The sequence below is a fragment of the Apostichopus japonicus genome, chromosome 7 (assembly GCF_037975245.1).
Source record: "Apostichopus japonicus isolate 1M-3 chromosome 7, ASM3797524v1, whole genome shotgun sequence".
NCBI classification, from domain to species: domain Eukaryota; kingdom Metazoa; phylum Echinodermata; class Holothuroidea; order Aspidochirotida; family Stichopodidae; genus Apostichopus; species Apostichopus japonicus.
The window spans coordinates 17089729-17352643 of NC_092567.1; the positions used below are offsets into that span (position 1 = coordinate 17089729).

The following is a 262915-nucleotide window of genomic DNA, read 5'->3' on the forward strand; positions in this document are numbered from 1 at the left end:
AAAAGTCATCGATAATTCTCTTTAAAAATCTGAATAGACTATGCTCTTTCTGTCAGTATTCAAAGATGATCAGCATGATATCTGACTTGCCTGGGAGTGTAACCACCCCCCCCCCCCCAATCAACAAAAGATGTTATCATTCCCCATTCGGGCCCTTCTTTTGCACTGTCTAGGGCTCACTCAAACAGTCTAGCGAAGGTTAATTGGCCCATTCTGATGACTGTCTGCGAACTTATCGACGAATTCGTCCACACTTGATCCCCCAGACAGTTCCCTCTCGATAGTGTAAAACTCCGAGATCACTAAGGCGACTGTCTGACATTGTGTTCCGCAGATAGGTTTTGATGAGCTTCAATGTTGAGAAGCTGCGATCGCATCCAGCAATCGATACCGGAATCGCAATGGCAATTTTACAAAGGCGGAACAGCTCTGCAAAGACATCTTTATATGGCTCCAGGAACGATGTCAGCGACAGAACGTTGGGTGGTGGCGTCTCTCCCGTGTTAGCGAACTTGCGCTGGAGGAGTCTCTGTGCTTGCGGAACCTCGTGTTTGAGGTCTTCCATGCTCGCATCGAAAACTTGGCCAAACTGTTCGACGCTTTCCATTGAGAAGAACGTATAAAGACTAACGTAGGATGTTCAGTGTTGAATGTACCAAGAAACACAGCGCGATTGGTCGCGTAGGCGTAGCAAAACTTGTTGTAAGTTTCAGTCAAAATGAAAATTGTTTCTAAATACTGTGATATTCATTCTGCCATACACGTCACTCACGTGTGAATCATTTCGGAACACAATCCAGGGATCAGGGATAACCATGTGAACATAAACTGAACGTAGCCTCCGCTTGTGAGTGCCGCGGAGGCTAACTAGAAGACTTTTTGTTGAAATAAAATCTAATAGCCTATATCATATAGTTGAGTGATGTACAAAAGTCGTACCTATCGAGATACTCTTTCACGTTCCATACGCATATGTTGCCATAGTACTACCATACCGTGCATGTGATAAATAACTGAATTATGAAACAGACACAGACCGCATGACTTTGGTGAAGTTGGTGTACGCATGACAGTATGTCTTGAAGATAAAGAGCTGAGAAAGTAATTGAAAGGTTGGCCAAAGTAATTATTAAAGGAGCGGAATCCAGGGGGTGGGGGTTTTGGGGATTTAAGCCCCCCTTGAGTTTTCTGAATTAAAAAAATCCTTTTGTACGCGATCCACACAGAGCCCGTATAGATCTACTCTGGATCGAGTTGAAGATTGTAATTCGAGTGTTTTGGCCCAGGGACACACCCTCCTCTTATGAGGAGTTCGGTTTCCCAGTGTCCTTGCAATTATGACTGTTAGGGGCCTCTGCAGGGGCACTGATGCTGCCATTTTGGCTGCTATTGGGTTGCCAATTTTAAAAATTTCCTGCGCTCCTCGCCAACCGATGGTGGCGCTTCGCTTTATAGTTACTACCGTCATTTTAGTACAAGCAAAGGAAGTGTACAAGGAAACCCGACTTATCTACAGGGCTAGGAGGTGTTATTTCTGCTGGTAAGTGTTATAAGCTGGCCTGCCTTTTCTCAAAATAGTCCCGGCCAACAAATGGTGGGGTCCTGCTTTGATGTCAAACTGTCTGCAACGTTATAATATATTATGTTTTCTACTGCCCACTCCTGCACAGATGCTAGACAACGTTTAGCAATTGAACACCACTGTTTTATAATCCCCCCCCCACCAAGTCGTGAACCCCTCTAGGCCCCCTACAAACACACCTACACTCAGTTGGAAAAAAATCTATTCAGTTGGAATATTGGAAATTCTTCACCCCTAATCATCTGATCCTAGCTAGGTCCCTGATTGGTTGTCCCCAGATGATTGTGCAACATTATGGATAGGTTTTGAAATAAATTTAACGAGAAATGTGAATTTTAATATTCTGAACAAATAAATGGGCTTGAAACCTTAAAAAGTGGAACTGACGGGTAATTGTAGGCCGCGACGTAGAATCACCTACAAAAGCAATGATCCACAGGAGATGCGATGAGGTCAAACATGATGTGGGACGGGTGATTGACAATCTTCAAAAAGGTTATGGACGAAAATAACTATTGGGAAATACTTGGTTCTCAGGCCAAAGTGTACTTCGGGTGGTCATTCTCATGCTCTGGAAGTGCCATTTCTGGTGATCTGGGGGGGGGGGGGGGGGTATCAAAACCAAAAAAATTCTTGTACGCTCCGCGCGCAGACTGATGGTGGCGCTCCGCTTAAATAGTAATTAGCGCCACCAAGTTTGAAAATCCTGGATACTTACCTGATCAAACCCCTCCCTTGGCAAAAACCTGGATCCGCCCTGTATTATTATTTTGGAAATTCCAGATGACTTCCATTTTGCCTGACACAAAGCAAAGTTAGCATACATTCATGCTTGAAAATTATAGTATAGTAATGGCTTAGATCGTGTCTCGAAAAGTTAAGGGTTCGTGGATAACTCTGACATCAACAGGGGGTTTGTAGGGGGATAAAGTTAAGGAACCCCTGCCCTAGACTAATATTCAATGTTTCTTAGCATTGATTAATGTTTTATTTGCTCCGTCTCCCTATACCTTTGCAAAGGGAATCCCGGCGGGGAGCGTTCATTTCGACTTCTACCAATTGTGGCTATACAAACTATTGTGTTAAAGGAGTGGAAATGAAAACCGCTATAATATGACAACCTATGACCTTTACACAACTAGAAAAATATGCAGAGAACTCTCTCTCTCTCAAATATAACGACATAATGCAAATAACGACCACCAGCTGCTTCGATGAAAGATATTCTTTCCTTGTTTTTTATATTTTCTTTTAATTTTCTCCCTTTCTTGTCTTCCGGTAAATCCACTTGGTTATATTTGTTAATCATAGACTCGCATGAGCTCCCTTGATCATGGTTTTAGTTGGCGCGTAAGGTCTGTGACGACATTGCGAATAAGGCTTGAAATGGATGGACTAAAATAACTAAGAACATAACCGAAGGCACGTATAATACATTGACTGTAGCGGACATAGTCATAGTAGAACAAAGGTTTTACATTGTAAATGGCTCAATGTATTTCAGCATTTTTTATCAGACCATATACATCAACAGGTAACGAATTCGGTGACTTCCTCTTGGTTGAAGAAGGTTCTAATTTCCAACGGTAGTAAATACTTTTAAGAAAAAGTCGCCCAGGAAAGAACCATGGGCACGAAACCAAACTACCGAACGACTGATCCGCTCTCGTCCCCAGTCCCCTTGCATCGGGACTGTGACTGTGTGATGATCGTCGGGTGTGCATCACCATTCCCCTCGAAAGGGAACAGATACTACACATGATCTTAGCCAAAAGGCCGAGATGCGATAGAAAATAATGTCTAATCTTACTTTCCAATTTACTAGAGATAAAATGTTAATGCAATTATTACTTTAATAATCCTTTAAAGGCTGTGGAGATAAACCCTGGGTTGGGTTGGTAAGTTTATACTATACAATGAACAGAGAAAAAATAGACACAACAAAGTAGAGATAATTTGAAAGAAAGGAGAGATGAGAGGATTAAGGGATATATGGAGATAAACTCTTGAGTTAGGTTCGTCAGAAGTTTATACTTATACAGACATAGCCTTCTAAGGAGGCTCAGTGCAAAGCTCACGAACCAATCCGTCATCCAAAAACCCATGTTGAATCAAAGCACGACAAGTGCGGCTATCTTCTGTACACACTATATCGTCAATCTGGCAATATCAGCAACTACTAATAAGAAAACAAACCAATACAGCTTTACTTTACCTTAGAATGCCTCTGTTGTAGGTATAGATATTTGATGTATGTGAATCCTCAAAAGAGAAGAAAACATGTCTACCCAAGAAGCCTATAGACCACTAAGCAAGATGATGAGCGATGTATTCGCTTCTGTTGACTTGCTCACAACGTCCCAATTAAAACGGTAGGTAGGCGGGTATATAACAAGGTTATCCTAACATACAATAATACGGATAAGATCAGCCTATACATTTAAATGTCTAACGTGACACCGACAGTGCTATTGCTAACATTACCACTTGATTGGAGCAAGAATGACGTTCTTCCGTATTCACCTGGCCGACGTCAATGAGCACAGGGAAGCATTAAGCCATGTGGAAAAGTCTACAGTACTCTCTATGATGTAACATTAACACACAAAAAATGAAATATATAGGCCTAGGCTAGGGCATATAGCTACAAGTTCTGGGAGTCTGGGGAGCCTATGTTAGTGAAAGGCCGTCTAGAATATGAAACAACGTTTGTCATAGACCCATGCAATCCACAGCCTGAGTTGTTATGCTAAGTTATGTGTAGTTATTTAAGTTAACATATACTATCATGGAATGGGCCTTGGCCTAACTTTAGTCATGTAGTTCTACAGTAGTACTAGGCTATGGTTCTTGATGGACTATCGACTAAGTCACAAAAGTTATCCGCATGAGGGAAGTTACTCTGTAGACCTTGTCTAGGATATACCATAACTTAGATGTTTGAAGCATAGAAAATGCTAACAAAAGTACTTCTTTATGTTCACCACTTTTAATATACTGTTTAAAGTTAAATTGTTTAAGTTTGAAAGCTCACAGGAAATTCAACTGCTTTCTTTCATCATCTGGAAGATGAATAAGGAGCACTGGTTTGATAGCAATCTCTTGACATTTGTCTATATATAACTAGTGCAGTGCATTTTCTCAATGATTGTTTAGTTTAGCAAGGGTATCATCCTCTTGTAAGTTTACATAGTACAGATCTTGTTGTAATATTTTAAGACAATTAATTATAATGTCGTTGTGACAGAAACTTTGGCAAAGTGTCAGGGAGAGTTCTGAACTATCAAAATTTCAGTCTAAAGAACTCAGGTGAACCTCTCAAACAGTGTCAGTACTCCTCTAAAAAGTTTCCATCAATTCAAATGGAAAGGTTTAACTTGAACAATACAGTAGGCTGTGGATTTTACGCTTACTCTGTGTTGTTGTAAGGCCAATCATTCATCAGTGGGAGATTGAGAAAACAATAGAGTATTTGGAACGTCTGTGTGAATCCAGTATTCCGAGCATGAGTGTACGTCTTTCTGCAAATATCTTTCCTTTTTTGGTTCATGAAATGACTTTGTTATGTACAGTAAACCCCTGTGACTAGGCATTTTACTGTATGCAAAGGAACGCAATGTTTTACCAAACTCTGTAGATATTGAAATTAAGGATACTGAAGGAAATCTTAACTACAAGTCTACAACATGTTTCTCTTTCAGAACAGAACAACGCAAAATAGCCCAAAAATTGGAAGAAGATATCGAATAACACTCTACCTAGTGATTTCTAAAATGTTAAGTTCATCATCAGCCCTTTCTCCTCTGTACAGTAGCATTTCAAAGCTTGTCCAAACTGAAGTAAACATGTAGTGGTGCTGCAAATTCTTTCTAAAACCCCAATTTTAACTTTTAATTTGAAGTAGTCATAGGTCTTCTAGACTAGTTAAGTACTGCTTTTGTAGAAATTCATCGCCATATGACTGTCTTGGGCTTTAACTAGATTGCTGGGAGGGCTACAAGGCAGTTCAATAGGTCTCAATTATTCACTGTGTAATGCTTAAGCTTGGTCTTGCCATAGACAGCCCTGGAGTTCCCCCAGCCATTAAACATTGTTTTGTGGCTATTTCAGTCATAGAGCAGGCCTGCAGAGGATCACACAGTCTATCATACAACTTCATGAGCCTGGTCACTTTTGATGCATGGCGGTGGACTGCTAGTACGTTGTGAACATATATTTTCACAGTGGGAAAAAGGAAAATTGGGGGTCAAAGGTTATATAATTTAGCAAGGGCCAGGTGGAATACAGTGAAATCAATAACAAAAATTGTATGATCATGATTAAGGTGGTACACATACTGTAGCTTACAAAACTTAGCTGATGAACTTACAAACAGCTGAGATCTGAGAGAGAAAAAAAATCAATTTTCACATCCGCATGGAGATATATGCAAAGCTATTTTAAGCCATACAGGCACATCTTGTAGGGTAATATCCTTTAACAATTTCTGGACTGTCATTCAAGCTACAGGCCTTGTGGCCTACATCACAGTGGTACATGATTAAATCTGTAGGAAAAAAAACTACATACTGTACATGTCACTATTCATAAACAGATCACAGGAACTACAGCGTGCGTGGTAAGCTGTACTGTTATATAATTACTGTACAATATAAACCTTTTCAACTTTTGTGGCATCTTTTTACTCTCTCAATACTATTTTTTGGGTCAAACCATATTTAAATTCAAACAACTTCTTTATAGATTTAACCTCCAATATATGAAAATAAGCTGCTTTGGGGGAGAATGCTGACTAGGCAAGACAGTTTATCTGTTTGGCTTAAAAGAGCTTTGCATGTATCGCTCCATGAAGATGTGTATTCTGCTGTGGTGGAATAAAGTTTGAAACATTGTGAAAAAGCCTAAAAGGACATGTATGTTTGTGAGTTATTCTCTCTTAAATCTCTTGATCTGAAAGGGGAACATGACAAAGCTAACATGGGTTCTTTTTCTCTGGTGTATTGCTATGTGACACCTTTTTAGTTTACTGCAAATATGTAAACTTGTGTTTGTATACCATTGCAACTCACACAACCAACTGTCCTGTGAACCTCCGCCACCCATCACTGCAAAATTATCAGCAAGAAAAATATAACTCAATGACTAAATTGTAATATCTTATTACTGTAATTCATGTATGATACAATATATATATTATACAAACAATTTTGAATGGACTCCTTGACACTGTCTGTGGTAGAAAAACGGTGTGTACTGTACAGTATTATCAGCGTCTGCCGCACATTTGAAAGGCATTGAAGACTTGCCCCAAACCGGTGTGCGGCCATCTGAAAAAGTTAACTTTCTGTTGCTTGCAAGTGACTACAAAATGCAGACATTAATGAAATGATGTCTTTGTTATCTTTAGCTGGACTTGAGATGTCCATAGCTGTACCGTTTGTTCACTGTGCTGTGGATATTGACCGCAGCTGTACTGACTGTACACTACTGTAGCGTCTAATTACCGACGGTAGCAAGCTGCGTGTGTATTTTCTGGGTTCGATGGTGGTGTCTAACACTTCTGTTACACCTCATTCCAAACTAGGTCAGATTACCGGCATTAGACGTTTCTTTTTGCGCGAGTTTTCACACCCTTTTAATGAACTCTTTGCAAATCTTAAATCTTAAATTGACATGTGTTAGATCAAAGTCATATTCTTCTCTTTGTTGCAGGCTCGAAGAACATAAGTACAGTGCTTCGGGCAAATCCATTACAGAACCCTTCCTACAGATATTTTGGTCATGGCTCGTGGAGCAAATACCACGAAGTATTGCTCCAAACCTCATCACCATTGTAGGGTTAGCATTCAACTTCCTTGGAATGGTAATCTTGATCTCTTATTGCCCAAATGCAACCGAAGAGGTAAGTATCCAATTGATCTATCGACTGATACAGTAGATTCTGTTTTCACAGACAATCAGACACATCGATAGCAATCTAAACAAGTGGTTCTCAAAGTGGTCCCTGCTGCCCCCTGGGGGGCATTGGGAAGTCTCATGGGTTTTCACCACAGGGTACACTGGGAGTAGGGGCGCGTTGGCATTGATTTGGGGGTCCCTGGCGATTACGACACACCAGTGGAGCGATTTAGGGCACAATAAGGCATCCAGACATAAACTCGCAGCATTACACCAAGCTCACCCTTCACACTGACTGAACTACATTTGGTCTCTCTATACCAGTTTCACAGTATGCCTGCCTTCTGCAGGTTTTTGTTGTTCTGGCAAACACAAAAAGTTAACTGAGATAAAAATAAAATATTGTTGAGAGAAAATCTTTTGGGAATTTAGGCTATTTTTTATTTCCTGTATGCACATCTTCGGACAATCTGATTGCTCGCTTGAGCGGCCTACTAAGAACGGTAGGTCGAGGGGAGGGGGTAGGGGAGGGGGCATTGGGACAGTTCAAGATGGTCGAAGGGGGCAGTCGTCTAAAAAAGTTTGAGAACCACTTCAATAGACCAACAAATTAGGTTTTGTTTTTGTGGCTTCTTCTATACTTTTCCTACTGTACTGTACTTGTATGAAACATTTGGATTACCTCACCAGTTAGTGAGATCCTGTCATCATCATGCGACCTCTGCAGGTGTTAGTTATATCATCAAAATAGTTTACACATTACTGTGCTCAAACATTGTCCTACAGTTCTGATGTAATGTTAAGAACACCTGGGGCATTTCTTAACCCTGGATGAATCCCAGCACCACACAATGAATTTGTCCTTTGAGAAATTTGACTTTGTGTGTTTGAAGAGCTTATCTGATTTGACCAAAGTCCATTATTTTCTATCGACTGTTGTATCCATTTTTGAATGTCATGACTTTTAACAGTATAGGAGTACTGTACAGTAGGTCTGTTTGTAGCTTTCAACCAGTCTCACAACTTTGCCTGATGGGCTGTTTAGATGGTCGTGAAAATATATATCAAGAATGATTTTTTAGCAAATAGTTTGAAATTTATCTTGACTAAATCTAGAACCGTCGAAGATTTGAGACGTAGAAACTTTTTGTTGTTTTGTGTGGCATAATGCCATAATTTAACATCATTTAAGTTTCATAACTGTCTCTGAAGTGAGCAAAATACAAAACAAAATGTGTGATTATTTGATTTCAAAGTTGAACAGTTCTGAGGTTAATTACTGCACTACAGTATCAGTAAACTTTACAATATTGAGATAATGGAAAATCTCCAAATCCTGCAATGTAGAATACTGCTTTATGAAAACTATAAAGTGCTCGTAGCAAATGTTAAGAAAATTAGGTCTTTTGAGTATTCACATTAGTGTAACAAAGTATATACAGTACATGGTGCTATCTGTACAGTCAGGTATGTTCTTTGTAATTAAGAAACTTTAAAGAAAGCAATGTGCTTACAAAAATTCATTTGTATACCAAGCTGCTATATATATATATTCAAAATGGCAAAGTTAAACCTTTATTGTAATTTTAATATTCAGTAATTGTGTTTAAATATTTAATTTTGTATACTGATATTCATATTTTAATTTGATGTTTAAATGAACTTTTTACTAATTCATCTTCAATTTTCATAATGTACGTTTTGAATTTTTGATGTCCTTTTTATAAATATTTATATTTATATTGGAAATAAGTAAACTGAAACTGAAACTTGTTTATGAAGATGGAGTTCACTTTGCTGTTTAAGTAGTTTGTGTACTTTAGGAGAACCTCTTAATACAGACAGTTTATTTGTCAGTAAAGAAAGAAAAAATAAAATAAAATAAAGAAACATGAAACAATCTGTTACTTCAAGACAGTAAGGACTTTTAAAAAATGTTTCCATCCTTTTATTCAGGCACCAAGATGGGCTTATGTATTTGCAGCCTTTACACTGCTGGTTTACCAATCCCTCGATGCAATAGATGGTAAACAAGCTCGGAGGACAAACTCTGCAAGTCCGCTGGGGGAGTTGTTTGACCATGGGTGTGACTCGGTGTCTGTCAGTAAGTTTGTCAAGATTTGCAGTAATGCAGCCCACTGTCTATTATCAGGCATAAGCTTCTTCCGCGAATTCGCAGAATATCTGTGATTTCTTTTCTACCTCGGGGAGAAAAACTATTATCCTAACAAACTGTAGCATACAAAAACTGGAGCCTATACCGCAATTTTTGCAAAGTTCCGTGATTTTTTTTAACCCCAGGCTCATCTCTGTATTATGAACTGCAGTAAGCTAACATTACTTGCAGTTGCTTTATTGAGTTCAAGATGAATGTCGTGCTGCTCTACGAGATAATCCCATCATCCACGTTTGTAGTGATAATCTAATCAAGAGGAAAATTATATCTACCGTGCAAGTCTTTTTTTTTCTTTGTTTCATTATATTCTTTGTTTCATTATATTAAACTGCCATTTTAGTACAAACAAAAACAACAATCAACATGTATGATCTTGCCTTGTAAACACAAAAATAATTCAAATACATATAATCCCTTGCAATGGGAAAGTATATCTTTTAGTAATGTTCAATGTTAATCCCCAATAAGTTTACCCAATGGCTCCCAATATCGGTCCCTCAATCATTTTTCATAGTAGATCTAAATAGGCCAACATTACTTGCAGTTGCTTTATTGAGTTAGAGAGGAATGTCCTGCTGCTCTACGAGATAATCCCATCATACACGTTTTTAGTGAAAATTAATCGAGAGGAAGTGCAAGTCTTGGCCAAAAAGCAAGATTTTAGAGGAGTAGTTCACCAAGTAAATACAGCATACTTGACATGGTAATCCACACCAGTATGTTTAGGCACAGAACTATACTGTAGGGTTAAACGGTGTGAAGACTCACGCAAAAAGAAACGTTTAATGCCGGTAATCTGACCTAGTTTCTCATGAGGTGCAACAGAAGTGTTAGACACCACCATCGATCCCAGAAAATACACACACAGCTTGCTACCATCTGTAATTAGACACTAGTGCACAGTCAATTCATGCAGCTACGGTCAATACCCACAACACAGTGTACAAACGATACAGCGATGGACATCTCAGGTCCAGCTAAAGATAACAAGGTATCACGTTTCATTACTGTCTGCAGTTTGTAGCGACAAGCAGAAAACGTCACTTGCAAGCAACGGAAAGTTAACTCTTTGAGAGCGTGGCACGCGGTTAGTGGCGAGTCTTCAATGCCTTTAAGTCTATAATTGGGTGATTCTATAAATTAATGGTTCAGGGTTGTTACCTTCTTTGTGTCTCTAATACACACAAAATCAACTCCTTATCGATGATCATTTTATCTGAAAAATATGAACAAGTTTCTTATAAGAACTGACTTTAATGTATCAAACAAATATTGATTTGACTTGCAAATTTTGGATGACATGTGTAATTAGACATTATAATTAGACATGTATAATTAGATAATTAGTGTAATGAAAAAACAATCTGACAGTGTAACACACCTGTGTTCTAGTTTGAAAAAGTATCTTACCTGTCATAATATGGGACAGACCCATCAATTACAGAATTATTAACTCCTCTTCTATGCTTCAACTAAGTCCCACGAACAAAGTATTAATCATCTGGTTACATATAGAGCTATCTCTCAACATCACCATGCCACAACAGATCATTACTCTTAGAAAATTTATTTATTCCACATGTGTTACAGTATCCATGATATATACTACTGTACAATTAGAGACCTTTTTCTATTTTACATACAGTAACTTAACTCCCATAGGACTCCAATTAGTTAAAGTGTGTCTTTGATTTCAAAGCTTAGAGAATGATAGTTTTTTCTGGTATTTTTTAAAAAGGTCTGATGAATAATAATGTCACAACAACAGATCATTACTCTTAGAAAATTTATTTATTCCACTCATGTGTTACAGTATCCATGATATATACTACAATTAGAGACCTTTTTCCATTTTACATACAGTAACTTAACTCCCATAGGACTCCAATTAGTTAAAGTGTGTCTTTGATTTCAAAGCTTAGAGAATGATAGTTTTTTCTGGTATTTTTTGAAAAGGTCTGATGAATAATAATGTCACAACAACAGATCATTACTCTTAGAAAATTTATTTATTCCACTCATGTGTTACAGTATCCATGATATATACTACAATTAGAGACCTTTTTCTATTTTACATACAGTAACTTAACTCCCATAGGACTCCAATTAGTTAAAGTGTGTCTTTGATTTCAAAGCTTAGAGAATGATAGTTTTTTCTGGTATTTTTTGAAAAGGTCTGATGAATAATAATGTCACAACAACAGATCATTACTCTTAGAAAATTTATTTATTCCACTCATGTGTTACAGTATCCATGATATATACTACAATTAGAGACCTTTTTCTATTTTACATACAGTAACTTAACTCCCATAGGACTCCAATTAGTTAAAGTGTGTCTTTGATTTCAAAGCTTAGAGAATGATAGTTTTTTCTGGTATTTTTTAAAAAGGTCTGATGAATAATAATGTCACAACAACAGATCATTACTCTTAGAAAATTTATTTATTCCACTCATGTGTTACAGTATCCATGATATATACTACAATTAGAGACCTTTTTCCATTTTACATACAGTAACTTAACTCCCATAGGACTCCAATTAGTTAAAGTGTGTCTTTGATTTCAAAGCTTAGAGAATGATAGTTTTTTTGGGTATTTTCTGAAAGAGGTCTGATGAATAATAGTCTTTGATATAATAACATCTTTTCTTTCAGCTTGTTGTTGCATTATATTAACTTTCTGAATTATGGGTTTTGCCTGCCATATGTATTCTTTATAAATCTCTTCTTTTTTGGGGGGGGACGCTGGTGTGCTGGGGAGGGGTGTTTTGTTTCGCTGCGTGCTGGTCGTCCTTTTGTGGTTTGTTTGAATGTTCAAGTGGGTGGTTGGGGATTTGTCTCAGCAGGTCGGTGGACGTATTTACTTTTTTGGCTCGCTTGACTTGAGTTTTGTTTGTCAGACTGGGATGGCTGGGTAGTGCCGTTTGGCCGTGACGTTTTGGATCCCGCAGGGCGGGTCACGTAAAAAGCACACTCTTTAAAATCTTAGGTATTCATATATTTTTTTTTCATTTCAGGTCTTGTCTCGCTGTCAGTCGTGGTCAGTCTTCAACTCGGTGACATGCCCGGTTATCTCTTTGTCTTCTGTTTCTGTTCATTCTTCATGTTTTATGCAGCCCACTGGCAGACCTATGTGTCTGGAACACTTAAATTTGGTGTGTAAGTACATATATGTATACATGTATATCATAGAACAGTGTATGAATGCCAGCAGGAAGTTGCAATATATGTACCCAATAACTTGCAAAAAGGATAGTGGAGCGTGGTGGTGAAATGGACTGGCAATTGCTTGCGACCCGAGGATTTACAGCCGGATCGTAACTGTGTCCTTGGGAACTGCACTTAACCTTCCTTGTCTCCCTCTTTACCATTGCTTCTTTTTATACATGGTATATATGAGGTAACTTGTAATATACAGTTGCATGCGCCAATCCCCTCAGAAGACGCATAGATGTGGCGCAATACCCCCAGGGAGTGGCTGTGAATTGTACACACCTTGGATGTGAGTGGGTGTGACAAGTTACCAATTAGGAGGTCCGAACTTGTTTTGTCGAGTGAGAAGGCTTTTCCTTCAAGGCTGTAAACGTTCAACCTTCAAAGTTTTTCAATTTGTCTGGTATAGCATATTGGTATGCTATACAAAATGACAAAACTGATACGGCAAACGAACCAAATATGTAGCAGTATCTGCATGTAGAAACTTTAACAGTGTAAGTCTTGTAAAAATTATCTCTTTTTTTTTGTCAAAAGTACTATTTCAAAGTGTTAAGCAATTACATGAACAGATATGCTATGGAGTAGGATTGGGTGTGAAATGGCTACAGTGAACATTTATTGCCCAATCGACAGACCATTTCAGGATAAACTTATATTCCACGAACATGGAAACATTACGGCAAATGGGAAATATGCAATCAGTAAGATCATTCTGTGATGTCCATATGTGATATTGAAATAACATTTTCACAAGTATGCCATGTCAAAACTCATCAAATCATTAATATCGGACGTTAGGCCTCGCTACAACAGAGGGCATCATGCGGGTAAATGTCCCTTTGGTGGGCCTGCAGAAAATTGATTTGATACATTGGATGATACAAAGCCTGAAACCTGTCAAATTTGATTTCTTTGCCAAATCAAAGTCTCGAAGAATGCTCGTCACGATAGGGTTAGTAAATTGTTAGAAGTGCTGGTCATCCTTTTGTGGTTTTTTGAATGTTCGAGTGGGTGGTTGGGGGTTTGTCTCTGCAGGTCTTGGCATATTTAAGTTTTTGGCTCGCTTGACTTGAGTTTTGTTTGTTAGAATGGGATGGTTGGGTAGTGCCGTTTGGCCCTGACGTTTTGGATCCCACAGGTCATGTAAACAGGTCATGTTGGTCACGTAAAAAGCACAGTAAATTGTTAGACGATGCTGGGCCGACCCAGCCAACTCATATTAGCCGCTAATAAGAAAGATCCATATTTGATATTTTCCTTTTAGTATCGATGTCACTGAGGGACAGCTTCTTTATTGCTTTGTCATGCTGATATCAGGTGCAGTCGGTCCTCAAATTTGGTCTTCCATGGTAAGATCTTTTAAAGAATGAATTTACAGTTGAAGATGTACAAATTTATACTTTCTAAGAAAAGTCACCCAGGAAAGAACCGGGGCACGAAAACCAAACTACCGAACGACTGATCCGCTGTCAACCGCAGTCCCCTTGCATCGGGACTGTGACTGTGTGATCATCGTCGGGTGTGTACCACCATTCCCCTCGAAAGGGAACAGATACTACTCATGATCTTAGCCAAAAGGCCGAGAATCGAAGAGACGTAAAAAATTTGTTCTGCAAAAATGGCCATATGTATTATAAGTGTTGTTCTATATTTGCTGATAAATATTAGACAATGCGATGAATATTATTTTAGGACTTCCCTAAAGGCTTTGAAAGTCATGTTTTAATTTATTCTTGTCGACCTCAAGCTTATAATCGACAATGGTTATCGGTGACCGGGTATACAAAATCATATCTGCCAAAACTAACTGATTGTATGTTCTGAAACTAAAGGATGTGATCTGCCAGCAAGATTAATTAATCACCGTGATCATAACAGGCTTAATTCTGCTTCAGAGTCCCAAACTTGACTCAAAAAGTCCAAATTTACTAACTTGACGGCCGAAGGTTAACTCAATTTACCTTTCTGACCGAACTGAATTTAAGGCTTAGCCGCCCCCAAACCAAATCTCTTTGAAACATATTTTAATTTATATACCTGAATTGCCCGAAGGGCCAGTCTCAGCTTTTCAATCATTTCATAATTTTTAAGCCTGGATTGAGTCGAAGGTCCAAATTGACAAAATTGCCCAAATTGACACAAAATTGCCCGTAGGCCAATCGGACTGAAGCGTTTGTAATTTTTGGCAATAATTTGGGTGAACAAAACAACCAGAAATTGGTATAGACCACTAATTTCAGTGATTCATCTTGTAATATTCAGACAGTTTATCAAACATGCAAAGCTTGGCATGTTGGAGTCTAATGCAAGTTTAATAAGTATGTGGTATCGAAAACAAAATGTGGGGAGAAATGCCTCAGATTAACCTGGGAACATGTTTTAAGATTTTAGACTTTTATGGAAGTAAATAGCGTAGCTTTGGCAACATCAACAGATCAGTGTATGTAAGTGTCGTTAGCGTTGAAAGTAGTCACATATCGTGTCAGTATTAGCTCGTGTATCAACATTTTAAGTTTGCTTTCTCATCAATCCCAGTAATCAGTTAAACATAATATAATGTGCAGCTGTTTCAATCTCACATATATTTTATAACTGTCAGATTTAATTTGTAAACGTTTGTAATTTGTAATTTTTTCTTCCAGCTCTTAGGCCTTCAATTAAAACTTTGGTCCATCTACTTTGGTCTGGCCGTGGCTTTATTTACTTTATATCAACACTTGCAAGTAATTTTAAAAGGTGGAATCGGAAGAGCTGGTTCAACCGTCGCAGTGAGTAAAACTCATAATATAAATTTAAAAATGTTAGTGCCTATTGTTACTCAGAACGTCTATGTAGAAGTTTAGAAAAGTCATAAGATTGATCTTCGATTGATCAGTACGGCACATTCGTTTTAATGGTATCGCACATTCAACTTAACGAAACTGCACATTTATTAAAGTCTGTAAGTTCGTAACAAAGTACAGAGGTTGAATGTCGTCAATTCCTGTCCTATCCAGCTCATTTTTGATCTAGGTCGAGAATGTTAATTAATATAACTCTTTTTCATTTCTTTGGCTAAATATTCAGTATTGGAGAACCAAAAGTTATAGTTAAAAAATCCCACAATAATGTAATATTGCAAATTTGTACAAAAAACGGGGAAATTATTGCCAGAGCATCTTAAGGTATAAATGTGTTTCTTTCATTGTCGAAGGTTCACGTTTCATGTTTTTACTCCTCCTTCTTCTTCCTTTGCAGAATACCAGCGTCATTGCCCCCATCTTCCATATTGGATCAGTCATTCTTCTGGCGTTCCTTATTGCCTGGAGGTCAAAAATGGAGGTCTACCAGAGGAACCCTAATATTTATATCCTAGCCTTTGGGATGCTTTCTGCAAAAATCACCAATAAGCTCGTTGTAAGTTATAACCATTCAAGCATGCTAATATTGTCTTTGCAAAATGCTGTGATCCAATCTTTCCTTTTTTTTTTTTTTTTTGTGTGTGCATGTCATGTTTCGTTACTTGTTACATTCATCAATACTTTTCATAATAACTATACTAACTGAACACTGAAACAGCTGTACATAGTGACCCTTGGTGACCTCAGTTTATGACAGCTTTGCTGAAGTTCAACAGCTGAAACAGAACCGTGAAATTCTATTGTGGTCTTTCTGACCGAAAGTTGGAACCAACTTTGCTTCTTCTTGTTAAGTTTTGCCCCTGAGAGATCGAAATTCGGAGACAATGATGTTAAGCTTGATCGGTGAAAAGATCGTTTAACTTATCTTAGTTGATTACTTGCAATCCTAGACTCAGTCAGTAAGTTAGTTTAGTAAAACTGTTGTACAGTAAAGTTGACAAACACCTGCTTTTAAAGACATGATATTATAGCTCTGAATTTAATATGTTAACTTGACAGTACTGATGCTGTTCCAACAGATGCAAATATAAAATGTGTTGTTATAATTAAGTTAAGACCTTCTTCTTTGAACATGTATTATGTAGTAAACAAACTAATAAACATATTACTTATGTAGTCAAGTTGGCATAATTTACAATGTAATAGACACTCCTCCACATCTTTGAAAAAAAGTTTTCTTTTGGGTATCCAAGCTGATTTTTGTCAAGCTACTACGACAGACACCCCGAAATGTGTTTGAGAAATTTTGTTATGAAGTTGTTACAGGAACCCTAGACGTGAAATATATTTGACTTGACAAATTGTGATGGTACTAAAATTATTACCTTGTCACTGCTATAATTAAATGTCAATTTAGCATGGCCACGTGTTGCCTCGTTTCACAGGTTGCCCATATGACGAAAAGTTCCATGGATCTGTGGGACGTGGCATTTTTAGGACCAGGCTTCCTTCTTCTTGATCAGTATTTGGATTCCTTCTTTCCAGAAAAATACATCCTTTACCTGTTTCTTGTGAGTAAACTTAATCATTTTATCATCTTTCAAACTGTTTTAGGGACGAATTTAGATTGCTTCTTAGCTGATAAAACTGTAATAGAGGTATAAAATGTCCGAACCCCTATTGCAATCATTTGACCTATTTACTATCGAAATATTTCAAAATATATATATTGGCATTCACACGAGACACCCCACCCGAATCGGGTTGTTACCTCAGCTCCGCTTAGTATATGGCAATGTTACTCATGCTGCATTAACAAGGCCTGAGACAAGGCTTAGGATTGTGGAGACAAAATAAACTCAACCGTGAGGACGCAGATGGACGATATGTCCCCAAAAAGTCCCTTGTGTATATTAGCATTCACATGAGACACCCAGATCGGGTTGTTACCTCAGCTCCGCTTAGTATATGGCAATGTTACTCATGCTGCATTAACAAGGCCTGAGACAAGGCTTAGGATTGTGGAGACAAAATAAACTCAACCGTGAGGACGCAGATGGACGATATGTCCCCAAAAAGTCCCTTGTGTATATTAGCATTCACATGAGACACCCAGATCGGGTCGTTACCCCATTTCCGTTTAGTATGGCAATGTTACCCATGCTGCATGAACAAGGCCTGAGACAGGGCCTACGATTGTGGAGACAAAATAAACACAACCATGAGGACGATATGTTCCCAGAAGGTCGCTTGTGATAAAAGGTGGTAATAATGTCCCCACATCCTTTACACATTCCACTTTAGCAGTAATCTTCAAGCTACACATCAGGACTGAACAAGTTTTTTTCCACACTTGTCCTATAATGCTTAGCAAAGGCTGAAAACTCTAGAAACTATGAATAGTCCCCATAAATTCTACTTTGAATCCATGCAAGAAAAAACCTGAAAGTAACAAGGGTAAGATGCTTTATCCTACAACAAAAGGTATCCACTAAAGTATTGGCTGCATTGGATATAGTATATCTATGATTTTAAAGCTCCCTGGTGTGTACTGTGTACTCGCTGGTGTGTACAATTGTTTACTTCAAAAATGTGCAATTATTCCTATGATCAATATTCTGTCAGATACATTAAAGAGAGATTAATTACTTTCCAAAAGTACTCTGGAGTTAAGTTTCTTAAACCAGCTCTCTCAGAATTTTATGTATCTTCATATTTTTATACTGCATTGGAGTACAAAAAGGCGGTGGCATTTTTGAAGCAATGCGGCTTAGCAATCGGGAGGTTTTTCAGGGTTCATTACCCGGCCGGGTCATAGTAAGGTGGGATTTTCATCCAAGAGCAATCTACCGTTTTACCATCTGAAATGACTTCCTAAATTAAAAAAGATTCCAAATTTGAGTTTAATTAAAAGTTGAATTGGAAGCCACACGGCGTGTAAGTTGTAATCCATGAACTCTTGCCGGTTTCTCCCACAGTTAAGGTCGCTTTAAGCGCCGTAAAAAAAATGCTGATTATTAGTATTATTATATTGATCGATATGGCTTTCTTTATCCATTTCTTTTAACAGATATGGAACACGTTGGATTTGATCCGCTATTCCACGTCGATTTGCAACCAGATCTGTAAACACCTCAATATCTATTGCTTTGACATTGTCACGAAGAGGCCATCAAACCATTCCAACAGCCAAGTGACGACAAAGCTTTCCCAATGATTGTGAAAGATTTTTAGAAATCTTCTCGCACTTCTTCTTCTTCTTTATTGAGATCATGTTGAAGATGTTTCCTTTTCCTCTGTAAAAACCGCCGCCATATTGGCATATTTTAATCACCGTTGTACATGACATAGTAATGTGTGATGTAAAATAGGGTTAATCCTGTCCGTGAAGTTTGTTCGTTTCTGTCCCCTCTGTTAAACGATTGTTTGTCAGTCTATCCCGGTTCTTTCACTTTTATTCCGGGAACGAGGGGAGGAAGCTCTCAATTTGTGAGGACAAATGAAATTCCGTGCGATTTAGGTGCCAGCTTATGATTCCCCATTGCCTGACTATTGAAAAACCTTGATTGTTCGTGGAAAGACGATATTACTGTTCCTCGGTAGCTAGCTAGATCGACGTTGAAGAAACTAAATCTTTCGTCAAATACTACATCGACGTCCGTTTGACTACATCGTCTGCAAAACTGGTCACAAAGTTGACCACCTGAAAATCATTTCTAGAATATGGTACGAGGGTTTGCATCTGTTATTAAATATAATGGTGCAAAAAGATGGCTCGTTCTGTAGTCAAAACTTGGATGCAGTTTATGTGATTTGGAGCAATATTTCTTTTGATTCGACCGAATGGCAGTGATGATAATGGCATCGCAATTGTAGATGAATTCGGCAAGGATCTTAGCACACATCTTAAAAACATATATATCTTGTAGCAAAGCTGAAGACTTTCTGTGGACAGGCTGCTTTCACACTTTGTGAGAGTTTGAAGTTTGTATGACAGCAATGATTCCAATTTAAAACTGGCTGCCTGATGCTTACAGTGTTACCAACTTGATATACTATATATTTGCCAAAGGAAAAATATGCTACAAGGAAGAAATAGATATCCGGCCTAGAGGACAATTTATAAAGTCAAGAAAAAAATATCTCTATGAAATGTTTTAGTTTGTAACACATGCATGTGTGCATACAAAGTTCCTGTGATGAACTCCCGTATTTTGTACAAGGTAAATATTGTGTTGGGCATTTTTTAAATTTTTACCAATAATGCACTTGTAAGTTGGTCAGATCCAATGTTAGGAGTGTGTTTCGATAAGTCTTACAAAGTCATCCATTCATCTTATATTGTACAGTGTTAGTTTACCTTTTTTTTCCTTACCAACTTCAGACATAATCAAAAATTTAAAATGTCTCTATTGAGTAGAATAGTGTATTATTTGTATACATGATTTGTGTGGAACTTTCAAGGGTATTCGCCAGTTGCGAGCGTTTAGACGGAAATATATCTATGAAATCTGGGGTGGCTTATTCTTTGTATAGGAACAAAACACAGACTCTTTTACTTACTACGTAATCGTAGTTCTCACTACGTAATTGGACAAAGTGATGTATAAAGGCCACTATGTGCGTGCATTACTTAACGTGGTCAATACGACTAGGATCTCCCATATGTTGGATGTTCTTGTTCGTAGAGGGAGTTCAAAGACAAGTTTCATATCCAAATTCCGTTTTCATACCAACCATACTTTGTTTTCTCTACAAGTGACACACATATAGTAATATTTAAAGAAGTCTTGAAAAATGAGTTTAATTCATCGTGCAACAAATTCTTATATAACTTTCAAGGATCGAAGGAAATATTAAGTTTGAAATCTTGCATAACTATTAACAGGGAAAGCTGAAATACAATGCCATATTATCACAATACAATACCATATTATCAATATGATTTATGACAGAAAATATGTAATACCATATTATCAATACGATTTATGAAAGAAAATATGTACGATCAGATGTTTACAATATATGTCAGCATTTGTGCTTACGAACTAACAAGATGCAAGATCTAGATAGTGTCAACATGGTAAATAAAAGAAAAAATCCTCTTTTTGCTTTTGTATATACACTGAAACCTTAAGAGCCATCCAGTAAAATATTGGAATCCATATGGAAAGGTAAACTTACATATCACTGTGTGCATCTTGGTCTTATTACAAAAAAAGGTAATATTTTCAGAAAAAAAAAAATTAAGATTACTGACATAATAGAACAAATTGGAAGATGTTGACAGATTAATTTGTCTTTGTTTTTAAGTGTGGACTAAACTGTAATCTACGCATTTGTTTCTCATTGTAAAAAGAAAAGAGAGTAAATTGGAGCAATGATACTATGAACTCGACTACACATGTATGCGTGTATGTATGTATGTATTTTCGATCCTCCTGCAAGCAGGAATTCGCGAAGAAGCCATCATTGGCTTATCAAAGCCGCAAGCTGACCGAAGTCAAGTCTCTTAAACTCGGGTCACATCCGCGCGATTCAACACGCGATTCAACTCGCAATACAATTGAAGGTTGAATCGCGTAGTTAGACACGGGTATCAACTTGTTGCGCAATAAAAGGTGCGCCGTCGATTTGGGTTGATTTGCAATAGAGCAATGTCCTAATCAGCGCGACTTCTCAGAAGCAACTTTTCTGATTCGCGTGATTTTAGTTGCGAGTTGAATCGCGTGTTGAATCGCGCAGATGTGACCCGGGCTTAAGATTCATATTTTAACGTCCATGTTCATTGAATCAACACTCAACAATAGGACATCTATACCCTTTCACCTGAATGTACTCCACAATTTGATTAATTCTATGTTGTAACTGCAATTTTCTGACCGCTTCTATTGTCCAGAAGGCATTTTTGAATCAGATTTTTTAAGGATCCCATGCATATTAACTTCCATTTCTGAATTTCTCATTTTTTTTTCATAACTACCTCATTTGTTCTTCCTGGTATTGGAAATTGACTGATATATTGGGTGCTTCTAAAAACTTCATTGGTGTATTGAATTCGAAATATTTCATGGCTATGCTGCGGCTTCTTTCTCTTCTTAAACAATGTAATCCAGGGAAAACCGTTTTTTTTTTGTGACTCAATAAAGAGAAATTCTAATGATCTTAGTGACATTTTCCATTCATCCTACAGCATGTATCGTTTTAGAAAATAACAACATTTGAAGTTGAACCTTTTCGTAATAAGAACATTGAACATAAAGCAAACAGGAGTGATATCATGAAAACAGGAGTGATATCATGAAAACAGGATTGATATCATGAAATGATTTGCTTCAAAATTTACATAAATTGGGATACATATCATTATCATGTACTAATACACTACAGACAGTCAATGGTGTGTTGTTAACGTCACATTCCCTTATGTTGGACAGTTGGAGCCCTTTTCAATCCAAGGTAAAAAAAAAAAAGTGAAGGAAAACAAAACAGTTTTGTGTGACACCATGATATCAAACCCGTTTTGCTTCAAGTTCATTTATGGTACAAACTAAGAATTTCCACTCTCAGCATCTAGGATGTGTGGAAAAATTGGAGTAATTTGTATGAAAATTTATATAATAATGCATAGAAGCTGACCACTTTCATCAGTCAAAAAGAGGTATCCTTTTTTTATGCAGAATAAGAGATTCACATTATCACTGATGGCAGAAAACTTGCTTGCTTAGAACGAAATTGTCTAAACCTCGCATCTGACGAAACAGTTTCCACTAAGAGATAGTACTAATGAGTAGTGTTGTTGTATTTAGTGTGTCCGTTTTCTTTGCACGTAAAAAGCACACAGTGTGTCTTTAATATATGCACTGAATGCAGTAAGAATGAACAACTCAACACGAGCAGAAGGACAACATGGGATTCAACCAAGGAATTTCAGTAACGGATGATAATCCTCTGCGAATTCCCTACCAGTAGATAAGATTTCTTCAGCTTCCACTCGTTTTCATCATTACACATTATTGACATCGTAGAGACACTTGGCAGCAACAGTAATCAGTTGTGCCACTTTTGCTGGATGGTGTAACGATGGAACTCTAAAGATACGGTCTTCTTTTAATTTGCTCAAGAAATTTGAAATGTAATTAAGTAGATGATTATTTTTAATGCATATTTTTATCGTTAATTTTTATTGTTAATTGTTGGTTACGGTTATCAAAAGTGATTATTACTTTGTTCTTTTATTTATTTTATTGTTTTTCTCTTGTCTTTTAGCGGTGCAGTTGTAATCCATTTACTATGAACTGCTATAAGAATACCTTCAAGAATATCTACAGGATTTCAGATACACAAATCCTGTCATGTTTTCTATATGATTTCTCTTGTCTTATGCAGCGCGAATTGCTTCTGTTAGTCGTCTGTGAGGTCCATAAAAAACGCAGTTAAAAAGTATGCAAGTTTGCTAGTCAATACAAGAAACATGCACGTGCACGTGCACGTGGTAGTGTGGCTAAGATGTAGGCGTAAGTAAGCAGTATAGCGTAAACTTAATTGCTAAGCAGTTAGCTTTACTTAAATCAATTGGCAATTTAATTATGTAATTATTTGTAAAGGCAAACAGTAAATGAGGGAATCTATAGACTTCTTGGTTTGGGTTTCCCATGAACTTCTCTGCCAAACAAAGATGGCAGAAAAATACAGGTAATCTTACTGAAAATTAATCCCGATGAGATATAACCTGCACTTCAAACCAAACTGTTTGTTAAAAAGCGATTTAATTTCCGTAGATGACTTATCACATATCTGGTGAAAATGACAAGGTTTTAGTGTGCTAGTAATTGTACTGAGTGGGGATTTTTTTGTTTTTATACTTGACCAAGACGTTTTTCCTATTTCTCATAGTTCTTTGAACTATGATATTCTTGCTCACTTTTCTTCAGTATCCGTCATATTGTGTATTTGTTACATTCTGAATACGTTATCGCAACACGTTTCTTGGTCCCTATTGAAATGTAATAATTATGCCAACAAAATAAACTGAAAACTCAATCACCAGATTGAAGAAAACGATGCTGATTTTGTATTATTATCATTTTTTGGGGGATATAAATAAATGAACTTCTGGTTACTCATCAGATTCAGTATACGTGCTTTTTACGTGACCCGCCATGCAAGATCCAAGACGTCACGGCCAAACGGCATTACCCAACCATCCCATTCTGACAAACAAAACTTAAGTCAACCAACCAAAAATAGTCAATACGCCCACCGACCTGCAGAGACAAACCCCAAACCACCCACTCAAACATTGAAAAAAACCACAAAAGGACGACCAGCACGCAGCGAAACGAAACACCCCTCCCCAGCACACCAGCGACCAGAAAAGGCAGCCCAGATAAACGGCGAAATCGCCTTCAACCTGAAGGCGAATGTCACACGTCACAGCCTCCAGGACTGCCTGGCAACTGGCAAATTTTCCCCTAAAAACGATTTCGCATCTATTCCTCCAAATGAGTGTTTTTATCAAAATAGCACAAACAGTATACGTACTGCTTCTCTCAAGAATTTAAAAAGAAAATGAGAAGGAAATTACATTTTATAGTTCCATGTGATATTGATATTTATTGTTGTAAAGAAGTGTGACTGGTGGTCCCATATTTTAATATATGCGGAAACATCAATGTTCTTTACAAATGTTAACTTCTTGACAACGGTGAAACGAATGAGGATTTTTTTATGGATACATGTTTACATTAATTAGGAAAGAAATGATATATCCCCTAACATATAGGAGGAGAATAACGACAGCCTTGGTCAACGATAAAGCAGTACTTTTTACGAGACCCGCCCTGCGGGAATCTAAACGTCACGGTCAAACGGCACTACCAAGCCAACCTGCCCTAACAATAAACATCAAGTCAAGTGAGCCAACAAAAATGTAAGTACGCCCACCGACCAGCCGAAACAAAACACCCCTCCTCAGCACACCAGCGTCCAATAAAAGGCAGCCCCAGATAAACGGCGGAAATCTGTAGGAAAACAAAATCTTTACTGATTGCAGAAAATTACGGCCTCATTTCAGGTTCTTAGGTTCTTTATCATATAGACCACTAATAATAGTCGGATGTGCCTTTCCTGCATAGCAGATCGAGTCGTGCTACATATATATATATATATATATATATATATATATAATGTTTTAATATAATGTAATATAATATATAATGCCAAAGATGTGGTATATTAGATATTCATAGAGATTTTAATCAATTATAGTGATTTAACCAACCGTGTATAAATTTATGTTGGAATTAGGCGGAGTGTATAGCCTAGTGGTTAACGCCGGCGTCTCCCAGTCATGAGATCCCCGGTTCGATTCCCGCCGACAGCAATGTGTGTCGTCTGGCAAGTGTGTTGTTCAATAACAACTTCCCGACATGGACGTTAAATGGATGTGTGCCGAGAGATTGGCTTCGGTCAGCTTGCGAGTCTATAAGCCTCCATGGCTTCTTTCGCGAGTTCCTGCTTGCGGGAAGATCACATATACATACATACATTATCAGAGGTATATCTGTTTCGTAGTATAATTCACCTCTTCAGAACACTTAGAATGTAGGCCTATACGTACTGCTATATATGTACTTTTAACGTGACCCCGACGCCCTGCAGGAATCTAAACGTCACGGGAAAGGGCGTATTTTAATTTCTATCTACAACGTATAGCATGCAGCTATTGTTATTCCCAAATGCAGTGAGGCGTTCGACAAGGATGCCCATACAGGTACTCATAATGTATGTAGGCCTATGTATGTAGATGTATGTATGTAGGCTATATATTTTAGTTCCTCCTACAAGCAGGAACTCGCGAAGTAGCCATCATTGGCTTATCAACTTGCCGCAAGCTGACCGAAGTCAGTCTCTTTGATTCATATTTAAGGTCCATGATTATGAGTTGTCAACAACTCTGTAACCGGACGACATGCATTAATCTTGGAGTGACTCGAATTCGAAATCGGGACATTATGATTGAAAAGTACCAGCGTTAACCACTGATCTAACACTCCTTTATCGTTTCGTTATCTGTTCAGCAGCGTTGGCTGTCACGGTGTATGCCCTGCTGCTGTGGTAAATAACAGGGCATGGTGTTTTGAAGGAAAGAAATTAAGCTGTTCATAAGGATGGCGGCCACGAATTTCTCAATGTCATGCTGAAACTGAATGACATATAGTTTAGGACTTCTGACCTAACCACTCATGTTGGCAAATCTGTTTTTTTTTTTTTTTTGTATTGTTTTTTTTTTTTTTGTAAAATGGAACGTAACGTCAGCTAGTAATACACATAATGTGAGTTTGAGGAAAGAAATTAGGCTGTTAGGATGGCGGCCACGAATTTCTCAATATCAGACTGAAGAACTGAAAGACAGTTTAAGGACTTCCTGGCCTAACCACTCATGTTGGCAAATCTGTTGTATTTTCTTTTCTTTGTAAAGTGGAACGTTATGCCAACTGGTACTATAAGTCTTGTTAATGAGTTTGAATATAAATCATCACCACAGGTCCTGTAAAGATATATAACAAATCGTGTATATTTTCACACCAAATGGAGATGATTTCAGTTAGATTCGATTTGTAACTCCTCCCTGATTCTCGTCTTTGGGCAACTACCCTTCTCTTTAATCAGCCTTACATCATTATTATGAAATTTTACATCCAACCAGCATATTTTCAGAAGATATATTGATGTATATTGATGTATATTGATGTATATATATATATATATAGCCAACAAAAGAGCCAACAAAAAAGTAAGTACGCCCACCGGCCAGCAGAGACAAACCCCCAATCACCCACTGGAACATTCAACATACTACAAAAGGACGACCAGCACGCAGCTATATATGTTACTTTTGCGGGACTTAAACCAGCAAATAGCGTTAATATATTACAAACATTCTAAGTATTGTAAACGCCTACCTTATACAGTATCATTTCCTGCATTTATTCGGAAGTGTTTTCTACTATACGAATGAGTTTGGTGATTCAGATAAGACACTATTGAGTTTTGGATATCTGAAAAGTGTTGGATAACGTATCTTCAGCAGCAATGTGACTCAAGTCGTAGAGTCCTCTCAAACTTGCGAATATCTTAGTTAACATTTTCTTTTCTCAAAGATAAGTTTGCGTTTTAACTAGAAAGTTAATTATAATGATAATTATGAAGATAAATTAAGATATTTCATGATGGTTCGCGAACCATTCGAGGTACATCATTCAAAACTACCACTGGCAATATAATTGCTCATCGTGAAATCGGATAAAAAGATGCCGAAAACTAAATTGATAAAACTGAAGGCAAGATTGACATGTCGAGATTCGTTTAGTCGTTTCCAAGCAACAAAATGGGTGTTTAAAACCATATCCCTCGTTCTACAGAGCATTATATATATATATAGCCTATATATATATAGCCTATATATATATAGCCTATATATATATAGCCTATATATATATATAGCCTATATATATATATATATATATATATTTAACATTTAATTAAACGTATAGTTTACGATTCATTTTCGAATCGATGTAAACAATTTCTGACAAATCCGTTATTCGCTACATCATTGACAAGAAAATATCATTATATATATACAAATTAACTTAGACCTAACTTCGCCTATAATATGAGGTACAATAGAACACTAAAACCATACAATTGACATATTAATAATGTTACACGAATTACATTTAATAGTCATTCTCGAGGTAATGTTTCTGATACAGTGAAGAAACAAACATTATGCATGAATTTTAAAGACATTCTTTGCCAAAATACTTTTCAATTGAAGTTGTCAACAGTGACTTTTTAAGAAAAGTCACCCAGGAAAGAAATGGGACACGAAAACCAAACTACCAAACGACTGATCCGCTCTCAACCCAGTCACCTTGCATCGGGACTGTGACTGTGTGATCATCGTCGGGTGGTGCATCATCATTCCCCTAGAAAGGGAACAGATACTACGCATGATCTTAGCCTAAAGGCCGAGAAGCGATAAACAGTCGGACGATTGATTGTATAGTTCCAAACTAACTCAACATGTCCCTAGCAAAGAAACTGTACGCCTTGCTAGTATAAACTTGTTTCAAGCAGGCCTTTAGTCAAATAAGTTTTGGGACTTTTGAAAATTTCGTTTTATTCATTCTAATAACATTTGTGTATAGTACAATTTTCCATATCTTAGATACCCCTCCTCCACCCCACCATACCCCTCCTTAAATTAAAGGTTTACTATATTAGGGGGAGAAAAACTATACACGGTCATTTTAACTTGAACTTTGCCAAATGATGGAAGTCTGATTTCTTGTGCTTTAACTGTCAACTTGAAATATATTATGATTTCAAAAATAACATACAGATATCGCAATGGATTTGCGTATTGCGGTGCCAATTTGGCTTAGAAAATTGGTCATGGCTATACATATTATTTCCACAAGCAAAGGAAAGTCGAAATTAAAGTCAAGCCGGCACCTATAATAGAAATCAGATCGGGTATCTCTTGTAACACGAAAATCCCAACCAAAAACGAGACTGGAACACAGAACGTTATTAATACTGAAACCAATAATACATTTTCATACTTAAGTCCAAGGACGATGAACAAATTTGCCAAGAGCGATAAAGTCGATATCCCGACCAACATAGTGATATCTGTTAGTGATGTCACAGGATCCCAAGTTTGTGTAAATAGAAGGATTCCCCCCGATAGCACAACACCACATATTGCAGTCACGACAGTTACGAGGGAGGCATCTGAACTACCTCTGTAAGCTAACTTCCTAGAGAAGGTTGTTGACGCCACTATCCCAAGTAGAGCGAATATAGAAATAATTGCGCCGTAGAACTCGTCATAACTTTTGGAAGGTTCGGCGGTGTCGATCTCGGTGTCAGTAATATCTAATCCAAAAATGAAGGGTGGTTTTGTGACTAAAACGATTCCTGTCAGGTTAACGATGAATAAAACGACATCATAGCATGTGATGGACTCTTGAAGGAATAAATAACCGAGAATCGCCGCTGGGATCGGTAGGTTTAATGAGATGGCCGTCACATTACCAACATGTCCAAACTGCAACGCTACGTAAGTCAACATGAGTCCGCACGTATTACTTATGCCGTAGCCAAAGTAATATACCAGATCGTAAACATCGTACGTTGCACTTTTTTGCCAAGATGTACATAAAATTGATATGAAAAATGAGAATGATCGAAAAAACATGATTTGGTAAGGTGATATCGACGGTAATGCCTTCACAGTTGACAATTGGAGACCGATTGTTGTTCCAGCTAGTAGACTAAAACAGATACCTATCCGTCTTGTGCAGACATCCCATACTAGTTTGATAGCTTTCCTGGGACTGAGAGGTTCTGATCCGACTTCTGCAGGGCCACAATCGTCACCTCCTTGTCTGAAAAGTAAAACGAGAATATAGATGGTGCAATAGTCGTTGAAATTCAGCCAGTTTCAACGCTTTTTTTTAGGCGGATAGTGCCCCCCCCCCCCCCGCTCCACCAAAACCTTACACTTTGAAAAAATTTGTTTCTTTCCAACCCTTCTAGCTATAGACTTAGTCAGAGTGTTAGAATAAATGTAAAGTACAGATCTATAGTATTTTTTAGGGAGGTGATATTGATGTTTATTTCCAAAATGTTGGTTCAAACTTTTAATTCAAAAAGTGTGGTGACAATTCTACATTTTGACTTTTTTTGCCAAAAAATCTAGCCGTACTTAGATCAATCGAGAATTGTACATTTGAATTATCATCGAAACCCCCCCCCCCCCACCCCCAGAGAAACCCGTCCAAAAACAGAGAGAAAAAATTGAAAAACTAACTCTTCATTGTTTCAAAACATCATATCTCGGTCAACCTACATCCTTTTTCAAAATTTAATAAATATCATATTTCTTTACAGGCGTCTTTGCAAAAGTATAGCAATGAATATCGGCATAGCACCACTAATTCCAATATACTTAATTAAAGTTTTGACTTAATTGACTAATTAACTTTTAGATTGCTTATCATGATCTAGTGCGGTGGTATTTCCTGTATCTATATCTCTCATTTGACGTTTTTATTTGTTTGTTGTTGATTTTGATACTTTTATTATAAAATTGGTATTGACACGTGCAGAGTCGACACATTGTGGAGGGAAGCGTGAATTAGGGGAATCCGATATGCATCGTTTGCTGATATTGAAATAGATTACACTTCCTTGTTCCATAACGATGTCACAAAAAAATATATATATTGCATAATTCAAAGATAATGTATAGAGCTATAATGTGTAATGCTATAGGCTTGGTGAGGAATAGGAGTTACACTTTCCATATCCCCCCAGGACGACATAACGTCTTATCCTACCCCAGCCACACCCACCCGCCCGCCCTCCCCAACCCTCATCCATTGTAAAGTCGTGGTTGCGCCTCTATACTCTGTAACAAGACATGTCTCATTTTATCTGAAGAAAGGGTTTTGGTGCATACGGTTTCCTTCCGCTTAATTTAAAAAAAAAAGAAACATCACATCCTTAAATTAACCTACGCTTTTGTCTAAGAAGTTTCAACTAAATTTAGTAAAACTTCAGCAAATAGGAGTAATGTGAAATTCTGGACATCATTTTTCAGCCCAGAATAATAAAAAGAGCCCCATCAATTTCGGTTGCGTACCTTTCATCTGCCGAGGTAGCTTTATTGAGCAGTTCGGTATCCTCTCCTGTAGTAGTAAGGTCCATTTTGGCTCTTGAGAGATATGTTAGCCGTGAATTCAATGTTCAGTTTTATTTTTGTACATTCTTTTTCGGAGACGCAGTGGATTACCTGAGGGAGAAAGATAAAGTGTGATGGAAAAAATATTGGTTGTAGGCAAAAGCTAGCAGAAATTAATGTTCATGTCGTTTGTGTTGGTGAATCACGATATAAATTGCGTTGAAAAAATAACTTAAAACAACAAAAAAATGACAATTGTTTTTCTTAATTATTATTATTGTTGTTGTTGTTGTTTTTATTGTTATTGTTACTGTCGCTGTCGCTGCCGCTGCTTTTGTCTTTGTTTTTGTTGTTATTATTATTTTGTTATCCGTGTGTGTTGGTGTTCAATAGCTTATGGAAAGGGTTAGGAAGCGGTTTAGCTGGGCATTGAAGAAAAGTAGTTTATATTCGAACATGGAAACCATCGTTAACTTTTTAAGTGACAATTTTAAGTCGCATTTAAGTGCAAATAGTTGTGTTCCGCAATGCAAGATATAGTGTGGGCCGATGTTAATATAGCTCTAATTTGGAATTAAAGCCTGCAGTAAGATGAACAATATACTTTATTGGTGTATAATGTGATACTCTGAAGCATATGTATGCAGCGAGAACCATGTTGCAAGTATAACACGATGAATGTATGTATGTATGTATGTGTGGATGTATGTGTGTGTATTTGTGTGTGTATAAACTTGAGTATCTAGATATGTATGCAGGTATAAAGTATAATTGTATAAAGTCATGCTTGCCAGGGAACGACGTCCTCATCATACTATTTACGGTCTCGATGGACGGCAATATCTGGATGAAACCCGCATACAAGATAACATTGGTGACTAGAGAGATAGTGGAATACTGGATGCTTTGCTGTGAAAAACCGTGGTAGCGTTCAAGCGTGGTAGAGCAAGCAGGTCATGCCGTTGACAAAAAAACGAATCCAAACAGCTTTCGATTGACTTTGCCTTCTTTTTACTCGTTTGAATATTATTATACAAGCACAAGCGCGTCATTGACCAACCCGGCTAAGTTTTCGTTTTCTTGTTATCACATAATAAATTTAAAACGCTTGAAAAAGTCCAACGAGCAATCAACAAGCTCAATTCGCTTGTAAAGTTATCAGAATATGCCAACTGCAATACCGTAGAGTATTGGTCGTCAGAAAATATAAGGGCCTAATCATAGGTTTGTCAGACAAAAAAATGCTTCGGGCATAAGAGAACAATTAAATATAGCAGAGCATGCAATCATATATGTTTCTTTTCTTGTGTGCAATATGTGTTTTGTGTTATTTTCTTATTTTGTTCGTTGTTTTTGTTTGTTACAAAATAAACCCTCTTGTAATGCAAATTATTAATAACTTAACTTTTTATATAAATATTTGTGCTTTGTATTGAACTATATATGTAACCTCAATATGTACAAATATATATGACATAATGACATATGCGTGTGTATGTTTATGTATGTATGTGTATATATATATATATATATCCTCAATACATGTACTGATAATAATGGTCATCCATGGTTCAATTTCCTTAAAAAAAAACATGTTACAGCTGCAATCAAATTAGTTACTCAAATTGAGATTGTGTATTTTAACAATATTCAATGTTTGTGAATACGTTTAAAGACCACAACATTCCGGGGAAACCTATAGCAATTTTAGGGACAATACTGATGATATTTTAAGTTACTGCATATACTCTCATCAAACAGACCATAGTAATATTTTTGTCGTGAAGAAAAATATCAGACAAATTCCTGACACGGAAAAATTGCACTCTTTAATGGTTAGGCCACCTGAGTGAAAACGAGTACACGAATGTTTAATCGGTCAACGAAGAAGAAACACTAACTGTAACTAATGCATTTTGTAATTCATCTGCGCCTCAATTTTACTTTAAAAAAATATATATTTTAGTCGCGAGTTTGTAGCTTAATAATTCTATTCAATTCTGAACATATTGTCACCTGGACACCTTCACATGATACCAAAAGCAAATTATGAATTTTCAACGTTATGAACATTGAATAATGAATAAATGAATTGTTTAAATCGACTTACCTCATAGTAAAGGAGCGACTAGATCCTGTCGTAAAATTAAAATGTTATTTCTTTCAGAAGCGAAACAGGAATTGTTCATACTTCAAAGTGAGTATACTTATTACCTCATATCATTCGCGGTGATTTTCATTGCACACAAGTTTGCTGGTATCTGTTGTATGACAATATCTCGGTTGAATGACTAATTACAGTTATACAATTATATCGGAAACACACTAATTAATTTCCTTGGGTCAAAAGCAATTCCACTGCAAAAGTTTGAATGAATGCAACTAAAACAAATTTGGTGTTAAATGAACACTTAAAGTCTATATGTGTAGGATTTAATTGAAGAATTGTTTTTTTGAAGACTTTTGGTACCAAAAATTGGGCTTATATAATTGTCATCTTTCCCTTCCAGGAATGTAATTGATGGATTGTGATATGAAAATCATCTTTTATTAAAACATGACAATTATGTACAAATGGCATAAATTCCTGTAAGGTGAGAGTTTAATGTTATTAAAAACTGATTGCAAAACGTTTTTTATGTTATTGTTTGGATCAAACAATGCAAAATTTGTGATCAATCTTGAAAGAATGAATCTCATTGCATAAATACAGAGTGGGAAGTTTAGTTTGTGTGTTACTAAGTTTATTACTTGGTGTTTGTTTAGGAGTTTTATGAGTGTGGCTATTATGATATTGAACCTCTTTATTAACATGAACTATAGACCTCCAGCATTGAGAAGTGTGCTAATGCTGTAACTATATAAGCCTATTGATCATCCCAGCTTGAATCTCCAAGATCAATACGTCATTTACCATTTAACTTAGTAACATAGAAGTACAGCGCAGTATATAAACAACCAATTATATAGTTATATAAGCTACATAGTTAACTATGTACCGTAGTTATTATATAGTAACTATATATCCAATGTATATATCCAAGTTTATATAGTTCAGACAGCACACTACATCAGACACACTACATTAAATAACTACCAGAGCCGTATCTCTATATACGGCTCTGATATCTCTTAATAGATGGCGCCCTCTAACATGTTTCCAATTCGAATTGCCTGCGTCCCGGCTTCCAAACTCCATCGAGACTGTTACACCGTGGCTACTCTCGCTCGGAAAGCAAAATATTCGAGTACTGATGGATAATCGGTACCCGAGGTAATGTAACTAAAATAATAATGAAAATAATCGAAATGTCAAAGGTCAAATGAGGTCAAAAGGAAATGCAGGTCTTAACATGTATCAGTTTATTATTGAGGTTTAAAACCTGTCAAGATTATGAAGCTGTGACTAAAATGTGAGTTACGCGGATTGCCCATATTATCACTGCAGTTAATAGAAAGAGAAAATATATAACTTGTTCTTTTTTTTGAAAAAGTTCATGTGATTTATAGATGGTCGATAATATCGAGGTATGGAGAGGGTGGGTGGATGGGGGGGGGGGGTGTAGTCGATTTTGACAGAGAGGCTAACATCGAAAACTACCTTTACACTGATTTTTTTCTGATAATTGACGCATTATCGTGTTGTTCGTTTATGTTATGTTATGTTGTGTTATGTTATGTTTCGCTTCTTCTCTTCTCGTTTTATCACTTTTGTTGTTCCAGTTTTGTTTTTGATGAAGCACAAACAATATTAGTTCTAATGCGTTTTATCCAATATAAACTTGAAAGTTTTCTGGAAAGACTTTGAAATGATCTTTCCAATGCCAAAAGGAATAAAGTAAGCATGAAAAATATAATTAAAGAAAAAATCTCTTAAACTCGTTGCATATAATATTTTACCAACACATACAATCAATGATGAGTCGTTGAAGATAAATTATATATTAAACCAATTAAGTGGCTTTCGTGTATTTTCTGCTACACAGGGCCAATGTAAAACCATGGAGCTATCTGTTTATAGCTCCATGGTAAAACCATTAGGCGCCACTTTGCGGCTATCTAGATCAGTAATATTCGTGGCGGCTAACCAGGAAAATGTTACCGATAGAAGTAGCGCAGATATTGGATGAATCATCGAATCCTGACAGGCAGGCAGAGGCCTTCTCCATCTCCATCGTAATTAGTCAGTGGTAAAACTTTCAGCCGGGGTATGTTCAGTCGTTGACGAAATATTCCACGCCCCGGGGGCAGTACGGATCCAGTAAAGGATTTTCAGGTTCAAGTTTTCAGTTTTAGAGACCCAAGGATGAGGAAGCCTTACGGTAGCTTATAATTGTGTTCCTATCCGTGTTAGATCGTGGGTGAACACCGGCTTATTTCTAGCCTTCTCTGTTCGATAAGTATTCAGATGATAACGAGACACGGGTGTGAATTCGCTCCGATTCCTGCTCCCGGGACCCCCATTTAACGTCCCCATCCGACGGACTTTCTAAAATACTGAGGTAGGCAAAGGCACCCCATTCGACATCACTGCAGTGCAGCCATGACTAACAAAGTTGTTTCGAAACTAAATAAAGAACAGAAACAAAACCCTTTCCCAAGTTCACAAACCAGAAATACCAAATCCACGGAATTAAGACTCCGCACATCACCACTGCACTGCAGCGATTTTTAAATAAGTCAAGAGAATCTGGCTCCTGGCGGAATTTTGATCCTGGAACCTAAGGGTTGTAAGGCGGACACTCTAACCGCTGTACCAAGCCTTTGAGAGGCAAATGACCAAGCCTTTTGCCTTACGTTGAGGGTATGTACACAGAGCCCCCTTTTCAACCTCACAAAAATGGTTAAAGTGTATATGATTCATAGCACAATTGTGCGTTTACCTTTAATTTACAGTGAAAATGAATATCAGATCTTGCACCATTTAACGTCTAAACTATTAATATTATCATTATTATTTGTTTGGTCAAGGAGAGACCGCTCGTCATTGGAGTCAACTTCAAAGATGCCAGGGGCACCCTCACCCTTTATAAAATTCTCGAATCGCCGCTGGTCCTCCCATAATTAATGATGCATACCTCTACCAAAATGTTTCGGGGGCATTTATAGCATTTGATCCCCACCTCTGAAACCAGTGCACGTCACTGGCATGTTCTGTACGTAATAGTGCTAGTAGCACCAGACGTTTGACGACTACTTGTAAACTATAGGCGCCAATTGAGTGTTTGACCGAAAACACTGACGGAGCCAGCCCAGCTGCTTCTCAAAAGTCTCAAAAGATCTCTAAGTCGTCTGATACCACGCCATAAACAAAACGAGATAGCCGGAAACTGTCCACGTAGTCAACATGACCTTTGGCTTTTAACAAAACCGTCAATAAAATAATAAAATACAAATCGTTTCATAAACCTAACTTCCAGCAAGTTTATTGTTTACTTTGCTCAAATAGAAACATCACGTCATTCCTTGACGTCACGCTTATGTCAGTGGAAAAGATGCTCGAACAGCACCTTTCCGCAACGTCAAACGAATGGACCTAAGCTTAGCTCTTGAGTGTTTAACCTGCGCAACAGTAATGAAAAATTATCAATTACTTTACTCTAAATTATGGCGAAGCGGGTGAAAAAATTAACATTTGTAAATATGATTTAGCAATTTAGACACTTTATATCATTTCACACCTGATGAATAGTTAACCAAGGATGATTTTAACACAGGTCATACATGTAAATAATATATAATTGCAAGCGGTAGAAAAATCTATAAGAGAGGCATAGCAAAGCAAAGATCTAGAAAGATGGCGGCCACCAAAGTTTTATTACATTTTTATTCTATTGTATTGTCCAACACCGCTTCTACTATAAAGACCTATTTCCAATTTTCGAATTTGAATTATTCTCATGATAACTATTTACCACAGAGTATTCTCTAAGAAGGAAATTATCACGCAATCCATACCTTACACCAGCTGCCAATCCCATACTGATTCGACGTCTCATGATTAGGAATGGTATTTCTAGTGAATCAGTGTTTTATATATCATTGGTAAAGCACCATATTTACTGTATATGATGATATCGAACGTACGTATGTACTTCGATTGTGTGATTGCACAGTATCGTATGCAACAGTAATGGAAAATGGAAGATACATGGTATGACCTCTGACGAAAGCATATCAACTCTCATGTTTTAACAGGGATAGTCTTTAAAGTATTCATCAATGGTGTCTTTGGATTTCATATCTCTCTCAGATGGATGTCGCTTTCGAGAATGAAACGATAAATGATTTTTTTGGTGAGTACCTCACAGTCGTCCAGTAGTAAGATGCATACCGTCTTCTGTAGCCTATTACTGAGTTAAGTGTCAGTACTGTCTGTTTACCATTGGCATTGCCTGTGTGGTAATTCGAGGCTAGGCTAGCCCTGTACATCGTTAAGTGGTAACGTAATCTTGACTATGTGTTCATGTTGGTCCAAACTGTTTAGTAAAACAGACGTATTGAACAGACATGACTTATCAATGCTATAAACAGCAATATTAGAGAAGTTTTAGTTTTATAAAAGATAAGGCCTGTACAGGCTGTAGGCCAAAAGTACCACTGTGTACACTAATGACTAAACTTTATCATGTCAACAGGCCTAGGCTATAGGCCTAACCTAATTCACAGTGAAGCTAAAGCCAAAGGCATGAGTTTGTGGTTGGTTACGCAATGGCCGGGCTGTAGATAGACAATTGCCCGGTTGTCAAGGTAAGTGATAATTATGTCTTGTCTCAATTTGCACAATTGGGCAAGTGATGGATGTGTAAATTATACGAACAAAATATCTATGTACTATCAAACCATCAACATATATTGGTGAGATCATTCTTGATGCGTCCTTCGCAAGAATGTTCCTTTGTGAAGATGATCTTAACACTTTTTATTCAGTAAGTCAACAGGACTTAACTGTTTGTAATGGAAACTACTGTACACACTATCAGCCCATTGACTCTTGTCAATGCGAAATCACAATGGGAATTAACTGTAAAGTGGTTCCCTAAAAGTACAGTATTTGCAAGTGCATTATTTACAGGAATTTATCATGTACGGAAGTTCTTCACGAACATCATGGAGCATTCCCTCCATTTGTAAACACACAGTGAAAGCATCATTAAAATCAGGTTTGCTAATTATTACAGGAAATGGGTTGAGCTGATGAAGTATGCAGTTTGTTTATAAAAAGCATTCATTAATATGTTTTGTTCATATCTCAACCAGTTAAAAGAGTTTGCTGAACATGGAAATCATGACGGCTTGGTAATACGCAGACAACCGTTACACAGAAGAGTATCGTACTAGCGGCCCTAGAAGACTACTAACAATAAACATCTATATTGCTAGTTTCACGCTATTTAGGTTAATGACACAAGACCACTTTTGATCTGATATACAGTTCTAAGATCAAATCCAAAATACTCGATTATTTTTCTATTTTGCCATAGTGCCTTGTATCTGCTTAACCTCAGCTTATGTAAAGTCTTGATGTTGTAGTTTTTTCTACTATATATATACTACATGTATGGAGACTTAAAGCGATAAAAGTGACAAGTTCATTTAGCATTTTGTCAATCATACTGACAGAAAAAGGAAAAGGTAGATTACAATAATTGCAATGAATGAACATATCTCAGTTGAGAAATCCTGCTGCAAATGTTAATTTTTCATCAAATAATAATTAATGCAAATGAATATGAACATGATCACAATGTTAAGCATCACTGTCATAGTTCGTCATATTAAAGTTGTAAAACACATTTGACAGTGTATATAAACAACAGTGCACACAAATAACAAACAAACAAATTACCACGTTACTAGACTCCGTGTTCTGTCATTTCGGGGCAAGAAATAAATTATCAGGGCAAGAAAAAAAAATTAAAAGGGCAAGTGAATTCTGGGAGCAACTATTCCGATTTGGCAAGTGGTTTTAAAAGCTTATGTACAGCTCCGACTGGGAATGAAAGTTCATACTTTGCTTCCAAACAGTTTTCAAGTGACGTTGGTTCTTTTTATAATTTTTTTTACTTTTCATTACGCTATCCGTAGTCTACTGTAGGTCTAGCAAGCTTCTTCCCATGATTTCATTGTGCACAATGTACAGGTTTACAGGCCTAGTCTAGACCTACACATTACCTAAGTCTGCCGGTGCTATTCTTGTCAAGTTGTGGTAGATTAGAAACGGCTGTCGTGTAAAAGTCTTGTCACTGATGCAGGTCACTTTGGCAACAACAGTACTGTAGTAATGGTGCAAGTTGCTGCAAGTACTATTGTTGCTGGAAATAACCCCCAGAGAAAAATTGTTTGCGAGACCCTCTAGATAAATTGTGGGAATCCCACAATGATGCGTCCTAATTGTGAACACAGGTATTGGAGTGCCTTTTTTGTTTAGCTTGAAAAATGTAATATCTGTGTTGGCCAAGATAATGAAACATTTTGAGTGAAATTTTTTGGCACATGTGGATGGTGGATGGAAATCTTAACCTTAAAAAAAAAAAAAAAAAATTAACTTAAAATATATATACATATCAATTGGCAAACTGGGTTGCTTCAGTAAGAAGTATCCAGATATTAAATCCGACATTCATGTGACTACTGTAACTTGGAACGACCTGCCATACATGAATCGTCGAGTCGATTTAAGTTATGATAAAGACGGACGCAGATCTGTTAAAACCTGTGTTGAATTTGTTTGCTTTCTCTGCAGCCAAAGAGGATCTTCCGATTTGTTTAGAGCAGTTAGAGCGCTACCTCAATGAAGATGGCACAAGTCTGTAAGTAATGTTTATGTGGCAATCTACGTCACATACTATTATTTCACGTTATAATATATATATAATACAGTATTTACAAGAGATCCTCCAGTTTGTTCTGTTGCTGTGTTGAATCGTATTATTTGTGTTTGTGCTATTTTGAAAAAACTTATTTGGAGGAAAATCTGCCAGTTGACAGGCAGTCCTGGAGGCGGTGAAGTGTGACATTCGCCTTCAGGTTGGGGCGAATTGGGGCGATTTTCGCCATTTATCTGGGGCTGCCTTTTTTGGACGCTGGTGTGCTGGGGAGGGGTGTTTCGTTTCGCTGCCTGCTGGTAGTCCTTTTGTGGTTTTTTGAATGTTTGAGTGGGTTGTTGGGGGTTTGTCTATGCAGGTCGGGAGGCGTACTAACTTTTTTAGCTCGCTTGACTTGATTTTTGTTTGTTAGAATGGGATGGTTGAGTAGTGCCGTTTGGCCGTGACGTTTTGGTTCCCGCAGGGCGGGTCACGTAAAAAGCACAAGAGCTGCAGAGACTGCAACTGTTGAGTCCAAGTATCCAGATCCATGTCCCAGTCCAGTTTCTATCCATGGATACATGTCATAGAACTCTGTCTGTACATACATGTGTTCAAGTTTGTATATACAGTACTGTAAGCATGTACTGTGTTTCTACACATTGGTACCGACATTTATTATGTGTTGTTTAACCTCGCTATTAACTAAGTTGACCTGTAGAATTCTGTTTGAAATCCAACATACTGTACTGTTCAACTTTCTGTGTGCACAGTACAGTAACACTTAATTCCAATTGCCATGTACTGTGTTTCTACACATTGGTACCGACATTTATTATGTGTTATTTATTAAACCTCGCTATTCTCTAAGTTATAACCTGTAGAATACAATATACTGTTCAACTTTCTGTGTGCACATTAATTATTTTACTAAGTTCCAATTTGTAGGTGTTAAAGATGATATGGCCATGTACTGTGTTTCTACACTTTGGTACTGACATTTATTATGTTTTGTATTTAACCTCGCTATTCCCTAAGTCAACCTATGTAGTAGAATACAACATACTGTTCAACTTTCTGTGTGCACAGTAATACTTAGATCCAATTCGCTGGTGTTACCTGTTGATGATTTAGCCATGATAGTCGCAAGGAGAGTTTCGCTGTAATTAGAAAAACAATTCATAAATACATCTTACTGTACCATACATTGATTGGGTTACACTAAACAGTAGGTTTCATACTGTAACTTTAAGACTTCAACAATTTAGAACCCTTCCATCCAAGAGAATAGTGGCACTGTGATACATGGCATCTTTACATTTTGTCAAATCTTATTGTCTGGGTTTTTTGTAATGGTAAAGCCAGTGGGAGGATGGGGAAAGGGTGGGAGAACAGGTGAGGATGGTGGTAGGTGAGAAGAGGGGAAGTTGACGAGTTAACTAATTAATTAAAAATTAAAAATCTCAGTTGAGTTTATCTCGACAGTCAGGACTACAAATTGTGCTTTACTCATCGAGAAGAAATATGTATCTATACAAAAGCTTCATGCTACAGTGGTTCTAGAGGAATAGTTCTGAGTCACCCTGTACCTTGGACAGTGATGTACGTATAGTATTGTGTACTGTACACTGTATTTTATAATAAGTATACAGTACATCATGGGTGTTTGTAAATAATTGATTGTAACACTGAAGGTCATGTACTGTACAGTACAGTAGCTGTCTTATAGTGCATGGCCAAAATTTTTTTTACGGGACTTCTTTGCTGGTCATCCTTTGGACGACCACGTCTTCCATTCTGGTTGCCCCAATTTTAGCAATTTTGACAGCAAATTAACAAAGCATGAATAATATGTACAGTATTGTACTACACTGTACATAGGAGAGATGTCCAGGCTTAGTGAATTGAACACCAGCTTTGGGACAGTAAAACTTCCTTCCGGTGGGATCATATTTGCCTACAGTACAATACGACTATTTACAGTATGACAGAAGCCAATACCAATGTAATAAATCTTTTTCTTATCTAATGCATTTTGTGGGTATATAATTGCAATGCAATCTGAATTTTATGCAAACAACTAGTCAATCAGCCGGACAACCACCAAAAGCTGATTTTGCCTGGACGTAAAATTTGTTCATCTCGGAGGACTGGAGTTCCGTTACCAATTTGCCCTGTAGTGTGTACAGTAAGTAGGTTTTACTCTGACTGAACCATGGACGGTAATGTTCACAAGTGTACAGTATGTGTAATCAGTCGTACAGTCCCCCTAAATCTAAAGACCTGTTTGAGATACTGTACATCCATAGATAGAAATTAGTAAACAAATATACAAGTTCATTCGATAAGTATCCAGTTGTTTGGTGTTTAATTGTATTTGTGGAAAGTTTATGTCCCGGCTACAAGTTTTATTGTATTGATGCCGTATGTTTACATTCTTTTTTTTCGTCATCTATGGGGGCAAAACTTGGCAGTTTGTACCTCATGCCATCGTTTCGGCTCAAGTTTGGTGTTGGACTAACCCTATGACTGGACGTTCACGAGGAAATAATGTACAGTAGCAGCCATACACAATGTTGTTTCTGCATGAATCATTGTTCAAGTTCAAGTTCCAGAGTTTTATTTTTCATAAAAATAAGAAAAACAGTATGTACAGTATTTCTTTAGTGTACAACAACTTCACTTTGTACAGGTCTCTGTATAGTACATATTTTGCATAATTTGTGAAGTACAATTTGCCCATTTTCCATCTATAGCTGAATAATTTTGTGATACTGGATAAATCATTCCCTGAATTCTGTATGCTCTCCAGACCTACGGTATGGTACATACCTGTTTCTGTTTTACTTCAAACCAATGTCAGGATATCGCCAAGTCAATGCAAAGTGGAGTTTTATTACGGCTGTTTTGAATTTCAGTTTTGTGACCAGTTCCTCTTCTTACGCTGTTGTACTAATATTATAAACGTGGCATTTTATTGGCCACAAAGTATTCTGATGACACAAATGTTTTTTTCCATTGATTGCTCAAGAATTGTGATTTTTTAAAGCAAAAGAAAGAAAATAGGTAGTTTTTTCCTCAATTATGAACTTGGTCTGTACTGTACAGTATGTATTCAGTGTTCATAAATGTTTGTAATGTCCAAGAAAAATTAATATTAATCCATTTTTTTCAATGACTTATATTGCATCATTTGACAAACCTTTGAGGTTAGTCCCTAATCCATCATATTCTTACAATTGTGTGATACTGTACATACATTTTAGGTTTTCATATTTTAATGTTTGTATGTCATATCCTGTTTCAAAATGTCTATATGCTTTCATATTCTTACAATTGTTTATACTGTACATTTTAGGTTTTCATATTTTAATGTTTGTATCTCAAATCCTGTTTTATACGAGCATGCAGTTACCCTTGTGGTTTAATTAAGTTAATCTAATCTAATCTAAAAGACTAAACCAACAGATTATTGCATAAGGCAACACAAAATGAAAAATTCTAGCTCTTTGTCTTTCTACTTGTCCTTCATATACACAGAGTAGTGTGTCCGTCCTACTGTATAGTACAAAGTACTGCTTGCATACAGTTCACTGTTTGTTTTTATACAGTTATACAGTGTAAGCCTGTTATGCCAAGTGGGTTTTCAAAGAAACAAATGAAAAAATAAAATAAATAAAAGGTGTCAAATGGCCAATGAAGAAGGCATTAATATTTTAAGAAGACATAAACCCAACCATCATTATAGATCAACGGTACAGAGGTGACTTTTATGAACAACTTCCAAAATGGCTAAGAAATATCCTATTCCATTTGGGCGATTTAATATTTCTTCACATGTTAGACTGAAGACTAGATCAAGTCTAATAATTGACATAAAATATCACATATTTCCCTGTATTTTTGGTTCCTTGCTGGAAGCAAAGGAAACCTATGAAGTCAGGTTGGCATGTGTGCGTGTATGTGTGTGCGTGTACAGTATACATGTGTGCATCTGTGACACTTGCTCGTGTCCGCGATAACTCGACAAGGTAGTGATCGATATTTCTCATACTTGCAATGTAGATGTATTATAGTGCGAAGGTGTGCCCTATCGTTTTTGGTGAGGACCTTGTGAATATTAATGAGGGTTATGGGGTCAAACCTTGCCATAACTCCATAACCTATCGTTGGATTGTAACCAAATGTAGGCCATCTGGGCCCCAAAAAAGTCCTATGCCAATTTATTTCCAACTCAAAGGCATTTGGGACACATTCTTTGGGCCCAAATTTGTGAGGCCCAATATTTTTTGGGACCATTTGGACCCACCTTTTGGGGGTTTAATTTTTTTTAAGGGGGGAAATACATATTTGGAGCCACTTTGTCTGGTCGAAATATTTTGGGACCATTTACGCGCCAAGTTTTATCAGGCCCAGTTTCTTTAGGAGGGACCAAACTTGTAAAATTGATTTCACTCCGCAACCTTAAATCACATTATCCATACTTGAATTACAGTTGTTGGTTAATAGAGCTGGTACTGTACCTGTGGGCATGTACATGTTATGATATTGGGTGATGACATACAGTACAATATTTTAATGTTCCAACTAAGCAAGGAACCATAGTGCCCGTTGGGCTCTTGTTTGTAATGTTTGTATTCTGTAATGGAGATGGGTTTTGCAAATGCTGGATCAATTATATAACATGTTTAAAGCTGGTTAAACATGACCTAATGGTCGCATTGCCATCAGGGTCAAAATATTTTGCTTTTTTAACATTTCTCCTCAAAAATATGAAACGAAAAACAAGGAGTACATTTAAGTGAAAGCTTTCTGATCCTATTGGGCAATAATTGACATCACAGATTTTTTACAAAATGACAGATCGCAGACAAGACTGTTTAAAACCAGGCTACTGTATACAGGTACATCTCCCAAACTGAACAAGATTTTTTGTAGAGCTCTGTCTGTTCTTCAGAAAGATCTACGTCATATAAGCCATAGACGATGGTGGATTTGCGTCCCCTTTTTTCCTTTGATCCGGCTTTAATATTTAGCACTTAAATCACAAGCGATGATCTACGGTAAATACAGTCTAAAGCTGTGATTATCTTCTGAATCTGTCGTACACAGTATGTAAAATGTTTTCGCACCTAAAAGTAAAAATACAAGTAACACGATACGAACACAGCAGAGTAAAGCTCAAATATAGCTCCGGAACGCGCTTTGGGGACGTTTACGTACGTGGAGACTGTCAACAATTCAAATGTCAAATGGTACTGTGTGATGTAGTAACATACAGTACAAGTTGAGTTTAGTGTAAGAATACTCTTACAATTGTACATGGACCAGGATCAATGGAAAGCTGATATGAATTAAACAATTAAAAACTTTTTCAATCTTTTTGACTCTTTTGACCTCAAGAGGATAATCTGTTTCTGTAAGGCAGACTTGCAATCTGATGATCTAAGCAGGGCTATCATGTAACCGACTTGGTCCGTATCAGTGGTCAGGTTCTATCTGAACATCGTCAGTGTTCTGATGATCTAAGCAGGGCTATCATGTAACCGTCTCGGTCCGTATGATCAGTGGACAGGATCTGAACATTGTCAGTGTTCTGATGATCTAAGCAGGGCTATCATGTAACCGACTCGGTCCGTATCAGTGGACAGGTTCTTATTTATCTGAACATTGCCAGTGTTCTGATGATCTAAGCAAGGCTATCAAACCGACTCGGTCCGTATGATTGGACAGGTTCTTATATCTGAACATTGCCAGTGTTCTGATGATCTAAGCAGGGCTATCATGTAACCGTCTCGGTCCGTATGATCAGTGGACAGGATCTGAACATTGTCAGTGTTCTGATGATCTAAGCAGGGCTATCATGTAACCGACTCGGTCCGTATCAGTGGACAGGTTCTTATTTATCTGAACATTGCCAGTGTTCTGATGATCTAAGCAAGGCTATCAAACCGACTCGGTCCGTATCATTGGACAGGTTCTTATATCTGAACATTGCCAGTGTTCTGATGATCTAAGCAGGGCTATCATGTAACCCACTCGGTCAGTGGACAGGTTCTTATATCTGAACATTGCCAGTTCTATCTGTACAATAAAAGTCCAGAACGTCAACGAGTTTGAAGATTAAAACTGTATTATTATTTGTACGTACAGTATGTATAGCACTTCTGTAGTTCTGTATTGTATCCATGCCAATGTTCTTCCTAACCATCAGGCACTGTACTGTATGTTAAGTGTACAATTGTATTCAAATTGTATACAGATCTGTATTCAACAGTCAAAATAATATAAAGTGTAAAGTACAGTATATTGAACAGGCATAGAGTAAGTTCTACATGTTCATCTATAATGTTGAAGGCCCAGAAACACCCTCACAAAATGTAGTATATACTGTTATTTACACACATATCAAGCAATATTTGTGAAAATTCCTTAAATTGAGTCATTATACAGTATTTCTCAAAGTTTTCAATTTCAGCAGATTTTTTACTTTCTTTTTCCTTTGCCTAAATGTTTTTATTTGTTTTTATTTTGATTGGATTGTTACAGTGGATTAACAGATTCATCGAATTCTGCAAATTGTACACCGTACAGTCAGTCAGTAGCGTCGACACCCATCATACCAACCAGACAACCTCATCTGTCACCAAACCTCTCAACCTCAAATATCAACATATCATCCCCATCGCTGGTAACCTCAACTCAAAATGGCTTTGATAATCCAGCATTTGTGACTGAGCTCAAGAACTTTCCTGAAACCAGGTAAATCTTTATGACTGTAGTACACACCACTTTAGATTTGAGTGTCATAAACTACTATTCTACCCGGTACTGTAGGATGTGAAGTATTCAGCACTGATTTACAGGTGTGATGTGAATGTAGTCAGCACTGCTGTACAGGTGTGATGTGAGTGTAGTCAGCACTGCTGTACATGTGTGATGTGAATGTAGTCAGCACTGCTGTACATGTGTGATGTGGGTGTAGTCAGCAATGCTGTACAGGTGTGATGTGAGTGTAGTCAGCACTGCTGTACAGGTGTCGTGTGAGTGTAGTCAGCACTGCTGTACATGTGTGATGTGAAGTATTCAGCACTGATTTACAGGTGTGATGTGAATGTAGTCAGCACTGCTGTACAGGTGTGATGTGAGTGTAGTCAGCACTGCTGTACAGGTGTCGTGTGAGTGTAGTCAGCACTGCTGTACATGTGTGATGTGAGTGTAGTCAGCAATGCTGTACAGGTGTGATGTGAGTGTAGTCAGCAGTCTGCTGTACAGGTGTGATGTGAGTGTAGTCAGCACTGCTGTACAGGTGTGATGTGAGTGTAGTCAGCACTGCTGTACAGGTGTGATGTGAGTGTAGTCAGCAATGCTGTACAGGTGTGATGTGAGTGTAGTCAGCACTGCTGTACAGGTGTGATGTGAGTGTAGTCAGCAATGCTGTACAGGGGCGATGTGAATGTAGTCAGCACTGCTGTACAGGTGTGATGGGAGTGTAGTCAGCACTGCTGTACAGGTGTGATGTGAGTGTAGTCAGCACTGCTGTACAGGTGTGATGTGAGTGTAGTCAGCACTGATGTACATGTGTGATGTGAGTGTAGTCAGCACTGCTGTACAAGTGTGGTGTGAGTGTAGTCAGCACTGCTGTACATGTGTGATGGGAGTGTAGTCAGCACTGCTGTACAGGTGTGATGTGAGTGTAGTCAGCACTACTGTACATGTGTGATGTGAGTGTAGTCAGCACTGCTGTACAGGTGTGGTGTGAGTGTAGTCAGCACTGCTGTACAGGTGTCATGTGAGTGTAGTCAGCAATGCTGTACAGGTGTGATGTGAGTGTAGTCAGCACTGCTGTACAGGTGTGATGTGAGTGTAGTCAGCAATGCTGTACAGGGGCGATGTGAATGTAGTCAGCACTGCTGTACAGGTGTGATGGGAGTGTAGTCAGCACTGCTGTACAGGTGTGATGTGAGTGTAGTCAGCACTGCTGTACAGGTGTGATGTGAGTGTAGTCAGCACTGATGTACATGTGTGATGTGAGTGTAGTCAGCACTGCTGTACAAGTGTGGTGTGAGTGTAGTCAGCAATGCTGTACAGGTGTGATGTGAGTGTAGTCAGCACTGCTGTACAGGTGTGATGTGAGTGTAGTCAGCACTACTGTACATGTGTGATGTGAGTGTAGTCAGCACTGCTGTACAGGTGTGGTGTAAGTGTAGTCAGCAATGCTGTACAGGTGTGATGTGAGTGTAGTCAGCACTGCTGTATAGGTGTGATGTGAGTGTAGTCAGCACTACTGTACATGTGTGATGTGAGTGTAGTCAGCACTGCTGTACAGGTGTGGTGTGAGTGTAGTCAGCACTGCTGTACAGGTGTGGTGTGAGTGTAGTCAGCACTGCTGTACAGGTGTGATGTGAGTGTAGTCAGCACCGCTGTACAGGTGTGATGTGAGTGTAGTCAGCACTGCTGTACAAGTGTGATGTGAGTGTAGTCAGCACTGCTGTACAGGTGTGGTGTGAGTGTAGTCAGCACTGCTGTACAGGTGTGATGTGAGTGTAGTCAGCACTGCTGTACAGGTGTGATGTGAGTGTAGTCAGCACTCAGCACTCCTGTACAGGTGTGATGTGAATGTAGTCAGCACTCCTGTACAGGTTTGATGTGAGTGTAGTTAGCACTACTGTACAGTTTTTGCTGCCCAAAACATGCATGTTGTCCGTAATGCAGCATTGAAAGTTGTTGAAAATTTTACTTCTATGAACCACTGTATTTTCTTTCTGTTGTTTTACTTCTCTCCTCTCTTACATGTCTCCCACTCCACATCTGCATTTCCCCATCTACCTACAGGTGGAAACTTCCATCATCATGTCATACTTTGTGACTGTTCCATCATAAATGCATTTACTGAATGACATATTCTGGTCCAGGATACAGGTCAAACTTTATCAGAAGATTATCAGTTTTGTTTTTCTCTTTTTTGCAAAACATTTACTAGAATTTCAAATGTCAAATATTTTTGGAGCTCACATACTGTATCTGGAACAGTATATACCGTTTGGCCCTAAGGGGCTCGTTCAGTGTGCAAATAGGATTAAAGTTTAGTTTAGAGCAAATCTGCTGCCTGAAATACAAAATTTCTTTTTCTTAGAAAGGTCAGGACTTCATGAGAGCAACCTTGAAGTAAACTTGTGACTCTTTCCCACTTTTAAGTATATAGAACAGTATGGTGGACTGTATTGTACATACATGTCATCCAGGAACTGCAAGGAAGCGTTGTTTATTGCGGATTGGCAAAATAGCTACCATTTCCTACTGGCTGCAGATTAATTGCTTAAAAGTTGTTGGCAATTTTCTGAGCTGTATCTTTAGATGAAAACGTTACACGATCTAAGAGTGATGTTTGTCATCACAAGCAATCGGACAGGAAAAGGTTCTCAGTATTTACAGTAAGTCAGCAGAACTGCCTACAGTACTTGTACGATGTGTCTGTAATTCATATATGGTAAACCATGAGGAAAAGAGGGAGCTACCCAACCCCCCCCCCTCCCCCAAAGAATCATGGCAAAACATGATATTAACAACATATGCCCGGAAGTACGATGTGTCTGTATTTCATCATATGGGAAACCATGAGGAATAGAGGGCTTCCCCCCCCCCTCCCCCGTCCAAAGAATGATGGAAAAACATGATCTGCAGTACTGTAGTAATACTGACAACATCTATAGGCCTGGAAGTGAAATGCTGCGATAATTAGGACAAAAGTATAAACCGACCGATTGTGGCTCTTACAGTTACAGTACCCTCATAACCATGCTTGTCACACAGTATATACTGTAGGTATGTTGCAAGGTTTAATTTAAATTAGCAGTTTCGTGGTGCACTTGAAGTCAACTTTAAATTGCACTGTTAGTACGCCAATATCGTTTTATTCCAAAATTCCAAAAACTGATACCGAAAAACCGATATTTTTAGAATGCAGGTCAAATCGCACTTTAAGTCATGCAATTAATACATTTAAGATATCAAAATTATATTCAGGCTATCGTAAGTTTTTATTGTTTGCACAACTCACAAACGGTAACCAAGTATTTACTCTCATTTGCGGAAGCCCGTTAGTAAAGTCGGAAAAAATATGTACGTATTCTATAACACTAGTCCTAACCTCTTGTTTTAAAAATGAACGATCCTTTTCCCCACCAAGTTGACATGAAACTGTGTCCTAGCTTTTTTTTTTTTTTTTGGAAGAACACAAGCTTATTTCCTTCCTGTTACTTCTGTTGTAGATTCGTTACTGTTTGACCAACTACTTTCAACATTTAGGTTGCAAGACAAAATAAAAACTGCTGTCAAATTGAGCCACAAATTTCTTAGCGAAAGGTAAATTACTTTGTAGTTACAGAGCTTATCTGAAGTTGGTGAAAATGTTCTGACATTAGTGAAAATGTTCTGACATTGATTTCTTATTTATAAGTTTGACAGTTAAGTGTAAAATTTCTGCTCAGATCAGATTTTAAAGTGTTTAACTATCTATGGAGTGTGCTTTATTTATTGTACAAATTTGTTCGATGTGTATTATTAACCAATTAATCCGACCGACCGAGACCTGATTCCCTGACCGGATAAAGCGAAACAAAATGTAATGTTGGGACACGAATGTATCTTGGCGTACATGTCCCCAGCTTGAACTCAGCATACTGCCGCACAGTACATACATACAGCATGTAGAGTAGCTGCCTTTTTTTTTTGGGGGGGGGGGGACGCAGTATTAATCGGTGGACATAGCATCTTGACAAAACCAGCATGAATTTATACTTTTGTGCCGACAGAAGATCTTTCTAAAGTATTTAAATATATCTCATTCGGGTAAATCCCATCAAGGTATTGGTGAAATCACTTTGTCGAAGAATGCAAACATTTAAACCACAGGGCCAAATAAAACAGATCATTATTATATATACCTGTCTAGACCTTTAAAAAAGAACATTTTATCCCTTTTAAAGTGCATCGCAAAGTGTTTACCACACCGTGTACCCTATACTGTACCTTCATCCTACAGTACTTCAAGACATCAGTGTGGGAATTTACCGTAAGTTTGATTTTTGACAGCTCTCGGAAAACTGTGCATCAAAAAGTTTCATAACAAAATTTCAGAAGGCTGCACATTATGAAGGGAATCAAGTCCCATGGTAAACGTTATCACAGCCTTGACTTCAATACAATACCATTGTTACTGGGACTTGTGAAATGGTGCATTTCATAAAAATTCATTTTTCATTCAACAGAAGAAAAAAAAGAAGAATCATCATTTCTTTGGCTATTGTGTTATGTTGCAGCCACCCTCCATTGTGACATGTTGACACTATTACGTAGTCGATATACACTTAAAGTGTTGAACGATACGGGTGTAATTTGCATATTGTCTCAGGTGATACCTACTGTAATATATAGAGATCTAGTCATATACTGTTCTGTAACATGGTTGAGCGCTTTCAGGATTTTTGGTACAACTGAGTAGAGTACTGCTGCCCTAACAGTGTTGTTAAGGTTTATTATGGTTACACAATATTGTATGGTATACACCTGCTGTATTCATTGTGCATTATTTATACACTGTATTTGGCTTCAGTCCTATTCCCTATACAGTATAATAGAGACTGTATAGCCACAGTACAGCAGTGCTACTGAATACTACAGACAGTGGCTGTTATGGCAATGTTCCAATAAGTTAACCGTACTGTGGTGTCTGTACAGTAGTAAAGTACTGTACATATTCACTGTTTAATCATTCAAGACTTGTCAAGCATGTGTTATCATATACTAAAGTTTATGCGGGAAATGTAGCCCTCATGGTGTTTGTGTGGTTCAACTGTAGAGCCTGGTTTACATTGGGATGGGGCATGACTGCGTTAAAAGCTGTGGACATATTTTTCTAAAAAATCCTTCTACCAATCCACTCATCATGGTTGCTATGTGTAAATTGCACTAAAGTACTGTTAAAGTACCATAAAAATGGCCACCGTTGGTGTTTGTTTACCTACAGTGTATGGCTGTACTAACGCTGTTCAATACGTACCTTACTTGATTTGATTTGTGTGTGCATAGAGCTAGTTAAAGTAAGTTTAGGAATCATTAAATTATGTGTACTGTGCATACTTGCATGGTATACTGTAGGTACAGTATACTGTACATCATCAATGTATAACATTTAAGACAATCATGTACAGTATATGACTGCACATACTATACATGTATCAAGGGACGAAATAGTTTTAGAGAATTGATTAGCAATAATTGCTCGACAATTCTTGGAAATAGCAATTAGCATTAGCAGGTACTGCATCTTTTGCTAATCAAAAGTAATATTGATTAGGAACTGGCAATTCTTGGGTAGCAAATTGCTATGCGAACCCAGTTATTTCGTCTCTTGATGTATGTATACTGTTAATGCAATGTACAGACAGCGTGTTTACCACTGTACATAGTAAAAGGTGGCTAGTACTGTACTGTATCCTGTATCAAAAAGCCCAGTAATTAGATATTTAATGAGGAGTTTCAACTTTAGTAGGATATTTTGATGCACAGCACAGTACCTGCAGGATTAAAATAGGATAATTAAGGATTTCTGATCGATTAACCAAAAGAATAATATCAACCGATAAACTAGTCATCTTGTCAAAGTGTGGTGCAAAAGTAAAGTCTATGGTATGAAGCTTGTTGGGGTTCTTTGCTCTTTCAGCATCCCTCACCACAAACCTAACGATAGGGGTTAAGGTTGTTTTTGCAAGAGGTGCAATTGTAGTCTATATGAAGCGCTGTAACCTTAGGTTCTCATTAATTACTATGATTACAGTGTAGGTTTCATAATCCCACTATGAAATAATTTCTATTTGTCTTGAAAAGCGATCGTCTTGAAATTCTTTGAAAACTTCATTTGTTTTAAAAATAAGTGAGGGAACTACCCTATAGATGTATGTAAGTAAATTGCCTATTGACAGATTGAGAAAAACTTGAGAAACAGGTACCCACATACATTGTATGACTGGAAGTGCTATAGCTTTGTCAAATACCAGTGGAAAAAGTGGTCACAGTTTACATATCAATCCCAACTTTTTTGCCTGATCACCCAGTTACCCTTCTCGCTTTCTATACTGTACCTTTAAACCTCAGCTAATACAATATCCATCTCCCAGGTCGCAAGAATCCGGTAGTTTTGGAAATGTGGGCTTTGTCCCAACACATTTGCATTGGGTATTTATTAAATATAGGAGGATGCCATGTTTTAATCGCGCCTTTAACTATTGCTAGCAAGTTCCGGAGACTTACGTAAAAGCCAAATACTCCATGGGTATATAGATCCAAATGTGAATGAACTCAAAAAGATCTTAAAATTAAATATGTGCTGATCTTTACCCTGGATTTTTCCATACAGTATATACTTTCATACTGTAATCTTCTGTAGTTGAAAGGTACTTCTGAAAGGTACACAAATACAGTACTCATATTTGGTTGCTATGTATAGCTAGTATGTCAGTACCTGTACATAATTTGAGAACAATAGCAAGACAATGTTTGAATTGTTATTAATCTGGTGCTTCATAGATGTCAAAAGATCTGTTACTAAATATCCTTTTCATAATTGCGTTTGTTATCATACCAGTACATAGGTTTGATGTTGTAACCCAATTTATCATTAAATTGAATGAATCGTAGACATTGGATAGTTGTTAGACTTCACAAGAGAGGCATATATCTGTCCATGTTACTGATTATGATGAATAATCAGACATTTGTATTTAGTACAGATCTATGCCAGGGAGCTGCAGTAGTCACAAACTAGTACTGTACACTGGTATTATACTGCACTGCACTGCTTGGTTATTAAAGTGAGTGAAACAAGTCTTAAAGGGTTTGAAGACTGGTGCAAAAAGAAAAGAAACGTCTAATGCCGGTAATCTGACCTAGTTTCGAATGAGACGTAACAGAAGTGTTAGACACCACCATAGATCCCAGAAAATACACACGCAACCTGCTACCGTCGGTAATAAGACAATCAGTGGCGGAGCGTCCATACAATCAGTGGGGGGCGGATGCCCCCCCTGACAGACTCAAATGGACTGCTTGCGCCTTTTTCAGCTATTCACCACTTTTTACTTTTTCGCGATTATTTACTTTTTTATTGCGCTCTCATCTACCTATTGACATTTGTCACATTTTGTTGGCGATGACACCTATTTTTTCTTCGTTTATCTGCAAATTAGCAAGGCCCGGAAAGGGTAATTTCCGGCAATATAGGGAGTATCTTTACTCAAACAAATTTCTGTACGCTCTGCGCCAACCTGTGGTGGCGCTCCGCTTATATAAAGTCGAAAGTGCCCATACAGACCATTCTCGCCCCCTCTGACCAATCCCCCTAGCTCTACCACTGAAGACAATAGTGTACAATCAGTACGTACAGCTGCGGTCAATACCCATAGCACAGTGTACAAACGAAACAGAGATGGACATCTCAGGTCCAGCTAAAGATAACAAGGTATCACGTTTCATGACTGTCTGCATTTTGTAGTGACAAGAGAAAAACTTCACTTGCAAGCAACGGAAAGTTAACTTTTTAAAGATGGAGGCACACAGTTTGGGGCGAGTCTTCAATGCCTTTAATTTGCCACTACTGTACTCTTCTTGGTCACTCAGGTTGCTAATATACTGTACATGCCAAAATGGTTCTTAATTTTTCTTGTCCACTCAACACACTTTGTGGCACTTGCAGTATCTGAAAGATGCTGGGTTCAATCATAAAAATAATAATAAATGAGACTTATATATACCGTATAGCGCCAAACCAGTAGACAAAATTCACTGCTCAAGGAGCTTTATAAAGAAAGCAGATTAATTCAAGGCACTGTTTGAGAAGTATGGTACAGTAGTGCTGAGGGATTGCAGCTCATAAATGCCAGCCAGGCTGTGTGTAGGATGTACAATTATTTATGTTGCACATAATCTAGCCTGTGTTCATTGCTGGTCGGCTGAGATAATCTCCTTCAAATAGTTGGTTGCTACAGTATTGCTTTTAAACAGCCTAGAAGCTGCTACAGCTTTTTATGTTTTGACACAGTACAGTACACGCTGTACCTTAATGTTGATTATTTGAGAAGGGGAGGGTGTAACATTAAGGTGATCAACGCAATAACATGGTTTGAACTTTAATGTTTTGGGGTAAAGGCCAAAAAAGTAATGTATTGTGAGAATATATAGCACCTGCTTCTACAGACCTGTGTGTGAGATGCCTTGTCTTATAACTATCTAGATATATATAACTCAAGAAAGTACCTCAAGGTGGTTTATAACTAATTCATACAAATTGGTATGGGAATCCCCCTTTTTAAGCAGGCTCATGGAGTATAAGAATTACTTGTTTCTGTGGTATTGAAAGGTCGTGAGAGGTCAAAGAGAAAATCGTCTGAAAACCTTGTAAACATGATACACTGTAGATACACCTTAAATTCTGGGTATAGACACAGAATCATATTTTGTTGTTTTGATCAAAAGTCATTTGGGGTCACCAGTGTCTGAAATTTTTGTGAACACATTTCACCTCAACAGTAAAGTTGGAAACTTTGGGAGGAGAATTTCACGCATCTCATAGAGTATAGGTCCCACCTTTAAATGAGTATCAGAACTCTATGTATAGTATGTACAGTATTGGCCTCTGTGGAAGACAATTGTTCATTTGTTGTCAAAACTTCAAAATTTTGCTTTGTGTTGTTACATTTCATGTTCTCATAGACCCTATAAAATATGTGAAAAGGTCTGGACAAGGTCCATTTTGTTGTCTCTCAATGTTTTCTTCCTCTCCCTCCCCAATAACCTATCCCACCCCCATAGCCCCCCCCCCATGCCCCACCAGTAATTAAGCACTGTTTCAATGTACTGGCACCAGTTGCTCCTGACATATATACAGTACAAACTGGTTGTGCCAATTGCTCCTGACATACCATGGAGCTATAAACAGATAGCTCCATGGACATACTAACTGGTTGTATTGATGAGGTCATTTAATTGATATCATAATAGCCACTGTTTAAAATGTACAGTACACTACTGTACGATATATGTGTATCACTGTACAGTTAGATTTATAGAGATATTGATTTATCTCAGAAGTGTGCAAGGTGTATTAAACACTGTCAATTTGCTGAGCCATTATGTAGCTCAACAGCTCACTTGGAAAGGAGATCGCTTGCACACTGTATGTTTACATAGTGCTTGTATTGAGTGTACATACCATGTACTACTGTACATACCTACTGTACATATGTCTGTGTAAATTCAGTGCTGTATTGTACTGAAATTTGGTCGGGCTTTACCATTAGGGATTAAACTGAATGTTTGGTTGTTGCAGGTTGTGTAGTACAGTAGCTGTTAACCTAATTCAAGTTCTATGCCAGACCCTTCCCTCCCCCTCCCCCTCCCTTCCCCCTTCCTCATCCATCCTGGTTCTGTCTTCCTTTCAAATCATTGATTGCTGAGCAGATGCCATCTTGTAATATTCTAGACTTGTTTTTTTTTAGCATAATTTTATCATTTGACAGTACCTACAACTAGAGTATTTAATTTCAGTTTTGCTAAATAAATGGACATGGATGGAAGAACTCACTGCTTATCGACATTATTGAGTAGCCAGTAATTCAACTTGTAAATAAGTCAGATCTCTACAAAAAAAAGGAGCGTGGGAAAACCGTACGCGTTTTTACAGCATGTGTACAGTGCAGAGCCCTGGGCCAAAGCCAAAATTACCGTAATTGTGGTGGGACGGAATTTGATAGACCTTTTCAATAATACCACTTTATATGTAACATATATGAAGGTATCAGGATATCCACACAAACAGGTCAGTCACAGACTGCAACCAGACACAAAAAAAACAGACACAAATTTGAAGATGTTGCCATGGTAACACAAATATATTGACGTGGTGGGACGGAATGATAAATCTCATGAAATCATGAACATGTAACCTTTATGTAATTATTATCAAAAGTAGTACAATATCATAGTAATTATTAACACTGAAATGGATGTGAACTATTCTTCTACCATTAGGGAAACAATGGCAGAAATTATACTTCACGCATAAGAATTGTGTTAATTTTACCAAAAGAATGTCAATGTGGTGGGACGGAATGTGGTGGGACGGAATTTTTTTCCAATGTAAATTCTGTTGATTAGGTACGAAAACAATAAACAATTATGTTTTCTCTCACAAGAAGTTCATAAGCAACAATGAAATTTATGCTGTCCAGAGTGAAATATTAAATATGCTTGATGATATCTTGGACTTATTCAGTCGGAAAGTTATTTCGAACATTTGTAATGGATGCTTTGTACACTGCTCGATTATTTGCTTTCTGGTTGGCCCTTTGCCTTTTCTTCCTACTCCACTCTCATTCTCGAAATACCTCAGCAGTCAGCACCCCATTCTCTCCTTCTTTTTCTTCCTATAATGTATGTATCTGCTAGCAGACACATTTTGAGGCTCAGGATTTTCCATATTGATCTGTTTTGCAAAGAGAGATAAAAGGACATTCTTACCAGCCGGATGCATGAAAAGGGGACTGGGGGTGGGGGGTATAGCCACACACATTTCTAGCTTAATTATTAAGAAGTTGGGGGACCAGGAAGCAATAGTGGTCTTCCCCCATATGCCAACATGTGAATAGAAAGAAAGAATAAGTTGGCTTCACTATCCTGTGAATTGTGTATTACAAATGCAATATGACATGAGAGTTGGCCTCATAATGTGCAGTTATGAACAGGCTGAATAATTGCTAGGCATAGACAGTATACACTTCCTGCACAATATTTTCAACTAGCCTATATTGTGTTTTGGTTAACTTTTTTGGCATCGTAGGCTACAAGTATCAAAACCCAACCTAGTATGGTAGATAGCAACAGCTTAGGCAGCATACCACATTCTGTTAGGCAACAGCTTAGGCTAAAACATTAATTTGCTAGGCTAGACAACTCCAGCAAAATATGTAATATTTCATCTAACAGGTTTGCTTCCTAGCACTAGTACTGTAGGCTACACATTTCTACCTCTCATTATATTATAAGTTTTGTTGTAAACCTTTCCAATATAACATAGTCTGTTAGGCAACAGCTTAGGCTAAATCATAATTATCACTATCAAATTGTCTGAATTGCCTATAACCATGAACTGGAGGTAAATTAATATATTACTATTGAGGAGCAGACTGAATTCTTACCTTAATTCTTGCAATGTAGCTCTTCTATCTTGTATGCTTCAGTATGTGAGTACCATAGCAACTTGACTTTAAAGTCAATTTCTTGTGCACGTGGATCATTGTTCATCAGCAGATGATATCAATTCAAAAGCACATGTTCTACAATGGATAGTTAAGGAAAGCCAAAAGGGCCAAGAAAGAAACCTAGGGTGAACAACTAGGACTATTTCAATAGTGATGGGATTTATTTATGCATGATAAAAAACCCATTCTCAATTTAACCAAAAATGTGTTGTTTTGAAACATTAGGTTCAAAACTGATGTGATGTGTACAGTATGTATGGAATATCCAGATACATAAAATTTTGAAGTATCATCAATTAATCACATTGTTATAAGGTTGGGTGTTCAAGGAGTCTGAATAAGTTTGTTATCTTAAGTGACAGAGGTAAATTTTGGACCAGACATGCTGTTTGAAGATGCCTTCCACTTAAAATTCCGTCCCACCACACCTTGTTTCCGTCCCACCACGAAAATGTTGGACTATCCCCCTGTCTATCCAGGATAAAATATTTATTTTTTCTCCACTCAGAGGTGTCAGTTACATACATAGTTGATAGTTTGGAGTGTTTAAAAAAAATTATCATTTTTCCCCCCCTTGGAAATTAAAAAAATATTTTCAAAAATGTGGTGGGACGGAATTGAACACTTTCGTTTTATTTTTTTTTTCATTCAAGAACTACTATTGATACATTTTATAGTGCATAAAGTATCCTCATTAAAGGCAATTTATACTGTCAAAAACAGAAAAATTCAACTTTGTTCCCATATGTAATTACCTCATTTTTCTGAAATTCCGTCCCACCACATCAGGAGTGTGCTACCTGCATTTTGGAATGACCGCATTCCATTGTTATGCGAGTTATCGTAATTTTTTGTTATGATTACAGAACTTTGGTTAGTTGTTCTCAAAACCATGGGTGAAATGAGCCTAAGTGGCAATGTTCAAATTCCAGGTAAAGTGATGACCATTAATGGCTTTGGCCCCCCTGCAAGTTTGCTGTCGGGCAGAGACTTGCAATGCACATACAGTAACTCAACATTTTACGAACGGAGACACACGGACGGACGCTGGGCCCCTGTTAAACAAATGCATACAGTACGTGTGTAGGTCAAGTGTCAACATGGTCCAGGCTGTGAATCTAGTTAAATTCCACAGTTCCACTTAGAAGTAAGTACTAGGTAGTGTCATAGTAAGGTAAAGCTGTGTAAAGCCGACAGGAAGCTGTCATGTCTTGTACAGATATAGGGGTGCTGTAGTCCTGCGCTTTCAATTGCCGTAAGGGAGTCAGCGCCAATAAATTACAACTTGACTTCCGAAAGGGATTGTTAGCACTTCCTGTTGAAAAGGTTGACATTTTTGGTGTTTCTTACTGGAACCATTGACTGTGTACGAGTCTGAATGATGAACCCCTGATACGATGCACACATCTAGCCCAGATAAAGATGCACTGCTTAAATCTCCAAGCTTACGTAGTTTTTGAGTCGATGTTGGTAACGTTTTTATTTTTACTGCACAGAACAAAAAACATGGAATATGTACAGTATAGTCCGCATGTTAAATATTAGCTGTGACTACTGTATTATAAACGGAAAGTTTCAGATCAGTTGGGGCCCCCCCAAAAAATAGGTAATTTATTACTCGTTAGTTCGCTCCTCTCTTACAAAGATCTGTCACCATTACTTTGAAATCACCCCGATATACTCAGTTATGATATCTACTTTAAATTGCAGCCGGGATTAATTTATCCGTTACATGGCATTGTTTTAAATATTGGCGCAAAAAGACGTATATCACAATGTTGATACACAGAAACCATGGTATTTAAATTCAGAGACTTTAAAACTTGCTTCAAAGACAAAAGTTGGACACTTATTACATTATTTACTTCATTCTTAGCTTACCTGTCCCCTTTACCTAGATGCACACCCATCCACCCTATCCCAGTAACTGGTAAACATTCTTGCGCTGCGCCTCCAGTGACCCCTTACTAAGGTCACTGACCGCCTCCTTTCTGGATTCTACGATTCTGAAGCCGATCACAAGTGTTCATATCGGTACCAGGAAGTTTTGAAGGATTCCCTGAATTGGGAAAAGTCTTTTATATACAGCAGCTGTGCCACTGCTGACACCTGAGTTGAAGCTTTCAGCACTATTTCTAAAATTACAGGACGGCTACAAAGTTGTGTTACATGTTTCCCACACTTGTAGGGTATACAGTTCTGTGTTCAGTTATTAATTTCATAGCATTTAGCCTTTATCACACATGTATATATACAAGATAATGATTATGTTTTGAGTTTGTCTTTCATATATAGGATTTTGACTTGCGATTGTTTTGTCACGACTTTCCTTGAAATTTATTGTAGTGAGAAATGTACAATGGAGGAGTATATAGGCATGTACATACAGTACCTTATTATAAAACAGTATGGTGCTGCCTCATAGCCTACTGTAGATGTTCACAGCATCCGGGCTGACTTACCTATACCTGCGTCCTAAGCAATATGCACTCTGATCTTCATAGGCTACAGTATGTAAACCACTGGTAAAATTATATGCACTGTACCCCTAAAGACCCTCTTCTGCAGGGTCACTGCCCTTTTTACTTCCAAGGCTACGATTCATGAAGCTCTACAATGTGTTACTCTGGCTGGAATTGGACATTTTGGACAATTTTGAATTTGGGATTTGGACATGCACCGAATGCAATGCTGTTGGAATACCAAGTTACACACTTATAGTTAATGTGTGAATTGTACTATATATACTATAATTCACTCTGTTCTCTATGACCCATCTTCATCATCTCGTCATGGTCCTACACCCTCCCATTCTATTGTACCTGGCAGGGAGATAGGAGCAGAGGGGGGCACGTGCCCCCCCCCCCACACTTTTTTCTAAAATAGCAAATGTGCCCTACTGGCAAATAAAATGTGCCCCTTTGATTAAGAACTGTCTTTTGGATGTCTTAAGCCTTTGTTAATTTTAATATTTTATTTTAATTATTCACATGCAGCATAATAATATTGATAGTACTAACACATCATATTTTTAAGTGATATGGCCGGTGTGTATTGGTTTATAGCATAACAAGCGGTGGTTGTGGAATGAGAAAGTGCCCCACTGATGTTGTGCCCCCCCCCCCCACTTATTGGAAGCTTCCTACCCCCTGGCACCTTGCCCAGGTTGTTAACCTGTACATGTACAGTTCACATATGAAGTACTGTACATGAGTATATATGTATCATTAATTGCTCTACTTGACAAACAATAGCCAAGCAGTATGTCAGGATCATGATTTCCTGACTGCAGTAATTAGATATGTACAGGAAGTTAAGGATCCTAAGGCTTCCATACTTTCACATCCTTTTGGAAAGTAATACTTGTGAAAATTCATGTAATTTGAGAATGTTTGGATTCGTTCCCTTCAGTTTTCTAACAGTTTTCTTGTATCCGTTGATATTTAGAGTGTGACAACAAGTCTACAAAAAAAAATACTCATGATCTGTGTTTTGTTATTTCTTTGCATGTCATGTCAAAGATTTTTTTAGGAGGAGGAAATAAGGTAAGTTGTGCAGTGTTGCGTTAAAATTTGAAAAATAGTTTTAAAAGGTCCATTGAATCCCTGAATCTAACTGTGTGGTACAGTACACACATGTATGTGCACTAACTGTACACTGTACATCATCTGTACATGCTTACAGATACAGTACATGCTACATTGAGGCATGCAATACAGAAAAGGGTGCTTTTAATGGAGGGGGTTGTGTATGGTTTAGGGGGGGGGGAGGGAGAGCAACATGCCCCCAAAATGTTTATTGCTCCCTCCATTAAATGAAAATTTGCCCATGTCCAAAACGAAAATAGGCAGAAATTAAGATCCATACTGTATACTCTTTGATTTCTTACTGTACAGGTATATGGACTCTAATATTTAGTGATGTACAGTACAGGTACCTCTAAAACTGTAATTGCTTCCAGTTTCAGGAGGCTTTGCACCAGTTGAATCCGACCAGTCACATGACATGCATTAGTCACCGGCTTGTATGTCCCGCCACATTCTGTGCCATCCAAAAATGCTGCTCTCAGTTTGGTACGGTTTTCCCCTCCCTCCCCCCCCCTGTATTCAGGTAGGAATTAGCAGCATCCCTTGCTTACCTGTCTACTCACAACCTCAGCCCTCTCGCTCTACCCTCCAGCTCTACCCTCTCTCTCTCTCTCTAGAGGGAACTTGTTTACTCACATTTTGAGTGTGTTTACTTGGCTTTTTAAGCTCAGGCGTCCTTTTGATGGAAATAAGTACAGTAGGTACTGTATTTTAGGGACATGTTGTTGTAGATCTGAAAGCTTAAATATCAAGCTATTTACTTCACTCTTCTCTTACCCTGTCTCCAAGTAAATATAAATAGTACTAAGATTTTGCACAACTGGTAACTTGTACAAAACAAATAGGCAGGCATGACAGGAATCTAATGAAAAACTTCATGTCCAAAAATCTGCAAAATTTAACATGATACTTATAAATCAGTGCTTTGATGCAGGTGATGTTATCTTGAATTCAGGTCCTAGCTACCTTCAGAAACTTCACCATAACTTTAAAACCAACAAGATTTCCAATTGATGTAAATCACACTAGGAAAATAGTTGTACAGTAAGGCTTGAGGATGGTAGATTTGGAAGTGGGGGGGGGGGGGGGTTGAAGGTGTTCTGTGGGGGCACAGTGCTAAAATGTTACCAACTGTTGTAGGCTACTGTAGGTAGATTAAGTGCATAAGTAGCATGGAGACAGGTACAGTAAGTGCAGTTGTTCGTAAATCCCCAAACCAGTAAGTTTTGGGGATGATCAAGCAATGGCAAAGTTCACACACTACATAGTAAGACTACAGTACATACAGTAGTACTACTGTATGCTCAAAGTCATAAATATCCCTGTAGTCTAACCTGAGTTGATATAATAAAAACCTCATATATACTGCTATATATATGTACAGAAGGTGTGCGAATGCCTCTGTACACAGGATAAACAGAATATAAATGTGTGGTTCAGTTATCCCCAGATCATCACCTGACTAACTGTATAGTAAGTTCATGCAGGCATGATTAATGTCGAGCAGGCCTGTTTATTGAACACTATCAATAAAATTTAAAGTAAAGCTTAAAGTTCAGTTACCCATGAGGTCTTGTTGTTTTCTTTTCTATCTTTATTGACTAAGTAGATGTGTCACAAGGTGTACAATAATATTAGTACCAAGCAGTGCAGGACATATGTGCGATGTCATCTGACTACCTTGACGGTAGACAATTGTACTCTAATATTATGGTAAATATTGTGTCCAAATGTTAACAGATCATCTGGGCCTTGACTATACTGTAGCTCACTGTACTTGCACCCACAGTAAGGTATGAGTTTTTAGCATTTCATCTACATAGTATAATGTATTGTGTACAGTAATTTACAAAGTTTAGTACATATTGAATGTTTGATAATCTTAACATGGATTTAAAGAGTCAATTTTCACATGTTGTTCTACAGACTTTTGAGGGCTCCTCTGTAAAGCAGTGCTTCTGCACTGAGCAGGACTACCCTCATTAAAGATTACAATAATAAAAAAATATATATAAAAGAAAGTAAAAGGCTGTTTTTGACACTAAATACTGTACCAATGATGCAACAGCTGCCATAAGATTGTAGATCAAGTTTGATATGGATCAACGATAGTTACGTAAAAGTAACAAGAAAAGAAAAGGAAATTGCTTTGAAATGTTGTGTTTTGTACTGAGAGTACAGAACAAATAGTACCATATGAGAAATGTATGTACAGTGCATGGTGAAGAAGTGAAATGATGACGTCAGATTCGTTAATGACTTCCTTATTAATCACAAGATTTAGTTTGTGAATATATACATCTGGGCTTTTCCATGAAAAAGTGGATGTGGGCTCAAAACATATAGTCTGTAATAACAGCTTGCGATCAAGGTCCGTATTTTGTTATTTACAAAAATAGAGCGTTTTCGAAGAAATATTATATTCGATAACGATATCTTATTTAATATTTCGACCTTCTTGAGATATCGGCAGATAAAGTTACGATCCAAATTTTATGCAGAAATTATCGGCGTTAATCGCTCCTGATCACCTGGACACTTGTGATATTTTAATGATTTTGGTGATTAATTTGAAAACACTAATTAATACAGGATGCCAATGTTGCAAACAATTTCAAGATAATGTTGTAAAAATGCTTTATTCAATATTGTATACTAATTATGAGTGATGTTGCTTGAGGAAGTTGAAAAAACATTATGAACAGAAATAAACACAATGACGTTGATCACTGATATACTGTACACAATAAGACAGCTCCCAGACACAACTTTTAAACTAGGATTCTTCTGTACTGTACAGAACAGTATATATCTCCCGAAAGGGAACAAGATTTCTTCATCTGTTTTGGAGAGTTGACCTTCACAAAGATCTCAGATTTACTTCGCTCTTCACAACCTGTCCCTTCACAACCTTACTGTAGCAACCTCATTCTACCGTGTCTAGAATGAACCGGTAACCTCTTTAACACTGTGGGCCCTCTATGACCTGCTCCCTCTGTGACTGGCTCCCCCGGCGGTCAATGTCCTCCCTTCTCATTCTACCATCCAAAGTTGCCAACATCATAGTTTTACGATTGGACAAAGATCTCAGATACATGTCACATTATTTGAGCCCAGAAATGATCTGGTTGAGTTTGTTACCCCCCCCCCCCACCGAAAAATTTTCTTCTATACCATTATTACATGAGATGATAAAAGTTGAAAGTAGAATTTATCTCCAGTAACAATACCAACCATGTCAGCAAAACTGATTTTATTGATAAACTGAAATGGCATTCAGGGGATGTCATGAACTTGAAAGCACAAAAAGTGAAAGTAATCCAAGTATCCCTTCTTATTCACCCATGGATGGCCTCTCCCAGGAGATACCACAGGATTTTAAGTTATCCCTCAGTAGCCGGATGTTTCTACACACCCAGTAGTCCTCCCCCTTCCACTTGTTCCAGATATGGAATGTATACATACCTGTAGGAGGGCTCTGAACCTGGTTAGAGCCAATTCCATAGATTTGGTAGTACTGAAACTGGAGGGATGGTTTGACTTAATATTGATCTAATGATAAACTATATGCACTCCAGTTGACCTACAGTAGCCTATAAAATCTGGTAAATGACATTTATAGCTGACATACTGACTGTACTGTGCCATGAACTTTGCCTTCTCGCTGCAAATCTTCCATGTACTGATACAGTATGAAACATTCAATAAAAATGAAATATTGTTATGTATTTGACATGTTAACTTTGAGGGGAAAAAATGCACTATACTGTAGATAGCTTCAATGTTGAGGCAAAATTGTTTTGACTACAATTTTGTTTTGTTCTCCTGTGAATAAAGTTTAAAAATTTGTGGATTAATACATATATATTGTCCCATTCAAGTTGAGAGATTTTACAGTGGATATTTTCTTTCCAAATGCCTAGATTTACATGTACTTCACTTACCTGTCTCCCCACAACAACCGCTCTAGAGTGACCTGCAGTAACCTTTGACACTGACCTCGCACTGTTGACCAGTCTTCCTTGACCATTTACCAGGTATCCCTGCAATCTGCCCATTCTGTACTAGCAGTAACTTTAGCATTTTAGGACTTTGCCCCTGTGACCCAAGAAGGAAGTGGGTTTAGACTTGAGCTGGGCCAGCAGGTGAACGCTACTACAATATTAATACTGCAGAAATTTGTTCCTGAATTTACCATCGTACATTACTTTAATAGGTTCCAGTAAAAAGGCGAATGCATGCACATTTTGAGGAGAGAGTTTAGTACCTTACTGTCATAAATCCCAAAGCTGCTCGGTCTACAGTACAACCTACAGTACAACCTACAGTACAATAAAAATGGAATTGTGTGGACAAAATAAAATGTACATGTACAGTATGAAAACATTGATTTGCTCTGTTGTTGTACAGACTGCTTTAAATAATGTTATTGTATGTAGATTGCACATATTTGCCCTTTTATGCTGAAAATGTCACCTACTGTACTTGTATTAAATATATACTGGCATTCCAAGATAATGTAAACTTTCCAAATACACCAGGTGCAAAGATAAACAACCAAGATCCTCAGTTGGACTGAATTAAGCAAGCTGTTAACTCGAAGGAAGATACTGTACACATAGATTCTCCAACTAGTCAAATAATGTAATGTATATTCATATACTGGCAACTGTGTATGTATGTAGGTAATGCATATTCATGTACTGGCAACTGTGTACATGTATGTAGGTAATGCATGTTCATGTACTGGCAACACACTTGCTCAGTCACTTGCTCAGTCACTTGCCTGAGCAGTAATATTATAATTACTTCATTAATCACTCAGGAAAGGCTTTTTAAAAATTACGAAAAATCAGAGACCAAGAGACAACCTGTATAAAGCAAAACCCTGCTTTAACTACTTACTGTATGCCACAGGTATATATCATTGATAAATATTGATGAATATTGATGAAGCTGATAAATATTGATGAAACTGATAATTATTGATGAATACTGATGAATATAGATGATATTGATGAATATTGATGAATGGCGGACTTACTTCACTTGATAATCTCGACCTCTAAAAAATTGTGTATCTTTCATCAGGTACTGCATTACAGTATTTATACCTGTAGTTTTTAACCTTCTACCCACCGGACTCTTTGCATTCATGTACAGTAGTACTGCATCCACCCACCTTGTATTTGGATATTTTGACATTGCTGTTGCACCCAGAGCTGAGTTTTTTCATGCATGCTGGCTGTACCAGTAACTATTTAGTGTTATTTAATTAAGATGATGACCTGTCAGATTGTATGGTTGTATGATTGTATGATTGTATGGTTGTATGGTTGTATGATTGTATGGTTGTATGATTGTATGGTTGTATGATTGTATGGTTGTATGGTTGTATGATTGTATGGTTGTATGATTGTATGGTTGTATGATTGTATGGTTGTATGATTGTATGGTTGTATGGTTGTATGATTGTATGGTTGTATGGTTGTATGATTGTATGGTTGTATGATTGTATGGTTGTATGATTGTATGGTTGTATGGTTGTATGATTGTATGGTCGTATGATTGTATGGTTGTATGATTGTATGGTTGTATGATTGTATGATTGTATGGTTGTATGGTTGTATGATTGTATGGTTGTATGATTGTATGGTTGTATGGTTGTATGGTTGTATGGTTGTATGATTGTATGGTCGTATGATTGTATGGTTGTATGATCGTATGGTTGTATGGTTGTATGATTGTATGGTTGTATGATTGTATGGTTGTATGATTGTATGGTTGTATGATTGTATGGTCGTATGATCGTATGATTGTATGGTTGTATGATTGTATGGTTGTATGATTGTATGGTTGTATGGTTGTATGATTGTATGGTTGTATGATTGTATGATTGTATGGTTGTATGATTGTATGGTTGTATGATTGTATGATTGTATGGTTGTATGGTTGTATGGTTGTATGATTGTATGGTTGTATGATCGTATGGTTGTATGGTCGTATGATTGTATGGTCGTATGATTGTATGGTCGTATGATTGTATGGTTGTATGATTGTATGGTTGTATGGTTGTATGGTTGTATGGTTGTATGGTTGTATGATTGTATGGTTGTATGATTGTATGGTTGTATGATTGTATGGTTGTATGATTGTATGATTGTATGATTGTATGATTGTATGATTGTATGGTCGTATGATTGTATGGTCGTATGATTGTATGGTCGTATGATTGTATGGTCGTATGATTGTATGGTCGTATGATTGTATGGTCGTATGGTTGTATGGTTGTATGGTTGTATGATTGTATGGTTGTATGATTGTATGGTTGTATGATTGTATGATTGTATGGTTGTATGATTGTATGGTTGTATGATTGTATGGTTGCATGGTTGTATGGTTGTATGATTGTATGGTTGTATGATTGTATGGTTGTATGATTGTATGATTGTTGCAGAATTTTTTGTCATTAGGTGACAGAACCGACTATGGTTATGAAGCTAAACTTTCAATTTTGCTGCATGTCCGAGTGGCTTGGCTGATGAGCCTCAGTTATGGTACAATTACATGCACAGTCATTTCTGTCTCGTTTTGATAATCGATATAAGGGGGGGGGGGGTGGGAGGAAATGTTGTCATCAGATTTAACTGAGTATTTTCTTACAACGAGCAAACCTCTTTCAGGATTAAGCGGTTTTTATCCAGGATGGAGAACAACCAGCTTACAAGAGTTGTCTTTCTTTTTCAGTATGGTTTTACTTTTGTATTGGTTTCAGGTTGCAAGAAATTTCCTCAGCAGCTTTTCCTTTTTTAACTTGAATTTTATTTCATGTCAAGGTAATGTCTATAATACCCTGCACACAGTTATTTACACTTGTGTCATTATCCATGGAAGTCAACGTTTTTCCACAGGTCAGGTTAATCTTTATATGTAGTACACAGATAATGCACCGATGTTGAGGAAACAGCCTGTACATTTGTTGAACATTGAAAAATATCCAAACCATGTAAAACCAGAAAGCACTCATTTAATTGGCCAACAGCTATTGGTACGTAATACTAAGTGAAGTTACTTTTTCAGATATACCACTCTGAAATAATTCAATTAAACACTAATTTCCTGGATTTATGCAGATTAATTATAATACAGTACTTCATCCAAAATTTACATTGTAAGTGGGCGTTGTGATCAAGTGGTTAAGGCAGTGGACTTGTGATCTAAGGATTACAGGTTCGAGCCCTGGCCAGATCATTGCGTTGTGTCCTTGGGCAAGGCGCTTTATCTCCATTGCCTCTCTTCACCCAGGTGTATAAATGGGGACTTGCGAGGTTACTTGTAAATATACAGTAGTTGCGGCGCCGGTTTGTGGCTGCGCCCTATGGGGATTCCCCCAGGGGATACGTGGCTGTGGTGCACTGTGGTGCCCCAGGAGAGATTTTTGAATTGTGCACACTTTGGTGTGTAGTTTGTGTGACAAGTTACTGTACCAATGACCAGGGTTAAGTACAGCGCCACAAGACTTTATTGTAAGTTGCGCTATATAAGAAGTTACTGTTAATTATTATGATTATTATTGTATTGATTAAAACGTACGGTCCTCTCTGTTCCATCCACAGCCCACGGCTTCCAGATTCACCCCCAGATTCAGGATCTGAGGCCTTGTCCCCAGAGAGTAGAGATGGGAGTAACATGGCTCCACCAGGCTATCATCGATCTCTGACGGATGGTCTGCCACCATCCTCGGTAACCAACAACATCATTCCTCATGGCAACCTCTTAGGGGCAGTGCCTGCTTTCAACTCGGGAGGCATGCATTTAACAAATCAACAACCACCAGGCATCATGTCCGTCTCAGGAGGGGTTCCCCAAGGTATCGCCATGCAGCTGTCACCGCACACCGGGATGGAACCCGGCATCACGTTACCACAGTACGTACCGACATCATCGTCAACAGATCCTGCTGTTCTAGACAACTTTCAAAGGAACCCCAGGTATGTATGTATGTGTATGTGTGTATGTATGTATGTATATTAGATCCTCCTGCAAGCAGGAACTCGCGAAGAAGCCTCATTGGCTTATCAAAGCTGCAAGCTGACCGAAGTCAGTCTCTTATATTCATATTTAACGTCCATGATTATGAATTGCTAATTGTCAACAATTCTGTAACTGGACGACATACAGTACCGTTCACATTAAATCGGCCGTGGCATCGTGTATCGTGATGCCCTTATCTTTTTCTATCGTTTTCTATCGTGAAACCTGACTACTGTAAATTTTTTGTACACGCTACCACGATATAACGATATACCACGATCACACGCTATATCGTGATACCAAGCCTTCACGATAGCAAACATGACTGCTACATTCACGCTAACACGTTATATCGTGAGATCGTGATTTCAAGCTGAGCGCAACACAATTCGTAACTTCGTTTGGGCTTTGGGTTTTTATTATTCACGCTATTTTGTTAAGTCGTAATATCATGTATCATGAAGTTCCTACTCTTCTGTGCGAAAATCGATCTTTACAGGAGTTCCGCCTTGAAAACATTTTGATGTCAGCTCACAACTTTACATGTTTAACTTTTTATTTAACAACAGTAACGTTACGTATGGATAGCGACTTTTCTGTTACTAGTAGTGTTAGTTGTAGATTTTATGTTCCACGTTACTTTGAATAGTTGGCAACATTTTGAAGAATAATAAAGTACTACTAAGCCTTTCTTGTGTTCATTTTTTATATAATTTATCGTTGGTTCGAACAGAATGAAAAGGGAAAAAAATTCCACCCCAACAACTTTGAAGCAGGGCCGGTTAAAAACAAAACATCTTCATCGTCCGTGCAAGGGGCCTCCCTTTTCCTGATTCCCGAGTCTCTATTCGGATTCAAGAAATCTAACTAACCTTAAAAATTATTTTGTTAAGGTTGCCACATATTCCAAACTAATATTAGCGCATGAAAAGAAGAAAAATGTCAGCCTTTTTTTTTTCAGATCTCAGTACGAGAAACATGTATTTTATTTGGATAATAGAAAAACTTTCTTTAATGTGGTTAATTAATATTTTCCTACCCTACATGTAGCTATTATTTGATAAAACCTTCATGAAAACCGACTTTTTAGAAAATGGATTTTTAAGCTCAGTCAACAATTTAAAAAATGCTTACCGTTAAATACTGGCGTCAAAAATACATTTCGAATTTATTCCAATAAAGATCCACAAAGGATAAAAATGCGAAGAACAGCTTACTAAATAGAACTGAAACTGCATGTACAGTACATGGTCATTTTAAGTATCCAAATACTATACAAAGAGATCGAGTTCACCGAAATACCCCTTTTCCCTACCACCTGAGGAAAAGCGTCTTTTATCAATTATAGTACCATACAGTACTTAACATTTGATACAAAAGTAACATCTACAACAACTTCCCAAAATTTGTATGTGTCACAATAGGTTAAGTTTTAACCGCACAGTACCATTAATAATTTGCATATTACATCAAAAGTTACACTCGGCCGTCCAGATGGCGGGAAAATGTACAATTATGTACAATTTGTTGTGTCGTTCCCACGGTGCAATGAACTTGGGCAAGTTGCCAAGTTCGAATGTCGTTGACCTACTTATGTTCAGTAAACAATGTCAATGGGAATTATGTGTGTAAAAACTTGTGTTTTTTCCATGTGTTATATATATATATATATATATATATATATAGAAGTTTTACGTAAGCGGAGTGAATTTCGGGGCGGCTCGTTGATTGTGAGGAAGCACTTATCTAAGCATCAATATTTGTGAAATATATCGTACGGTTTTTCTTCAGAAAATATTTTTGACTAGTATTTTCTCAATGTATTAAGAAGGGTGACATACCCTATGTTCCGACGTCTCTATGTTCCGACGTCTCTTTAAGTTCCGACAATTTTTTTGGACTCTAATTTTTTGAACCCAATTTTTTTCTGGGGGGGGGGGCTCAATTTTGTTAGACCCAAATTCTGTCTGACTAATTTTTTGGGGGATTCAATTTTTTCGGACCCAATTTTTTTGGGGACTCATTTTTTTTTACCCAAATTTTGTCTGGCTTAAGTTATTTTTTTTGGGGGGACTCAATTTTTTTGGACCCAAATTTTCTTTGTGGAATCAATTTTGTTAGACCCAAATTTTGTCTCACTAACTATTTATTAGGGGGGACTCAATTTTTTCGGACCCGATTTTTTTGGGGGGACTCATTTTTTTTGGACCCAAATTTTTTCCGGCCTAATTTTTTTTTGGGGGGGGACTCAATTTTATATGGACCCAATTTTTTTTGTGGAATCAACTTTTTTGGACCCACAATTTTTCTGACCTGATTTGTTTGGGGGGACTAATTTTTTTCGGACGCGCCAATTTTTATTTACGAAACAAAAAATAAAAGGGCCCAGAGTTTTTTATGACCCAAATAGTGCTTGTCCGAAAAAAAATTGGTCATAAACAATTTTAGAGTAAAAACAATTTGTGTCATCAAAATATTTTGGTCCAAAAAATTATGGGTCTTAAAAAAATTTGGTCCGAACTCTGAAAACATATTGGTCAAAAATATTGGTCTAAAGAACTTCAGAGTAAAAAACAATTGTCGGAACGTAGACACGCCAAAACCCATAAAATATACTGGGTCTACCCCTAATCATTGCATTTTGAGCGAATGTGTATTTAACTACGTTACATGATGCTTAAACACATGTTTGAACAAAATGAAAAATTCAAGTATTACCACATAAATATTCAAAAAATATACTTTTGTTGCATGGTATGAAGGATTTGGTGAAACCAAACATTTCTGGACTGGTTTGAAAATTCTACGAGGTTTGTGATCAACTTGACCGTCTAGTATTTTCAGAAAGTAAGGTTGCTACCATACAAAACTGTCCGGCCAAAAGCAATTAAATGACTTTATGACATTTAAATAAAAAAAAGCTTCTAACAGAAGTTATGACCAATTTTGTATAATTTTTAATGTGCGCGTCAATACGGGTTGCCATCAGGATCATATCGATTACTGATGCTATGCAAAAGAAACTGCTTATTTGAGCATATCATATGGTGCGGAAAAACATTCTTCAAGCAAACAATTTTCTCGAAAATCTTGCAAAATTCGATCGTGAAAACAATGTTCAAACATACTAAAGTATGCCACCCTATGCATCCCGGACGGTGAAAAAGATACTGTAGGCCTATATTCAGCGTTACAAATGCATATTAACCCTATCGTAACATTTGGGACGATTTGCTAGTACAATTAAAGCCTAGGCTGATATTCTTGCATACAAGAAGTTCAGAACGAATGTTTTGTTCGAACTGAAAATATTTTGCGACCGCTATTTTTTTTAAAGAAGGAAGTTTGGATGAGTAGGCCTACAGTGTGTTCATTAGGTCTATCGTACTAGTTTTGCGATTATGAAACTTGTATGTCGATTGACACTTAATTTTGGTGACACACCAAACTTTTTGATCAGAATTTGCAATAAATCTATTGCACATTGCGTTTAATTGATGATTTCATCTACTGCGGGAAGAAGCCTACCCCAATTCTTTCAAATCACGATGAAACGATCGATCGTTCTGCAACGTGATTCACGCTATAACGATAACATCACGATAGTATACAGTGCCAGTGAAATGATGCACACATTATCACGATATTACGACCACGATGCGACGAACGATATCACGTTAGGTACTTGCTATAGGCGTAATGGAAACGATATCACGATAGACTCCTCGAGTCTCCTCATATTTTGTCACGATACACGATGCCACGGCCGATTTAATGTGAACGGTACTGTACATTAATCTGGGACTGACTCGAACCAGGGAACTTATGATTGAAAGGCACCGGCGTTAACCTCTGAGCTAACACTCCAGAGGTTTGGTAAACTGCTAAAATAAAAAAAAAACAAGAACGTGGTAGTCCAAAATTTTTCCCAAACAAAGTTCCTTTACCGTTTCATGACAATTTATCGTATATTTTCAAATTACTCTTCATTACAGTAAGTGTAAAATTCTAGTCATCGGAACGTATCATTTTGCTCAGAAGCTCGGTCACGGTACTCGAGCAGCAGTACAAAGCTAATAGACAGTTCAGCTCCAACATGACTTCTAACTTTGACCAGTGTGATTAGCAGTAGCATCCATTCCTCTGCATAATTTAGCACAGGTCTTCAAGTTGGAAGTGATCTTTCTAGGCAGTACTCGATATAAATTACAGAGCTCTATCGATCAAAAGTCTATCTGTCTATCTTTCTGTATGTTCTATCCCTTTCTTTTTCGGTCGACAGTTTCACTAGCCATCAGAGTAAAAAGCGAAAACATTCAATAACTCCCGAGAGTACAGTGAACCAGGTGATGCTGAACAACATGGGTATCAACATCAAACAGGAACGTATGGACCCTGAACCTTGCTCCAACAATGGGCCTTCATTCAACTCCATGGGCCATCAAGGTCAGTCAGTCACTGCTTTAAGAGTCCAGTTTAGTTGAAATAAATGATTTTTTTTTTTTTTTTTTTTTTAAGACTTTTCTAACTTCCTTTGATGTCTGAAATATCCAGTAATGACCTCTGAAAAAATATAATGTATATATTAACCCTTATTAATGATAAGTAAGAACAAAACAATATGACTTCCAGAGATGCCAAACCCGGTCCAAGTAACTTTTCAACCCGGAAGTGCCTCAAAAGTTACCTCAGTTAAACATCACCCACAAAAATGTGGACTTTTTATCAGAGCTCTCTTTGCGACAAGGCAGAGGTGAAGAATAATGTTTGTCACCTTGTTCTGCATTTGTTTGCAAAGTTGCTTAAATTTTATGTCTGTGGCGTTTGCCAATATGGCATGTTGTTAACATGTCGACTTGTCGAGATGACGAAAGTACAAGAAATTTGTCGTCCTGTGGCAGACTTAATTGTCACAATTTCTAAAGGTCTTTGAGTCGTTCCAAATGTTTTTATTATACACGAATCAAAAATGGTAAACGTCTAGTAGGCAACAGAGTTCATGACTGTTTTGAGCAAGCACGATATATAATAATCCTTTTCAATTTGGACAAACAAACATAACTAATATCAGTCTCCTGACAGTCATATGGCTTCAACACTGGCATAAAAATGACATTAATATAGCAGTACAGGATTGAGATTAAATTTCGACTGTCATTTGTCAAAATAGTTGCACAATGCTCCGGCGGAGAACCCTCATAAATATTCATGAGTTGACTTTTACGGATACAAAGATGTAACGGTTTTGTTTCACGTGTGTCCTCTTTTTGTTCATTCATTTCTCCAGTTCCTACCGAACAATTTGATCAACCTTCTGGTGATGGGATGGCGTATACAAACACTGTCTACCAATCTTTAAAATGGCAGCCATATGAGCAGTCAAAATGGCACAAACTCTACGACAGAGGTTACAAAGAATTGTAAGTAGTCTGGTGGCAGATGACGGCCACATCTGAATTTCTGTAGAGAAAAAACTGTCTACACCAACGTGCAGAATCATTTCTACCCACAGGATTTGTGTGGTGATATTGTCTTTGATGAAGGAGTTTTATCAAATACTAGTAATTTATGTCTGTCTGTCTGTCATCCCTCTGTATGTTTTCAAGTTTTGGTGAATGATAGGGAATGACTGCTAAGGTTTGAAAACTTTTCTTCCCCCATCGCTTACCTGTCTACCCACAACCTTAGCACTCTCGTTGACCGGAGAGGTCCGGACATAGAGGGCGCAAAGTTTTAAAAGGTTACCAGTTCGTTCTAAGCAGGAGTAGAACGAGAGTACTAGGTTGTGGGGAGACAGGTAATCTAGTCATAATTAAATATCCAAACCACTTAATAATCTAAGTGATAGCTTAGCAGATTTCATGTTTTAAGGAAGGCCAATTGGACAGTGTGTTCCATTAGAATGTTTTCTCCATTGAAGGGATATATGATGATCTGATCGATGTGAATTCTCTAGAGTTGTAATTTTCCATTCGTAAGAGGACTATGTTGCCATATTGTAGTTAGAAACTCAATCTTAATGTTAATAAATTCTGAATCGTCTGGAATCACAGACTACTCGATGAATAACATTTTCTTTTGATGAAACCTCGGGAGGTTTTACCATTCTCATCTTCCCAATTGATCATATATTGAGTGAGTAAACTTTCGGTCTGGTTATTATAGCCGATTATAACCAGCCATAAATATAGCTCTTCTTGTGAGCTCTTGTTTCCATGTAAGCAGTAGTATCAGTTGAAGATGTGTCACAAATCATATGGCATTCCTGAAGGAAAAAAAAATTGAGATGCAAAATGTGTTAATATTTAATTTTTATTTATGGACTATGGGTATCCTTCTCAGGTTTTTTACCAGTAATTCGATCCGGTTGACTCTCATGCATGTCAGTGACCATTTTTGCTATGAAGGAAAGACTTGATGAATTGTTTGTGAAATGTTGGAGACATTTATTTAGGTTATACCAGTCTGCTTTAAAGCTGTTATGGGCAAGTTCAGCCCGCAAGTGTGTCTTTGGCCCCCGTGCCAAATTTCTGCAGCCCAAAGGAAAGTTTTCAAAGCCCTATTAATTTGGCCGACAGGACCTTCTAATATCTGGGCAAGTTTGTTCTTCGACCCTAAATGCGACTGAAACAATGTCGTTCACTGACCTTTGACCTTTGGAACAACATAAAATGCTTGGGGGGGGGGGGAGGGTTGCATACAAGAACCTACTCCAGTCATAGACTACTCAACTTTTATTACATGGACACTGTCCATTTAGAAGTTTCATATCATGTAATATTTCCATTTCGTTTAATGCAATATTTCCATGTTTGCTATGAGAGCATGTATGTACATCCCTAAGTGGTGAGGGCCACAGACCGGTACAAAGTTTCAATGTCGCCCATGAGATTAGTTTTAACACCCACTCCCACTTTAATGCCAGTGTTACTATATCGACCCACTCTGTGCTGGATTTTTTTGTAATTAGTATGAGTCGTTACTTTTATAACCAATCAGCTTTTGACGACTTTAAATCAGCTGATCATAGTCTTTCGTATTAACCCAATTTCCACCAGAGTCATTGAAGTTACTAGTTAGTGTAATCAATAAAGTTTCTCTCTTTATATATCACTCTAATTGAATTATCCTCAACTGTTAATGATAATCACAGCTTCAGCCTTGAATTATATACATGCAAATGAATGTCAGACCATGAAAATATGCTGTAAAGAGTGTTTTGGTAGATTCAGTGCTGTTATTCCATTTTGAAGGGTAACATACAACGTCCTCAAGGCTTTTCTGCTGTGACATAATCACCACAAACCAATGATGAATGGTCTCTTTTCAAGTGTATTTGTTGAGGATGGAAAGTTTGCTTTTAAACCGATTAAGTAACGATTCAACTTCACTTTACAACAGAGTCAAGTATTTGCTCGTTAAACTGACTCTGACAGTCAAATCATAATTTCTTTTAAAACTTTGGGACTGGAGACGTGATTCGTTACAAAGACTGCTTTTACATACCGACCTACTCACTCAATTAAATCGTTGATTTCCTGTTTCTCCTTCTACCCTCAAAAAGACCTCTGCCAACATTCAGAGTGGAAGCGGACAAAGGTTTCAACTTTGCCGTTCCAGACGATGCCTTTGTGTGCCAAAAGAAAAACCACTTTCAGGTCAGTTTCTCGCATCTTCGTGCCGGTTTGAGATGTATGTATGTATGTATATTTGTATGTATTTTAGATCCTCCTGCAAGCAGGAACTCGCGAAGAAAAACCTCATTGGCTTATCAAAGCCGCAAGCTGACCGAAGTCAGTCTCTAAAGTTCATATTTAATGTCTATGATTATGAATTGTCAATTGTCAACAACTCTGTAACTGGACGACATACATTAATCTTGGAGTGACTCGAACCTGGGACCTTATGATTGGAAGGCACCGGCTTTAACCACTGAGCTAACACTCCACAGATCAAGCGCTAACACAGATCAAAATCAGATCAAGATCACAGATCAAGAACTAACACTCCAGAGATCAAGCGTAATTTCTAGCTGTAGGTCTTAGAGAGCAGATATTTGCTAAAACTTTGTCAATACATGCCTTCTTGCCTCAAAGGTGTAGTTCAGAAAGTGTTTGCTGACAGAACCACGTAGGCAGTCTTGAGTTGTCATGTACAAGTAAGAAGGACATTGTCACACAGTTGTATGCTGTAATGGTGCATTTGAGTCTATTTCAGTAATTCTCACTAGTTACTACCTACAACTCCATGTCAATTGTGGTGAGGTCTTCCCCCTTTTCGAAAGGGAAAGAATTCACCGGTCCTCTTGTATTCTCAAACCTAACTGTGTGTGTGAGTTGAACATTGCAACTATAGTTTAAACCGATTTATACCACAGAGAAAAAACTCACTTCTTATTTTTGCTGGTAGAAGAAACTGTGATAGATTTGCTGTTTTTTAATACTATTTTTAAAGTATTGCCCCAAAACTAGTGATTTTGAAATAGACCATATATATATGCTACAAATGCTGGCAGTTAAATTTTTTTCACTCAGTTTGTCATCATGCGTGGTTGCTATCTATTTATGTATAGCCCCATCTATTAGCTTACCTCTTAAACTGAGAAAAAATGTGGTCTGTAAAAAGCTAGCCAATAGACAGCCAGAATCTTGGATGTATCTGACATATTTGCGCATTAATGTTAGTTCCATCTTGGCTATAAAAAGTAAAGGTGTTTTGTTACCCTAACTGCACCTTTTGCAAAGTGAAATTTCAGTAAGAAACTGACAATAAAAGTAGCCTGCCTAAACCTTATTTGTGATGAGGTAGGTTGATTAAATTTCAGTTGAGACTGACAATAGAGTAGCCGGCCTATACCTTATTTGTGATGAGGTTGATTAAATTTCAGTTGAGACTGACAATAGAGTAGCCGGCCTATACCTTATTTGTGATGAGGTTGATTAAATTTCAGTTGAGACTGACAATAAAGTAGCCTGCCTAAACCTTATTTGTGATGAGGTTGATTAAATTTCAGTTGAGACTGACAATAGAGTAGCCGGCCTATACCTTATTTGTGATGAGGTTGATTAAATTTCAGTTGAGACTGACAATATAGTAGCCTGCATAAACCTTATTTGTGATGAGAGCCAATTAACTTCCTCTGCTCATGGTGATGTTGTTTAATTAAAAAAAGACAGTAGCTTTTCATTTTGGTTTATATTTTTCCCTTTTCATTTTTGTCCATCATCTTTAGGTTACTGTACACATAGGTGTCACTGCCACACCAGCCTTTGTGAAGACAGATAGCGGAGCTACTGCCCCTGTGAAATCCTTCCAACTCTTCCTGAGAGGAATCAAGGTGGAAGCCATCAACTCTAACATCCGTATCGAACAGTCACAGGCCGATAGGAGTAAGAAGGAATTCCAGCCCGTCAGGTGAGAGAAAACCCCCCCCCCCTCGTTAGAAAATCGTAGCAGAGGTGATTTTGAAGGGTGAGGTGGAAAGAGGTGGGAAGGGGGAGGGGGAGGGGGATTGGTATGGAGATAGCTTGACGGTGCAACTGGGAGAGGAATAATTGAATGTCCTGGTACTCCCTTTTAGTGCATTGGTAGTAGGAAAGCTGCAACAGCTGTAAAATCCCCTTCAGTAAGGCTGAATTCAATATCAAAGGATAGAGATTATTTCGCAGACCAGCGATGAATATCGTGTTAAATTGCAATTGCCTATCTGTGTGAAACCGCACAGCATAAAATGTTACGTCATATGTATCCCCACCTCACTTTACCCCGCTTTTGGAAAAGTGCCTTAACATTCAATCATAAGGTCCCAAGTTCGAGTCACTCCAAGATTAATGTATGTCGTCCAGTTACAGAGTTGTTGACCATTGAAAATTCATGATCATAAACATTAAATATGAATCTAAGAGACTGACTTCGGTCAGCTTGTGGCTTTGATAAGCCAATGATGGCTTCTTCGCAAGTTCCTGCTTGCAGGAGGATCTAAAAAGTTCATGTACACAGTACATACTCTGACATTTATCTTGTGGATGGTCACCTTGGTTCACACTTGCCCGACACAGTGACTTAGAAATTGCTTAACCAATGGAGATTTTGCTCATCCAATTTTACACATGAAATTTCATCATCATGTACAAGATTTAATGTTTTCATTGCGACCCATCCTTCCATTCGACGACGGGTTTAAATCCACAAACCTCAAAGTTTGCCGGATATAAATGGAAGTTTTGTTAATACAGCAAGCAATGCAAACCAAACGTGTCAGAACCTATTCCTGTTTTTCTAGGTCTGTTTACAGGTACCTTGATCTTAGTTTTGTTATCATGTGGAAGAGACCACGCCAGAGGTCAGGCCTGTAATTTGACACGGTGTGATAATATTGTAATAATATTGCCTTAGGACTGTCTCGAAATGTCACTTCTATGTAGGGTCAGGCAATTTTCTTGCTAGCACAGTCAATGACATTTGTCATTTTTTCTGTGAAACGTTCTGAGTATTGTTTTAATACTGGGTTACAGTTACAAAACTTGAAATTCAGATGTTTATTTTGCTTGTGGAATATGTTATCTCGCTGAAAAAATATTTGATAAAATTTGAATGGGGCTGTGTCAAATTATCAATGGGACTAACAGGAGGCTAATCAAGGATCAATTGATATTACTACCCAAAAATCAATGAAGGCTGCCTTACTCATCTGATTGTGTCATGAATTCTGGTGGACTCTATGACTGTCGTAAAATTATGAATTCTGTGGGAAAGAAATTCAAACTCCTGTCAAAACAAAGTTGGTTAAAATGTGCTGCTCTAACTTTTTGAAACTTTGTGGGCTTTTTAGGATAAATAGAAATTATTGTTTCACTGTATAGCAGACTTGTACTACAAGTATGCCAGCAGGAGTTATGAGTACCCTTTGTAAAAGTATGAGTATAATGCTGTAAGCATGAGTTACAAGTACAAGTTGTACTTCCCTCTGTATTGGTATGAGTACAATGCTCTTAGCAGGAGTTATGAGTACAAGTAATACTTCCCTTTGTAAATGTATGAGTACAATGTTCTAAGCATGAGTTACAAGTACAAGTAGTACTCCCCATTGTATTGGTATGAGTACAATGCTCTAACATGAGTTATGAGTACAAGTAGTACTTCCCTTTTTGTATTGGTATGAGTATTTTGTTTGGATTTTAATTCTTAAAATTGTCTTTTTTATTTGATTTTATTTGGTTAATTATTTTTCTCGACTTCCTTCTGTTTGGGCCATCTAGGGTGGACATGAGAGCCAACGAGATCACCAAAGCCACAGTCGGAAGACTTCACTTCAGCGAGACGACCTCGAACAACATGAGGAAGAAAGGGAAACCCAACCCGGACCAGAGGTACTTCATGCTGGTGGTGGGGGTACACGCCCAGACGGACAGCGGTAACTTCCCGATAGTGTCCAACGTCTCGGAAAGGATCATCGTACGGGTAAGAAAGTCGAACCGGTATCACTTTTTCTTTTAACCCAATTTTAATATAACTAGCAACGCTTCCTTCCGCCTTTGGTGTAGACTGGGGGAGTTGGATTTTAATTAAGCAGAGGATTTTCATTTTTGTTCAGACTGTGTTAGTATATTCTGTCTGTTTTATAATAATCAGCAGGGGTGGATTTTGGAATAAAAATTGTCACTGGAATTTTCATCACGTGGAACCCCCCTCCCCCCCCCTGATGTATCAAGAAGAGTCCCCTCAACCCCTACCAAAAAAAAGAAGGTAGGTGCTCAGTCTATGATAACAAATCTTTAAAGGGATTTGCATTAGGAATTGGATTAGCAATTCTATACTGTAAATTCCTTACCAGTGAATTAAATGGTTGATGCTTTGTCAACATGATAACTGATTTCTGGTACCTTCCTTTATATGTTGCCCCATTATTCAATAGATAATCCCTCCTTCTTTATATGCACAAGTCCATGAATATATTAACTTGTATGGCTTACCACACTATGAACATGTTTGGGCATTGTAACCACTAAACGTTTTTGTTGTTTGGGTTTTGTTTGGCCCTTGTTTAAAATTTTCTGTGAGCTTTTAAGAGCATTTAAAAGTCTCTCATCTATAACATTCCAGTGAAAATTGAAAAAAAATACAATTAATAATAAAATATGTCATAACCAAAATAAAAGTATGGTAACAGTGTGACAGTAGCAGTGTGACCAAAGGCTAATTGCATGGTACAGGTAGGATATTAAGGGACCTGGATAATAATAATAAGAGACCTGGGAATAATGCAGGCTCTTTTACTGTATTTTCTCCTCACATCAATTCTTCATACAGAGCAAGAAGCTATTTGAACAAATACCCAACCAGCGACAGCTCAGGCTATTGTACTCATGACGGTGAACTAATTAGATTGTTGTTATTTCACTCCATCATGTTTACTTTTTCTTTTCCTTTAACCTCACTACAGGCATCTAATCCAGGTCAATTTGAGAGTGAGATGGATATTATGTGGCAGAGAGGAGCTTTGCCTGATTCAGTCTTCCATTCTGTGAGTTTGTAATCATTAAAAAAAAAAATGTTACAGAATGAGCGTTTCGGACGAAAAGTTGGAAAAAGCGCACATTCTTGTCATAATTCTTCTCGCATCGGAGTATCATGTGACCAACTGTACACTTGAAATCATTCAAGCGAAAGTCAGACTTCTCGGACTTTGGCGTTTGTGCGAAAGATTTGTGGTATTCAACATGTCCCTACTAGTGAAAGCCAAAATTGTGACAGTTATATTGCGCTACTAGTGATGGGTTCAGTCAAAAGTGTCTGTCAAAGTGCAGATTGTACTTTCGAGATTTGTATACAATACATCCAAAGAAATGGTCAAAATATCCAAAAATTCTTTTCCATAAATTAGAAATATAAATAGTTGATTCCAGCTAATAAGGTAAATTCTGTCTTGAAATCAAGTTATCGAATAGTGCAGAAAAACATACCAAATTCTGTACAAAGGACTTCTCTAACGATTCACTAAAACTGAGGCTACATTTTGTTGTTTCCAGGGTAACGTGGGTATCAAGACGGAAAATGCAGAAGAGGCCCTGACGGTACACGGGAATATCCGAGTGACGGGACACATTATGCAGCCGTCTGACAAACGAGCGAAGGAAGCCTTCGAAGAGGTGAACGACATTATTTTTGGGAAGGGGGGATATATCAATTCCATTTACTATTGGATGCCAGACAGAACCTTAATTCAATACTTTGCATACAGGTTCAAAATCCCAATCATTGCAATAATTGCTTTCGATAATCAATTCAATTACTATTGGATGCCAGACAGAATCTTAATTCAATACTTTGCATACAGGTTCAAAATCCCAATCATCGCAATAATTGCTTTCGATAATCAATTCAATTACTATTGGATGCCAGACAGAATCTTAATTCAATACTTTGCATGCAGGTTCAAATCCCAATCATTGCAATTGCTTTCGATAATCAATTCAATTACCATTGGATGCCAGACAGAATCTTAATTCAATACTTTGCATGCAGGTTCAAATTACATTCATTGCTTTTATGCTTCTAAAGTTTGTTTCAAATTTGCTAGTCAGTATTCGGTGATGTGCTCAGGAATATTTTGTGAGTGCCAGGCAGATCTGTCTGGTAGTGTGATTCATGTCCTGAGCAGGGGGTCTAAGGGGGTGAGGTGTGTCCCCCTCCTCTTTTGAAATTTGTTTTGCAAATGCAAGTATGCATAGATGGCAATTATTCCTATTTCTGGGGCTAACATCTGTGCTAAGTATTCACCCATACTTTGTTAACGGTATTTTGGTAAATTTATCATCAAAAACAGTGCCGGGTGGAAATGTTTAAAATACAGATATGTGCTGAGTGTCCTTCAGAATTCCCGGGCGTGGCTGCCCGCCTGCCGCCTGGGGATGAGCAAACCCTGGGCATTGCTATATTTTTACATATATGATTTTATTTGTTTCTGTTCTGTTTTCTTGTTACCTCATTTTCGGTGTTTTAATTTGAAAAGGTCTTCCTTTCACAGCTACTATATGCATGCCTACTTTTATTAATTCGTCCAATTATATCCGCATATCTTTAAATTGTTGTGGAAAAAGACTAATGTCATTAAACGAAATCGACACAAATAATTTTTGTCCACACAGCTCGATCCGAAAGAGCAACTGAGGAACATCGAGAAGCTGAGAATTATGCAATACAAGTACAAGCAGGCATTTGCTGAATATTCAGGACTACCGGAGTGCGACCGGTTGAACGTGGAGACCGGCGTGGTCGCACAGGAGCTGCAAGAAATCCTCCCCGACGCGGTCTACTCCACGGGCGACGTACATCTCCCCACGGGTGAGAACATCGACAACTTCCTGGTCGTCAACAAAGACCGGATCTACATGGAGAGCATCGGAGCGGTCAAGGAGCTATGCCGGCTGAATAACAAACTGGAGACCAGGATCAATGAGATAGAGAAAGTGAACCGAAAATTGGCCAAACTGAAGCGGCTCGACAGCTTGAAGTCGACGTCGAGCGGTTCCTTGAGGTGGTTATTTGAGAGCATTCCAACTTTCTTATCTGATCTTTACCTTAATAATTTGCAAGGAAAGTATTATATTCAAAACGGGAGGCTGTTTTACCTTTCAGAGGAATCGAATGAAGTGTGTTCCGTTATAAAATCATAGGTATGTCTCATCTTTAATATCCCGCTGTGGATAAAAAAAATTGGCTACCTCTGCTGACGTTCGCCAATTTGTTCCCACGAATTAGAAAAATTATAGTCATAGCTTTGTAAGGAGAAGGGGAGAGGAGAGGAGGAGAAAAGGGATGGGTGGGTAAGCTGGTAAAGATAAGAATTATAATATAGCTTGAATCTCCTCGAACTCAGCCGCAAGTGGTTATTGTCAATGAGGCGTAAAAAGTACTGGCTATGTCATTAGTGCCATGGGTAGAGATTAAGTACATGATGAGAAATACCATTGTGAAAAGAGGGTCTTTTGTACAGATGTCAAATCATTCTTCAGTTTATATGACAGGAATTTTCAAATTCAGATGTGAGATGATTCAGACATTTTGCAAATTTTTTAGTTCATTATTTTTATGTCGTTCTCAATTTTATCTTTTGTTTCTATCAGTCGAAATGGAAGCAGTAGATCCCAAGCCAGCATGAAGGGTCACAGCCACAAGAAGCGTAGCCAGTCGTGGCCTCAGGACAGTGCCTGTCTCTCCCCTAGGGCCATGCAGTCTACCATGGTACTCCTTATATTCATCATGTTATTCTGGTGAGTAGTGGCGGCATGATGTATGTGGGATAGAACTATGGGATGGAACTATGGGATAGAACTATAGGATAGAAATATGGGATAGAACTTTGGGATAGAACTGTGGGATAGAACTGTAGGATAGAACTATGGGATAAAACTAAATGGTAGAACTATGGGGTAGAACTATGGGGTAAAACTATAGGGTAGAACTGTGAGATAGAACTATAGGGTAGAACTATTTGATGTAACTGTAGGTTAGAACTATGGGATAGAACTATAGCCAAGGTAACTACAGGAGAGACACTTTGCAGAGGAGTATAAGCAAAGAATGACCTAGAAATGGAGTTCAATCAGTGGAATTGTGGGTGGGGGGTGGGGATAAAGAGAAAGGTATAACCCATTTGCTGGAAAGCTGATTGCCAACATTAACAGAATACTCAGCATGTTCGTCCTTTTGATGCCACCTCTATCTACGTCTGCTGGCAGGTTGAATGGAGCACATGTACATAATGTAAAAAAGAAAGAAAAAAATAGTAATGATGAGTGAGATGTGAGCAATTTTGCCTTCTTTAGGCTATCTACATTAGCCTTTAGATCACACTCCTCTAAGACAGACAAAGAAAAAATAGGTGTTATGGTTGCTGTAGGAGGAGGTTGTTATTTGCCCAACTGGATGAAAAGAGAGAAAATGGTAACTCAAAAAAACATCAAGATAGTTAATGTTCATTTTAACGAGATTAAATTATGCTTTTAATAATTTTTGGGGTCCTTCAAAGTTATAACAATAGTCCCCCTATTTACATTTGGACTGATCTACCAAAGTTTTACTCTAGAAATGACTTTTCTTCTTTACATAAACACACTGTTCTTCTTTAAATAAACACTAACCCATTTCTGATCTCTCTATACAGTGTCATTACCATGGCTGTTCTCCTTGTGTTGCAACTCGTTCCTGGGACTCCCAAGTAAGTTGTAACATAGTTAGTCATACACGGTTACAAAATGCAACCATGGTGCTCCTTTGTAAATTCTCAAAAGTATCCATGATTTCTTTCTACCTCGGGGACAAAAAACTGTTATCCTAACACACTGTAGCACACGCAAACTGGAGCCTATACCGCAATTTTGGCAAAGTTCCGTCATTTTTGTTACCCCAGGTTCATCCCTGATATTTAGTCATACACAGTTACAAAATAGCCCGAAAAAATGCCCGAATTAAAACATCTGGAAGTTGATTTTGAAGGAAAGTGTATGTTTCCTTGTTGTCTATTGTAAACTGTATGTATGTATTGTGAATGTAAACCTCTTTGAAATTTCGAATTCAGGATACGTTAAGAGCAATGAAAACACTCAGAACATAGTCATATTTCTGGACGATATCAGCCACAAGGTTATGAAAGCAAAAAAATGTGAAGCTTTTGAAAAACCTGCACCACAGACAAACTTTTTCCTTGATTAGTAACCAAGATACTTAAAGAAATAAAATAAAATAAGATTTGAATAAATTTGGTTTCTCTTCTACCTCTTCCACTGTCTGCAATTGAAAAATCTCTTTATTGTCATCTCTCTTCTTTTGTTTTTTACCATTGTCTTTGTTTCAGTGATCAAGAAACTGCTATCCCCATTGACAACCCTAACACATTCCTCAATTCGACGCTACATCCGCTTGTCATAACCGCAGACACGACCCCACTCACCATGAGTACAAGTAGTGAGTATCACAATGAACCGATAAAATTGGAGGTCAATGCCATTTACCTTTGAATTGATGTAGTTTCCTGGTTGCTGTCAAATATCCTTGGACAGAAAAGCTTAGTATTAAGTTTCTTGCAATCAGTTTCCTGTTTGAAATAAATTATGTTTTTGCATGTGTGTGTCATCAAGTCCTCAGAAGAATTCTATCGTTGTCTCTACAATGAAGGTAAAAGGGGTACATGGGTTTGAGCAATGGACAGAAAGATGAGGTCCTCTGTCAGAAAAGCTTAGTATTAATTTTCCTGCAGACAGTTTCCTGTTCGAAATAAATTATGTTTTTGGATGTGTGTGTCATCAAGTCCTCGGAAGAATTCTATTGTGTCTATTATTGTTGTGTCTATGATGAAGGTAGGGTACGTGGGTTTTAGTAATGGACAGAAAGATGGGGTCCTCTGTCAGAAAAGCTTAGTATTAATTTTCTTGCAATCAGTTTCCTGTTTGAAATAAATTATGTTTTTGCATGTGTGTGTGTCATCAAGTCCTCGGAAGAATTCTATTGTTGTCTCTATAATGAAGGTAAAAGGGGTACGTGGGTTTGAGCAATGGACAGAACGATGGGGTCCTCTGTCAGAAAAGCTTAGTATTAATTTTCATCCAATAAGTTTCCTGTTGAAATAAATTATGTTTTATTATGTGTGTGTCATCAAGTCCTCAGAAGAATTCTATTGTTGTCTCTATAATGAAGGTAAAAGGGGTACGTGGGTTTGAGCAATGGACAGAACGATGGGGTCCTCTGTCAGAAAAGCTTAGTATTAATTTTCTTCCAATAAGTTTCCTGTTGAAATAAATTATGTTTTATTATGTGTGTGTCATCAAGTCCTCGGAAGAATTCTATAGTTGTGTCTATTATGAAGGTAAGAGGGTTTGAGCAATGGACAGAACCATGAGGTCCTCTGTCAGAAAAGCTTAGTATTAATTTTCTTCCAATAAGTTTCCTGTTGAAATAAATTATGTATGTGTGTGTCACCAAGTCCTCGGAAGAATTCTATAGTTGTGTCTATTATGAAGGTAAGAGGGTTTGAGCAATGGACAGAATGATGGGGTCCTCTGTCAGAAAAGCTTATTATTAATTTTCTTGCAATCTGTTTCCTGTTTGAAATAAATAATGATTTTGTGTGTCATCAGCAGCTCATAAGCATCTGCCCCTTCCCCCACCCCATCCCTTCCACCTAGATATGGTCTCCCTCAAAGTGTGATATTAAAAATAAAAAAAAGGGATATTTATTAGCGTCTGTTTTATTGTTTACTTTCTGGCAAGTTTGTATTTCTCTGAAAGGAATATTTTTTATGGTCTTTATATATTTTTCGTTTTTTTCCCCCCCCCCCCCCTCGTCAGAGATCATACCAGACTGCAATCCGTGCGAGACGTTCTGCTGTGACGTAGAGCCGCCAGAAGAAGTCATCATAAGCACCACCACACCATCAGGTGGGTATCCCTCTTTACGTCAAGGACACCAAAGGGCCCTTGGGCCCTTGTCTGTAACAGGCATGAGCTTTTTCTGCGAATTCGCGGAATATCCATGATTTTTTTTCTACCTCGGGGACAAAAATATTATCCTAACACACTGTAGCATACGCAAATTGGAGCCTATACCACAATTTTTTGCAAAGTTCTGTGATTTTTTTTTACCTCAGGCTCATCCCTGCTGTAATCAACTGTATCAACAAATAATGGCTGTAACATACATTTTGTGAATCAGTCAGGGGGAAAAAAACAACAACATCCAAATTGGATTAGTTCTTCTGAACGTAAAAGGTTTTCAAAAAAGCTATACTGAATGTTTTATCTTATGTATATTGCAACATTGAATTGATCAACATTAATAGGAATTGCCTCTGGACTGTATGGCAGTTTATTTTCTGAGGAAGGACCACTTTCCACCGCCCTCCCCCCCCTCCCAACACTGCCCTGCATGGGAGTCAGCTTTGAAAACCCAGGGCCACACTCTCTCCTTTATAAAATCATTGATTTGCCTCTAGCGTTTCCATCAAAAGTCCATGTACCTGCCTAAAACGGTCGGAGGAAACTTAGAAATTGCTACCTTGCCAGCCTAGCAACCTTTGAAATCCTATGCAAGCCACTGCTATCCTGTTATGGGAAAGGTAGAGTTGGATGTCTTATGATTATAAATTTAACAATGTACTCACGGACAAAAGCTGCTTTAAAATACCATAATTTTCCTTCATCCCTTGACTTTTTGAAACATTTTCCAAAATGTGATGGTAATCATTTTGTTTGTGTTCCTTGTTTTTTTTTTTTGTGGAATTATCATTATTTCTTGTCCTTCCCTTTCTGCCACTTTTAATTTTTTTTTTTTCCCATCACATTTTCCCCCCTGCTAGTCTCTCAAGGTAAGGTTGTGCATACAACAACAAGACAGTCTACCGTAGCAAGGAGCAACCACAGCCCTTCACCTTCGATGATGCCCAGTGAGGATTACATGGACGACAAAGGTAAAACTTCAGATGGCTATATTAAATAATAATAATCAGCAGTCATTTTTACAACGCTAAAAGGGTGTGAAGAATCACGCACAAAGAAACGTCTCATGCCGGTTATCTGACCTGGTTTCGAATGAGGTATAACAGAAGTGTTAGACACCACCATCGATCCCAGAAAATACACACACAGCTTGCTACCGTCGGTAATTAGACACTAGTGTACAGTCAATACATACAGCTACGGTCAATACACACAACACAGTGTACATAGCAGCGATGCACATCTCAGGTCTAGATAAAAGATAACAAGGTATCACATTTCATTACTGTCTGCATTTTGTAGCGACAAGAAAAAAAATTCACTTGCAAGCAATGGAAAGTTTTAACTTTTTCAGAGGGTGGCACACGGTTTGGGGTGAGTCTTCAGTGCCTTTAAGAGACCACAAATGTGGGGGAAGCCTGCAAGAGCTCATGGATGACAACTTACACTTCGGGTGGCTTCCAATTCAAGATTTTAACTAAAATTTGGAATCTTTTCAATTTTGAAAGTCATTTCAGATGGGAAAAAACCGTAGATTGCTCTTGTGACGAAAAAACTAGTGTTTGCACGGGTTATCTGGGTACCCGGGTACCCGCCCGACGCGATACTACCCGGTTCCTAATTTATTACCCGAATCCTACGCAAAGTGTGATTTAAAAAAAAAAAAATTGGCAAATCGACGGTTAGGCAGATTTCCCATTGACTTAGTGTGGTGTTAGGCTACAATGTGGTCGAAGATAACAGCAATAACGAAGGTAGGGCTATACCCGCGCGACGCGATACTACCCGGTTCTTAATTTATTTCCCGAATCCTACGCAAAGTGTGATTTTTTTTGCAAACCGATGATTAGGCAGATTTCCCATTGACTTAGTGTGGTGTTAGGCTACCATGTGGTCGAAGATAACAGCAATAACGAAAGTATACCATGGATATCTTATAACTGCGTCACAATTTCAGCGGTATAGGCTAGATTTCCCCCATTGACTTCATGTGGTGTTAGGCAACCATGTGGTCGAACGTAACAGCAATAATGACAATATCCATGGATATCTTATAAATGCGTCACAATTTCAGCGAATAAACAGATGGTTAGGCCTAGCTAGATTTCTCATTGACTTAGTGTGGTGTTAGGCTACCATGTGAAAGAAATTATTATTTATTCATTCGTTTATTTCATGGAAGGAAAGGCTGACATGGAATTTTACGAGATGTTTACGGATTATAGACGGGATAACTAAAAAATAATAATCGCAAGTGGCTGTTTAATAATCGTTTATTCCAAATGCGATCAAATTGCGCGAATCGCGCAATCTTGCGGCTAGTGCGAACCCTGGGCCTGCATAATAGATAGTAGTAGTAACAACTGTTTACGAGCTAAATTGGATATTTATTTGGTGTGATCAATAGACGTGGAGAACAAGCATAAGCAGCGATGGCAGTGCGATGTTAGTAGTAATGTTAATTATATGAAGTTATTAACAAGTTAATGAAAGAAACAATAGCAAATAGAAATTATTGAGGAAGGTTTTATACCTTATCTTACACCTATGTTTTTGAACATGAAAATATTGTCAGTAGAGAATATGATTCATTTATAATAGCATCCAATATGTCATTTCTTGAAAATTGTGATACACGAGGGTAAACAATTTTTTTCGGGTACCCGGTTCCCGATTTTTGGACTCGTGTAAACACTAGAAAAAACCCACCTCACTATGACCCGGCCGGGTATCGAACCCCAAACCTCCCGATTTGCTAAGCTTCTCATTGCTTCAAAATGCCACCGCCTTTATCCACTCGACCACAGCACCGGTATAATACAAGACAACCGACTCGCTCGATAAGCTAAATTTGTTTGTCTCTCTTTCAGAAGTGCATGTATCTAATGAGACTGGTGTTGGATATCTTTCAGAGATGGACCCCGAATCACAGGTGACTGGAACATCAAATAATAGATTAGATCCGGAAGGAAATGGTGACATCCCTAGCGAGGCGTTTGGACCCGAGACGATGCCGTCGAGGAAGAGGCGCAGAAGAGCAGGGAGTCAACCCAATAAGGGAGAAGAAGGTACGAGTGTGGCTCTACATGAAAATATATTTATAGATTCGATCATGAAATAATAGAAATAATAATAAATAAAAAAAATAATATATAGAAATGATGATACCAGCAGACCTCAAGTGCCTCCTTTTCATTGATTCCTTGGGCAACTAATTTACAAAACCCTGGCCCAGTATTAATCCAAATATGAAGACGATGAGTCAAACTTTCCAATTTTTTTTGGTCTCCCCCCTCCTTTACTTTTCCTCTTCAACCCCGCCCCTTTTTTTTGTTTTTTTTATGTTTTTAAACTAGTGTCAATTAACAACCGGAAAATGATTCTCTTCAAAGTCTAAAGAGACACCTCTTGTAAGAACATAGAGTAGTTCCTTTAACTCAGGGTTCCCTAACTGGGGTGCAAGAACCCCCCAGGGGGTGCGTGAGTCCATCCCAGGGGGTTCGTGAGGCGTTTCTGAAAGTCAAAACTAGAGTACTTTTTGTTGAACTAAAATCTGATATATCATATAATTTAGTAATTTACAAATGTCGTACCTATCGACCAACTCTTTTCGCGTTCCATAGGCATATGTTGCCATAGTAGTACCATAATGTGCATTTTTTATTACATCATTACACTATGTACTTGGATCTTTTACGAAGCACTGTTATGCGTATTATAGTATAATAATGACTCAGATTGAGTCTCGAAAAGTTGGGGGTTCGTGGACAACTCTGACATCCACAGGGGGTTCGTGGGGGGGATAAAGTTAGGGAAACCCTGCTTTAACTCCTGCAAAAATGGAAGAAACGATTAACAGGAATTTAAACCATCATACTGTGTATGGAACATTTCATAAACTGATCTTCTCTCTGGGTTCTTTTTTTTTCTTTTTTTAATTTCTTCTTGTATTCATTTTCTCATTTCTTCAAACTGGTGTCTTTTACATTATCAATAGTTGCAGACCTAGAGCAAGTCAATGTCACATCTATCTGGACCAGTCTAGTAAATGGAGATGGTCTGATCACAGATGAAGTTTACTGCAGGAAACCTTGTGGGTAAGTTCCCAGCCCCAAAACCAACATATCCAACCCCCTCATGATGTAACCTTGTAAATGGAGATGGTATAATCACAGATGAAGTTTACTGTAGGAAACCTTGTGGGTAAGTTCCCAGCCCCCAAACCAACATATCCCACCCCCTCAAAATGTAACCTTGTAAATGGAGATGGCCTGATCATAGATGAAGTTTACTGTAGGAAACCTTGTGAGTTAGTTCCCAGCCCCCAAACCAACATATCCAACCCCCTGATGTTTCTATCAGAGATTTAAGCTATCATGTAGTATTGTACAATGGGGTTGGGGGGGGGGGTATGGGATGGTATATAGCTTCTCTGGCACCAAGTCAAACTCCTCAGGTGTATGTGTATGCCCATATATGTATGAATAAGTCCTCAGATGTAAGCAGGATTCTAAACTTTCTCCAAGTTCATGTCAGTCTTTGAAATGTGCATTAAGCTCTTATCCCATCAATGTCTACTCGTTACTATGAGTCCTCAGATGTTACTAGGATTCCAGATAATTCCCTACTCCATATTAGTCTTAGAATTGTGTATTATGTTCTAAAATAATATCGATGCCCATTTGTTACTACATGAGTCCTTGGATACAGCTAGGACTCTAGACTTTCCCCAAGTCAATGTCAGTCTTTGAATGAAATATTAAGTGCTGAAACCCATTGGTCCCTCACATGGTACTACCAGTTCTGAGATGCAGCTAGGACTCTAGACTGCCCAAGTCAATGTCAGTCTTTGAATGAAATATTAAGTGCTGAAACCCATTGGTCCCTCACATGGTACTACCAGTTCTGAGATGCAGCTAGGACTCTAGACTGCCCAAGTCAATGTCAGTCTTTGAATCATATATTAAGTGCTGAAACCCAAAGGTCCCTCACATGGTACTACCAGTTCTGAGATGCAGCTAGGACTCCAGACTTTCCCCAAGTCAATATCAGTCTTTGAATCATATATTAAGGTCCTCATACGCTGCAACTACTGTACTAGTCTTCAGATGTAACTAATACTTCCCCAAGTTCACATTATTTGAATCATGTATGAAGTACATAAATCCATAGGTCCTTAGATATGTGTAACTAAAAGTCCTCAGATGAGGTTTGACTTCTAGACTGTCATGTGAAGTTTTGAGCGAAACTGACCAACGTCCTTTTTATTTCATTGGGTTCAGTGTAACCTTGGTTAGTGAAAAAACAAACCTTTCAAATGATAAATCCAGTCAGTGGAGCATTTTCAATACTGTGAAGGTTTGGCTTGACATTGCATTGTAACATGCTGGGAATTTCTCTTTGCAGAGAGAACAATAATTACACTTACGAGATTCCTATCAGCGTGTTCGATAACTCCCTGGGCGGACTTCTGGTCATCAAGTGAGTATCTCTTCCTTATTCTCATTTTCGTCTCTTTCAAGTCAAAAGAATTTTGTGTGTAGGCAGGCCGTCTATGACTCAAGTTTAAAGCTGATATATGTATATAGCGCCATCGTCTTTGGGAAGATGTTAAAATGTTGTGAACAACAAGTCAAATTGTTTCTCTTTGCATAATTTATGCTCTTAGAGGTAAGGAAAGTAGCTCTAGTTGCACTTCTTTAACCCAAAATACTAAAACTGAAGGCTTTTCAATTCACTGAATTAGTACTCTCTCTTAAAGGGTGTGAAGACTCGCGCACAAAGAAACGTCTCATGCCGGTAAATCTGACCTAGTTTCGAATGAGGTGTAACAGAAGTGTTAGACACCACCATCGATCCCAGAAAATACACACATAGCTTGCTACCGTCGGTAATTAGACACTAGTGTACAGTCAATACCCACAACACAGTGAACGATACAGCCATGGACATCTCAGGTCTAGATAAAAGATAACAAGGTATCATGTTTCATTACTGTCTGCATTTTGTAGCCACAAGAAGAAAATGTCATATGCAAGCAACGGAAAGTACACTTTTTCACAGCGCGGCACGCGGTTTGGGGCGAGTCTTCAATGCCTTTAAAAAAGAAAAAATACTACCACCAACTGGTATTGAGTTCAGCCGCCATTAACCAACCCCCCCCCCCCCCCCCCCCCGTTGTTTCCTTCGCACTGAGTATTTTGCTATTTGGAATTCGTCATCTTCTTAAAATCGTACTTTACTCTTTTTTTTTCATCAGTACATCGGTAGACACAAAGTCAAAGCAGTGTAAGGTACCAACTCTGGTGTCAAAATGCCTCTCTAAAGACAGTCAGCGAGACGACCAACTTAAGCTGAGCAAGCTAACAGAGGTGAGAAATTATTTTGGGTTTTTCTTGATAAAATGCCAGACATGTTGTAAATGTGTCTCTGGTAAAGGGCAGATGCCGGTGTCCTAGCCGAAGACTGGGACAGTGAGAAGAGTGTCCCTGTGTGTTCTCTTCCGTCTGCAGGACATCCCCCCAGTGTGCATCTCAATCAGACAGCCACAGTACGTAAAGCTAATTGAGTAGGACAGTGATCGGATCTCTCATACTTGGTAGGATAGTGCAATTGCGCGTTAAGGTCAAATAGTTCGGACAATACTTGGGTGGGGCAATAAATATGTCAAAATAGATGGAATGTCATCTTTTTCCTTTTTTTTTCTGTTATTACATCTGGCTTGTTGAATATATTCTTAAATATGTTTTCTTATCTTCTTGTTTCTTCTATCATGAACAGCCCCCAGTCAGACAGGTTAAAGTTCAGGTCAACAATTCCTAACCTACTATGCTACCTGGTGGGGGGTGTATGCACAGCACCTGTGCTCTCACCTCCTCCCCTCCCCCCCCCCCAAACATGATGCTTTTAAACCTTAGCTGAATCCCGATATATGTCAATCTTTGTTTCAAATTAACAATATATGACAGATTTAATAAAGAACATTTGTTTGGTTACATGTTCTAAGAAGTTATATGACCTACATATTTGAACTTTCCCAAAATTTTGTCTTATGATTCTGTGTAGGGATCGAGTCACCAGTTCAACTTGGATATCCGTGGATATGTCAACATTACGTACACTTTTAGGTTTATGCTGCTCTCGGAAAACAGCCAGGTAAGTCAAATAGGTTTTCACTACCTTCTCGTTTTTAAGTTTGGTGGTGAGGTGGGGGAGGGGGGAAGGGGAGCGGTCACTGTACTCTTCATGTGAAGGTCAGATTTTCAATTTGCAATCAATCAAAACATCTTAGGTAACGAGCACAAATGTGGGTGGGGGGGGGGAAGGGATGGGGGCTTGGAGGGGAGTTGTTATAGATTATTAATATCTTCTACCACAGTTAAACTTTGGTTGTGAAGACTGCAATGAAGTTGTATGAGATCGAAGGAGTCATGGTTGCATCTTTGTGTCCTCAAGTGGGCAAGACACTGTAATTAATGAAGTAATTAATCTCAACTCGTAGAAACACAAGTGTATCAATCAGGGGATCTTCGAGGTAACTCATAAATAAAGTTTGTGTACTGTTGCGTCTCTCGTGCAAACATTGATCCAAATCTCTCACTCTCTGTTTTCGGCTTGCACATAGACCGAAGAACAACAATGTCTCGGCTACATGATCTCTCATTTATTGTTACTGTTTGGTTGTAGTAAAGTTAACCACAAGTGTAGCTTTCAGATCATTCCCATTTTTTCTTTCTTTTTTTTTCTTTTCGCAGAATTCGGATTGTAAAAATGATGCAAACTTCAAAGATTACAACTTTCTGTTTTATCGAAAGTTGGCGGAATGTCCAGCCAAATAACCAGAGTTCTTCGACGACTGCAAAGGGGCTTTGAGAGGATAATGGTTTCAATTGCCTTTAAACGTAGGGAGTATGCGGGGGATCATATCGCTTCTGCCGTTCAATAGCGTGATATGCAGTCGAACATGTTCTGCTGCATTATAAATTCTTTGGTGAAAGTAATCTGTCATCAGATCATCAGATACGATCTATCGACAATGTTTTGTAACGTGAACTGGGCATGTCAAATAGTTTGGCCCCCCCCCCCCACCCCCTTTCTCTCTGCAACTTGAATGTAAATTAAACTCTGTCTCTGTACTTCCCTTTTAACATTTTTTGGAAGTCATACGGTTCTGTGCCATGGCTTTTAAAAACGTGGTAAAACAGAGAAGAAGAAAAATAAAAAGACGAAAGAATTTGATCTTTTCCGGGTTCGTAAGTGTTTCAGGGTTATTGTATACTACTACTACTAAGTGTCTGCCTTTACAACAAATGCCTTCAATCTTGTACACTGCCTTACCAGTACAATTAGAAAAAAAAAGAGAAAAAAAAAGAAGAAGAAGAATTAAAACAAGATTTTTCTTTCTTTGCACCGGAATGGTACCAAATACGTCTCCAATTTCTTAGTCGTCACAAGTAGATAGAATTGCACTCTTTTGTTTTCTAGAACAAACTTGGTGCTTTAGTAAAAAAAAAATTGCTGTATAAGTGGGAAAGAAAAACTTGTATGATTTGCTTAGATTGTAAGAAGCAGAATTTTGTATTATAGAAAACAGGATGCAAATGTTTGTTGGGGTTTTGAGGAAACTCGTCAAGCCAGCAGACTGTCTTGAGCAACGGTAGTCGAGTACTTTTGTTGGTAAAAAATGGGGGCACAGGATTAGGGTGAAATTTACAGGTATCATCATCAGTAGTAGCTAAAATGGAAAGGAGACAAAAAGGATAAGACTTGAAAAAGGCTTTTATTTGGTGGGCAATTTGTTAGATTTATTGGATATTTTATCATGTAAAAAATTTATTCTATTACACTTTATGTTCCTTACTGTCTTTGGGAGGGGCAAGAGGAAGTGGAGGGGTGCATCAGGAGGTGATAAGGGGTGGAGAATGGGTTGTAATTAAAGTTGTATCATTGTACTATTGTAATATCTACATAATTACAAATTGTGTCTTAAATACTTAAAATTTGTCCAAAAAGATTTTGAATATCCTGAATAAAAATATGGCAGGGGAGATATTTTTTTGTAAATACTGATGTAAATAATCTATATTCATATCCTCGTTTTTTTTTTTTTCTTTATTGTTTTATTTTTTTTTAATTAGAAATTGATCTATATTACACAATTTTATCTTTGAGATAGCTTTCAAATTTTATGCAAATTTTTTTTTAAACTAATTTTTATCTTTTGTATTGGTTTGAAATCAAGTTGCTCTAATCAGTACTGATGTGTACTTTGATAGGTCAGTACAATCAGCCTTACAGATAACAAATACCAAATCGTCTTGTCTTAAAATCATTCCCAAATCATGTTATACGAGGTTGACTATTTCGTAATTTGTAATTATTTTGTTTTATGCTTAAGTAAGGAAAGTGATTAGTTGTTGTTTCTTGAAACTGTTCAGAACAGTAATTGCTATGAGGAGTATTTACTTATTGATTAGTACTTAGCATCAGATAATTGCAGTGCCTGATTGAGGGGCTGGATCACCAAAGTCTGGACCCATCCCCCCCCCCCCCCAGGTTGACTATTTCGTAACTTGTAATTATTTTGTTTTATGCTAAAGTAAGGAAAGGGTTTAGTTGTTGTTTCTTGAAACTGTTCAGAACAGTTATTGCTATGAGTAGTATTTACTTATTGATTAGTACTTAGCATCAGTTAATTGTAGTGACTGATTGAGGGGCGGGATCACCTAGGTCTGTACCCATCCCCTGCCCATACTAAAATGATAAGATAGGTGAAGTTATGTAAACATTGAACCAGTACTGAGAAGAGCAGTACTTAGCAGTGCTCACAATTGCTATTCAGTTTCATCAATCATTGCTGCATTGCATTTTCAGCAAAACAATGACTTCATGTAGATAGAAGTGTGCACACTTTACTACTTAACTAAGCTGTCATCTATGATTATCCAATGCTAAGAGTAAAGTGCTCGTTCAAAGTTATGTAGCATCAGCATTATGGTAAAACACAGGTATCCACCTACACTACGTCAATAAAGTATTGATAAATAAACAGTTCTCACTCGTTGCTGAAAAGGATAGCAATAGTCGCCAACTACTACAAAATGCTAGGAGCAGTACTCGTTTATCGGTATCCATAGCATTCTGTAAAACTGTTTTTGAATACATACTAACATTCCTTATGAAATTTAAGATTAATGTACTAAAGTACTCTGACTCTTTGCTACTCAACTCAAATCCAAAAACTGTTGTTCAGGATTGCACAAGATCTTTCAGGAAATCAGTGCCAACAATTTTTATCAATCTTGTTATTAAAGTTTTAAATTTATCTTTATTTTATTGATGATAATTTTTAATGGTATGGTAATGTTAAAACTGAGCTTTTGGTTAATGAACAAGGCTATTTATTCATAGCCCTTCACATTCCTTCTTTACTTGGTTCAGGTTTCCTCTCATATTTAATTCTTGTGAATAGTAATTTTCTAATAAAATCACCCCAATCCCTTGAAATTATGGTAATCATAACGTAACATTGATTTACGAAGGTCTTGGAGAAATGAAGTCGCTCTCCATACCTTCATCTTTGTTTATTCCATTTAAGTATTTTATTTTATATCATATGGGAAGATTACTCCCTCATCAGTCCTCAGAAACATTACCATTATTTGTCAGTATTTTTAACCAGAAGTTCATTATCCAGGTACAGTACAGCATGACATCCCAGTCGATATTAACTTTTGGTGTCACATTGCATTTTGTTGTTTACCCTCATTTTTTGTTTGTCTTAAGATATTCTTTTATTTCCTAGACATTTCAAATCTTTAACCCATTTTCAGTTATTTTGAGATTGTGGGCAGGAGAAATGGCTTGGATTTAATGATGTAGCTAATACTGCTGTTATGTCCAACTGTAAATTTATTCTTAATACAGTTTTTGTATGTCCCTTACTATGAATTGTATATGAAATGATTTCATTGTGTAGACACTTTTAGCAGATAATCAGTGAAAGATAATGATGTTTTGTACGTTCAGGTTACTAAGTTCATAACACAGTTATTAACTTGTGACATCAATGCACTGACAAAACAGAAAGTAACACCTTTTCACCCTCAGTTTTATGGTCCACTACTTAGAACGATTCTGTATTTTTATGGTCCACTACATAGAACGATTCTGCATTTTTGTGGTCCACTACATAGAACTATTCTGCATTTTTGTGGTCCACTACATAGAACTATTCTGCACACTCTAGAGATAGTTATTGGGCAGGAATAATAACAGTGGTTTCTATGCGTTGTGTATTGCAATGAGTTGTGTTATCAGAGAATTTGATAAATGTTGTTTTATTTTTTATAATGTTCTGTATGCACGCACACATACATCCACTTTAGACAATCCATAAACTATGATAGTATTATAGACACATCCATACTCTTTCATAATTTTCTGATAGCGTATTAAGACTTACCAACCGAGCTGGCTGTTCTACATCATAAGGTTTCCTGCCAATTAGTTATACTAACTGAACCTGAGATTAAACGAACGTTTTATCGCTTTCATAGCATGTGCCTATCCTACCGTACTGTGCATATGGGTATCCAGGTATAGGCTGACATTTTCGTTAAACTTGGTAAAACTTGTAATAAACATAATCATATGTTTGAACATATGTGCCCCCGTCTTGGAATTCAGTGGAAGGCAACCAGTTGCTTATCGATGAGTGCATTCAGTAGGTTATAAACAATAAAACTGACTGGAATGTCAATATAAGTAAGTCTACCACAACGAGCAACACTTCCCCTACAGATTGTGAATAGCGACCATCCCGTGTACGTAATACCTAAAGACAATCCATCAACTTAAATGTCTCACCCAACTGTCCGTTTTATTAGAGCGTCCATACCATCCATTTTTATTCCTTCAACTTCATACTAGACTTTTAAGAGACGAAAATGTAGAAAATTGATGTTTTACATTTGTAGATTTTGGTTTTTAAATTTTTTCCTTTGCTCTGATGGTATTTGAAGAAAAGAAACCTTTAAAGGAATTATTTGTATATAATTTACTTCGTTTTTATTTAGGGGCGGTGTCAGCTTTGCGTTATAGTTTCACCACTTCCCGTTTTGTTCGATTTTACTTGACCTTCTCTTTTATGTTTTAAGCTGCCAATTTTTGTGATTGAAATTAATGAAAGATGATCAATAGTAGGTCAGCTGTTATCAATCTCTCCAATTTGTTAGAAGTCGTTAATATGTTTACAAATTGAAGAAATTTGTCCTGATATAACAACCCATTGTTGTAACCGCTTCAAATACTCTCCTTTGTGAGTAATTCAGTGGCTCTCCTTTCTATCCTCGGTTGTATTTTTGTTTTTACCCGTTTCAATATTTAGTTGTGCATCATCAGATTCAGTTCCATGTGAAGTAATCCTTTGTGTATATATACAACCATCTTTAAAATACAGTATTCGAGCCTGCTGGCATATAAGCTTGTCGGTGGTTTATTAAACAGGCGTTGTTTGTTGTAGACGAAAGAGAGACAAGGCTTGAAAACAGCCTTTTGGTTTTCATCACTGTTTGTTTCAATTTTTACGATCCCACACGTACCCCACAACAATGTAGTTCAAAAAGGTTGACGTCACTTCAGTTACTAGAGGAATATATTTTTTTACTTAATGATAATTGTGTGAAAGTATCTCAGCGAAGAAACTTTCTAGATTGAATTGGAATTTCTCATTTAGTTAGAGGAGAGGGGAGGGGGATCAAGTTTTGAAGGATGTCTTAGTTTAATTAATATCAATCTGATTTTTGAGTAATACTTTGGTAATGCTCAGTAAAGTTCACCGGAAGTGGAAATCTTAACGAGAAAAGTTGCTTTTAAATTATGACTTTAGTCGAAAAAAGGATGAAATATAAAACTGGTTTGTGGCAGATGAGGGAAGTGCTGTGTTTTGGGAATCAAATACAGGATGTCATTGTGTGTTTTTTTTTTTTTTTTTAGTATTGTAGGTGAATCAACAGTACAACATTGGATATTTCTCAATAAAAATGAAAATATGCTCAGTCGAGAGAAACCTTTTGAATCTTCTTTGAGGTGTCGCAAAGTACAGAACAATATCTGAGTGAATGAACTGTTTGCTGCTCACAAGAATATGTACCTGACTCGTATACTACCCCTCCCCCCCCCCCCCCGGCCTTCCCAGCCAGCCTCTCCGACAAACATTCATGATCTTTTCTTTATTCGAAGATGAGCTAGTGCTGGAAGCCCCAAAGTACCAAGAAGTTCCTTGTTTTGTTTCTTTCTTCTTCTTTTTTTTTGGGGGGGGGGGTGGTGGGGACATATATAGGTGTTCATAAACTGGAAAATTTGTGTTACATAGATCATCTTAACATCCACAGTTGGCATTTTTTCGAGAGACTGAAATTAAATATTCCGGTTGCTGAAGTTTATCAATTATCAAAATTACTGGAGAATTTCTGCATCATTAAGTGAAAACCAGATCCTAAGAACATTTCGTATGGCGAAGATACAACTTCGTTTTTTGGAAATTCGGTGATAATTCATGAAAGTCAATACGTTCTAGCCACAGCAGAGTCGTGACTGGTTTCGTGGCCGTGTAAGTTGAAAATATCTTTTTTTATGTTTAAATATTATCTACAAAGAAGAGTAATATTTCTACCAAAACTATGTTCCTTTTTGACGAAATTCAAAATAAAGAGAACATTGAAAGGTAAGCAAACATTCCATAATTATATGTCACATTTCAAAGATATTAGAGCGAGAAAATGGTAGGACAGGAACATCTGCCAGGATGGTTTCATTGACTACCAATATGGTGCATCTCCTACAGTTAAGGTCGGGGTTACCTAGTCAAGATAGTAACATCAATCAACCATATGATATCATTGACCACCAACATGATGCATCTCCTGGAGTAAGGTAGGGTTTACCTAGTCAAGATAGTAACATCAATCAACCATATGATATCAATGACCACCAATATGGTGCATCTCCTGGAGTAAGGTGGGGTTTACCTAGTCAAGGTAGTAACATAGGTCAACCATATTTAGTTAAAAGTTTATTTAATTGAGGGTGACTCGGTTAGCCAGAGCTTATCTTCCCCGAGGGAAAGACAAATAAAAGGAATTGTCGTAAATACCAAAGAAAAGAAAATTTAAGACAGGCAGATTAACAAATAAAAGAAGCAAATGAAAGGCTGTAAAAGAGCAGCTAGCAGAAATACAGACAACAAGAGAAGCGGAAGAATAAAACAACAGTAGATATAACACTTAAAATGAAAACAAAACAAACAAAAACCTGTGGGATAGTAAAATATAAAAGGAGCATAGGAACGAAATGAAATAAAACAAATATATAGAGTCTTATAATGTTAATGTAGATAAATATACATCAAATGCAATGCTGTATAGTTAACGTGTAAAAACATCTTTATCTTCTAAATTCTGGTATTATTGTAAGTTCTTTATCTCTAAATTCGACGATTGTTCTCGATATCCCAACAACTTATCCCATAATAAAAGAAGGAGAATGAAGGAATCGATTATTCACAACTCAGTAGTTAACTACATATTTCCATTAAAGTCCTTGTTAGATCAATTCGCACTACGTTAGTATCTATAGTACATTTTCTAGTTGGAGGTATTTCTCTTCTGTAATTTGCAGCCTCTATTGTATATTGCAGAAAATGAGTGAACTATGTTCCAAATGCTTATTGTTTCGAATAATATCAGTCATATGATACCCCTTTCCTTCATAAGTTTATTGTTGTCGGTTGCATTTACAAATATAAAAAATTACTCAGATTTTGTTACGATGTGATCGATCAATTGTGATATATGCACCAGCAGTGAACTTACATACAAATGTGCTTAAATTCATAATGTTACAACATCGCTGAAACTTCAAGCAAAACACGATAGAAAATCACTCTTATAAATAGACAAATGTATAAGCAGGCTGCTGTTGATGAGGCTGGAAATAGATAAGAAAAGAGAGAGCTTCGATAAAATAAATGATTTGTGTTTTTTACTATCAATATCCAGGTGTTTTATGAATCGATACGAAAAGATGCTATTTAAAACGAAATACTTCTGTTTGCTTAATAGACTGCTGTAGTTGTGTAACGATTGGAAGGGATGAGGCAATACTTTGTTTGTGAGCTCAAACAAATTCACTATTCCTCCCCTTGATGTCAATGTTATACATAATAACATGTCGGATTAAGTTGAAATTTCCCTTGTACTGTACTCTGTTAACAAATGTTCATGTTCATTATAGTTCTGATTTTTAAATACGTATGCTGGTTGGAAATATCGTAATCATTTAATTGCAACTACCAGGAAACGATTGGATCAATAGTATCAAATAAGATCAGAAAAAAAATAGATACCATATGAGCATCTGAGTGAATCGATGTACTTTCACAATAACCAGCAGAATTTATGTTATTTTGCCACTCCCTGGCAGACACTTGTCAAATGGTCCATTCTTTTAGAAGACATACTGACACTAGCATCTGCAAGTGCCTTCCGTATGCAACTTAATTAAGTTTGCCAAGTCAATAGACACACTTGATTGAAAGCTCGGATTTAATTATTTTGCTATTTGGTTATATCTACAGTAGTTATCATACGATCTCATCAGAGTCGGCCATTATCATCAAAATCATCATAATACAACCATCATTATCGAGCTATTGGTATATGAAAATGCGAATACTGAACGTTGATTCTCTTCTATATACTTTCGCCGTTGATAATCAGTCTCAAATATATATAAACTTCAATATATTGTCGTTACCGAACAGATAGTTTGTAGCGATTCATTTTACCCCATTCGCGTTCCAAAGCACTAAGATATTTCCTTCTAACGGACTGCTCATTTGCATGAAAAGTTTTCGCATTCCATGAGGCTGCACGCCTCGGGAACGTTGGTTGTATATAGTATGTAGGAGGTGGTGTTGTTTGCTAGCGCTATCATTGCAGCTAGCTATAGTTTTGGTAGTGCATATGCAGCAAGTGTGTTTTTTTTTCATATACATGTGTAGGAATCACTTCTTGGAATAACACTGCATGTACTCCTAAGTAAGCCTATAAGAGTTATTTAGTATTCTTTGTACAGTAAATCTTATCCTATTGGAATCCTTAAGATATTCTAACTCTATGTTAAAGATAATGATAAGTGTAATCTGTATAAGCCTATACTAAGTAGGCCTAATGGGCTTACTTTCAGGGATGTGTAGTCACACATTCCTGTTCTACTGTCGGCTTGTGAAGATTCAAGAGGCGAAAATAGATCAGTAGAGCACACACATCCATGGTGTTTTGTCATCTCCGTCTTGAAGTCTCTATACACATGTACGCTTTGCCGAAAAAACTCACAATTCTCAGAGGACTTTCTACGCGATACACTTTTGCCGGAGTTAACGCTTATGTTCATATTATATCACCTGTTTATTCAGAGGAACACTATTTTCTAGTCATCGCCACCGTTTACCCTGGGAAAGTTTTGGTTTCCAAGGTTTGAATCTTGCAGTTGAGTTAGGCGCGCGCTGCCAGTTGTTATGACTTATTGATACTTGCACGCGAGGTAGCCAGCTTAGTAGTACGTTTGATTATCTAGTTTAATTATTATATCGTTCTATCGTGCTCGCAAAGATTTAGCTCGCGTATTATTGTAAGGACCACCTTTTACTGGATCCGCGGACAGTGGAAACGTTTCGCCGGTGAACTGTGCGTTGCCCGTTAGGGCTGTCTGTATTCTCAGAGCTAGGCCTACCCAGTGTCGCGCCTCAACCCTCACTGTCTATAGTATACCGTTCCGTGGAGTATATATAGCGGCAAGATCGATGTGACCTCCTGTCCGGAGCAAGCGAAGAATACTGAGGTAAGTGAACCTAACCATTATCCTAAATGTTGGTGGGTTTAGTTGAGGTAGCGTGCAAAGGGAAAAGGTGTAGGCCTACTGTTGTTTGACGGCGGATGACACTGAAACGAAAGTGGATAGCGTACGATCTTTCACCCGGTTATCATATAGCAGTTATGAGGTGTTGGGGTAGTATTGGCATCATGATTGGAACAAACAGGATCCAACAATATATGCATGAAGTAATTGCACAAAATTTGATATGATTAGAAACAAGGCCACATGAACTCATACACTGCCGCTCACTGTACAGTTTCAACAAAAAACTTAAAACCTTTCTCTTTCAAGGCGCTTTTGAAGTGTTCCACGATATCAGCGCTATATAAGTACTGATTGATTGATTGACAAAGTGTTTGAAAGTTGCATGTGAAAGGTTATTTTTAGCTGTTTGCTATATCACTATGAAAATGTCCGGTTGCTAATAATTGAATCAAGTTCTTTGATAAACTCGTGAACCTTTATTTTGCGAGTGTCAAAGTGTAACAAGATGTATTCTCTTTTTATTTATTACTTTGAAGTTTGGAAAATTAACAACCAAAAATCTGCATCCACTGAAAAAGCTAAAGTAAATGATATATTTCATCAGTATTGCTGAAATTAATCACACTGGAGATTACTAGAGGTTCTTTGGGGTTCAACCACTGTTATGCATATCCACACATTGAAGAGTGCTATGCTAAGGTACAAAACAAGGAGTGGGAACATCTTTGTTGAATTTTAATATTAATTTCCAGCAATGTTTACCTTTCCAGTATAGTTTGGGGAAAACTGATTTGATCTGTAGAGGTGTGACCTTCTGTCCATTATTTTTGTAAAATGTTCTTTGTCAGTTCTTTCCCTCTTTGACTGATGAGTTTTTTTTAAATATTTAATAAACATAATGAAATAATACAAAGAATATATAAATAAAACATTACACCCATTCTTTCATTTGACTCATGCACGTGAAAGAAATATATGCATAATAGCATAACATTGGTACGAAAAGTGCGACGATGATTGCACCTTTTGTGATATTTTTCATCAGTTGTAATTATACTTAATACTAATTTATAATTTGCTTTAAATAGGCCATACTTTAAATGGAATGCATTTGACTTAGCTGAGAACGAGCCAGACGTGAAATGGACTCTTAACGATGTTCAAGTCTACTGTGACACTTGTATGTATATTTACCTTTTTTGATGATAAAAACTATCGATTCTATATTATGATACATACCTCGATGATGCTTTTAATTCTTATAACAATAAGCTAGCTCTCTTCAGTCTACTTACTCAGTCTTTGGCAGTTGAAACGATGCTACTTGATTTACTGCAGCTCCAACTTTTTATCAAGTTTTACTGTATGTTAGAGAGATTAGTAAGTTTTCCACGTAAAACTTTTGCAAACATGTTTCTTAAGTAAGGAAACAATTGAATGACTTTAGGCCAAGCTTGAAAGGTAAAATATTGCCAGGCTTACCGAGAGCAGAGTTATTGAATACTAAGGTAAAATTGATTAACAGTAATGATAATATATGCCTTGCAGGTATGATGTATACATTACTAAGATAAAGCTAACCTTCAAATCAACATAGATAAGCCGGATTGAAAGAAACCCTAAGGAAACAGGCATGCCCATAATTTGGAATAACCCCATCTATCCAAATAAGATTCATAACAATTGCAGTGGCCATATACTGTTAGTACAAACTGGCTGACAAAGGACGTTTGTTTCAGATTAAATCATACATGCTCAAGTCAATAACAACTCTCAGTGTAAACCTTATAGGATATGTAAGAAGGTATTACAGTTAAAACAAAAACCAATCGCTTCCATAAAGCCAGGTAAAATCTTTCTTGTTTCCGTCTTAGTAAACGCAGATCTCCCAAACTGAACGGCCAACATGGAAACATGTATTTTCAAGGCAAGAATTTGCACGTTATGTAATGAAGTTAAACTAATTGGACCACGAATCAGGCTGTTTGCTTGAATGTTTCGACAGTGAAAGTATAAACATTTATAAACTTATGAAAATGGGCATCAATACTCTCGCCACTTTTAGTGCTAAATATTATGTCAGTTTTAAGGTTTTTTTTCTGGTGTTGGCTTTCATACGTTGTACCGAGAGGTTATTGCCGTTTGTTGTCGTGGCGTATAATAACGTTCTCTTCTCCTCTTTTCTACTTTTGGCATAAACACTTTTCTGAACAGTAACCTATTCGATATATTACTCGATGTTTGTATGGAAGCTATATTTCATTGTATTCAATTCTCTTTCATCTCTTAGGAAGATATAAAGAGAATAAATCAGCTGAAATGAACTGTAAAACCAAATCGAAGGACACATGTTTCTTTGCAATTAGGTTTATTGATATGCAAAGCGCTTCGGAATGAAATTTTAAAAAGGAGATAGTTTTGCCGACTTCACGACAAGACGAATACATTTAAAGATAAAGCAAACCCCAAGACGTGAGAAGACTGCTCGTTTTAAGGAAACCTGAAATAAGGACCATGTACAGTCTCAATGCAGTTGAAATTGTACAATCAAGCTAAATCAAAGAGTATGACAATCTCTGAAGTTTTTACTTCAATGTCTTTGAACTTAAGATAAAATGATTATATAAAGTTGAGATTAATCATATACTAAACATAAGGCATTACGAGACCGATATTGCTGGTTAAAATACATCCTACCAAACACTTAACTTACTTTCCGCAACGGAAATGTCATTTCTAGGAAACACATAACGTTTTTATAACATTTTGAGAAGGGCGTAGAAATGTTTTAAAAAATGTTATTATAAAAGTTATTTATAACATTTTATTTAACATTTTTTTATAAAATAGTTTCCACAAATGTAAAAATGTTTTGAGAACGATTAGAGGAAGGCATCGAAAAAGCGTAAAAAATGGAAAATATGTAGCAAAACTCCGTTCATTTCAATTCAACACAGCTACCTGCAGGGGAAAACCTTTCATTTGATCAAAATATCGCTGATTTTTGTCAGTATGTCATAACATTATTACAGCATCATCAAAATGTTTTCATGATGACTTAAAACCATATTAATAACATACTTCTTATTCCCATTAAAATTTTTATTGTTTCACTTACATAACCTCCCAAAGATGGCATGAAAAAGAAAAATCTGGTTCTGTCTGGACGATAATTGAGTATAAACAGAATGCAACAATGTTTGGCGTTTGTTGGCTTCAAATGAACTTTGACCTCCACCAAAATATATATGCTTCTTGTACTCAACATGGTTCATATACATATTAAATATGAGATCTGCCCATGCTGACCTTCTTGAGAAATCGTGTTTACAAGTTTTTCACAATTTGACTCCTTGTGACCCCAAATGACCATTGAAATCCACAAAAAACACTACGCTTCTTGTTACTCAATGCTATGCACCTTCATAACAAGTATGAGATCTGCCCAAGCTTCTAATATTGAGATATCATGTTAACAAGGTTTTCAAAATGTGACCTCTGATGAACCCAAATGAACGTTGAACTACACCAGGCTTCTTGTACTCAGTGTGGTACTTCTACACACCAAATATAGATATCGTGTTTACGACTGGTCGTCACAAACGCACACACACTCATACGTCATCATGAATGCATAGGTTACGATTATCATCGAAACCAAAAGTAGTTTCTGGAAGCTGCCATTTTGTAAATAGGTGGTGCCAAGTGCCACTAGGACCTGAAACCTTTTACTTTCTCTTTGCCTTTTCATTGCATTTTTCAAGCTAGAATTTCATTAGTGTTGACACTGAAACCGATAAGTTCATATTAAACGTTCAACATTTTACAAATCAACATTATTCAAAACCGATCTTGTAATAATTACAGCAAACACGAAAGCAGGATGACTATTGATCAAGTCTTCTGCATTGGGTGAGAAGAAACATTTAGTCACAGGTAACTCCCAAATGGAATAGAGAGGTTTTTTAGCTGTGTTAGGGCGTTATTCATGACAGTTATCGCTGAAACATATAGACTAATAATGATGGTAGGGCTTGTGTCTCCTTTCAAATCTAGGCTTGATGTAAATGTGACACACGATATTTATTGACAAATCGAGGAGTTGTCGTGCTGTTTGCTAAAAGGTATACCATACGATCATAGAACGTGTACCAGTTTAAAGTAGGGGGTGAATTATGTTTCATGGTAGGCAGGAATTGAGAGTGTGAAATATTACTTAAAATCTACAACCTAAAAAACTTCATCAACTTCCAAACAACGAACAAAAAGGCTATCAAAAATGTCATCTCCCAACTTAATGGTTTTTTGTATATTGGAGGTAGAACCGTCCGATGATATTCTGCGAGACTATCAGTGACCAATTTAATCTGATTTTCACTGCGGTAAGTCCCTAAATGATAAATCTTGAATTTAAGTAGTATTTCGTTCTGTATCTTGATGCATATCTTTCCCATGTCCTCATCCAAGTTGTCCAATGACTTACATACATCAGGAAAATCCTCTACAACTGACCAGTCGTTTTTAGACTTAATGATTTCTGATGCTGATCTTTCAAGTTCGTTGTATCTCTTGATTACTTCGTAAGCTCTTGCGCGTAGATCATTCAAAATTTCATGCTCCTGGTTCTGTTCCACACGTTTCTCACATTCCTTGTATGTATCTTGTAAAGCCCTAAGCTTTTTAACGAGTTCATCCTTATTCTTGAGGCCTAGTTGCATATTCACTTCTAGGTAAACGAACAAAACATTCATCATCACATATGATATGTCAGTTCTTGGATAAGCATAGTGACGAAATTCAGCGATAACCGTTTCAAGTTCCTCTAGAGCTACGTCAAATTTGACAATTTCATCTTGTATCTTTAGTCGTAAGCATGCATATTGGTAGCACAATATTTTCTTGTATGCATCATTTCCCTTTATTAATTCATCCACAAATGACATATTGTTAAATGATTTCCTTTTTTCGATCGATACTCTCAGTTTCTTTTTTAGTATCATCCTTTCCTTTTCAGCAAGAATTCGAATGTCGTTTATAACGCAGTCAGATGCAACATGCTGGACATGGGTTATACCATTTACCTTGAGACTAATCTCTCTCAGTGGTGGTTCTTTGGTTACACTCTTGTTTTGATGCCACATATAGCAAGCTTGGCAGAGGTGTCCGTTCCTTTCAAAACTATGGTTTACGCAACCAATGTAATCACGTTTAACAACGTCAGTAATCTCACTTCTCTTTCTATGTACGTCCTCGACAAAATTTTTAACTGCATAATCTGTTTTAAATCCTTCTGGTGGGATTGTGAAAAAATCCCGACATACAGCGCATTCTAGTTCTCCTTGTCGTTGTTTAATATACGATTCTAAACAGTCACTACAATATCTATGAAGACATGGTAACACCTTGGGTTCTTTCAAAGGTTGAATGCAAATTGGACAAGACAGCAACTTTTCTTCGATTTCATCAAGAACTGTGGTTAGAGATTCCATCTTTAGAGAGGGTATGGTTACTGAAGCTTAGATTTCTCTCTGTTAAGAAGAAAATAAAGTGTTGTAAATGGTATCAATCTTCTTTGAAATATCCTATTGTCATGTTTACTTACTGTATGGACAACCATAGGTCAAACCAGGAATTCGGGAACTCAGAGAAAAATTAATTGGAGGAGACATTTGTTGCTACTGTTCCGTGACGTCTCGAATCTCCGAAAGAAATATATGTGGAATACCGAAATGCAGCGCGGGCAGACTCAGACAATAACGGAGCGAGAAATGAGTAGATTAAGGATAGAACCAGGATTTATTCACCTACAGATATAGAAAGGTCAAAGACAACACAATGCAACAAGCCAAGTATCCCTTACTCTAAGACAATCTTTCTTATCTCCCATAACTGATCCTATCGGGATTTACCTACCCTTCTTTTGACATTAATGATTGACTTTTCTCACTATATTTCCGGAAGATTTCCAAGTAAACTATCCGGAAATAACTCACAGTCTTGGAATGTCACTACTTGTTTAACTTCCGTAACGAAAGTCGCTTTCTTATAAGGTCGTTTGCTGGCCTTCGGAAGATTCGCCAACACGTGTAGCGTACTTAGAGCCCTTCCTGGATACGACAACCGGAAACGAATGTGATACCTCTGTTTTGTTCATTACACTACACAATGCGACAATGTTTAGCATCAAAGCCATATTACCAAGGTATGTTGCAGGAGTCAGTAAGGAAGTAAGAGTCTAGACTTATTCGAAAGCAATGCCTTGATGTATGTCTTACCGAGAATCATTTGAATCGATACTACTTTTATAATCATATCCACGGTTCTCCAAACAGACGCAAGTGGTATGCATGTTCAGGCATGGGTTTACGAATATTAAACAACATGCGTGTGTGAATAGTATGGAAGGAAAACCTACCCTGGTAATGTTCATGTGAACATACGATTACCGTAAAATACAATAAAACAAGAAATTTGAAATCACTCAATTCTTAACGTTCTGTCAAATATTAAAGGTGTAATAAAAAAATTAAAAAGGCTGCTATCTTTTACATCTCTGTTTAGGAAGAAACCACCAACGTCTGGCCAAAGAAGTTTGTAGGCTAAGATATGATATTTTGATGGTCATTGATTATTCATATTTATGCATCATTAGCTTCACAAAAACTTCACAGAAAGTACTTTTAACGAACACAATAAATGAAAATCATGAAACAAATCCACAAAACACAACATATCACTGCTCGATTTCTTTCTCGTTCATACCTGTCGCACATATTACTAATCAATTCGTGTTTGTTTACACTGTTGTAAGTTGGAATCTCTAGACCTTTGATGTTACATAAAACACCGAATTCCAATTTTACAAATGTGTCCTTTATATCCTCTTCCAAGTGATCGATCGACGCACATACATCAGGAATATGCTTTACGGCCATCCAATTGTTCCAAGATTCGAGAATGTTGGATGAACGTTTGGTCAATTCGTCATACCTCGCTCTAAGCTTTGTGGAAATTTTGGCAAGTTTCGTGACCTCCTTTTTTGTGCTCGACTGTTGTTTACGCAAATAGGTAATGAACACTTCGTATTTTATCTGCAATTCTCTAATCAGTTCCATAAGAAATTTTTTATTCCGTCCACCTACCCTCCTGACTTCTTGTAATTCGTTTAGGACATCCACCTGATTCCAGTTCATCATATTCCAAACTGTCCACAATATTACGCTTTTTAAGTTTTCTTCAAGTTTTTTAATGATTCTTCCAGTGCGACAGAGTTTATGGTTATATATTTCAACATCGTCTTCTATCAATCTTACTTGACATTTCAACTTCTCCAGTGTTGTTTCCATGTAATTCTTAACCAGTACATCAACTCTTTCAAAGACTGTTCTCTTTCCAGGCATCTTTACAATATACTTCTTGCAAAATGTTAATGCTCTAGATTTGTTAGCAAGGCGTTTTCTTTCTTCTACTGCTAAAATATCAACTTTGTTTATGGCGGACGCATATGAAAATGTAAAACATTCACTCTTCATCTGCACCTCTTGAATAATTTCTTTCAAACCAGCAAAGCTTGAGCAACTGCCTGGGCTGTTCCTCACCTTGACATGAGAATAGTAGCAGGTTTTCACAAAGGTATCCCTTCCGATCAAAACAATAGGCTACTGCTGTTCGATGTTTTTGACATCTGACACAGTTATGTAAATCGATATCAATCTCAGGTTTTTCAAATGTAACATGCTCAACTAAGCTTTTAATGAAGTAATCTGTTTTAAATCCTTCGGAAGGTACCGTGAAGAACTCTCGACATACAGCACATTGTAGTTGTCCTTTCTGTTGTTTAATGTAGGATTCTAAACAGCTACTACAATATCGATGAAGACATGGTAAAAATTTGGGTTCTTTCAAAAGTTGAATGCAAATTGGACAAGAGAGAGAATTTTCTCCGATTTCATAAAGAATTGTGTTTATAGATTCCATCTTTATGTAAGTTAGTTGGCAGAGCGGTTAAAAACTCCCTGAATTGTGAAAGCATCGCAGTTAATACGGTCCTTACACAGTGAAATCACCAAACATTTATTTTTTTGTGAGCCAGGAACACCAGATACAAAATGGCAAACAGAAACAGAAATCTAGTAAAGGAAAATGTTGGTATCTTCAAAGATGATATAATTGCCAAGAACTCGATCATGCCGCGTTGAACGTCGACTGTAGATTCCAGTTATTAATATGTTAATATTTGACTATTTTTTGGTGCATTTGCTATGAAACAACAGCTTCATGTATATGTCTGCAGTGCAAAACATGTTAATCTTCCAATTAACATGTTATCATTTTAACTAGTTGTTTACTACTTCCAAGTAGCATTCTGTGTCCTTCAGGGTTGTCACTGTATGATACAATTTGTCAATTTTAGTGTCACAGTCAGGGCCAGGTCAAATTCATATTAATATAAGCATGTATCACAACTGTGCAACTGTCGAAGTACCTATGGGTAAAATAATAGAGAGGATTTATTTCAAATGGCATGAGGTGATTTCTTAGGATGAAGATCTGATTTAATCTCTTCAAGGAAAATAGTGGCTTTAAAATAGTTTTACGGTCATTTGTTAGCAAATGTCAAGTCTAAGCGACTCACACCATGCTCATCTTGCAATACAGCAGTCACTATCTCTGTATACAAGTCAAGAGCACACGTGGTCAAGTTCCCTGTTGCACGCAATGGCAAACTGCCTTTCAAAGTGTAAACTTGTAAACAAGTGTCCAATTTTGCTGGAATCTAATTTTAAGGAAAATCAATCCAAACTAACCTTGTTATTTGGAGATGTGACTTGTTCTCTCATAGCAACTTTAATGCACAAGCACACGTTACCATAAGGAAGTAGATTTTTCTGGAAGTATTCTTATTCCTGGTGGGAGTCCTGTAGACTTAAACTGCAGTTTTCTCAGAAATGTTTTGTACTGCTTCAGCGAATTTAAAGCTACAATACATTTCTGAAAGGAAGTCGATATCAGCGGAATGTAATTACAATGCCACGGTGGGGTTTGGGGCTTCGTTTTGTCTGTGCACCACAGTATTGCTATTAAAGTTATTGTCAGGAAATGTAACAAGCATAAAATTAGAAATAACTACTTTTTATGAAGATCGTTAGCAAAGAATGTACTAACACGTACAACAACAACAAAAAATCAAATGACAAGAAAGAGAAATCGCGCACCGGTGCCTCTATAGTGTTAAGAAACCACAATACTGCCATGTCGCACAAATAATACTTTTCTATTTGCGGGAATTGTTCACCACAAGTATCTCTTTCAAGTTCACATACGTTAATGCATGGGTTTGGTTCTCCTTTATTACAACAGAAAATGCCAATGTGTGATATACACAAATTCTTTAATGTACGTCCACAAATGTTGAAGTGAACGTTACAATTTCCTGATTGAGACATATTTGATTCGAGCGACGTGACATCGTTCATACAAATTATTAGCAATGAAATGAGGGTAGTGAGTAGAGACATGCGCATTTCGATATCATGAAATGTATTATTTATCATCTGTCTCTCGATTTCTTCATCGTGTTTGGTATCGATCTCGGTAACCCAATAATATAAATAGGCCTTTGTTTAATCTGAACGAGAATGTTTACACAGAAGGCCTTTCTCACCCATTATGTGACATGTGACATAAAAATATATCATTCAAATAATGTGGATGTGGAACTACCTTGCACCTGCCTACTAAATTTGTGGGAAAATCAATGGTTTGGTAAGTAAAGTACGTGTTGTTAAACTATACTATATACGTACAATAAATATATAATATATCTATAAATATATATATATATATATATATATATATATATATATATATATATATATATATATATATATATATATATTCAAATATCGACCACGCGGCAAAAGAAACTGTTTTGAGAAACTGAATGCAAGGGTTGTATGAAGGAAATGGTGTAACGTTCAGGAAAAACAGTGCACGGTTATATGGAGAACGCTCCCTTTTCCCTTCTGCAGGCGGTCATCACAGTACATGGTGGTTCACGAATAAGACTGTACTGTTTTAACAGTGAATGCAACCAATCATATATCCACACACAAACCTTAGACACAATATACAGCCTAGATATCATGCAGCTGTTGAAAAAAAAGACATATACATTTGGTTCTGAACGGCACTGTGGTTGTATAGGTCCAGGGTAATATAAGATATACAAAAAAAAGATACTGCCGTAAGCCACAGTGGTTGTAGATTCGACAAAGTAGTTGAAACTTGGTATTCGACTTACACAGCTAGTTAAAAAAATAATATGACACATATGCCTAATTCTTAGTAAATATAGAAAATAGAACTTACTTTCTCGAGGGTGTGTAGAAGTTAGCACGTTATTACACCAGCTATAAACTATAGAAATAAGGAAGGCTATGATGATACTCGTTGAATGTTTTAATCTTGTGAGAACCAAACCAGCAATGTTTGTTCACACCAATGCGTGTACAATAAAACCCATTAGAAACCACACCTACTTTCATAGAGTCTGTTTATTTGCATACAATTTTCACCCGCATATGTGTGGCAACCGTACACACATACGATGTGAGAGTCGATCTGTGTTAGTGTTGTCCGTGTATGATATCCATCATCACAAAGTACACGGCAGTTCATGGAATAATCATGCGCGGGATAATGCATAGTAACGGCAAACGCTCTCACATGAAGATATTGCAATCATTCGTCATTGCCCACCCACTCGTCAAAACTTTGAAGAAGTTCGACCGTTTTACAATATCGTTTCTGTATAAACGGCTTCAGTGGCACAAGGAATTTTATTTTGGCACTTACAGATATATGTATTTCTGTCTAATTGCTTGTTGTACTTGTTCATTATTCTTGACTACATTGTACAAGTTAACTGAAAGCTACGGGATTTATGTCCTTTGCAAACTTTGAATGTTCTGTATATTCACGTTGCTAAGTCCATAACATAACACAGTTATTTTATTGAGACATCAATGCACTGACAACACAGAACGTAACACAATTTCACCCTCAGTTTTATGGTACCCTTCATAGAACTTTTCTGCATTTTTGTGGTCCACTACATAGAACTATTCTGCATTTTTGTGGTCCACTACATAGAACTATTCTACACACTCTATAGTAGTTATTGGTCAGGAATAATGACAGTGGTTTCTATGCGCTTTTTATTGCAATGACTTGTGTTATCAGAGAATTTGATAAATGTTGTTACTTTTTTATAATGTTCTCTATGCACGCACACATACATCCACTTTAGACAATCCATCGACATTGCTAGTATTATTGACACATCCATACTCTTTCATAATTTTCTGAATTTAAGACTGTATTAACACTTACCAACCGCGCTGGCTGTTCTACATCATAAGGTTTCCTGCCACTTAGGTACTAACTGAACCTGAGATTACACGAGCGTTTTATCGCTTTCATAGCATATGTGCCTATCCTACCGTACTGTACATTTGGGTATCCATGTATAGGCTGTCATTTTCGTTAAACTTGTAAAACTCGTCGTAATCATCTGTTTGAACCTAGGTCGCCGTGTTGGAATTCAGTGGAATGCAACCAGTTGCTTATTGATGATTTCATTCAGTAAGTAATAAAACTAACTGGAAAGTCAATATAAGTAAGGTACCACAACGAGCAACACTTTCCCTTACAGACTGTGAATAGCAAACATCCCGTGTACTTAATACCTAGAGAGTGGCATGCGGCGCAGGATGCCGCTTGTACTGGTTCACCGGTAGCTACGCCCGCTATCGGTGATACTAGTTGGGCCCCGAGTCAACCGGCCCAAGAGACATGAAGTGGCCCAGATTCTGACTCGCCCAATGGAGGGCTGCACTACAGCCTTATTAGTTGTGGCTAAGGAGTCCTCCGATTGGTTTGATGAGACGAAACAGGCTACTGATCTCATTGACTCGAGTGGCCCTTCCACCCTACCCGCAGCCGCTTCCGCTATACCGGACACGATGGTCGCTAGTGGACCTCCTGTTCCTGACAGGGAAGTCCACTCGAACAATGACGAGGAGCTAAGAACTCTGATCCCTCGTAAAAAAAGGGGAACACTGCTAGGGGCCTGAAAAGACCCATATTGGGAAAACTTCGCAGGTAATGCGCAGGCCTGTTGTCTACCATCGGGACGGCGTACCCCGGATGAAGTTTTGGAGTGGGTTAGTTGTCAGGTGTGGGGGGGGGGGGTTGTGTGGTCGTTACATAATATGGGTTGGGGGGTTCTGTTTGTGGTTTGGAGTTGGCTTTTGGAGGCTGGTTTGTAGAACTTTATTGTTTTGGTTCTGTTGGCCTTTGGGTCCGTGTCCTTTTCATGTCACGTTGAACGCTACATTGTATACATTTGTGGGTGAGTGAGAGATTTCTGTTTGTGGGTTTTCAGTTGGGTTTACGGTGGTTGTTAAACAGACTGGAATTGTTTTTGGTTTTGTTGACCTTTGATCCGTGTCCGTTTTTCTTTGCACGTAAAAAGCACAATACCTAGAGACAATCCATCAACTTAAAATGTCTCAACCAACTGTTCGTTTTATTAGAGCGTCCATACCATCCATTTTTATTACTTCAACTTCATACTAGACTTTTAAGAGACGAAATTGTAGAAATTTGATGTTTTACATTTGTAGATTCTGGTTTTTAATTTTTTTCCTTTGCTCTGATGGTATTTGAAGAAAAGAAACCTTTAAAGGAATTATTTGTATATAATTTACTTCGTTTTTATTTAAAGGTGGTGTCAGCTTTGCGTTATAGTTTCACCACTTAGTTCCCGTTTTGTTCGATTTTACTTGACCTTCTCTTTTATGTTTTAAGCTGCCAATTTTTGTGATTGAAATTAATGAAAGATGATCAATAGTAGGTCAGCTGTTATCAATCTCTCCAAGTTGTTAGAAGTCGTTAATATGTTTACAAATTGAAGAAATTTGTCCTGATATAACAACCCATTGTTGTGACCGCTTCAAATACTCTCCTTTGGGAGTAAGTCAGTGGCTCTCCTTTCTGTCCTCGGTTGAATTATTTTTTTTTACCCGTTTCAATATTTAGTTGTGCATCATCAGATTCAGTTCCATGTGAAGTAATGCTTTGTGTATATATACAACCATCTTTAAAATACAGTATTCGAGCCTGCTGGCATATAAGCTTGTCGGTGGTTTATTAAACAGGCGTTGTTTGTTGTAGACGAAAGAGAGACGAGGCTTGAAAACAGCCTTTTGGTTTTTCATCACTGTTTGTTTCAATTTTTACGATCCCACACGTACCCCCACATCAATGTAGTTCAAAAAGGTTGACGTCACTTCAGTTACTAGAGAAATATATTTTTGTACTTAATGATGATAATGTGTGAAAGTATCTCAGCAAAGAAACTTTCTAGATTGAATTGAAATTTCTCATATAGTTATGTGAGAGGGGCGGGAGGGGTGGTGGGGGATCAAGTTTGAAAGGATGTCTTAGTTTAATAAATTGCAATCTTACTTTTTGAGTATTACTTTGGTAATGCTCAGTAAAGATCACCGGAAGGGAAAATCTTAACGAGAAAAGTTGCTTTTAAATATGACTTTAGGCGAACAAAGGATGAAATATAAAACTGGTTTGTGGCAGATGATAGAAGTGCTGTGTTTTGGGAATCAAATACAGAATGTCATTGTGTGTTTTTTTTCAGTAATGTAGTTGAATCAACAGTACAACATTGGATATTTCTCAATAAAAATGAAAATATGCTCAAGTCGAGAGAAACCTTCTGAATCTTCTTTGTGGTGTCGCAAAGTACAGAACAATATCTAAGTGAGTGAATTGTATACTGCTCTCAAGAATATGTACCTGATTCGTATACCCACCCCGTCACCCTCTCCCACAATCATGCACACTTTTTTTCTTTATTCGAAGATGAGGTAGTGCTGGAAACCCAAGTAGCACCAAGAAGTTCCTTATTGGGGGGAAACATATGTAGGTGTTCGTAAACTGGAAAACATCGTTGTTCGATAGATCATCTTAACAGCCACAGTTGCATTCTTTCGAGAGACTGAAATTAAATGTTCTGGTAGCTGAAGTTACTGGAGAATTTCTGCATCATTAAGTGAAAACCAGATCCTCAGAACATTTCGTATGGAGAAGATAACCTTTTTTTTAAATTCGGTGATACTTTTTGAAATTCAATACGTTCCGGCCACACCAGAGTCAATCATGGTGTCGTGGCATAAATTTATTTCTTATGGTTAAATAATGTGTAAAAGTAAGTTGGCCTGACGTTTCGATCCTAGCAGAATCTTCTTTGAAAAGGCTAAATGACAAGTAACAGTAACAGAAGGGACAAAACACGCACAGAATACAGACAGGTTTATGAGCATGGTGAACACAAGAGATAGATGTAAGGGGATTAGTAGACAAGGGATGGAGAGAAGAAAGAAACCAACAGGGGAAGAGGATAGGTAAGAGATAAGCAGTGGAGGGACAAAGAGAGGATTAAGGGAAGGGGGTAGGGAATAAACTGGAGAAGGACAAAGGCAGTAAGGTGTGGAGAAAAGATGGTGGAAGAGAGCTATGAGAAGAGGAGCGATGTTCGGGGGAGGAAGGGGAGAAGGGAGGGGGGGACAGAAGAAAAGTTAGTCATGTCCTTCCTGAATGTTGAGCCCATGAGGTTGAATAGTGCTAAGGCGTTGCATCCACAGCCTCTCTCCGCTGATTCGTACTAGGTTCAGGACGGCTACCTAAGGATTCAATCCCCTGTAGGGACATGTCGTTAATGGTATGGTTGGGAAGGTTAAAGTGTTCTCCAACTGGGGTCTCAGTCTTCACGGTGTTGACTGTGGATCTGTGACCATAGAAACGCTTCTTGAGGGTGGTTTTGGTTTCGCCAGCGTACTGGATGCCGCAAACTCTACAAGAGATCAGATAGATGACATTAGTGGTTGTGCAAGTAATGTGACCCTTAGTCTTGTGTGTGAGTTGCATGCTGGTGATGGAATTGGATTGAACAATGTGGTGGCTGCAGATGATTCATCTCGAAGTACGATCACATTTGAAAGTACCATGCTGAATGGGTGTTGGGTTAGAAGTTAGAGGTGGAACAGCAGCACGCACAAGAAGGTCTCGTAGGTTGCGTGGTCGTCTGTAGGCGATGATGGGATTTTCAGGGACGGCTCGTTGGAGTTTGCTGAAGAAGAGGAAGATTTGGGTGGAAAGTAACAACCAGGGGAAGCTTGTTATGTTTAAATATTATCTACAAAGAAAAGCAATATTTCAACCAAACTATCTTGCTCTTGACGAAATTCAAAATAGAGAGAACATTGACAGCTAAGCAAGCATTTCATAATTATATGTCACATTTCAAAGATATTTAAGCGAGAAGATGATAGGGCAGGAACATCTACCATGATGATACCATTGTACACCAATATGCATCTCCAAGAGTAAGGTAGGGTTTACCTAGTCAAGATAGTAACATCAATCAACCATATTTATTTAAATTTTGTTAATTGAGGGTGACTCTGTTAGCCTGAGTTTATCTTCCCCCGAGGGAAAGACAAATAAAAACAATTTTCTGAAATCTCAACGAAAATTTAAGACTGGCAGATAAACAAATAAAAGAAGCAAATGAAAGAGTGTAAAAGAGCAGCTAGCAGAAATACAGAAAAGATAAGCGGAAGAATAAAACAACAGTAAATAGAAAACGTAAAATGAAAAGAAAAACAAACAAAACCCTGTGGGATAGTAACATATAAAAGGAACATAGGAATGTAATGAAATAATAAAACAAATATATAGAGTCTTAAAATGTTAAAGTAGATAAAATATACATTAAATGCAATGATGTATAGTTAACGTGTAAAAACATCTTTATCTTCTAAATTCTGGTATTATTGTAAGTTCTTTATCTCTAAATTCGACGATTGTTCTCGATATCCCAACAACTTATCCCATAATAAAAGAAGGAGAATGAAGGAATCGATTATTCACAACTCAGTAGTTAACTACATATTTCCATTAAAGTCCTTGTTAGATCAATTTGCACTACGTTAGTATCTATAGTACATTTTCTAGTTGGAGGTATTTCTCTTCTGTAATTTGCAGCCTCTATTGTATATTGCAGAAAATGAGTGAACTATGTTCCAAATGCTTATTGTTTCGAATAATATCAGTCATATGATACCCCTTTCCTTCATAAGTTTATTGTTGTCGGTTGCATTTACAAATATAAAAAATTACTCAGATTTTGTTACGATGTGATCGATCAATTGTGATATATGCACCAGCAGTGAACTTACATACAAATGTGCTTAAATTCATAATGTTACAACATCGCTGAAACTTCAAGCAAAACACGATAGAAAATCACTCTTATAAATAGACAAATGTATAAGCAGGCTGCTGTTGATGAGGCTGGAAATAGATAAGAAAAGAGAGAGCTTCGATAAAATAAATGATTTGTGTTTTTTACTATCAATATCCAGGTGTTTTTTTAATCGATACGAAAAGATGCTATTTAAAACGAAATACTTCTGTTTGCTTAATAGACTGCTGTAGTTGTGTAACGATTGGAAGGGATGAGGCAATACTTTGTTTGTGAGCTCAAACAAATTCACTATTCCTCCCCTTGATGTCAATGTTATACATAATAACATGTCGGGTTAAGTTGAAATTGCCCTGGCAGCCATTGTACTGTACTCTGTTAACAAATGTTCATGTTCATTATAGTTCTGACTTTTAATTTCGTATGATGGTTGGAACATCGTAATCATTTAATGGCAACTACCAGGAAATGATTGCATCAATAATATCAAATAAGATCAGAAGAAAGGTAACATATGAGCGGCTGAGTGAATCGATGTACTTTCACAATAACCAGCAGAATTTATGCTATTTTGCCACTCCCTGGCAGACACTATAATTGTCACATAGTCCTTCTTTTAGAAGACATACTGACACTAGCATCTGCATTTGCCTTCCGTATGCAATTTAATTTAGTTTGCAAAGTCAATGGACACACTTGATTGAAAGCTCTGATTTAACTTTTTTCTATTTGGTTATATCTACAGCAGTCATCATTCGATCTCATCAGAGTCGGCATTCATCATCAAAATCATTATAATACCACCATTATTATCGAGCTATTGGTATTTGTAAATGCGAATACTGAACGTTGATTCTCTTCTATATACTTTCGTCGTTGATAATCAGTCTCATATACATTCAATATATTGCCGTTACCGAACAGATAGTTTGTAGCGACTCATTTTATCCCATTCGCGTTCCAAAGCACTAAGATGTTTTCTTCTTATAACGGACTGCTCATTTGCATAAAAAAGTTTTCGCATTCCAGGAGGCTGCACGCTTCGGGAACGTTGTGTTGTAGTATGTGTGGAGGTGGCGTTATCATTGCAGCTGTAGGTAAAGTGCATGCTGCACGTGTGTTTTTTTTTTCATGTACATGTGTATGAATCACTTCTTGGAATAACACTGTATGTACACTTCAGTAACAGATATTAAGTATTCTTTGTACAGTAAATCCTATCCTAATGGAATCCTTAAGATATTCTACTCTATGTTAAAGATAATGATAAGTGTAATCTGTATAAGCCTATACTAAGTAGACCTTATGGGCTTACTTCCAGGGATGTGTAGTCACACATTCCTGGTCTGCTGTCGGTTTGTGAAGCTTCAAGAGGAGAAAATAGATCAGTAGAGCACACACATCCATGGAGTTTTGTCATCTCCGTCTTGAAGTCTCTATACATATGTATGCTTTGCCGAAATAAACCCTCAATTCAATTCTCAGAGGACTTTCTACGCGATACTCTTTTGCTGGAGTTAACGCTTACGTTCATATTATATCACCTGTTTATTCAGAGGAACACTATTTTCTTGTCATGTATGCATCGCCACCGTTTTCCTTGGGAAAGTTTTGATTACCAAGGTTTGAACCTTGCAGTTGAGTTAGGTGCGCTGCCAGTTGACTTATTGATACTTGCACGTGAGGTAGCCAGTTTAGTATAAAGTACGTTTTATTATTTAGTTGAATAATTATATCGTTCTATCGTGGTCGCAAAGATTTAGCTCGTGTATTATTGTAAGGACCATCTTCTACTGGATTATACGGCGGACAGTTGAAACGTTTTGCAGGTGAACTTTGCGTTGACCGTTAGGGCTGGCTGTACTCTCACAGCTAGGCCTACACAGGGTCGCGCCTCAACCCTCACCGTCCGTAGTATACCGTACCGTGGAGTATATATAGCAGCAAGATCGATGCGACCTCCTGTCCGGAGCAAGCGAAGAATACTAGGGTAAGTTAACCTAAACATTACCCTTAATGTTGGTGGGTTTAGTTGAGGTACAGCGCGCAAAGGGAAAAGGTGTAGGCCTACTGTTGTTTGACGGCGGAATACACTGAAACGAAAGTGGATAGCGTACGATCTTACACCCGGTTATCATATAGGCCAGTTATGAGGTGTTGGGGTAGTATTGGCATCAGGATTGGAACAAACAGGATCCAAGAAATATATGCATGAATTAATTGCACAAAACTTGATATTTTTAGACACAACGCTGAACCTGTAACCTAACTTAATGTTCACAGGGTATTATTGTGAAAAGCAGTTTAATCAAAATCCGTGCCATATGGTCATGCTTAGAGCAAACTCTCGTCTCCGTGAGCTCAAATGTTTTATCCAAAAATGGCTGCGAACACTGCCAGTTTCTGCAAAACTGGTGTTTCACAAAGTAAACAAGTTACACAATTCAAACTGTGGGCATAGGACCTTGGATGTTTAGATTTCTTACTTTTTATTTGCCTATGTGTATGCTGGTGATCCTTTTTGTTGTAGATCATATAAAATTAAGGGACTGACCACGAAGAAGCAAAGTTGTGGTATAATTGGCGAATAGGAATTTACATTGTCTTAATAATTGAATATCTACATCTTGTCATTGCTTTGTGTCTACTTTGCTGTCATGATTGTAATGATTGAGCCTCGTGTTTATCATATTGTTTTTTTCAATACTATTTTGTAGAGCAGATGTATTGTGTATATTATTTTTTTTTTGGGGGGGGCATTTTTGGGGGGGGGCATTGGTATGTTAGTTAAACAACGCAGATACAGTTACAGATAGCTACATATCAGTGGTGTAATGTTGACCAGCTCCACGCTGCACAGGAAGAAATAACAATCCTAAATAAAGACTTAACTGACATGTGAGAAGTTTTGCACCAACTGAAAAGACTTCAAAAATAATAACGCGCGCAGGACGGGCTTTATTGGCGACGCATTTTTGAGGTGCAGTAAGTCTCCTAATCCTTGTCATGTTTTACACGGTTATTTTGCTTACAGATTAAAAGCTGCGACTTATTCATCCAATTTATAACGGGAAGGTGTTACCAGATAAGGTTGAAAGTGAAAGAGGGAGTCATTTAGTTTACTGAGCTCTCTTGGTAAAATTTTTACTTAGATTCTACACAACCGAATTAAATATTATCTAGAATAGAATGTTCATGACTGTTAGAGGACAAACATGTGGGGTTTAGTAAAGATCACTTGAGTTGACAAAAGAACATTCTGCTCCTTCTATTAATGACTACAGTACTATACACAAGTCAATGAAAACGTATATATTGTATTTTTATTGACTACAAATAAAAAGCTTTCAATGTATTTGACATAACTTTACTCTGGAAATTGGTTATCAGTTGCATTAAAGGTAATGTAATCAATGTTACATCGTTTAAACATTCTCTAAGTCAAGCCAAGCTATTAACATGGAAACGTAAATATTGTATTTTTATTGACTACAAATAATGCTTTCAATGTATTTGACATGACTTTACTCTGGAAATTCATATGCCCATCTTACATATATTTTTTAATTTATCAATATATACAGGTGTTGTTCCAACTCGTACTAAAGAAGCTAAAGTTACTCCAATTTTCAAAAGTGGTGATAAGCTATCTATTAACAATTACAGGCCCATCTTAGTTCTTTCATCTTTATCTAAACTCTTAGAACGTATAATATATAACCGTACTGTACATTTTTTAGACAAGAACAACATTATTACTGATAGACAATTTGGATTTCGTAAGGGGCGTTCTACAGATATGGCAGCTGTATCAAAATATGTATCACAGATTTATCACAATATATTATTAACGGCTTTAACAATAAGGAATATTCTTTGGGTGTAGTTTTAGATTTATCTAAGGCCTTTGATACTGTCGGTCATGGAATTCTCTTCAACAAATTGTATCATTATGGTATAAGAGGGGTTGCATTTCACTGGTTTGTTAATTATCTATCTGGCAGACGCCAATGTGTACATATTGATAATCATCATTCTAATGTCAGTAAAATTACATGTGGAGTACCACAAGGGTCAATCTTAGGTCCACTGCTTTTCTCCTTGTATATAAATGATATTATAAATTGTTCAAACACCTTGTATGTTACACTTTTCGCAGATGACCCCAGTATACTATATAAACAGAAAGATATAAATCATGCTGCATCTACTACAAATTTTGAATTTGCTAAAGTCTCTACTTGGTGTCAAGTAAATAAATTATCTTTGAATATAAACAAAACCCACTTTATGATTTTTCACCCAAACCACAAAAAAATCAAGAACATAGATATATTTATTGGCAACTCACACTTAAAGCGTGTTGAGCGTGTTGAGGTTATAAAATTTCTAGGTTTATTTATTGATCCTGCTCTAAAGTGGTCTTCCCACATCTCCAAGATTAAAACTACCATCTCAAAAACTGTTGGAGTCCTTTATAAAATCAAAGACTTTGTTCCAATGTATATTCTCAAGAACTTGTATAATACTCTCATACTACCTCATCTTAATTATTGTAATATTGTTTGGGGTAATGCATATTCTACCTTCCTAAAGCAATTGCTTTTATTACAAAAGAAGGCTGTCCGTGTTATTACACAGTCTGATTTCTTAGCACATACCCCACCACTATTCAGCTCACTGAACTTACTAGATATTTTTGATTTACATAGATACCATTGTGCAGTTTTTATTTTTAAGTCTATTAATAATAAATTACCAGTCAATTTTAATGATTACTTTAATTTCAATTATAATATACATTACTACTACACCAGATCCTCTGGACATTTATTTTCATTGCCCATAAATACCGATGTCTTTAAACGTTCCATCGTCTGTTATTGTGTTAATTTCTGGAATAGCCTAAGTCATACATTAAGAAATATTATAAGTACCTTAATTCATGTTCATTCAAGTTGAAAAATCATCTTTTATCCAAGTATCAACCTCTATAGATCTACATTTGTCTCTGACTTTAAGTATTTCCCACATTATCAAAATGCCTTTTTTGTTTAATTTTGGGGTGGGGGGGCATAGGTCTTCTTTGTAAGGAGCTCATATACTTTATACTTGTTATTTTTATTTTTGGTGGGCTTCTTGTACAAGCTACGGCTTCCAAGCCCTTCCACCATTTTCTCTCCGTAATTTCCATTATTTTTCTTTTATATGATTTATTACTTATTATTTTCTTTGCATGGTATTGTCTTCACAGTCCTATTATTATATAAACATTGTGAGGAAATGGAAAAATAAATGAAATGAAATGAACATGGGTGGATGATCCGCATTTTATTAATGTTGGTGCCAATTCTATTTTGTTATTGACTGAAACGACTTTGTCAGTTTTATAAAGTAATAGTATTATGGTTAGGCATGGTTAGGCAGCTTATCAGGCGCAATCCGTGAACATCTTAGCAATGGTGACGTCGAAGTCTATTCTTGGACTTTTCACTCTGTTTGTACGCTGAAGATACATTTGACTTAGCTGAGAAAGAGCCAGACTTGAAATGGACTCTTAACGATGTTCAAGTCTACTGTGACACTTGTATGTATATTTACCTCTTTTGGTGATAAAAACTATCGATTCTATATATTATGATAAATACCTCGGTGATGCTTTTAATTCTCATAACAATAAGCTAGCTCTCTTCAGTCTGCTTACTCAGTCTTATCACTTAAAACGAGGCTATTTGATCAACTGCTGCTCCAACTATTTTATCAAGTGTAGTCTTCCAGTGTTACTGTACGTTAGAGAGGTGAGTAAGTTTTCCACTTTGCAAACATGTTTCTTAAGTAAGGAACAACAATTGTGTGACTTATGTCGAGCTTGGAAGGTACAAGATTGCCAGGCTTATTTAGAGCTGAGTTATTGAATACTAAGATCAAATTTATAAATAGTAATTATAACATAAACCTTGCAGGAATGATGTATACACTTGTAAGATAAAGCTAACCAACAAATCAACATTGATAAGCGGGATTGAAAGAAACCCTGATAAAACAGGCATGCCCATAAGTTGGAAAACCCCATCTATCCAAATCAAATTCATAACAAATGCAGTGGCCATATACTGTTAGTACAAACTGGCTGACAAAGGACGTTTGTTTCAGATTAAATCATACATGCTCAAGTCAAACTCTCAGTGTAAACCTTATAGGATATGTAAGAAGGTATTACAGTTAAAACAAAAACCAATCGCTTCCATAAAGCCAGGTAAAATCTTTCTTGTTTCCGCCTGAGTAAACGCAGATCTCCCAAAGTGAACGGCCGACATGGAAACATGTATTTTCAAGGCAAGAATTTGCAAGTTATGTAATGATGTAAAACTAATTGGACCACGAATCAGGCTGTTTGCTTGAATGTTTCGACAGTGAAAGGATAAACATTTATAAACTTATGAAAATGGGCATCAATACTCTCGCCACTTTTAGTGCTAAATATTATGTCAGTTTAAGGGGTTTTTTCTGGTGTTGGCTTTCATACGTTGTACCGAGAGGTTATTGCCGTTTGTTGTCGTGGCGTATAATAACGTTCTCTTCTCCTCTTTTCTGCTTTTGGCATAAACACTTTTCTGGACAGTAACCAATTCGATATGTTATTCGATGTTTGTATGTAGGCTATATTTCATTGTATTCAATTCTCTTTCATCTCTTAGAAAGATATAAAGAGAATAAATCAGCAGAAAATGAATTGTAAAACCAAATCGAAGGACACGTGTTTCTTTGCAATTAGGTTAATTGCTATGAACAGCGCTTCGGAATGAAGTTATAAAAAGGAAATAGTTTTACCGACTTCACTCGATAATCAAATGGTGTTTGCTGAATTTGTTAAAATACGAATAAATTTAATGATATAGCAAACCCCAATACTAAGAAGACTGCTCGTTTAAAAAAAACATGAAATAAGGACCATGTACAGTCTCAATGCAGTTGAAATTGTACAATCAAGCTAAATCAAAGAGTATGGCAATCTCTGAAGATTTACTTTCAATGTATTTGAACTTAAGATAAGATGGTTATATAAAGTTGAGATTAATCATATAATCTACATAAGGCAATGCGAGACCGATACTTCTGGTTAAAATACAACCTACCAAACACTAACTTACTTTCCGCAACGAAATGTCATTTCTAGGAGTATCCTAGCAAACGCATAACGTTTTCATAACATTTTGAGAAGGGCGTAGAAATGTTTTAAAAAATGTTATTGTAAAAGTTATTTATAATATTTTGTAGATATCATATTAAACATAAAAACGTTTAAAAAAATATCGTAACATTTTTTTATAAAATATTTTCCACAAATGTAAAAATGTTTTGAGAACGTTTAGAGGAAGGCATCGAAAAAGCGTAAAATGGAAAATATGTAGCAAAACTCCGTTCATATCAATTCAACACAGCTACCTGCAGGGGAAAACCTTTCATTTGATCAAAATATCGCTGATTTTTGTCAGTATGTTATAGCACTATTGTAGCATCATCAAAATGTTTTCATGATGACTTAAAACCATATTAATAACATAACACTTATTCCCATTATACTTTTTATCGTTTCACTTACATAACCTCCCAAAGATGGCATGAAAAAGAAAAATCTGGTTCTGTCTAGACGATAATTGAGTATAAACATAATGCAAAAATGTTTGGCGTTTGTTGACTGCAAATGACCTTTGACCTGCACCAAAATCTATATGCTTCTTGTACTCAATGTGGTTCATATACATATTAAATATGAGATCTGCCCAAGATCACCTTCTTGACATATCATGTATACAAGTTTTTCACAATTTGACTCCTTGTGACCCCAAATGACCATTGAAATCCACAAAAAAAACCACTACGCTTCTTGTTACTCAGTGTTACGCACCTTCATAACAAGTATGAGATATGCCCAAGCTTCTAATATCGAGATATCATATTAAAAAGGTCTTCAAAATTTGACCTCTGATGACCCGGAATGAACGTTGAACTACACCGGGCTTCTTGTACTCAGTGTGGTACTTCTACACACCAAGATATGATATTGGTCCGACCTTCCCTTCTTAAGAGATATCGTGTTTACGACTGGGCGTCACAAACGCACACACACATATACGCCATCATGAATGCATAGGTTACGTATATCATCAAAACCAAACATAGTTTCTGGAAGCAGATTTTTTGTAAATAAGTGGTGCCAAGTGCCACTAGGACTTGAAACTTTTTGCTTTCTCTTTGCTTTTTCATTGTATACTTTCAAGTTAGAATGTCAATAGTTTTGACACTGAAACCGATAAGTTCATGTTAAAACGTTCAATATTTTACAAATCAACATTATTCAAAACCGATCTTAAGTATGAAAAATACACATTGTAATAATTACAGCAAACACGAAAGCAGGATGACTATTGATCAAGTCTTCGGCCTTGGGTGAGAAGAAACATTTAATCAGTGGTATCTCCCAAATGGAATAAAGAGGGTTTTTAGCTGTGTTGGGGCGTTATTCATGACGGTTATCGCTGAAAGATATATAGACTAATAATGATGGTAGGGTTCTTGTCTCACTTATTCCCATGGGCGTGCAAATGAGCCACACTGTGTTAATGCCAGACTACGTGGTTGATTTGCGCTTTTGATCCATGCAACCGCCCGACGACATTCTGCGAGACTATCAGTGACCAATTTAATCTTATTTTCACTGTGGTATGTCCCTAAAGGATAAATCTTGAGTTTAAGTAGTATTTCGTTCTGTAAATTGTTACATATCTTTCCCATTTCCTCATCCAAGTTGTCCAATGACTTACATACTTCAGGAAAATCCTCTACAACTGTCCAGTCGTCTTTAGACTTAATGATTTCTGATGCTGATCTTTCAAGTTCGTCGTATCTCTTGATTATTTCGTAAGCTCTTACGCGTAGTTCATTTAAAATTACATGCTCCTGGTTCTGTTCTACACATTTCTTACAATCCTCATAATCTTCTTGTACAACCAAAAGCCTCTCAATGAGTTGATGTTTATTCTTGTGGCCTAATTGCATACTCTTGGTCAAATTTGTGGGCATCTTTGCGTGCGACTGATTACCTTTATGAACAATGGTACGAAGTTCAGCGATAACCGTTTCAAGTTCCTCTAGAGCTACGTCAAATTTAACAATTTCATCTTGTATCTTTTGTCGTAAACAGTCATATTGGTAGGACAAGATTTTCTTGTTTGCATCATTTCCTTTGATTAATTTTTCTGCAGATGGAATATTGTAAAATGATTTCCTTTTTCCGATCGCTACTTCCAGTTTCTTTCTTAGTATCATCCTTTCCTTTTCAGCAAGAATTCGAATGTCGTTTATAACGCAGTCAGATGAAAAACGTTGGACATGAAGACTATTATCATTTACCGTGAGACTTATTTCCCCCAGTGTTGCTACCGTCCGACGAACTTCCTTGGGCACATTGTTGTTTTGATGCCACAAATAGCAAGCTTGGCAGAGGTGTCCGTTCCATTCAAGACCATGGTTTACGCAACCAATGTAATCATGTTTAATAACGTCAGTAGTCACACTTCTCTTTCTATGCACGTACTCGACAATACTTTTAACTGCATAATCTGTTTTAAATCCTTCGGGTGGGATTGTGAATAAATCCCGACATACAGCGCATTCTAGTTCTCCTTGTCGTTGTTTAATATAGGATTCTAAACAGTCACTGCAATATCTATGAAGACATGGTAACACCTTGGGTTCTTTCAAATGTTGAATGCAAATTGGACAAGACAGGAAATTTTCTCCGATTTCATCAAGGACTTTGGTTATTGGTTCCATCTTTGGAGAGGGTATGGGTACTGAAGATTATATTCCTCTCTGTTAAAAAGAAAATAAAGTGTAGTAAATGGTATCAATCTTCTTGGAAATATCCTATTCTCATGTTTAATTCTCAATAAAGGTAACGTTGATGACAAAGTGCCGAATATGATACTGAACACATAAAGAGACTGATGAATTACACATTCACCCTTTATACTCGAAGTGGATAATCTATTGTGTAAACAAAAATAAATGCATCGTCAACCATACGTCAAATCAGGAATTCGGGAACTCAGTTTTCCCATGGCGAAGAAAACAACTAATTGGAGGAGAGGTTTGTTGCTACTGTTCCGTTTCGTCTCGAATCTCCGAAAGGAATATATGTGGAATATGGGGATGCAGCGCCAGGCAGAATCAGACAATAACGGAGCGAGAAATGAGTAGATTTAGGACAGAACCAGGATTTATTCACCTATAGATACAGACAGCTTTACAACTTCTCTGAGGCTGAAGACCAAAGACAACATAATGTAACAGGCCAAGTCTCTCTTACAACCATCTCTAACTAACTCCCATAACTGATCTTATTGAGATTTACCTACCCTTTTATAGACACTGATGATTGACTTTTCCCACTATAGTTTCCGGAAGATTTCCAAGTAGGCTATCTGTAAACAACAGCCTTAGAATGTCACATGTTTAATTTCCGTAACGAAGTCGTTTTCTAATATGGTCGTTTGTTGGCTGTTGGAAGAATCGCCAACACCTGTAGCGTACTTCGAGCCCTTCCTGGAAACGACAACCGGAAATGAACGTGATACCTCTGTTTTTTCCATTACACTACCCAATGCGACAATGTTTAGCATCAAAGCCATATAACCAAGGTATTTTGCAGGAGTCAGTAAGAAAGTAAGAGTCTGGAATTATTCAAAAGCCAGTTGATGTATGTCTTACTGAGAATCATTTGAATTTAATGATAACTTTTATAATCAATCCACGGTTCTCCAAACAGACACAAGTGGTATGCATGTTCAGGCATGGGTTTACGAATATTCAACAACATGCGTACTGGGTGAATATATGAAAGGAACACCTACCCTGGTCATATTCACGTTGCAAATGACTATTGTACAAAATGTCTTATTTAATGAATCGCTTTCAAATTTAACCAGCTTCATTGAAAAATCCGATTTGGTTACTCAGACGACAAACAATATTCTAATAGATTCTGCAAGCACACGCAATTTATTTCATTTTTACTTCACCAAAACCACAATTTATTCGAAACAATATCCTATTGCTTTATTTTTCTTGTTGTACAAGACGTGAAACAATCTTTTATAAACAAGAGTAACAGTCAACGCTGTACTCTCTGTTTCAAAGGTGTTTTCAGGAATCGCGCTTTCCATCTATAGTTTATTTTAAGCTTCATTTTCTCTAGCTGCGTAAGTACATATGTATGATGTACAGTATTTCATTTTAAGTACAAAAGCATTGTGTATGCTTTTAGCAAGCAGGATTGCTTTTTAACGACGATTACATGTAAGTGAGACAAAACATTAGGTCAAGAAAATGCTACATCTTCTTACCTCTCTCGTTTAAGCAGTTCCTTGGAAACGATCGATGTGCCTTTTGTCCTTTTTATCAAAATATGAAACTTTCACTCAACTTAGGGAAGCACTTGTCTAAGATTCAATAAGACTAGAATTTAATAACAGTAAAAATGGAAAGCAACATAACATCGCATTTGTGTATGCATTTCATAGATTCATTCCATAACAAGCATTCACATTTGTTAAAAACCCATAGACCTATGGGGAGGTTGTCCAAGTTTATGTTTTGGAACAAAATACCAAATTAACGAAGCTAAAGTTATCACAACATGCTGTCGTATCATAGTTCGAAGTGACCACATTACCTATGTGTCACTAAGCTAACAATCCCACCGTATGCATAACTTTACCGCGAATTATTTATCCATAATGTTGCTCCATGTTGGTAAGAATCGAAACAGAAGTGAACTTTCTAAATATTAAGAATTTGCGTGTGGTAGAGCTTGCATACCTCCGCACAATTTTTTTCAAGCCTGATAATAAGGACAATTAATTAAGACCTGATCTCTGTAAAATGAACAAGACATCACATAGTCTCTTCTGACCCCATAGACGGAATTACAAAGTTCAGCCAGGTCAAACATTTTTTAACAAACATTTTAGTTTACAACAACGTACATTAAGCAATGGAATTATATAACAGATAACAAACAATAGGTCATCGTGCGTTAATGCGACAATAATAAACAACCGCCTTGCTTGAATATGTGGGGAATATAAACTAAGATCTTGATCCCGAACTCAGCGTAACTCCCCGCGATCGCCCCGCGAAATCATTCTAGGCACGGTAGAAAGAGGCTGCTAAAGTTGTGGGGAGAGATGTAATCTCGTCACTCATAAATATCCAAACCAGTCATGTTTAGGATTTATCATTTGCCTTTAGCAGTAATCTGGGTCCCACATAAGCAGGTTCTGGCATTGAAAGTTGCATAATTGAACATATGATTACCTTAATATACAATAGAGCCAGAAATTTGAAATCACTCAATTCTTAGCTTTCTGTCAAATATTAAAGGTGTAATACTAATAGAAAATTTAAAAAGGCCACTATCTTCCACATCAATGTTTAGGAACAAACCACCAACGTCTGGCCAAAGAAGTTTTTTAGGCTAAGATATGATATTTGATGGTCATTGATTATTCATATTTATGCAGCATTAGCTTAACACAAACTCCACAGACAAGTACTTCGAATAAACGCAATAAACGAAAATCATAAAACAACTCCAAACAAAAACACCACATATATCTGCTCGATTTCTTTCTCGTTCATACCTGTCGCACATATTACTAATCAATTTGTGATTGTTTAAACTGCTGTAAGTTGGAATCTCTTGACCTTTGATGTTACATAAAACACCGAATTTCAATTTGATAAATGTGTCCTTTATGTCCTTTTCCAAGTGATCAATAGACACACATACATCAGGAATATGCTTTACGGCCATCCAATTGTTCCGAGACTCGAGAATGTTGGATGAAAGTTTGGTCAATTTGTCATACCTTGAGGACATTTTGGCAAGTTTCGTGACCGCATTTTTTGTGCTCGACTGTTGTTCACCCAAACGGGTCATGAACTTTTCGCGTTTCATCTGCAAGTCTCTGATAAGTTTCATAAGAAGTTCTTTATTCTGTCCACCTACTCTCCGGACCTCTTGTAATTCGTTTAGGACATCCGCCTGATTCCATTTTACCATATTCCAAACTGTCCACAATATTTCGTCTTCTACAACTTTTTGAATGATTCTTCCGATGCGTCTAAGTTTATGATTATATATTTCAACATCGTCTTCTATCAATCTTACTTGACAGTTCAACTTCTCCAGTGTTGTTTCCATGTGAGTCTCTACCAATGCATCAACTCTTTCTAAGACTGTTTTCTTTCCAGGCATCTTTACAATATACTTCTCGCACAATTTTAATGCTCTAGATTTGTCAGCAAGGCGTTTTCTTTCTTCTACTGCTAAAATATCAACTTTGTTTATGGCGGACGCATATGAAAATGTAAAACATTCACTCTTCATCTGCACCTCTTGCATAATTTCTTTCAAACCAGCAAAGCTTGAGCAACTGCCTGCGCTGTTCCACGTCTTCAAATGAAAATAGTAATCGTAGCAGTTTTCACAAAGGTATCCCTTCCGATCAAAACAATAGGCTACTGCTGTTTTATGTTTGTCACACCTGACACAGTTATGTAAATCGATACTAATCTCAGGTTTTTCTAATGTAACATACTCAATTAAGTTTTTCATGAAGTAATCGGTTTTAAATCCTTCGGAAGGTATCGTGAAGAACTCTCGACAGACAGAGCATTGTAGTTCTCCTTGTTGTTGTGTAATGTAGGATTCTAAACAGTCACTACAATATCGATGAAGACACGGTAAAACCTTTGGTTCTTTCAAATGTTGAATGCAAATTGGACAAGACAGGAAATTTTCTCCGATTTCATTAAGAACTGTGTTTATAGATTCCATCTTTATGTAAGTTAGTTGGTAAAGCGGTTAAAAACTCCCTGAATTGTGAAAGCATCGCAGTTAATACGGTCCTTACACAGTGAAATCACCAAACATTTATTTTTTGTGAGCCAGGAACACCAGATACAAAATGGCAAACAGAAACAGAAATCTAGTAAAGGAAAATGTTGGTATCTTCAAAGATGATATAATTGCCAAGAACTCGATCATGCCGCGTTAAACGTCGACTGTAGATTCCAGTTATTAATATGTTAATATTTGACTATTTTTTGGTGCATTTGCTATAAAACAACAGCTTCATGTATATGTTGTGTACTATTTCCAAGAAGCATTCTATGTCCTGCAGGGTTGTCACTGTTTGAGAGTTTATTTGCATAAACCCCTATCGTGATTAATTTTGTCAATTTTAGTGTCGTTGTCAGGGCCAGGTCTAATTTATATTAATATAAGCATGTATCTCAACTGTGCAACTGTCGAAGTACCTATGGGGAAATAATAGAGAGGATTTATTTCAAATAGCATGAGGTGATTTCTTAGGGTGAAGGTCTGATTTAATCTCTTCAAGGATAATAGTGGCTTTAAAATAGTTTAACGGTCATTCGTTAACAAATTTTAAGTCTAAACAACATGCTCATCTTGCAATACAACAGTCAACATCTCTGTATACAAGTCAAGAGCCCACGTGGTCAAGTTCCCTGTTGCACGCAATGGTTAAATGCCTTTCAAAGTATTAACTTTATTATACTTTATTATATTAACTTACGTAAACAAGTGTCCAATTTTGCTGGAATATAGTTTGAAGGAAAATCAATCCAAACCATCCTTTTTATTTGGAGATATTTCTTGATCTCTCATAGCAACTTTAATGCACAAACACACACGTTACCAAAAGGAAGTAGAATTTTCTGGAAGTATTCTAATTCCTGGTGGGAATCCTGTAGACTTCAACTGCAGTTTTCTCAGAAATATTTTGTACTGCTTCAGCAAAATTAAAGCTGCAGTACATTTCTGAAAGGAAGTCGGAGGGGGAAGGGGGGGTCGGGGCTTCGTTTTGATCTGGTCTGTACACCACAGTATTGGTATTAAAGTTATTGTCAGGAAATGTAACAAGCATCAAATTAGAAATAACTACTTTTTATGAAGATCGTTAGCAAAGAATGTACTAACACACAACACCAAAAAAATCAAATTACAAGAAAAGGAAATCGCTCACCGGTGCCTCTATAGTTAAGAAACCACAATACTGCCATGTCGCACAAATAATACTTTTCTATTTGCGGGAATTGTTCACCACAACAGCCGATACTTGGCACAGTAATTACTGCAAGTGTTTTCTTACTGCAAATTTAAAAATTTAAAATTTAATTTTTAAAGTTTACAATTTTAAATTTTATAATATTTAAATATTTAAAAAAATTATGATTTTTTTTTTTTTAAATTACTGCAAATTTTCACCTGTCGGACTCGTAGTTCAACGTGTAACAGCTTTCCAGTAATTACTGTGCCAACTGTAACACATGTTACCGTGTTGCGAACACAGCGCAGTAGTTACTGATGCACGGTTGTGGAACATGAACAGTAGTTACTGTACTAGCTATGAGTATCGGGTGACCACAGGTATCTCTTTCAAGTTCATATACGTTAATGCATGGGTTTGGTTCTCCTTTATTGCGACAGAAATGCCAATGTGTGTAAACACAAATTCTTTAATGAACGTCCACAAATTTTGAAGTGAACGTTAGAATATCCCAATTGAGACATATTTGATTCGAGCACACGTGACATCGTTCATACAAATTATTACAAATGAAATGAGGGTAGTGGAGTAGCGACATGCGCATTTCGATCTCATAAAATGTATTATTTATCATCTGTCTCTCGCTTTCTTCAACGTGTTTGGTATCGACCTCGATAACGCAATAATATAAATAGGCCTTTGTTAAATCTGAACGAGAATGTTTAGACACTGAATGCCTTTCTCACACAATATGTGAAACATATTCCAGATGCTAATAATACATCATTTACATAATGTGGGTGTGAAACTACCGTGCACCTGCCTACTAAATTTGTGGGAAAATCAATGGTTTGGTAAATATAGTACGTTTTGAGTTTACTATTTGCTATACATGACACTATCATTTTTTCCCTTTTTATTTCTTGTGGATATATACACACGCCAACAGACATATATATATATATATCTATATATATATATATATATATATATATATATATATATATATATATATGTGTATATATATTTGACTAAATTATGTCATTAGGGGACAAACACTCGGAAAAAAATGTAATTTAGGAGACAATTTTCATTTCAGGAGACATTGTTTTGTCTCCGAAGTTCTTTCAGATGATATCTCGGCGTTACCGCTGAAATCAAACCTCCCGCCAATACCAGAAGTGGCTATTGCATCCCGCCAGAGTGTGGAATACTCCATTTAGTAATAGGAGCGTCCAGTCTTCATTACAAGGCAATTTAAAATTGCAAGAAATATACTGAGTTGTTTTCACATTCCACTTTGGAGACAATCACTTTTTTGGGAACTACGGGCATATCCTGCTGTATATCTCTTCTAGATTTCTACAGAATATGTTTTTATTACTTCTATACCGGTCCATAGTCGCAACGTTATGAATATAACAAAATCGTGAGATATATAGACGATTTTCCGAAAATCGTTCCTATTTTCGTTATGGTAAGTTCTGATGACGTAATTCATCCGTTCAATTCACTAACCGCACTCGTACGTGTACTAGCTTACAACTTACAAGTGCAAGCCAGGGACATCGGATCAAGTTATTGTGTTTGACCAATGGTAAGTTAATCGAGAAAGAGTTAGTTTAGCATGTCATATACGGAATAAACAGTGATTTTACTTTGACAGAGTAAATTTAGGAGGCAAGCCCAGTGATTGCATCCACCGAACAATGTTCCCAAGCTGATGGCGTAGGCCGAAGTTATCCTTGACTAACGTTATGCTACAGTTACAATAGGCATATCTACCCTACACTACAGTAGGCCTACATACGGAACTGAAGTGCAGACTAAATGTTTTATTTTTAAATCTAATTATTTATGATTATGATCATTTTTTATTAGTTTTAGTCTAATTCTTTAAGTATATTCATATTTTATTTTTTCGTTATTTTCTGTTGTGGTTTTTATAATGCCTTATCTTAATAAATCAATCATATAAACTAAGACAGGGTTCATTGGCATGCATGGATGATGGAGATAGAGCGAATAATTGGTCACATTTTGGTTCCATGTAGCGAAATGCTTGAAACAATTTTGAATCTTTTTCATACTTGTGAAATTAATTACATCTACTTCGATTACTGTTTTTTCCTTGAACGGTGGTGCATATTTTTTGACAGTGAAGTTGACTTTGATTTTGCTAGACATTTTGTGTCCTATTGGAATTACCCATGTGAAATAGCTCACATTTGATGCTGGCTAAAGAAATTAGGTAGGCTATTGCCTAGTCAATTAGTAGTACTAAGGCCTAGGCCTGTAGTAACTACATAAGTAATGACTGGTGTTAAGGCCTACTGTAAGCCTATATAGCGAAATGTTAGGCCTAGGCAGGCCTAAGCAAAGGCATGTAGCACATATACACATAAGTAAGTCTACGTTAGGCCCTAGACTAAGTTCTAAGTTTATGTGTTTGGCTATTTGCACTTCTACTTCCCTTGTACTCTAACTTCAAAGTTAATTTCAGGGACCAAAGTTGTGAATAATAAGTGGGCTACCTCATACTCATACTCATGGTCTTACATTCAAAGCCTTGATTATTTCACATCTAGGGCTAATACTCCGAGTCCTACAAACTCCCTTTACCCTAAGTGAAGGGTTTCTTGTACCTGCATAATTGTTTAGGTCTAGGCTTAGGCTGTGGTGGCTGTAGGGAATCAGAATCTGATTTCAAGGGGAGGGGGACTTAAAAACTGCACTTTGCCTTGGCTAGAGAAGAAAAATGGAAACATCAAACATACAAAGCTTTGAATCCAGCACTTGAAGCAATATCTCCCCACTGCCCTTGTCCCCGGATTAAGGATTTAAATAGGCATTGTGACTTCTACCTCCACTGTTCTTCACTCATGAGAATTAGTAAAAGGGTCAAATGCAGTCATCCCAATTTTTCCTGTATTTCAAGCTTGTCTGGCTCTTTCCAACAAGACCATTCATTTGTTTCTGAATTGTTAAATTTATGGAAGATAAGTCCTTGGATCTATATGTCATTCATAATTCTTTTATATCATTCTTGAAACATGAAAGTACTTTTGAGGGAGATGAGATTTGACAGGTACAATGTTCTGATGGTTTAAAAGTTAGGCTCAGGGGTCGACTGATTATGCCCTTTAAATAAGGTTAGCAGTTATGGTAAGATAAAGCCACTTTCACTATGACTTTGGCTCTGCTCTAAGGGACTTGTATAGGAAGCACTTTGGAGATTGCCTGTTGTATCTACTTAGACCCTGTGTTGGATACCAAAGTAATAACAAACAAAATTGTTGTCACTTGTCAAAGTGTGTTGTGTACAGAAATGTCTTTTCATCCATTTTCAAGCAAGGTATCCCCCCCCCCCCACCACCCGCTCCCTGAAGAAGTCTATGTAAGGCGAACTGCATCGTAGCATACAAATCATGTGTGTTAATATGACACTGTTTTTCATATACTGAACCAATACTGTTATATACACATGCGTAGGCCTACTATATGTAGTGGCAAATACAAAACTGTTTATCCTCAATCTCAAAGAAGTGACAAATAAAGGAGCTTTGATGCTCATTATTATATATAAATAGAGGTTATGTAACAGTGAAACAGATTTAGGATAGGTATATTTTCCTGCATTTATATAAGTGCTTTATCATTTTTATACTACAGCCCATAATGACTTGTGAATGTGATGTGGACTGGACAGTCGTTTCAATTATATTAGCACTAACTGGCATCGCAGCTGTACTGATTTACATATCATTTATACTACTTATGCATCCATGGTAAGGAACTTTCAGAATTATTCTTTGTTTTTTACCATACAAATTATGCATATTTGTTCAACCTATATCTACTATAAGAAAACAGTTTTCAATTGAAAGGGTTGTGTCATACTGTACACAGTATTGTAATGTGAAATTTGTACAGTTATGTGATATCCTACTTCAGAGTGCCGCTGTGACAGCACTAAAGAACATATAGGCCGACTCAAAATGTGTAAAACCTACCTTACTGCCCAGTCCCTAATTTTGAAGATTATTATTGAGATTTAACTGCATTTAGATTTTACAACAAGTATATATGTAAAACAGCAAATAGCACAATCACTTTAGGAATAATTTATATTTTCTCAAATTAATGGCCTTATGTAGAATCATCTCTATACATAAAAACAAAGGACTACAGTTGTTAGTTTTAAATGTATATATAAATTAATCCTTACATTGCTCCAGATGAATAAATCAACCAAATGAGATTGTGCACTCAGTGTTCCAGGTGGATATATCCGCCTTAGAGGAATGGTGTGTTCAATGTATTAGTTTGTAACACCCCGTCCCATGCTGTTTTCATTTCTGAAATGTTTATATTAGAGTAAAGGATGCAATTCCGCAGAAATCTATGCTATACATGCAGTTGCACTGATATTTTTGGAGAATTTTACAATTGGACATGGCTTGTTGCTGCAAGTAGTGTATAGAGGAGGCACTTGCTGAAATAATAGCTGATCTCAGCAGTGATGATGAGGGTTTTGCTACTTGAATTCAGCATTACAGTGATAATAGTTCACATTATAAGTTAAATTTATCAAACTAAACACTTTCAAAGTTTTTCAAAGTATATACCATAAGAATGTAAATTTAGTTTCCAACAATATTTATGTATGTGTTATGTTAGGCCTTGGCAAATGATTAATTCAACTAAAGTAGTCTACAAAGTGCAATATTATGCCTGGCCTGGTCCAGTTATATGTGTAAGCTTTTGCTGATGTGACAGGCTTTTAAATATGCAAAAATGACTACGTGCCACACGGTCAGAGCAGGGGTAACTTGTGATGCAATAATAGCGCGTTCAAAATGAGAATGTGAAAGAGACAGTTCAATTTCTCTTCTGTTTCTATGCTATAACCTGTAAATGTGTGTGTGAGTACTCACAAGAGGACAAAGTCTGTCTAGTCTATGTATAATAACCTTCACCTGACAAGAAAATTTCACTGATTGACAATGACAGGGTAATCTTTCTATTGTTAGGAGTTAGTATAAAAAGGACAAAAACAAAGAGGAAAATATCACAAGAATTTACAGTTAAAAAGCATGTTTCTGGAGACAGGCCTCTCCGCCTAGTTTTGTTCAGTACAGGGTTAGGGTTAGGGTTTGATTTAGTTCCAATTCTGATGATTTTTTTTTACTTCAGAAAATTGCAAACATGGGTGCTCCAACAGATGCTCCTCCACCATATCCCGATGGCGAAAAAGCAGGTATTACATAAAGCTACCACTCATTCATTTAACAGTAACCTATGGAATCATTTCTGTTGCTCAGAGGTGCCAGTTGGAATGCAGAATCATATATAATTTTTGCCAGTTTTTTCTTTGTTACTGATTTATTACGTTCAGTGATATGCTCACGCCAGGCTGCGGCGGGAAGGCATGTGTTGGCCGTGCATGGCAGTTCTAAATCCCTCCAAGTACAAAGAGAATTGTAAACATTTCTGCCTATTCTTGATGATTAATATCACAGCTTTTACCAAATTTACCAACAAATGGGAGAACAGTTGGGACAGAAGTTAGCTCCAGAATCGGAAAAAGATAGCACCATTTGCCATCTGAGTATACTTGCAAAGATTTTCCAAATGGGAGGGGGACACCCCACCACTTAGACCCTTCCTCCAGGACGTGGATCACACAACCTTGCAAACCCGTCCGGCACTCAAATATTCCTGAGCACATCCCTGTACATATACACAGGTAGTCAAGGCGTTCTGTGAAAATTCCTAACATGGCTTTGTGATTAAAGTTTTAAATGAAATTGAGGTGTCATCCATGGTTACACGGTAGTGTTGCTTCTGACTGCCCCCCCCCCTCACCCCACAACCTCATCCCTAGCCTAGCAGGTAAATGGATCACCACCAACTATGGTCTGGATAGTACAGTTGGTAGAGCATATGACTCGTTATCATGAGGTCACTCTGGTTCGGAAACGTGTTTTCGCTCAACTCTTTCTCCATGGTGTGTATAAATTTTATCAAGTCAGATTTTCTGTTAGAATCTGTAGGTGGTCAATTTTGGTATCGTTTCTTCGTCGTCGATATTTGTGGTGTTTTGATTTTTGATACAGATATCGTTTGATAGTTTGGTCATAGGTGGTCTTACTGCGATCGAGCTTTCCGACTTAGACAGGAGTTCTAACCAAGTAAATTCAACTCAACGATGTCTACATTGCATTGTCATCGTCAACATTGTCCGCATAATTTCTACCCAGCAACATGTTTTTTTTCTGCATTCATTTTTTACACCCGTTACAACCCTTTTCTCCTCTTGTGATTACAGATTCACCTTCTTATACCGAGGGCACGGCTTACCCTCCTCTCTTGCAACAGGGATATCCACAAATGGGGCAATTACCTCAAGCACAACAGCCAGCCCCAGGGTATTCGGCACAACAACCAGCCCCAGGGCATCAGGTAAGCATATGTCCACATCCCCGCCTCTCCCCCTCTCCCCACTCCCATCTAGTTTTTTGGTTGCTGTTTGGTGATATTCCTTTGCACGATATTGATATATTACATCATATACAACCTACGTGGGTTATGATTTTTCATCATACTACTTTCTTTATCAGTTTTTGCACTGTTGCACACAGGATACTGCACCGCACTGCACGTATATTGCAGTGTATTTCTTGTATTGCAGTATGAAAGTCGATTGAAACCTTTAATATTAAAAAATGTCGAAACTAGCCAGAGTTTTCTTTTGGTCTTTCTCTTGTTTGTGGATTTGAAAAATGATAAATTTGGGAGACAGTGAATACATACTGCAGTAAAAAAATTCAGAAAGTCTGTACCAGTGGCGTTTCCTCTAATAAATTAAATGTTACAGCCAAAATATCTTTGACAAAAGTATACATAGTGTCATAGGACATGGGTGTAGAGTCTAAACGTGCATATATATATGTGACCACCCAGACCATACAGAACTAAAACAGGTACTCACGATTTCAGTTTTTCCCATCCACTACATAATAATGCTATAGTAACAGGCTATTGTATATTAAATCAGGCTTTGTAATTATTGCAAAGTTTGTTTACAGGCCTGTGCAATTGCATAGACAGTAAATGATCCAAAGCTGCAATCCTCAATTGAATATGACATTCATATACATGCTTTCTTTTGCTTTATGCTAAGGATTCTGATGAAAGCGATGATGAGGATGATGATGATGTAAATGATCCACCGTATTGCCTAGATGATGATCAGCCTGTAAGTTTGTGAGGTCGACTATATCATTAGCAAAGCAATAGTTACCAAAACACTTCCTAACATTTTCACTTGAACACTTCATTGGTAAATTTTGCCACTTCCTTGTAGACACCACCCTTCCCTAATTATCTAAATTGGTAGGTAGGGTCCCTTTGAGGCTTTCAGTTTATTTCAAAGTGTGTGTATCGGAAACATGCAGAATCTTTGTATATGAAGATATGTTTGAAGTTTAACAAACTTTGGTTGTGTAAAACATTTGGTTTGTCTGAAAATGAAGAGCTGGCATGAGCCGAATGGCACGATGTGATATCAGATTACTACGAAGGTAGTCACTTTGATGACTATTTAGTTGGTATTCAATCTGGAATGCTTATTGTCAAATTGGTCCATGATTTTTGGAAGCTTCAAGTTTGTATAAACATTGATAAATTTGAACCTTGTGTCAATAAATTTGTCTACATTTGTAATATTTTTATTAGTATAATGCCCTGTTATAGATTTTATCTATCTACACTTTGAAGTATCCTGTATTCTATTTTATACAGCCACAACAGAATATGCGATGCGGTAGACGAAAATTGCGTGACTATGTTTCAGATAGTGAGGACTCTGATGAGGATTGTTCTGATAGCAATGGGGTGTTGCAACGACTTGCAAATCTACGTTGCCTAAGAGAAGGAAACTACAAAAAACCAAGAAGAACATGCCCATTTTGCTCTAAATCCTACAGTGAGAAACTGGCAAGACACATTGGAAATATCCATAGACACATTCCACAAGTTGCTGCAGCATTGAAGCTTCCAAAGAAGGAAATGGATGAAGCCTTTTCAAAGATGAGGAAGGAGGGGATCCTGATGGTGAACAAAGAAAAGATGAAAAGCAGAACACCAGTGTTTGAGAGAGAGAGAAACACTGCATCCAATCAACCCCTTGTCATGTGTGGACTATGCAAAGGTTTCTATGTCAAAAAGTGTTTCTCCAGACATAAGATAAAGTGTCAAGGTGATAGCTGTGAAGAAGCATGTACAATACCTGTGTCATTACTAATGTCTGAAACAACAAACCAAAACAAACTTTTGTCCGAGTTTAGTGTAAACATTTTATACAAATTCCGAGGCGATGAAGTTGGTTCTATTTGCAGAGAGGACCCTGTGATCCTGAATGTTGGCAAAAGACTATGGGATAAGGGACGAGCCAAGGAAAACAAGAAAACGGAGGTTCGTAAGTCTGTAATGAGTGACATGAGGAGACTTGCCTCACTTTATCTGCACTTCAAGGAGCAAAAGACTATCCATGCTTCACATTTTACTCTGGAAACTGGTACATCAAGGGATATGTTTGATCGAAAGAACTTCAGCATCCTGAGTGAAGCAATTAATGCTTACACACTAAACAAAGAGAAAGCCAGTATCAAGTCAGGATTAAAACTTGGTATCTATTATCTTCTAAAGAAGGCCTCAAAGGTGATCAAAGCAACACATCTTGTAGAAGAGAATGACATTGCAGCAGCTGACATAGACAGGTTTGTCTCTGTTCTAGAGCTGAATCAGAACTTTCTGTTTGGAGATGCTTCATATCAAATAAATATGAACCGCCAAAAGAACTTGAGAAAACCTGCTGCACTTCCATTGGAAGAAGACATCAACAAACTTCGAAGTTATACTGTGGCAACATTGAACTCAATGATGAATGATGACTTTATCATCTGGGATTCACACAACTTTAAGAAATTACGGGATCTAACTGTCACAAGATTAACACTCTTCAATGCAAGAAGAGGTGGTGAGCCCAGTCGTTTGTCATTGGATGAGTGGAGACAGGCCAGTTGTAATGCTTGGATTGATAAGCAAAAGGCAGAGGCTATTCAGGATCCTGTAGCGAAACATCTCCTTAATGAGCTCAAAGTCACATACCAATCTGGCAAAGGTAACAACCACTTGGTTCCAGTATTGTTCCCTGGTGATTGTATTAAGCCCATGGAAACACTCACTAGCAAGGAAACCAGAAGCACAGCATGCATAAGACAATGCAACCCATACGTCTTTGCATGCACACAAGGATCCAACAATCATGTTAGTGGATGGCACGCCCTTAATGGTGTTTGTGATGACGCAGGCATTGACAGCACATCAAATCTTACAGCCACCAAAAATAGGCACAGAATTAGCACCATCTATGCATCACTTGAAATTCCTGAAAAGGAGAGAGCACTCTTTTTTAAGCATATGGGACACAGTGCAGACATAAATGAAAACATTTATCAAGCACCTGCTGCAATAATGGAGGTTGTGAGAGTAGGGAAGCAACTGCAACAAATTGATAAAGGTGAGAAAACTGGGCACCATGCATATACCTTGGGCAGACAGCTCTGGGTAAAACTCATCAACATGACCATTCCTTGACAAATTAGAACTAGGCATCAGGGATGGCTGTAAAACCTGTGAGGGCACTTAAGCTATTAGATACAACCCACCAGTAATTTGAGCATACTGGTCCAGTCATCACTGGATTGTAAGTGATGTACCTCACTCATCATTTTGGTATGCTTGGGTGTGGAAATATGAAATTTTAGCAGGAGTGTCACAGCACATAGATATGAACTTATTTTCCTACTAGGGTATTAATTGAGTTTTTAGAAAAATATCTAACTTACTTGTTTTAGTACTTTTACAATGTATTTTTCTTATTTACACAGCAAATCCATCCACGCAAAATGATGAGTACTCTTCCGATGGTGCAGAGAACAGCTCAGGTATTTTCCTACTAGGGTATTTAATTGAGTCTTTAGAAAAATATCTAACTTGCTTTTTTAATAGTTTTACAATGTATTTTTCTTATCTACACAGCAAATCCATCCACTCAAAATGATGAGTACTCTTCCGATGGTGCAGAGAGCAGCAGTTCAGGTATTGTACAAAATCATGTTGAATCTTTTTTGTAATGAATATTTTTTAAATTGATAGCACTTTTTTATTGCAATTTATTTATTAGTTTAAGCCTATATGTGTGTGGTTTGGATTTGTTATCAGATTTCAAGAATGCCTTGCAGCATTTTATTGTAGAAAAATAAACAGTTTTGTTATAAGTTACATGAGGTAAGGTTAAGGTGGTAACACTTGGTAAAGCGCACATTACTGTAAAACACTCAATAGCGCTCAATGGTAGAGTGTCCATTTAAGTCATGTCTACTTCAGTTGAGACTCATGTCAGTAAATTAAACTTAGTCCAGAAATTCAAACTTTTAGTCTGAGTCACGGGCATGTTGTTGTTGTTACAACACAAGAATAAATTTTGTTCTAATGATTTAATGTTGATATGTTTGTAATATTCTTGCACTACAGACAGTCAGGCAGGCACCATTTTAAGCTCTGAAGCAGAGTACCACGTTCAACGAGGTAATCAAATTTTCTTTAACCTAAAGTGTCCGTGCATTAAAACCAGAGCATTTTTCAAATTTGTAATGTTACTCCATGAAGAAAAATATACTTTCAACGTGCATTTACTGTGTAGATTATGATGCTTACTGAATAGAAATTTAATTTTATTATCTAATTGAAATCAGTGCGAGATAAAAAACTTTACATATTGCTGTTCATTTAATTGTAACTTTTAATATGAATTATGTTAACAAAGGTGTTGGTGAGAGTTGCCTGACAAAAGTGTGAATTATATGAACAGAAACGTGCCTTCTGATATGGTGATTAGCATGTTTCTAAACTAATTTGAAAATGAGACAGTTCTCTAATCGGTGAATCAACTAATGGAAATGAAACATAGGATTCTAGTAAAAAGGATACTCAAAAATTGAGCATATATAATGTTTTTTTCAATGTTATTGTGGACCATGCTTCACATTACATCTCTATATCATGTAAAACACACAAACATGCATATACAAAGGCAGTATCTATTGGTCTGTTTTGAATATGGTATGTTATTTAGTGGAGGATACTTAATCACAGTGTGTTTTCATTAGATGTTCCACATTATTTTGTTTGCTTGATGTAATCGATTCATTCAACAATGCTATCAATGTCATTTCTTTTATGCAGGATGCAAACGAAAGCATGATGCTGGTAAAGTAAAATCAGGTTGGTCATTGATGATATCACTTGTCTATGATAACACAGCTAGCTGTAGTTTAGTCATGTATATAAGTTAGTATGGCAGCTACATAGTCCTGTTTCCCTCATATAGCTGGTGTGTGCAGTCAAGTTTCAGAAAAAGAACAAGCATTGAGGATAGCTTTCTTACCCCTGTCATGGCCAATAACTATGTACCTATGTGGGATAGATGATAGAAACAGTTTATGAGGCAGTTACACCTAAGCAGTCTGCCTAGGCACCATCTTCCAGTGTTAAATTTTTGTCTCAGATTTGTCAAATTTACGCTCCATTCGACAGGACGAAAATATACAAGATGGAATCAAAAGGATACTGCGCAGGTGCTTAAATACTTCAAAGGAATGATTACTGGCACCCAAGAGAAAACCATACCAGGTATGTATTTGTGCTGTCATTTGTAATTCAAAGTTTATATAATGGATATGATCATGAAGGTGTATCCAAGCACCCATATTGATAAAAACATACTTGTAAATCAATGATATTTGCAGCCTGATTCTGTGAAAGTTTGTTAACTGAACACAGTTGACTTTTGGTGTGTATCGGTTACATAGGATGTCATTGTTGTAAGAATATAATTTTTCTCTAAGCAATTGATATGATCTACCAGTACCAAGCAAATGACAACTGCAGATTAATGTAACACACTGCACTGCTTGCTATGCTGAAGATAAAGGTGTATATTTCAACTTCTTAGCAATTGCTCTTCTTTTTGGCTTGCAGGTTGCTTTGCACTTTTTTAGGTTTCTGGAGTCAAAGCAAACTGAAAATTATGGAATTTCAAAATAAAAATAAAACGAAAAATGAGAAAATGTAAAACATTAGAAAGTTATCATGAAATAGGTCTCTCTCACTGAAACTAGTTGTTCCTTTGTAACATTAGAGGCTCATTCGCTCATAATTAACATAATATTCATACATAATTGTGCCATGCCAAATCCACGAAGTCTTGTATACTAAATATTGTCATAGAAAAGTCGAAGAATTTACTTTTCAAGATCGTGCCAGACTTTCTCATCAGTCATTTAGTAGTAAACCTCTAGTTCTATATCAAATATAGTTTTAGAAATGTAGTTGGGATTTTTTCTGCTTGTTTGGTTCCTTGCTAAAAGCAAATGACCTATGTTTTCAGGGTGGCGTGTATGCGTGACATGTGTTTGTGTGACGCTTTGCTTATATGCACGATAACTCAACAAGGGCATGACAAATCATTACCATATTTGGTGAGTAGATGAACCCTATAGATTTTGGCGCTCATAACATGTATATTAATGAGGTCCAAGGTCAAACGTGAAAAACTCCAAATTGCAATAACTTGGCTACTATTAGTTGGAATTTCGTCAAACTTGGTATGATGATATTGGTAGACAGTCTTCACACACTGATATGTGTTGTAATAATTATCATGCATATTAATGAGGGGGCGGGCTTAGCAATATTTCGGTATGAACAGTTTGTATGCACAATAACCTAAGGAATTGACCCATGATTACCATACTTGGTGGGTAGGTGGCCCATTGTGAGTAGATGAACCCTTTTGATTTTGGTGCTCATATCATGAATATTAATGAGGTCACAGGGTCAAACGTGGAAAACTCTAAATTGCAAAAACTTGGCTACTATTAGTTGGAATTTCGTCAAACTTGGTATGATGATATTGGTAGATAGTCTTCACACACTGATGTGTTTAACAATTATTATCATGCATATTAATGAGGGGGCGGGCTTAGCAATATTTCGGTATGAACAGTTTGTATGCACAATAACCTAAGGAATTGACCCATGATTACCATACTTGGTGGGTAGGTGGCCCATTGTGAGTAGATGAACCCTTTTGATTTTGGTGCTCATATCATGAATATTAATGAGGTCACAGGGTCAAACGTGGAAAACTCTAAATTGCAAAAACTTGGCTACTATTAGTTGGAATTTCGTCAAACTTGGTATGATGATATTGGTAGATAGTCTTCACACACTGATGTGTTTTGCAATTATTATCATGCATATTAATGAGGGGGCGGGCTTAGCAATATTTCGGTATGAACAGTTTGTATGCACAATAACCTAAGGAATTGACCCATGATTACCATACTTGGTGGGTAGGTGGCCCATTGTGAGTAGATGAACCCTTTTGATTTTGGTGCTCATATCATGAATATTAATGAGGTCACAGGGTCAAACGTGGAAAACTCCAAATTGCAATAACTTGGCTACCATTAGTCGGAATTTTGTCAAACTTGGTATGATGATATTGGTAGATTGTCTTCACACACTGATGTGTGTTGCAATTGATATCAGGGCTTAGCATTACTTTGGCAACAAAATTTTGTGTGCATGAATTGTTATTTTAGTAGGGCTTTCTTAGAAATTTCCCTATGAATGGAACTAATGAACAGCAGCAAGAAACCATGAAATGTTTTTATTCTGGATTTTCTTTGATTTGTAGGTAGACATGACGTGGAAGTATTTCTCAAGAAATGCAGACTATCAACATCTTATGACTGCTTGACCATAAGAAGTAAGGTCATGAATGAAAGAAACAAGTGGCATCGGTTAAATGGCCTACAAGAATAATGTGTGACTGTGCCTTATAAGTATACACATGATGTGAAAGGTTTTTTTTTTAAAGAAATGCAGACTATCACCATGTTATGATTGTTTTGCTACCTGAAGTAATGTCACAATTAAAAGAAACAAGTGGCATCAGTTACATGGTCTACATTAACAATGTGTGACTGTGCCTTATAAGTATACACATGATGTGAAAGGTTTTTTTTTAAAGAAATGCAGACTATCACCATGTTATGATTGTTTTGCTACCTGAAGTAATGTCACAATTGAAAGAAACAAGTGGCATCAGTTACATGGTCTACAAGAATAATGTGTGACTGTGCCTTATAAGTATACACATGATGTGAAAGGTTTTTTTTTAAAGAAATGCAGACTATCACCATGTTATGATTGTTTTGCTACAAGAAGTAATGTCACAATTGAAAGAAACAAGTGGCATCAGTTACATGGTCTACATTAATAATGTGTGACTGTGCCTTATAAGTATACACATGATGTGAAAGTTTTTTTTTTTTTTAAAGAAATGCAGACTATCACCATGTTATGATTGTTTTGCTACCTGAAGTAATGTCACAATTAAAAGAAACAAGTGGCATCAGTTACATGGTCTACATTAATAATGTGTGACTGTGCCTTATAAGTATACACATGATGTGAAAGGTTTTTTTTTTAAAGAAATGCAGACTATCACCATGTTATGATTGTTTTGCTACCTGAAGTAATGTCACAATTGAAAGAAACAAGTGGCATCAGTTACATGGTCTACAAGAATAATGTGTGACTGTGCCTTATAAGTATACACATGATGTGAAAGGTTTTTTTTTAAAGAAATGCAGACTATCACCATGTTATGATTGTTTTGCTACAAGAAGTAATGTCACAATTGAAAGAAACAAGTGGCATCAGTTACATGGTCTACATTAATAATGTGTGACTGTGCCTTATAAGTATACACATGATGTGAAAGGTTTTTTTTTTAAAGAAATGCAGACTATCACCATGTTATGATTGTTTTGCTACCTGAAGTAATGTCACAATTGAAAGAAACAAGTGGCATCAGTTACATGGTCTACAAGAATAATGTGTGACTGTGCCTTATAAGTATACACATGATGTGAACGGTTTTTTTTTAAAAAGAAATGCAGACTATCACCATGTTATGATTGTTTTGCTACAAGAAGTAATGTCACAATTGAAAGAAACAAGTGGCATCAGTTACATGGTCTACATTAATAATGTGTGACTGCCTTATAAGTATACACATGATGTGAAAGGTTTTTTTTTAAAAGAAATGCAGACTATCACCATGTTATGATTGTTTTGCTACAAGAAGTAATGTCACAATTGAAAGAAACAAGTGGCATCAGTTACATGGTCTACAAGAATAATGTGTGACTGTGCCTTATAAGTATACACATGATGTGAAAGGTTTTTTTTAAAAAGAAATGCAGACTATCACCATGTTATGATTGTTTTGCTACAAGAAGTAATGTCACAATTGAAAGAAACAAGTGGCATCAGTTACATGATATGACTGTGCCTTATAAGTAGACACATTAAAGAAATGCAAACTATCAACATTTTATGATTGTTTTGCTACAAGGCTTAATTAGTTTTGGTTATAGGAGATATTTTTTGATGGGTGTGCCTAACAAATGCTTTTTAATGAGATGGCAATTACCATATTTACATGCTCTTTAATGTTGGCAGGTAAATATATGTAAATTTCTTGATGGTGAGGTAACTCACAAAAGAGACATTTTAGCATCTTTTCTGGCAACAGTTTGCACTCTATTAAACCATTTTGATTTATACCAGCTTGTTTCATCAGAATTGTTACTTTTTGTCAATTTCACCCATGCTTGTCTGAATTATTTAAGCAAGTTCTTTTAAGAAGCTAAAACTTAGAACCAGTGGAGGTTAGGAAGCTGCATCAGCTGTCTGCTATGGGACATTTTACAAGACAAGACTTCAAGTTTATGTCTCAACTGTTTATTTGCCATTGTAAGAAACTTTATAACAGTCCTAATTGTAGCTGTGTATGTTAACTATGCCTCAGTATTGTACTAACAAAACTTACGTAATAAAGTTAAAATATCTCATTGGTGTTATTCAGTCCAGTCCAGGCTAAATATAAATACTAATTGATTGCCAGATAGAAATTTTGCTACAGAGTAATTGTTGTATGCCTATTCAATTGTCGTATATGCTAAATTCTAATTATTTCAAACTTAATTGGTAAATCGAAAAGTATTGTGTGCATTAACACAAGCTTCAACACTGATTCCATATGAACTTATACAAAGGTTTCATCTGATAATATAATATTTCAGCACAGGCCTCATTGGACACTATATGCATAATGGTTCGTTTTGGCTGTTCTTTTTCTTGCCTAAAATGTTTGCAGAAATTTAGTTATTGACCATAGTAACATTCGGTTGTTGTTTTGAGTTAAGATTTAAACCCATTTTATATGTTTTGTTATATGGTATGTTAAATGCCTGTGTGTTATATGTTGAGCTGAAAAAAAACTTAACCGTATTAGTGTCATCTAATTAGTACACTCAGTTTCCTTCTTGATTGATGTGTATTTTAAATTTGAACACTTTATGCATAATGGTTCGTTTTGGCTGTTCTTTTTCTTACCTAAACTGTATGCAGAAATTTAGGTATTGACCATAGTAACATTCGGTTGTTGTTTTGAGTTAAGATTTAAACCCATTTTATATGGTTTGTTATATGGTATGTTAAATGCCCGTGTGTTATATGTTGAGCTGAAAATAAACGTTACTAAACTTTACCTTATTAGTGTCATCTATTTTGTACACTCAATTTCATTCTTGATTGATGTGTATTTTAATATTTAGCGACAATTAGTACCTCCCATATAGTGTTGCACGTCTTAGCAACCCTCCCCTTTATGTGCACTTTAACAGACAACTAACCTTATAGAAAAAAAAACATTCCAAAATGGTACAGTGCATGCAATTCCAATATATTAAGAGCCTCTTTTTGTTGGTCGCTATTTCTTCACTTTTGTACAGATGTGTACCCACAAACAAATATTCCTCTCCATTGAGGTACTCAGCTGTTGTCTGGTCATTTCATAAAATAATAAATCACGCGACGAAAAATCTTTACTCTTAACAGTGTAACAAATTATGAATAAATGAAGGGACTTCAATCCCTAGTTGCGTATGTTGAGTTGGAACTCCGGAGTATCGGTGAATTCGTATTTAGTGGTGAAGAGTATAAAAAGCATACCAGCTAAGTCCGAGGTAAAAGAAACGATCAATTCCGCGTACAAATAAACTGCTATTTATAATGTTGGGTAGGCTTAGTTTGTTACGTCTATTACGGTCCATTTAATCACGGAGGGCGTGGGCCTGGCGGACACTCAAAATGAAAACAAATTCTTTGTATTCGTTACGCTTCCATAACGATCGTTTACGTCTATTATAAAAACGTAATAGTGAACAGTTTGGAATAGATATACGGAAATCACAATATATATTTTAATATTAAGTTTGCTTCTTAGGAGACGTCTCCTTAATATGCCTTTCTTCATAAAATGTCTCCCAAAAGAAGGAATTGCAATAAAAAAAAAATTGGGAGACAAAATAACACTACAGAGAGTTATATATTTGGTCCATTCCTTTATGATCGTATTTTTTTTTGTAGCTATTGAGACATAACCTTGCAAGCTAAAATGCATAAAATTTTAACTCGCTGGGCATTTCGTTCAAGATTTATGCAACATATACAATATTGTCTCCCATATATCATATTATAATCATTGTCTCCTAATGGTACAATAAAGTGGTATATATATATATATTTATATATAGATATATATAGATATATATATATAGATATATATTTATATATATATATATAGATATATATATATATTTATATATATATAGATATATATATATATATATAAAGATATATATAGATAGATATATATATATATATATATATATATATATATTTATATATATATATTTATATATATATATATATATATATATATATATATATATATATACATATATATATATATATATATATATATATATATATATATATATATATATATATACATATATATATATAATGTCTGTTGGCGTGTGTTGGAAAGTAAGATATATCCACAAAAAAAAAGGAAAAAATGATACTTTCATTTCCAAATTTATTACTTAGAACTTTTATGAGTATGCATGCTAAGCTAAAAACCAATAAGGTCTAGTTTCTTCCATTTCATTACGGCAACTGAAAAAGAGCCGTTTTAACGCTCGAAATATTTTTTAACCGATTTAACGTTCGGAGTAATAAAGTTGGAAATGAAAGTATCATTTTCCCCCCTTTTTTTCTTGTGGATATATATATATATATATATATATATATATATATATATATATATATATATATATATATATATATATATAGATATAGATATAGATATATATATAGATATATATAGATATATATATATATATAGATATAGATATATATATAGATATAGATATAGATATAGATATAGATATAGATATATATAGATATATATATATATATATATATATATATATATATATATACATATATATATAATGTCTGTTGGCGTGTGTTAGAAAGTAAGATATATCCACAAGAAAAAAAAGGGAAAAAATGATACTTTCATTTCCAACTTTATTACTTAGAACTTTTATGAGTATGCATGCTAAGCTAAAAACCAATGAGGTCTAGTTTCTTCCATTTCATTACGGCAACTGAAAAAGAGCCGTTTTAACGCTCGAAATATTTTGTAACCGATTTAACGTTCGGAGTAATAAAGTTGGAAATGAAAGTATCATTTCCCCCCCTTTTTTTCTTGTGGATATATATATATATATATATATGTCACCCACAAAAAGAATGCAAGTGGCAATGCGACACATTCGCCTAGCGGCTATCCAAAATCAATATGCAATGTAAAAAAGAAATACTCCAACCAACTAATGATGCAGAACAAGTTTTATAAATTCAACTTCTTAAGTGAATAGGTATTTATTGAGGAGGAACTTTCTCCTTAAAATAATAAAAAAAAGGAACATGCAAAATAAAGGTTACAGCGTTCTGTAATACTGCTTAGGAACACGTAGGACTCCTGAATACTTAGAGATAACAGATTGCTTTGGCGCAATCTTTACCAGAGGATAACATATACTAGATTTAGCTTAACTACTGAAAAGTTTGAGACTTTCCAAAGTTTTGATACCCCTGGATCTTTTTCAATTGCGAGAGAGCAAACTGGCACGTATAAATTTAGTCTTAATATATATTAATTGGATATTCTTTTCTCTATAAAAGAATGAGATTACCTCTTCTAGTCTGAAGAGCTTTCCCCCCTTTACATCATGAAATTCTGATTTAACATTTATCTTAAAAAAAAAATGAGTTCTGAGTTGTCACTATGACGAATATTGCCTAAAGGTGTTGACAATACTTGTTGACACGTGGTTGCTGATATCAGGTTGTGGTAGGTGTTATAGTCGGTGATAAAACTATCCTCAAAAGCTTCCGGTCTTCGACCCAATGTGAGAGGAAAGTGGCAAATGGTTCCAGTTCTTAAACTGTCAGACGAGCTCTGCAATACAGCTTTACTTTATCCGGTCAGGTGATGTACTTCCATCCCAACTCTGCCGACAAGCTGCCCTATCCAGAACACTAAATATTGTGTGATACTGGAATCTCCAGGGAAAAATTGTGTTTCAAGCTTTCACAGTTAAATGCCAGACATTAATTAAAGTATGCTAGCCCAGGCTTCAATACAGGTATCCTATATATAGGATCCTGTGCCCCATGATATGAAAATCACAATATTGTAGCTCCGTCTTTTTCAGCTAAGAGATATAGCAGGACTCAATCCGATGATGGTATTTTGGAGAGTGAATAAAAATCTTATCCAACACTCACTTTACTGGCTGGATGTGATGTCACACGTAATTACTAGTGCATCAATTTGCATAACTTGGCAATACAATACATTGTCATCTTGACTATGTCCTGCCCTGGTAGGTTTCTTTTGTGTGCACTAGCTATGCTATGCTACCCTGTACCTTTGTATTATTATACTATGCCCTGACCTGGTGATGTTTCTTTTGTATACATACTCAATTATGCTACCTTGTATTTTTGTAGTGAAAAGAGGGATTAGGGTTTATGTAAATTGTCCTACATCCTTGGATACTACTTTCCAACATCAACAACAACCAGCATTGACTAAAGTAAAAGTTACTAAAAAAAAACTTTCTAAAATAAACAGCTGACAGATTGACTTCTTCTGTCATACAAATACAAATTAACTAAATTATACTATTCTAATGTGACAATTAACTCCCTCCTTTAATAAAATGTGTCTAACACATTTATACACATCTCACATTAGGATATTTGTTTCAGCCTATCCTGCACTGAAATCTCCTTCAATTTCCTCTGCTTCTCCCTAAGCTTCCTGAAATCACACATTTCCATACACTATTGGAAATGAATTTCTTACAGCTCTTTGCTGATGAAGGATAAGAAATTGGCTTGCATTATTTCTGTACTTCTACTCAAGTAGTCAGCCCCTACATTATCGGCTCCCTTTATCACTTGGATGCGGTAACGATATGGCTGTAATGCCAGTGCCCACCTCATTATCCTTCCATTTGCCACTTTCGACTTCCGAATGCATGTCAATGGTTGATGGTCTGTCTCTATTACAAATTCCTTGCCATAGAGATATGGCTCAAACTTGAGTACAGCCCAGACTACGGCCAAGCATTCTCTCTCCATCACTGAGTATCTCATTTGACTCTTGTTCAGCTTTTTGCTAGCATAGGCTACTGGAAATTTTTCACCTGCAAACTCCTGAAGAAGGATCGCACCAACTCCTGTATCCGAAGCGTCTGTCCGAAGTGTGAATTCTCTGTGGAGGTCGGGGAGCTGAAGTATCGGTGAGCTTGCAAGCTTACTCTTCAGTGTTTGGAACGCCTGTTCCTGGCTCTCGCCCCATCTAATCACGTTTGGTTCCCCTTTCTTCGTACAGTTAGTCAGTGGTACTGCCACGGCTGCGAAGTTTGGTACAAACTTCCTGTAGTAACCTACCAACCCTAAGAATGATCTCACTTGAGTCTTTGTAGTTGGTCTCTCTGCTTGCTGAATGGCTTTAATTTTGTCAGGTTTGGGTTTTACTCTACCTTCTCCTATAATATGTCCTAAAAATTCCACCTCATTGTACCCAATGAAACATTTTGTAGGTCTAGCCGTCAAGTTGGCTTTCTTGATTCTTGTGAAGACTTCTTTTACTCTCTGGAGATGTTCCTCCCATGTCTGAGTGTGTATCAGGATATCATCTACATAACTATGGACATTCTCAATTCCTTTAAGAAGCTTCCTCATCACTCTGTTGAATGTAGCACCAGAATTCACAAGACCAAATGGCATCATATTGAACTCGTATAACCCATCATGAGTCACAAATGCTGTTAATGGCTTCGACTCTTTTGCCATTGGGATTTGCCAGTAACCTTTGCTCAGATCGATTTTACTGAAGTAGCAATCCTTGGATAACTTTGCAAAAATCTCTTCCTGGTCTGGAACAGGCTCAGCATCAAACTCCGTGATCATGTTAATTTTGCGTGTGTCGCAACAGGCCCTCAAAGATCCATCCGGCTTCTTTAATGCTACCAACGGACAAGCGTATGGACTTTTGCTGTGCGATATTACGCCCATCCTCAGCATACTTTGGATCTCCTTGCGGATATCATCTCGAAGAGCATGTGGTATTGGATAAGGTTTACTCCTTATAGGTGTTGTATCGCTGACTTTGATGACATGTTCACCGAGCTTTGTCTTCCCCGGTAGGTCAGTCAAACTGTCTTCAAACTCTGTCAATATTTGTTGTACCTGTTGAGTTTTTGTTTTTCCTAATTGTCCGCTGATATTCACATCAGTACTTCGCTCCTTCTGAAACATAGGTGGAAGATGTATAAGATCATCTGTGGAAAATGATTTGAGTTCAGATATACCAGATTCCTCTTGTGGTTCATCTTCTAGAACCGATGTGCAGACAACTTCATACATACTTTGTATTGGCATCTCGAACATAGTAGCTGCCACTTCACGTCTGTTATATTTCTTTAGCAGGTTGGCGTGAAATGTTTTGACCCTATGGCCAAAGTCTATTTTGTAGTTCATCGTACCAACTTTCTCCACTATTGGAAATGGTCCCTTCCACTGCATAAGTAGCTTGTTCCTAACAGTGGGGAGAAGGAGGAGGACTTCTTCTCCTACTTTCATGTTTCTTACTCTTGCTTTCTTGTTGTAGTACGTTTTGTACCTTTGTCTAGACTTCTTGAGCTCCTCACGTGCTAGTTGACATGTTTGCTCTAAACGTTCCTGTAAGTCCAACACGTACTGGTACACAGTCTTCGTCTCACTTACTTCTGATTCGCCGGTCCATAATTCCTTAAGAATCCGCATAGGACCACGCACGGTCCGCCCATATAGCAGTTCAAATGGTGAGAAGCCTGTGCTTTCCTGTGGCGTTTCCCTGTACGCAAACAGTAGGGGATCTATATATCTGTCCCAATCTTTAGGCCTTTCATCGCACATCTTCTTTAACATTGCTTTCAATGTGCCATTAAATTTCTCTACCAACCCATTGCACATGGCATGGTACGGAGTCGTGGTTAATCGGCGAATTGACAATAATCGGCTAACTTCTTTCATGACGCCAGAGACAAACTGAGATCCTTGGTCAGTTAATACTTCTTTTGGGAAGCCTAATCTTGAATAAATTCCAAGGAGTTCCTCAGCTACTGACTCAGCTTCAATGGTTTTCATTGGTACTGCTTCTGGGTATCTAGTTGCGTAGTCAACTAAAACCAATATGTATCGATGTCCACGCTCTGTGGCTGGCTTGATCGGTCCTACTAAGTCTACTGCTACCCTTTGAAATGGTTCTTCAATCAGCGGCATACTTCCTAATGGTACTTTAGTAACACGACCTTTAGGGAGGGTTCTTTGGCATACATCACACGACTGACAATACCTGGTAACGTCTGCTTGCATTCCAGGCCATGTAAAGTCACTCATTACTTTATCACGCGTCTTTTTGGATCCTTGATGACCCCCTAGAATCGATTCGTGTGCTACCTTTAATACATGATCTCTGTAGTCAACTGGAACTACTACCTGCCTAAATCTGTTTCCAAATTCCACTCGAGGAGAACTAAATTCTCTGTAGAGAATGCCACTGGACTTCACATATTTATGAGTACTCCCATTTTTACTCACTTTATCATCTCCTGTTTCGGCTAACTGTCTGATTTTTTCCAAGGTGGGGTCCTGTTGTTGCTTTTCACGTAGCATGTCTGCAGTAACCTCTTCACCAATCGGGGACGATACCTTTAACTTTTTAAAGGGCTTCTCTTTTGCTTTGCTCTGACTCCTAGTCTGTGCTGCGGCAACTGTATTTGGGTCATCATCATTCCTTATTGCCATAGGCTTGGTTACATTTGGTGGTGGTTGTACTGGTTGATCCTGTGTCTGTGACTCTTCCCAATTCGGGTCTGGATTGGTAGGTTCTCGTACACCTGGGACATTCCCTAGAATTAAATCATAGACTGGATCATTCATACACAAGGCCGAAACTGAACCTGAGAAGTATGGAGTATCCACGAGTATGTTGGCAACGGGATATTGTCGTACCGTACCGTCAATCAGGATGCAAGTTTTAACGTCACCTGTCATTTGGCTGGGCTTGACGTACTGAGATCTTACAACTACACCACTGCATCCACTGTCCCGTAATACTTTAACACTTTGATTCCCTATCTTACCCATTTGAACAGGCATCGACGATAAATTCTGATCTTTACATGCGGCTGTAACTTGAGTCAATACAGTTAACTTGTGACCACAATCTAATGTGAAGAATCCCTTCTTACTTGCTTGGAATAGATGAGGATCTGGCTTTACCATCATGAATGCACCAATGTCTGTACATGCACCGCCAGTTTCCTTTTTGTCTGGAAGGTTCTGTTCGGTCGAAGTTGAGGCGCGTTTCTCCATCATGTCACTAAATACATCTGTCATAAGAGCCATGGTTTGCATTCGCTTTGTCCTACAGTCTCTTGCAAAGTGGCCTGGTTTATCACAAATATAGCATTTCCTGGGTTCACTTCTCTGCCCAGAATACGTTTTCCCTTTCTGATTTTGTTGCTGGAACTTCTGATTGTGATTGTGGAATCTTCCGTTGTTACGATTCTGGTTCCTCGTGGAATTACTGTTTTGAGTACTTCTACTATTCTTGGAGTGACCAGGATACCAACCTCCATGTGCTTCTACATATTGATCGGTAAATTCACCCATTGTTGTGATGTTCTTCGGCTTTCTTTCTTTCAGAAATGTTTCCAAATCTTTGCTACATGAGTTCAAGAACTGCTCTCTCAATATTATGTCTTGGAGTTGTTCATAAGTAGTTACTTCCTCTAATTCCATCCATCTATGGAGATAATTCTTTAATTTTGCGACATACTTCGTTCCTGTATCTTCATGTGCAGGTCTAATATCACGAAATTTCTTCCTAAAACCATCGGCTGTAAGGTGGTATGCACGTAATAAGGCTTGCTTTACCTTGTCGTAATCTTTGGAATCCTCAAGTGAAAGTGATGAATATTCAAACAATCCACAACCTTGAATAAGTGCTGAAAGACTTGTGGCCCATACAGTATCCCTATCCCAACCTTGCAATGTGGCATAACGTTCAAATCTATTGATATATGCATCAATGTCGTCTTTCTCTTGGTTGAATGGTGGCAGTTTAGGTGGTCTACTTCTTGCTGCACTACCATTACCATGATAACCTCCATTGCCTATCTGTGCTTGTGCCTCAGCTTGGGCTTGCTTTGCTTCTTCTATCTTGAGTTGTATTTCTAACTGCTTTGCCTTTTCTCTTTCTATCTTTTCTTGTCTCTGCCTATCTTCTTCTTGTTCGTGTGCATCAATCGCCCTTTGCTTAGCTCTTCGATCTCTTTCTTCATCTCGTTCTTGCTTAAGCTTGTCCCTTTCATCATCTAAGAATTGTTTTAGTTCTACACCTTTGAGACCTAACTTTTCTCCGATTGACACAAGTTTTTCTAACTCTAGTTGACTAGTCATGACTAATGTATAACAATGACAATGTATTGAAACCAATTACTGATGCCTGCAGTTTAGTTTAGAGTGCGCGCAATTTATAGTTACATCCGACAACAATGTAATTTCATATCATAGGTAACACAGTTGTACGATTAAACAACAATGATACACTAATTGTGTAAGTGGATTTCACGTCTGGCATAAAACATGTAAAATACAAAACACAATTAACTACTTGCCAACCAACATTACATTAGATGTTGCTTCAGTTCTTGTCGGGACCGCCAGTAAGACGCTAGAATGGAAGTACACGGGTAGACCGACCAAATAAGAGCTGCTCTTGCGGAATTCGTCTGCGAATACAAGTAAATACAAACAATTAATATACATATAATTCACAGGTTGAATTTTATGACACCAACCAGTTATGTATTTTTCACTTCTGTCAAAGAAAATGCTTATGCTTAAATCTTGGATAGAATTCCCGGACAGGCCCCCATTTAATTGTCACCCACAAAAAGAATGCAAGTGGCAATGCGACACATTCGCCTAGCGGCTATCCAAAATCAATATGCAATGTAAAAAAGAAATACTCCAACCAACTAATGATGCAGAACAAGTTTTATAAATTCAACTTCTTAAGTGAATAGGTATTTATTGAGGAGGAACTTTCTCCTTAAAATAATAAAAAAAAGGAACATGCAAAATAAAGGTTACAGCGTTCTGTAATACTGCTTAGGAACACGTAGGACTCCTGAATACTTAGAGATAACAGATTGCTTTGGCGCAATCTTTACCAGAGGATAACATATACTAGATTTAGCTTAACTACTGAAAAGTTTGAGACTTTCCAAAGTTTTGATACCCCTGGATCTTTTTCAATTGCGAGAGAGCAAACTGGCACGTATAAATTTAGTCTTAATATATATTAATTGGATATTCTTTTCTCTATAAAAGAATGAGATTACCTCTTCTAGTCTGAAGAGCTTTCCCCCCTTTACATCATGAAATTCTGATTTAACATTTATCTTAAAAAAAAAATGAGTTCTGAGTTGTCACTATGACGAATATTGCCTAAAGGTGTTGACAATACTTGTTGACACGTGGTTGCTGATATCAGGTTGTGGTAGGTGTTATAGTCGGTGATAAAACTATCCTCAAAAGCTTCCGGTCTTCGACCCAATGTGAGAGGAAAGTGGCAAATGGTTCCAGTTCTTAAACTGTCAGACGAGCTCTGCAATACAGCTTTACTTTATCCGGTCAGGTGATGTACTTCCATCCCAACTCTGCCGACAAGCTGCCCTATCCAGAACACTAAATATTGTGTGATACTGGAATCTCCAGGGAAAAATTGTGTTTCAAGCTTTCACAGTTAAATGCCAGACATTAATTAAAGTATGCTAGCCCAGGCTTCAATACAGGTATCCTATATATAGGATCCTGTGCCCCATGATATGAAAATCACAATATTGTAGCTCCGTCTTTTTCAGCTAAGAGATATAGCAGGACTCAATCCGATGATGGTATTTTGGAGAGTGAATAAAAATCTTATCCAACACTCACTTTACTGGCTGGATGTGATGTCACACGTAATTACTAGTGCATCAATTTGCATAACTTGGCAATACAATACATTGTCATCTTGACTATGTCCTGCCCTGGTAGGTTTCTTTTGTGTGCACTAGCTATGCTATGCTACCCTGTACCTTTGTATTATTATACTATGCCCTGACCTGGTGATGTTTCTTTTGTATACATACTCAATTATGCTACCTTGTATTTTTGTAGTGAAAAGAGGGATTAGGGTTTATGTAAATTGTCCTACATCCTTGGATACTACTTTCCAACATCAACAACAACCAGCATTGACTAAAGTAAAAGTTACTAAAAAAAAACTTTCTAAAATAAACAGCTGACAGATTGACTTCTTCTGTCATACAAATACAAATTAACTAAATTATACTATTCTAATGTGACAATATATATATATATATATATATATATATATATACATATGTAGATTTATATAATATATATATATATATATATCGACCACGCGGCAATATTAACTGTTTTGAGAAACTGAATGCAATGGTTGTATAAATTGTGTAACGTTCAGGAAAAACGGTGCGCGGTTATATGGAAAATGCACCCTTTTGCCTTCTGCAGGCAGTCAGCACAGTACATGGTGGTTCACGAATAAGACTGTGCTGTTTTAACACTTAAAGCAACCAATCGTATACCCACACACAACTGTAAACCTTAGACACAATAAATAGCCTACAAATCATGCAGCTGTTGAAAAAAGACACACGTTACATATATACATTTGTTTCTGAACGACACTGTGGTTGTTTATAGCTCCAGGGTAATATACGGTATACAAAAAAACTGATACTGCCATAAGCCACAGTGGTTGTAGATTCGACCAAGGAGTTGAAAACTTCCTTATTCGACTTACATAGTTAGTTCAAAAATAATATGAAACATATGTCTAATTGTTAGGGGAAAATAGAAAATAGAACTTACTTTGTCGGGAGTGTTTAGAAGTTGGCACGTTCTTACACCAGCTATAAACTACAGAAATAAGGAAGGCATGGATGATACTCGTCGAATGTTTTAATCTTGTGAGAACCAAACTAGCAATGTTTGTTCAAACCAAGGCGTGTACAATAAAACCCATCACAGACCACACCTACTTTCATAGAGTCTGTTAATTTGCATACAATTTATACCCAAATATGTATGGCAACCCTATACACATACGAGATATGAGCAGATTTGTGTTAGTGTTGTCCGTGTATGATATCCAGCATCAGAAAGAACACGGAAGTTCACGGAATAATCATGCACGGGATAATGCATATTCACGTCAAACGCCCTCACATGAAGATATTGCAAATCATTCGTCATTGCCCACTCACTCGTCATTACTTTGAAGAAGTTCACCCGCTTTACAATATCGTGTCTGTATAAACGGCTTCAGTGGCACAATGAATTTTATTTTGGCACTTGCAGATATATGTATTTCTGTCTAAATGCCAGTTGTACCTATTCATTATTCTTGACTACATGGTACAAGTTAACTGAAAGCTGCGAGATTTGTGTCCTTTGAAAACTTTAAAATCTAAACATGGTGCCCTCAAATTTAACGTCTTTCAGTGGCACATTTAATTTTATTTTGGAACATTAGCCCCCGCCCATTTTAAAAGATAAATATAAGATAAAATTTAAAGATTTAAAGATAAGAGATGTGCAGTTATGTAGACATTGAACCAGTACTGAAAACAGAAGTTCTTAGCAGTGCTCACAACTGCTATTCAGTTTCATCAATCATTGCTGCATTTCATTATCGGTAAAACGATGACTTCAGGTAGGTAGAAGTGTGTGCACACTTTACTACTTAACTAAGCTGTCATCTGTGATTATCCAATGCTAAGAGTGAAGTGCTCGTTCAAAGTTGTGTAGCATCAGCATTATGGTAAAACACAGGTAACCACCTACACTACGTCAATAAAGTATAGATAAATAAACAGTTCTCACTCGTTGCTGAAAAGGATGGCAATAGTCGCCAAACTACTACAAAATGCTAGGAGCAGTTTTCAACAATTTTTATCAATCTTGTTATGAAAGTTTCAAATTTACCTTTATTTTATTGATGATAATAATTTATAATGGTATGGTAATGTTAAAACTGAGCATCTTATACTTTTGGTTAATGAACAAGGCTATTTATTCATAGCCCTTCACATTCCTTCTTTACTTGGTTCAGGTTTCCTCTCATATTTAATTCTTGTGAATAGTAATTTTCTAATAAAATCACAATCCCTTGAAATTATGGTAATCATAACGTAACATTGATTTACGAAGGACTTGGAGAAATGAAGTCGCTCTCCATACCTTCATCTTTGTTTATTCCATTTAAGTATTTTATTTTATATCATTTGGGAAGATTACTCCCTCATCAGTCCTCAGAAACAGTACCATTATTTGTCAGTATTTTTAACCAGAAGTTTATTATCCAGGTACAGTACAGCATGACATCCCAGTCGATATTAACTTTTGGTGTCACATTGCATTTTGTTGTTTACCCTCAATTTTTTTTTGTCTTATGATATTCTTTCATTTCCTAGACATTTCAAATCTTTAACCCATTTTCCACTTTTTTGATATTGTTGGCAGGAGAAATGGCTTGGATTTAATGTTGTAGCTAATACTGCTGTTATGTCCAACTGTAAATTTATTCTTAATACAGTTTTTGTATGTCCCTAACTATGAATTGTATATGAAATGATTTCATTGTGTAGACACTTTTAGCAGATAATCAGTGAAAGATAATGATGTTTTGTATGTTCAGGTTGCTAAGTTCATAACACAGTTATTAACTTGTGACATCAATGCACTGACAAAACAGAACGTAACACCTTTTCACCCTCAGTTTTATGGTCCACTACTAAGAACGATTCTGTATTTTTATGGTCCACTACATAGAACTATTCTGCATTTTTGTGGTCCACTACATAGAACTATTCTGCATTTTTGTGGTCCACTACATAGAACTATTCTGCACACTCTAGAGTTAGTTATTGGGCAGGAATAATAACAGTGGTTTCTATGCGTTGTGTATTGCAATGTCTTGTGTTATCAGAGAATTTGATAAATGTTGTTTTATTTTTTATAATGTTCTGTATGCACGCACACATACATCCACTTTAGACAATCCATAAACTATGATAGTATTATAGACACATCCATACTCTTTCATAATTTTCTGATAGCGTATTAAGACTTACCAACCGAGCTGGCTGTTCTACATCATAAGGTTTCCTGCCAATTAGTTATACTAACTGAACCTGAGATTACACGAACGTTTTATCGCTTTCATAGCATGTGCCTATCCTACCGTACTGTGCATATGGGTATCCAGGTATAGGCTGACATTTTCGTTAAACTTGTAAAACTTGTAAAAAACATAATCATATGTTTGAACATATGTGCCGCCGTCTTGGAATTTAGTGGAAGGCAACCAGTTGCTTATCGATGAGTGCATTCAGTAGGTTATAAACAATAAAACTGACTGGAAATATAAGTAAATTTACCACAACGAGCAACACTTTCCCCTACAGATTGTGAATAGCAAACATCCCGTGTACTTAATACCTAAAGACAATCCATCAACTTAAATGTCTCAACCAACTGTCCGTTTTATTAGAGCGTCCATACCATCCATTTTTACTCCTTCAACTTCATACTGGACTTTCAAGAGACGAAATTTGATGTTTTACATTTGTAGATTTTGGTTTTAAGCTTTCCTTTGCTCTGATGGTATTTGAAGAAAAGAAATCTTTAAAGGAATTATTTGTATATAATTTACTTCGTTTTTATTTTTAGGGATGGTGTCAGCTTTGCGTTATAGTTTCACCACTTCCCGTTTTGTTCGATTTTACTTGACCTTCTCTTTTATGTTTGAAGCTGCCAATTTTTGTGATTGAAATTAATGAAAGATGATCAATAGTAGGTCAGCTGTTATCAATCTCTCCAAGTTGTTAGAAGTCGTTAATATGTTTACAAATTGAAGAAATTTGTCCTGATATAACAACCCATTGTTGTAACCGCTTCAAATACTCTCCTTTGTGAGTAATTCAGTGGCTCTCCTTTCTATCCTCGGTTGTATTTTTTTTTTTTTTTTACCCGTTTCAATATTTAGTTGTGCATCATCAGATTCAGTTCCATGTGAAGTAATGCTTTGTGTATATATACAACCATCTTTAAAATACAGTATTCGAGCCTGCTGGCATATAAGCTTGTCGGTGGTTTATTAAACAGGCGTTGTTTGTTGTAGACGAAAGAGAGACGAGGCTTGAAAACAGCCTTTTGGTTTTCATCACTGTTTGTTTCAATTTTTACGATCCCACACGTACCCCACAACAATGTAGTTCAAAAAGGTTGACGTCACTTCAGTTACTAGAGGAATATATTTTTTTACTTAATGATAATTGTGTGAAAGTATCTCAGCGAAGAAACTTTCTAGATTGAAATGGAATTTCTCATTTAGTTAGAGGAGAGGGAAGGGGGATCAAGTTTTGAAGGATGTCTTAGTTTAATTAATATCAATCTGATTTTTGAGTAATACTTTGGTAATGCTCAGTAAAGTTCACCGGAAGTGGAAATCTTAACGAGAAAAGTTGCTTTTAAATTATGACTTTATTCGAAAAAAGGATGAAATATAAAACTGGTTTGTGGCAGATGAGGGAAGTGCTGTGTTTTGGGAATCAAATACAGGATGTCATTGTGTGTGTTTTTTTAGTATTGTAGGTGAATCAACAGTACAACATTGGATATTTCTCAATAAAAATGAAAATATGCTCAAGTCGAGAGAAACCTTCTGAATCTTCTTTGAGGTGTCGCAAAGTACAGAACAATATCTGAGTGAATGAACTGTTTGCTGCTCACAAGAATATGTACCTGACTCGTATACTACCCCTCCACCCCCCCCCCCCCACCCTCCCAGCCAGTCTCTCCGACAAACATTCATGATCTTTTCTTTATTCGAAGATGAGCTAGTGCTGGAAGCCCCAAAGCACCAAGAAGTTCCTTGTTTTTTTTTGGGGGGGGGGGTGGTGGGGACATATATAGGTGTTCATAAACTGGAAAATTTGTGTTACATAGATCATCTTAACATCCACAGTTGGCATTTTTTCGAGAGACTGAAATTAAATATTCCGGTAGCTAAAGTTGATCAATTATCAAAATTACTGGAGAATTTCTGCATCATTAAGTGAAAACCAGATCCTAAGAACATTTCGTATGGCGAAGATACAACTTTGTTTTTTGGAAATTCGGTGATAATTCATGAAAGTCAATACGTTCTAGCCACAGCAGAGTCGTGGCTGGTGTCGTGGCCGTGTAAGTTGAAAATTTCTTTTTTTATGTTTAAATATTATCTACAAAGAAGAGTAATATTTCTACCAAAACTTTTGACGAAATTCAAAATAAAGAGAACATTGAAAGGTAAGCAAACATTCCATAATTATATGTCACATTTCAAAGATATTAGAGCGAGAAGATGATAGGACAGGAACATCTGCCAGGATGGTTTCATTGACTACCAATATGGTGCTTCTCCTACAGTTAAGGTCGGGGTTACCTAGTCAAGATAGTAACATCAATCAACCATATGATACCATTGACCACCAATATGGTGCCCTTCCTGGAGTAAGGTAGGGTTTACCTAGTCAAGATAGTAACATCAATCAACCATATGATATCATTGACCACCAGCATGATGCATCTCCTGGAGTAAGGTATGGTTTACCTAGTCAACATAGTAACATCAATCAACCATATGATACCATAACCACCAATATGGTGCACTTCCTGGAGTAAGGTAGGGTTTACCTAGTCAAGATAGAAACATCAATCAACCATATGATATCATTGACCACCAATATGATTATCTCCTGGAGTAAGGTATGGTTTACCTAGTCAACATAGTAACATCAATCAACCATATGATACCATAACCACCAATATGGTGCACTTCCTGGAGTAAGGTAGGGTTTACCTAGTCAAGATAGAAACATCAATCAACCATATGATATCATTGACCACCAATATGATTATCTCCTGGAGTAAGGTAGGGTTTACCTAGTCAAGATAGTAACATCAATCAACCATATTTATTTAAATTTTGTTTAATTGAGGGTGACTCTAGCCAGAGCTTATCTTCCCCCGACGAAAAGACAAAAAGAATTGTCGTAAATATCAAAGAAGTGAAAATTTAAGACGGGCAGATAAACAAATAAAAGAAGCACATGAAAGAGTGTAAAAGAGCAGGCAGAAATACATACAACAAGAGAAGTGGAAGAATAAAGCAACAGTAGATATAAAACGTAAAATGAAAAGAAAACAAACAAAACTCTGTTGGATAGTAACATATAAAAGGAGTATAGGAATGAAAAAATAAAACAAATATATAGTTTTGTAATGTTAAAGTAGATAAATATATATTAAATGTAAGGCTGTAGTTAACGTTTAAAACGTCTTTATCTCTTAAATTCTGGTATTATTGTAAGTTCTTTATCTCTAAATTCGACGATGTTTCTCGATATCCCAATAATTTATCCCATAATAAAAGAAGGAGAATGAAGGAATTGATTATTCACAACTCAGTAATTAACTTTATATTTCCCTTAAAATCCTTGTTAGATCGCACTACGTTAGTAGATATAGTATATATATTCTAGTTGGAGGTATTTCTCTTCTGTAATTTGCAGCCTATATTGTATTTTGCAGAAAATGAGTGAACTATGTTCCAAATGCTTATTGTTTCGAATAGTATCAGTTAAATAATACCAAAAGTAGACATATTTGTAAGGCTAACTTTCAAGCCTTTGGTGTTATTCAACTTATAAATTACAGCAAATACCATAACTATTGAGTCACATGATAAATGAAAGTCGATGAAAAATGTTATGTGCATGAACTGTCGTTTAACTGTTTCCTTCTTTCCATGCCACAAAATATGTTTGGTAACTATTTAAGAAATGCAATTAGATTGGATTGTCAAATATTGTTAGAAAGCTCAATCCTCGATATTCAGGCTTTCGGCGACAAGCGACCTCGCAACTTTTAATTTACTAGTAAAAATAAATACGTATACCTCCATGTCTATACCAGGAGTAATCATGGGACGCGGTGGTGGGTTTATGTACCAGTAACACGCCAGACAATTGGTGTAACTGAACGACAACTTCGTCATCTTCATCTATCATAGGTATTAATACGGAAGTTGCTTTGGTGGAGACGATTGCAAAATATACGGAGTGAGTGTTAAAACAAAAATATCATTTAATCAATTCAAACATACGATAAATTAAACTTACGATTGATTTGAATTCAATATACAGTTTTGATCGATCGAATTGCTTGTTGATCATTTGGCTAAGATTTTTCTATTTGGCAGATCACATGACAATGCACGTTTATGAACTAAATTTGTTGAAGAACTTTCAAGAGATACGAAATATGAAAGATAAAAATAAAATTATTATATATCTAGTACATAGCCTATATGAAGTAAGTATAGAGTCATATGATCCCCTTTCCCTCCATAATTTTATTGTTGTCGGTTACATTTACAAATATAAGAAATTACTCAGATTTTGTTACGATGTGATCGATCAATTGTGATATATGCACCAGCAGTGAAACTTACATACAAATGTGCTTAAATTCATAATGTTACAACATCGCTGAAACTTCAAGCAAAACACGATAGAAAATCACTCTTATAAATAGACAAATGTATAAGCAGGCTGCTGTTGATGAGGCTGGAAATAGATAAGAAAAGAGAGAGCTTCGATAAAATAAATGATTTGTGTTTTTTACTATCAATATCCAGGTGTTTTTTGAATCGATAAGAAAAGATGCTATTTAAAACGAAATACTTCTGTTTGCTTAATAGACTGCTGTAGTTGTGTAACGATTGGAAGGGATGAGGCAATACTTTGTTTGTGAGCTCAAACAAATTCACTATTCCTCCCCTTGATGTCAATGTTATACATAATAACATGTCGGGTTAAGTTGAAATTTCCCTTGTACTGTACTCTGTTGACAAATGTTCATGTTCATTATAGTTCTGATTTTTAAATACGTATGATGGTTGGAAATATCGTAATCATTTAATGGCAACTACCAGGAAACAATTGGATCAATAGTATCAAACAATATCAGATAAAATAGATAACATATGAGCGACTGAGTGAATCGATGTACTTTCACAATAACCAGCAGAATTTATGTTATTTTGCCACTCCCTGGCAGACGCTAATTGTCACATTTCCATTCTTTTAGAAGACATACTGACACTAGCATCTACATTTGCCTTCCGTATGCAACTTAATTAAGTTTGCAAAAAGTCAATGGACACACTTGATTGAAAGCTCTGATTTAACTATTTTTCTATTTGGTTATATTAACAGTAGTTATCATACGTTCTCATCAAAGTCGGCCATTATCATCATAATATCACCATTATCGAGCTATTGGTATATCTAAATGCGAATACTGAACGTTGATAATCAGTCTCATGTACATTCAATATATTGTCGTTACCGAACAGATAGTTTGTAGCGACTCATTTAACCCTATTCGCGTTCCAAAGCACTAAGATGTTTTCTTCTTATAACGGACTGCTCATTTGCATAAAAGAGTTTTTGCATTCCACGAGGCTACGCGCTTCGTGAACGTTGGTTGTATTATGTAGGGAGGTGGTGTTGTTTGCTAGCGTTATCATTGCAGCTATAGTTTTGGTAGTGCATATGCAGCAAGTGTGTGTTTTTCTTCATATACGTGTGTAGGAATCACTTCTTGAATAACACTGCATGTACTCTTAAGTACACCTATAACAGTTATTGTATTCTTTTTACAGTCAATCCTATCCTAATGGAATCCTTAAGATATTGTAACTCTATGTTAAGTGTAATCTGTATAAGCCTATACTAAGTAGGCCTAATGGGCTTACTTCCAGGGATGTGTAGTCACACATTCCTGGTCTGCTGTCGGCTTGTGAAGATTCAAGATGAGAAAATAGATCAGTAAAGCACACACATCCATGGAGTTTTGTCATCTCCGTCTTGAAGTCTCTATACACATGTACGCTTTGCCGAAATAAACCCTCAATTCAATTCTCGGAGGACTTTCTACGCGATACATTTTTGCTGGAGTTAACGCTTACGTTCATATTATATCACCTGTTTATTCAGAGGAACACTTTTTTCTAGTCATTTATGCATCGCCACCGTTTACCTTGGGAAAGTTTTGATTACCAAGGTTTGAACCTTGCAGTTGAGTTAGGTGCGCTGCCAGTTGACTTATTGATACTTGCACTCGAGGTAGCCAGTTTAGTATATAGTACGTTTTATTATTTAGTTTAATAATTATATCGTTCTATCGTGCTCGCAAAGATTTAGCTCGTGTATTTTTGTAAAGACCATCTTCTACTGGATTATACGGCGGACAGTGGAAACGTTTTGCCGGTGAACTTTGCGTTGCCCTTTTATTATGGCCGGCTGTAGTCTCACATCTAGGCCTACCCCGGGTCGCGCCTCAACCCTCACCGCCCATAGTATACCACCGTTCCATGGAGTGTATATAGCAGCAAGATCGATGCGACCTCCTGTCCGGAACAAGCGAAGAATACTAGGGTAAGTGAGCCTAAACATTACCCTAAATGTTGGTGGGTTTAGTTGAGGTACAGCGGCGCGCAAAGGGAAAAGGTGTAGGCCTACTGTTGTTTGACGGCGGATTACACTGAAACGAAAGTGGATAGCGTACGATCTTACACCCGGTTATCATATAGGCCAGTTATGAGGTGTTGGGGTAGTATTGGCATCCTGATTGGAACAAACAGGAACCAAGAATATATGCATGAATTAATTGCAAAAAACTTGATATTGTTAGACACAAGGCTGAACCTGGAACCTAACAAAATGTTCACAGAGTATTATTGTGAAAGCAGTTTAATGGAAATCCTTGCCATATAGTCATGCTTAGAACAAACTCTCGTCTCCGTGAGCTCAAATGTTTTATCCGAAAATGGCTGCGAACACTGCCAGATTCTGCAAAACTGGTGTTTCAAAAATTAAACAAATTACACAATTCAAACTGTGGGTATAGGACCTTGGATGTTCAGATTTCTTACTTTTTATTTGCCTATGAGTATGCTGGTGATCATTTTTGTTGTGGATCATATAAAATTAAGGGACTGACCACGAAGAAGCAAAGTTCTGGTATAATTGGCGAATAGGAATTTACATTGTCTTAATAATTGAATATCTATATCACAGTGTCATTGCTTTGTGTCTCCTTTGCTGTCATGATTGTAATGATTGAGCCTCGTGTTTATCATATTGTTTTTTTCAATACTATTTTGTAGAGCAGATGTATTGTGTATATATATATTTTTATAGTTACATTTTTATAGTTACATATCAGTGGTGTAATATTGACCAGCTCCACGCTGCAGAGGAATTAATAACCATCCTAAATGAAGACTTAGCTGACATGTGAGAAGTTTTGCACCAACTGAAAAGACTTCAAAAATAATAAAGCCCACAGGACGGGCTTTATTGGCGACGCATTTTTGAGGTGCAGTAAGTCTCGCCTAATCCTTGTCATGTTTTACACGGTTATGTTCTCGGTTATTTTGCCTGCAGATTGAAAGCTGCGACTTATTCATCCAATTTATAAAAAGAAGGTGTAACCTGATAAGGTTGACAGGCATAGAGGGAGGCATTTACTTTACTGAGCTCTCTTGGTAAATTGTTAACTTAGATTCTACACAACCGAATTAAATATTATCTATGTTCATGACTGTTAGAGGACGAACATGTGGGGTTTAGTAAAGATCACTTGAGTTGACAGAGAACATTCTGCTCATTCTATTAATGACTACTATACACAAGTCAATGAAAACGTATATTGTATTTTTATTGACTACAAAAAAAAGCTGTCAATGTATTTGACACGACTTTACTCTGGAAATTGGTTATCAGTTACATTAAAGGTAATGTAATCAATGTTACATAGTTTAAACATTCTCCAAGTCAAGCCAAGCTCTTAACATGGGTTGATGATCCGAATTTTATTAATGTTGGTGCCAATTCTATTTTGCTATTGACTTAAACGACTTTGTCAGGTTTATAAAGTAATAGTATTATGGTTAGGCATGGTTAGGCAGCTTATCAGGCGCAATCCGTGAACATCTTAGCAATGGTGACGTCGAAGTCTATTCTTAGACATTTCACTCTGTTTGTACGCTGAAGATGCATTTGACTTAGCTGAGAACGAGCCAGACTTAAAATGGACTCTTAACGATGTTCAATTCTACTGTGACACATTGTTCGTATATTGACCTTTTTGTGTGATAAAAACAATCGACTCTATATATTATGATACATACCTCGGTGATGCTTTCAATTCTTATAACAATATAAGATAGCTCTCTTCAGTCTACTTACTCAGTCTTATCACTTGAAACGAGGCTATTTGGTTAACTGCTGCTCCAACTATTTTATCAGTTGTAGTCTTCCCAGTGTTACTGTATGTTAGAGAGGTGAATAAGCTTTCCACTTTTGCAAACATGTTTCTTAAGTAAGGAAAACAATTGAATGACTTACGCCGAGCTTGGAAGGTACAAGATTGCTAGGCTTATTGAGAGCCGAGTTATTGAATACTAAGGTCAAATTTATTAACAGTAATGATAATATATGCCTTGCAGGTATGATGTAAACATTACTAAGATAAAGCAAACCTTCAAATCAACATGGATAAACCGGATTGAAAGAAATCCTGAGGAAACAGGCATGCCCTTAATTTAGAATAACCCCATCTATCCAAATCAAATTCATGACAATTGCCGTGGCTATATATATACTGTTAGTACAAAGTGGCTGACAATGGACGTTTGTTTCAGATTAAATCATACATGCTCAACTCAATAACAACTCTCATTGTAAACCTTATATGATATGTAAGAGGGTATTACAATTAGAAAAATACCACCCGCCTCCATTAAGCCAGGTAAAATCTTTCTTGTTTCCGTCTTAGTAAACGCAGTATCTCCCAAAGTAAACGGCCGACATGGAAACATGTATTTTCAGGGCAAGAATGTGCACGTTAAGTAATAATGGAAAACTAATTGGGCCGCGAATCAGGCTGTTTGCTTGAATGTTTCGACAGTGAAAGGATGAACATTTATAAACCTTATGATACTGGGCAACAAAACTCTCTCCTCTCTTTTAGTGCTAAATATTATGTCAGTTTTAAGGGGGGTTTTTTTCTGGTGTTTACTTTCATGCGTTGTACCGAGAGGTTATTGCCGTTTGTTGTCGTGGCGTATACTGTACTAACGTTCTCTTCTCCTCTTTTCTACTTTTGGCATAAACACTTTTCTGGACAGTAACCAATTCGATATGTTATTTGATGTATTGTATGTAGGCTATATTTCATTGTATTCAATTCTCATTCATCGCTAAGGAGGATATAAAGAGAATAAATCAGCTGAAAATGAACTGTAAAACCAAATCGAAGGACACGTGTTTCTTTGCAATTAGGTTTATTGCTATGCACAGCGCTTCGGAATGGAAGTTATAAAAAGGAAATAGATTTGCCGACTTCACTCGATAATCAAATGGTGTTTGCTGAATTTGTTTAAAGACGAATAAATTTAATGACAAAGCAAACCCCAACACGTGAGAACAAAACATGAAATAAGGACCATGAACAGTCTCCATGCAGTTGAAATTATACAATCAAGCTAAATCAAAGAGTATGGCAATCTCTGAAGATTTACTTTCAATGTATTTGAACTTAAGATAAGATGGTTATATAAAGTTGAGATTAATCATATAATCTACATAAAGCAATGCGAGACCGATACTGCTGGTTAAAATACAACCTACCAAACACTAACTTACTTTCCGCAACGAAAATGTCATTTCTAGGAGTATCCTAGCAAACACATAACGTTTTTATAACATTTTGAGAAGGGCGTAGAAATGTTTAAAAAAATATCATTGTAAAAGTTATTTATAATATTTTGTAGATATCATATTAAACATAAAAACGTTTAAAAAAATATCGTAACATTTTTTTATAAAATAGTTTCCACAAATGTAAAAATGTTTTGAGAACGTTTAGAGGAAGGCATCGAAAAAGCGTAAAATGGAAAATATGTAGCAAAACTCCGTTCATTTCAATTCAACACAGCTACCTGCAGGGGAAAACCTTTCATTTGATCAAAATATCGCTGATTTTTGTCAGTATGTTATAACACTATTGTAGCATCATCAAAATGTTTTCATGATGACTTAAAACCATATTAATAACATAACTCTTATTCCCATTAAACTTTTTATCGTTTCACTTACATAACCTCCCAAAGATGGCATGAAAAAGAAAAATCTGGTTCTGTCTGGATGATAATTGAGTATAAACATAATGCAAAAATGTTTGGCGTTTGTTGACTGCAAATGACCTTTGACCTGCACCAAAATCGATATGCTTCTTGTACTCAATGTGGTTCATATACATATTAAATAAGAGATCTGCCCAAGATTACCTTCTTGACATATCATGTATACAAGTTTTTCACAATTTGACTCCTTGTGACCCCAAATGACCATTGAAATCCACAACAACAAAAAACACTACGCTTCTTGTTACTCAGTGTTACGCACCTTCATAACAAGTATGAGATACGCCCAAGCTTCTAATATCGAGATATCATATTAAAAAGGTCTTCAAAATTTGACCTCTGATGACCCCGAATGAACGTTGAACTACACCGGGCTTCTTGTACTCAGTGTGCTACTTGTACACACCAAGAAATGATATTGGTCCGACCTTCCCTTCTTAAGAGATATCGTGTTTACGACTGGGACACATATACGCCATCATAAATGCATAGGTTACGTATATCATCAAAACCAAACATAGTTTCTGGAAGCTGCCATTTTGTAAATAAGTGTTGCCAAGTGCCACTAGGACTTGAAACCTTTTGCTTTCTCTTTGCTTTTTCATCGTATACTTTCAAGTTAGAATGTCAATAGTTTTGACACTGAAACCGATAAGTTCATGTTAAAACGTTCAATATTTTACAAATCAACATTATTCAAAACCGATCTAAAGTATGGAAAATACTCATTGTAATAATTACAGCAAACACGAAAGCAGGGTGACTATTAATCAAGTCTTCGGCCTTGGGTGAGAAGAAACATTTAATCAATGGTATCTCCCAAATGGAATAAAGAGTGTTTCTTAGTTGTGTTGGAGCGTTATTCAGACAGTTATCGCTATTATATATAGGCTAATAATGATGGTGGGGTTTGTGTCTCCTGTCAAGTCTAAGCTTGATGTAAATGTGACACACGATACATATTGACAATGTCGAGGAGTTGTTGTGCTGTTTTCTAGAAGGTATACCACATGATCATAGAACGTGTACCAGTGTAAAGTAGGGAGTGAATTATGTTTCATGGAAGGCAGGAATTGGAAGTGTGAAATATTGCTTAATCAAGCTACAAATCTTTATAAACTTCGCTACAACCAAAAAAATCAAAAATATTAAATTCCAATCAAATGTTTTTTTGTTAATTGGAGGTAGAACCGTCCGATGATATTCTGCGAGACTATCAGTGACCAATTTAATCTTATTTTCACTGTGGTAAGTCCCTAAATGACAAATCTTGAGTTTTAATAGTATTTTGTTCTGTAACTTGTTGCATATCTTTCCCATTTCCCCATCCAAGTTGTCCAATGACTTACATACTTCAGGAAAATCCTCTACAACTGTCCAGTCGTCTTTAGACTTAATGATTTCTGATGCTGATTTTTCAAGTTCGTCGTATCTCTTGATTACTTCGTAAGCTCTTGCGCGTAGATCATTTAAAATTTCATGCTCCTGGTTCTGTTCTACACATTTCTTACAATCTTCATAATTTTCGTTTACAACCAAAAGCCTCTCAATGAGTTGACGTTTATTCTCGTGGCCTAATTGCATACTCTTGGTCAAATTTGTGAGCATCTTTGCGTGCCACTGGTTACCTTTATGAAATGAGATAATCGTTTCAAGTTCCTCTAGAGCTACGTCAAATTTGACAATTTCATCTTGTATCATTTGTCGTAAACAGTTATATTGGTAGGACAAGATTCTCTTGTATGCATCATTTCCTTTGATTAATTTATCTGCAGATTTTATATGATAAAATGATTTCCTTTTTCCGATCGCTACTTCCAGTTTCTTTCGTAGTATCATCCTTTCCTTTTCCGCAAGAGTTCGAATGTCGTTAATAACGCAGTCAGATGCAACACGCTGGACATGAATTATACCATTTACCTTGAGACTAATCTCTCTCAGTGGTGGTTCTTTGGTTACACTCTTGTTTTGATGCCACATATAGCAAGCTTGGCAGAGGTGTCCGTTCCTTTCAAAACTATGGTTTACGCAACCAATGTAATCATGTTTAACAACGTCAGTAATCTCACTTCTCTTTCTATGTACGTCCTCGACAATATTTTTAACTGCATAATCTGTTTTAAATCCTTCTGGTGGGATTGTGAATAATTCCCGACATACAGCGCATTCTAGTTCTACTTGTGCCCGTTTAATATACGATTCTAAACAGTCACTGCAATATCTATGAAGACATGGTAACACCTTGGGTTCTTTCAAAGGTTGAATGCAAATTGGACAAGACAGCAGCTTGTCTTCGATTTCATCAAGAACTGTGGTTAAAGATTCCATCCTTGGATAGGGTGTGGTTACTGAAGGTAAGATTCTCTCTGTTAAGAAGAAAATAAAGTGTAGTAAATGGTTTCCATCTTCTTTTAAATATCCTATTCTTATGTTTAACTCTCAATAAAGGTGATGTAGATGACAAACCGCCGAAGGTGATACTAAACACAAAAAAGACTGATGAGTTACAAATTCACCCTCTATATTCGGAGTGGTTAATATATTGTATAAGAAAAATAAAATGTATGGACAACTCTAGGTCAAAGCAGGAATTCGGGAACTCAGAGAAAAATCAATTGGAGGAGACATTTGTTGCTACTGTTCCGTGACGTCTTGAATCTCCGAAAGGAATATACGTGGAATACCGGAATGCAGCGCGGGCAGACTCAGACAATAACGGAGCGAGAAATGAGAAGACTAAGGATAGAACCAGGATTTATTCACCTATAGATACAGAAAGGTCAAAGACAATACAATGCAACAAGCTAAGTATCTCTTACTCCACGACAAACTATCTTTATCTCCCATAACAGATCCTGTCGGGATTTACCCACCCTTTTATTGACATTAATGGTTGACTTTTCGGAAGATTCGCCAACAGGTGTAGCGTATTTAGAGCCCTTCCTGGAAACGACAACCGGAAATAAATGTGATACCTCTGTTCTCTCCATTACACTACCCAATGAGACACTGTTTAGCATCAAAGCCATATAACAAAGGTATGTTGCAGGAGTCAGTAAGGAAGTAAGAGTCTGGAATTATTCAAAAGCAATGCCTTGATGTATGTATTACGGACAACTTTTATAATCAAATCCACGGTTCTCCAAACAGACACATGTGGTATACATGTTCAGGCATGGCTTTACGAATATTCAACAACATGCGTGGGTGAATAGTGTGAAAGGAACAGCTACGCTGGTCATGTTCACGATGCAGATGACTCTTGTACAAAAATGTCTTTTTTAATGAATCGTTTTTAATTTAAAACGAGCTTTAAAATATCCATTTTCTTTACTCAGACGACAGACAATATTCTATCAGATTCTGCGAGCACATGCAATTCATTCATTTTCAATTCATCAAAATCGCAAGTTATTGGATACAATAGCCTTTGGCTTTTTTTGTTTTCTTGTTGTACAAGAGGGGAGACATGTAATCTCGTCACTCATAAATATCCAAACCAGTCATGTTTAGGATTTATCATTTGCCTTTAGCAGTAATGTGGGTCCCACATAAGCAGGTTCTGGTATTGAAAGTTGCATAATTGAACATATGATTACCTTAAAGTACAATAAAACCAGAAATTTGAAATAACTAAATTCTTACCTTTCTGTCAAATATTAAAGATGTAATATAAAATTAAAAAGGTCACTATCTTCTACATCTTTATTTAGAAACAAATCACCTATACGTCTGGCCAAAGAAGATTTGTAGGCTAAGATGTGATAATTTCATGGCATTGAGTATTTATATGTATGCATCAGGAGCTTTACACAAACTTCAGAGACAAGTACTTCCAATGAACACAAACGAAAATCATAAAACAAATCCACAAAACACAACGTATCACTGTTCGATTTCTTTCTCGTTCATACTTGTCACACATATTACTAATCAATTTGTGATTGTTTAAACTGATGTAAACTGGAATCTCCTGACTTTTGATGCTACATAAAACACCGAATTCCAATTTTAAAAATGTGTCCTTTATGTCTTCTTCCAAGTGATCTATCGACGCACATAAATCAGGAATATGCTTTACGGCCATCCAATTGTTCCAAGACTCGAGAATGTTGGATGAAAGTTTGTTCAATTTGTCATACCTCGCTCTAAGCCTTGTGGAAATTTTGGCAAGTTTCGTGACCTCCTTTTTTGTGCTCGACTTTTGTTTACCCAAACGGGTCATGGCCTCTTCGCGTTTCATCTGCAAGTCTCTGATCAGTTTCATAAGACGCTCTTTATTCTGTCCACCTACTCTCCGGACCTCTTGTAATTCGTTTAGGACATCCACATGATTCCAGATCCCCAAGATTTCTTCAACTCTTTGAATGATTCTTCCGATGCGAAAGAGTTGTTGATTATATATTTCAACATCGTCTTCTATCAATCTTACTTGACATTTCAACTTCTCCAGTGTTGTTTCCAAGCAATTCTTAACCAATGCATCAACTCTTTCTAAGACTGCTTTCTTTCCAGGCATCTTTACAATATATTTCTCGCACAATTTTAATGCTCTAGAATTTTTAGCAAGGCGTTTTCTTTCTTCTACTGCTAAAATATCAACTTTGTTTATGGCGGACGCATATGAAAATGTAAAACATTCACTCTTCATCTGCACCTCTTGAATAATTTCTTTCAAACCAGCAAAGCTTGAGCAACTGCCTGAGCTGTTCGTCACCTTGAGATGACGATAGTAGCAGTTTTCACAAAGGTATCCCTTCCGATCAAAACAATAGGCTACTGCTGTTCGATGTTTGTCACACCTGACACAGTTATGTAAATCGATATTAATCTCAGGTTTTTCTAATGTAACATGCTCAACTAAGCTTTTAATGAAGTAATCGGTTTTAAATCCTTCGGAAGGTATCGTGAAAAACTCTCGGCATACAGCGCATTGTAGTTCTCCTTGTTGTTGTTGTTGTTGTTGTTGTTTAATGAAGGATTCTAAACAGTCACTACAATATCGATGAAGACACGGTAAAACCTTTGGTTCTTTCAAATGTTGAATGCAAATTGGACAAGACAGGAAATTTTCTCCGATTTCATTAAGAACTGTGTTTATAGATTCCATCTTTGTGTAAGTTAGTTGGCAAAGCGGTTAAATACTCCTTGGATTATTAAAGCATTGCAGTTAATTCGGTCCTTACACAGTGAAATCGCCAAACATTTCTTATTGTTAGCCAGGAACACCAGATACAAAATGGCCAACAACAGAAATTTAGAAAAGGGAAATTTTGATATCTTCAAAGATGATCAAATTGCCAAGAACTCGATCATGCCGCGTAAATAGTCGACTGTAGATTCCACTTATAAATTTGTTAATATTTGACTATTCGTTGGTGCATTTGCTAAAAACAACAGTTACATGGATACGTCTGCAGTGCAATACATGCTAATCTTCCAATTTACATGTTATCTTTTTAAAAGTTGTGTACTACTTCCAAGTAGCATTCTATGTCCTTCAGGGTTGTCACTGTATGATAGTTTATTTGCATAAACCCCTATCGTGATTCAATTTGTCAATTTTAGTGTCGTAGTCAGGGCCAGGTCAAATTCATATTAATATAAGCATGTATCACAACTGTGCAACTGTCGAAGTGCCTATGGATAAAATAATAGAGAGGTATTTATTTCAAATGGCATGAGGTGATTTCTTAGGTTGAAGATCTGATTTAATCTCTTCAAGGATGAGAGTGGCTTAAAAATAGCTTTACGGTCATTTGTTAGCAAATTTTAAGTCTAAGCAGCACACATCATGCTCATCTTGCAATACAACAGTCACCATCTCTGTATACAAGTCAAGAGCACACGTGGTCAAGTTCCCTGTTGCACACAATGGCAAACTGACTTTAAAAGTATAAACTTGTAAACAAGTGTCCAATTTTGCTGGAATCTAATTTTAAGGAAAATCAATCCAAACTAACCTTGTTATTTGGAGATGATTCTTGTTCTCTCATAGCAACTTTAATGCACAAGCACACGTTACCATAAGGAAGTAGATTTTTCTGGAAGTATTCTAATTCCTGGTGGAAGTCCTGTAGACTTAAACTGCAGTTTTCTCAGAAATGTTTTGTACTGCTTCAGCGAATTTAAAGCTGCAATACATTTCTGAAAGGAAGTCGATATCAGCGGAATGTAATTACAATGCCACGGTGGGGTTTGGGGCTTCGTTTTGTCTGTGCACCACAGTATTGCTATTAAAGTTATTGTCAGGAAATGTAACAAGCATAAAATTAGAAATAACTACTTTTTATGAAGATCGTTAGCAAAGAATGTACTAACACGTACAACAACAACAAAAAATCAAATGACAAGAAAGAGAAATCTCGCACCGGTGCCTCTATAGTGTTAAGAAACCACAATACTGCCATGTCGCACAAATAATACTTTTTTTATTTGCGGGAATTGTTCACCACAAGTATCTCTTTCAAGTTGAAATACGTTAATGCATAGGTTTGGTTCTCCTTTATTACAACAGAAAATTCCAAATGTGTGATATTCACAAGTTCTTTAATGTAAGTCCACAAATGTTGAAGTGAACGTTAAAATTTCCTAATTGAGACATATTTGATTCGAGTGACGTGACATCGTTCATACAAATTATTAGCAATGAAATGAGGGTAGTGAGTAGAGACATGCGCATTTCGATATCATGAAATGTATTATTTATCATCTGTCTCTCGATTTCTTCATCGTGTTTGGTATCGATCTCGGTAACCCAATAATATAAATAGGCCTTTGTTTAATCTGAACGAGAATGTTTACACAGAAGGCCTTTCTCACCCATTATGTGACACAGATTGCAGATGCAAAAAATATATCATTCAAATAATGTGGATGTGGAACTACCTTGCACCTGCCTACTAAATTTGTGGGAATATATATATATATATATATATATATATATATATATATATATAGAAATATCGACCACGCGGCAAAAGAAACTGTTTTGAGAAACTGATTGCAAGGGTTGTATGAAGGAAATGGTGTAACGTTCAGGAAAAACAGTGCACGGTTATATGGAGAACGCACCCTTTTCCCTTCTGCGGGCAGTCATCACAGTACATGGTGGTTCACGAATAAGACTGTACTGTTTTAACACTGAATGCAACCAATCATATACCCACACACAAACCTTAGACTGTTAGACACAATATACAGCCTAGATATCATGCAGCTGTTGAAAAAAAAGACATACGTTACACATATACATTTGGTTCTGAACGGCACTGTGGTTGTATAGCTCCAGGGTAATATAAGATATACACAAAAAAAAAAGATACTGCCGTAAGCCACAGTGGTTGTAGATTCGACCAAGTAGTTGAAAACTTCGTTAATCGACTTACACAGCTAGTTAAAAAAAATAATATGACACATAAGTCTAATTCTTAGTAAAAATAGAAAATAGAACTTACTTTCTCGAGGTTGTGTAGAAGTTAGCACGTTATTACACCAGCTATAAACTATAGAAATAAGGAAGGCTATGATGATACTCGTTGAATGTTTTAATCTTGTGAGAACCAAACTAGCAATGTTTGTTCACACCAATGCGTGTACAATAAAACCCATCACAAACCACACCTACATTCATAGAGTCTGTTTATTTGCATACAATTTTCACCCGCATATGTGTGGCAACCGTACACACATACGAGGTGAGAGTAGATCTGTGTTAGTGTTGTCCGTGTATGATATCCATCATCACAAGTACACGGAAGTTCGTGGAATAATCATGCGCGGGATAATGCAGAGTAACGGCAAACGCCCTCACATGATATTGCAATCATTCGTCATTGCCCACCCACTCGTCAAAACTTTGAAGAAGTCCGACCGTTTTACAATATCGTTTCTGTATAAACGGCTTCAGTGACACAAGGAATTTTATTTTGACACTTACAGATATATGTTTTTCTGTCTAATTGCTTGCTGCACTGGTACATTATTCTTGACTACATTGTACAAGTTAACTGAAAGCTACGGGATTTATGTCCTTTGCAAACTTTAAATGTTCTGTATATTGACGTTGCTAAGTCCATAACATAACACAGTTATTTTATTGAGACATCAATGCACTGACAACAGAACGTAACACATTTTAACCCTCAGTTGTATGGTACCCTTCATAGAACTATTCTGCATTTTTGTGATCCACTACATAGAACTATTCTGCATTTTTGTGGTCCACTACATACACCTATTCTGCACACTCTAGAGTAGTTATTGGGAAAGAATAATGAAAGTGGTTTCTATGCGTTGTGTATTGCAAAGACTTGTGTTATCAGAGAATTTGATAAATGTTGTTACTTTTTTATAATGTTCTGTATGCACGCACACATACATCCACTTTAGACAATCCATAGACAATGCCAGTAGTATTATAGACACATCCATACTCTTTCATAATTTTCTGACAGCGTATTAAGACTTACCAACCGAGCTGGCTGTTCTACATCATAAGGTTCCTGCCAATTAGTTACACAAACTGAACCTGAGATTACACGAACGTTTTATCGCTTTCATAGCATATGTGACTATCCTACCGTACTGTGCATATGGGTATCCAGGTATAGGCTGACATTTTCGTTAAACTTTTAAAACTTGTAAACAACGTAATCATCTGTTTGAACCTATGTGCCCCCGTCTTGGAATTCAGTGGAAGGCAACCAGTTGCTTATCGATGAGTGCATTCAGTAGGTTATAAACAACAAAACTGACTGGAAAGTCAATATAAGTAAGTTTACCACAACGAGCAACACTTCCCCTACAGATTGTGAATAGCGACCATCCCGTGTACTTAATACCTAAAGACAACCCATCAACTTAAATGTCTCAACCAATTGTCCGTTTTATTAGAGCGTCCATACCATCCATTTTTATTACTTCAACTTCATACTAGACTTTTAAGAAACGAAAATGTAGAAATTTGATGTTTTACATTTGTAGATTTTGGTTTTAAGCTTTCCTTTGCTCTGATGGTATTTGAAGAAAAGAAACCTTAAAAGGAATTATTTGTATATAATTTGCTTCGTTTTTATTTCTAGGGATGGTGTCAGCTTTGCGTTATAGTTTCACCACTTAGTTCCCGTTTTGTTCGATTTTACTTGACCTTCTCTTTTTTGTTTTAAGCTGCCAATTTTTATGATTGAAATTCATGAAAGAAGAGAAATTGTAAGTCAGCTATTATCAATCTCTCCAAGTTGTTAGAAGTCGTTAATATGTTTACAAATTGAAGAAATTTGTCCTGATATAACAACCCATGGTTGCAAGCGCTTCAAATACTCTCCTTTGGGATTAAGTCAGTGGCTCTACTTTCTATCCTCGGTTGTAGTTTTTTTTTTTACCCTATTCAATATTTAGTTGTGCATCATCAGATTCAGTTCCATGTGAAGTAATACTTTGTAAATACAACCATCTTTAAAATACAGTAATCGAGCCTACTAGCATATAAGCTTTTCGATGGTTTATTAAACAGATTTGTTTGTTGTAGGCTTGTAAACAGCCGTTTGGTTTTCATCACTGTTAGTTTCAATTTTTACGATCCCACACGTACCCCACAACAATGTAGTTCAAAAAGGTTGACGTCACTTCAGTTACCAGAGGAATATATTTTTTTACTTAATGATAATTGTGTGAAAGTATCTCAGCGAAAAAACTTTCTAGATTGAATTGGAATTTCTCATTTAGTTAAAGGAGAGCGGGGCGGGGAGGGTGGATCAAGTTTGGAAGGATGTCTTATTAATGGCAATCTTATATTTGAGTAATACTTTGGTAATGCTCAGTAAAGATCACCGGAAGGGGATTTCTTAACAAGAAAAGTTTGCTTTTAAATTATGACTTTAGTCGAAAAAAGGATGAAATATAAAACTGGTTTGTGGCAGATGAGGGAAGTGCTGTGTTTTGGGAATCAAATACAGGATGTCATTGTGTGTTTTTTTATTATTAATGTAGCTGAATCAACAGTACAACATTGGATATTTCTCAATAAAAATGAAAATATGCTCAAGTCGAGAGAAATCTTCTGAATCTTCTTTGAGGTGTCGCAAAGTACAGAACAAAATCTGAGTGAGTGAATTGTATGCTTCTCTCAATAATATGTACCTGATTCGTATACTACCCGCCCTCCCACCCCCCCCCCCCACCTTGCCTTTGTCTCCGACAAACATTCACCATTTTTTTCTTTATTCGAAGATGGGCTAGTGCTGGAAGCCAAAAAGGACCAAGAGGTTCCTTATTGGGGGGGGGGGGACTTACGTAGGTGTTCATAAACTGGAAAACAATTGTCCGATAGATCATCTTAACAGCCACAGTTTGCATTCTTTCGAGAGACTGAAATTAATGTTCCGGTGGATGAAGTTTATCAATTATCAATATTACTGGAGAATTTCTGCATCATTAAGTGAAAACCAGATCATCCGAACTTTTCGTATGGCGAAGATAAACCTTTTTTTTTATTCGGTGATACTTTATGAAATTCAATACGTTCCGGCCACAGCAGAGTCAATCATGGCATTAATTTATTTCTTATGTTGAAATATTATCTACAAAGAAAAGCAATATTTCTACCAAACTATCTTGCTTTTTGACGAAATTTAAAATAGAGAGAACATTGACAGGTAAAGCAAACATTCCATAATTATATGTCACATTTCAAAGATATTTAAGCGAAAAGATGATAGAGCAGGTACATCTGCCACTATGATACCATTGACCACCAATATGGTGCATCTCCTGGGGTAAGGTAGGGTTTACCTAGTTAAAATACTTACATCAATCAACCATATGATATCATTGACCACCAATATGATGCATCTCCTGGAGTAAGGTAGGGTTTATCTAGTCAAGATAGTAACATCAATCAATCATATGATACCATTGACCATCAATATGGTGCATTTTTATGGAGTAAGGTAGAGTTTACCTAGGCAAGATAGTAACATAGGTCAACCATACTTAGTTAAAACCTAATTTAATTGAGGGTGACTCGGTTAGCCAGAGCTTATCTTCCCCCGAGGGAAAGACAAATAAAAAGAATTGTTGTAAATACCAAAAAAAGGAAAGTTAAGACAGGCAGATTAACAAATAAAAGAAGCAAATGAAAGGCTGTAAAAGAGCAGCTAGCAGAAATACAGACAACAAGAGAAGCGGAAGAATAAAACAACAGTAGATATAAAACTTAAAAGGAAAACAAAACAAACAAAACCCTGTGGGATAGTAAAATATAAAAGGAGCATAGGAACAAAATGAAATAAAACAAATATATAGAGTGTTATCATGTTAAAGTAGATAAATATACATCAAATGTAAGGCTATAGTTAACGATTAAAACATCTTTATCTCTTAAATTCTGGTATTATTGTAAGTTCTTTATCTCTTAATTCTTCTTAATTCACAACTCAGTAGGTAACTCTATATTTCCATTAAAGTCCCTGTTAGATCAATTCGCAGTACGTTAGTATATAAAGTAAATATTCTAGTTGGAGGTATTTCTCTTCTGTAATTTGCAGCCTCTATTGTATATTGCAGAAAATGAGTGAACTATGTTCCAAATGCTTATTGTTTCGAATAATATCAGTCATATGATCCCCTTTTCCTCCATAAGTTTATAGCTGTCGGTTGCATTTACAAATATAACACATTACTCAGATTTTGTTACGATTTGATCGATCAATTGTGATATATGAACTAGCAGTGAACTTACATACAAATGTGCTTAAATTCATAATGTTACAACGGCCCTGGAACTTCAAGCAAAACACGATGAAGCACTCTTAAAACTAGACAAATGTATAAGCAGGCTTCTGTCGATGAGGCTGGAAATAGATAAAATAAATGATTTGTGTTTTTTTACTATCAATATCCAGGTGTTTTTTTAATCGATACGAAAAGATGCTATTTAAAACGAAATACTTCTGTTTGCTTAATAGACTGCTGTAGTTGTGTAACGATTGGAAGGGATGAGGCAATACTTTGTTTGTGAGCTCAAAAAATTTCACTATTCCTCCCCTTGATGTCAATGTTATACATAAAAACATGTCGGGTTAAGTTGAAATTGCCCTGACAGCCCTTGTACTGTACTCTGTTGACAAATATTCATGTGCATTGTAGTTCTGATTTTTAAATACGTAAGATGGTTGGAACATCGTAATCATTTAATGGCAACTACCAGGAAACGATTGGATCAATAGTATCAAACAATATCAGATAAAATAGATAACATATGAGCGACTGAGTGAATCGATGTACTTTCACAATAACGAGCAGAATTTATGTTATTCTGCCACTCCCTGGCAGACGCTTGTCACATAGTCCACTCTTTTAGAAGACATACTGACACTAGCATCTACATTTGCCTTCCGTATGCAACTTAATTAAGTTTGCAAAGTCAATGGACACACTTGATTGAAAGCTCTGATTTAACTATTTTTCTATTTGGTTATATCTACAGTAGTTATCATACGTTCTCATCAGAGTCGGCCATTATCATAAAAATCATCATAATACCACCATTATTATTGAGCTATTTGTAAATGCGAATACTGAACGTTGATTCTCTTCTATATACTTTCGCCGTTGATAATCAGTCTCATATATATACATTCAATATATTGTGGTTACCGAACAGATAGTTTATAGCGACTCATTTTACCCGATTCGCGCTACAAAGCACTAAGATGTTTTCTTCTTCTAACGGACTGCTAATTTGCATAAAAGAGTTTTCGCATTCCACGAGGTTGCACGCTTCGGGAACGATTGTTGTAGTATGTGAGGAGGTGGTCTTGTTTGTTAGCCTTATCATTGCAGCTATAGTTTTGGTAGTGGATATGCAGCAAGTGTGTGTGTTTTTGTTGTTGCATATACGTGTGTAGGAATCACTTCTTGGAATAACACTGTATGTACTCTTAAGTAAGCCTATAACAGATATTAAGTATGCTTTGTACAGTAAATATTATCCTATTGGAATCCTTAAGATATTCTAACTCTATGTTAAAGATAATGATAAGTGTAATCTGTATAAGCAGGCGCGTATCCAGGATTTTCAAACCCGGGGGGCGCGAATTACTATCTAAGCGGAGCGCCACCATCGGTTGGCGCGCAGCGTACAAGAAAATTTCTGGTTTTGATACCCCCCAGATCACCGGAAACGGCACTTCTCGGGCTTGAAGTGACCAACCAGATGTACACTTTTTGCCTGAGAACCAAGTATTTCCTAATATTTTTTGTTTCCATCCATAACCTTTTTGAAGATTGTCAACCCGGCACACATCATGTTCGACCTGATCGCATCTCCTGTGGGTCTTTGCTTTTGTAGGTGATTCTACGTCGCGGCCCACAATACCCGTCAGCCCCACTTTTCAAGGTTTTAAGCCCCATATTTGTTCAGAATCCAAAATTCACATTTCTCGTGAATAAACTCACTTCAAAACATACCCATAATGTTGTACAAAATTTCATCTATGGACAACCAATATAGAAAAACTTCCTTCAACCCCTAACAGACCGGTCAAAATTGCACGAGTAGAGGGAAGTGTGATGCAGAATGTTGGTCAGAAATTTTCGAAACTTCAGACACAGTTAATTTATTGGTGCACAAATATTAAAACCTCTTATAACGGCTATTATAAAACTTGGTTGAAGGAAATGAAAAAATAGCAGATATTTCCGAAACCGAACACTACACACATAGGCGTAGGAGGCGCGGCGGCAGTGGCGGAGCTAGGGGTATTGGTCAGGAGGGGCGAAAATGGTCTGTAGGGGCGCTTTCGACACTATCTAAGCGTAGCGCCACCACTGGTTGGCGCGTAGCGTACAGAAAATTTTTGAGTAAAGATACTCCTTGGATCGCCGGAAATGACCCTTTCCGGGCCTAGTTAATTTGCAGATAAACGAAGAATAAGGTGTCATCGCCAAATTACACCAACAAAATGTGACAAATGTCAATAAGTAGATGAGAGCGCAATTAAAAAGTCAATAATGTAGAATAAGTAAAAAGGGGTAAAGAGCTGAAAAGGGCGCCAGTAGTCCATTTGAGTCCGTCAGGGGGGCATCCGCCCCCATGACCGTATGGACGCTCCGCAACTGCGCGGCGGGGGTGCAGCCCCTAATTCGCCATTACTAATGTAAAAGAGAGTTTTGACATAATTGGACCTCCATGCTTTTTATACATTTACATGAGACATGTCGTTGTTTACATGAGCATCCCGCGGTATACTGCGCAATTTTAACGGAACGTACGGTACATGATGGCATGCGATGTAATAACCGATGCTTGCTTATATGATATTGACATTAACACGTTGAGCGCGCGCGAAAATTTTTGGTTATTTTTTTCAGGCAAGTCGGACAGTTTTGAGGCTTTTCATCCTGGAACGCCATTTTCATGCTCACTGATATGATGTGATATCTGCTGTTTGCGTTACAAATTCAAACAATTTGTTAGCGCGAAGCGTACAAGCAAATTTTGGCCAAAAATTGTCTCCCAGATCGCTGGAAATGACACTTCCCAGGCCTTGTAAGTTGCATCTAAGCACTTTCTATTTTGAAATTACTTAGCGATGTCATTTAAAAAAATGCTGAATGGGGGGGGGGGGCGGGCGGTCGCCCCATCCCAAAAATCGTCATGTTCCCCGACGACGCTGTCGAGTTCGAGACCAGCCACAGTTGGTTTCATAGCACAATTCTACACACGCATTATGATAGACCATATATAGTATATATATAGATCATTAGTGAGAGAGGAAATTGGAAACGTCAAAAAAATGGAGTTGTCGGTGTAAGGGGTAGGGTGAGTCACACATTTACGAAATCATTGATCCGTCACTGGCTACCCTTCAGCGCTGTAATGATGTCACTGTTCCTCTTTCTCTTCCCGATGTCTTCGCGTTTTTCTTTTACTCCCTCCTTTTCTCCTTTTTTCTCTCTTTCTTCATTTTCTTTTCCCTTCCTTCCTCTCCTCCTCCTTTTTTTCCCCCTTTTTTCCTTTTTTCTTCTCTTTTTTTCTCCCCTCTTTTTCTTACCCGGGGGGCGCGCGCCCCCAACGCCCCCCCCCCTGGATACGCACCTGATAAGCCTATACTAAGTAGGCCTAATGGGCTTACTTCCAGGGATGTGTAGTCACACATTCCTGGTTACTGCATGTGAAAATGCAAGGGAGAAAATAGATCAGTAGAGCACACACATCCATGGTGTTTTGTCATCTCCGACTTGAAGTCTCTATACATATGTATGCTTTGCCGAAAAACTCTCATTTCTATGAGGAATTTCTACGCGATACATTTTTGCCGGAGTTAACGCTCATGTTCATATTACATTGCCTGTTTATTCAGAGGAACAGTATTTTCTAGTCATTTATGCATCGCCACCTTTAACCATGGGAAAGTTTTGATTTCCAAGGTTTGAACCTTGCAGTTGAGTTTGGCGCGCTACCAGTTGTTATGACTTATTGATACTTGCACGTGAGCTAGTAGCCAGCTTAGTATATAGTACGTTTTAATATTTAATTTAATTATTATATCGTTCTATCGTGCTCGCAAAGATTTAGCTCGTGTTTTTAATGTAAGGACCATCTTCTAATGGATTATACGGCGGACAGTGGAAAAGTTTTGCCGGTGAACTTTGCGTTGCCCGTTAGGCTGGCTGTATTCTCATAGCTAGGCCTACCCATGGTCGCGCCTCAACACCCACCGTCCATAGTATACCGTTCCGTGGAGTATATATAACAGCAAGATCGATGCGACCTCCTGTCCGGAGCAAGCGAAGAATACTGGGGTAAGTGAACCTAAACATTACCCTAAATGTTGGTGGGTATAGTTGAGGTACAGCGGCGAGCAAAGGGAAAAGGTGTAGGCCTACTGTTGTTTGACGGCGGATAACACTGAAACGAAAGTGGATAGCGTACGAACTTACAACCGGTTATCATATAGGCCAGTTATGAGGTGTTGGGGTAGTATTGGCACCATGATTGGAACAAACAGGATCCAACAATATATGCATGAAGTAATTGCACAAAACTTGATATTTTTAGACACACGGCTGAACCTGGAACCTAACAAAATGTTCAAAGATTATTATTGTGTAAAGCAGTTTAATGAAAATCCATGCCAAATGGTCATGCTTAGAGCAAACTCTCGTCTCCGTGAGCTCAAATGTTTTATCCAAAAACGGCTGCGAACACTGCCAGATTCTGCCAAACCGGTGTTTCACAATGTACACATGTTACACAATTCAAACTGAGGGTATAGGACCTTGGATGTTTATATTTCTTACTTTTTTTTGCCCATGTGTATGTTGGCGATCATTTTTGTTGTGGATCATATCAAATTAAGGGACTGACCACGAAGAAGCAAAGTTTTAGTATGATTGGCGAATAGGAATTTACATTGTCTTAATAATTGAATATATTGCCATTGCTTTGTGTCTACTTTGCTGTCATGATTGTAATGATTGAGCCTCGTGTTTATCGTATTGTTTTTTTCAATACTATTTTGTAGAGCAGATGTTTTGTGTATATATATATATTTTTTTTTTGGGGGGGGGCATTTTTTTAGGGGGCATTGGTATGTTAGTTAAACAACGCAGATACAGTCACAGATAGTTACATATCAGTGGTGTAATGTTGGCCAGCTCCACGCTGCACAGGAATTAATAACAATCCTAAATAAAGACTTAACTGACATGTGAGAAGTTTTGCACCAAGTGAAAAGACTTCAAAAATAATCAAGCCCACAGGACGGGCTTTATTGGCGACGCATTTTTGAGGTGCAGTAAGTCTCCTAATCCTTGTCATGTTTTACACGGTTATTTTGCTTACAGATTAAAAGCTGTGACTTCCAATTTATAAAGGGAAGGTGTTACCAGATAAGGTTGAAAGTGATAGAGGGAGGCATTTACTTTACTGAGCTCTCTTGGTAAATTTTTTACTTAGATTCTACACAACCGAATTAAAGATTATCTAGAATGTTCATGACTGTTAGGGGACGAACATGTGGGGTTTAGTAAAGAACACTTGAGTTGACAAAGAACATTCTGCTCATTCTATTAATGACTACTATACACAAGTCAATGAAAACGTAAATATTGTATTTTTATTGACTACAAAAAAAGCTTTCAATGTATTTGACATGACTTTACTCTGGAAATTGGTTATCAGTTACATTAAAGGTAATGTAATCAATGTAACATTGTTTAAACATTCTCCGAGCAAAGCTCTTAACATGGGTGGATGATCCGCATTTTATTAATGTTGGTGCCAATTCTATTTTGCTATTGACTTAAACGACTTTTTCAGGTTTATAAAGTAATAGTATTATGGTTAGGCATGGTTAGGCAGCTTATCGGGCGCAATCCGTGAACATCATAGCAATGGTGACGTCGAAGTCTATTCTTAGACTTTTCACTCTGTTTGTACGCTGAAGATGCATTTGACTTAGCTGAGAACGAGCCAGACTTAAAATGGACTCTTAACGATGCTCAAGTCTACTGTGACACTTGTATGTATATTTACCTTTTTTGGTGATAAATACTATCGATTCTATATATTATGATACATACCTGCTTTTAATTCGCATAACAATAAGCTAGCTCTCTTCAGTCTGCTAACTAAGTCTTATCACTTGAAACGAGGCTATTTGATTAACTGCTGCTCCAACTATTTTATCAAGTATAGTCTTCCAGTGTTACTGTACGTTAGAGAGGTGAGTAAGTTTTCCACTTTTGCAAACATGTTTCTTAAGTAAGGAACAACAATTGTGTGACTTACGTCGAGCTTGGAAGGTACAAGATTGCCAGGCTTATTGAGAGCTGAGTTATTGAATACTAAGATCAATTTATTAACAGTAATGATAATATATGCCTTGCAGGAATGATGTAAACATTCGTAAGATAAAGCTAACCTACAAATCAACATGGATAAGCCGGATTGAAAGAAACCCTGATAAAACAGGCATGCCCATAAGTTGGAAAAACCCCATCTATCCCAATCAAATTCATAACAATTGCAGTGGCGATATACTGTTAGTACAAACTGGCTGACAATGGACGTTTGTTTCAGATCAAATCATACATGCTCAAGTCAATAACAGCTCTCAGTGTAAACCTTATAGGATATGTGAAGGGTATTACAATTAGAAAAATACCACCCGCCTCCATGAAGCCAGGTAAATTCTTTCTTGTTTCCGTCTTAGTAAATGTAGATCTCCCAAAGTGAACGGCCGTCATAGAAACATGTGTTTTCAGGGCAAGAATTTGCACGTTTTGTAATAATGGAAAACTAATTGGACCGCGAATCAGGCTGTTTGCTTGAATGTTTCGACAGTGAAAGGATAAACATTTATAAACCTTATGACAATGGGCATCAAAACTCTCGCCCCTTTTAGTGCTAAATATTATGTCAGCTGTAAGGGTTTTTTTCTTCTGGTGTTTGCTTTCATACGTTGTGCCGAGAGGTTATTGCCGTTTGTTGTCGTGGCTTATAATAACGTTCTCTTCTCCTCTTTTCTACTTTTGGCATAAACACTTTTCTGGACAGTAACCAAATCGATATGTTATTCGATGTTTGTATGTAGGCTATATTTCATTGTATTCAATTCTCTTTCATCTCTTAGGAAGATATAAAGAGAATAAATCAGCTGAAAATGAACTGTAAAACCAAATCGAAGGACACGTGTTTCTTTGCAATTAGGTTAATTGCTATGAACAGCGCTTCGGAATGAAATCATAAAAAGGAAATAGTTTTGCCGACCTCACTGGATAATCTAATGGTGTTTGCTGAATTTGTTAAAATACGAATAAATTTAATGATAAAGCAAACCCCAATACTAAGAAGACTGCTCGTTTTAAGGAAAACCTGAAATAAGGACCACATACAGACTCAATGATGAAGGTAAAATTATACAATCAAGCTAAATCAAAAAGTCTGGCAATCTCTGAAGATTTACTTTCAATGTATTTGAACCTAAGATAAGATGGTTATATACAGTTGAGGTTAAATCATATAATCTACATAAGGCATTGCGAGACCGATACTGCTGGTTAAAATACAACCTACCAAACATTAACTTACTTTCCGCAACGGACATGTCATTTCAGGAGTATCCCAGCAAAGACATAACGTTTTTATAACATTTTGAGAAGGGCGTAGAAATGTTTTAAAAATGTCATTGTGAAAGTTATTTATAAAATTTTGTAGATATCATATTAAACATAAAATACGTTTAAATAAATTACTAAAATTGTTATGGAATAGTTTCCACAAATGTAAAAATGTTTAGAAAACGTTTAAAGGAAGGCATCGAAGAAACTTAAAAATGGAAAATATGTAGCAAAGCCCCGTTCATCTCAAGTCAACACAACAATCTGCAGGGAAATGCCGTTTATTTGATAAAAATATCGCTGACTTTTGTCAGAATGTCATAACACTATTATAGCATCTTCAAAATATTTTCATGATGACTTAAAACCATATTAATAACATACCTCTTATTCCTATTAAACTGTTTATTGTCTCACTTGCACAACCTCCCAAAGATGGCATGAATAAGAAAAATCTGGCACTGTCTAAACGATAATTGAGTATAAACAGAATGCAAAAATTGTTTGGTGTTTGTTAACTTCAAATGACCTTTGATCTCCACCAAAATCTTTATGCTTCTTTTAATTAATGTGGTTCATATACATGATATCTGCCCAAGCATACCTTTTTGAGATATCGTGTATACAAGTTTTTCACAATTTGACCCATGGTGACCCCAAATGACCTTTGAAATCCACAAAAAAATACACTACGCTTCTTGTTACTCAATGTTTTGCACCTTCATAACAAGTATGAGATCTACCCAAGCTTCTAATATTGAGTTGATGTTAACAAGGTTTTCAAAATTTGACCTTTGATGACCCCAAATGAACGTTGAACTACACCTGGGTTCTTGTACTCAGTGTGGTACTTCTACACACCAAATATGAAATTGGTCCGACCCTCCCTTCTTGAGAGATATCGTGTTTACGACTGGGCGTTACAAACGCACATACACACACTCCATCATGAATGCATAGTTTACGATTTTCATCGAACCCAAAAATAGTTTCTGGAAGCTGCCATTTTGTAAATAAGTGGTGCCATAGTGCCACTAGGACCTGAACCTTTTGCTTTCATTTTGCCTTTTCATTGCATTTTTGAAGCTAGAATGTCAATAGTGTTGACACTAAAAACGATAAGTTCATGTTAAAACGTTCAACATTTTACAAATCAACATTATTCAAAACCGATCTTGTAATAATTACAGCAAACACGAAAGCAGGATGACTATTGATCAAGTCTTCTGCATTGGGTGAGAAGAAACATTTAGTCACAGGTAACTCCCAAATGGAATAGAGAGGTTTTTCAGCTGTGTTAGGGCGTTATTCATGACAGTTATCGCTGAAACATATAGACTAATAATGATGGTAGGGCTTGTGTCTCCTTTCAAATCTAGGCTTGATGTAAATGTGACACAAGATATTTATTGACAAATCGAGGAGTTGTTGTGCTGTTTTCTAGAAGGTATACCACATGATCATAGAACGTGTACCAGTGTAAAGTAGGGAGTGAATTATGTTTCATGGTAGGCAGGAATTGGAAGTGTGAAATATTGCTTCGTCAAGCTACAAATCTTTATAAACTTCGCTACAACCAAAAAAATCAAAAATATGAAATTCCAATCTAATGTTTTTTTGTTAATTGGAGGTAGAACCGTCCGATAATATTCTGCGAGACTATCAGTGACCAATTTAATCTGATTTTCACTGTGGTAAGTCCCTAAATGATAAATCTTGAATTTAAGTAGTATTTCGTTCTGTATCTTGATGCATATCTTTCCCATGTCCTCATCCAAGTTGTCCAATGACTTACATACATCAGGAAAATCCTCTACAACTGACCAGTCGTTTTTAGACTTAATGATTTCTGATGCTGATCTTTCAAGTTCGTTGTATCTCTTGATTACTTCGTAAGCTCTTGCGCGTACATCATTCAAAATTTCATGCTCCTGGTTCTGTTCCACACGTTTCTCACATTCCTTGTATGTATCTTGTAAAGCCCTAAGCTTTTTAACGAGTTTATCCTTATTCTTGAGGCCTAGTTGCATACTCTCTTCTAGGTTAACGAACAAAACACCCATCATCACTAATGATATGTCAGTTTTTGGATAAGCATAGTGACGAAATTCAGCGATAACCGTTTCAAGTTCCTCTAGAGCTACGTCAAATTTGACAATTTCATCTTGTATCTTTAGTCGTAAGCATGCATATTGGTAGCACAATATTTTCTTGTATGCATCATTTCCCTTTATTAATTCATCCACAAATGACATATTGTTAAATGATTTCCTTTTTTCGATCGATACTCTCAGTTTCTTTTTTAGTATCATCCTTTCCTTTTCAGCAAGAATTCGAATGTCGTTTATAACGCAGTCAGATGCAACATGCTGGACATGAGTTATACCATTTACCTTGAGACTAATCTCTCTCAGTGGTGGTTCTTTGGATACACTCTTGTTTTGATGCCACATATAGCAAGCTTGGCAGAGGTGTCCGTTCCTTTCAAAACTATGGTTTACGCAACCAATGTAATCACGTTTAACAACGTCAGTAATCTCACTTCTCTTTCTATGTACGTCCTCGACAAAATTTTTAACTGCATAATCTGTTTTAAATCCTTCTGGTGGGATTGAGAATAAATCCCGACATACAGCGCATTCTAGTTCTCCTTGTCGTTGTTTAATATACGATTCTAAACAGTCACTACAATATCTATGAAGACACGGTAACACCTTGGGTTCTTTCAAAGGTTGAATGCAAATTGGACAAGACAGCAACTTTTCTTCGATTTCATCAAGAACTGTGGTTAGAGATTCCATCTTTAGAGAGGGTATGGTTACTGAAGCTTAGATTTCTCTCTGTTAAGAAGAAAATAAAGTGTTGTAAATGGTATCAATCTTCTTGGAAATATCCTATTGTCATGTTTACTTACCGAAGATGATACTAAACACATAAACAGACTGATGAATTACAAATTCACCCTCTATATTCGGAGTGGTTAGAATATTGTGTGACAAAAATAAATGTATGGACAACCATAGGTCAAACCAGGAATTCGGGAACTCAGAGAAAAATTAATTGGAGGAGACATTTGTTGCTACTGTTCCGTGACGTCTCGAATCTCCGAAAGAAATATATGTGGAATACCGAAATGCAGCGCGGGCAGACTCAGACAATAACGGAGCGAGAAATGAGTAGATTAAGGATAGAACCAGGATTTATTCACCTACAGATATAGAAAGGTCAAAGACAACACAATGCAACAAGCCAAGTATCCCTTACTCTAAGACAAACTTTCTTATCTCCCATAACTGATCCTATCGGGATTTACCTACCCTTCTTTTGACATTAATGATTGACTTTTCTCACTATATTTCCGGAAGATTTCCAAGTAAACTATCCCGGAAATAACTCACAGTCTTGGAATGTCACTACTTGTTTAACTTCCGTAACGAAAGTCGCTTTCTTATAAGGTCGTTTGCTGGCCTTCGGAAGATTCGCCACCACGTGTAGCGTACTTAGAGCCCTTCCTGGATACGACAACCGGAAACGAATGTGATACCCCTGTTTTGTCCATTACACTACACAATGCGACAATGTTTAGCATCAAAGCCATATTACAAAGGTATGTTGCAGGAGTCAGTAAGGAAGTAAGAGTCTAGACTTATTCGAAAGCAATGCCTTGATATATGTCTTACCGAGAATCATTTGAGTTTAATGATACTACTTTTATAATCATATCCACGGTTCTCCAAACAGACACAAGTGGTATGCATGTTCAGGCATGGGTTTACGAATATTAAACAACATGCGTGTGTGAATAGTATGGAAGGAAAACCTACCCTGGTAATATTCATGTGAACATATGATTACCGTAAAATACAATAAAACAAGAAATTTGAAATCACTCAATTCTTAACGTTCTGTCAAATATTAAAGGTGTAATAAAAAATTTAAAAAGGCTGCTATCTTTTACATCTCTGTTTAGGAAGAAACCACCAACGTCTGGCCAAAGAAGTTTGTAGGCTAAGATATGATATTTTGATGGTCATTGATTATTCATATTTATGCATCATTAGCTTCACAAAAACTTCACAGAAAGTACTTTTAACGAACACAATAAATGAAAATCATGAAACAAATCCACAAAACACAACATATCACTGCTCGATTTCTTTCTCGTTCATACTTGTCACACATATTACTAATCAATATGTGTTTGTTTACACTGTTGTAAGTTGGAATCTCTAGACCTTTAATGTTACATAAAACACCGAATTCCAATTTTAAAAATGTGTCCTTTATATCCTCTTCCAAGTGATCGATCGAGGCACATACATCAGGAATATGCTTTACGGCCATCCAATTGTTCCAAGATTCGAGAATGTTGGATGAACGTTTGGTCAATTTGTCATACCTCGCTCTAAGCTTTGTGGAAATTTTTGCAAGTTTCGTGACCTCCTTTTTTGTGCTCGACTGTTGTTTACGCAAATAGGTAATGAACACTTCGTATTTTATCTGCAATTCTCTAATCAGTTCCATAAGAAATTGTTTATTCCGTCCACCTACCCTCCTGACTTCTTTTAATTCGTTTAGGACATCCACCTGATTCCAGTTCACCATATTCCAAACTGTCCACAATATTACGCTTTTTAAGTTTTCTTCAATTTTTTGAATGATTCTTCCAATGCGACAGAGTTTATGGTTATATATTTCAACATCGTCTTCTATCAATCTTACTTGACATTTCAACTTCTCCAGTGTTGTTTCCATGTAATTCTTAACCAGTACATCAACTCTTTCAAAGACTGCTCTCTTTCCAGGCATCTTTACAATATACTTCTTGCAAAATGTTAATGCTCTAGATTTGTTAGCAAGGCGTTTTCTTTCTTCTACTGCTAAAATATCAACTTTGTTTATGGCGGACGCATATGAAAATGTAAAACTTTCACTCTTCATCTGCACTTCTTGAATAATTTCTTTCAAACCAGCAAAGCTTGAGCAACTGCCTGGGCTGTTCCTCACCTTGACATGAGAATAGTAGCAGTTTTCACAAAGGTATCCCTTCCGATCAAAACAATAGGCTACTGCTGTTCGATGTTTTTGACATCTGACACAGTTATGTAAATCGATATCAATCTCAGGTTTTTCAAATGTAACATGCTCAACTAAGCTTTTAATGAAGTAATCTGTTTTAAATCCGTCGGAAGGTACCGTGAAGAACTCTCGACATACAGCACATTGTAGTTGTCCTTTCTGTTGTTTGATGTAGGATTCTAAACAGCTACTACAATATCGATGAAGACATGGTAAAAATTTGGGTTCTTTCAAAAGTTGAATGCAAATTGGACAAGAGAGAGAATTTTCTCCGATTTCATAAAGAATTGTGTTTATAGATTCCATCTTTATGTAAGTTAGTTGGCAGAGCGGTTAAAAACTCCATGAATTGTGAAAGCATCGCAGTTAATACGGTCCTTACACAGTGAAATCACCAAACATTTATTTTTTGTGAGCCAGGAACACCAGATACAAAATGGCCATCAGAAACAGAAATCTAGTATAGGAAAATGTTGGTATCTTCAAAGATGATATAATTGCCAAGAACTCGATCATGCCGCGTTAAACGTCGACTGTAGATTCCAGTTATTAATATGTTAATATTTGACTATTTTTTGGTGCATTTGCTATGAAACAACAGCTTCATGTATATGTCTGCAGTGCAAAATATGTTAATCTTCCAATTAACATGTTATCATTTTAACTAGTTGTTTACTACTTCCAAGTAGCATTCTATATCCTTCAGGGTTGTCACTGTATGATAGTTTATTTGCCCCCCCTAAACCCCCACGGTGATTCAATTTGTCAATTTTAGTGTCACAGTCAGGGCCAGGTCAAATTCATATTAATATAAGCATGTATCACAACGGTGCAACTGTCGAAGTACCTATGGGTAAAATAATAGAGAGGATTTATTTCAAATGGCATGAGGTGATTTCTTAGGATGAAGATCTGATTTAATCTCACGGGGAAAAAACACGCGTTTAAATCGCCGTTTTCGGTCTGTAATTGCGACGTAAATTCCGAGTTCCAGCCTGTTTCCGTTACGTTTCCACTCCTGAAACTAGTGATTAAGGTAAGCTTACGACCCAACTTAAACGCGTGAGTTTTCCGCGTTCGCGATGACTTATTTACCGAGTACGCGGTGACCGTAAACGCCAAGTGTCATCCAAATACGGTGAAGCTCACTTAATCGTGCGGTTTCAGGGAAGGGTAATCTTTACGTTTCCTGTCACAATTACAACAGATTCGCTACCTTAAACATGACCGTTAATCTGGAGTTTACGTTTGAATCCAGCAGTAAACTTCTCGCATTGATCATCGTAAACGCCATGATTACACCAATATATACGGAGAAACGTGGTCATCGTAAACACATTACTTACGACCAATACAGGGGCTGGGCTTATTCGCCACGTTTAGGGAGTCTTAATCGGGTTGATTAGGCTGAGAAATACACGGACCACCTCTATCAAATATTACATTTGATTTAAAGAAAATTAAAAATAATAAACATAAAATCACACTCGTTTGATTTTCCACTTTTTCATTTATATATTTGCACCTCATATCGCATCGTAAACGTTTATTTGTTATTTTTACACTTATACAAAAATTATGTAAATGAACGAAATACCACTTCTAATGTGTAAATACATCTAAATGCAACTCAATATTGCTTTACATCATAGTGCTGAATATTCAGCTTTTTGAATACAAAGTTTAAACCTCGAGAAGCCATTTTCCTTTTCAAATTTCAAAACATGCATTATTGTCCGGAGAATGTTTTTTGATGCCCAAATATTACTCTACTTACATTGTGGCAATTATATACACATGCAACGATTTTAATGCCAGGTGAAAGAAAGAAAAAAACAAGTAAATATGGAATGTTTCTATTTTTAGTTACTAGTTTGCAAATCAAAACCTCTGAAAACCAGCTACCCACTTGAAGTAACTTAAAGCAGCATTTTGCGTCCTTTTCTATGATTTTTCTAAACCTCACTGATTCCACTTTGCCATAACGATATACATAACTAGCTAATCTATTTATATTTTACTTCAAATGGTGGCATAAAAGTCGAAAAAATTGCAACTTTCAACTTTGTTGTTCTCCAAGATATTTTCCGTTGGGAACCCAATAAACCTCGCCCATAATATGAATATTTAAACACTACGAACGTCATTGACAGATACGTAATATAACACCACGCTTGATTTGTGTACAGTCTATATGGCAGTTGTACCAGGGAGTTGCATAACAACTCCCTGGTACAACCAACGCGAAGTCTTGAATCTATTTTTAGCAACGGCTCATAACTTAACCTGCATCTCTGATTGGTTGAATTCAAACTAGTGGGTTTGGCGGAATTGTATGCGATTAATTTTAACTTTGAAATTTGTCGAGGACACTCTTCTCATTTATCGACATAAATCGTTAATTACTCGCTAATTAACGCTCTTGGCAGGGTGAAACTTGGATGGTATCTTAGATTGCTGTTTTATGATTGATACATGTAAAAAAATCGATGCACATGTTAAAAAAGTGGAAAAAAGCGACCCAACGCAAAATGCTGCTTTAACATATATCAGCAGTTAAATTGAACCAAACAAATTTATGTTTAAAATTCGGTGTGTTTATCCTCATATGATATAAACGCCTAGGCACTTCTTCCATGATGGTTATCGGCCCCTCGACCCCCCCCCCCACCCAGGCCCGGAAACGGTACCAGCCTCTTTTATGTGGAACGAACTTGACACAGAACACCACTTCCTGCCTCATTTCGTAGCACGCTTAATATTTTGTTGCTGCTTTAAATTTTATTCTAATTAACATATATTTTGATATAAAATGCAATGATAGCCCAAACAAGATCTCTAATTTTTTTACCCTGAATGTCTGGAATTAACCATGCATGAATAATGAAAGACAAACGTACAAGTACAACAACATTTCGACGACAAGTTATTAGACCTATGCTCTATAGCTATGTCTTATTTTAAAATATGATTTACTAAATGATTCATTAAAAATTAATAGAATCATGCTTTTTTCTTGGCTTTTGATTCCTGAAAATATTTTAAGGATAACTTAATCCTTAACATTTTATCCCTTGATGGAATATATTAGCTGTGAAGGGAAATTTAAAAAAAAGGCTTCCATTAAAGCAAAAGTCTAACAAGGAAATAATAATTAATCTGACATCTATTATTATGGGCATATTCTTTCTTCCTTGTTGCATTTATCTCAGGCAGGATTTCGTTTAAAAGGTATCATGTTATTACACCAAATGTTTAATTAGAGAAAACTCTTCTTTATTATACAAAATCGTCCACTGCAACTTGTTTGTATCCGAAACAACGGCGTTTGCTGTTTGTTCCTGGTGCCTCATTAATCAACAAATGCTCAGGACAGGATTATCCACGTGCAACAGGGGCACGAGTTTAAACGTTGGGTAAAAAATTCAAAGAAATATTGTTATAACGTTACATTATTCTACGTTGTATATGGTACAAAAAGTTCAAAGAAGTCAAACGAAATGGACTTCGATATGCAGTCTTTACGCTGTTGATCAATGACTGTTTTTATGTGATGTTTTAATGTACGTATCATAACCACCGTGGGCAAATAGATGTCTTTTGTGAGCTATACATCCGGCGTTATCCGGTACCAATGTATCTCTATGGGAGCTCCAATAAACTGTTTGCCATGGGCCTCCCACAAGCTTAATCCGGCACATCAAACAATGACCATTTTCACCATTTGGAGGGGGGTCATACCTTCATTGTTATTGTTCAGCCTAATTAACAGCCCAAGTTGGGGCGTCAGTCGGTACGCATTTTAAAGATACGTCTCCTTTCCTAACGGTGGGTATCCTTTTTTCTGGACTTTTCGCTAAGGAGAACGTCCTTATAAGAATGAGTCCAGCCTCATTTTGTTCAGCCTTTCCGACTCCCAAGTGAACTCCTGCACTACGGTACCCTAGCTCGTTCGCTCTCCATGTCAGATTCCTCGGATGACATATACTCAGTTGACATCACTGTACAGTCTGTCTTTTCTCTCCTCTGACCAGTCTATGTTCTTCATTGCGCTCAATCTACACTGAAGTTTCTGTAAACAAAGACACAAGAATAAGTATGAATTAGACATATATAAAGATCAGTTGGCATATAGTTTACTTTGTCGAAAAATATACTAGCTCAAACTGTCAATATCTCCAGCCCCCCCCCCCAGTGAAAAATGTGGAGGCGCGGAAGTATCATTCCGCCCCCCCCCCCCCGCTTCGCACGTCAGAAAAACCCCTTTTTCATTTCCAAATGAGAAAAAAATCTCATTTGGAGCACCAAATTGCATCTAAGGCCTGCAGGTGAAAATACAAAATTAAGTTTACAAAATGGGGTGGGTGTTGAAGTGTGCTTTATTGCACCAAATTGCATCTGAGGCCACCTGGAAATGCAAAAACTTCCCTTAGACCCCTCCCCCGGGCCGGCCATCAGTCTTCAACCCCCTACTCAAATGTACCTTCCTACGCCACTGTATGTTTCAACGGTTTACAAAGCAGATTTGTTTATGGGTTGGGGGAGGTAGGGGGTACGTGGTCGGGTGACGTTCACCATCACAAGGTTAGAACGTGAATGTATCAATAACAGTATACCCTTGCAAATTGTGCATGAAACATTTTACAGATATCTAAAAGGAGATTATTATATTATTTCTCTCACTGTCATATTTTAACTCTTTTAATTTATCGTTGTTAAAGGAGCGAATGCCTGTACAGGTCTAGGGTTTATATAACGGTGACTTTTAGTGATTGAAAAATTACATTAATAAGTCTTGGCCTAGTGTTACGTACCGAACAATCCAGTAGCACAGAGAACTTCGTTTTCGTTTTTTTTTTCTCGAAAGAAGTTGTTCCTTCTCAGCCAGTAGTGCTCGGAGTGCCTTTAATTCTTCCTTCAAATGTTTGCATCGAGCTTTCTGTCACAACATGTGCATACTGCCGCGGTAGTTCCAACTGTCGCTGCTTCTAAATGTTTTTTTCTTTTTCCAATACACGTATGACATTTTCCTGCGGAACATCATTAAAAACCAGCGACGGATCGAATTGAAAGTGTACTTTTATAAACTGGCAACCTTGCTTCCACGGAGCTTTCTGTTACTTCTGCAATAAACCACGAAAGCCGGAATCGTCCATTTTGAATGCTCTTTGCAATGTAGAACTCGATTGAGGATCAAGTGCGGTGTGAATCAAACCAACGTGTTGCTACTTGTGATACCGCCTTTTACTGATTTCAAATAGCCCGCTTTCTAGTAAGCCCAGGCTGTGACGTAATTAAGTATACTGACTACGTTATTGTTACTAACCAACTGGAGTAGCCAACCAGTGACCTGCAAAGTGACAGACAGTAAACTTTATCATTGTGATGTGACCGGAAATTTCACTTGCTTATCTGGAAATGGTATTTATAGTAAGTGAGCAGTATACTTTTCTGTTTCGTACATATATTGCGGTGGGTATTTGTGCGTTTCATCGCTTTACGTGCATGATATAGGCCTTGAATATACTTCTTCGAATATCACTTGACGGCATATTGAGAGAAATCGGCAGAGCAAAAAACGGACTGTTGAAATCTATCACGACTAATCTATGAAAAAGGATATGGACAATGGGAATCGTAAGAGGAGCATTTAAAACGGGGGGAGGGGAGGGGCAGGGGCAGGGGGCATGTGGTAGGAGGTTGGAGGTTGGAGGTTGGAAAAAGTTTCGCACAAAATTTAAGCAAAAATTACCTAAATCTCAAATATGGATTTGCTCCGCTATGACCGACAAAGTTTAGCCGAGGTTTTTGAAGCCTGACACTGAGTACCGATTGTTCGATATCCCAGTTCCGAGGCTTGTGCCCCCCCCCCCCACCCACCCACCCTGTCCCCGTTTTTAAATAAATGCCCTAAATAGCTATTCTGGACCCGACCATTTCTAAAGCCGCAAAAACGGCATCACCAAAGAACCGGCTAATTATATTTTAATTTCTATCTCAGGACTAAACTCGGAGGGGGTACATATAGTTGGATAGAAGGAGACATCCACAAATATCCAAAATATGACTCATTTGTAATATTAGATGAATTCTACGACCATTCTGGATCAGTTTAGGGGAAAATGTTGTATCCATGAGATGTCAATGTGTTCCTCGATCACCTAACTTTCCAATTAAAATTAACAGATTACATTCTATAACAAAGGCATATGCAATTAAATAACTTCATAATAAAATTAAGAACTATTCTTTGCATTAACAGTTAAGTTTACCACACATTGGGGAACCTGACGAGGGGGGGGGGGCGAGTGGGTTGGGTGAACCACATGGTTGCATTGGGTCCCCAATATAGCGTTAAAGGAGGTCTAATTAAAGTACCCTAATTATTGTAAATGCTCATTTAAACGTCGCGTGTTCTCGGAAGCTAACTTGGCGAAAACAGCAAAGGGAAAACTCGATTGGATTTCAAGTGACAAAAATTGTGCGATGCTATGTACTCAGTGTGAAACCTCCAAGCCATAGTTTTTTTGTTTTTTTTTGTCTTGTCTTCGAAAAGTCTTCAACGCAAAGCGATTCTTTTCACATATCAGTTCATGGAAGCTGCAATTATTATATTATCATTATGTTCTACTAGTCCATAAATTTGTTAGTACAATCATGGAGGTAAAAACCTCCATCATACAATGGTACAATGTCCTTTCTACGCTTCTGTAGCTCCGTAGTTAGCATCCAACATTGATATTTCCGAATTCTACGGTCCGGCAACAATAGGCAGCTAAATTAAAATCTGTATGGAAGCCGTGAACTGCCGCTTCTAAAACTTGTTTACGATCTTGTGAACTTATGTTAAAGTCGGAGGAAACTGAATATAGCAGTTTGTCGATCATTTAACCATGCTTTGACTCAGTGATCATATAGAAGCTGGAATCTTACAATAAACAATTAAACAATGTGAAGCGTGTCACAGTGACAATAGTATTTGATATTTACATGTTATTCAGTATATCACGCCTTTTTGACAGTAATCACAAACACATTCTTGCTATATTTTTCAGAGACCCACGAGTTATCATTTTAAAAGGTTTGAAACTCTGACACTCTTCAAAATGCGGCAGTACTTAATTTTTAATTTTATTCAGTTCCATATCAACAGCGTAATGATATAGCTACATTCCATTTTTGACATTCAACATATTAAACATCACTTGTGTATTTAACGTTACTTGATCGAGACGTAGTTTGCAAAAATTTTCAGGAAAATTCGTTTCTTATATATAACTATTGGAGAATAAAACCACCTTGATCCGGCACATGCATATGGATTTCGCTGTGTGTACTACGTATTGTAATGTAGGCGCTCTATTTTTGCCTTTATACGGCACTTATGTATGTTTATTTACTATATATATATATATATATATATATATATATATATATATATATATATATATATATATATATATATATATATATATGAAAATCGTAATGAGTTTGTAAATCAAGAACAGTGAAACAAACTTCCAGCCTCCACCGGGATTCGAACCACGGGCCTCCCGCTCTGTACGCGGACACCCTAACCACTAGGCTATATGGACGCTGATTGTATGTCCAGAGGTTCGAAACCGGTAGGGAAGGTCTATATGTTTGGGACTTGCTATTCTGTTTTTAAGACTTGCATGTGTCTCAAGCATGAATGTATTACGGTACCCTCACAGGATAATACTTCCGTGTCTCAGGTATGCATTTCTTTAATGGAATTATATAACGGACACAGGACAATCTTAGCTATTATATATTTGCATATAGGTGCGTGATTTTTACAAACACCACACGTGAATATGCCAATTTTTGGCATAATGCTTATTTTCTCAAGCGATATAAATTATTTTCGACATTTCCGTAAAAACTAAACAGTAATGAACGTCGTTTACGTATTATACACAGGGACGTAGCTAAGGCCTGATGATTGAGAGTGGGTATGGGGGGGGGGGAGAGATGTAGTGGCTGAAATTCCAACTGGATGGGATTTGGAGCCAGAAAATTCCGACTGCTGCCTTGTAACCCACAGCCCCTCCCCCCCCCCCCACACACCCTACTCGTCAACGATACAGTCAGTGTCAGTCAGTCAGTCAGACATTCCATCTTTCGCGACTGCACTTTTGTTTTTTCGGTACATTTGTACCACTGGCCCTCACTTCACAAATTTATTAATCACTCTGGTTAGCGAGTAAGCAATGAGTATAAGTTATCTGCTTGATAGGCTACATAGACTACCAACTAAAAAAGCTATGTTAATGTAACAAAGGGGAAAACTTTTCTTTTTCAACAAATTATATTCGACGACATAGTGAACTACCCCAAAATACAGTGCTTTTTCCTAGCGCGCTTAATATTATTTTCTTGGGGGGGGGGGGGCTATTTATCACTCACATGAAAAACATTAAATTGTTCACTTCATTCCAACTGAGCATTGGGAATGAAGTGAACAGTTAAACATTTTGCAGAAAAATGTTGAGTTGACGAGATACGATAAGTTGCCAATTAAACATTTTGCAGAAAATTTTACAATTGCTAAATTGGGATGAAGTGAACAATTGAACATTTTGCCAAAAACATGTCCAATTAACGAGATAAGATAAGTTGTCAATTGAACATTTTGCAGAAAATTGTTCAATTGCTCAGATGGAATGAAGTCAACAAGTGAACAATTTGCAGCAAAATGTCCAATACACGAGATATGATAAGTTGTCAATTAAACATTTTTCAAAAATTGTTCAATTGCTCAGTTTAAGCAACTAAGCAATCCAACATTTTTCTGTTTTTTTTTTTTTTGGATAAGATTTTATCTTGTTATTTTAACAATTTACTGAAAAATTTCACTTTATGGGCAAAGTTTTTCTTATGTTGATGGCCATTTTAAGCTTCCGTAGAATAGCATTGAGGGTTTTAATTGTATACGTTGTACAGTAGTTTATTAGGCAATTTTTTTTTAGAGTATTAAAAATCACACGAAGTTTTGTATGGTGGAGTATAAGAACCGCGAGATACAATTTCTTAATATGACAAGGAAAACGTGGTAAATATGACTGATTAAAGGTCAAGTTTGACCGAAAATTGTAGGTCACTCACAAATAGCAAGAATTTATGAAAAATAGAGTTCGACAGTCGGAAAAATTAGAGTGCCACAGTCGGAAATTCCGTACTCATAAGCGTAGGTATACAATTTTAATCTAAGGCTGATGGGTACAGTTTCTTCCTCGTTATGATCCCCCACTATAATTTTCAGTTGATATATGTAATCAACATATTATGTTAAATTAAAAGTAAGTATAGGTATCATCAACCTATATATGAAATTGATCGCAGAGTCAATCAGGCGTAATAGATTTAGGGAGGGGAAATAGATTGTGGGGTGAGGGGCTTCGAGTTCAAATACGTATACTCATCAAAAGTAGTCTGTTATGGCCCCAAATTACGGCATGCTGTAATTGCTGGATGTTTTCAAAAAAGTCCTTTCCTGAAGGTGTTCACTCTCCATATTGTTCGCTGACATTATAAACACACACAACAAGATGATTTCCCAGTTAGGTAAATTTCCTCCAAGGTGGTTAATAAAACAGTTTAAGAATTTTAACATAAGGTGACCATATTTTAATATGTAGCATATATGGGACCAATAAATCATACTTAGTATGATAGTAATATTTAGTAGTGTAGGGTCTACTCGTTTGTATTGGGCTAGTGAAGTTGCATATAACAAGGTTTGAACCTAACTGGAGACCAAAACTTCCCGGTATGTAACACTTTCGAAAAATAAATGAAGAGGCGCGGGAGGGGGGGGGTCGGTGGTCGGACAGAGGATTCAAGAAAGTATGTAATATATTGGCTTCTTAAATAGTGCAGTTCCTAAAGGGTCTACTCGTTTGTATGGATTTTAATGCCTTCTAAATCGCTTTTCAAACATTTTCTGTGAAGACTACTATATTGCAGTCATACTTTCCCAAGCGTGGGCACAATTCCCCTATAAGCGTGGGCACAATAAGGTTACTGTCACACATGCATGTTAACCAATAGGCTATGTATATGTGTATCTATGTATATGTGTCGGGGGGGGGGGGGTCGGGTGTCGGAAAGAGGATTCAAGAAAGTATGTAATATATAGGTTTCTTTAATAGTGCAGTTCCTAAAGGGTCTACTCGTTTGTATTGGGTTTTAATTCCTTCTTGCTTAATTTTCGAACGGTTTCTGTGAAGACTACTATATTTCAGTCATACTTTCCCAAGCGTGGGCACAATTCTCCTAAGCGTGGGCACAATAAAGTTACTGTCACAAATGCATGTTAACCAAAATGTGTATATATGTATATGTGTCGGGGGGGGGGGGTGGGTCGGGGGTCGGACAGAGGATTCAAGAAAGTATGTAATATATAGGCTTCTTAAATAGTGCAGTTCCTAAAGGGTCTACTCGTTTGTATTGGGTTTTAATGCCATCTAAATCGCTTAATTTTCGAACGGTTTCTGTGAAGACTACTATATTTCAGTCATACTTTCCCAAGCGTGGGCACAATTCTCCTAAGCGTGGGCACAATAAAGTTACTGTCACACATGCACGTTAACCAATGTGTATATGTGTATATATGTATATGTGTCGGGGGGTGGGGGGTCGGGTGTCGGAAAGAGGATTCAAGAAAGTATGTAATACATAGGCTTCTTTAATAGTGCAGTTCCTAAAGGGTCTACTCGTCTGTATTGGGTTTTAATTCCTTCTAAATCGCTTAATTTTCAAACGGTTTCTGTGAAGACTACTATATTTCAGTGATACTTTCCCAAGCGTGGGCACAATTCCCCTAAGGGTGGGCACAATAAAGTTACTGTCACAAATGCATGTTAACCAAAATGTGTATATATGTATATGTGTCGGGGGGGGGGGGGGGGGTGGGTCGGGGGTCGGACAGAGGATTCAAGAAAGTATGTAATATATAGGCTTCTTAAATAGTGCAGTTCCTAAAGGGTCTACTCGTTTGTATTGGGTTTTAATGCCATCTAAATCGCTTAATTTTCGAACGGTTTCTGTGAAGACTACTATATTTCAGTCATACTTTCCCAAGCGTGGGCACAATTCTCCTAAGCGTGGGCACAATAAAGTTACTGTCACACATGCACGTTAACCAATGTGTATATGTGTATATATGTATATGTGTCGGGGGGTGGGGGGTCGGGTGTCGGAAAGAGGATTCAAGAAAGTATGTAATACATAGGCTTCTTTAATAGTGCAGTTCCTAAAGGGTCTACTCGTCTGTATTGGGTTTTAATTCCTTCTAAATTGCTTAATTTTCAAACGGTTTCTGTGAAGACTACTATATTTCAGTGATACTTTCCCAAGCGTGGGCACAATTCCCCTAAGAGTGGGCACAATAAAGTTACTGTCACAAATGCATGTTAAACAAAATGTGTATATATGTATATGTGTCGGGGGGATGGGGTGGGTCGGGGGTCGGACAGAGGATTCAAGAAAGTATGTAATATATAGGCTTCTTAAATAGTGCAGTTCCTAAAGGGTCTACTTGTTTGTATTGGGTTTTAATGCCATCTAAATCGCTTAATTTTCGAACGGTTTCTGTGAAGACTATTTTCAGTCATACTTTCCCAAGCGTGGGCACAATTCTCCTAAGCGTGGGCACAATAAAGTTACTGTCACACATGCATGTTAACCAATATGGTTATGGGTATATATATATATGTGTCGGGGGGGGGGGGGGGGTGGGTCGGGTGTCGGAAAGAGGATTCTAATATAAAGGCATCTTTAATAGTGCAAAGCATGGGCTCAATAAAGTTACTGTCACACATGCATGTTAACCAATATGTATATGTGTAGTGTATGCGGCTGCGTACATTATATATATGTTGTCTATGTATATATGTTAATCGTACATATGTCTGTATCTGAGACTGTATCTGTGGACTGTAATGGCCGCAAATTAAGCAACTTGCAATAATTGCTAGGAATGTTCAAAAAAATACTTTCCTTGGAGGTCTTCGCTCTCCAAATTGTTCTCAGACATTCTTAATGAACACAAAAGATGACTGAACGTCTAGTGAGGTAATTTTTCTTCCAACGAGGTAATATAACCGTTTAAGAATATTGACCAGGGGTGAGGTGACCATTTTTTAATATATGGCATATATGGGCCAATACAGCATACTTTAATCCTTCTACATAACCTATATTAGTTGCATATAACAAGTTTGAACCTAACTGGACACCCAAACTTCTCCCGTAGCAACGTAAACACCTTCGAAAATTAAACGGGTGAGAGGGGGGGGGGGGTCGGAGTGTTTGAAAGAGAATATAAGAAAGTATATGATGTATAGGCTTTAGTCTCACTTGCATTTTTTCATGGGGCCTTCTCGTTTGTACATGATGTAATGCCTTCCAAATTGTTAAATTTAAGAACAGGTTTTATGACAACTAGCCTAATATATTCCAATCATACTTTCCCAAGCGTGGGCACAATTCCCTAAGCGTGGCACAATACGGATCATATGTATATATGTGTGTGTATAGTGTACGCGGCTGCGTGCAGTACACGTTGTATATGTTCATTTTAATCGTTACGTCTGTATCTAGCCGGTAAGCAATAGGCCCTACCTACAAGTTGTTTTTCATTCTATATATTAATCTTCGTGGCATTGTTCCACTAATTTTGAGGTGAATGTTTGTAAAACGTTTCCATGTTTGAATTCAGAGTTCAATAGCATTATCTACAATAGAAAATTTTCAATAGAAATGAACGTGGAACACATTTCTGGCGTCAACATGTGTCATTTATTTACACTTGCTTTCTATCGCTGCAACAGAAACATTTGCAGCAATGAATGAGAGAGGAAAGGGAGAGCAAAATCGTCATTAAGTTGTCGCATTCCTGCAGTAAAGAGTGCACCGTCTTAACTACAAATTTATAAATATATACTTTGTACCTCGTAAAACGTGTTTGGTAAAGTATGTTCTTTACTTTGAATCTTTTACTTGCAATTGTTTAGATTTTACACCCCAATACAAAACCAGTATATCCCGCTCCAAAGGTTTGCTGTTTTGGCCCCTAATATGCCAGGTATTCAAATATGGTCACCTTTGACACCAAAAAAAAAATATATTGTATTTGTATTAACACCCTTGAGGAAATTAACATTCAGTCATTTTATGTCTTTAATTTAGAAAGTATGAGAACAATTTGGAAAGTAAAGACCTCCTGGAAGATAATTTTTGTAAACTTCTTGCAGTTATATATGGGTGCTATAATTTGTGGCATATGCAGACTACCTTTCATCCATTTAGCCACCGACAAATTGCTCAACGGGCAAGTATTAGCTTTGAAGTTATGTTTTCAGGATCACCGCCCTATAAGTGTGTTATATACATGTGCACATAATGGTAGCAGTGTTATACATATGAGCTGTTAATGTTACCCTAAAACTGTGGCTTTCTAGGCATTAACCCATCATTTCATGCTCACGACCCGACCTATAGCCAGATTGTTTAACAGGTGAGTTACAACTCCCTGATTTAACTAGTAATTGGCTAGGAAGCACATTAACGCAGGAGGATCGCCATCCTTTTGGAAATTTTCCAGTTCATATACTCCCTTAATGGGGTATAAGAGAATGTATAGCAAACGCTGATACGTGTGCGAAAATTATCAAAGGAGAAAACAACCTCCCCGTGTGAAAAGAAAACAAAGAACAATAAGAAAGCAGACGTTAATTCAGTAAGAGTATACTATTACTTTCAAACGTAAATAGTATCAGCGGGGAGTTGTTATGCAACTCCCTGGTATTAGTCAGCCATACATTTCGTCAGTAAGCTATTCGCGGTCACATTATTAACCCTCCTGTTGTCATGTAAGCAGCTTTGACCGCGTTTGAAAACAAGCGCGTTTTTTTCATGCTAGTTTTGCTGTCGTTTGATTGGAGGATGAACAGCGACTGATCAGGGAGGTCCAAAATATCACCTCCCTGATCAACAGATGAGGGTTGTTCATTGCGGTTTCACAAATTCTCTACAACAAACCAATTGCATGCACTGTTCTGTTTGATACAGTATAAGGCAGGCCGTATCGTGTATTTTCATTGTTGTATCTGCATATGCATCAAGAAGCAGATAAACCAAACACGTACCATACTAATCGGACATAAATAATAATAATAATAAATAATAAAAAACGTCAGGCCAACTTACTTTAACACATAAATAATTATACATAAAAATGTTAGACAGACAGATGAGGAGACCCGTGTATGTGTCTTCTCATCTGTTTTCTCATGATTCCAGCGGTAGTGATAAGAATATCGATCAGCCATGCCATAGCGCCAAACTTAATTCTTTGTGATGGTGAGCTGTTTGTTGAGGTATTATGATCGAGGACCCGCAACGTGAATTACGTAACTTACCAAAATGAGCAACCATGAGGAAATTTGCTGACACTCTCATAGAATTAGCTTGAGGAGTTTTGTTGGTTTGACGGCTGCATATATATATATATATATATATATATATATATATATATATATATATATATATATATATATATATATTATAACTGAACAAAGTATGAGAAATACATTGTGAGGTACATATGGTTGTATGTATGTGCAAGCCATGCACATTTACATTGAAAGATATATGCTGTATTAGAACAATATCAGATATTCAAATATGGTCATCTTTCTGTTCATCACGTTCATCATCACGTTCTGTTTATTTTTTTGAAATTTCCGACGCTTAAGTTAATATTAATCATCTCTTAAATTCCGAATCTTTATTGAGTCAACGTAAGCGATGTTGATGTAATCATGCTGTACTGACACTCGTGGTATGTGTATGCTCTGGAATTTCCGACGCATAAGTGAATCGTAATCTTCCCGTAAATTCCGAATTCAGTGGAGATTACATTCAACGTAAACGCAATGCGTAAGTTGGTGTAATCATGCTGTAATCCCGTGGTGTGCATGCTTCGGAATTTCCGACGTGTATATCCTAAACATGCCGTACTGTGCCTGTTTCAGGTGAACGAAAATAACTTAAACTTGACGTTTAAGGATTTCGTAATCAATACGTAAACGCTGAAATGAACGTATTTGGGTATTTGTAAGGTAATTGTAAATATACAGTAAATTTTTAACTGCACTCGTTTCAGCCAACGTAAATGTTGAAATTTTGTTCATGAGATGCAGTCACAGGGTAATATCATGATCGGAAAGATTGACATGAGAATTGTGTCCAGTGTTTTATTTCATGGAACAGTCAACGTTAACGTCATGCTTAAGTTTGGCGTAAGTTTGTTGTAAACGCGTTGAATCTATGCTCCGAGTTTCCGATGTGTAAGATAATCGTAATCCTGTCGTAAATTTCTTCGTGGCGAGATTAAGGTCAACGTAAACGTGGAGAAGAAATAAGTTTTAATAAATACGAAAGTAATTATTAACTTCCGATATGTAAGTTGTCATAAACGTAACGGAAATCTGTTGTTCCGTGTTTACAATGTTTACGGATGCGTAAACACATCGTAAACGCGTTGTTCCAAAATGTACGGGTTTCCGATGTTTAAGGTGACCGTAAGCAAGACGTAAACATCCAAGGACTGTGCTTACGATAACTTAAATGCGTGTCTTTTTCCCGTGTCTCTTCAAGGATAATAGTGGCTTTAAAATAGTTTTACGGTCATTTGTTACCAAATGTCAAGTCTAAGCGACTCACACCATGCTCATCTTGCAATACAGCAGTCACTATCTCTGTATACAAGTCAAGAGCACACGTGGTCAAGTTCCCTGTTGCACACAATGGCAAACTGCCTTTCAAAGTATAAACTTGTAAACAAGTGTCCAATTTTGCTGGAATCTAATTTTAAGGAAAATCAATCCAAACTAACCTTGTTATTTGGAGATGTTTCTTGTTCTCTCATAGCAACTTTAATGCACAAGCACACGTTACCATAAGGAAGTAGAAGTATTCTAATTCCTGGTGGGAGTCCTGTAGACTTAAACTGCAGTTTTCTCAGAAATGTTTTGTACTGCTTCAGCGAATTTAAAGCTGCAATACATTTCTGAAAGGAAGTCGATATCAGCGGAATGTAATGACAATGCCACGGTGGGGTTTGGGGCTTCGTTTTGTCTGTGCACCACAGTATTGCTATTAAAGTTATTGTCAGGAAATGTAACAAGCATAAAATTAGAAATAACTACTTTTTATGAAGATCGTTAGCAAAGAATGTACTAACACGTACAACAACAAAAAATCAAATGACAAGAAAGAGAAATCGCGCACCGGTGCCTCTATAGTGTTAAGAAACCACAATACTGCCATGTCGCACAAATAATACTTTTCTATTTGCGGGAATTGTTCACCACAAGTATCTCTTTCAAGTTCACATACGTTAATGCATGGGTTTGGTTCTCCTTTATTACAACAGAAAATGCCAATGTGTGATATACACAAATTCTTTAATGTACGTCCACAAATGTTGAAGTGAACGTTACAATTTCCTGATTGAGACATATTTGATTCGAGCGACGTGACATCGTTCATACAAATTATTAGCAATGAAATGAGGGTAGTGAGTAGAGACATGCGCATTTCGATATCATGAAATGTATTATTTATCATCTGTCTCTCGATTTCTTCATCGTGTTTGGTATCGATCTCGGTAACCCAATAATATAAATAGGCCTTTGTTTAATCTGAACGAGAATGTTTACACAGAAGGCCTTTCTCACCCATTATGTGACATGTGACATAAAAATATATCATTCAAATAATGTGGATGTGGAACTACCTTGCACCTGCCTACTAAATTTGTGGGAAAATCAATGGTTTGGTAAGTAAAGTACGTGTTGTTAAACTATACTATATACGTACAATAAATATATAATATATCTATAAATATATATATATATATATATATATATATATATATATATATATATATATTCAAATCCCAGCAAAAAAAAACCCCTAATTTTACCGCGGTAAACTATGGTAAATGTGTGGTAAATAGGGTAAATGTGTGGTAAAATTGTGGTAAAATCAACCGTGGTACATTTACCGCAGTTTTACCATGGTATTACCGCGGTAAAAGTATGGTAAAAGTGCGGTACATTTACTGCGGTAAATTTACCGCAGTTTTACCATGGTATTACCGCGGTATAAGTAGGGTAAAAGTGCGGTACATTTACCGCGGTAAATTTACCGCAGTTTTACCATGATATTACTGCGGTATAAGTAGGGTAAAAGTGTGGTACATTTACTACGGTAAATTAACCACAGTTTTACCATGGTATTACCGCGGTAAAAGTAGGGTAAAAGCGTGGTACATTTACTACGGTAAATTTACCATAGTTTTACCATGATAGTGAAAGTAGGGTAAGTTTATATGGTACATAAACTACATATGTGAAATTCCTACAATTGTGCCATGATTAACCACAGTAAAAATAGGGTAAAACTATACGGTGCAATTATACTATGGTAAATTTACCATAATTGTACCATGATTTTACCACAGTAGAACATATATGGGTCACACTATGAAACATGATGGTACATTTACAGCAATTTTCCATGATTTTGTCCCATATTTTTGCAATACTGATATGACAAACCTTTTGTTCTATTCATATCTTAATGTTGGCAATATAAATTACCTGTGGATATGAGTTGAATAAAGAAGAGAGACAAACTGCTATTCTTATATGTTATAGTATGCATCTCTTTTCCTTAAAAAAAAACAAGCAGAGGATAGATACATAGAGAATTCCTTCATGGAATCCCTGATATATTTGAGAGGTACTCTTTCCATTTAAAACAAGTCTTTGAGGACAATAAGAGATCAAAATCCAATCTGGACTACCAATTAAGTCAAAAGAAGAGAGTCAGGAATCATACCATCTAGGGTAATTGAAATTCAACAAAGCTTTCTCATGTGTGAAACCTCCATGGATTTGATGAATTAAAAACTGTTGCATTCTACAACTGAGGACTTACATGTCAGGCATACAACCATTACAATAAGGGTAAAGGCATATAGCCAAATTATGATACAGTACACTGATGGGTGAAATTCAAAGAAATATATGGTATTATACATGCTGATTGAAGTTAGGACAAAATCATGCTGAATGTTAGGTAAAACTGTCCTACAATTAGTGTAAAATCATGGTAAATTGAGGTAAAACTAAGGTAAAAGCGTAGTAAATCTACGGTAAAATTGGGGTAAAAGTGTGGTAAAAGTATGGTAAACTGAGGTAAAACTAAGGTAAAAGCGTGGTATATCTACGGTAAAATTGGGGTAAAAGAACGGTAAAACTGTGGTAAATTTAGGGTAAAAGTGTAGTAAATGCGTGGTCAATCTAGGGTAAAATTGAGGTAAAAGAATGGTAAACTGTGGTAAAAGCGTGGTAAAATATGGTAAATTGAGGTAAAACTAAGGAAAAAGCGTGGTAAATGTACGGTAAAATTGGGGTAAAAGAACGGTAAAACTGGTAGATTTGGGGTAAAAGCGTAGTAAAAGTGTAGTAAAAGCGCGGTAAAAGTATGGTAACACCGTGGTAAATTGCGGTAAAATTGGGGTAAAAGTGAGGTAAAACCATGGTAAATTTGTGGTAATTTACTGCGGTAAACCGCGGTTTACCGCGTCCATAGGGCCAAAACACCGCGGTAATGTACAACAAATTTACCGCGTTTTTACCCCGGTTTTACCGGGGTAATAGTGTGGTATGTTACCGCGGTAAATTTGAGGTAAATTTTTTCCTGGGATATCGACCACGCGGCAAAAGAAACTGTTTTGAGAAACTGAATGCAAGGGTTGTATGAAGGAAATGGTGTAACGTTCAGGAAAAACAGTGCACGGTTATATGGAGAACGCTCCCTTTTCCCTTCTGCAGGCGGTCATCACAGTACATGGTGGTTCACGAATAAGACTGTACTGTTTTAACAGTGAATGCAACCAATCATATATCCACACACAAACCTTAGACACAATATACAGCCTAGATATCATGCAGCTGTTGAAAAAAAAGACATATACATTTGGTTCTGAACGGCACTGTGGTTGTATAGGTCCAGGGTAATATAAGATATACAAAAAAAAAGATACTGCCGTAAGCCACAGTGGTTGTAGATTCGACAAAGTAGTTGAAACTTGGTTATTCGACTTACACAGCTAGTTAAAAAAATAATATGACACATATGCCTAATTCTTAGTAAAAATAGAAAATAGAACTTACTTTCTCGAGGGTGTGTAGAAGTTAGCACGTTATTACACCAGCTATAAACTATAGAAATAAGGAAGGCTATGATGATACTCGTTGAATGTTTTAATCTTGTGAGAACCAAACCAGCAATGTTTGTTCACACCAATGCGTGTACAATAAAACCCATTAGAAACCACACCTACTTTCATAGAGTCTGTTTATTTGCATACAATTTTCACCCGCATATGTGTGGCAACCGTACACACATACGAGGTGAGAGTCGATCTGTGTTAGTGTTGTCCGTGTATGATATCCATCATCACAAAGTACACGGCAGTTCATGGAATAATCATGCGCGGGATAATGCATAGTAACGGCAAACGCTCTCACATGAAGATATTGCAATCATTCGTCATTGCCCACCCACTCGTCAAAACTTTGAAGAAGTTCGACCGTTTTACAATATCGTTTCTGTATAAACGGCTTCAGTGGCACAAGGAATTTTATTTTGGCACTTACAGATATATGTATTTCTGTCTAATTGCTTGTTGTACTTGTTCATTATTCTTGACTACATTGTACAAGTTAACTGAAAGCTACGGGATTTATGTCTTTTGCAAACTTTAAATGTTCTGTATATTCACGTTGCTAAGTCCATAACATAACACAGTTATTTTATTGAGACATCAATGCACTGACAACACAGAACGTAACACAATTTCACCCTCAGTTTTATGGTACCCTTCATAGAACTTTTCTGCATTTTTGTGGTCCACTACATAGAACTATTCTGCATTTTTGTGGTCCACTACATAGAACTATTCTACACACTCTATAGTAGTTATTGGTCAGGAATAATGACAGTGGTTTCTATGCGCTTTTTATTGCAATGACTTGTGTTATCAGAGAATTTGATAAATGTTGTTACTTTTTTATAATGTTCTCTATGCACGCACACATACATCCACTTTAGACAATCCATCGACATTGCTAGTATTATTGACACATCCATACTCTTTCATAATTTTCTGAATTTAAGACTGTATTAACACTTACCAACCGCGCTGGCTGTTCTACATCATAAGGTTTCCTGCCACTTAGGTACTAACTGAACCTGAGATTACACGAGCGTTTTATCGCTTTCATAGCATATGTGCCTATCCTACCGTACTGTACATTTGGGTATCCATGTATAGGCTGTCATTTTCGTTAAACTTGTAAAACTCGTCGTAATCATCTGTTTGAACCTAGGTCGCCGTGTTGGAATTCAGTGGAATGCAACCAGTTGCTTATTGATGATTTCATTCAGTAAGTAATAAAACTAACTGGAAAGTCAATATAAGTAAGGTACCACAACGAGCAACACTTTCCCTTACAGACTGTGAATAGCAAACATCCCGTGTACTTAATACCTAGAGAGTGGCATGCGGCGCAGGATGCCGCTTGTACTGGTTCACCGGTAGCTACGCCCGCTATCGGTGATACTAGTTGGGCCCCGAGTCAACCGGCCCAAGAGACATGAAGTGGCCCAGATTCTGACTCGCCCAATGGAGGGCTGCACTACAGCCTTATTAGTTGTGGCTAAGGAGTCCTCCGATTGGTTTGATGAGACGAAACAGGCTACTGATCTCATTGACTCGAGTGGCCCTTCCACCCTACCCGCAGCCGCTTCCGCTATACCGGACACGATGGTCGCTAGTGGACCTCCTGTTCCTGACAGGGAGGTCCACTCGAACAATGACGAGGAGCTAAGAACTCTGATCCCTCGTAAAAAAAGGGGAACACTGCTAGGGGCCTGAAAAGACCCATATTGGGAAAACTTCGCAGGTAATGCGCAGGCCTGTTGTCTACCATCGGGACGGCGTACCCCGGATGAAGTTTTGGAGTGGGTTAGTTGTCAGGTGTGGGGGGGGGGGGTTGTGTGGTCGTTACATAATATGGGTTGGGGGGTTCTGTTTGTGGTTTGGAGTTGGCTTTTGGAGGCTGGTTTGTAGAACTTTATTGTTTTGGTTCTGTTGGCCTTTGGGTCCGTGTCCTTTTCATGTCACGTTGAACGCTACATTGTATACATTTGTGGGTGAGTGAGAGATTTCTGTTTGTGGGTTTTCAGTTGGGTTTACGGTGGTTGTTAAACAGACTGGAATTGTTTTTGGTTTTGTTGACCTTTAGTCCGTGTCCGTTTTTCTTTGCACGTAAAAAGCACAATACCTAGAGACAATCCATCAACTTAAAATGTCTCAACCAACTGTTCGTTTTATTAGAGCGTCCATACCATCCATTTTTATTACTTCAACTTCATACTAGACTTTTAAGAGACGAAATTGTAGAAATTTGATGTTTTACATTTGTAGATTCTGGTTTTTAATTTTTTTCCTTTGCTCTGATGGTATTTGAAGAAAAGAAACCTTTAAAGGAATTATTTGTATATAATTTACTTCGTTTTTATTTAGGGGTGGTGTCAGCTTTGCGTTATAGTTTCACCACTTAGTTCCCGTTTTGTTCGATTTTACTTGACCTTCTCTTTTATGTTTTAAGCTGCCAATTTTTGTGATTGAAATTAATGAAAGATGATCAATAGTAGGTCAGCTGTTATCAATCTCTCCAAGTTGTTAGAAGTCGTTAATATGTTTACAAATTGAAGAAATTTGTCCTGATATAACAACCCATTGTTGTAACCGCTTCAAATACTCTCCTTTGGGAGTAAGTCAGTGGCTCTCCTTTCTGTCCTCGGTTGAATTATTTTTTTTTACCCGTTTCAATATTTAGTTGTGCATCATCAGATTCAGTTCCATGTGAAGTAATGCTTTGTGTATATATGTAACCATCTTTAAAATACAGTATTCGAGCCTGCTGGCATATAACCTTGTCGGTGGTTTATTAAACAGGCGTTGTTTGTTGTAGACGAAAGAGAGACGAGGCTTGAAAACAGCCTTTTGGTTTTTCATCACTGTTTGTTTCAATTTTTACGATCCCACACGTACCCCCACATCAATGTAGTTCAAAAAGGTTGACGTCACTTCAGTTACTAGAGGAATATATTTTTGTACTTAATGATGATAATGTGTGAAAGTATCTCAGCAAAGAAACTTTCTAGATTGAATTGAAATTTCTCATATAGTTATGTGAGAGGGGGCGGGAGGGGTGGTGGGGGATCAAGTTTGAAAGGATGTCTTAGTTTAATAAATTGCAATCTTACTTTTTGAGTATTACTTTGGTAATGCTCAGTAAAGATCACCGGAAGGGAAAATCTTAACGAGAAAAGTTGCTTTTAAATATGACTTTAGGCGAACAAAGGATGAAATATAAAACTGGTTTGTGGCAGATGATAGAAGTGCTGTGTTTTGGGAATCAAATACAGAATGTCATTGTGTGTTTTTTTTCAGTAATGTAGTTGAATCAACAGTACAACATTGGATATTTCTCAATAAAAATGAAAATATGCTCAAGTCGAGAGAAACCTTCTGAATCTTCTTTGTGGTGTCGCAAAGTACAGAACAATATCTAAGTGAGTGAATTGTATACTGCTCTCAAGAATATGTACCTGATTCGTATACCCACCCCGTCACCCTCTCCCACAATCATGCACACTTTTTTTCTTTATTCGAAGATGAGGTAGTGCTGGAAACCCAAGTAGCACCAAGAAGTTCCTTATTGGGGGGAAATATATGTAGGTGTTCGTAAACTGGAAAACATCGTTGTTCGATAGATCATCTTAACAGCCACAGTTTGCATTCTTTCGAGAGACTGAAATTAAATGTTCTGGTAGCTGAAGTTACTGGAGAATTTCTGCATCATTAAGTGAAAACCAGATCCTCAGAACATTTCGTATGGAGAAGATAACCTTCTTTTTTAAATTCGGTGATACTTTTTGAAATTCAATACGTTCCGGCCACACCAGAGTCAATCATGGTGTCGTGGCATAAATTTATTTCTTATGGTTAAATAATGTGTAAAAGTAAGTTGGCCTGACGTTTTGATCCTAGCAGAATCTTCTTTGAAAAGGCTAAATGACAAGTAACAGTAACAGAAGGGACAAAACACGCACAGAATACAGACAGGTTTATGAGCATGGTGAACACAAGAGATAGATGTAAGGGGATTAGTAGACAAGGGATGGAGAGAAGAAAGAAACCAACAGGGGAAGAGGATAGGTAAGAGATAAGCAGTGGAGGGACAAAGAGAGGATTAAGGGAAGGGGGTAGGGAATAAACTGGAGAAGGACAAAGGCAGTAAGGTGTGGAGAAAAGATGGTGGAAGAGAGCTATGAGAAGAGGAGCGATGTTCGGGGGAGGAAGGGGAGAAGGGAGGGGGGGACAGAAGAAAAGTTAGTCATGTCCTTCCTGAATGTTGAGCCCATGAGGTTGAATAGTGCTAAGGCGTTGCATCCACAGCCTCTCTCCGCTGATTCGTACTAGGTTCAGGACGGCTACCTAAGGATTCAATCCCCTGTAGGGACATGTCGTTAATGGTATGGTTGGGAAGGTTAAAGTGTTCTCCAACTGGGGTCTCAGTCTTCACGGTGTTGACTGTGGATCTGTGACCATAGAAACGCTTCTTGAGGGTGGTTTTGGTTTCGCCAGCGTACTGGATGCCGCAAACTCTACAAGAGATCAGATAGATGACATTAGTGGTTGTGCAAGTAATGTGACCCTTAGTCTTGTGTGTGAGTTGCATGCTGGTGATGGAATTGGATTGAACAATGTGGTGGCTGCAGATGATTCATCTCGAAGTACGATCACATTTGAAAGTACCATGCTGAATGGGTGTTGGGTTAGAAGTTAGAGGTGGAACAGCAGCACGCACAAGAAGGTCTCGTAGGTTGCGTGGTCGTCTGTAGGCGATGATGGGATTTTCAGGGACGGCTCGTTGGAGTCTGTCTGAAGTGAGGAGAATGTTGTGGTTGTTAGAGGTGATTTGCTGAAGAAGAGGAAGATTTGGGTGGAAAGTAACAACCAGGGGAAGCTTGTTATGTTTAAATATTATCTACAAAGAAAAGCAATATTTCAACCAAACTATCTTGCTCTTGACGAAATTCAAAATAGAGAGAACATTGACAGCTAAGCAAGCATTTCATAATTATATTCATTTCAAAGATATTTAAGCGAGAAGATGATAGGGCAGGAACATCTACCATGATGATACCATTGTACACCAATATGCATCTCCAAGAGTAAGGTAGGGTTTACCTAGTCAAGATAGTAACATCAATCAACCATATTTATTTAAATTTTGTTAATTGAGGGTGACTCTGTTAGCCTGAGTTTATCTTCCCCCGAGGGAAAGACAAATAAAAACAATTTTCTGAAATCTCAACGAAAATTTAAGACTGGCAGATAAACAAATAAAAGAAGCAAATGAAAGAGTGTAAAAGAGCAGCTAGCAGAAATACAGAAAAGATAAGCGGAAGAATAAAACAACAGTAAATAGAAAACGTAAAATGAAAAGAAAAACAAACAAAACCCTGTGGGATAGTAACATATAAAAGGAACATAGGAATGTAATGAAATAGTAAAACAAATATATAGAGTCTTATAATGTTAAAGTAGATAAAATATACATTAAATGCAATGATGTATAGTTAACGTGTAAAAACATCTTTATCTTCTAAATTCTGGTATTATTGTAAGTTCTTTATCTCTAAATTCGACGATTGTTCTCGATATCCCAACAACTTATCCCATAATAAAAGAAGGAGAATGAAGGAATCGATTATTCACAACTCAGTAGTTAACTACATATTTCCATTAAAGTCCTTGTTAGATCAATTTGCACTACGTTAGTATCTATAGTACATTTTCTAGTTGGAGGTATTTCTCTTCTGTAATTTGCAGCCTCTATTGTATATTGCAGAAAATGAGTGAACTATGTTCCAAATGCTTATTGTTTCGAATAATATCAGTCATATGATACCCCTTTCCTTCATAAGTTTATTGTTGTCGGTTGCATTTACAAATATAAAAAATTACTCAGATTTTGTTACGATGTGATCGATCAATTGTGATATATGCACCAGCAGTGAACTTACATACAAATGTGCTTAAATTCATAATGTTACAACATCGCTGAAACTTCAAGCAAAACACGATAGAAAATCACTCTTATAAATAGACAAATGTATAAGCAGGCTGCTGTTGATGAGGCTGGAAATAGATAAGAAAAGAGAGAGCTTCGATAAAATAAATGATTTGTGTTTTTTACTATCAATATCCAGGTGTTTTTTTAATCGATACGAAAAGATGCTATTTAAAACGAAATACTTCTGTTTGCTTAATAGACTGCTGTAGTTGTGTAACGATTGGAAGGGATGAGGCAATACTTTGTTTGTGAGCTCAAACAAATTCACTATTCCTCCCCTTGATGTCAATGTTATACATAATAACATGTCGGGTTAAGTTGAAATTGCCCTGGCAGCCATTGTACTGTACTCTGTTAACAAATGTTCATGTTCATTATAGTTCTGACTTTTAATTTCGTATGATGGTTGGAACATCGTAATCATTTAATGGCAACTACCAGGAAATGATTGCATCAATAATATCAAATAAGATCAGAAGAAAGGTAACATATGAGCGGCTGAGTGAATCGATGTACTTTCACAATAACCAGCAGAATTTATGCTATTTTGCCACTCCCTGGCAGACACTATAATTGTCACATAGTCCTTCTTTTAGAAGACATACTGACACTAGCATCTGCATTTGCCTTCCGTATGCAATTTAATTTAGTTTGCAAAGTCAATGGACACACTTGATTGAAAGCTCTGATTTAACTTTTTTCTATTTGGTTATATCTACAGCAGTCATCATTCGATCTCATCAGAGTCGGCATTCATCATCAAAATCATTATAATACCACCATTATTATCGAGCTATTGGTATTTGTAAATGCGAATACTGAACGTTGATTCTCTTCTATATACTTTCGTCGTTGATAATCAGTCTCATATACATTCAATATATTGCCGTTACCGAACAGATAGTTTGTAGCGACTCATTTTATCTCATTCGCGTTCCAAAGCACTAAGATGTTTTCTTCTTATAACGGACTGCTCATTTGCATAAAAAAGTTTTCGCATTCCAGGAGGCTGCACGCTTCGGGAACGTTGTGTTGTAGTATGTGTGGAGGTGGCGTTATTATTGCAGCTGTAGGTAAAGTGCATGCTGCACGTGTGTTTTTTTTTCATGTACATGTGTATGAATCACTTCTTGGAATAACACTGTATGTACACTTCAGTAACAGATATTAAGTATTCTTTGTACAGTAAATCCTATCCTAATGGAATCCTTAAGATATTGTACTCTATGTTAAAGATAATGATAAGTGTAATCTGTATAAGCCTATACTAAGTAGACCTTATGGGCTTACTTCCAGGGATGTGTAGTCACACATTCCTGGTCTGCTGTCGGTTTGTGAAGCTTCAAGAGGAGAAAATAGATCAGTAGAGCACACACATCCATGGAGTTTTGTCATCTCCGTCTTGAAGTCTCTATACATATGTATGCTTTGCCGAAATAAACCCTCAATTCAATTCTCAGAGGACTTTCTACGCGATACTCTTTTGCTGGAGTTAACGCTTACGTTCATATTATATCACCTGTTTATTCAGAGGAACACTATTTTCTTGTCATGTATGCATCGCCACCGTTTTCCTTGGGAAAGTTTTGATTACCAAGGTTTGAACCTTGCAGTTGAGTTAGGTGCGCTGCCAGTTGACTTATTGATACTTGCACGTGAGGTAGCCAGTTTAGTATAAAGTACGTTTTATTATTTAGTTTAATAATTATATCGTTCTATCGTGCTCGCAAAGATTTAGCTCGTGTATTATTGTAAGGACCATCTTCTACTGGATTATACGGCGGACAGTTGAAACGTTTTGCAGGTGAACTTTGCGTTGACCGTTAGGGCTGGCTGTACTCTCACAGCTAGGCCTACACAGGGTCGCGCCTCAACCCTCACTGTCCGTAGTATACCGTACCGTGGAGTATATATAGCAGCAAGATCGATGCGACCTCCTGTCCGGAACAAGCGAAGAATACTAGGGTAAGTTAACCTAAACATTACCCTTAATGTTGGTGGGTTTAGTTGAGGTACAGCGCGCAAAGGGAAAAGGTGTAGGCCTACTGTTGTTTGACGGCGGAATACACTGAAACGAAAGTGGATAGCGTACGATCTTACACCCGGTTATCATATAGGCCAGTTATGAGGTGTTGGGGTAGTATTGGCATCAGGATTGGAACAAACAGGATCCAAGAAATATATGCATGAATTAATTGCACAAAACTTGATATTTTTAGACACAACGCTGAACCTGTAACCTAACTTAATGTTCACAGGGTATTATTGTGAAAAGCAGTTTAATCAAAATCCGTGCCATATGGTCATGCTTAGAGCAAACTCTCGTCTCCGTGAGCTCAAATGTTTTATCCAAAAATGGCTGCGAACACTGCCAGTTTCTGCAAAACTGGTGTTTCACAAAGTAAACAAGTTACACAATTCAAACTGTGGGCATAGGACCTTGGATGTTTAGATTTCTTACTTTTTATTTGCCTATGTGTATGCTGGTGATCCTTTTTGTTGTGGATCATATAAAATTAAGGGACTGACCACGAAGAAGCAAAGTTGTGGTATAATTGGCGAATAGGAATTTACATTGTCTTAATAATTGAATGTCTATATCTTGTCATTGCTTTGTGTCTACTTTGCTGTCATGATTGTAATGATCGAGCCTCGTGTTTATCATATTGTTTTTTCAATACTATTTTGTAGAGCAGATGTATTGTGTATATATATATATGGAGGGGCATTTTTTTGGGGGGGTGGGGGGCATTGGTATGTTAGTTAAACAACGCAGATACAGTAACATATAGTGACATATCAGTGGTGTAATGTTGACCAGCTCCACGCTGCACAGGAATTAATAACAATCTTAAATGAAGACTTAACTGACATGTGAGAAGTTTTGCACCAACAGAAAAGACTTCAAAAATAATAACGCGCGCAGGACGAGCTTTATTGGCGACGCATTTTTGAGGTGCATTAATTCTCCTAATCCTTGTCATGTTTTACACGGTTATGTCCTCGGTTATTTTGCCTACAGATTAAAAGCTGCGACTTATACATCCAATTTATAAAGGGATGATGTTACCAGATAAGGTTGAAAGTGATAGAGGGTTTACTTAGATTCTACATAACCGAATTAAATATTATCTAGAATGTTCATGACTGTTAGAGGACGAACATGTGGGGTTTAGTAAAGAACACTTGAGTTGACAAAGAACATTCTGCTCATTCTATTAATGACTACTATACACAAGTCAATGAAAACGTAAATATTGTATTTTTATTGACTACAAAAAAATGCTTTCAATGTATTTGACATGACTTTACTCTGGAAATTGGTTATCAGTTACATTAAATGTAATATAATCAATGTTACATCGTTTAAACATTCTCTTAGTCAAGCCAAGCTCTTAACATGGGTGGATGATCCGCATTTTATTAATTTTGGTGCCAATTCTGTTTGCTATTGACTTAAACGACTTTGTCAGGTTTATAAAGTAATAGTATTATCATGGTTAGGCAGCTTGTCAGGCGCAATCCGTGAACATCTTAGCAATGGTGACGTCGAAGTCTATTTTTAGACTTTTCACTCTGTTTGAACGCTGAAGATGCATTTGACTTAGCTGAGAACGAGCCAGACTTAAAATGGACTCTTAACGATGCTCAAGTCTACTGTGACACTTGTACGTTTATTGACCGTCTTTGGTGATAATAATTATCGATTATATATATAATGATACATACCTCGGTGATGCTTTTAATTCTTATAGCAATAAGATAGCTCTCTTCAGTCTGCTTACTCAGTCTTATCACTTGAAACGATGCTATTTGATTAACTGTAGCTCCAACTATTTTATTAAGTAGTCTTCCCAGTGTTACTGTACGTTAGAGAGGTGAGTAAGTTTTCCACTTTTGCAAACACGTTTCTTAAGTAAGGAACAACAATTGTGTGACTTACGTCGAGCTTGGAAGGTACAAGATTGCCAGGCTTATTGAGAGCTGAGTTATTGAATACTAAGATCAATTTATTAACAGTAATGATAATATATGCCTTGCAGGAATGATGTAAACATTCGTAAGATAAAGCTAACCTACAAATCAACATGGATTAGCCGGATTGAAAGAAACCCTGATAAAACAGGCATGCCCATAAGTTGAAAAAAGCCCATCTAACCCAATCAAATTCATAACAATTGCAGTGGCCATATACTGTTAGTACAAACTGGCTGACAATGGACGTTTGTTTCAGATCAAATCATACATGCTCAAGTCAATAACAACTCTCAGTGTAAACTTTATAGGATATGTAAAGGGTATTACAATTAGAAAAATACCACCCACCTCAAAAAAGCCAGCTAAAATCTTTTCTTGTTTCCGTCTTAGTAAACGCAGTTCTCCCAAAGTGAACGGCCGACATGGAAACATGTATTTTCAGGGCAAGAATTTGCACGTTATGTAATAATGGAAAACTAACTGGACCGCGAATCAGGCCATTTACTTGAATGTTTCGACAGTAAAAGGATAAACATTTATAAACCTTATGACAATGGACATCAAAATTCTCGCCTCTTTTAGTGCTAAAATATTATGTCAGTTTTAAGTTGTTGTTTTTTCTGGCCTTTGCTTTCATACGTTGTACCGAGAGGTAATGGTCGTTTGTTGTCATGGCGTATACTAACTTTCTCTTCTCCTCGTTTCTACTTTTGGCATAAACACTTTTCTGGACAGTAACCTATTCGATATATTATTCGATGTTTGTATGTAGGGTATATTTCATTGTATTCAAATCTCATTCATCTCTTAGGAGGATATAAAGAGAATAAATCAGCTGAAAATGAACCGTGTAAAACCGAATAGAAGGACACATGTTTCTTTGCAATTAGGTTTATTGCTATGAACAGCGCTTCGGAATGAAATTATAAAAAGGAAATAGTTTTGCCGACTTCACTCGATAATTAAATGATGTTTTCTGATCGTTTTGTTTAAGACGAATACATTTAATGATAAAGCAAACCCCAATACGTGAGAAGACTGCTCGTTTTAAGGAAAACCTGAAATAAGGACCATGTACAGTCTCAATGCAGTTGAAATTATACAATCAAGCTAAATCAAAGAGTATGACAATCTCTGAAGTTTTTACTTCAATGTCTTTGAACTTAAGATAAAATGATTATATAAAGTTGAGATTAATCATATACTCTACATAAGGCATTACGAGACCGATATTGCTGGTTAAAATACAACCTACCAAACATTAACTTACTTTCCGCAATGGAAATGTCAATTCTAGGAGTATCCCAGCAAAAACAACGTTTTTATAACATTTTGAGAAGGGCGTAGAAAGGTTTTAAGAAATATTATTGTAAAAGTTATTTATAATATTTTGTAGATATCATATTAAACATAAAAACGTTTTAAATAAAAATCCTAATTTTTTTTATAAAGTAGTTCCACAAATGTAAAAATGTTTTGAAAACGTTTAGAGGAAAGCTTCCAAAAAGCGAAAACAATGGAAAATATGTAGCAAGGCTACGTTCATTTCAATTGAACACAGCTACCTGCAGGGGAAAATCTTTCATTTGATCAACATATCGGTGATTTTTGTCAGAAAGTCATAACACGATTATAGCATCATCAAAATGTTTTCATTATGACTTAAAACCATATAAACAGCATACCTCTTATTCCCATTAAATTGTTAATTGTGTCTCTAACATAAACTCCCAAAGATGGCATGAAAAAGAAAAATCTGGTTCTGTCTTGACGATAATTGAGTATTAACAGAATGCAAAAATGTTTGGCGTTTGTTGACTTCAAATGACCTTTGACCTCCACCAAAATATATACGTTTGGTTCATATACGTATTAAATATGAGATCTGCCCAAAATGACCTTCTTGAGATATCGTGTTTACAAGTGTTTCACAATTTGACCCCTGGTGACCCCAAATGACCATTGAAATCCACAAAAACACTACGCTCCTTGTTACTAAATGTTATACACCTTCATAACAAGTATGAGATCTGCCCAAGCTTCTAATATTGAGATATCATGTTAAAAAGGTTTTCAAAATGTGACCTCTGATGACCCCAAATGAACGTTGAACTACACCAGGCTTCTTGTACTCAGTGTGGTACTTCTACACACCAAATATTACGATCACACCAATTACGATTATCATCGAAACCAAAAATAGTTTCTGGAAGCTGCCATTTTGTAAATAGGTGGTGCCATAGTGCCACTAGGACCTGAAACCTTTTACTTTTTCTTTGCCTTTTCATTGCAGTTTTTTCAAGCTAGAATGTCTTTAATGTTGACACTAAAACCGATAAGTTCGTGTTAAAACGTTCAACATTTTACAAATCAACATTATTCAAAACCGATCTAAAGTATGCAAAATACACATTGAAATAATTACAGCAAACACGAAAGCAGGATGACTATTGATCAAGTCTTCTGCATTGGGTGAGAAGAAACATTTAGTCACCGGTGTCTCCCAAATGGAATAAAGAGGTTTTTTAACTGTGTTAGGGCGTTATTCATGACAGTTATCGCTGAAACATATAGACTAATAATGATGTTAGGGCTTGTGTCTCCTTTCAAATCTAGGCTTGATGTAAATGTGACACACGATATTTATTGACATATCGAAGAGTTGTCGTGCTGTTTGCTAGAAGGTATACCATATGATCATAGAACGTGTACCAGTTTAAAGTAGGAAGTGAATTATGTTTAAGGGTAGGCATGAATTGAAAGTGTGAACTATTGCTTTAAACCTACAACCTAAAAAACTTCATCAACTTCCAAACAACCAACAAAAAGGCTATCAAAAATGTCATCTCCCAACTTAATGGTTTTTTGTAAACTGGAGGTAGAACCGTCCGATGATATTCTGCGAGACTATCAGTGACCAATTTAATCTTATTTTCACTGTGGTAAGTCCCTAAATGATAAATCTTGAGTTTAAGTAGTATTTCGTTCTGTAACTTGTTATATATCTTTCCCATTTCATCATCCAAGTTGTCCAATGACTTACATACTTCAGGAAAATCCTCTACAACTGTCCAGTCGTCTTTAGACTTAATGATTTCTGATGCTGATCTTTCAAGTTCGTTGGATCTCTTCATTACTTCGTTAGCTCTTGCGCGCAGATCATTTAAGAATTCATGCTCCTGGTTCTGTTCTACACATTTCTTACAATCCTCATAATTTTTGTGTACAACCAAAAGCCTCTCAATGAGTTGATGTTTATTCTTGTGTCCTAATTGCATACTCTTGGTCAAATTCGTAAGCATTTTTGCGTGCCACTGTTTACCTTCATGAACAATGATACGAAGTTCAAAGATAACCTTTTCAAGTACCTCTAGAGCTACGTCAAATTTGACAATTTCATCTTGTATCTTTAGTCGTAAGCATGCATATTGGTAGCACAATATTTTATTGTATGCATCATTTCCCTTTATTAATTCATCCACATATGACATATTGTAAAATGATTTCCTTTTTTCGATCGATACTCTCAGTTTCTTTTTTAGTATCATCCTTTCCTTTTCAGCAAGAATTCGAATGTCGTTTATAAAGCAGTCAGATGCAACATGCTGGACATGAGTTATACCATTTACCTTGAGACTAATCTCTCTCAGTGGTGGTTCTTTGGTTACACTCTTGTTTTGATGCCACATATAGCAAGCTTGGCAGAGGTGTCCGTTTCTTTCAAAACTATGGTTTACGCAACCAATGTAATCATGTTTAACAACGTCAGAAATCTCACTTCTCTTTCTATGTACGTCCTCGACAAAATTTTTAACTGCATAATCTGTTTTAAATCCTTCGGGTGGGATTGTGAATAAATCCCGACATACAGCGCATTCTAGTTCTCCTTGTCGATGTTTAATATACGATTCTAAACAGTCACTACAATATCTATGAAGACACGGTAACACCTTGGGTTCTTTCAAAGGTTGAATGCAAATTGGACAAGACAGCAACTTTTCTTCAATTTCATCAAGAACTGTGGTTAGAGATTCCATCTTTAGAGAGGGTATGGTTACTGAAGCTTAGATTTCTCTCTGTTAAGAAGAAAATAAAGTGTTGTAAATGGTATCAATCTTCTTTGAAATATCCTATTGTCATGTTTACTTACCGAAGATGATACTAAACACATAAACAGACTGATGAATTACACATTCACCCTCTATATTCGGAGTGGTTAGAATATTGTGTGACAAAAATAAATGTATGGACAACCATAGGTCAAATCAGGAATTCGGGAACTCAGAGAAAAATTAATTGGAGGAGACATTTGTTGCTACTGTTCCGTGACGTCTCGAATCTCCGAAAGAAATATATGTGGAATACCGAAATGCAGCGCGGGCAGACTCAGACAATAACGGAGCGAGAAATGAGTAGATTAAGGATAGAACCAGGATTTATTCACCTACAGATATAGAAAGGTCAAAGACAACATAATGCAACAAGCCAAGTATTCTTTACTCTAAGACAAACTTTCTTATCTCCCATAACTGATCCTATCGGGATTTACCTACCCTTCTTTTGACATTAATGATTGACTTTTCTCACTATATTTCCGGAAGATTTCCAAGTAAACTATCCGGAAATAACTCACAGGTTTGGAATGTCACTACTTGTTTAACTTCCGCAACGAAAGTCGCTTTCTTATAAGGTCGTTCGCTGGCCTTCGGAAGATTCGCCAACACGTGTAGCGTACTTAGAGCCCTTCCTGGATACGACAACCGGAAACGAATGTGATACCTCTGTTTTGTCCATTACACTACACAATGTGACAATGTTTAGCATCAAAGCCATATTACTAAGGTATGTTGCAGGAGTCAGTAAGGAAGTAAGAGTCTAGACTTATTCGAAAGCAATGCCTTGATGTGTGTCTTACCGAGAATCATTTGAATTTAATGATACTACTTTGATAATCATATCCACGGATCTCCAAACAGACACAAGTGGTATGCATGTTCAGGCATGGGTTTACGAATATTAAACAACATGCGTGTGTGAATAGTATGGAAGGAAAACCTACCCTGGTAATGCTCATGTGAACATATGATTACCGTAAAATACAATAAAACAAGAAATTTGAAATCACTCAATTCTTAACGTTCTGTCAAATATTAAAGGTGTAATACAAAAATTAAAAAGGCTGCTATCTTTTACATCTCTGTTTAGGAAGAAACCACCAACGTCTGGCCAAAGAAGTTTGTAGGCAAAGATATGATATTTTGATGGTCATTGATTATTCATATTTATGCATCATTAGCTTCACAAAAACTTCACAGAAAGTACTTTTAACGAACACAATAAATGAAAATCATGAAACAAATCCACAAAACACAACATATCACTGCTCGATTTCTTTCTCGTTCATACCTGTCGCACATATTACTAATCAATTCGTGTTTGTTTACACTGTTGTAAGTTGGAATCTCTAGACCTTTAATGTTACATAAAACACCGAATTCCAATTTTACAAATGTGTCCTTTATATCCTCTTCCAAGTGATCGATCGAGGCACATACATCAGGAATATGCTTTACGGCCATCCAATTGTTCCAAGATTCGAGAATGTTGGATGAACGTTTGGTCAATTTGTCATACCTCGCTCTAAGCTTTGTGGAAATTTTTGCAAGTTTCGTGACCTCCTTTTTTGTGCTCGACTGTTGTTTACGCAAATAGGTAATGAACACTTCGTATTTTATCTGCAATTCTCTAATCAGTTCCATAAGAAATTGTTTATTCCGTCCACCTACCCTCCTGACTTCTTTTAATTCGTTTAGGACATCCACCTGATTCCAGTTCACCATATTCCAAACTGTCCACAATATTACGCTTTTTAAGTTTTCTTCAATTTTTTGAATGATTCTTCCAATGCGACAGAGTTTATGGTTATATATTTCAACATCGTCTTCTATCAATCTTACTTGACATTTCAACTTCTCCAGTGTTGTTTCCATGTAATTCTTAACCAGTACATCAACTCTTTCAAAGACTGTTCTCTTTCCAGGCATCTTTACAATATACTTCTTGCAAAATGTTAATGCTCTAGATTTGTTAGCAAGGCGTTTTCTTTCTTCTACTGCTAAAATATCAACTTTGTTTATGGCGGACGCATATGAAAATGTAAAACTTTCACTCTTCATCTGCACTTCTTGAATAATTTCTTTCAAACCAGCAAAGCTTGAGCAACTGCCTGGGCTGTTCCTCACCTTGACATGAGAATAGTAGCAGTTTTCACAAAGGTATCCCTTCCGATCAAAACAATAGGCTACTGCTGTTCGATGTTTTTGACATCTGACACAGTTATGTAAATCGATATCAATCTCAGGTTTTTCAAATGTAACATGCTCAACTAAGCTTTTAATGAAGTAATCTGTTTTAAATCCGTCGGAAGGTACCGTGAAGAACTCTCGACATACAGCACATTGTAGTTGTCCTTTCTGTTGTTTGATGTAGGATTCTAAACAGCTACTACAATATCGATGAAGACATGGTAAAAATTTGGGTTCTTTCAAAAGTTGAATGCAAATTGGACAAGAGAGGGAATTTTCTCCGATTTCATAAAGAATTGTGTTTATAGATTCCATCTTTATGTAAGTTAGTTGGCAGAGCGGTTAAAAACTCCCTGAATTGTGAAAGCATCGCAGTTAATACGGTCCTTACACAGTGAAATCACCAAACATTTATTTTTTGTGAGCCAGGAACACCAGATACAAAATGGCCAACAGAAACAGAAATCTAGTAAAGGAAAATGTTGGTATCTTCAAAGATGATATAATTGCCAAGAACTCGATCATGCCGCGTTGAACGTCGACTGTAGATTCCAGTTATTAATATGTTAATATTTGACTATTTTTGGTGCATTTGCTATGAAACAACAGCTTCATGTATATGTCTGCAGTGCAAAACATGTTAATCTTCCAATTAACATGTTATCATTTTAACTAGTCGTTTACTACTTCCAAGTAGCATTCTATGTCCTTCAGGGTTGTCACTGTATGATAGTTTATTTGCATAAACCCCTATCGTGATTCAATTTGTCAATTTTAGTGTCACATTCAGGGCCAGGTCAAATTCATATTAATATAAGCATGTATCACAACTGTGCAACTGTCGAAGTACCTATGGGTAAAATAATAGAGAGGATTTATTTCAAATGGCATGAGGTGATTTCTTAGGATGAAGATCTGATTTAATCTCTTCAAGGATAATAGTGGCTTTAAAATAGTTTTACTGTCATTTGTTAGCAAATGTCAAGTCTAAGCGACTCACACCATGCTCATCTTGCAATACAGTAGTCACTATCTCTGTATACAAGTCAAAAGCACACGTGGTCAAGTTCCCTGTTGCACACAATGGCAAACTGACTTTCAAAGTATAAACTTGTAAACAAGTGTCCAATTTTGCTGGAATCTAATTTTAAGGAAAATCAATCCAAACTAACCTTGATATTTGGAGATGTTTCTTGTTCTCTCATAGCAACTTTAATGCACAAGCACACGTTACCATAAGGAAGTAGATTTTTCTGGAAGTATTCTAATTCCTGGTGGGAGTCCTGTAGACTTAAACTGCAGTTTTCTCAGAAATGTTTTGTACTGCTTCAGCGAATTTAAAGCTGCAATACATTTCTGAAAGGAAGTCGATATCATCGGAATGTAATTACAATGCCACGGTGGGGTTTGGGGCTTCGTTTTATCTGTGCACCACAGTATTGCTATTAAAGTTCTTTTCAGGAAATGTAACAAGCATAAAATTAGAAATAACTACTTTTTATGAAGATCGTTAGCAAAGAATGTACTAACACGTTCAACAACTACAAAAAATCAAATGACAAGAAAGAGAAATCGCGCACCGGTGCCTCTATAGTGTTAAGAAACCACAATACTGCCATGTCGCACAAATAATCCTTTTTCTATTTGCGGGAATTGTTCACCACAAGTATCTCTTTCAAGTTCAAATACGTTAATGCATGGGTTTGGTTCTACTTTATTACAACAGAAAATTCCAAATGTGTGATATTCACAAGTTCTTTAATGTAAGTCCACAAATGTTGAAGTGAACGTTAAAATTTCCTAATTGAGACATATTTGATTCGAGTGACGTGACATCGTTCATACAAATTATTAGCAATGAAATGAGGGCAGTGAGTAGAGACATGCGCATTTCGATATCATGAAATGTATTATTTATCATCTGTCTCTCGATTTCTTCATCGTGTTTGGTATCGATCTCGGTAACCCAATAATATAAATAGGCCTTTGTTTAATCTGAACGAGAATGTTTACACAGAAGGCCTTTCTCACCCATTATGTGACACAGATTGCAGATGCAAAAAATATATCATTCAAATAATGTGGATGTGGAACTACCTTGCACCTGCCTACTAAATTTGTGGGAAAATCAATGGTTTGGTAAGTAAAGTACGTGTTGTTATACTATACTATATACGTACAATAAATATATATAAATATATATATATATATATATATATATATATATATATATATATATATATAGAAATATCGACCACGCGGCAAAAGAAACTGTTTTGAGAAACTGAATGCAAGGGTTGTATGAAGGAAATGGTGTAACGTTCAGGAAAAACAGTGCACGGTTATATGGAGAACGCACCCTTTTCCCTTCTGCGGGCAGTCATCACAGTACATGGTGGTTCACGAATAAGACTGTACTGTTTTAACACTGAATGCAACCAATCCTATACCCACACACAAACCTTAGACACAATATACAGCCTAGATATCATGCAGCTGTTGAAAAAAAGACATACGTTACACATATACATTTGGTTCTGAACGGCACTGTGGTTGTATAGCTCCAGGGTAATATAAGATATACAAACAAAAAAAGATACTGCCGTAAGCCACAGTGGTTGTAGATTCGACCAAGTAGTTGAAAACTTCGTTAATCGACTTACACAGCTAGTTAAAAAAAATAATATGACACATATGTCTAATTCTTAGTAAAAATAGAAAATAGAACTTACTTTCTCGAGGGTGTGTAGAAGTTAGCACGTTATTACACCAGCTATAAACTATAGAAATAAGGAAGGCTATGATGATACTCGTTGAATGTTTTAATCTTGTGAGAACCAAACTAGCAATGTTTGTTCACACCAATACGTGTACAATAAAAACCCATCACAAACCACACCTACATTCATAGAGTCTGTTTATTTGCATACAATTTTCACCCGCATATGTGTGGCAACCGTACACACATACGAGGTTAGAGTAGATCTGTGTTAGTGTTGTCCGTGTATGATATCCATCATCACAAAGTACACGGAAGTTCGTGGAATAATCATGCGCGGGATAATGCATAGTAACGGCAAACGCCCTCACATGATATTGCAATCATTCGTCATTGCCCACCCACTCGTCAAAACTTTGAAGAAGTCCGACCGTTTTAGAATATCGTTTCTGTATAAACGGCTTCAGTGACACAAGGAATTTTATTTTGGCACTTACAGATATATGTATTTCTGTCTAATTGCTTGCTGTACTGGTACATTATTCTTGACTACATTGTACAAGTTAACTGAAAGCTACGGGATTTATGTCCTTTGCAAGCTTTAAATGTTCTGTATATGCACGTTGCTAAGTCCATAACATAACACAGTTATTTTATTGAGACATCAATGCACTGACAACAGAACGTAACACATTTTAACCCTCAGTTGTATGGTACCCTTCATAGAACTATTCTGCATTTTTGTGATCCACTACATAGAACTATTCTGCATTTTTGTGGCCCACTACATACACCTATTCTGCACACTCTAGAGTAGTTATTGGGAAAGAATAATGAAAGTGGTTTCTATGCGTTGTGTATTGCAAAGACTTGTGTTATCAGAGAATTTGATAAATGTTGTTACTTTTTTATAATGTTCTGTATGCACGCACACATACATCCACTTTAGACAATCCATAGACAATGCCAGTAGTATTATAGACACATCCATACTCTTTCATAATTTTCTGACAGCGTATTAAGACTTACCAACCGAGCTGGCTGTTCTACATCATAAGGTTCCTGCCAATTAGTTACACAAACTGAACCTGAGATTACACGAACGTTTTATCGCTTTCATAGCATATGTGACTATCATACCGTACTGTGCATATGGGTATCCAGGTATAGGCTGACATTTTCGTTAAACTTGTAAAACTTGTAAACAACGTAATCATCTGTTTGAACCTATGTGCCCCCGTCTTGGAATTCAGTGGAAGGCAACCAGTTGCTTATCGATGAGTGCATTCAGTAGGTTATAAACAATAAAACTGACTGGAAAGTCAATATAAGTAAGTTTACCACAACGAGCAACACTTCCCCTACAGATTGTGAATAGCGACCATCCCGTGTACTTAATACCTAAAGACAACCCATCAACTTAAATGTCTCAACCAATTGTCCGTTTTATTAGAGCGTCCATACCATCCATTTTTATTACTTCAACTTCATACTAGACTTTTAAGAGACGAAAATGTAGAAATTTGATGTTTTACATTTGTAGATTTTGGTTTTAAGCTTTCCTTTGCTCTGATGGTATTTGAAGAAAAGAAACCTTAAAAGGAATTATTTGTATATAATTTGCTTCGTTTTTATCTCTAGGGATGGTGTCAGCTTTTGCGTTATAGTTTCACCACTTAGTTCCCGTTTTGTTCGATTTTACTTGACCTTCTCTTTTTTCTTTTAAGCTGCCAATTTTTGTGATTGAAATTCATGAAAGAAGAGAAATTGTAAGTCAGCTGTTATCAATCTCTCCAAGTTGTTAGAAGTCGTTAATATGTTTACAAATTGAAGAAATTTGTCCTGATATAACAACCCATGGTTGCAACCGCTTCAAATACTCTCCTTTGGGATTAAGTCAGTGGCTCTACTTTCTCTCCTCGGTTGTAGTTTTTTTTTTACCCTATTCAATATTTAGTTGTGCATCATCAGATTCAGTTCCATGTGAAGTAATACTTTGTAAATACAACCATCTTTAAAATACAGTATTCGAGCTTGCTAGCATATAAGCTTTTCGATGGTTTATTAAACAGATTTGTTTGTTGTAGGCTTGAAAACAACCGTTTGGTTTTCATCACTGTTAGTTTCAATTTTTACGATCCCACACGTACCCCACAACAATGTAGTTCAAAAAGGTTGACGTCACTTCAGTTACTAGAGGAATATATTTTTTTTACTTAATGATAATTGTGTGAAAGTATCTCAGCGAAGAAACTTTCTAGATTGAATTGGAATTTCTCATTTAGTTAAAGGAGAGCGGGGCGGGGAGGGTGGATCAAGTTTGGAAGGATGTCTTATTAATGGCAATCTTATATTTGAGTAATACTTTGGTAATGCTCAGTAAAGATCACCGGAAGGGGATTTCTTAACGAGAAAAGTTTGCTTTTAAATTATGACTTTAGTCGAAAACAGGATGAAATATAAAACTGGTTTGTGGCAGATGTGGGAAGTGCTGTGTTTTGGGAATCAAATACAGGATGTCATTGTGTGTTTTTTATTATTAATGTAGGTGAATCAACAGTACAACATTGGATATTTCTCAATAAAAATGAAAATATGCTCAAGTCGAGAGAAACCTTCTGAATCTTCTTTGAGGTGTCGCAAAGTACAGAACAAAATCTGAGTGAGTGAATTGTATGCTTCTCTCAATAATATGTACCTGATTCGTATACTACCCGCCCTCCCACCCCCCCCCCCCCCACCTTGCCTTTGTCTCCGACAAACATTCACCATTTTTTTCTTTATTCGAAGATGAGCTAGTGCTGGAAGCCAAAAAGGACCAAGAGGTTCCTTATTGGGGGGGGGGGGGGACTTACGTAGGTGTTCATAAACTGGAAAACAATTGTCCGATCATCTTAACAGCCACAGTTTGCATTCTTTCGAGAGTCTGAAATTAATGTTCCGGTGGATGAAGTTTATCAATTATCAATATTACTGGAGAATTTCTGCATCATTAAGTGAAAACCAGATCATCAGAACTTTTCGTATGGCGAAGATAAACCTTTTTTTTTTATTCGGTGATACTTTATGAAATTCAATACGTTCCGACCACAGCAGAGTCAATCATGGCATAAATTTATTTCTTATGTTGAAATATTATCTACAAAGAAAAGCAATATTTCTACCAAACTATCTTGCTTTTTGACGAAATTTAGAATAGAGAGAACATTGACAGGTAAAGCAAACATTCCATAATTATATGTCACATTTCAAAGATATTTAAGCGAAAAGATGATAGAGCAGGTACATCTGCCACTATGATACCATTGTCCACCAATATGGTGCATCTCCTGGGGTAAGGTAGGGTTTACCTAGTTAAAATACTTACATCAATCAACCATATGATATCATTGACCACCAATATGATGCATCTCCTGGAGTAAGGTAGGGTTTATCTAGTCAAGATAGTAACATCAATCAATCATATGATACCATTGACCACCAATATGGTGCATTTTTATGGAGTAAGGTAGAGTTTACCTAGTCAAGATAGTAACATAGGTCAACCATATTTAGTAAAAACCTAATTTAATTGAGGGTGACACGGTTAGCCAGAGCTTATCTTCCCCCGAGGGAAAGACAAAAAGAATTGTTGTAAATACCAAAAAAAGGAAATTTAAGACAGACAGATTAACAAATAAAAGAAGCAAATGAAAGGCTGTAAAAGAGCAGCTAGCAGAAATACAGACAACAAGAGAAGCGGAAGAATAAAACAACAGTAGATATAAAACTTAAAATGAAAACAAAACAAACAAAACCCTGTGGGATAGTAAAATATAAAAGGAGCATAGGAACGAAATGAAATAATAAAACAAATAAATAGAGTGTTATCATGTTAAAGTAGATAAATATACATCAAATGTAAGGCTATAGTTAACGATTAAAACATCTTTATCTCTTAAATTCTGGTATTATTGTAAGTTCTTTATCTCTTAATTCGACGATTTTTCTCGATATCCCAACAACTTATCCCACAATAAAAGAAGGAGAATGAAGGAATCGATAATTCACAACTCAGTAGGTAACTATATATTTCCATTAAAGTCCCTGTTAGAGCAATTCGCAATACGTTAGTATCTATAGTACATTTTCTAGTTGGAGGTATTTCTCTTCTGTAATTTGCAGCCTCTATTGTATATTGCAGAAAATGAGTGAACTATGTTCCAAATGCTTATTGTTTCGAATAATATCAGTCATATGATACCCCTTTCCTTCATAAGTTTATTGTTGTCGGTTGCATTTACAAATATAAAAAATTACTCAGATTTTGTTACGATGTGATCGATCAATTGTGATATATGAACCAGCAGTGAACTTACATACAAATGTGCTTAAATTCATAATGTTACAACATCGCTGAAACTTCAAGCAAAACACGATAGAAAATCACTCTTATAAATAGACAAATGTATAAGCAGGCTGCTGTTGATGAGGCTGGAAATAGATTAGAAAAGAGAGAGCTTCAATAAAATAAATGATTTGTGTTTTTTTACTATCAATATCCAGGTGTTATTTATCGGTACGAATAGATGCTATTTAAAAACGAAATACTTCCGTTTGCTTAATAGACTGCTGTAGTTGTGTAACGATTGGAAGGGACGAGGCAATACTTTGTTTGTGAGCTCAAACAAATTCACTATTCCTCCCCTTGATGTCAATGTATACATAATAACATGTAGGGTTAAGTTGGAATTGCCCTGGCAGCCCTTGTACTGTACTCTGTTAACATATATAACATATGTTCATGTTCATTATAGTTCTGATTTTTAATTTCGTATGATGGTTGGAACATCGTAATCATTTAATGGCAACTACCAGGGAACAATTGGATCAATAGTATCAAACAATATCAGATAAAATAGATAACATATTAGCGACTGAGTGAATCGATGTGCTTTCACAATAACCAGCAGAATTTATGTTATTTTGCCACTCCCTGGCAGACGCTAATTGTCACATTTCCATTCTTTTAGAAGACATACTGACACTAGCATCTACATTTGCCTTCCGTATGCAACTTAATTAAGTTTGCAAAAAGTCAATGGACACACTTGATTGAAAGCTCTGATTTATCTATTTTTCTATTTGGTTATATTTACAGTAGTTATCATACGTTCTCATCAGAGTCGGCCATTATCATCATAATATCACCATTATCGAGCTATTGGTATATCTAAATGCGAATACTGAACGTTGATAATCAGTGTCATGTACATTCAATATATTGTCGTTACCGAACAGATAGTTTGTAGCGACTCATTTAACCCTATTCGCGTTCCAAAGCACTAAGATGTTTTCTTCTTATAACGGACTGCTCATTTGCATAAAAGAGTTTTTGCATTCCAGGAGGCTACGCGCTTCGGGAACGTTGGTTGTATTATGTAGGGAGGTGGTGTTGTTTGCTAGCGTTATCATTGCAGCTATAGTTTTGGTAGTGCATAAGCAGCAAGTGTGTGTTTTTCTTCATATACGTGTGTAGGAATCACTTCTTGAATAACACTGCATGTACTCTTATGTACACCTATAACAGTTATTGTATTCTTTGTACAGTCAATCCTATCCTAATGGAATCCTTAAGATATTGTAACTCTATGTTAAGTGTAGTCTGTATAAGCCTATATTAAGTAGGCCTAATGGGCTTACTTCCAGGGATGTGTAGTCACACATTCCTGGTCTGCTGTCGGCTTGTGAAGATTCAAGATGAGAAAATAGATCAGTAGAGCACACACATCCATGGAGTTTTGTCATCTCCGTCTTGAAGTCTCTATACACATGTACGCTTTGCCGAAATAAACCCTCAATTCAATTCTCGGAGGACTTTCTACGCGATACATTTTTGCTGGAGTTAACGCTTACGTTCATACTATATCACCTGTTTATTCAGAGGAACACTTTTTTTCTAGTCATTTATGCATCGCCACCGTTTACCTTGGGAAAGTTTTGATTACCAAGGTTTGAACCTTGCAGTTGAGTTAGGTGCGCTGCCAGTTGACTTATTGATACTTGCACTCGAGGTAGCCAGTTTAGTATATAGTACGTTTTATTATTTAGTTTAATAATTATATCGTTCTATCGTGCTCGCAAAGATTTAGCTCGTGTATTTTTGTAAAGACCATCTTCTACTGGATTATACGGCGGACAGTGGAAACGTTTTGCCGGTGAACTTTGCGTTGCCCTTTTATTATGGCCGGCTGTAGTCTCACGTCTAGGCCTACCCCGGGTCGCGCCTCAACCCTCACCGCCCATAGTATACCGTTCCATGGAGTGTATATAGCAGCAAGATCGATGCGACCTCCTGTCCGGAACAAGCGAAGAATACTAGGGTAAGTGAGCCTAAACATTACCCTAAATGTTGGTGGGTTTAGTTGAGGTACAACGCGCAAAGGGAAAAGGTGTAGGCCTACTGTTGTTTGACGGCGGATTACACTGAAACGAAAGTGGATAGCGTACGATCTTACACCCGGTTATTATAAAGGCCAGTTATGAGGTGTTGGGGTAGTATTGGCATCCTGATTGGAACAAACAGGAACCAAGAATATATGCATGAATTAATTGCACAAAACTTGATATTGTTAGACACAAGGCTGAACCTGGAACCTAACAAAATGTTCACAGAGTATTATTGTGAAAAGCAGTTTGATGGAAATCCTTGCCATACAGTCATGCTTAGAACAAACTCTCGTCTCCGTGAGCTCAAATGTTTTATCCGAAAATGGCTGCGAACACTGCCAGATCCTGCAAAACTGGTGTTTCAAAAAGTAAACAAATTACACAATTCAAACTGTGGGTATAGGACCTTGGATGTTCAGATTTGTTACTTTTTATTGGCCTATGAGTATGCTGGTGATCATTTTTGTTGTGGATCATATAAAATTAAGGGACTGACCACGAAGAAGCAAAGTTGTGGTATAATTGGCGAATAGGAATTTACATCGTCTTAATAATTGAATATCTATATCACAGTGTCATTGCTTTGTGTCTCCTTTGCTGTCATGATTGTAATGATTGAGCCTCGTGTTTATCATATTGTTTTTTTCAATACTATTTTGTAGAGCAGATGTATTGTGTATATATATATTTTTATAGTTACATTTTTATAGTTACATATCAGTGGTGTAATATTGACCAGCTCCACGCTGCACAGGAATTAATAACCATCCTAAATGAAGACTTAACTGACATGTGAGAAGTTTTGCACCAACTGCAAAGACTTCAAAAATAATAAAGCCCACAGGACGGGCTTTATTGGCGACGCATTTTTGAGGTGCAGTAAGTCTCGCCTAATCATTGTCATGTTTTACACGGTTATGTTCTCGGTTATTTTGCCTGCAGATTGAAAGCTGCGACTTATTCATCCAATTTATAAAGAGAAGGTGTAACCTGATAAGGTTGACAGGCATAGAGGGAGGCATTTACTTTACTAAGCTCTCTTGGTAAATGGTTTACTTAGATTCTACACAACCGAATTAAATATTATCTAGAATGTTCATGACTGTTAAGGGACGAGCATGTGGGGTTTAGTAAAGAACATTTGAGTTGACAAAGAACATTCTGCTCATTCTATTAATGACTACCATACACAAGTCAATGAAAACGTATATATTGTATTTTGTATTTTGTATTGTATTGTATTTTTATTGACTACAAAAAAAGCTTGCAATGTATTTGACATGACTTTACTCTTGAAATTGGTTACAAGTTACATTAAAGGTAATGATATCAATGTTACAATGTATAAACATCTTTCAAGTCAAGCCAAGCTCTTAACATGGGTTGATGATCCGCATTTAATTAATTTTGGTGCCAAGTCTATTTGCTATTTACTGAAACGACTTTGTCAGGTTTATAAAGTAATAGTAATTATCATGGTTAGACAGCTTATCAGGCGCAATCCTTGAACATCTTAGCAATGGTGACGTCGAAGTCTATTTTAAGACTTTTCACTCTGTTTGTACGCTGAAGATGCATTTGACTTAGCTGAGAACGAGCCAGACTTAAAATGGACTCTTAACGATGCTCAAGTCTACTGTGACACTTGTACGTTTATTGACCATTTTTGGTGATGGAAACTATCGATTCTATATATCATGATACTTACCTCGGTGATGCTTTCAATTCTTATAACAATAACATAGCTCTCTTCAGTCTGCTTACTCACTCTTATCACTTGAAACGAGGCTATTTGATCAACTGCTGCTCCAACTATTTTACCAGTAGTAGTCTTCCTAGTGTTATTGTATGTTAGAGAGGTGAGTAAGTTTTCCACTTTTGCAAACATGTTTCCTAAGTAAAGACTAACAATTGTGTGACTTACGCCGAGCTTGGAAGTTACAAGATTGCTAGGCTTAATGAGAGCTGAGTTATTGAATACTAAGGTCAAATTTATTAACAGTAATGATAATATATGCCTTGCAGGTATGATGTAAACATTACTAAGATAAAGCAAACCTTCAAATCAACATGGATAAACCGGATTGAAAGAAATTCTGAGGAAACAGGCATGCCCTTAATTTGTAATAACCCCATCTATCCAAATAAAATTCATAACAATTGCAGTGGCAATATACTGTTAGTACAAACTGGCTGACAAAGGACGTTTGTTTCAGATTAAATCATACATGCTCAAGTCAATAACAACTCTCAGTGTAAACCTTATAGGATATGTAAGAGGGTATTACAATTAGAAAAATACCACTCGCCTCCATAAAGCCAGGTAATTTTTTTTCCGTCTTAGTAAACGCAGATCTCCAGAAGTGAACGGCCGACATGGAAACTTGTATTTTCAGGGCAAGAATTTGCACGTTATGTAATAATGGAAAAAATAATTAGACCGCGAATCAGGCTGTTTGCTTGAATGTTTCGACAGTGAAAGGATAAACATTTATAAACTTATGACGATAGGCATCATAACTATTGACTCTTTTAGTGCTAAATTATTACGTCAGTTTTAAGTTTTTTTTCTTCTGGTGTTTGCTTTCATACGTTGTACCGAGAGGTTATAGCCGTTTGTTGTCGTGGCATATACTAACGTTCTCTTCTCCTCTTTTCTCCTTTTGCATAAACCCTTTTCTGGACAGTAACCTATTCGATATATTATTCGATGTTTGTATGTAGGGTGCATTTCATTGTATTCAAATCTCATTCACCTCTTAGAAGGATATAAACTTAAATCAGCTGAAAATGAACTGTAAAACCGAATAAAGGACACATGTTTCTTGCAATTAGGTTTATTGATATGCACAGCGCTTAGGAATGAAATTTTAAAAAGGAGATAGTTTTGCCGACTTCACGACAAGACGAATACATTTAAAGATAAAGCAAGCCCCAAGACGTGGGAAGACTGCTCGTTTTAAGGAAACCTGAAATAAGGATCATGTACAGTCTCAATGCAGTTGAAATTATACAATCAAGCTAAATCAACGAGTATGAAAATCTCTGAAGTTTTTACTTCAATGTCTGTGAACTTAAGATAAGATGGTTATATAAAGTTGAGATTAATCATATACTCTACATAAGGCATTGCGAGACCGACATTGCTGGTTAAAATACATCCTACCAAGCATTACTTACTTTCCGCAATGGAAATGTTAATTCTAGGAGTATCCCAGCAAACACATAACGTTTTTATAACATTTTGAGAAGGGCGTAGAAATGTTAGAAAAATGTTATTGTAAAAGTCATTTATAATATTTTGTAGATATCATATGAAACATAAAAACGTTTTAAATTAAAATACTAACAATTTTTATAAAGTAGTTTCCACAAATGTAAACATGTTTTGAAAACGTTTAGAGGAAGGTATCGAAAAAGCGTAAACAATGGAAAATATGTAGCAAAACTCCGTTCATTTCAATTGAACACAGCTACCTGCAGGGGAAAATCTTTCATTTGATCAACATATCGGTGATTTTTGTCAGAATGTCATATCACTATTATAGCATCATTAATACCATATAAATAGCATACCTCTTATTCCCATTAAATTGTTTATTGTACCTCTAACATAACCTCCCAAAGATGGCATGAAAAAGAAAAATCTGGTTCTGTCTTGACGATAATTGAGTATTAACAGAATGCAAAAATGTTTGGCGTTTGTTGACTTCAAATGACCTTTGACCTCCACCAAAATATATATGTTTGGTTCATATACGTATTAAATATGAGATCTGCCCAAGATGACCTTCTTGAGATATAGTGTTAACAAGTTTTTCACAATTTGACCCCTGGTGACCCCAAATGACCATTGACATCCACAAAAACACTACGCTTCTTGTTACTCAATGTTATGCACCTTCATAACAAGTATAAGATCTGCCCAAGCTTCTAATATTGAGATACCATGTTAACGAGGTTTTCAAAATGTGACCTCTGATGACCCCAAATGAACGTTGACCTACACCAGGCTTCTAGTACTCAGTGTGGTACTTCCACACACCAAATATGAAATTGGTGCGACACTCCCTTCTTTAGATATCGTGTTTACAAGTTGGGCGTCACAAACGAACACACACATGTTTATGATGGCGTATACTTGTGCACAGGCATACAACATCATGAATGCATAGGTTACGATTATCATTGGAACCCAAAATGTTTCTGGAAGCTGCCATTTTGCATATAGGTGGTGCCATAGTGCCACTAGAACCTGAAACCTTTTGCTCTCTCTTTGCTGCTTCATTGCATATTCTTAGCTAGAATGTCAATAGTGTTGACACTGAAACCGATATTAAAACGTTCAACATTTTACAAATCAATATTATTATTCAAAACCGATCTAAAGTATGGAAAATGCACATTGTACTAATTACAGCAAACACGAAAGTAGGATGACTATTGATCAAGTCTTCGGCCTTGGGTGAGAAGAAACATGTAATCACTGGTATTTCTCAAATGGAATAACGGGGTTCTTTAAAACATATAGACTAATAATGATGGTAGGGTTTGTGCCTCTGTTTAAGTCTAAGCTTGATGCAATTGTGACACACGATACATATTGACAATGTCGAGGATTTGTTGTGCTTTTTTCTAGGAGGTATACCATATGATCATAGAACGTGGGCCAGTTTGATTGTATGGAGACAATTATGTTTCATGGTTAGCAGGAATTGGAAGTGTGAAATAGTACCTATAAAACTTGTATATAGCCCATACAAAGGCAATCAATAATGCAATAAGGCAATGAATATTTTCACAACCGGTTGTTGGTTTTTTATGTTCGATTTTTAACCTTGGAGGTAGAACCGTCCGATAATATTCTGCGAGACAATCAGTGACCAATTTAATAACATTTTCACTGTGGTAACCCGGTAAATAATAAATATTGAGTTTAAGCAGTATTTCGTTCTGTAACTTGTTACATATCTTTGCCATGTCCTCATCCAAGTTGTCCAATGACTTACATACTTCAGGAAAATCCTCTACAACTGACCAGTCGTTTTGAGATTTTATGATTTCTGAAGCTGATCTTTCAAGTTCGTCGTATCTCTTAATTATTTCGTAAGCTCTTGCACGTAGATCATTTGAAATTTCATGCTCCTGGTCCTTTTCTACACATTTCTTACAATCCTTATAATTTGCTTCCGTAATAAAAAGGCCCGAAATGAGATCAAGCCTATTCTTGTGGCCTAATTGCAAACTCTTGGTTAGTATAACGTTCCAATTCGTGAGCATCACTTCGTGCCGATGATTACCTTTATAAACAGAGCTACGAAGTTTAGTTATAACCGTTTCAAGTTGCTCTAGAGCTACGTCAAGTTTAAAAATTTCATGTTGTATTAATTGTCGAAAACAGTCATATTGGTAGGACAAGGTTTTCTTGTTTGCAGTATTTGCTTTGATTAATTCATGTGCAGATGGCATATTATAAAATAATTCCCTTTTTCCGATCACTACTGTCAGTTTCTGTCTAAGAATCCCCCTTTCCTTTTCAGCAAGAATTCGAATGTCGTTTATAACGCAGGCAGATGAAAAACGCTGGACATGAAGACTTTTCTCATTTACCTTGAGACTAATTTCCCCCAGTGTTGCTAGCGTCCGACGAACTTCCTTGGCCACATTGTTGTTTTGATGCCACAAATAGCAAGCTTGGCAGAGGTGTCCGCCACTTTCAAAACAATCGTTTACGCAACCAATGTAGCCATGTTTAATAACGTCAGTAGTCACACTTCTCTTTTTATGCACGTACTCGACAATACTTTTAACTGCATAATCTGTTTTAAATCCTTCGGGTGGGATTGTGAATAGATCCTTACATACAGCACATTCTAGTCCTCCTTGTTGTTGTTTAATGTAGGATTCTAAACAGTCACTACAATATCTATGAAGACACGGTAACACCTTGGGTTCTTTCAAAGGTTGAATGCAAATTGAACAAGACGGCAACTTGTCTTCGATTTCATCAAGAACTGTGGTTAAAGAGTCCATCTTTGGAGAGGGTATGGGTACTGAAGGCTATATTTCTCTCTGTCAAGAAGAAAATAAAGTGTAGTAAATGGTATCAATCTTCTTTGAAATATATAATGATGAATTACACATTCACCCTCTATATTGGAGTGGTTAATAAATTGTGTAAAAAATGAATGTATGGACAACCATAGGTCAAATCAGTAATTCGGGAACTCGGTCTTCCAATGGCGCAGAGAAAAACTAATTGGAGAGTTTTGTTGCTACCCTTCCGCGACGTCTCGAATCTCCGAAAGGAATATATGTGGAATACGGGGATGCAGCGCGAGCCACACTCACTGTCTCAGATAATAACGGGGCGAGAAATTATAGTAGATTAAAGATAGAACCAGGATTTATTCTCCTAAAGATACAGACAGCTTTAGAACTTCTCTGAAGCTTAAGTTCAAAGACAGCAAAATGCAACAGACCAAGATAACTATCTTTAATTCCAAATTTATGTACTACCGAGAATCACTTGAATTTAATGATACCTTTTATAATCGAATCCACGATTCTTCAAAACAGACACAAGTGGTATGCATGTTTAGGCATGGGTTGACGAAATATTCAACAACATGCGTTGGTGAATATTATTAAAGGAAAACCTACCCTGGTCATGTTCACGTTGCAAATTACTGTTGTAAGAAAATGTCTTATTTTTATTTTTAATACTCAGACAAACAAACAATATTCTATCAGATTCTGCGACCACTGCAACTCATTTCATTTTCAATTCAACAAAACCACAAGTTTATGGATACAATAGCCTTTTGCTTTTTTTTCTTGTTGTACAAGACGTGAAACAATCTTTGATAAAGAGAAACAGTCAACGCCGTGCTCTCTGTTTCAAAGATGTTTTCAGGAATCGCGTTTTCCATCTATAATTTATTATAAGCTTCATTATCTCTAGCTGCGTAATGTATATCTATGATGTACAGTATTTCATTTGAAGTACAAAAGCATTGTGTATGCTTTTAGCAAGCAGGAATGCTTTCAACGACGAAAACATGTAAGTGAGACAATACATTAGGTCAAGAAAATGCTATAATATCTTCTTACCTCTCTCGTTTAAAAATGAAAAATGAAACTTTCACGCAACTTAGGGAAACACTTGTCTAAGATTCAATAAGACTAGAAAATTGAATAACATTAGGAATGGAAAGCAACATAACATCGCATTTGTGTATTTACTTCATAGATTCTTTCCATAACTAGCATTCACATTTGTAAAATCCCCATAGACCTATGGGGAGGCTGTCCAAGTTTATGTTTTGGTAAAAATACCAAATACCAAAATGCTGTCGTATCATAGTTCGAAGTGACCACATTACCTATGTGTCACTAAGCTACCAATCCAACCGTATGCATAACTTTACCGCGAATTTTTTATTCATAATGTTGCTCCATGTTGGTAAAGATCGAAACAGAAATGAACTTTTCTAATTATTAAGAATTTGCGTGTGGTAGAGCTTACATACCTCCGCACAATATTTTTCAAGCGTGATAATAAGGACAATTAATTAAGACCTGATTTCCATGTAAAATGAACAAGACATCACATAGTCTCTTCTGACCCCATACACGGAATTACAAAGTTCAGCCAGGTTCAACATTTTTTAACAAACATTTTAGTTTTAAAACAACTTACATTAAGCAATGGACATATATAACAGATAACGAAAAAAAGGTCATCGTGCGTTACTGCGACAACAATAAACAACCACATGAATCCGCCTTGCTTGAAATATGTGGGGAATATAAACTAAGATCTTGACCCCGAACTCAGCGTAACTCCCCGAGATCGCCCCGCGAAATCATTCTAGGCATGGTAGAAAGAGGCTGCTTAGGTTGTGGGGAGAGGTGTAAGCTCGTCACTCATAAATATCCAAAACAGTAAGTATTAGGATTTATCATTTGCCTTTAGCAATAATCTGGGTCCCACATAAGCAGGTTCTGGCATTGAAAGTTGCATAATTGAACACGTGATTACCTTAAAATACAATAGAACCAGACATTTGAAAACAAATGTTTCAAATATTAAAGGTGTAATACTAATAGAAAATTAAAAAAGGCCACTATCTTCCACATCAATGTTTAGGAACAAACCACCAACGTCTGGCCAAAGAGGTTTTGTAGGCTAAGATATGATATTTGATGGTCATTGAGTATTCATATTTATGTAGCATTAGCTTAACACAAACTTCACAGACAAGTAAACGAAAAACATAAAACAAATCCACACAAAAACACCATATATCACTGCTCGATTTCTTTCTCGTTCATACTTGTCACACATATTACTTATCAATTTGTGTTTGTTTAAACTGCTGTAAGTTGGAATCTCCTGACTTTTGATGTTACATAAAACACCGAATTCCAATTTGAAAAATGTGTCCTTCATGTCCTCTTCCAAGTGATCAATGGACGCACATACACCAGGAATATGCTTTACGGCCATCCAATTGTTTCGAGAATCAAGAATGTTGGCTGAAAGTTTGGTCAAGTTGTCATACCTCGCTCTAAGCCTTGTGGCAATGTTATAAAGTTTGTTGACCGCATTTTTTGTCCTCGACTGTTGTTCAACCACATAGGTAATGGGCTTTTCGCATTTTATCTGCCCTTTTCTGATCCGTTTCATAAGAAGTTGTTTATTCCGTTCACCTTCCTTCCGGACCTTTTGTAATTCATTTAGGACATCCACCTGATTCCAGATCACCATATACCAAACTGTCCACAATATAAAGCTTTTTTTAAAGTTTTTTTCAACTCTTTGAATGATTCTTCCGATGCGAAAGAGTTGTTGGTTATATATTTCAACATCGTCTTCCATCAACCTTACTTGTAATTTCAACATCCACTTTGTTGTTTCCATGTGACTCTTAATACAAGATTCAACGCTTTTTAAGAATATTTTCTTTGGCAACGTTACAATATACTCCTCGCACAATTTTAGTGCTCTAGATTTGCCAGCAAGGCGTTCTCTTTCATCTACTGCTAAAATATCAACTTTGTTTATGGCGGACACATATGAAAATGTAAAACATTCACTCTTCATCTGCACCTCTTGAATAATTTCTTTCAAACCAGCAAAGCTTGGGAAACTGCCTGAGATGTTCCTCACGTTGAGATGACGATCATAATCGTAGCAGTTTTCACAAAGGTATCCCTTCCGATCAAAACAATAGGCTACTGCTGTTCGATGTTTGTCACACCTGACACAGTTATGTAAATCAATATTAATCTCAGGTTTTTCTAATGTAACATACTCAATTAAGTTTTTCATGAAGTAATCGGTTTAAATCCTTCGGAAGGTATCGTGAAGAACTCTCGACATACAGAGCATTCTAGTTCTCCTTGTTGTTGTTTAATGTAGGATTCTAAACAGCCACTACAATATCGATGAAGACACGGTAAAGCCTTTGGATCTTTCAAATGTTGAATGCAAATTGGACAAGACAGGAAATTTTCTCCGATTTCATTAAGAACTGTGTTAATAGATTCCATCTTTATGTAAGTTAGTTGGCAAAGCGGTTTAAAACTCCCTGAATTGTGAAAGCATTGCAGTTAATACGGTCCTTACACAGTGAAATCACCAAACATTTATTTTTTGTGAGCCAGGAACACCAGATACAAAATGGCCAACAGAAATCTAGTAAAGGAAAATGTTGGTATCTTCAAAGATGATATAATTGCCAAGAACTCGATCATGCCGCGTTGAACGTCGACTGTAGATTCCAGTTATTAATATGTTAATATTTGACTACTATTTTTTGGTGCATTTGCTATAAAACAACAGCTTCATGTATATGTCTGCAGTGCAAAACATGTTAATCTTCCAATTAACATGTTATCATTTGAACTAGTTGTTTACTACTTCGAAGTAGCATTCTATGTCCTTCAGGGTTGTCACTGTATGATAGTTTATTTGCATAAACCCCTATCGTGATTCAATTTGTCAATTTGTCAATTTTAATGTCACAGTCAGGGCCAGGTCAAATTCATATTAATATAAGCATGTATTACAACTGTGCAACTGTCGAAGTACCTATGGGTAAAATAATAGAGAGGATTTATTTCAAATGGCATGAGGTGATTTCTTAGGATGAAGATCTGATTTAATCTCTTCAAGGATAATAGTGGCTTTAAAATAGTTTTACGGTCATTTGTTAGCAAATGTCAAGTCTAAGCGACTCACACCATGCTCATCTTGCAATACAGCAGTCACTATCTCTGTATACAAGTCAAGAGCACACGTGGTCAAGTTCCCTGTTGCACACAATGGCAAACTGACTTTCAAAGTATAAACTTGTAAACAAGTGTCCAATTTTGCTGGAATCTAATTTTAAGGAAAATCAATCCAAACTAACCTTGTTATTTGGAGATGTTTCTTGTTCACTCATAGCAACTTTAATGCACAAGCACACGTTACCATAAGGAAGTAGATTTTTCTGGAAGTATTCTAATTCCTGGTGGGAGTCCTGTAGACTTAAACTGCAGTTTTCTCAGAAATGTTTTGTACTGCTTCAGCGAATTTAAAGCTGCAATACATTTCTGAAAGGAAGTCGATATCAGCGGAATGTAATTACAATGCCACGGTGGGGTTTGGGGCTTCGTTTTGTCTGTGCACCACAGTATTGCTTTTAAAGTTATTGTCAGGAAATGTAACAAGCATAAAATTAGAAATAACTACTTTTTATGAAGATCGTTAGCAAAGAATGTACTAACACGTACAACAACAACAAAAAATCAAATGACAAGAAAGAGAAATCGCGCACCGGTGCCTCTATAGTGTTAAGAAACCACAATACTGCCATGTCGCACAAATAATACTTTTTCTATTTGCGGGAATTGTTCACCACAAGTATCTCTTTCAAGTTCAAATACGTTAATGCATGGGTTTGGTTCTCCTTTATTACAACAGAAAATTCCAAATGTGTGATATTCACAAGTTCTTTAATGTAAGTCCACAAATGTTGAAGTGAACGTTAAAATTTCCTAATTGAGACATATTTGATTCGAGTGACGTGACATCGTTCATACAAATTATTAGCAATGAAATGAGGGTAGTGAGTAGAGACATGCGCATTTCGATATCATGAAATGTATTATTTATCATCTGTCTCTCGATTTCTTCATCGTGTTTGGTATCGATCTCGGTAACCCAATAATATAAATAGGCCTTTGTTTAATCTGAACGAGAATGTTTACACAGAAGGCCTTTCTCACCCATTATGTGACACAGATTGCAGATGCAAAAAATATATCATTCAAATAATGTGGATGTGGATCTGGAACTACCTTGCACCTGCCTACTAAATTTGTGGGAAAATCAATGGTTTGTTAAGTAAAGTACGTGTTGTTATACTATACTATACTATACTATACTATACTATACTATACTATATACGTACAATAAATATATAATATATATATATATATATATAAATATCGACCACGCGGCAAAAGAAACTGTTTTGAGAAACTGAATGCAAGGGTTGTATGAAGGAAATGGTGTAACGTTCAGGAAAAACAGTGCACGGTTATATGAAGAACGCACACTTTTCCCTTCTGCGGGCAGTCATCACAGTACATGGTGGTTCACGAATAAGACTGTACTGTTTTAACACTGAATGTAACCAATCCTATACCCACACACAAACCTTAGACACAATATACAGCCTAGATATCATGCAGCTGTTGAAAAAAAGACATACGTTACACATATACATTTGGTTCTGAACGGCACTGTGGTTGTATAGCTCCAGGGTAATATAAGATATACAAAAAAAAAGATACTGCCGTAAGCCACAGTGGTTGTAGATTCGACCAAGTAGTTGAAAACTTCGTTAATCGACTTACACAGCTAGTTAAAAAAATAATATGACACATATGTCTAATTCTTAGTAAAAATAGAAAATAGAACTTACTTTCTCGAGGGTGTGTAGAAGTTAGCACGTTATTACACCAGCTATAAACTATAGAAATAAGGAAGGCTATGATGATACTCGTTGAATGTTTTAATCTTGTGAGAACCAAACTAGCAATGTTTGTTCACACCAATGCGTGTACAATAAAACCCATCACAAACCACACCTACATTCATAGAGTCTGTTTATTTGCATACAGTTTTCACCCGCATACGTGTGGCAACCGTACTCACATACGAGGGGAGAGTAGATCTGTGTTAGTGTTGTCCGTGTATGATATCCATCATCACAAAGTATACGGAAGTTCATGGAATAATCATGCGCGGGATAATGCATAGTAACGGCAAACGCCCTCACATGATATTGCAATCATTCGTCATTGCCCACCCACTCGTCAAAACTTTGAAGAAGTCCGACCGTTTTACAATATCGTTTCTGTATAAACGGCTTCAGTGGCACAAGGAATTTTATTTTGGCACTTACAGATATATGTATTTCTGTCTAATTGCTTGCTGTTCTGGTACATTATTCTTGACTACATTGTACAAGTTAACTGAAAGCTACGGGATTTATGTCCTTTGCAAACTTTAAATGTTCTGTATATTCACGTTGCTAAGTCCATAACATAACACAGTTATTTTATTGAGACATCAATGCACTGACAACAGAACGTAACACATTTTAACCCTCAGTTGTATGGTACCCTTCATAGAACTATTCTGCATTTTTGTGGTCCACTACACAGAACTATTCTGCATTTTTGTGGTCCACTACATACACCTATTCTGCACACTCTAGAGTAGTTATTGGGAAAGAATAATGAAAGTGGTTTCTATGCGTTGTTTATTGCAAAGACTTGTGTTATCAGAGAATTTGATAAATGTTGTTACTTTTTTATAATGTTCTGTATGCACGCACACATACATCCACTTTAGACAATCCATAGACAATGCCAGTAGTATTATAGACACATCCATACTCTTTCATAATTTTCTGACAGCGTATTAAGACTTACCAACCGAACTGGCTGTTCTACATCATAAGGTTCCTGCCAATTAGTTACACAAACTGAACCTGAGATTACACGAACGTTTTATCGCTTTCATAGCATATGTGACTATCCTACCGTACTGTGCATATGGGTATCCAGGTATAGGCTGACATTTTCGTTAAACTTGTAAACAACGTAATCATCTGTTTGAACCTATGTGCCGCCGTCTTGGAATTCAGTGGAAGGCAACCAGTTGCTTATCGATGAGTGCATTCAGTAGGTTATAAACAATAAAACTGACTGGAAAGTCAATGTAAGTAAGTTTACCACAACGAGCAACACTTCCCCTACAGATTGTGAATAGCGACCATCCCGTGTACTTAATACCTAAAGACAACCCATCAACTTAAATGTCTCAACCAATTGTCAGTTTCATTAGAGCGTCCATACCATCCATTTTTATTACTTCAACTTCATACTAGACTTTTAAGAGACGAAAATGTAGAAATTTGATGTTTTACATTTGTAGATTTTGGTTTTAAGCTTTCCTTTGCTCTGATGGTATTTGAAGAAAAGAAACCTTAAAAGGAATTATTTGTATATAATTTACTTCGTTTTTATTTCTAGGGATGGTGTCAGCTTTTGCGTTATAGTTTCACCACTTAGTTCCCGTTTGTTCAATTTTACTTGACCTTCTCTTTTTTGTTTTAAGCTGCCAATTTTTGTGATTGAAATTCATGAAAGAAGAGAAATTGTAAGTCAGCTGTTATCAATCTCTCCAAGTTGTTAGAAGTCGTTAATATGTTTACAAATTGAAGAAATTTGTCCTGATATAACAACCCATGGTTGCAACCGCTTCAAATACTCTCCTTTGTGAGTAATTCAGTGGCTCTACTTTCTATCCTCGGTTGTAGTTTTTCTTTTACCCTATTCAATATTTAGTTGTGCATCATCAGATTCAGTTCCATGTGAAGTAATACTTTGTAAATACAACCATCTTTAAAATACAGTATTCGAGCCTGCTAGCATATAAGCTTTTCGATGGTTTATTAAACAGATTTGTTTGTTGTAGGCTTGAAAACAGCCGTTTGGTTTTCATCACTGTTAGTTTCAATTTTTACGATCCCACACGTACCCCACAACAATGTAGTTCAAAAAGGTTGACGTCACTTCAGTTACTAGAGGAATATATTTTTTTACTTAATGATAATTGTGTGAAAGTATCTCAGCGAAGAAACTTTCTAGATTGAATTGGAATTTCTCATTTAGTTAAAGGAGAGCGGGGCGGGGGAGGGTGGATCAAGTTTGGAAGGATGTCTTATTAATGGCAATCTTATATTTGAGTAATACTTTGGTAATGCTCAGTAAAGATCACCGGAATGGGATTTCTTAACGAGAAAAGTTTGCTTTTAAATTATGACTTTAGTCGAAAAAAGGATGAAATATAAAACTGGTTTGTGGCAGATGAGGGAAGTGCTGTGTTTTGGGAATCAAATACAGGATGTCATTGTGTGTTTTTTTATTATTAATGTAGGTGAATCAACAGTACAACATTGGATATTTCTCAATAAAAATGAAAATATGCTCAAGTCGAGCCTACCTTCTGAATCTTCTTTGAGGTGTCGCAAAGTACAGAACAAAATCTGAGTGAGTGAATTGTATGCTTCTCTCAGTAATATGTACCTGACTCGTATACTACCCGCCCTCCCACCCCCCCCCCCACCTTGCCTTTGTCTCCGACAAACATTCACCATTTTTTTCTTTATTCGAAGATGAGCTAGTGCTGGAAGCCAAAAAGGACCAAGAGGTTCCTTATTGGGAGGGGGGGGGGGGACTTACGTAGGTGTTCATAAACTGGAAAACAATTGTCCGATAGATCATCTTAACAGCCACAGTTTGCATTCTTTCGAGAGACTGAAATTAATGTTCCGGTGGAAACCAGATCATCAGAACTTTTCGTATGGCGAAGATAAACCTTTTTTTTATTCGGTGATACTTTATGAAATTCAATACGTTCCGGCTACAGCAGAGTCAATCATGGCATAAATTTATTTCTTATGTTGAAATATTATCTACAAAGAAAAGCAATATTTCTACCAAACTATCTTGCTTTTTGACGAAATTTAAAATAGAAAGAACATTGACAGGTAAAGCAAACATTCCATAATTATATGTCACATTTCAAAGATATTTAAGCGAAAAGATGACAGAGCAGGTACATCTGCCACTATGATACCATTGACCACCAATATGGTGCATCTCCTGGGGTAAGGTAGGGTTTATCTAGTCAAGATAGTAACATCAATCAATCATATGATACCATTGACCACCAATATGGTGCATTTTTATGGAGTAAGGTAGAGTTTACCTAGGCAAGATAGTAACATAGGTCAACCATACTTAGTTAAAACCTAATTTAATTGAGGGTGACTCGGTTAGCCAGAGCTTATCTTCCCCCGAGGGAAAGACAAATAAAAAGAATTGTTGTAAATACCAAAAAAAGGAAATTTAAGACAGGCAGATTAACAAATAAAAGCAGCAAATGAAAGAGTGTAAAAGAGCAGTTGGCAGAAATACAGAAAAGAGGAAGCGGATAAATAAAACAACAGTAAATAGAAAACGTAAAATAGAAAGAAAACAAACAAAACCCTGTGGGATAGTAAATATAAAAGGAACATAGGAATGAAATAAAATAATAAAACAAATATATATAGTCTTATCATGTTAAAGTAGATAAATATACATCAAATGTAAGGCTATAGATAACGATTAAAACATCTTTATCTCTTAAATTCTGGTATTATTGTAAGTTCTTTATCTCTTAATTCAACGATTTTTCTCGATATCCCAACAACTTATCCCACAATAAAAGAAGGAGAATGAAGGAATCGATAATTCACAACTCAGTAGGTAACTATATATTTCCATTAAAGTCCTTGTTAGATCAATTCGCACTACGTTAGTATCTATAGTACATTTTCTAGTTGGAGGTATTTCTCTTCTGTAATTTGCAGCCTCTATTGTATATTGCAGAAAATGAGTGAACTATGTTCCAAATGCTTATTGTTTCGAATAATATCAGTCATATGATACCCCTTTCCTTCATAAGTTTATTGTTTTCGGTTGCATTTACAAATATAAAAAATTACTCAGATTTTGTTACGATGTGATCGATCAATTGTGATATATGCACCAGCAGTGAACTTACATACAAATGTGCTTAAATTCATAATGTTACAACATCGCTGAAACTTCAAGCAAAACACGATAGAAAATCACTCTTATAAATAGACAAATGTATAAGCAGGCTGCTGTTGATGAGGCTGGAAATAGATAAGAAAAGAGAGAGCTTCGATAAAATAAATGATTTGTGTTTTTTACTATCAATATCCAGGTGTTTTTTTAATCGATACGAAAAGATGCTATTTAAAACGAAATACTTCTGTTTGCTTAATAGACTGCTGTAGTTGTGTAACGATAGGAAGGGATGAGGCAATACTTTGTTTGTGAGCTCAAACAAATTCACTATTCCTCCCCTTGATGTCAATGTTAATAACATGTCGGGTTAAGTTGAAATTTCCCTTGTACTGTACTCTGTTAACAAATGTTCATGTTCATTATAGTTCTGATTTTTAAATACGTATGATGGTTGGAAATATCGTAATCATTTAATGGCAACTACCAGGAAACGATTGGATCAATAGTATCAAATAAGATCAGAAAAAAAAATAGATACCATATGAGCATCTGAGTGAATCGATGTACTTTCACAATAACCAGCAGAATTTATGTTATTTTGCCACTCCCTGGCAGACAATTGTCAAATGGTCCATTCTTTTAGAAGACATACTGACACTAGCATCTGCAAGTGCCTTACGTATGCAACTTAATTAAGTTTGCCAAGTCAATAGACACACTTGATTGAAAGCTCGGATTTAATTATTTTGCTATTTGGTTATATCTACAGTAGTTATCATACGATCTCATCAGAGTCGGCCATTATCATCAAAAACATCATAATACCACCATCATTATCGAGCTATTGGTATATGAAAATGCGAATACTGAACGTTGATTCTCTTCTATATACTTTCGCCGTTGATAATCAGCCTCAAATATATATATACATTCAATATATTGTCGATACCGAACAGATAGTTTGTAGCGATTCATTTTACCCCATTCGCGTTACAAAGCACTAAGATATTTCCTTCTAACGGACTGCTCATTTGCATGAAAAGTTTTCGCATTCCATGAGGCTGCACGCCTCGGGAACGTTGGTTGTATATAGTATGTAGGAGGTGGTGTTGTTTGCTAGCGCTATCATTGCAGCTAGCTATAGTTTTGGTAGTGCATATGCAGCAAGTGTGTGTTTTTTGTTCATATACATGTGTAGGAATCACTTCTTGGAATAACACTGCATGTACTCCTAAGTAAGCCTATAACAGTTATTTAGTATTCTTTGTACAGTAAATCTTATACTATTGGAATCCTTAAGATATTCTAACTCTATGCTAAAGATAATGATAAGTGTAATCTGTGTAAGCCTATATTAAGTAGGCCTAATGGGCTTACTTCCAGGGATGTGTAGTCACACATTCCTGGTCTACTGCATGTGAAAATGCAAGGGAGAAAATAGATCAGTAGAGCACACACATCCATGGTGTTTTGTCATCTCCGACTTGAAGTCTCTATACACATGTATGCTTTGCCGAAAAACTCTCATTTCTATGAGGAATTTCTACGCGATACATTTTT

General features: G+C 36.8%; 9 protein-coding genes and 1 pseudogene across 30 annotated transcripts; 3 read left to right on the forward strand and 7 right to left on the reverse strand.

The window, feature by feature from the left end:
- Nucleotides 1-3146: 3146 nt before the first annotated feature.
- Nucleotides 3147-3370, reverse strand: LOC139970336 (U2 spliceosomal RNA; annotated as a pseudogene).
- A 343-nt stretch (nt 3371-3713) lies between these two features.
- LOC139969518 (choline/ethanolaminephosphotransferase 1-like) lies at nt 3714-23779 on the forward strand. The gene is made up of 9 exons (XM_071974570.1): nt 3714-3954; nt 7295-7484; nt 9437-9584; nt 12676-12817; nt 14139-14223; nt 15517-15642; nt 16112-16270; nt 17160-17285; nt 18785-23779. Exons 1-9 carry the CDS (start codon nt 3863-3865, stop codon nt 18929-18931), a joined length of 1215 nt encoding a protein of 404 aa, XP_071830671.1. The 5' UTR covers nt 3714-3862; the 3' UTR covers nt 18932-23779.
- A 3484-nt stretch (nt 23780-27263) lies between these two features.
- LOC139969541 (solute carrier family 35 member G1-like) lies at nt 27264-66465 on the reverse strand. Of its 3 annotated transcripts, none has more exons than XM_071974626.1 (3): nt 65128-66465; nt 30437-30586; nt 27264-29177 (listed from the first exon to the last, which is right to left on the reverse strand). In XM_071974626.1, exons 2-3 carry the CDS (start codon nt 30499-30501, stop codon nt 28193-28195), a joined length of 1050 nt encoding a protein of 349 aa, XP_071830727.1. In that variant the 5' UTR covers nt 30502-30586; nt 65128-66465; the 3' UTR covers nt 27264-28192. The 3 variants fall into 3 exon arrangements, with proteins under 3 accessions (XP_071830727.1, XP_071830729.1, XP_071830728.1); XM_071974628.1 differs by lacking the exon at nt 65128-66465 and adding an exon at nt 36434-36472; XM_071974627.1 differs by lacking the exon at nt 65128-66465 and adding an exon at nt 32586-32677.
- Nucleotides 36576-100778, forward strand: LOC139969528 (myelin regulatory factor-like). Of its 4 annotated transcripts, none has more exons than XM_071974590.1 (23): nt 36576-36771; nt 39222-39288; nt 45832-46044; nt 68800-69174; nt 73500-73663; nt 74505-74637; nt 76782-76875; nt 78450-78631; nt 80476-80677; nt 81660-81740; nt 82246-82365; nt 83365-83753; nt 84343-84489; nt 85383-85436; nt 86073-86182; nt 87563-87652; nt 88570-88680; nt 90580-90777; nt 91707-91806; nt 93116-93190; nt 93969-94080; nt 94775-94864; nt 95464-100778. In XM_071974590.1, exons 1-23 carry the CDS (start codon nt 36729-36731, stop codon nt 95545-95547), a joined length of 3234 nt encoding a protein of 1077 aa, XP_071830691.1. In that variant the 5' UTR covers nt 36576-36728; the 3' UTR covers nt 95548-100778. The 4 variants fall into 4 exon arrangements, with proteins under 4 accessions (XP_071830691.1, XP_071830692.1, XP_071830693.1 ...); XM_071974591.1 differs by having other exon boundaries at nt 90622-90777; XM_071974592.1 differs by lacking the exons at nt 36576-36771; nt 39222-39288; nt 45832-46044 and adding an exon at nt 60983-61141.
- Nucleotides 95891-115136, reverse strand: LOC139969539 (uncharacterized). 3 transcript variants are annotated; one of them, XM_071974624.1, is made up of 4 exons: nt 115004-115107; nt 113440-113623; nt 111395-113117; nt 95891-110160 (listed from the first exon to the last, which is right to left on the reverse strand). In XM_071974624.1, the coding sequence occupies exon 4, from the start codon at nt 110119-110121 to the stop codon at nt 108856-108858; it is 1266 nt and encodes a 421-aa protein (XP_071830725.1). In that variant the 5' UTR covers nt 110122-110160; nt 111395-113117; nt 113440-113623; nt 115004-115107; the 3' UTR covers nt 95891-108855. The 3 variants fall into 3 exon arrangements, with proteins under 3 accessions (XP_071830725.1, XP_071830724.1, XP_071830722.1); XM_071974623.1 differs by lacking the exon at nt 113440-113623 and having other exon boundaries at nt 115004-115128; XM_071974621.1 differs by lacking the exons at nt 111395-113117; nt 113440-113623 and having other exon boundaries at nt 115004-115136.
- Nucleotides 115137-124528: 9392 nt separating this feature from the next.
- On the reverse strand, nt 124529-163894 carry LOC139969536 (uncharacterized). Of its 5 annotated transcripts, none has more exons than XM_071974614.1 (3): nt 163778-163894; nt 131402-131588; nt 124529-130856 (listed from the first exon to the last, which is right to left on the reverse strand). In XM_071974614.1, the coding sequence occupies exon 3, from the start codon at nt 130815-130817 to the stop codon at nt 129567-129569; it is 1251 nt and encodes a 416-aa protein (XP_071830715.1). In that variant the 5' UTR covers nt 130818-130856; nt 131402-131588; nt 163778-163894; the 3' UTR covers nt 124529-129566. The 5 variants fall into 5 exon arrangements, with proteins under 5 accessions (XP_071830715.1, XP_071830714.1, XP_071830713.1 ...); XM_071974613.1 differs by having other exon boundaries at nt 131402-131716; nt 163778-163798; XM_071974610.1 differs by lacking the exons at nt 124529-130856; nt 131402-131588 and adding exons at nt 131759-135368; nt 136100-136224 and having other exon boundaries at nt 163778-163890.
- LOC139969519 (uncharacterized) lies at nt 137170-152879 on the forward strand. Of its 2 annotated transcripts, XM_071974571.1 has the most exons (12): nt 137170-137720; nt 139796-139911; nt 141320-141383; nt 142455-142588; nt 143310-143384; nt 143930-145709; nt 146080-146136; nt 146231-146290; nt 146726-146779; nt 147437-147475; nt 147788-147883; nt 149955-152879. In XM_071974571.1, exons 2-12 carry the CDS (start codon nt 139909-139911, stop codon nt 150080-150082), a joined length of 2490 nt encoding a protein of 829 aa, XP_071830672.1. In that variant the 5' UTR covers nt 137170-137720; nt 139796-139908; the 3' UTR covers nt 150083-152879. The 2 variants fall into 2 exon arrangements, with proteins under 2 accessions (XP_071830672.1, XP_071830673.1); XM_071974572.1 differs by lacking the exons at nt 137170-137720; nt 147437-147475 and having other exon boundaries at nt 138769-139911.
- LOC139970213 (uncharacterized) lies at nt 156617-161269 on the reverse strand. The gene has a single exon (XM_071975851.1). It carries the CDS (start codon nt 161267-161269, stop codon nt 156617-156619), a length of 4653 nt encoding a protein of 1550 aa, XP_071831952.1.
- A 6433-nt stretch (nt 163895-170327) lies between the features above and the next one.
- Nucleotides 170328-219816, reverse strand: LOC139969537 (E3 ubiquitin-protein ligase TRIM56-like). 6 transcript variants are annotated; one of them, XM_071974618.1, is made up of 3 exons: nt 183686-184132; nt 179102-182375; nt 170328-178594 (listed from the first exon to the last, which is right to left on the reverse strand). In XM_071974618.1, the coding sequence occupies exon 3, from the start codon at nt 178554-178556 to the stop codon at nt 177279-177281; it is 1278 nt and encodes a 425-aa protein (XP_071830719.1). In that variant the 5' UTR covers nt 178557-178594; nt 179102-182375; nt 183686-184132; the 3' UTR covers nt 170328-177278. The 6 variants fall into 6 exon arrangements, with proteins under 6 accessions (XP_071830719.1, XP_071830720.1, XP_071830721.1 ...); XM_071974616.1 differs by having other exon boundaries at nt 178568-181868; nt 182192-182375; nt 183686-186114; XM_071974619.1 differs by lacking the exons at nt 179102-182375; nt 183686-184132 and adding an exon at nt 219713-219772.
- Nucleotides 219817-232294: 12478 nt separating this feature from the next.
- LOC139969521 (uncharacterized) lies at nt 232295-238892 on the reverse strand. Of its 5 annotated transcripts, none has more exons than XM_071974576.1 (3): nt 238770-238892; nt 237210-237393; nt 232295-233808 (listed from the first exon to the last, which is right to left on the reverse strand). In XM_071974576.1, the coding sequence occupies exon 3, from the start codon at nt 233767-233769 to the stop codon at nt 232516-232518; it is 1254 nt and encodes a 417-aa protein (XP_071830677.1). In that variant the 5' UTR covers nt 233770-233808; nt 237210-237393; nt 238770-238892; the 3' UTR covers nt 232295-232515. The 5 variants fall into 5 exon arrangements, 3 of the variants coding, with proteins under 3 accessions (XP_071830677.1, XP_071830678.1, XP_071830679.1); XR_011793741.1 differs by lacking the exon at nt 232295-233808 and adding an exon at nt 234119-236887; XM_071974577.1 differs by lacking the exon at nt 237210-237393.
- Between the last annotated feature and the right edge of the window lie 24023 nt (nt 238893-262915).

Bases quoted from the DNA above. Each gene is read 5' to 3' on its own strand.
- LOC139969518 (XM_071974570.1), top strand. From the start codon at position 3,863: ATGTCTACCCAAGAAGCCTATAGACCACTAAGCAAGATGATGAGCGAT. The intron at 16,271-17,159 runs GTAAGTTATAAC...CTCGTTTCACAG, and splicing joins AAATCACCAATAAGCTCGTT to GTTGCCCATATGACGAAAAG. The intron at 17,286-18,784 runs GTGAGTAAACTT...TTCTTTTAACAG, and splicing joins ACATCCTTTACCTGTTTCTT to ATATGGAACACGTTGGATTT.
- LOC139969541 (XM_071974626.1), bottom strand. From the start codon at position 30,501: ATGGACCTTACTACTACAGGAGAGGATACCGAACTGCTCAATAAAGCT. The intron at 29,178-30,436 runs GTACGCAACCGA...TTTACTTTTCAG, and splicing joins GCTACCTCGGCAGATGAAAG to ACAAGGAGGTGACGATTGTG.
- LOC139969528 (XM_071974590.1), top strand. From the start codon at position 36,729: ATGGATGTCGCTTTCGAGAATGAAACGATAAATGATTTTTTTG. The intron at 76,876-78,449 runs GTCAGTTTCTCG...CATCATCTTTAG, and splicing joins AAAAGAAAAACCACTTTCAG to GTTACTGTACACATAGGTGT. The intron at 86,183-87,562 runs GTGAGTATCACA...CCCCCTCGTCAG, and splicing joins ACTCACCATGAGTACAAGTA to AGATCATACCAGACTGCAAT.
- LOC139969539 (XM_071974621.1), bottom strand. From the start codon at position 110,121: ATGGAATCTCTAACCACAGTTCTTGATGAAATCGAAGAAAAGTTGCTG.
- LOC139969536 (XM_071974611.1), bottom strand. From the start codon at position 134,886: ATGGAATCTATAAACACAGTTCTTAATGAAATCGGAGAAAATTTCCTG.
- LOC139969519 (XM_071974571.1), top strand. The intron at 142,589-143,309 runs GTAAGCATATGT...CTTTATGCTAAG, and splicing joins AACCAGCCCCAGGGCATCAG to GATTCTGATGAAAGCGATGA. The intron at 147,884-149,954 runs GTATGTATTTGT...TTTGATTTGTAG, and splicing joins CCAAGAGAAAACCATACCAG to GTAGACATGACGTGGAAGTA.
- LOC139970213 (XM_071975851.1), bottom strand. From the start codon at position 161,269: ATGACTAGTCAACTAGAGTTAGAAAAACTTGTGTCAATCGGAGAAAAG.
- LOC139969537 (XM_071974615.1), bottom strand. From the start codon at position 198,157: ATGGAATCTCTAACCACAGTTCTTGATGAAATCGAAGAAAAGTTGCTG.
- LOC139969521 (XM_071974577.1), bottom strand. From the start codon at position 233,769: ATGGAATCTCTAACCACAGTTCTTGATGAAATTGAAGAAAAGTTGCTG.